This window comes from Piliocolobus tephrosceles, chromosome 8 (assembly GCF_002776525.5).
Source record: "Piliocolobus tephrosceles isolate RC106 chromosome 8, ASM277652v3, whole genome shotgun sequence".
Lineage (NCBI taxonomy): Eukaryota > Metazoa > Chordata > Mammalia > Primates > Cercopithecidae > Piliocolobus > Piliocolobus tephrosceles.
In genome coordinates this window covers 130,660,969-130,926,542 of record NC_045441.1, presented here as the reverse complement: position 1 = coordinate 130,926,542, position 265,574 = coordinate 130,660,969, and the positions used below count along the sequence as shown (strand labels likewise).

At 40.8% G+C, this 265,574-nt stretch overlaps 6 protein-coding genes, 1 long non-coding RNA gene and 1 other non-coding gene across 13 annotated transcripts; 2 read left to right on the top strand and 6 right to left on the bottom strand.

Moving 5' to 3' along the window:
* Positions 1 to 2,048: 2,048 nt before the first annotated feature.
* Positions 2,049 to 3,030, bottom strand: TAS2R4 (taste 2 receptor member 4). The gene has a single exon (XM_023184861.1). It carries the CDS (start codon positions 2,987 to 2,989, stop codon positions 2,090 to 2,092), a length of 900 nt encoding a protein of 299 aa, XP_023040629.1. The 5' UTR covers positions 2,990 to 3,030; the 3' UTR covers positions 2,049 to 2,089.
* Positions 3,031 to 10,054: 7,024 nt separating this feature from the next.
* Positions 10,055 to 11,141, bottom strand: TAS2R3 (taste 2 receptor member 3). Its single transcript, XM_023184872.2, has one exon. It carries the CDS (start codon positions 11,084 to 11,086, stop codon positions 10,136 to 10,138), a length of 951 nt encoding a protein of 316 aa, XP_023040640.1. The 5' UTR covers positions 11,087 to 11,141; the 3' UTR covers positions 10,055 to 10,135.
* An 11,401-nt stretch (positions 11,142 to 22,542) lies between these two features.
* SSBP1 (single stranded DNA binding protein 1) lies at positions 22,543 to 34,940 on the bottom strand. 3 transcript variants are annotated; one of them, XM_023184910.1, is made up of 8 exons: positions 34,764 to 34,916; positions 34,089 to 34,155; positions 31,061 to 31,121; positions 29,582 to 29,722; positions 29,299 to 29,386; positions 27,138 to 27,226; positions 22,858 to 22,948; positions 22,543 to 22,693 (listed from the first exon to the last, which is right to left on the bottom strand). In XM_023184910.1, exons 2-7 carry the CDS (start codon positions 34,110 to 34,112, stop codon positions 22,875 to 22,877), a joined length of 477 nt encoding a protein of 158 aa, XP_023040678.1. In that variant the 5' UTR covers positions 34,113 to 34,155; positions 34,764 to 34,916; the 3' UTR covers positions 22,543 to 22,693; positions 22,858 to 22,874. The 3 variants fall into 3 exon arrangements, with proteins under 3 accessions (XP_023040678.1, XP_023040680.1, XP_023040679.1); XM_023184912.1 differs by lacking the exon at positions 22,858 to 22,948 and having other exon boundaries at positions 34,851 to 34,940; XM_023184911.1 differs by lacking the exon at positions 22,858 to 22,948.
* Positions 34,941 to 34,987: 47 nt separating this feature from the next.
* LOC111521542 lies at positions 34,988 to 69,174 on the top strand. Its single transcript, XR_002724984.1, has 4 exons — positions 34,988 to 35,062; positions 45,117 to 45,269; positions 49,829 to 49,939; positions 68,044 to 69,174. It is a non-coding gene; the product is annotated as an uncharacterized LOC111521542 (long non-coding RNA).
* WEE2 (WEE2 oocyte meiosis inhibiting kinase) lies at positions 42,331 to 65,457 on the bottom strand. The gene is made up of 12 exons (XM_023184951.1): positions 64,703 to 65,457; positions 59,472 to 59,668; positions 57,617 to 57,662; positions 54,675 to 54,847; positions 52,855 to 52,976; positions 50,585 to 50,731; positions 49,805 to 49,912; positions 49,577 to 49,662; positions 48,656 to 48,826; positions 45,815 to 45,957; positions 43,617 to 43,759; positions 42,331 to 43,310 (listed from the first exon to the last, which is right to left on the bottom strand). The coding sequence occupies exons 1-12, from the start codon at positions 65,042 to 65,044 to the stop codon at positions 43,285 to 43,287; spliced, it is 1,704 nt and encodes a 567-aa protein (XP_023040719.1). The 5' UTR covers positions 65,045 to 65,457; the 3' UTR covers positions 42,331 to 43,284.
* On the bottom strand, positions 45,114 to 45,277 carry LOC111521561. The gene has a single exon (XR_002724991.1). It is a non-coding gene; the product is annotated as a U1 spliceosomal RNA (small nuclear RNA).
* A 9,004-nt stretch (positions 69,175 to 78,178) lies between the features above and the next one.
* Positions 78,179 to 122,416, top strand: DENND11 (DENN domain containing 11). The gene is made up of 9 exons (XM_023184981.3): positions 78,179 to 78,506; positions 93,677 to 93,776; positions 94,712 to 94,870; positions 105,480 to 105,633; positions 113,191 to 113,329; positions 114,291 to 114,422; positions 114,555 to 114,705; positions 115,367 to 115,435; positions 116,738 to 122,416. The coding sequence occupies exons 1-9, from the start codon at positions 78,239 to 78,241 to the stop codon at positions 116,931 to 116,933; spliced, it is 1,368 nt and encodes a 455-aa protein (XP_023040749.1). The 5' UTR covers positions 78,179 to 78,238; the 3' UTR covers positions 116,934 to 122,416.
* A 2,338-nt stretch (positions 122,417 to 124,754) lies between these two features.
* On the bottom strand, positions 124,755 to 228,432 carry AGK (acylglycerol kinase). 4 transcript variants are annotated; one of them, XM_023184979.1, is made up of 16 exons: positions 228,197 to 228,432; positions 223,925 to 224,039; positions 191,702 to 191,741; positions 188,176 to 188,255; positions 183,587 to 183,662; positions 174,922 to 175,014; positions 171,600 to 171,632; positions 170,205 to 170,299; positions 158,645 to 158,714; positions 146,370 to 146,449; positions 143,327 to 143,384; positions 138,950 to 139,100; positions 138,454 to 138,551; positions 130,932 to 131,002; positions 127,532 to 127,616; positions 124,755 to 126,349 (listed from the first exon to the last, which is right to left on the bottom strand). In XM_023184979.1, exons 2-16 carry the CDS (start codon positions 224,023 to 224,025, stop codon positions 126,212 to 126,214), a joined length of 1,269 nt encoding a protein of 422 aa, XP_023040747.1. In that variant the 5' UTR covers positions 224,026 to 224,039; positions 228,197 to 228,432; the 3' UTR covers positions 124,755 to 126,211. The 4 variants fall into 4 exon arrangements, with proteins under 4 accessions (XP_023040747.1, XP_023040744.1, XP_023040746.1 ...); XM_023184976.1 differs by having other exon boundaries at positions 125,019 to 126,349; positions 127,517 to 127,616; XM_023184978.2 differs by lacking the exon at positions 228,197 to 228,432 and adding an exon at positions 227,931 to 228,101 and having other exon boundaries at positions 125,019 to 126,349; positions 127,517 to 127,616.
* Positions 228,433 to 265,574: the final 37,142 nt, after the last annotated feature.

Below are 265,574 nucleotides of genomic sequence, written 5' to 3'. Positions count from 1 at the left end.
AGATAGATAGATAGATAGATAGATAGATAGATAGATAGATAGATAGACAGACTGTATGTATGTTATATATTTAAACATATTTTTTGATTATAAAAAATGTTCATTATAGAAAACTTGAAATATACAAAAAGATACTTGATTCCTCCCACCTAAAATAATTACTGTTTACATTTTTATAGATTTCCTTTTAGACTTTTCTTCATATGTACACATTTTTACCAAAAAAAGGTATTATACCACGTGTACAGGTTTTATTTCAATTTCACATAGTAGATCATATAAAAATGTTCTTTGACTATAAGATGGTAACTACATACTATTTCATCAAAAAGATATGTATTATTGTATAGATTTAAGGTATAGCATAGGTTATTTGACTAAGGTAACAGAGACCAAAAATCCAGCACCTGAAAGAGTGGAGACACTGATTTCTCATAAACAGTCCCGGAGTTCAGGCTTGAGCAGTCCTGAGGTGGTATGACAAGTCCACAGTATCAAGAAACATGGAGCCTGCTCTAGGATGGAGAATTACTCCACTATCGCAAGCATTCACCTCATCTGCATTGTCCAAGATAGACGATCATGACATCAGCATTCCAGCTCATGGAGGGAGTAATGAAGAAAAGATTAAAGAAGGGAAGGCAGTACTGCTCTGAAGCACCACCTAGAAATTATATACATCTTTTCTGCTCATATCGTGGCAATAATGGAATTTGCTGCCAAAATTCTGAACAGCTAATGATTTGATTACTATGGAAGAGAGGAGAAAGAACAGATACTGAGGGACCAGTGAGGGTGTCTGCCACTCATTTAGAGTTATTAAGACACAGTGTGCATTTAATCACTCTCAGTAATCCTTTTATCTCTCTTAGGATTTAACGTGATGAATACCTCCAGGTTTCATAGCACAAAATATTGGCTTGGGTAATTTTTACTGAATATTGCAGTCAAGATTCTGGTAATCAGAATGAGAAAAGTCATGTAATTTATAAACTTTTAGATTTATTTGACATGTAAATATTACATAAGCATTTTATGAACACCAAAAAAAAAAACCTAAATAAATACAAATTATGATTCCCCAATTCACATTCCAAAGCTTGTCAACATCCCATCTTCAGACTCTTGTTCTTTTGGAGCCACAGTCCTATTGTCCCAACCACAGAAACAACATTCTGCAGAAGAACTGTGCTATGCACAAATGCATAAACAGATGAAATAAATTCATCACAAGTCAAGCACTTCCCCTACCTGTCCAGTGCTTCTTTGGCTTTCCACTGAGTTCCATATCCTATGGTGAGGTACAGTATTTTGTAAATTTGTACTCATATGGTGTTAATTTGATTATCTAGCACTTGCCTTTGACCTTAGGCTGGCTCCCCTGGATTTCAAGATTTTTGGAACCATTCTTGATTCAGTTTCTTAAATACTAATCACTTCCCTCTACTTACCAACTCTGGCATTATCCTCTTTTCCAGAACAAGCCTAGAAACCTTAGGGTTTCTTGGTAGGAATAGTTCAGTTACTGTTACCCAGCAAGTGTGAGGACACTTTTTCTGTCTTGTCCCACAGTGTTCTTTTCACCTTTCTCTTTCCTTCTTTTCTCTCTGAAACCTTTTTTCCTTTTCTCTTTGCACTGCCCCCAGTTCCTCTGCTTTCAGTCAGTCTAGTGACTCCCAGTGACCACCTATCCACTGCTGAGCCCTTACTCAGGGCTCCGCAGCTAAACCACAAACATTTAACTCATCATGTGCACCCCAATGTATTCTCTAATGTGGAAAAATTTCCCATTATACTTTAATAGACAATGAAACAATGTGATGATTTCCATTATCCATGGATTCAATGGCCATGCAAAATACGTGATAAATAATGCCTCCAAAAAGTTTCTTAGAGAATGTGCCTTATTTTAAAATACTTACATACCAAAAACAATTACAGAATGAGCTGAAATTCAAGCACTCAAAAGGCCTAAGAGTCAGATCAGCAATCACAAAACTGAATTCCTCAGACCATTGGGAAAATTGCCAACAGAAAACCTTGCCCCCAAACCATCAGGTGAATCTAGGTATTGTTTACTGAAATTCCACTATTTTTTGAAACAAAGAATCTTCTTTGCTATTGTTTTCAGTTTAGGATGTGTGATAATAATGAGAACAGAATGTCCTGGAGAGTAAAGGGTGGCAAAAATCAGACAAATGGATTTGGTCCCCATATCCATCCCTGCATAAAAGGGGAGATACTGGACCAGTGTAGCAACTGAATATGGAATGTAGAGGATGAGGAAATAGATCATCAGCTTCATAGCACCTACATGAGCTTCCATCTGGGGATTCCAGAAACCAGTGGCATTTTTCTGCATCTTCTGTATATGTCTCCTCAAGGAGTATATTAGCAAGGAAGCAGAAGTCACATTAATGATGAACTGGAGAGATGAGCTCAAGACAAAAGAAACCACTAAAGACAAGATGCCGTCACTGATATTAAATGATGTGTTATTTCTCTCAGTCACAAGTTCAGGAAAAGGTGATGCCTGGCTAAGTGTGATATACAGGCAAGTGGTGAAAGCAGAAATCAGCACACAGGCCAGCAGCAGTCTGGGGATCTTTGGGGAGATATTCCGCTTCAGCAGGAGAAACACTGAGTGTTGGAAGTTGGTAATCTTCACACAGTACAAGCTGTTGAGCAAGGTCACAAACCAGAGACTGCTTGAGTCCAAAAACATGAAACACAACACAAAAAAGGCAGACAGGTAGACTGACCTTTCCTTATTTGAAGAGATAAAATAGATGGTGTTCACCAGAAATAGTCCCAGCATAAGAAACCTGGTGATGCTCAAGCTGAACAGGATCCTTTCAGAAGAGGAGATTCTATGGCTTTTGACCCAAGTTTTGTAATTGACCACTGTAATAAACAGACTCACAATGATTCCTACAAAATTTAAAATAACTGAGGCAATAGTAGCAGAGAAATAGAATAACCAAAACATCTTTACTCATTGAGAATTCAGAAGTTGTGGTGCTGATAGTGGAGGCAGGAGAAATACCAAAATGTATAAGCAGACACCAGTATCCTGCCAGAAGGACATCTCCTTTTTAATTTTTCCCCAGCGTGGCAAATGAGCCATCCATGACCTAAGGGCCAGCTGCTTTTACTGAGATGCAAATCTTCCAAGGATTGCATTACTATTCCTTCATTTGTATCCTGTTCTCCCTAGACATGCCTAATTACAGCGAGCCTAGGTGATCCTGGGAGTCCAATCCTCCAAGAGCAGGAGGGTGAGAGGGAGGAGTCACAACAGGCTCCAAAAACTTAGAATCCAAATTGGAGAGCTCGAGTCCAGCAATGTTTCTGTCACTGTTTTACGGTAAAGTTTTTCTTCATAAAAATGCCAGAATATGGCGGAAATCCTCATTCCTCACTCCTACCCACCCACCTTCTAGCCTCATATTCATGGATGACCAGAATCCAATTTCTCTCTCTCCTCTAATCTGTTGCTGCCACAACCAGTTTCTCCAACTGTAATTCTGGCCATGCCAATGCCACTCTTTCAACCGTAGTGACTCACCTACAGTGATTTACAGCGATCTAATAGATCAAGTTCAAAGACCCAATATCTCCTTGAAAAAACCCTTCTCAATGAATCCCATCCTTTCTCATGCCCTTTGCTTTGCATTCTCTATCTACATACATAGATTTGTGCCATAACCATTTGCTATGTTCTGGTTTTTCTTAGAAAAAATTAAGTCAACCCTTGTAGGTGTTTCCTTTATAAATTTGGGTTTATGTTTAGATCACATATGGCTATTTTCTCTTAGGCATTTAACTGTCAATCCACGTACCCTGAAATGAGATACACAGTAATGCATTGGTTGCAGTTTTGTGAGCCAAACAGCTAGGCATCTCATTGCTGGATTTCTCTGTACTTGCTCAGATGGGAAATGGCACAATATCCCTGGCAAATGACATTATGGCGGACCACAGGTGAATGTAAGAGTATGGCATCTCTTATCTACTCTAGCAGCTGAATGAAACCAAGGTGCAATCCTGGATGCGGCCACATATGTTACCAAATTAGCATCAAGGTACAGCACAAAGTCCTACTGCCAAGTCCAAATAGAAATAGACAAGAAAAAGGAGCTAAGATATAATGATAATCAGGTCCAGAAGAGGGGAATACATTCATGAGGGCCTTTAAGACAGATGACAGGAAGGCAAGCCTGGAGAAATTCTCTGACCCGGTGCCCAGGTGCTTACAGAAGCTTTTTATTCAAAACTAACAGGCATGCCCACATCAGTTAAACAGGCAAACAGAATGAGCCAGGAAGACTATGACTAAAAGGAAAATTATAGCACAGATCTCCAATTAATTATCCATAGATGGTTGCATTAAAGTGAAGTTAAAATATTACTAACATCACATTTAAATAAAATAAATAATAGAGTAAACCATAAGAAATAAATGTGGCCAAAAGAGCAGGAATCCCAGAATTAGATAGTAACAGACTCTATCCAAAATGTACTATGCCAAATTGTTGGGTTCTATGTAGGAGGAAGTGCTGTAATTAAGATGTGATAAAGTTGGCTAGCACAATCAATGAATGAGCTCATTCAGTTAGAAGTTATTTCCACAAGGGTCAGTATAGGAAAAGTGTTAGCAGAACCCTTCCTCTCTCTGCATGAGAATTTGACCTACAGTTAAAATTCCTAGCTGTTTTCCTTATCAACCTGATAAGGGTGAGAACATCAACTATGTTTCTAGACCAAAAAAAAAAAAGACTCCTGATTGGCAAATTGCATCTTGACTGGAAGGAACTGTAAGTGAACTGTAATAAGTATCTTACGGAGACTGCATGCATTGGGCTTCCTTCTCATGTGCCTGTATCTTGACTCAACCCTAGAAGCTTTGTCTACAAAATTATAACATGATAAATTGGATCTTTTGAGACATGAAGCTTTTAATTTACGGCAGCTCCCACCCTTACTCTAATGTGTATCTCTTATTATTGTACCTGAACTGTATGGCCTGCACCAAACACTCTGCAAAAGAGGAAGGCCTGACACTGCCGTGCTGGTAAATTAGGTCCCTCAACTCTATCCGTCTGAGTAGGCTGGTACCACAGTGGACTAAGACAGTCTTGTAAGTTTGATTATTTACTAGAGCCCAAGAAGACCAACTAGCAGGCATTGCAGGCATGGGTCCAAACTCTGCTTCTTTTTTTTTTTTTTTTTTTTTTGAGACGGAGTCTCGCTCTGTCGCCCAGGCTGGAGTGCAGTGGCCGGATCTCAGCTCACTGCAAGCTCCACCTCCCGGGTTCCCGCCATTCTCCTGCCTCAGCCTCCCGAGTAGCTGGGACCACAGGCGCCACCACCGCGCCCGGCTAGTTTTTTGTATTTTTAGTAGAGACGGGGTTTCACCGTGTTAGCCAGGATGGTCTCGATCTCCTGACCTCGTGATCCACCCGTCTCGGCCTCCCAAAGTGCTGGGATTACAGGCTTGAGCCACCGCGCCCGGCCAAACTCTGCTTCTTGACAGGTCTGTAAGAAAAGCTTTAGGGCAAATTGTCAAAGCAAATGAATGGCACTTAACTTATTTGATGACAGCTCTGAAAAATCAGGTCAGTCATGAAGAAACAGTAATTTAAAAGTTTGAAATTTTTTCAAAAAAAGTATACGTGGCACTTAACGAGAAAGAAGAAAACTTCCATTTCTTGTGTTTTTTTCAAAATGCTTACTATGTTCCCAGCAGTGCACCAGGCATCCTAGGAGGAGTATATGGTTATCCTACTTATGAGTGAGGAAAATGGAGATCAGGGAAAATAAGTGACTGCTTAATACCAGAGCAAATGCCTTGGCCCATTTTCTGCTGCTGTAACAGAACACCACAGATTGGGAAATTTATAAAGAAAAGAAGTCTAGTTGGCTCACAGTTCTGGAAGCTGGGAAGTCCAAAAGCATGGTGCTGGCATCAGCTCGGCATCTAATGAGGGACTACTTAGTACTTCATAACACGGCAGAGGGCAAGAATGTGTACATGAGAACAAGACAGGAAAACGGCGCCAAACTCCTGCAATAACAAACCCACTCCTGCATTAATCCATTCATGAGGGCAAAGCCCTCATGACCCAGTCACCTCTTAAAGGCCCCACCTCTCAACACTGTTACAAGAGCACAATTACATTCTGGCATGAGTTTTGAAGGGGACATCCAAACCATAGCAGCAAACAAGTGGCTAAGCTGAAAGTTCTGAGACTGAGCTCTTTCTACTACACTAGACTTCCCTCACTGGTTCTTTCATTCTATAAACTGTGGTTATCAGCCAGGCACTGTTAGGTGCTGGGGAAACAGAGAAGAATCACCCACCGCACACCTGCCTTCAAAGAATATACAAAATGGTAAAAAAAAAAGACAGATGAATAGACGATTAGAGTTGAGAGTTTTAGATGCCATAATAAGGAAACACAAGGAGTGCAACAGGAGTGTTCAGGAGGCACACTTGATCCAGTTTTGGCAGTTCAGGAACTGAGAAGACATATACATGCAGTCTTAAAGGATGCAAAGAGATTATTCAAAAAAAAGCTAAGGTAGGGATAAAGAAGGATATGCCAGCAGAGAACTCTACATGCAGACTAAGAGGTGACAGTGTATGGTGGGTTCAGAAAACAGAAGAGGGGAGGGGTACAAGGATAGGGAGAGAAATAGTGGGAGATGAAACTGGAAAGATAAATCAGGAAGTATCTATGCCATAGTAGGTACAGAATTTGGACATAATTATTACACTAATGTGATCAGAGGCGTGTACAACATTAGAAAAACACACAGAATAAGTGCTTAGCTTCATCTAAAAGAATCAGAGAAAGTTTCCTGGAGGAGGGAGGTCTTGAAGAATAAGAGAAGTTGACACAGTTGATAAGAAAGATAATCGAGGTATAGAAAGCAGCACATGGAAAAGCATAGCAGCAAGAAGAGTACGGCATATTTGGGAACTAGAAGCAGTTCAAAGTTCTTTTGGAAAAGCAAGGAACAAGATGATGAAACTAAAAAGAAAACAGAGGCCAAATAATGACTGGCTTTATGCAGTAAACTAAGTAGTCTGGACTTCACCCAAAGCAATGGAGAGCCACTGCAAGCCTTTTAAGAGGGGAGCATTACTCCCCTCTTTTCACTGTATGAAGAATACAATCCAAGTAAGGAGGAAAGGCTTTGCTGGAAGGGGATGGAGTTGGAAACAGGAAACTAGTTAGAATCCTGTTGCAATCACTCTGATGGGCTGAAAAGAGTGGAAATGGAGACCAGGGAACATGTGAGAGAAATGTTTTGAAGTACAACCAAGGGGATCTGGCACCTAAATGGATATTGAGGTTGTAGGAGAAGGCAGAATCTGGAATGATTTCTAGAATTCCGGTGCACTTTGAACACACACACACACGTGCATGTACACTTATATGTCTTTTAGTGAGCATCTTTATCGTCTGCACTAGCTTTTTAATAAAGAGATTACTTATATGAGAGGTCTGCCAAGAGGCAGAGGCTTAAAAAAGATTAGTTGTGCAAGAGATCTTAGGTGGCTGGGAGCCAGAGGAAGTGAGCAGAGTATTCAGACAGCAATGTAGGTCTGACAGCTATAAAAGGGGAAGAGGTAAAGTGGGGTATGGAATAATTGGGTAGAGAGAGTTCAAAAGCGCAGTAGAGGTCCAAGAAAACTTCAACCAAGCTGATGCAGAGTCCTTGGCCAAAATTGCCTGTTAGAGGAGTCCCATGTCTCAGCAAAACAGACTTGCCTTAGTACTCCACAGTGCTCCACCACTGGCTGGGAGAAGCCTGCAGGAAATGTGGCCTCACGGTAGTGGATCTCCCAAGCCGGAGCCATCAGTCAATTGAGCCTCCACAGCAGAGATCTGAGTGCACATTTTCAAGGCTGACACAAAAGGGGTCTAGAGACAAAGATCACTTGCACCAGGACCCTCAAGATAGGACGATCCCTTTATTGCACCTGAAGCACCTGTTTCAGTGATGCAGCACTTAAATACTTGTTACTGTGTCTTTATTGCCCACTAAGTAATGTTTTTGAGAACAGAACTGTGTTCAAGGAACAAGCGTCTCGTACAGTGCTTGGTCTGGTACAGTGCTTGGTACACAATAAGTGTTAAATAAATGTTTGTGGCAGGAAGGAATGAACTGGAATCAAGGCTAGCCAGAATCAAAATGAAATAAGAAATGTATTCATTCCTGGAATATTACGGCAACACCCAGAAGCTAGGCAGCACTCATCCCTTTCTCAAGGGGGATCTGCTAGCTGGGCAATAAGGGGAGAAGCCTGAAAAGCCAAGGATAACTCAGAAATCCTTCCTCTCTGACTATGAATGCCCTGTCTGGCCACAAATGGAAACTGAGATCAGACAGAACACGGCCCAGAAACTCCACTCATCAGCTCCTGAAAATACGTATTTCATAGTTAACCTGGAAATGTTGCTCAGACGATTGACCCAGCTCCACCAAGTCACAATGACAATTTAATGATAGTGTGGCCAACAAATTTACTCACTCTACAAGCTCAAATGTGCTGAAAACAAGTCAGTTCTTTATTTTATCTATCAGTAATATGGTCTTTCTCCTGAGCCCCCACCTGCTGGTTGGGGAGGTGTTTAATCCAATGGGATAATGCAAACTGTGCAGACCAAAGGAAATTTCTTTCCCGTCATTTTAGAAATTAAGATATAAATCCCAGAACAACCCTAATGTTAATTTCCGGTTACATATGACCAAATGTCCAGTAATGTAATGCACATTCATGCTATGTCCAAATATACTCCTTTTTATTATGTCAAAATATGCTCCTTTTCACAAAATAACAACGATAGCAGTTCTATTGTGTGTTTACTCCATGTAGGACAGCACTTTTCATATGTTAATTCACTCATTCCTTCCAACAACTTTATCCCAACACACACGCACACAATTACTATTTCTAATTTACAAGTGAAGAAAGTTAAATAGAGACTGGTTAGGAAGTTTCCCCAAGGTCACCCAGTTCAAAAGGGCCAAAGCCAAATTTAAACACGGGTTGTCTGGCTTCAGGGTCCACATTCTTAGCCACAACAATCCACTTCTGAGAGTCCCATTAGGACTAGAAATCCACATTTCTGAATAATGCCATATGTATTAACTGAATATGTTTACAAATTTGAGAATTCTTCAGGATATTAAGCAATATCTTTTCATTGACATGTCAAATCGTTAGTAACAGGAAGTAAATCAGCATCTATATACTTCTGTTTAAATAAAATTGATTAAACATAAAATTTGCTTATATTACATTTGATAAAACTGTAATTTTAAAACCAGGTAGGCATCTTGGTCGAAAATAAAAACAAAACCACTTGGTCTTTTGGCCAATCTACAAAATAATTACTTGAAAATGTACTTTAGTAAAATGATCATGAAATGCAAGATTGAATTGCAATCTAGAATCTAAAGGTCTTAATTTTCTTTCCACTGTTTTCATCATTACACAATGGGTTTCTGGAAACTGGAATCATATGGAAATTGCTGTCGCTGCACAATCCAATATTAGCACAATAATAGCCTTCACTTACTGAGTACTTTACCTAACATGCTATGCTAAAATGGCCAGTAGGGATCAGAAGAGGGGATCAGACAGGTAATTAAAGTATCTCACCTGAGCACAAAAATCCTGGCCAGAATCAGAACTCGAGCCCACATCTACAGGACTGCAAAACTTTTGCTCTTTCCTTCAAGTCTACTATGTAATTTTATGTTTATCACTGTTAGTATCTAATTTAAGTTGAAACTAGTAATCAGACTCATTGTGTTGAGCTGATGATCATTAAAATACAGCGGCGTGTGTTTATAGTGAGAGTGTTCTTACAACATTGTCATTTCCAAAACACTACTACTCCTGCGCCCTCCCCACCTCCACAACCACCATACAGAGAGAGGCCAAGAGAAGCATGGCTTTCACCTTGGAAGAGGTCCCCAGGGACCAGGGGCAAAGCAGTCCGGGTTTCTCTCCTAGTGATGCTATGGAACTGGTATCATGGGAGGGTCAGGGAGAGTCTCGTAGTCTTGAGCCAGGCAAAAGGCTCACGGGCTCCACCCCAGTCCCTCTGTTACTCTAAGAGAAAATGGGTCCCTTGGATCCAGGCTTCAGGTGGCCAGACTCACACCGAAGCATCTCTACAAATGTCTGCTTCAGTTTGCTGTTCCCCACAATGACAATAAATGAGTGGCCAGCAGGATAAAACATTGTCATTACTTCGCCAATCATCTTAACCATCTTGGTTTTTGGTAGGAAATGACCAAATGACGCAATTAAAAAGGCAAGAAAGTAAAGTAAAAAGAGAAAGAAGAAGGAAAGGATGATTCTGATGGCCCTCTTGTGGGCCTCAGTGCTTGGATCTCTGGAGCTTGTACTATTTTGCAGCATCTGCCGTGTGTGCCTCCCCAAGGAGAAGATGAGCAAAAAGTAGCAGGCCAGGGACACAATTAAGGGAGGCAGGTACCACAGAGTCCCAAGGACATGGATCAGATAATACTCATTCCTCTTCTTTCTGAAGTGTTCAGTCACATTTCCGGTGGCCTCAATTCCCCTAAGGACAGAATAGAGCTTAAACTCATTGATCAGAGATGCAATACTACCACAGGATAAGAGCAGTGCACCCACCAGCATCCATACCATCACCCTAGAAACTCTCCACTTGAGCCAGAGGAATGTGGGGTGAGAGAAACTGGCAATTTTCAAGCAGTAGAGGACACCAAGACAAGTGGCAAACCAAATGCTCAGATGGTTTGTAAATGTCCAGAAAACATCAATAATTTGCATTATTATGCCTGAATCATGTTCGTTAACAGAGAATACTATTAAAAAACTATCAGTCAAGATAATACACAGCAGAATGATCCTCGAGAGTGCCAGGGTGGCAATGATGAAGTCAGACAAAGACATTCTCTTGGTCTTGAACCAGCTCCTACCGTTGACCAAACCAATGAAACCATTGACCAGAATTCCCAGTGTGAACTCAGTGCCACACACAATCAGGAACACCCCCTCGGTGAGTCCCATCATGTCAGCAATTAGGCAGTCCTGATCTTTGTTCTTTCTGTTGATATGTAGAATCTCCTCACTGCTTTGATATTTTTCTCGTTAATCTACTCCTCTACCTGTTGCTTCACTGTACCTGTCTCCCGTCTCTGCCCAATTTAGTCTGTCGTACAGCACAATTTAGGGAATCCTCTCTGGCTCTTTCAGGTGAGTCTGTCCTCTTCACAGATGATATGGATTGTCACATTCCATCTATGAACCTAAACTTAGCAGCTCTTTGCTAAAATGCAAATGAGTAGTGTCCAGTGTCACATAGAGAAGGAAGAGATCTAGGTCACAAGGATGATGGAGGACTTGGACTCAATTTCAAAGGGTGTAGGGCTCTGAGCTACCCAAAACAGAAAGATGAGCGGCACCAAATGGAGGAGGCTCAGAATTACTCAGAATAGTAAAAAGTCTCATTCCTCAGGAGGGAGGACTCAGAGATACAGAAAAGGAATTCCACTAGGAGCCACTGTCCACCTGGAGTGAGGTTTAAGTGCATAAAATTATAAGAGTTCAGTGCCATTGATCCTGGATTAGAATTAAAAGGCCTGCTCCTTGGAACCTGGCTTACATGCAGGGAGATGGCGGTAAGCTACAAGCCAGCAAGAGAAGCCTCACCAGAAAGTAGCCAAGCTTACATCCCGATCTTGGACTTGCAGTGGGAAGTCTCAGAGCCACTCTGGATTTCTAGTCTGCTGTAATACTGCCAAGGGAAGCATAAGAACAATACTTCTGTTCTTAACCTAAGAGCTCCTTGATTTAACAAGGGGCTATTAATTAAGGATCTTCACTCAGGATTATATGCAGAATTAAACAGTACTTAGTTTATATTAAAGTATGCTTATGTTCACTCTTTTTAAAGTTAATTGCTAAGGTTTGTGTACTTTTTATGCCCCACTCCCTTCCCTAAATTTAATGAGACATTAGCTTAAAACCTAAAGGACCGTGGAATAACAATAAGATTTTACTTCTTCTTGCCGTGGAAGGTCATGTAAGAGAAAGGTAAGAGTAAAGACTTGCTCATGTATATGGAGACAAAGTCAACAATGTATGAATAAGGAAGAATTAGGTTTAAGTACACAACACAAATAAGTGGCTTAGAGGAGAGGTATATTTGTGTCCCCCAAAGCAGTCCAGAGGCAAACTGTCCAGGCTGGTATGGTGGTTGCATGGTGATCACAGATCCCAGCTTCTTCTATCATCCATTCTGAAGATTGTCTCATGGTCTAACATGGTAACTGGAAATCCAGCCATGAAATGTCCACATTTCAGACAAAAAAGAAAAAGCTGTAGGATGAGAGTCTGGGGAAGCACACCGGATATGCCTCCCAAAAGTTACTCATATAAAAAGTTCCCTGAGAGCATCACCAAGTGACTTCTGCCTGTAGCCCCTTGGCAACCCCTAACTGAAAAGAATAGGAATGCAGTGCATGCACTGCGCACCCTCTCACAACGGGGTTCTATAAATACAGAAGGGACAATAGATACTGGGTAGTGCATTGACCATGTTTATTTTCTGTATTTTATGCTTTGACACTTCTGGGCCTTGCAGACCCAGAGAAGGCGTGCCCACCCAAGCTTAGCTAATTCCTAGAGTTAGCAAACAACTTGCCTGAGAAAACACCTTGGATAAGCAAACCAGCCAATCCTGAATCCATACTGCCCCTCCCATCTACCTCCTTTGCTTAGGACGTAGAAAACGAGCCCAGGACACTACGACCTTGCTTTCAGTCACCCCAGGGCTAGGCACCTGACAACTAGGGACCATCTTGAGAGCCTGGAGCCTGCTGAAATTATTCAAACTACCCAGTCCTAAATTTGCTCAGCTTTCCACCAGTACCTTACTCATTGCTTCCCTATGAAAAACACAACAAAGGCTCTGGCTCATGTTTTCCCCTCTCCTTCTTCCTCCTGACCAACTCCAGTGCGTCCCCAAGTGGCTCTGCATGGCATAGCATGCCACCTCCTATTGGGAACCGTGAAATAAAAGACTTCTTTCAAAGCAGTTGTCTCCATGACATGATTAAAGCAGTTGTCTCCTACCGTACATGATTAAGGCAAGTCCCAGGTACATCGTAAAACAGGTGGGCAACTGGAAATCTTTTCCACAATATGGTTTTCTAAAACAGAAAGCTAGTATCTACAACAGAAAGCTAGAATGCTTTAAAGTTATCTCACAGCCAGGCATGGTGGCTCATGCTTATCATCCCGGCGACCCAGGAGGCCAAGGTGAGAGCATCACTTGCACCCATGAGTTTGAGGCTGCAGTGAGCTATGATCGCATCGCTGCACTCCAGCCTGGGAGACAGAGCAAGACTCCAACATACGTACATATGTTATAAATAAAGGATAAATAAATAAAATTTAAAAATTAAAAATAAAGAAAATAACCAGTTTATAATGTGTTTGGCAGAAGAAAAAGAATAATCACTCCTGTCTCAACTTCTCCTCTGAGCTCGACTAACATAATTAATGCCCTGCCAAGGAGCAGTTAGAAAGTCTACGGATAAACCATATTCAAAACTAAGCTCATTATCTTTCCCCTTCTCAACTCTGCTCCCACATCCATGTTCCATAAACTCAGAAGTGAAGTGCTACATGTCTCCGTGCAGGAACCTCAGAACCACCTCTGAATTGCATTTCCTCTTAGCGATAGTGGTTGCGTCACCACTAGATCTTGGGCAGAAGCTGTAAGTGATTCTCTGCAGTATTTCTAACACAGAGCCTAGCACAGGGTCTGGCACAAAATTGGTACACAATTCGCATTTGTCAAATCAATCTGAATCCCAAACGCCCCTCAAGTCACCTCTCATCCCCACTCTTGCTAACCTTTCTAGGCTTAGTACAGAGCTTCCTAACTGCCTCTAGGCTTTCTCCTTTTAGCCCTTCACTCTGTCTTTGTTGTTCTCCTTCTAAAGCACAATTCTAATAAGATGTCCTTGTTTTCAGACCTTCTATTGCTCCCCATTGCCAAAGTTCTCTGAAAGCTTTCAAGGCCCTTTACTATCTAGCCCCAACCCACTTTCCATATCTCACCTTTGTTTCATAAACTTTTGTTTCTGGATCTTTGCTCATGCTGTTTCCTCTGCTGAAAGCTAATCTATCTATTCTCTTCTAAGCTACTCCTCACACCCTATCACAGTTAGCTACAAAGGCTTCTGCTTATCCTCCCTAACCCTCCATAAGCTTAATTGTGAATTCCTTCAGTGCAGGAATCCTGTTATATTCGTCCCTACATTCAGGTCCTACATGGGTGTATGACATATAGCAGATACCCAGCTGACTTCAGAGTTTAAAAAGATACACAGATTGATTACAAATAGTTGTGGAAGATTAAAAGTATAAAACAAATCACTAACATGGAATAAGCTGTTTAGTAATTCATGAAAGTTAACAACAAAACAAGTCAGGTACAATAAACTATTTTAAGGTTAATATGCTTTGTAAATATCACATAAGACTTGGCAAGATGGACATAGTGACTTAAAAGAATGGTATGTTCGGGTGCAGTGGCTCACACCTGTAATCCCAGCACTTTGGGAGGCTGAGGTGGGTGGATTTCAAGGTCAAGAGATCGAGACCATCCTGGCCAACATGGTGAAACCCCGTCTCTACTAAAAATACAAAAATTAACTGAGCATGATGGTGCACACCTGTAGTCCCAGCTACTCAGGAAGCTGAGGCAGGAAAATCGCTTGAACCTGGGAGGCTGAGGTTGCAGTGAGCCGAGATGGCGCTGCTGCACTCCAGCCTGGCGACAGAGCGAGACTCCGTCTCAATAAATAAATAAATAAATAAATAAATAAATAAATACTTTGTTTAAAATAAAAACTAGAATAATAATAACAGCCAAGATGTATTGAGCACTTGTTTCAGTTACTATGTATTACATAGGTTATATGCACTGTGTTACTTATTGTGCTTTTCACAGCACGCCTATGAAGGAGGAACTATTATCCTTGTTTTACTTCCAGGAAAACAAAACAACAAAGATCTGAGGCAGATAAAGTTAATTAACTCAGGAGAGAGAGCACTCAACTGTCGAGTGGAGAAGCAGTAATTCAAATCCAGGCTGACTGCAGAGCCTTACTATTATTATAGACCACCTTTTTTTCAAATGACAGGTAAGGCAGAGAAACTAAATGTCAAAGTGTGCACCTATAATGGCAAAACAAGACCCTGACATGGCAGAGAAAAAATGATGAAGAATAAAGAGATTAAAAAAAAAAATTTCATCGTGCCTGTAGTCCCAGCACTTTGGGAGGCTGAGGTAGACAGATCACTTGAGGTAAGGAGTTCGAGACCGGCCTGGCCAACATGGTGAAACCCTGTCTCTACTAAAAATACAAAAATTAGCCAGGTGGTGTGGTACGCACCTGTAATCCCAGCTACTCAGGAGGCTGACACAGGAGAATCGCTTGAACCCAAGAGGCAGAGGTTGCAGTGAGCCAAGACTGCATCACTGCATTCCAGCCTGGGCAACAGAGCAAGACTCCATCTCAAAAATAAATAAATAAATAAATAATTTCATTATTGTGGTTGCATGATGCTGACAACCTACAAAGTTACACACTATCCTAGTACAGACTGTGGGACTGGCCCAGAAGCAAATTACAATAGTGAGGGGAGACTTTAATGCTGCTAATGCCTGCCCAAAGTCTCATTCTCTAAAAAGTGGGTCTGACAAATTCTTAAGCAACATTCTTGATTATTTCAACTGGTAATGAGTAAACAATGAAAGGAGCAGACGCTCTGAACTTACTCTAACCAGTAAAAAGACAGTGCTGGATATAAAGGAAGAGGAATTATGTTAAGATAACATGGTAGAGAAACTGACAATCATTTCTGGTAAGATCATTAAACTGAATACCAGAAAGAATTAAGAGGTAGAGGTATTCTCCTTCACTCATAACTCTCCCTCCAACCAAAACCGATTAAATTCCCAGTGTGATTTAGATGCACGCCACATGGGTCACTCTTGAAAGGCTGGCTGTGGGATGTTCACTGTAGCACTATTCACAATAGCAAAGACATGGAATCAATCTAAATGTCCATCAATGGTAGACTGGATGAAGGAAACATGGTACATATACACCATGGAATACTATGCAGTCATAAAAAAGAATGGGATCATGTCTTTGCAGGAACATGGATGGAGCTGGAGACCACTATTCTTGGCAAACTAATGCAGGAACAGAAAACCAAATACCTAATGTTCTCACATACAAGTGTGAGGTAAATGATGAGAACACATGGACACACAGAGGGGAACGGCGGACACTGGGGCCTACTAGAGGGTGAAGGGTGGGAGTGAGAGGATCAGGAAAAATAACTAATGGGTACTAGACTTAATACCTGGGTGACTAAATAATCTGTACAACAAACACCCACGACAGGAGTTAACCTATGTAACAAACCTACACACGTACCCCTAAATGTAAAAGTTTGGAAAATCTACATTCTCCGTAAGGAATTTGACAGATTTCTAACACTTTCTGATTTCAGTGGTAATATCAATGAATTTGATTAATATTATACAATAAATGTGTCAACATTTGAAGAAAATAAAAGGTTGGTGGTATGGTTTGCCTCTGTCCCCACCCAAATCTCATCTCAAATTGTAATCCCTACATGTCAAGGGAGGGACCTGGTGGTGATTGGATCATGGAGGCGGTTTCTCCCATGCTATTCTTGGGATAGTGAGGGAGTTCTCACAAGAGCTGATGGTTTTAAAAGTGACAGTTTCCCCTGTTTGCTGTCTCTCTCCCGCCACCATGTAAGACGAGCCTTGCTTCCCCTTTGCCTACCACCATAATTGTAAATTTCCTGAGGCCTTTCCAGCCATGCAGAACTGTGAGTCAATTAAATCTCCTTTGCTTATAAATTATCCAGTCTCAGGTAGTATCTTTACAGCAGTGTGAAAATGGCCTAATATACAGAGAACTGGTCCTGGGAATAGGGCACTGCTATAACAATAACCTAAAAATGTAGAAACGACTTTGGAGCTGGGTAAGAGGCCGAGGTTGGAACAGTTCAGGGAGCTCAGAAGACAGGAAGATGTGGGTAAGTTAGGAACTTTAGCCTAGAGACTTGCTGTATGTCTTTGACCAAAATGCTGATAGTGATATGGACAATGAAGTCCAGGCTGTGGTGGTCTCAGATGGAGATGAAGAACTTAATTGGGAACGAGAGTAAAGCTCACTCATGCTATGCTTTAGCAAAGAAATTGGTGGCATTTTGCCCCTGCCCTAGAGATCTGTGGAACTCTGAACTTGGGAGAGATGTTTAGGGTATCTGGCAGAAGAAATCTCTAAGCAGCAAAGCATTCAAGAGGTAACCTGGCTTATTCTCAAAGTGTTCGTTTTTATGCATTCACAGAGTTTGAAATTGAACCTTATGTTTAAGAGAAGCGGAGCATAAAGGTTTGGAAAATGTGTAGCCTGACCATGTGGTAGAAAAGAAAAACCAACTCTGAGAAGGAATTCAAGTTGGCTGAAGAAATTTGCATAAGTAACAAGGAGCCGAATGTTAATAGCCAAGACAATGGGGAAAATGTCTCTAGGGCATGCCAGAGACCTTCACGGCAGCCCCTCCTATCACAGGCCCAGAGGCCTTGGAGGGAAACATGGTTTCCTGGGCCACGCCCAGGGCCCAACTTCTCTGTGCAGCCTCAGGACTTGGTTCCATGCATCCCAGCGGATCCAGCACCAGCCATGGCTAAAAGGAGCCCTCAAGGAGAACCTCTGCTACAGCAATGTGGAAAGAAAATGTGGGGTTGTAGACCCCCAACAGAGTCCCCACTGAGGCACTGCCTAGTGGAGCTGTGAGAAGAGGGCACCCATCCTCCAGACCCCAGAAAGGTAGATCCACTGACAGTTTGCACCATGTGCCTGGAAATGCTGCAAGCGTTCAACACCAGCCCATGAAAGCGGACACAGGGGCTGTACCTTGCTGAGCCACAGGAAGGCAGGGGCAGCTGCCCAAGACCAAGACTGTGGGAGCTCGCCTCTTGCATCAGCATGCCCTGGGGTGGCCTACATGTGAGACATAGAGTCAAAGGAGATTATTTCAGTGCTTTAAGATGTAATGACTGCTCTGCCAAGTTTCAGACTTGCATGAGGCCTGTAGTCCCTTTATTTTGGTCAATTTCTCCCATTTGGACCGGAAACATTCGCCCAATGCCTGTACCCTCATTGTATCTTAGAAGTAACTAACTTTATTTTACAGGGTCATAGGTGGAAGGGACTTGGCTTGTCTCAGATGAGACTTTGGACTTGGTCTTTTGAGTTAATGCTGGAATGAGTTAAGACTTTGGGGGACTGTTGAGAAGGCATGATTGGTTTTGAAATGTGAAAAAGACATGAGATTTGGGAGGGTCTGGGGCAGGATGATATGGTTTGGTTATGTCCCCACCCAAATCTCATCTCGAATTGTTGTCCCCGCGTGTCAAGGTAGGCACCTGCTAAGTGACGGATCATAGGGACGGTTTCCCCCATGCTGTTGCCTGTGAGGGAATTCTCCCCAGATCGGATGGTTTTAAAAGTGGCAGTTTCCCCTGTGCCCTCTCTCTCCTACTGCCTTGTGAAGAAGGTGTCTGCTTCCCCTTCACCTTCCGCCATGACCATCAATTTCCTGAAGCCTCCCCAGCCACGGAGAACTGTGAGTTAATTAAACCTCTTGTTTATATATTACTCAGCCTCAGGTAGTATCTTCATAGCAGTGTGAAAACGGACAAATACAGCTGGCTGTGGGAATTTGTGGATATGGAGGGCCAATGGAGAATGAACGCAAGTGGAAGCAGGCAGTGGGCAGAAAGCGAAATGCAAACTTCACATACCTGAGTTCAAACTCCAGGTGTGCATCTTGGAAGATGCATGACTTTGACAAGTTATTTAACCTCTCTCGATTTTGGGTTTCCTCACCTGTAAAATGGGATTATTGTACCTTCTTCTTAGAATAGCTAAATGAGACAATGACAAAAAGTTCTTCGCTTAGTGCTCAGTACATAGTAACCAGAAGAGAAATGTCAGTCATTAATATGATTATTGTTTCATCTTAAGAGATTTCCCTGTAATTCATTAACCTTGGACTTGTCTCTCATTTTCCACAATGATTTTCTTACTGTTACTCCCACAGATCTTCACAGAATATTCTGCAAACTCTGACAGAAAAATAGTAATGTGATCCTGCCCTCATTTTCTTTTTGAGTCCCACCTAACTGAATGACAAACATTTATTAATCTTCATGTCACTGTGCTAGGCTGAGTTAGATTGGGGGAAAAGGGTGGTTTGAGTAAAAGAAAACCCTGCCTTCAAGAATTGCATGATCTTATTTGGGAACAAAGGGAAAACAGCACTAACTTCTCCTAACTGAGCTGCAAAAGTTAGGCTGTAATCCACATTGCAATGATGAGTAATTCCCAAAGAAATGTATACTCTATTGCCAAAACTGCCACAGAAACATATCTTTGGTATTTTTAGATATCTCTGAATTAAATGTCCAGTGTGTTTTAAGAAATGATTGATTCTTTGAGAACTGTAAAGGCATCAAAAAGTAGAACTCATATAGGTGGTGGTTGTTTGTTTTTGAGATGGAGTCTTGCTCTGTCGCCCAGGCTGGAGTGCAGTGGCACAATCTCAGCTCACTGCAAGCTACGCCTCCCGGGTTCACGTCATTCTCCCGCCTCAGCCTCCCGAGTGGCTGAGACTACAGGTGCCCACCACCACGTCTGGCTAATTTCTTGTATTTTTAGTAGAGATGGGGTTTCACCGTGTTAGCCAGGATGGTCTCGATCTCCTGACACCGTGATCCACCCACCTCGGCCTCCCAAAGTGCTGGGATTACAGGCATGAGTCACTGCACCTGGCTAGGTTGATGTTTAAAGTAAATCATTTTGGGCTGTGTACACGTATTAACAGATGAATGAATCATACAAGCATGAGATGCTAAAATGCAGATGGTGGGGGAAAATATGTAAAAGATTTTCTTGTTCACATCCAGTGAAGTGGTACTTATTAAAAGTGAATGAGTAAAGCAAGCCTCAGAAATACTGGAAAGATCTTTTTCCCCAAATAAAGTTTTATTTTTTTCTCATTATAAAATGTATGTTCAATGCTAAAATATATATATATATATATAAATGGTAAAGAAACAAGGAAAATCACACATAATCACCCTCTCTAGAGATAATAACATCCTGTTTCTCCCTCCAGACTTTTAAGCATATCTTAATTACAACTTCTTTTTCAAAAACGGGATACCCTGGACATACTGTTTGATACTTTTTCTCCCATTCTTCTAGATATACTATTCGTCTTGCCAGTTAACACGAAACCTCCAAATCGAGGTCACAGTGCAGTTTTCTGAGGTTTATTCCCTGACACTATCACATCAAAAAGGGAAATGCAAGACCCAAAGCTTGGATTAGAAGATCCCTACAGTATTTTACTGCTATCATATTCCCACATGTGCTCTGCCTAGACTACCTAGGGAGCAGGAGAAAGTTTATCAGCAGACGGGGCTCCCTAGGGGTGGGCAAAGTTTACCTAGCAAGTCTGACTGACTAGAGGTGAGAATCAGTCTGCTAGAATCATACGCATGCTGAGGACTGCATGCTACACACCTGAGTCTGATAAAGCACTGCTGCTTCAGCCCCACAGCCTTTCAGAGGCGTGGAGAGAAGAGGTAACCTTCAGGGAAGAGTTTAAAGCAGAGCCCCTTGGCTCACAGTGGTCCAGCACAGCATCCTCTTCTGCCCCTGCGTTCTGGACTCAGAAACTGCTCTGGGTTGGTAATTAAGCTCTTCTGTTCAGCATGTCATTTTCCCAAAGCAGAGATTTATCACCCTGCTTAAACAGGACTATTAATCTGCATAATTTCTCACAACATTTAAGGCATATAAAAGCTGCTGTGCTGATGGAAGAAATAGAGTTGCTCAAAAGATAAATTTTATACACTTCACAATTTTGCTTAAGGAATGTGGCATAAAGGAATAAAGACTACATCACCAGGCAGTTTTAATGTGTGAACTTGAGAGAGCAGAGTTAATATGCTGATTAATAGTCCCAGCTGCAGGAAAAAGAAAGATGGCTGGCAGGAGAAAACAGCAATTCATGTTCTACTGTTCCTGGGCAATGAGAGGATATAAGCTAAAAAATTTCATCTCTCCGCAACCAAAATGCACTGTAAGTATTAAAAAGCTACTCAAGTGTGCAGAAAATACCTTAAGACAAAAAAGTCATGGAGCTATAACATAGCTTGTGAATTCTGAACCTAATAAAGTCCAATATGACCTAAGCTGCAGTTAGCACTATACTTGTACTCTCAGGCAGAGAGGACAGAACATGTAGGCTGGGGAGCAAATACATAGGCTGGGTCAGAGGCCAAACTGAAGACCGAGTGGCCTAGATAGTATGAGAGACTTCTACCATTTGAACAAAACAACCTGCACAGTGGCAGCCAACCTCTGGGACACAGTTGCAAACCGGCAGGCAGACCTCGGGAGAGCTGATGCAAACTTTAAAGAGCAAAAGATGCATGAAAAACTGAGTTTATTTCATCTTTATTGGTAAATTATTAGTATTCTAAAATTTCCTGAATCTTGTAATAAAAAGTAAGACTACATGATGTACCTAACGATCCATGTGGAAAAACAAAAGGAAAATATAGGACCTAAGACTCTAAGGGAAGCACTGACAGAGGTTGTTAAGAGGATCCTCTTCTACCTTCCCCAAGAAGAGTTCTGCAGAAGACTCTAAAAGGATAGATAAGAGGGGCAGAGAAAGATAGAATAGAACCACAGCTCCTGTGGCATCACCTGGAGATGAACAATTTCATCTCTAATTATATTTCAGGTCCTTATTGCTGATAAACTATGTTTCATAAATGCTACTAGTGAAACTGTCTGAAAACAAAAGATATGAAGAAGGTAGGTTAGTCTTAAAGATGTTTAGGTTACACACTAACCACTGCTCAACAACCCCCTTCAATTTGAGCTGAAGCTTAGAATCCCATTGGGATGATTCATCTGTCAATACTTACTGAGTAGCTACTCTGTGTAAAGCACTGTTTAAAGTGCAGGCAAACAGAAGATTCAGTCCTTGCCTTCATGTCTACGGAGCAAAACGGTAAGAAAATCAGTATTTACAAACATGGGATAAATGTCTCACACACAGTGATGCTCAGTAAATTCACCGAGTGGACAAATCAATATTGTAAGAGAAGTGTATACAAAAACCAGGAGACCTTCCCAAAGGGTATTTATCCTTTTGCCATAGCACAAAAGAGCCTTAAAGTTTACTATTTTGTATGCCTGTATATAGAAACCACCCCAAAAGAATAAACAACTAGTAAATGCTGTAACAGATAGTAGCTACCAAGATTATACCACAAAAAGGAGAGTGAGAACGACAGTCAGAAAAAAGATTATCACTCATTTTATGTAAAAGAGTATTTTAATTCTTGTCTTTGGGAGCGATAAAGATTATACATGACTTGGAAATGAGACTGTACCCAATGATGGCCAAAGAAGGATCATCCTTTCTACTCCTTCTCTTTCGTCTGGTCACTCAGAAATATAATATTATCTGTAAAAAAGCCAAAATGTAAATATTAATTTCAGAACTCTTTCTCCATCTCATTCAATAATTCTCCTCTAATACATACAACTTTAGTGCTGTTCATTAAAAGGACTTTAGACAAATTTTCAAAATATTAAATAACTTGCTATACTCATGAGAGGTATACATACAGTTGGCATAAGTGGAGCTAAAAGTTAGGCACTGGCTGCTTTTCTAATAATTCAGATTTTGTTAGAAGAGGTGGGATATTTCTTGTCTTCCCTGAAAAGAAGATAAAGTCTTCTTAGAAACAATTTCCTGCAAAAGAACTGGTCACAAAATTGGATGCTTGCAATGGTCAGGCAAATGCCATGACACCAGGCAGCACATCCTCAGAGAAAAGGATAAAAGTATATCACATTCTACACTCTGGAGGTCTAGAGGAAAGAGTAAGAGTCCATATGTGGCCCTGTTAGCAATGACAGGATTTAGGTTTTTAACTTTAAAAATTCAAATAGAAGAAGTTTTTTTTAAAAATATAAAACAGAATAATTTCTTTTTCTCCTTTGGAGATGGAGTCTCTGTCACCCAGGCTGGAGTGAAGCAGTGTGATTTCAGCTTACTGCTGCCTCCCGGGTTCAAGTGATTCTCCCGCCTCAGCCTCTCCAGTAGCTGGGATTATAGGTGTGCATCACCACACCCGGCTAATTTTTGTATTTTTAATAGAGACAGGGTTTCACCATGTTGGCCAGCTGGTCTTGAACTCCTGACCTCAAGTGATCCGCCCGCCTTGGCCTCCCAAGGTGCTGGGATTACAGGCGTGAGCACTGCACCTGGCCCAGAATAATTTTAATATACCAATTCTTGGGAACATTTTTATGAATCAACATCACAGAGTTAGCATTTTTATCCAAAAATATCAAATGTTGCTCTTAAAATGCTATTCCAGGGGGAGTTAGCTAAAGATAAACAAAAGAACAGAGGCAAGTAGTAGTCATCCTTCAGTATCCATGGGGGGACTGGTTCCAGGACCCCTATGGATACCAAAGTCCACAATGCTCAAATCCCTGATATAAAATGGTATAGTAATCACATATAACCTATGCACTTCCTCTTGTATACTTTAAATCATCTCTAGATTTCTTACAGCATCTAACACAAGGTAAATGGTATGTTGACAGCTGTTACACTGTATTGTTTCGCTTGTATTTTTGTTGTTGTATTATTTTTATTGTTTTTTCCCAAATATATTCGATCTGTGATTGGTTGAATTCACAGATGCAGAACCAAGGGACATGGAGGAATGACTGCATTTCCTTTATAATTCCAAAAGATCTAGATTCTTGTAACGATAAAATTATCCAGTAAGGACTGAATATTTGTTCATGACCATAATCTTCCAAAAACTAGAATGTTTCGGTCTAGAATGGTTACTTCAGAAGAGACTATTCAAATATCACTGTGGAAAAAGCCAAGAGTGCCATCCACTGGTGGTGATTTTTAAGTTACAGATAGGATCCCTAGGAGAAAAAAAAAATCACCAATATAACAGATCAACAAATACGCTCTATTTTCTTCAATTCAAATGTCACTAAAGAGCTCAATTTTGCCATCAGACATAAACCTAAAGTAAACTGATTGTGCTAGTGGAACCTAGTGACAAGAAAAAAACAAAATAGTAGATCATCTGAAATGCTTCTGAATGGCTTGGTTACTAAAAACAACACAATAATCCGAACAATCTAAATTTTGCCCACACATTTGGTTTACATTGGGACCCACAGGAGGGTATGAAAATACCTACACTGCTTTTCAAGGTTAATAAACTTTCAAACTTAGCAGTAAGAAAACATATGAGCATTCTATACAACAAATTATAAATTATTAATAAGGTATGGTGGTTAGACATGAACTCTGGAGCAAAGGAAAGAAGAAAGATAAAAGGAAAATCTAAGAGACTTAAGGTAGAAACCATGTAATATAATGTATGAATGTTTATGAAGTAATCAAGGAAATTTGAACACTATGATATTTAGTTAAAATTTTAACAGTAATATATTAATATTAGGTGTGATAATAGCGCAGTAGTTACATTTTCAAAAAGACACCCTATCTTCTAGAGATTCCTATGGAAATTTATGAATAAACTTATGTCTAGCATCTGTTTCAAAATAATCCAGGTGGACGACAAGTGGCTGGAGGCATGGATATAACACTGTCCATAAGCTGACACTGAAGCGAAATGGTAGGAGTTCATTTCACCATTCTTTCTGCTCTTATATATGTTTGACATTTTCCATAGTAAAAAAAAAAATTTTATTTATTTATTTATTTTTGAGAGAGTCTTACTCTATTGCCCAGGCTGGACTGCAGTGGTGTGATCTCAATTCGCTACAAACACTGCCTCCTGGGTTCAAGCAATTCTCATGACTCAGCCTCCTGAGTAGCTGGGACTACAGACATGCATCACCAACCCGGCTAATTTTTGCATTTTGTGTAGAGACAGGGTTTCCCCATGTTCACCAGGCTGGTCTTGAACTCTTGACTTCAAATGATCCACCTGCCTTAGCCTCCCAAAGGACTGAGAGGTGTTAGCCACTGCACCCAACCCAAAAATTAATTTTTAAAAATATTATCTAATTTGGGTATATCTCAGAAGTTCATAAACACAGAGACATTACTATAGTAAAATTTAGTTTATTGCCATGTATTTATTTTAAAAACATTTCTTATTTCTTAGTATTTATATCCATAAAAACAAACAAAAGCACCAAAAAAAGCACAAAAAAATCCATAAAAACAAAAGCACAAAATTCACAGTGTCTAACTTTAGCAATTTACTCAAGAAGTGAAAAAAGCACCACTTATCTCATTTAAAGACTTATTTCCAATATAATTTAAATACATTAAAATTGTTTTGGTCAATTATGTACTAAAAACAACTTTAATGATAAGTCAATTGAGGAGAATTTATCATAGAATTCTTTTAAATATTTTAAAGTTTCTTTTATGTATGCATTTTTGTTACAAATAGGGTAATAAAAAATTCTTAACTATACTATATATTATTAAGATACACTTCTGAGGGGAAAATAAAAACAGTAAAACAAGTTCAAAGAAAAAAGAATAATGTAAAATTTCCAAATGCTGAATCGGTATTTTTTTACAGGATAGCAGGTATCACATTGCTATACTATTTAGATTCCATTAATACATTTACAAATAACACAATTTTATATTAAAAAAATGTCTTAATGTCACTTGCAGACATCCAGAGGGGTATATTATTTTCAAAATTCTTATAGCATTTTCAAAAGTTTAAAAACTCTTTCCTAGGGGATATCTTCTTAATCTTCTTTAACCTTTATGTATACATGTTTTCTATGTTGTACTGTATTTTGTTTAAAGAGAATATTAGGCCGGGCATAACGGCTCATGCCTGTAATTCCAGTATTTTGGGAAGCTGAGGTGGGAGGATCATTTGAGCCCAGCAGTTTGAGACCAGCCTGGGCAACGTAGTGAAACCTCATCTCTACAAAAAATTTGACAAATTAGCCAGGCGTGGTGGTGTACACCTGTAGTCCCAGCTACTTGGGAGAAGGCTGAGGTGCGAAGATCACCTGAGCCTGGGGAGGTAGAGGCTGCAGTAAGCTGTAATTACACCACTGCACTAAAGCCTGGTTGACAGAGGGAGACACTGTCTCAAAACAAAAACAAAAAAAGAGAATATTAAAAACTTCTTGGCTGGGCGCGGTGGCTCATGCCTGTAATGACAGAGCTTTGGGAGGCTGAGGCAGATGGATCACCTGAGGTCAGCAGTTCAAGACCAGCCTAACATGGTGAAACCGTCTCTATGAAAATTACAAAATTTTGCCAGGCAGTGTGGCACACACCTATTACCCTAGCTACTCAGGAGGCTGAGGTAGGAGAACCACTTGAACCCGGGAGACAGAGGTTGCAATGCGCCGAGATCGTGCCATTGCACCCCAGCCTGGCCAAGAGAGTGAGACTCTGTCTCAGAAAAAATAAAATTAAAAAAAATCTTAATTTCAAATAGAAATTTCAGCATACTAAGTACCAAAGAGGTTCCGAATAAATCTGCACACTCACATTAGTGTAATTCTTATCTTGGCATATGCTGCTTCCTGGTTAGGGCTAGAGCCTTCCAAAAGACAATACATTCAGTTTTGGTAATTCTCAACAATAAGTACTGGGATGGACAATTCAGTTTTAGGTTTTATTCAAAAGTTACTGGTGACTAAAACTGTGAGTATAAAAATAAATTTTTAAAGGAATGGATAAATGTAGAGACTCTTACCATGTAGAGAAATTAGAGTCATGGACATCTTCTAGTGAGTTGCCTTACCTCCTAAGTACTGGTACTCTTAACCCTAGTTAGTTACAATGTAGCCAAGCTTTTGAAAAAGAAAAGGAAAAAACGAAAAAACAGCTATTTTCACAAGCTTCTTACCAGCTATGATAGTTGTTGCTTGTCGCCTCACATTATTTTTATCCATGTATTCACCATAGTCTATTTTCCCTTCCAAATAAATTCGAGACCTGATATAAATAAAATGTACAGTTTTTAGTTGAGATCCTAATACGCTTTATAAAAGTCAGGTCGGGGTGGTACTGAGTATATGACAAGGATGAAATATATAATTGTATATAACCTAATTTTTGCTACCACTTCTCAAGGTTCAGGATTAGAAGTACTGAAACAGAGTGTACAAACAGACTTGGTAACATCTAGGTAAAACAGACAATGTTTTCATCTGTCAGCTATTTCTCTTATGGAAGTTAAAAAATGAAACAAAACAGTTCAAAGGGCAATTTAGTGGCAACCTTTAAATCTCTAGGAATAATTTACAGTGTATCATTTTCCTTGACCTTTGATTTTGGAGTCCCTAACTGTCCGGAGCCATGAGGCCCGGAGTGCCGACCCCTGTTGCTTGATCTCCGCAAAGCGGAGACAAAATGGCACATTTCCGGGTTCTTCATTATAAACTGTTCCCGCGGGCGCCTAAACCTTTCCCGCCCACGTCCAAACCTTTCCCGCGCGCGCCCAAACCTTTCCCGCGCGCGCCCAAACCTTTCCCCGCGCGCGCCGACCTTTTTGCGCCCAGAAAGATATGCAGCCTACTGCGCAGGTGCGATCCCGCGCCCGGGAAAATTACAAACCCACGGCGCATGCGCAATTGTAATTTGAGAAGACCGGCCCCCCCGGCACCGCCCTGGCCCAACCTCTTCCCCTGCCAGCCTATATAAGGCATCGCACCACCATTATTAAACGAGACTTGATCAGGTTATTTGTCTTGTCTCCATTTCTGGTGTTTTCTTGTTTCCTCCATTCCCACTCCCCTTTCCAGGGCCCGTTCGACTGTCCCGCGGGTCGGGACACCTGGCGCCCAAACAGGGACAGTTTATAATGAAGAACCCGGAAATGTGCCATTTTGTCTCCGCTTTGCAGAGATCAAGCAACAGAGGTTGGCACTCCGGGCCTCATGGCTCCAGACACCTAACAGACTTGATTTTCATTTATTTATCAATTCTTTTCTATGACCTTAGAAACTTAGATGATTAAAATTCAAAATATGAATTTGTAGCTTAGTATAATATTACCCTGAGTTAATTACTAAGACTATTTCTACACTGCATCGGCTTAGAGGTAATTACTAAGACTATTTCTACACTATCTAGAAGTTTAGACTAGGTCACAAACCTAACCATGATTTTCAAGAGTGGAAAAATGACAATAGCACCAGTTTTGAGAGTCTATCACCACCAAAAAAGTACAATACAGAAAGATCAGTGAAATGTCAGGTGCTCCCCATCCCCACACACACCCATCAATCAGTAAGTGGGAGTGCAGACAGTTCCCTTGAAATACCTTATATGTGTGTATGTATGTGCACATATTCATAAACACATAAAGGGCAATGAAGATACATAGGAAAAAAGCTATACAGTTATTGAAAAGAAAAATTTTAGTTATTGCTAAATTCTTTTTCATGAAATTTGTTTTATTTCTACAAAACAAGTACATTTCTAAACATATTAACTATCAGTACAACTGCTGTTACACACACCATTTTGTCCTTCTATGAGTTTGGAAAACATACTTTTTATACATACTCAATCCAAGTCTTCCAAAACGGAACTATTAAGCCTATAGAAAATCATCAAATATAAAATAACAGCCATGAAGATGAAGTTGGCGTGTCAGGCTTCAGACACTACAGATTGTCTGCTGGAACACCATGTGGCAGCCAACAGGCAAGAAGCATCCCCGGCCACAGAGGCACAGGAATTCCTGAAAGCAGATGTTCCACTTGCTCAAATGCCACTTTGCCTTCTCTCCTGCCTCATCTATTTCTATTTATGTACACACCCTGTTTGCCCTAAACTGTAAGTTCTTAGAAAGCTAAAACTATGTTTTATATACCTTTTAATTAGTCACACATGGCAACACGCCATGCATATAGTATCGAGGACTTAATAAATACCTCTTAAATTAATAGTCATTAGTAGTACTCAGGGATTTAAGAGGCTACACACTCCTTGCCATGAGAACACTTCTTATCAGTTCTTTAAACCATTCAATCCATAAGATCCTTCCTTCTTCAACTTACCCCTTTTTCACATACTGATATGCTACGTCTCTGAGGCCTGGCCGGAATACTGATATTCTGTGCCATGTTGTCTTTTGACTGACATCACCTAAATCACAAGAATAGGAAACTGGTTACAAATGCCAATGGACAACATGCCCAGGAAAACCAATGTCACAATTTCTAAGAGAACAAACAGAAAGACAGATCTTGTTTAAAGTGGCTTATCTCTAAATTAGACAACTGGCAATAAATAGTATCTATTTATTGCTGATAAAATTAAACCCCCATCTTTTCTACTCACCCATTTGGTAAACTTCACTGTCCCCTGATCGCCACATCTCATTAGTTGCTAGAGAAAATATTGTGACTGGATTTTTTCCTTCCACCTGTCTCAAGACAGGGTCCTGACCCACTCGCCCAAGTAATTGCACACGATTCAGGGCTGAAACACAACACCAAGACCAAATGAGACACAGAACCTGCTATAGACTGAATATTTGTGCCCCTTCCCCCAAAATTTGTATGTTGAAGCTCTAACCCTCAATGTAATGGTATTTGGAGGTGGGGGTCCTTAAAAGGTAATTAGGCTTAGATGACGTCATGAGGGTGAGGTGCCCCTATAGGAAGAGTTCAGAACTTTCTGCTCCACCATGTGAAGACACGGTGAGAAAGCAACCATCTGCAAGCCAGGAAGACAGCCCTCACCAAGAGCTCAATCATACTGGCACACGAATCCTGGATTTTTTGCCTCCAGAACTGTGAGAAATAAATGTTGGTGAAGCCACCCAGTCTATGGTATTTTTTTATAGCAGCCTCTAAGCTGACCACTAAAGAAATCCACACCCAAGATTGAGAGAAATGTCCAGAAGAAATGCTATAAATATCACTGCAACTTCAATACTTAATACAGTATTAAGTAAAACCCAAGTTCTGGAAGATCAGAAAATAAGTTAAGGAATGAATAAGGAGAGGTTGCGAGAGCAAAGCGTGTTGTCAAGAAAGAAGAAAATAGTCATAGAGAATGCAGCTCCACGAAACAAACTGTAAGGTCTAGATCTTAAATTCTTCTTTAAGACATCTTTTTTAACTGACTGTGGAGCTAAAAGAACAAATCTGAGATATGAAAATCTTTATAAATACAAGAGAATATTTCTGTGAAGAAACGATATCTTTTGTAATCTCAGCCTAATATAATCTGGGAAGACTCAAATAACCAAATATGACTCAAGGAAATTCTTTTTTTTTTTTTTTTGAGACGGAGTCTCACTCTGTCGCCCAGGCTGGAGTGCAGTGGTGTGATCTTGGCTCACTGCAAGCTCCGCCTCCCGGGTTCATGCCATTCTCCTGCCTCAGCCTCCTGAGTAGCTGGGACTACAGGCGCTCCCCACTATGCTCAGCTAATTGTTTTTTGTATTTTTAGTAGAGATGGGGTTTCACTATGTTAGTCAGGATGATCTTGATCTCCTGACCTCGTGATCTGCCCGCCTCGGCCTCCCAAAGTGCTGGGATTACAGGCGTAAGCTGCTGCGCCTGGCTGGAAATTCTTATGCAGGACAGGGTTGACAAGAATGAGTAGTAACTGGCTGATAAGGAGAATAGGGGCTCAGTTTATACTATGTCTCCACAGCCTGATGGGTCAAGGCTAAGATCTGAAGAGCAAACATAAACTAAAAGCACAATGATAACATGGTTAACCCAACCAGCATACCTCTTCTACAGCACATTTGAGATTGGCAAATTACTAAAAATAACATTTTAAACTTGGAAATTAGCTACTTACATCTTTCAAGAACCAAACTGGTAGCTGTTTCGGACTCATGTCTTACAAACTGACGAAGTACCTGAAGAAGAACAAATGAGTAACATGGCTTTAATTTTTTAGGAAAGGCAAAAGCAAACGGAAGAATTACTCACATTCATTCACCATGTAGTCAGTAATTCCTGTAAATTCCAGAAGAGAAGAGAAGCTCTTCTCATGTTCTCCCAAAAGAGTGCCAGAAGGACCCGGCAAAAACTTCAAGTGCAGCCTACTGCAGAAGCCCAAAGGTACAGGGAAGGTACTAGAAGGTATGCTCAAGAGTTAATTTATAGTACTCCCCTGTTTATTTTGCGACAGTCCCCCGATTATGGCACTTCTGTGTTTGCACACAAAAGGAAAAGTCAAAATAATATGACTTTAACATTACAGAGTATGATAATATTTGTAAATCCAACCTGTACCTAAGAGTTGCTGCCAAGTATTTTCAAAATCCAGCTTTCATTAGCTGGAGAGACAAAAAGTACTATATATATCCAATATATACATCCTCTAATTTTTTTTTTTAGTATAAACAACTGGTATATTATTACTATATTTTGGTTACAGTAGACTTTAGAAATTAAGAAATTTAGATCCAACATGGGTACTGATTTAATCCATCATTAGGCCAAAGGAGAGTAAAAAGATATGTTTTATAATTAATAATTTAATAAGTAGATTCATTAATAACATACGCAATCATCAAACAAGTGTCAGGAGGTGCGGAATAAATGCAAAGCCTCACTCTCAGGCATAACAATGAGCTAGTTTAGAGGAGGATCCCCAACCTCCAGGGTCAAGGACTAGTAGAGGTCTGTAGCCTGTTAGGAAACTGGCTGCACAGCAGGAGGTGAGTGGCAAGCAGTGAGCAAGCATTACTGAGATCCGCCTCCTGTCAGATCAGCAGTGGCATTAGATTCTCATAGGAGTGCGAACCCCATTATTAACTGCTCATGCGAGGGATCTAGGCTGTGCACTCCTTATGAGAATCTAACTAATGCCTGATGATCTGAGGTGGAAAAGTTTCATCCTCAAACCATCCCCACGGCACCCGCCTCCTCCATGGAAAAATTGTCTTCCGTGAAACCAGTTACTGGTGCCAAAAAGGTTGGGGTCTGCTGGTTTAGAGAATGAGAAATAGGTTAAATTCCAATAAAACAATACATTCTTGAACTAACCACATGAGTGACTTTCTGACACAGCAACAGGAACATATTCCAAGGTCAGATTCCCTGTGTCTATGTAACTGCCTTCCCCTGGTTGCTCCTTCAGACCTTAAAAGGAATCAGGATGCCTCAAATATGATTAACCTAAAGTGTTTCATTTTAAAATCAGCAAAAATTATGATAGGTAATATCTACTTCACAAGGTTATTGCAAAAATTAAACAGCTTCAGTAGTGAGCTTAGCCTAATACAATTTCTATAAATATTTCACAGGAAATTTCATGCTTTCAGTGCATCAGAAAAGGTCTAATAAATTTGGTTCTTTGATTAAACACAAAGATTGGACTGTCCAAGTCAAAATCACATCACTGCCGGAAAAGGTAGTCACTACCACATAATAGCAGCAATGGTTACTGACTATCAGCTAAGAGATTTATCTATTATCAATTATAAAACTAAATCTACAAGTTATGTAAAATTATCCCCACTTACAGCTGAGAAAACCACCTCAGAGAGACTGCATAACCTGCCCAAGATCCCGCAGGAAGTATGTGGCAAGTGATCTCAAGGCCCAGGCCCTTTGACACCAATGCTACTACTTTCCCAAAGCCCCTTGCTGCCTCCTTAATTTCAAGAGCTACTGCAAAGATGGGAGTACACATCACTGAATTCAGAGTTGAGAGAGCTGGCCATTCTACCAGAGAAACATTTTCGAAGTGGCAGTACTGTTAATATAAAAAGCAGAAGCCCGCCCATCAAATAAACACTAATTCCCAGGGTGCTGTTGGCTATCTAATCCCATCACTAAACTTAGGGGCAGAGTGTGGATAAGAGAATAAAGATATGAGTACAACATACCATAGAATCAAACTGCTAATGAGAACCTGTGTCATGATTCTGGAAATGTACTCATTTGAGTGCTCAGACAAGCAAGAGCTCATAAATCTTACATGGTAACAATGTCTCATTTGGGGCACACAAAAATCAAGGCCTACTGGAGAAGATTAGGAAAGGATTATTTAACTTGGATACTTTTTAAAATTAAACTTTTAACTCTTATTTAAAAACATTTTAATACTGTAACATTACTGTTAAGAAGTAATAACTTTTTCATGTTTCACATTTCAATATAGAAAAAATAGATTAAAGATACAGGTTAAAGGGGGGATCCAAGAATATAGGATTAAGGTGGGAAAAATGACAGAGTCATGGAGGAACCGATTCTTCATTGATCTTCACAGGAGGATGGGGAGTAGGAGAGCCAAAGAAGAATCTACAGGAGTTGGTGCCCAAATGTGGTAAGTGAGGAAAAATGGCAGTCTAAGCTGGCTCAAGGTAGGCTAGAGTGACTGGAAAAGTGAGGAGCCATATTAAGTGGAATGAGAAGGCATTTTCTACATAGTGAAATCTGTGGTGACCATTCAGACTTGAGCTGCTCTCTTTAGTGTGGAAAGATGGGGGAAGAAGAACGTTTAGCAATACAGGAGGTAGACGGTGAAAAAAGCAACTACATGCCTTAAGAAAAAAGTTGGAACAATATTCCTACAATCTTTAGGTCACTAAAGACCTTTAATGTCCTCTCACTGCTTAAATTCAAGCAACACATACACGTTTTAAAAATTAATGGTTCCTATTACATATGTGAATAAACCTGAACTTTTTTTTTGTTTTAGTGAACATAATTTACACTGGCAAAATTTACACTACCAATCCTCCATATCAAATGAGTACAGAGGTGGGTGGGTGAGCTCAAAGGTCTTTTGCCCTGTAGTTAAAAGCCTGAAGAAGTCTTCTGATCACCGCTGATAGTAACACATTTCAGTATTAATACAGAAAAGTGACTACCTGTAATACAGGTCTTCGAAACATGGCTTCTATTTTCTTTCCTCACAGTCTAATCTTTAGGCTCTTCCTGAAGGAAAAAAACAAATTAAGAAACATTACTTCTTATGGCAAAAGCACAACTCACCAGTCCTAAATTCCTAACTGCATTCATAATTCTCATACACTCCAATTTTGTGACCACAACGTACCAACATTCCTGCACACCTGATGAGGATTCCTTCCTCCCTCCCAAATAAACTCACACCTGTATTGTCTTTTTGGTCCCAAACAACTTCCTCTTCCTCCAACCCACACAAAATTTTGATTGTGAGTTAATCCCACTTCCAATCCACTTCTCAAATTTGATGACAATGCAAGCTCCCTTAGGGCACAGATTTTTATCTGCTTTATTCACTGCCATTTTCTAAACTTCTAAAAAAGTTTACGCATAGTAAGGGCTCAATAACTATTAGCGTCACCAAGGGACTTATATCTAAAACCTGTTGCTGAAAAATTACTGCCTTCATCTCCGTTAGCAAAGACCAAGCAGCGTAGAGATCCCCGGGATAGCCAGCCACACCTTAGGGAGAGGTGGGCGCCCTTTACCGGAGGTGGCGCCACCACCTGAAAACCGAGGAGAACTGGGAGGAAATCACGCAGTCCTCCGCACGACTGAGGAAAGGGCCAGACACCTACAGAAACACCTCCTGACCCACGCAGGATCACGCGCAGCCAAAACACAGGACTCCAACACTTGCTTAACGCTTGCTATCCCTCCCTCACCCGACGCTCTAACCCGAGCAGCCGAGCCAACCAGGGGATCACTTCCGGTGCACAGGGAACGCAAAGCTCGCGAGAGGAAAAAGGAAGCAGAAACTCCACAACGTGCGCCTTGGAAATACTCCCGGCGAGCGCTGTGGGAAACGCCGCCCCTTAACTCTGAAGTTCCGCGAGTTTCTCTTTGGGCGCGGGAGGATGATCAACGCCGCCAAGTGGTGAGTTTGGAAGATTTCAAGTTTCAAATTAAATGAAATTATGTGATGAGGTTTCTAACTGTGCCCGGGAGGGAGCGAGGTAGGCAAAACAGAGACTAGCTCTGCCTGTGGGGGGAGAAAGGAAAACGATTTGTGACCAGCCTAGGCGACATAGTGAGACCCTCTCTCTACAAAAAGTATAAAATTAGCTGGGCGTGGTGGCGCGCCTGGGGTCCAAGCTACTCGGGAGGCTGAGGTCGGGGCATCACCAGAGCCCTGGAGGTCGTGGCTGCATTGAGCCGTGAACGCACCACCGCACTCCAGCCTGGGCAACAGAGCGAGACTTTGTCTCGAAACAAAAAAAAAAGAAGAAAATTAAAGAAAAAAAAGAAAAAGAAAACGTTCCAGGCCTGTTAAAGCCCTAAGAAAAGCAGAAAAAGAAAGGGGAGCCGGGGAAGGGCTGACAGGCCGTCAAATTTAAGGGAGCACCAGAAAAACTGGCAATCAAATAATATCTTCATGTAATATTTTAAAAGGTAAAAATTAATGCAAGAAATCCGGGAGGAACAAAATAAGAGTCATGTGTAGCTTAACAACAGGGAATGTTCTGAGGAATGCGTCATTAGGCGATTTCGTTGCTGTGCGAACACCATAGAATGTACTTTCACAGGCCGGGCGCGGTGGCTCAAGCCTGTAATCCCAGCACTTTGGGAGGCCGAGACGGGCGGATCACGAGGTCAGGAGATCGAGACCATCCTGGCTAACACGGTGAAACTTCGTCTCTACTAAAAAAAAATACAAAAACCTAGCCGGGCGAGGTGGCGGGAGCCTGTAGTCCCCAGCTACTTGGGAGGCTGAGGCAGGAGAATGGCGTAAACCCGGGAGGCGGAGCTTGCAGTGAGCTAAGATCCAGCAGCCACTGTACTCCAGCCTGGGCGACAGACCGAGACTCCGTCTCAAAAAAAAAAAAAAAAAAAAAAAAAAGAATGTACTTTCACGACCTAGATGGTAGAGCCTGCGACACACCTCAGCTGTGTGGTGTGGCCTGTTGCTTCCAGGCTGCAAACTTGACAGCATGGGACTGTACTGAATACCGCAGACCATTGTAATTCATGGTAAGTATGTGTGTGTCTAAACATATGTAAACATGGAAAAGGTACAGTACAAATACAATATAAAAGATAAAAATGGTACACCTGTATGGGGCGCTTACCATGAATGGAGCTTGGAGAATTAGAAGTTGCTGTGGGTGAGTGAGTGGTAACCCAACGCAAAGGACTAGGACATTATTGTACCCCACTAAACACTTAATAAACACTATACACTTAGGCTACACTCAGTTTATAAAAAATATTTTTCTTCCTTCAATAAACTTTCACTTACTATAACTTTATAAATCTTTCAGTATTTTTTACGTTTTAACTCTTTTGTAATAACAATTAGCTTAAAACACACACTGTACCACTATACAAAAATATTTTTCTTATATCCTTATTCTGTAAGCTTTTTTATACCTTTGCTTTTTTTTTTTTTTTAACTTTTTAGCCTTTTTTAAAAAAACTAAGACATAAACACACACATTAGCCTAGGCCTACACAGGGTCATTATGATCAGTCTCAGCCTTCTACCTCCACCTCTTGTCCCACTAGAAGGTCTTCAGAAGCAGTGACACACAGTCATCTCCTATAACAATGCCTTCTTCTGGAATCCCTCCTGAAGGATCTGCCTGAGGCTGTTTTACCGTTAACTTTTTAAAAATAAGTTAATAATAAAAAGTATAGTAAACACATAAACCAGTGACATAGTCATTATTAATATCAAGTAACACATGAGTAATACTTTGCATTCTGATGTTTTATTAGGTATGATGTCACTAGACAATAGAAATTTTTCAACTCCATTGTAATGTTATGGGACCACCTTTGTAGATGCACTGTTGTATATGCAGTCTGTCTTTTTCCCAAACATCATTATGAAGTGCATGACTGAATTAAAATTTTAACTGAATACAGGATCTAAGCCAGATTGGAGCCTGAAGCACAAGGAAGAATGTGCACCCCATATATATGTGTGCTTAAGTATTTTTAAAAACTGGGGATAGGAAGGTTAGTGGGGGGCTGGAGGGAAGGTGGGGATTGTTAATGGATACAAAAAAATAGAATAAGACCTGCTATTTTCGATGACACAATAGGTTGACTATAGTCAGTAATTACTTAATTGTACATTTTAAAATAAGAGTGTTACTGGATTGTATGTAACTCAAAGGATAAATGATTAAGAGGATACCCCATCCCCATGATGTGCTTATTTCACGTTGCATGCCTGTATCAAAATATCTCATGTACCCCTAAATATATACACTTCCTTTGAACCCACAAAAATTAAAAATAAAAAAGACAAACACAAAAAAAATTTTAATTAAAAAAAATTTGGCCAGGTCCAGTAGCTGTTTGTAATCCCAGCACTTTGGAAGGTTGAGGCAGGTGGATCACTTGAGCCCAGGAGTTCAAGACCAGCTTGGGCAACATGGCAAAACCCTGTCTCTACAAAAAATACAAAAATTTGCGAGGCAGCCGGGCGCGGTGGCTCACGCCTGTAATCCCAGCACTTTGGGAGGCCGAGGCGGGCAGATCACGAGGTCAGGAGATCAAGACCATCCTGGCTAACACGGTGAAACCCCGTCTCTACTAAAGATACAAAAAATTAGGCATGGTGGCGGGTACCTGTAGTCCCAGCTACTCGGGAGGCTTAGGCAGGAGAATGGCGAGAACCCAGGTGGCGGAGCTTGCAGTGAGCTGAGATCGTGCCCCTCTCTCCAGCCTGGGCAATGGTGTGAGACTCCATCTCCAAAAAAAAAAAAAAAAAAATTAGCCAGGCATAGTGGTATGTGCTTATAGCCCCAGCTACTGTGGAGGCTGAAGTGGGAGGATCACTTGAGCCTGGGAAGGTGAGGTTTCAGTGAGCCATGATCACACCACCACACTCCAGCCTGTGCAACAGAGTGAGACCCTGTCTCAAAAAATATGTATATGTGTGTATATATATCTATATCTATATATATCAATGAAATATGTGCGTGTTTATATATATGTCTATATATACACACATATTTTTTGAGACAGGGTATATATATCACACTATATATATGTATATATGTGGATGTATATATCAATATAAATGCTGTAATTAATTTTTAATTTAAAAAATTTTGACAGTCCAGTAGCTCATGTTTGTATTCCCAGCACTTCGGAAGGTTGAGGCGGGAGGATCACTTGAGCCCAGGAGTTCAAGACCAGTTTGGGCAACATGGCAAAACCCTGTCTCTACAAAAAATGCAAAAATTAGCCAGGCGGCTAATTTATGTGTGTGTATCGATATATACACACATATATTTCCAGAACATTAAAGTAGTTGAAGCAGTACTGAAAATTTTTAAAGTAGGTATTGTAACGAGAAAAACCCAAAATTGTATTAATAAAAACCTTCCCCCAAACTGAGAGGAAGCCGAGAAACCAAAGATTGACCTGGACAAGTACAGCTTGGCGAGTAGAGGAGTTTATGAGAACTTACATACAAGGCACTCCTGGACGGCAGCATGACAGCTGTGGAGATCCGCCTGGCCTCCCATCCTTAAGCTACTTGTAAGCTAATTTTCTGGCTTTTAGCCTATTGTGTGTGATGGAACTGTTTTCTTTGATAGGTTCTCAGATATCCTCTGGGATGATCAGCTTCTCAGAAACACCTGCTCTTTGGCTGGTCACCATGATCTTGGCACATGGCCTGGCCTTCAGGATTCAGGCAGTGGACATACACTCTTTAGTAACCCGGGGTAGGGGGGGGACCTGTTACACTACAGGTGTATTAAAATTCACAACACTGTTTTAACTTTAAATATTTTATTTATGCCAAGATGGAATGTAATATAACTTTACTTTTAATGGAAGTAAACTGATCAGTAATGTTTTCAAATCTACTTCTTTGCTTATCTTGTTTTGAGAGAATTGCCATGCCTTCACAATTTTTCTTGACCAAGTAACAATCTTAAATAATTTTAATTAACTTCAGCTTACTGATCTTGTCTTTATTTAAAATTTTGGTATTTTATTCATCATGAATTTTTTTTCATTAGTTTTAATATTTTAAGAATATTTCACTAAAGTGTCACAAATCTTGGTTCCTGAGTTTCTTGGTGCCCCTTAAATAAATTCTGTCTCATTCATGCTAATCCTGGGCCTAGTGGGAAAAAGAATGTATGGAGCCCCATAAATTACAGAACCCACACCAGTGGGGGCCACCCCTTCCACTCCATCTCCTGGTCCTGGCACTGTCCAGATTGTGGAGAAAGAAGGTACCCACCGTATTGTTCTAACAGGCAAATCACCTCCTCAGGCCTCTACCTAAAACCTTTCATCTTCCCATTTTTTGCCGTTTAGGGATAAAATCTTAACATAGCTTCCAACGCACACCTTAACCCACTCCTGAAGGTCTTGCTTACCAGTTGGTATATCGTATTTCCAGATGCTTGCCTCTATTTTACTAGCACCTTCACAATGTTGAGTTCCTGAAACATACCACACTATACTGCCTTCAAGCCTTGCACAGGAATCAGTAATCCCACACTCCACCCACTATGTTACTACTGTCAATGATTTCCAATGATTTTCTCTTTAAAAATCCTGCTTCCACTTGAGTCAAATGAAAAACTAAATTCACTCTTTTGCCCAATGTCAGTTTCTCCTGTGTTTGTTTTAATGGTACCAAGATGAACTTTATAATCATCTTCGTCTCTCTCTGACCACCCACATCCATTCCCCCATATCCAATCACTTGGCCCTAAAACTTCTTTCTTCATGATGCCACTAATATTTCCCTTTCAATTTGCATACTTTGGAGTAAGGAGTGTGGGAGAAGTTATATAAAGAAAAATGCAGAAAGCACCATGCAAATTGAAAAGAGACAACCTTAAGCAAACTCTTACAACGTTCTAAATAATATCTTAGTGTAGAGTCTGGAGTACTCTGAATTCTCAGACAGGAATTGCCAATACACATTCTCCTGAGATTGCTGGCTGGAGAGAGTCACAGTGCTGCTACTTTGTTTTTTGTTTGACAAAGAAAAGCGTGATAAAATGTACAGTTTTTTAAGATGTAAAATGTCATGGAGAAATTAAAGCATTTTCTTCTATTATCAAATGGATCCCTCCTTCCTAACACAACAAATGCTTCTGTGTTGCATTGCTCCATCCTCAGGATCTGAAATGCACTCCCCTCACACACTTTCAGAATTCTCTACTCAAACGTTCCTTCCTTTCTGTTCTCCCATTTCATTTTCTTTGCACACTCTGTCCATCTTATAACAAATGATCACGAAGGTACCTCCTCCCTCCTGTTAACTGTGAGCTCTTAGAGTTCAGGGAACTTGTGAGTATCCAGTTCACAGTATAGTTTAAAACAAGGACAGGCTAGTAGGGCCCAGGTCACAGGCCAGGGTATGGAAATAAGAATCCAGAAGGGATGCCCAAATAAGCATTCTCACTTCAGGGAAGAGTCCAGAAGGATGCTCACAGAGCCATAAAAATTTTTTTTAATTGAAGACTTAGAATAGTGACTCCAATATATTTTTGTATCAGAGATACCCCTTCAGAAACCTAAATTTTGCATTTTGATGAGGAAGCCCTGAAACCTCTCCATAGGATACACATACACATACTTTCTGTAGTTCATCCATGGGCCCAGAGACGGCCTTCCCAATGCTGTGAAGTGGTGACAGGTAGCATTATGGCTTTAATCAGTTTTAATGCCTGGCAGTAGTAGACTGACGCCGGGCTTTTATCACTTGCAAAGATGAATGAGAAAGAAGTGTGTATCATAAATGCCTAGGGGTGCAAAATCACCTTGGGCCTGACTTATTTCTCCCTGAATTAAAAAGGTTCCAGCTATAGCCATCCATTGGTAGAGATGAAGACTGGCAATACTTGATCATAAATAGGAAGCCTTGGATAGTTTTGCTGTAAATTATCCATTGTTAAAGAAATTTTAATCAGGTTTTTACTTTGATTTTAAATCAGCTTCTCTAAAGCCTCATAATAACTGTTGAAAAATTGCAGCACTTATTACCTACACTGATTACTTGCATATATTTTAGAATGGTTTGAAAGCAATTTTAGCAATACTTAGTAGTTATTATGGCTTAATTTAAAAACAACCTGACAATTTTTCTGCAATTCAAGATTGAAAATATGGTTCATCTACAGATAAAAAGCCTTAGTTGTTCAGGCTGAAAGGTTCGTATCTTTCAATATTCATCTTTCTACAATTTTCAGTAAATGGCCTCTCTAAAGTGGTATGTGTGTCAGAGCTTAGACCAGGGGAGCACAATAGTATTCCTCTAGATCTCAAGATTATCTGTTGGTACCTTAATGTCAGTGTTGACATTTAGAATACATCCATAGAGAAGTAACATTTTCTAAAGTATTTTTATTTAACTTCTTTAATGTTACCAGCCCAATGATGTTAATGAAATAATTGTGATAATTAGTTTCCAAGTTACATAACGATCTCTGTGCAAAAACAAAACTTACTGAGGTAAGGAATAAGCATCTAACTGAAATGGAAGGGATGAAATGCCAAGGCCAGTGAAGACCCAGTCCCTCACACTCAGTAGTATCTATGCAGATAAATACATACTATTTTGGTGACATCCTGCTACTGTAGAGAGAGAGAGAGAGCGAGAGAGCAAGCCAGAGAGCCAGAGAGTGAGAGAGAGAGAGCAAGCGGACGAGCGAGAGAGAGAGAGAGCGAGCGGGCGAGCCAGAGAGCGAGAGAAAGAGAGCGAACAGGCGAGCCAGAAAGAACGAGAGTGGGCGAGCCAGAGCGAGAGCGAGACAGCCAGAGCGAGAGAGCCAGAGCCAGAGCAGGCAATAATCTGGCACCAGGTCCATTCAGTTGTGAAGCTAGGCTGAGGAACACAGTAGAGAAGAGGCTGTAGACCCAAATAGTCATAGTTATCAATGCCTGAGAAGACTAGAATAACCAAACAATTCTCATCTATACATTGGATGTACTTAATAATTTACCTGTTTCTAAATCACAAATTGTGGTTGACCTTGTACTATACTACAAGGGACATGGCCTGGTGTGTGTGTGTTGTTCAGCAGGAGGTGGCAAGAAATAAACTAATCCCATTTTATAATTTTGAATACAGCCTAGTAAAGAAAAATGGCAATGGGCTATAGGAAGACCACCACCACACTTAATTGCATGGAAAGAATTGCTACTCCAAAGCAGAACAAAGAATAGTATTAGGGTTTATTCAATTAAAAAAAACTTAATTAGCTTTTAAAAATGAGAGGGAAAGAAGAAAATCAAGCAGCAAAAAAGCCATTATCATTAACAGGTTGCATTCACTAAGATGACACAAACAGAGCTTATCAAATACCTTTATGACCAACATAATTTTCTAGCAGAGCCTGACTATTATTAACTGTTAGATCTGTGAAGCTGAGACTTGCCACCAAGACCTGTTACTACTGACCCACTGAATTCTCTTACCCTTTTATTCATAAAATGTTCTCCAACATAAATTTCTTGTTCTTTGTTACATTTTACAAAGAAGGATATTTTACCTGTAATTAGGCTTTGGACAAGATAAAAACCTTTATTTAAAACACAGTATTCTATTTCTTTTAAAATGTGTATAGAAAAAGGATTTAGATAAAATATGATCTTAAAAAACAGGAAACAAGGTCAAATTCTCATAAAAATCATGAGAAATTGGTGAGACCCGGACTATCAAACCAACCAGAACAGCCAGAAGAGAGGCAGGGCAAATAGATGGAGAACAACCACAGGCACATCAGGTTTTCCCTGAAGCCCCTCCCCACAGCATTTTTGTTCTGCAAGTTAACAGCCAGCTCAGAGATGTCCAAGTTGCATACAGTCTAACTTTTACCCACCTCACATAATGGTGAAGCCATTTATTTAATAAATACAATATCAGAAAGGGTATACATTAGGAAACCCACTTCCTCAAGAAGCTGGGAATTCTCTCTTAGCAACAGCATCATATAACCTGGGAAGCACTGTGGAAAATCCAGGCACATTTCCTGTAAGCTGTGACTTCAACTCTAAACTAAATTCTATTCCTTTCTATGTACAATGAGTCCCTGGGATCCTTCGTGGGGAATCAGCAACAGCAACCTCATAATCCATAGGTCAAACCAAGGGCTGCTTCCTTTTCTTCCTTCAGTGCAGAGGCTCACGCTCTCCTGCTGTTCATCAAAAGTGTGAGAAGTAATTAAGTTATTGATCAGTGGCATTAGGAATATAACAATAGAGGAGAAATGGTTTCCAATTACTGTATCTGGGACCACTGCTAATACAAAGCCTTACTAGCTTTAGGATCTTGGCTATAAAATGGTAAATTAGTAGTGGCTTTTGAAATCCTTGGGCATTCAAGTTGGCTAATTTTTTCATTTTATAAGAGGAAGGTTGGGACAGCTGGTATCTATTTCCAGAGGTTCTACAGTAAAAGGTTGGCTGGTGCAAAATGAGTCCTTAAGGGAAAGATTACTCACAGGTAAAGCTTGAAGACCTTGCACTCTTTCCTCCCACCAGGCGTTTTGTGCTTCTTGATCCTGTGTGGGTCCCAGAGACCCCAGCGTCATCATGATGGATATCTCCCTGGGGTGACTGGGCCTGCTGGGCTTCTCTCAGTTCCCTGAAGTGCAAGGGGGGAAAAGCAAAGACTACTTGATCTCCAATCAGAGATATACATGATCAAAACTAATATATACATGTTTTTCTTTTTCAGTATTTACAGAAAAAAAGCCTGAGCTATGTACAGAATAGAAAATTCAGTTACTATGGTTGTCATGAAAAATGGTTGACACATACATGTCATACAACATGGTAGGTTTAGCTCCCCAGACTCTGCTGATTGGAGTATAAATGATCTTTAAAATGTTTTAAATTAAGTGAACAGCTCTTCAGGCTACATATGAAAGGTACCAGGGTCAACAAAACTTCTGAGTCAAATCTGGCCCATAACCTGTATTTATAAAGTCTTATTGGAACACAGCCACTCATTTATATGTTGTCAGTGGCTGTTTTTACACTACAACAGCAGAGTTGAAATCATTACAGCAAAAAGCATATGGCCCACAAAGCATGAAATATTTACTGTCTAGCCCTTCACGGAACAAGTTTTCCAACACTTGGTCTAGACCAACAGTCCCCAACCTTTTTGGAATCAGGGACTGATTTCAAGGAAGACAATTTTTCCATGGATGGGGAGTCAGGGGAGGAGACAGTTTCAGGATGAAATGGTGCACCTCAGATCATCAGGTATTAGATTCTTGGAAGGAGTACACAACCTAGATCCCTCACGTGCACAGTTCACAATTGGGTTTGTGCTGTAAGAATTTAATGCTACCACTGATCTGATGGGAGGCAGAGCTCAGGCGGTAGTGCTCACTCACCCACTGCTCACCTCCTGCTGTGCAGCCCGGTTCCTAACAGGCCACAGACTGGTACTGGCTCATGGCCCAGGGGTTGGGGATTCCTGGTCTAGAGAATTTCAAGATGCTGTCTGCCCCATCTCTATGATGGGTGCCCATCACTTGTACTGGCTGATGATAGTCACCGTGTCTCCATAGCTGACTTGCCAGAATGTACACACCACACCTTAAGTGGTACTTACATTCTTGTGAATAACATATGTAAGTATAGTACTTTATACTTTATTAGCTGGGACAATGGAATTCAAAACGAGAACAGAAACATATTAAGTGGCTTATTAGGAAGATTGACCTGACTAAAGGCCAAGAGTCTCTACAAATTATTATTAATACTAAGAAATCAGGTTAGGGATGCTTCAAAGCTAATCTTTCCAAGATGGATGATTGTATATCCAAGAGAAGTTGGACTTAAGCTTATTTTAAGGACAATTTTTCATTTTCTTTTGTATTTTCAGCAGTGTACGGAATATGTAATAATTACTCAAAAATGCCTTCAGAACACTGCTCATCTCCAACCCCACCCCACTGAATTCCTTTTTTTTTTTTTTCATTTTTCAGGGGAAAGCATGAACATAGTCCCCCATTACCACCACTTATGCAGTCAAGTTTTCCACCTTTGGGGACATCACAGGGGTCAGCACATCCGGAGTCAGTAGATGAGTCTCACCCTGGGAAAAACCACCTTCGTGATCATGGTATCTTCCCTGCCAGGTAAGTATTCGCATTCCCATTTATTGAAGGAATGGATTAACAAGTAAATATAGGCATGAGTACAAGAACAGATGAGCAGGAGAACAGATTGTTTTCTTTGCTCAGAAAAATAATCCTTCCTCTAAATGTGTACCAGGACAGTATGTCTACCTGCCTGCCCCTGAAATTTAATGGGTTTCTAAAATAGGTCTTATCCATCTTACCCGCGGTTATCTTGTATTAGGCGATCACCAACCAGTTACTAAGATACCCGCTGTCACTTAGAATCCTAAGTTGTCTTTACTGGTATTTCCTTATATTCCTCACTCTTGCTTCCCTTGTTTTCATTAACTGGAAATTTCTCTCTCAAGCAACCTAATCACAGAGCCTCCCAGCCCGATGCTACAAAGAGCTGCATGCTGCCAGTTTCCTTATGGGCAGGGACCTATGTATTATAATGGTGAATATATTTATACTTGAATCCACAGAGAAGACACAGTAGACTAGTCATAGCATTGTGAGTAGTGCTCAGATTCTTTTTTGACCCCCATCATCCAAAAATATACCTTTCCAGTGTGGCAGTTTTGAACTTTTCTAAATTCAGCTGCTGTTGGAGCTCCTCTGTTTTTCCCAGGGAAGGCCGGAGAACTCTATTTCTGGCCAGAGCTGCTGCAGAAGGTCTCTGTTCAGCATCAGGGTGGATCATGTTCTGATGATATAGGACCAAGAGGAAATAAATAGAAGCTTCACTATTGGGGAAAATCTTATCGCTGAAGCCACCTCCAACCCAGCTTCTCCTGGTGGATTTTGTAAGACTTTGCTTCTGCTTTGTGCAGAGGGAAGAAATGAAAACTGAGCTCCACCTTGGGCAGGAGGATTGTCCATGTCTAGTAGCACCAGTTGTCCACATCTTTGACTTGTCTTTTCTTTTTTTCTTTTTTTTTTTTTGAGACAGAGTCTCACTCTGTCACCCAGGCTAGAGTGCAGTGGCCAGATCTCAGCTCACTATAAACTCCACCTCACGGGTTTACGCCATTCTCCTGCCTCAGCCTCTCGAGTAGCTGGGACTACAGGCACCCGCCACCTCGCCCAGCTAGTTTTTTGTATTTTTTAGTAGAGACGAGGTTTCACTGTGTTAGCCAGGATGGTCTCGATCTCCTGACCTCGTGATCCGCCTGCCTCGGCCTCCCAAAGTGCTGGGATTACAGGCGTGAGCCACCGCGCCCAGCCTGATTTGTCTTTAATCCTATTTTGGAACTGGCTGGCTAACTAGTCTATTGCCTTAGTTTTAAAGCAGAAAAAACTAAGACCCTTGATAAAAATTATCCAAATTATGGAATGGCCAAGACCAAAACCCAGCTTGCCCAACTCTTACTCCAGTTTACTTTCTAGCACATCATGTTGCTTTTTTACTTAATATTAATAACCCAACATGACAGTATTCCTAAAGCATTTATTTTAAGGTAGAAGATGTCTAACCTATCATGATTTGAATAGAGTAGAAAATACCTAATTATATACAGCAACTGACACTGTCATATAATGAAGAAAACACTGACCAAAATTCTGAGCCAACTCCACCATTTGTTTTATAAATTTTGCTGAAGCTCCATTTCCCTTACCTGAAATTTGGGATAATTATATTTACCTTCTTGGACTATTTTTAGAATTTAACCAATTAATATATGTATTGTCCAGTACAGGGCCAGCATTTACGTACTGAAATATCAACTAAATGCAAAAGTGGTTTACACATGGAATTAGGTGATTAGACTGAACAAAAGGAAGGAGGAAGAGTTTGCCTCCTTTCAGGAAAGCAAAAGAAGTCAGGAAGAAGGCCAGATTTGTAAATACATTTGAGGTTTGCAGGTAAACTGTGAATCTCCCACACCTGTAGTCCAGCTACTCAGGAAGCTGAGGCAGGAGGATTGCTGGAGCCCAGGAGGTCAAGGCTGCAGTAAGCTATGATTGTGCCACTGCACTCCAGTCTAGGTAACAGAGTGAGACCCTGTCCTCTGCCACCCAAAGAAATCTAATCTCCAAGGAAATAGATATTTCTAAGGCTGTTTTGGGAATCCTAATCAATCCTGTTCCTTAAGACATGATTTAAAAGTCATATATACATTTTTCTTGACATGGTTAAGCTTGATAATATAAGCTTTTTGTGTCTATTTCAACATAGTATCTTCCTTTTCTTGTCCCCACACTACTCAGATGTCATTAAGTACAAGTAAAACAAATTTTTGAATTGACATCGTGCCTTTTTTCTAATAGCTCAAATAGTTGGTATTATCAATTATCAATAAAGTAGTCTTATACCTTCTTACATATAATAGAAATTCATTCTTTTAGTACTATCCCTGTTATCACTAACAAAAGTTAAAACCCTGAAGTAGGAGCTAAAGGACCAGATTTGATTGTGGAGTTAACCCGTAATTCATTGTCACTACAGGTGTCAAGGAGCTGCTCTGAGCCATGGTTTCCTCAACTGCAAGATAAGATGCCACCTGCCTACCTTACAGCATTGTTAGAAAGGGCAAATGAAAAAAATATTTGTAACAGGATTTTTAAACTAAGCATGAAAGATTTTACAGTATCCTCTCAGTTTCCTTAAGAAATTCTCCATCTGGCCAGGCGCAGTGGCTCAAGCCTGTAATCCCAGCACTTTGGGAGGCCGAGACGGGTGGATCGCGAGGTCAGAAGATCGAAACCATCCTGGCTAACACGGTGAAACCCTGTCTCTACTAAAAAAATACAAAAAACTAGCCGGGCAAGGTGGCCGGAGCCTGTAGTCCCAGCTACTCGGGAGGCTGAGGCAAGAGAATGGCGGGAACCTGGGAGGCGGAGCTTGCAGTGAGCTGAGACCCGGCCACTGCACTCCAGCCTGGGTGACAGAGCCAGACTCCGTCTCAAAAAAAAAAAAGAAAGAAAGAAAGAAATTCTCCATCCGTGTCACCACCCCCCGATTTTTTTTTTTTTTCTAAGACAGTCTCGCTGCTCTGTCACCCAGGCTGGAATGCAGTGGCGTGATCTTGTCTCACTGCAAGCTCCAGGTTCAAGTCATTCTCCTGCCTCAGCCACCCGAGTAGCTGGGACTACAGGCACCTGCCACCACACCCAGCTAATTTTTGTATTTTTAGTAAAGACGGGGTTTCACCGTGTTAGCCATGATGGTCTCACCTTCTGACCTCGTGATCCACCTGCCTTGGCCTCCCAAAGTGCTGAGATTACAGGCATGAGCCACTGCACCCGGCCCTGCCCCTTATTTTTTCTGGACTTCTAGTCACATTCCTTTTTCTGTTAGTGACACTACCAGCATCTCCATTTTTCTTGCCCAACTACTTGCCAGTGCATTAAAAAAAAAAAAAAGATATTGCATCTTCTGTTCATCTTATAAGAGATATCACCTTGAGCAGACTGGACAAGCTTTCTGAGAGCTCCTGAGGAACGTCCGGAAAGTTACCCTTGCGGATATGGTGCCATGCAGTACCATTGGTGGGTAATGACTCTGCTCCTGCAGCCACTGCAATTGTTAAGCCCAAGGCAAATATGTCTGCTTTGGGAAGGTGCCGGTAATCCTTCAAAACAGAAGACAGGAAGGCCAGTTACTATGCCAAGCAGAGTGAGTCTAAATTAAAATACAACTGGTAGGAAAGGTTCATTCGAGTGCATATAAGGTCTAAACAGATATGATGGTCAAAGGTACATTCACTGTAGTCAGTGAGTTCTAGAGAAGAGAGAACATAAATCTACCTGATTATCACTGCTGTGCCTTGAGGAGTTCAAGGCAGAAACTTACTGCCATTTTGCTGTCAGGCTCAGAAAGGCTTGCTACATAACTTGGCTGATCACAGGAAGGAAATACTCATTTTCACCTGACTATCACCCAGGAAGAAGTTATATCCTCCCTAGGCCTGACTGAAAAGACATTGGAGAAAATGGGCAATGACTAAACGTCATTTCAATAACTGAAACTGGTGGTGCTATCAGAACGATAATGGCATGATAAAGATGGACTGGACCAATATGGGCTTGAGGAAAAGGCTTGCTTCTTAGTAGGCAATCCATGAGGTTAGGAAGTCTAAGAAATATCTGGAAATAGTAAAGGGCATTTAGAAAGAAAAGTCTGAATATTGATTCATCCTTAATTGAGCCAGCTTTCCTTACTTTTTTGGAAGAGTTTCTCTCCTATCTTTGGTCTCCATTCTGAATGGGAAGAGAGGTACTATAATGATAAATATACAGTTTTAATTTTTTGCACTGAGATCCTCCATTTGAGAGTCAAAGGTTCAATGGATTATAAAATACTCTGTTTCCCTAATCTATACCTCTTGTAAAATCTCATTAGCCAGGAAGCGACTATCTCCTTCTTCCACTTTGGGTTCGTTTATTGATGTTGCATGGCCCAGGTCACCTAAAAAAAGATAGGAAAAGGAAAGAATAATAAAATAGAAAAAAAGAGCTTTAAAAGCATGTCTTAAAACTGGAATAAATTGAGTCATCAGTATAAATTTTATAGGATAATAGTAACTGGTATGGGTCTAAGGCAGACTAACCAATTTTATATATCACATCAGCAGAGAGAAACCAATCAGCTTCATTTTCAACTTCTTCTATGACTCCAGGGGAGTCACTTTGCATCTTGTGACAAATGAAGATATTACCTGAAAAAAAAAAATCACAGGATAGATGTAAGTAATGATTTCTAAGCTTTTTCATCTCAAAGATTCTTTTCTGTATTTGACAATTCAGCTTCTCTCCTTTCTTCTTTTGTGTGGACTTAGCAAGACTACTAAGGTTTCTTTTTTTCTATGAAATCTCACATCACTTCTGAAGAGCTAGTGATTGATCATACCTATTTAAGTTGAACTGACCTCATACATTCTCCATTCTCTGAAGGGGCTGGCATCAGAATACTATTGTCCCCAAAATAAAAAAATAGTAAGAACTTGTCCTGGGGTTTCACATTAATAAGTGATACTCATTTCTCCTTAATCAGTGCAGAGTTAGAATGAGTACAGCCCTAGTCATAAACACAATCAGAATGTAGCTGATATACTGTCACTTGCCTTTGCAGTAAATTAAATACCTAATTTTACCTTTTTGGCCTTACTATATGGGTAAGAGTCTTTTTTTTTTTTTCTCTATATCTGTTGGGCCTAGGGGAGAATGGTTAAAGCTATTTAACTAATATTTTTAAGGGACACAAATGGAGGAAAGGGGTTCTTGCCAGCAAACACTGTCTTTGACACTTGGTAGACATACAGACCTAGATTTTGATGACAGCATAGAAAGAACAAAATATGGTAGAAGTGGCAAAAGGGAATCACACTGACTAGGTTTGATGTCCAGGTGTACCATGCCAGAGTTGTGGATGTACTTAAGTCCAAGGGAAATCTGTAGAAGGATGTCCTTGAGTTTTGGCTCTTCGAAATGATTGCCAGACTTAGTGTTTTCAGATATAGCAGCTTGCAAACTCCCACCTGGGAAAGAACAACGGAGAATAGCCCCACAGTACGAGTCTTATGGATGAAAGCACAGTAAATACAATTGGCCTCCCATATCCTCAGGGGATTAGCTCCAGGACCTCCTGCAGATACCAAAGCCCCAAATGCCCAAATGCCTTGTATAAAACGGCATAGTACCATAATGAATACATTCCTCATGAATGGCTTCAGTCCAACAAATAGATTAATTCGGTGTCAGTACAAAGCATAATATCTGCCCCATCTATACCACAGACATGTTGGAAAGGAGAATTACAGGGCTTTCAAAGAGAAAAAGAAAATGCTAGTATCTCAGGTATCCAGTATATGGCCCCATTGATTCAAGTATGTACCAGCTAACATTTTAAAAGTTTTACCTAATTATTAACTAGAAGATCAATCAGGCATAGTCATATAGCTACTATTAGTGTCAATGATTAGCTCCATGTCAGTGTCAGGCTAGTAGTTATAGGCCATTGGTTATTTTAATTTAATTGAGTCTAAGTCTAATTTCATTAGAAATAAATCATAAAATAAGAATATTTAATGACTGCCAACCCAAGGAAAATATAAAAGCTGCATATACACCTAAATCTTATTTGAGCCACAGTATTGGTACATCAACTGTACTCGATTTATTGTTGTTATCAAATAAAAGGCCTGGATTCATATAACTATCTGATCTTGATTCTAAGGTATTAGAATGCTTCTGAACACTTTTTTTTTTTTTTGAGACAGAGTTTCACTCTGTCACCCAGGCTGGAGTGCAATGGCATGGTCTTGGCTCACTGCAACCTCCGCCCCCCGGGTTTGAGCAATTCTCCTGCCTCAGCCTCCCCAGTAGCTGGGACTAAAGGTGCATGCCACCACACCTGGCTAATTTTTGTATTTTTAGTAGAGACAGGGTTTCACTATATTTGGCCAGGCTGGTCTCTAACTCCTGACTTCATGATCTGCCCACCTCAGCCTCCAAAACTGCTGGGATTACAGGCGTGAGCCATTGTGCCTGGCCTCGGAACACTATTAATTAGTGTTCATTGGCAGGTTCTTCAAATTATAGAGACCTAGCTCTAACTGGCAGTTACAAAGACCATAGCTCCACTCATTGAGCTCTGAGATAGTCATGGAATTTGAGGGAATTCATATTTAAATGCATTCTGTGTAAAACTGAATTTAAATAATTATTTTAGCATGACACGTAAGTTCAGAAGGGAGAAAAATTCAGCTCCTTTCAGAAACACAAGGAGGGCTTGTGTTTTTTATTTTTAATAAAGTTTTTTATTTTTTTGAGAGTCTTCTTAGAATTTATACGCTATATGTGACTTATTAATTAGAAAGAATAAGTAAGGAAAGAGAGCGTTTGGGAGCTTGTTAAAAATGAAGTCACTCAGCTAGGTGCGGTGGCTTACACCTGTAATCCCAGCACTTTGGGAGGCTGAGGCAGGTGGATCACCTGAGGTTGGGAGTTCAAGACCAGCCTGACCAACATGGAGAAACCCCATCTCTACCAAAAAAAACAAAAAACAAAAAAAAACCAAAAAATTAGCCAGGCATGGTGGTGGGTGTCTGTAATACCAGCTACTCGGGAGACTGAGGCAGGACAATCGCTTGAACCCGGGAGGTGGAGGTTGCGGTGAGCCGAGATCGCACCATTGTACTCCAGCCTAGGCAACAGGAGCAAAACTCCATCTCAAAAAAAAAAAAAAAAATGAAGTCACTCCAAGACAAAGTTTGTAGGTGAGGTCATGAGCATGAGGTACTGCCAACAAGGAGGAAGGCTGCAGCCACCAAAGCTCTAGTTTCTCTACCAGCCTGAATGTTGCTTAAGGGGAGGGAGCACATCTAACTCATCTTCACTTGCCCAAGGTCTAACATGGAATAAGTATTTTCTGAAATGAATGATTATCCTGACAACAGAAGGGAAAGAAAGAATAAGTCGAGGACCCCTTTAAGAGGTATAGAAGCTCTGTGCTTCCAAGCAAGACTATAATATATAGTACAGACCTTTTAGGTATGTCTGCTATCTGTGGCATAAACTATGAGGAGGAGGAAAAGTTTATTTCTGAAGGCTTATAAAGTTCATCTCCCTCTTCATAGATATTCGTCTATATACTACTTACCATTGCAGTATTCATTCTGAATGATCATGTGGTCATCTTCTGCCCATGAGGAATAGTAACGTACCACATGGGGGTGATGCCCAAGCACTGCATGGGCATAAACTTCATGCAAAGCCAAATTCCTATGAGACAGAAAAGCATTGAGGAATAAAGACATCAATCAACATAATGTACATAAAAATGTTTCTTAAAACTATGAGGCTTTATTAGCAATGGCAGAATATTTATTGAGAGCACACTGCTTGCTTACTGTTTTATCTCACTGAATAATAATCATTTGATAATATACAGTGGAAAGGATGAAGGCTCTCAAAAGTAAGTGGCCCAAAATCGAACTGGTAATAGTAGACTTAAGAGCAGAACCTTGGTCAGCCTGGTGCCAAAGTCCATTGTGTTTTGATCTTAACATGGCATATGTAAAGAGGAGCTTTAAGTGGCTATGCCTCAATGGCAGATGTGTGTCAGGTCTTCATTTCATCCTGTCACAATCAAAACATTTTAATGGGCTTAACGAGAAGGCCACTGTACACCAGATTGTGGATATTGTAATGGGCCTTCGATTCATCTCTATAAAGGCTAGGCAGTCATTAGAGTCAATGTTAACCTCAGCCAATATGACATACTCACAGGAATAGCCTTGGGGAGAGATATTCCTTATGGAATAGAAAATCCCAACACAAATTAAGCAAAATAGAGTACTTGACGAATCTCATAAAAATGAAGAACTAGCCAGGTGTGGTGGCACATGCCTGTAGTCCCAGCTACTTGGCAGACTAAGGCAGGAGAATCACTTGAACCTGGGAGGCAAAGGTTACAGTGAGCCACGATGGTGCCACTGCATTTGAGCCTGGGCAGCAGAGCTAGATTCCATCTCAAAAAAAAAAAAAAAAGAATTCTAAAACCTGTAATTCTAGATTCTGCATGTTAAGTATATCCTCACAGTTCATAAAAAGCATTGGCTGAATCTGAAAATATGTATTTTCCTTGTGTTTAAGGAAAAACTTTTGAACAGTTCTGGGAATCAAACAAACTTATTTTCCCTTGCATGTAGTCTCTGAAACTTTACTATTGAATTCATTGTTAACATAAAGTAAAGATAAACCAGTGAGTTTATAATAACTTTCTATTTGGTAATATTTCTGATAAATGAAACGGACACCAGAGGACAATTCCACAAATCTATTCATTTTTTTTTTTTTTTAAGTCAGAAAGACCAGCAGTGGAAAGTAAAAGCCACAAAAACAAAAACAAAAAAGCCAAAAAAGCACAAATACATCATGATCAGCCAGGTGCAATGGCTCACGCCTGTAATCCCAGCACTTTGGGAGGCCAAGGCAGGCAGATCACGAGATCAAGAGATCGAGACCATCCTGGCCAACATGGTGAAACCCCATCTCTACTAAAAATACAAAAATTAGCCAGGTGTGGTGGTGCATGCCTGTAGTCCCAGCTACTCAGGAGGCTGAAGCAGGAGAATTGCTTGATCCCAGGAGGTGGAGACTGCTGTGAGCCAAGATCGCACCACTGCACTCTGGCCTGGTGACAGACCGAGACTCCATCACAGAAATAAATAAATAAATAAAAATTAAAAAATAAAGAAAAACGTCATGATCTAAAATGATCATGTTATATTTTAGGAAGTAACATCTCTGAACTAGAAAACTCAGAAAGGTTATGAATATGAGACAACATATAATGTGGGGTGATTTTAAATACAACTGATTTTTAATGACATCGATGCTATAAATTCAAAATAATTTGACAAGAAACAACTCTCCAAATCTAAGTTTATACTTTTAGTGCATTTCAAAGGTACTCACTCATTTGATAATTCTGCAAAAGTTTTCATAGAGCGCTTTATTGCATAAACACATCCATCCAACCTCTTAATGCACTTGTAGACTGTACCAAATTCGCCAACACCAATTTTTTCCACCTCCAAGAATTCTTTTTCATAGCGGGAAGCCATGTTGGTTTCTCTTAAAACACATCTCTAAAGTATTTTAATAAAAAGGAAATTAGAGTAATTCTAACATGTTGTAAGCAATAAAATTAAACAATATTACAGTCCTAAATTGCTCCAAGTTTTCAAAAACACTTTTGAGGTGATTGCAATGAATTCTACCTGTGTCAATATTCATGGTAGCAAGAATCTCCCCAATTGCTATCTCTTTGTTTTCTTTGTAACCTTCTGTACAACCCTATACTGACAATTCTCACTTATTTTTCAATATTCTTTTCTCTATCTGGGCATACTGTTCTTTTCTACATGTTCCTAAGAGGACACAACTTCTCACACCCAGAGCTACTGTCCTTAGTTCAAAGAATAACTGGGACCTGGGTGGAGCAAATTAAAAGAAATGAAAGACCCTTCTTTATGTGTCTCAAAGTTGGAAAGCTAATGTTTCCATCTCAAGCTGAATAAGCATACTTGTTTTCTGTTTCTTTTCCCAAAAAACCAGCCTGTAGAAATGATCTTGTCAAAATCGTCAAACTTTGACAATTTTGGTTAGTTCAGACTATGTGTTCAGGTCTAGCAACCACTCCCACTACTGGCCAACTAGCAACATCACTCATTGCCCAGCTAGTAAATAACCCCAGGTCAATCTGAACTCCTTTCAGTTTTTCTATCTGTGAGATGAAGATCATGGCAACTACTCTTCAGGGTTCTTTTAAATATTACATGATAATATACAGTATTACATATAGTACACATAACACATACCTTAGGATAGTGTCAAGTACATACTAAATTCTGATTAAACTATTATGACCAAAAAATCTCCATAAATTTATATCAGTCTAAATCCAAGCTGATTTATCTTCCAAAGTCACCTTTTCTCAGTGTCCCAATCCTGAAGAATTTTTCTCCAACTTATGAATTTGAAAAATCTTGGGTTTTACTACTTCCTCATTTTCAACATCTAATTCCAATCACTTTCATCAGCAAGATCTCTAATTTTCATTATCCTTAGCCAGTCTCACGCTCTGTTCCCTTATTGTTTGGATTTGCTACAGCTACCAGCCCTCTCTTCAACTCTTCTAATAGTAGAGTTATTTTTGCAAAATGATACCATAGAATCAGAGATACCTAATTGTTTCCCATGAGAAATTCAAACTCCTGATAAGAAAGCCTCAAGACCTTCTACCAACTGCACACTCACTACTTGACTACCCTCCCCCTAGATACCAACGAAGCCAGTGTACCATCTGCATCTATCCCTGACCACTCCCCTCCCACCCTGCCCCTCTTACACATGAACTCTCTTCTCCTGCCTTGATAGCATTTATTTACTTCCTTAGTCTAAAATTATCTTAATATACAATCTCTTCCTACCCAAGTCCTATTTCATAGAAGTATTTACTAACCCCTTCTAGATTTTAAATATATACACGCATATGTATATTCACGTTGCACATATGTACATACACATATACACAAATACACATATCTCATAGCTTCTTATTTATGTATAGATTGTTTTGAAATTTCAAAGGTTTTAACTTCTGTTTGGGCAGATTTTTTTCCTTAAAGGGTCTAACTAAATACAATGCTTTGCACGTATTTAATGTTCAAAAACATTAGAATTTCTATCTGAAATCAAGACATAAATTATAAAATAAGTGAGGAATAAAATCCAAGGGTACAATAATGAAGGCCTAAGTCGGAAACATTTGCATATGAAGGAAAGACTGTGCCAGTGGCCTTCTTTTCTATGATGTCTACAGTAGCCAAGTGCTAACATTTTAACATATTAACATATTTATTTATGCAAATAAGACTTGCTTCAGAAAACTTTAGAAATTTAAAGGGAAAACAAATATTAAATTTCCACCTTTCAAAAATGTTGAAATAGCAGTGGTCATAGCTCCATTTCATTCTCCCTGTGATTAATGTGCAATAGATAGTTATGGTCATTCAGGATATAAAACTTTGAGTCTTTTCACTCTGAACCTTGAACATACGCATGTTTTCAAGGTATTACAAACATCTTAATGGCAATTTAATACTCCACTGACTTAAAACTGTTAATTAGCTTAGCCATTTTTCTATTATAAGGCGTTTGGTCTCCCCCCTTTTCTGCTATTACAATCAGCATCTCTGAGGATAATATTTACAGTATTATTTTTAGGTTAGATTATCAAATGAGGGATAGATCAAAGGTTGTGAACATTATAAAATCAAATAATACATTTAAAAGGTAAAACTTTACATATAAATCTCTGGCTCTATGCCATTTTCTTCCAATTCTTTTTCTATTTTGAAACCAAAAATATCTTAATTTTCCCTTCGCTTCTCTACCCCATGAGTGTAGAATTTTTCTCCAGATTAAAGATAGAAGCAGAAATATTTAATTTTAAAAATACTCTCAAGTAATGATTCAGCATATACATATCAGACACTGCCTGGCAAAGTTACAACTAGCGGAAAACATAGACCCTGAGTAGGGTCCAGATAAATTCAGCTGCAAAGCACATTTACAAAGCTAGAGTGTGAGGTGGGGTGGGGAGGAGAGGAGAGAAGGAGAGTAGGAGAAAGGAGGGGAGGAGGGGGATGGGGAAGACAGGGCAGAAGGAGAGGGTAGAAGAAAGGGAGGGAGTGTGCAGGACAAAGGAGAGGAGGGGAGGGTGAGGGAGGAGAAAAGGGAGGGTAGGGAAGAAGGGAAGAGGGAAGACAGAGAGGGAGAAGGGGAGGGGAAGGAGAGAGAGAAGAGGATAAACTGCCTATGTTGTGGCAGCTGGGCCAAAGAACCACGCTTACCTTGGCAGGTAGTCCTCCCTTGCCTTCCTCTGGGCCAGCTTCCTCACTTAAAAAAGAAAAAAAAAGTTTATTAATATATAATTAATATTTATTGAGCCTGAACTATGCTAGGTTCTAGGGATGTAAGAGTAAATAAGACAATCATTTCTCTTCGGTTTAAATGTGGAGGCAGGGATAACCAGGAAATTTCAATACAAGAACCTAGAACAGGATAAGATAGCAAGGATACCATGGACAGCACTCAATTATTTCAAGAGTAAAAGGCTTTCCCAGAAGAGAGAATATATAAACCAAGATTCTGGGAATGAGTAGCAACTAGGAAAGGGAAAACAGTGAGGTTTTCAGCAGGTAGAACACCATGTGCTGGAGCAAGAGAGCACAGAACATATGTGAAACTGTTAAATGGGTGTCATCATCCACAAACTAGGAAACCAAGACAGAGAGAGGTTAAATAACTCTAGGTCAAACAATTAGCAAGTGGCAGAACTGGGACTTGGAGCCAGGTCTGACACCAAAGCATTTGCTCCTCACTGCCACACCACACTCTCCTTCCAACACCCACCCCTCCCCCAGAATCTGGCTTTGTAATCAGTTCATAGGTAGACTACAAGTAGGGCAGAATCTGCTATAACCTGGGATAAGATATTTTCAATTACTCTTAAATAAGCTAAGTGACCAGCAGACATCCTCTTTGCCACACATACTTGTATTCTGGATCCTTAAGCAAGATTCCAACTAGCTATAGATTTTTCTTTTGGAGAAACACAAGGTAGAAATGGCAAATGGAGGGCACTACATTCATGGAACTAAATCGATGCTTGGTAATTGTGATTTAGTACCACATTATAATACTTTATGAAGTGTTTTATAAATTATAAAAATAAGGAAAAATACTCTTAGAAGCACCAAATGACCCTACAAAAGTGTCACCACTTTCATTGCCAAGATTTCAAATTAGCTGTCTTTGTTCCTGGCTTCAGTGAGAGTGTAATGATTTACAAAGACTCCTAAAGAACTAAAACCAATCGAATTCTTCGTAACCAAAGTAGGTGAGTGGACTTGTGCTGAAGTGCTGTTTACTTAAGAAGGAGATAGTGTTGAGAGAACCTATTCTGGTCAATCTGATTAACACATACTCATTGATTCCAAAGAAACAACTTGACATAGCACATTAAACACTCTGCAAAGTTTACATTGTTAGCTGTCCATTTATTTTGCTGGGTACATATGAACATAAATGACTGCCCCACTTTGGAAGTGATTCCATTCTATAAAGGCCTTGAAGAGACATAATCATGTTCCTGAGTAATATGCACAATCCTTATTTGGACAATTTCTGTCATTCAGGGACCTTTATGGAATAGTGCAGTTTGGCTTTCTATTCTTTCGCAGCTCTGAAAGCAATGCTTTTTTGCTTCAGCCAATCTTCGATCACCCACAGAGAAGTTCAAATCCTTGTTCTATAGCTTTCATCACTAGTCACACAAGACTCAAAGCAGCAACATACTCTTTGAAGTTTGAACTACACCTTCCACAACTGCCAACCTCATATTAACCAGAGGGGGCCCCTTGAAGGCAATTCCACAGCCCACTCAACTTCCTAATAGAAGCCAGTGATCTATTGCTTATTCTGTCTTGTTCTTTTACAGAGAGAGCATCTTCAGTACACGTTGGAATGGAAAGATGTTAGAATCTCTGGGATAAAGCAGGTAAAACCAGCATTGCTATCTAGGGAGGGGAGAATATGTAAGCATATACATTTCATTCAGATAGAGTTCTCATTCCTAATCTCACTTCTTACCGCTTGACTGTAGTAGGGTCAGTTCTCAAAAGTCATAAGTAACAGAGCACTTACAGATCTCCTCGCATTTTCCTCTTGCCACCAGATTGAAGGAATAATTTTCTATAGGACTCTGGAGTGAAGGGATTAATATTGACCAGAGCCAATGAGGTCATCTCATCCTTGAGGGGAGCAGGTGTGAGCTTCAAATGCTTAGGGCCCCTGGAGGCAAGCTTCCCTGTTGGAGAAATCGCCAACCGGCTCAGCATGCTCTGAATGAGGATGACAAAAGACAAGTCATAAGAGCATTAGTAAAGACATTCCGTATCCATTAGCTAGTTAACATTTGAATCGAAGAATGCTTTTGCTGAAGGGGCCTTAGAGATTATCTGGTTCCATGCAAACTAGTTGCATTGTAACTGCTCCTCTTATGAAAACTACAGAATTCCAGTCTCTGCCTCTAGATATTCTGATTCATGAAGTCAACACAGGAGTCTGTACTTTAGTCAAACTCTAACCCTTCCCCTGGGCAATTCTGTTAGCTGGGTATGAAAACCAGTTGTAGTCCTATCTCCAGTTTTTAAAGACAAAGACATTAAGTTTAGACAAATAAAAATGACTCTATATTCTCAGAGCTTATGCTTTAACTTCCTCTCAATTATTCATCCAAATATTTGTTTGGTGCCTACTACGTAGCAGATGCTGGGTTAGATGCCAAATGGTACAGAAGTGAATTCTAAATCTTAAGGAATGTATAGTTCATTATTCAGCAGTTCATTGGTGTTTCAGAAATAATCACCTTATAAGGAAAAGATTTCGTAGACTATTTAAACATGAAAAAAAGTTTTAAATTTCACTTAAAATATAGCATTAACTGAGGAGTGCTTCATGAAGTGGGGTAATTAGATTAAAAATTAGTACTCTAAGCCCTTAAGATTCAGATCTTTGCAGTGGCTACAACCAGCTACCAATAAACAGGCAAATGTGCAGGAATTACCACTCCAAGTGGGATACAAGAAGAGAACATCAGCCTAAACCTAACCAGAATGAAACCAAAGGGCAAAGGGAAAAGCCAAAGAATTCGAAGGCAGAATGCTGACCTGATGTCAGGGGCCAGAGGAGTAGCTGTGTTATGGATCTTCAGGAGTATGGCAGCATACACAGGGGCCACAGTATAAGCATTGCACTGTGAGGCTCTTTCTAAAAGACTTATACATTTCTGATCGTCTCTGCACATGATATTTTAGTATAGAAGCAGAAGCCAGATTGCATGATTCATTAAAGAATGTGAGTCTACAAAAAATGAATATTGGATCTATTGTAAATACTAAATAAATGATTGAATAAGCAGGAATGAAGGAAGCTATGGAAAAATCACAGTAACCTAGCCTTTTTTAAAAAAAAAACTGAAGAAAAATGATGTCATTGCCAGAGTTAAGTGTTTCTCATATCTTGGAGTTCATAGGGCTGCTTGAAGAATCCAGGGGGCAGACAAGCCCTTGTTGACAGACTCTCAGCTTTCCTGTGTGTTTATCATGAAGACTGAGTATTGGTTCAAAATAAGCGAAACTATAATGATAGTTCTCAGTTATCAGTGCAATTTGCAAAATGGACCTAGAATTTTGTTGTAAGTCATTCTGAGAATTAGTTTTTTGTAATGCTGATCATCATATGGAAAGTAAAATGCATCTATCACATATGAAACAGTGGGTAGCCACACCTGGAATGCAGCACATAGTTCTAGTTGCCACATCTCAAGGAAAATATAAGGGGCCTAGAAAATATTCAGATAAAAATTATTCATATCAGGGAAGACTAGATTTTCTAGTCAGGAAATATGAGGGCCAAGAGAATCTGTGAGCACCACTTATGATGTAGGGAAGGATATTAATTATGTTAATATAGTCATTATTGCTAGAGTAGTAGAATTATGAGTAATCCTTTCAAAATCTCAAAGAACATAGTTTGGGATAAGACATATGAAAAGAACTTCTACTTAGAAATACAGCAATTTGAAAATTTATTGAAAGATGACACAGGTTGAGAGTATAAATGTGCTCCAGAGAGGGCAAATAATTCCATAAGGAATAGCTCTAGCACAAATGATTGAGGGAGATTGGGGAAATTTGGCGGATAACTACTTGACTTATGAAGATGGTGAGAAGAGAAGGCAACCTCTCACAAACACACAAACATAGTATCTTGGGACAGAGAAGGATTTTGAAGGCCCAGTCAATACAATTAGCCCCCTGATGCTTGAATCCTGATATTATTGGGATGTTTGGATTTTTTAAAGGCCCAGTCAATATGATTAGTCCCCTGATGCTTGAATCCTGATATCATTTGGATATCATGTTGAAATATAATCCCCAGTGCCAGAGGTAGGGCCTGGTGGGTGGCATTTGGATTATAGAGGTACATTCCTTGGTGCCATCCTCATGGTAATGAACCAGTTCTCATTTTGTTAGTTCATGCCAGATCTGGTTGTTTAAAAGAGCCTGACAGCAATCCTTCCTGTCTTGCTTCCACTCTCTCACTTCTTCTCTCACCATGTAACAAGCTGCCTTGTTTCTGTTCACCTTGTGCCATGATTGTCAACTTCCTGAGGCCCTCACCAGAAGCAGATATGGGCAATATGCTTACTGTACAGCCTGCAGAACTGTAAGCCAGATAAACCTCTTTTCTTTATAATTTACCCAGTCTCAGGTATTCCTTTGTAGCAAGACAAACACACTAACAAATCCCTTCTGCAGTCTTCCTACCAAGTGGTCATCAATGAGTGTTCTATGCTTTTAGCCACAAGGAGCGTACACCTCCTAAGCATGCTCTTCTATCTCTAGATGATTTTGTCAGGAAGTCCTTCCAGTGAACTGAATTTCACATGATTTCTAGTTCAATCCTTTGGACAAGACTGACTAAGCCAATCCTCCTTTCCCATCAGCTTTGTCTTCTGCATAACAATGATCAGCCGCCAAGCCTCTTTCCTCTAACACAACCTATGTTTTCATAAAGTATGTACTTTCCCAGTTGCATTTCACTTTTGCTCCCAAGCTCTGTTCTCTGCCTCTCCCTTAAACCTTGGCATTATCCAAGATTTCTAACTGGGCCACTTCTCTCCTTACTCTGGCACACAGGCTATGTGACCTTATCTCCACCCATGGCTTCAACTACTTCCTAAATGCTGTAGGTATCCAAATACGGATCTCCAATTTTCATTGTTTTCTTGTGCCCCAGATCCAGTTATCCAACTTTTTATACCACATCTCTGCTTTTCTCCAAACCCGTATATTACTCATTGTCACCTATCTTGATTCCATCTACTGAACCAAACAAGAAACCTCAGTCATCAGATTGTTTTCTTTTTCCCTGAACCCCTCCATCAAGTCATCTCTTAATTTTTCACTGTCTGTCCCAGTCCAGGCTCTTCTCTGTTCAACAGGTCTATTCTGAATACTGCTCTACCTCCAGGCTCTCTCATGCTCCATCCCATCACACATACAAAGGTCATGATTTTTCCAAAACAATCCCCCTACTCAAAACCATGGTAATGGCTCTCTCAACACTCTCAGGATTAAAATCTTGATCTAACTTCTGCCCACCTACACTGGCCTCATCTCTTGCACTCTCTCACACACAGGCTCCTGTAACACTGAATAACACGCTGTTTTCCAAGTGTAGTAGCTCCTTACCCTCCGTAACTTGGTGGATGCTTTCCCCTTTGCCTAGAATTCCTATTCCCCTCTTTGCCTGGCTAACTCCAAATATTCTTTAAGACATCGTTCAAACATTACTTTCTTTGGAAAGTCTTCCCTGATAGAGATTTAGTTCCTAATTCCTTCTCATCATGCTCAACCATTCCTCTAGTACACATGGTTTGAACTTTATTGTTTCATTTATTTAATCTTCATTCATTTTGTGGGCTCTTTTTGAAGGCAGTGAATGGGTTTTGCCAGCAGAGGGTCTGCTAACATATCAAGGTGTTCAGTTAAGCTGTGAATGATCAAATGAATGTCATGTTTTCTTCCCTGTGTACTCTTACTCAAAGCCACATTCTCTCAGCCCATTCTCCCCCATATATCAAAACTAGACCAACGTTCGTTGCCCTTCCAATACCTGTCTTTTCTGATCACTGCACTGAGCATGTGTCCAGCGGGTTCTGACCACACTTACCACATAGTGTCTATTGGCATAACTTCTCTTTGCTAGACTGTAAGCTCTTTGAGGGCAGAGACTGTATTATATGCTCCTTACCTACAGGGAATTCTCAAAGAATAAATGGGTGATTAATTGGTTGGTGCTGTGACCATTGAAAAACCCAGAGATAGACATCAGAGCATATTAGTTTTTCTACAATTCAAACAAGCAGCTTAGAATTTCCTGGTATACATGGTACCCATACCCAGCAGGTACTAAAGCGACCCACTGACAGCAACTGTGCCACAGTCGGGATCACAGATGTTATGATGATGATCTTAAGTGCCTCAAGCTGAGCCAGCAGGAAGCCGAGCTAATACCAATCCTAGCACTCACACACCATGGCACCAGAGTTGATTAGAGGTAACCCTGCCCCAACTATGGCTTTAGTAACATGAACGATGCAACAGGACACCAATCACAACAAGAATAAAGGAATATGCTACCAGGGACTGTTGCTTATTTGCCATCCTCAGCTTCTAAAGAAGTATCAACAAGTTTCCTCCTTGCTGACATATAATAGAACCTGTATTTCATGAGACCAAGGAGGGGAGAGGAGTTTCTTCTGGGAGGAGCAGCAGCAGAGATATGAATGTGTTCGAACAGTGAATCTGGACATTCTTATATTAGAAAGTATTAGTAAATAATCACACAAAAATAGAGCCAGTTGGCGTAATGGAAAGAACAGACTAGGCCAAAAAGATCAGGTTTCTAGTCCTGTCTCTAGCATTGGCTGAGCTATGAGACGGCTTCTGTCTTGGGCCCTTCATTTTCTCATATGTAAAGTGCACAGCCGGGGCTCTAAATCTCAATATTCCTTCCAGTTCCAATATTCTTTAGGAACTTTTTTCTACCCAAAATTTGTTTGTGGCCAATAGCCAATAGTTACTGGCACCAATGGTTTTGAGAAGACAGCTGACAAACCATTTAATTCTGTCCATTTCCTGGTAATTTTAATCTCTTCTTTATTTTCATCAATAAATATGTAATTGAGGACATCCACAGCCTGGAAGTGACTGTCATACACACATGAATCCACTGGCACTATCAGCTAAATTACAGGAAGCGGAGCTTGGCGACCTGGGTCCGTTTTTCCCCCACCCCTTACTTACTTTGGGAGTAGAGGGGCTGTCACTCGGCAGCAGCTTGCTCCTGCTGTCTTCTTGGGCTGGTGTCTCAGGACATTTGAGAGGATGTGACACTGGAGTCCTCAAAATCTGATCTGGACTTTCTTTTTCTTTTTCCCAAGATGTGTCGAGCTCCTGCACGTTGCTAAGGGGAGTCCGAGGTGGTGTAACCTTTGCCTCTGAATCCTGCACTTCACCCTTCTCTGGGGTTTGGCTCGAAGCCTCCCTGCTTTCTTGTGCTTTCTTCTGCCCTTCAATCTCAGTCTCCTCATAATAGGAAAAGCTTAATTTCTGTCTTGGTTCTTTGTCAATATCTTTGTCATCCATCTCAGCCAAAGAGCTTTACAACACAGGCAAAAAGCTCTATCAGAAGGGAACCCTGTGAACCTACAGAAGCAGGGAGGAGAAAATAATTTAACCTGCAGGTTTCGTGACGGTAGCCTGAATTTCCCTCTACCAACTAACAGCTACAAGGTACGGTGTTAATGTTCTGCCTTAAGTATTACCAATCTGTAAGACCTCAGCTTATCCTGATTTCCATTCTGATTAAAGAAAGCTCCAGTGACTCTCGGAGCAATTAAGTCCAGTTCATGTACAGAACCCTTCTGGATATGACACATAGTCTCCTTGAACCCATGTGCTGCCAAATACTAGTGAGAAAATTGGATTCCTTTAATTTAGCTTGGCTTTAAAAATACCCATTAGCCAATTTGGGAATAAGCTTATATTGAAAAGAAATTATTATCACTCCTCTCACCTGCCATTTATAACTATCATCCCCTCCTCCATTCTCCTCCCCACCCACCCAATGGCTAACAGCAAGTAATTACAATTTCGCATCACCTGGCTATCATAATGATCCTTAAACAGCCTCTAACATATCTTGACTAGAGTTTGTATCCCTGACAGAGACACAGCTTAGCTCTGTGCCAAACACACCTGCCCTAATTCAGGCATCTCCCTCCTGCAGCTGTTAGCTGTTAGCAGTTAAAGCTTCTAGGGAATTGAACAAAAATTTTAACTGACAAAAGAAAGGCTAGAAAGATCAGCAACACATAGAAACAGATATTGATCACTGGAAAACAGCAATGGCTTTTACCAAAAATGCCTTATTTTGTAAAATGCTCTTTAATATCTTTAGTACACATTATTTAATTTCTTTCTCAGAGAAGCCCCCATGAGAAGGATGAAAAACTCTTTGAAGAATAAAACGGCTATTATACAATCCAGCTGTCTCTCTTCTCTTCCAGTTATATAGCCAAAGAAAATAAAATCATTATCTCAAAAAAATACCAACACTCCCATGTTCATTGCAGCATTATCCACAACAGCCAAGATATGGAAACTACCTAAATATCCATGGACAGATGAATAAAGAAAACGCAGTGGATACACACACACACACACACACACACACACACTATAGACTATTACTCATTCATAAAAAAGGAAAGTCTGCCATTTGTGACAACATGGATGAACCCGGAGGACATTATGTTAAAGTGAAATAAGCCAGGCACAGAAAGACAGATACTACATGATCTTACTTATATGTGGAATCTAAAACAGTCGAACTCCTAGAGGGAGGGAGTAGAATGGTGGTTACCAGGATCTGGAAAGGCAGGGGAAATACAGAGATGCTGATCGAAGGGTACACACTTTCAGATATAAGATGAACAATTCTGGGGACCTAATGTACGGCATGGGTGGGCATGGGTGTGGAAAATTTTGGTAATCATTACACAGTGTATAGGTATATCAAAGGAAAAAGACCTCACTGATATCACATTATAGGAGAAAACTATGTGAGAGGCAGTCCATGTAAAAGGAAAATGATACACTCGTGCCCCTCAAGGAGGCTTGAGAGGGACCGCAAATGAGGAATTATTTACATGATAAACATGGGCCCAAAGAGAGGCAGGAACCAAGGCAACTTGATGAGTTTGAAACAAATGTTATTTCCCTTCTCTTTATAGACTTTGATACCTGTCAACCGTCTTCCATTTACCTCTCTTCACAGATCTCTCCACCACTTTCTCCTAATTCCTTCCCCATTCCCAGCCAGAACTCCTGATGAGGGTAATCCAAATGAAAACTAACTGGGGAGACTTGAATGTGTTTTTCCAACTCAAAGCCTTCTCATGCTGCAGCCCTTTGTAGGTGGGCATACCAATTCATCCTTCCTTGGCCCTTCTCTACAGCCTCCCACCCACACAAACTATGCCAGCTAATTCAACAGGGGGTAAAATATTGCTCACAAAATGCAATAACTCACTGCCCACCTTTGCCAGAGATTCAGCATCCTACAGGGGCCAGTAAAAACAGAATAATCAAAGAAAAAGGAGAACTTGTAGGTTATCAGTAATGCAATTATTATCAACTGGGATTCTCGGCCTAGGAGTGTCTTGTTTACAAATTAGCAAGCCAGGTGATAGAATTTCTTTTCTACAGCCTTGATGTTGATCAGTTTCCCCGGCCCATTCCATGGCTTGTCATTCCTGCCTCTGCAGGCCAGCTAGAGACTGGCTTTGCTCTCAGTAAAGCAGGACTGACTCAAAACACCGGCTATATTATTGTCCTGGAGGCAGGGCACAGGGGCTGGTTTATTGGGTATTACCCAAGTAGACCAGGTTTTCTTTTTTTTTTTTTTTCATCACCTGCTGCTTTTTCTCTCTCCCTTGCTATACTTCTTGATTACCCATATTTATGACTACATTGTTTGCCTAGGGAGGCAGCTATGCCATTGCAATGCTTGAGATCTCATGTTATCAGCAGTAATACTATTAGAAACTTAGACCATTCACCTTTTCATGTATTGTGACTCAGAAGATAATGATTGTGGCCAAGTCTTCAGAATAAGAAAGGTGTAACAATGAGTACAAAAAAGATATCCCAAATTTGGACAACTAAATAATAAGAATTGCATAATTAACTGATCTGGATGACCCAAGGGAATCCATAGAGGTGCTACCTATGGCCTCACTATTTTTTTGGTCATGTTGTAGCCTTTTCTTAATTTTTAGCCTCTTTCCATTATGAAAAATTTCATCTCTGCTTCAGTATATGTTAATCTCACAGGCATCCATCCCAACATAAACCTTCAGGTCATAGTTGAGATGATGTGTCAAAAGGGGGACCCATGTAATCTGTGGCAATAAGAGGAAAAGGAGAGGGTTTTCCCTTTAATACCTGACATATAGTAGGGGTTTAATAAATTGTTTTAGGATGAATTTGGGGAAGTAAATTAATATATTTCAATCACGTTTAAAATACTCTGTATTTGACTTTTTTTAAAAAGCGTTTGAATTTTTTTCTCAATATGTCAGAAGTTGATGCACAGGGGGAAAGCGAAATTCCCAGGAGTAAGACGTGCAAGAAGGAGGCCAACCTTGCATTTCAGGGCTGAGTTCCCTAAACTGTGTGCTTGAAGGAAGTTCTCCCCTTGCAGACACACTGCTGAGTGATAAGGAAGCACCTAGACTCCACTATGACAGACTTGGTTCTGAGGCCTATGAAATGTTGATGGGAAGAAGAGAAGCAGGAAAATCTATCTATTCAAATTTGCAAGAGGTGGAAACTTTATTCACCTTCCTGGATAGACTATTCCATTGTCAAAGTAAAGCTAAGGCCATGGAAAATGAGTTATTTGAGAGTCTCTCGCTCCAAGGAAGAACATGCTGGCCTAATTGTCCCCTCAGTCAGGGGAGAGAATTGTAAAAAAAACACTTAAACGGGCCTAAGTAAAGGTCCAGCACATTATTTATTTAAGACTGAATTAGGATTGAGTCATTCCAACTCTGAAAAAAGAATGTTGTTGGATTCCTATATATTTGATGGGACCGTCCCATTGAAAACCATTGTGAAGTCTGGTTTCCCAAGCACAAAATGACACTTTCACTGTCAGTCTTTCTAGGAATCTGGCAGAATCCAGGACCAGGATTAGCCTTATTTTTTAAGCGACCTTAGGCTAACAGTGGCTCTCTGGGCCTCCAGACAATTGGCCAGGGACTCTGAAAGCCGGAAACAAAGTTGAGAGAACTCCAGGCTGGTGGAGAAAAACAGGTGGCCTTCATCACCAGAATGTGCCCCATAGAAGCAACAAAGCAGCAAGCGAGGTTCTTAAATGAGGGCCTGTGGGCCTCGTCAAGATCTGGAGGAGTCATCTGCAACTTACTGCTGAGTGAGAAGGCTAGGCAGTGTCTTTAAGGTCCTGCCAGCTTTAACATTGTATGCTTTCTTTTTCTTTTGTTCAATCTCTCACCACAACTGGAAGTGTTGCCTCAACTACACAGGAGAAAGTTTGCAGTAACTTAGAGAAAACATTATTTTAATCACCAGCGTATGTTCTCTGGCACCCTGGACAAATCCGTCAGCAGTGGCAACACTGACCAGGTCCAGATTGGGGCCGCTGCAGTGGATGTGGATCCATTGAAACCAGGGGTCTTCAGTGCTCCTGACTCCTCACAGCTCTGTTCCTATGATAAGGATGGTCAGCAAAGCCAGCAACCTTGAAGGGGGACCTTCTCCTAATCTCCCTGCCTGCTGAGAGAGTGTACAGAAGCAACCACCTGTCAGCTGCGATGAATCCAATGATAATTACATAAATCATTAACAATACTTGATATTTGCTCATCACATTTCTCATTTCAAACTGCTCATAAAACTGTATCTCATGGGTGGCGTTGCCGGCACAACAGAATTCCAAGGAAAGATTATGGGCTAAGTAAATAAAGCCTGGAGGTTGCTTTAAAGCCTAGGAGTCTATTATTAACACTTTCCTTTTTGTTTAACTTTTTCTTCTGGAAGTGTTCAAACATACCAAAAATAGAGAAAATATTATAATGAATCCTTATGTATCCAAAACCTAGCTTCAAAAATTATGTATGGCTTTACAGTCTTGTTTCGTTCATACCTGCAACTTCATTGAGGGTGAGTGTTGGGGTATTCTGAAGCAAATCAGTGACAACATATTTTCCCCATGGATACTTTGGTGTCATTAATAAAAACCCCTAGGTTATGCTATTAATTTGAAATCTACTATAAATCTATCTGATGAATAAATCAAACAGATTTTTAACAAACTGCTTTCCTTGCCAAATATTCCCATTTGCTAGAACTAGAGATTATTCATCAAAATACCTGTGACAGTAGAAACATACCACTTGTCTACTCACATAAGACATAGCATTCTTAGAATAGGAATAGGTCTCTGAATTGATGTCCCAGTAATTTAGAGATTGATGATATCCTACCAATACTTTAAGGAGCAGACATTTTAAAATGATGGTATAGACCCACTAGTCTGACCTTCTCTCTGTTAGTCACAGTTGGGCTGTGGTCATTCCCAGATTCCCTAAAATTAGAACAGGTAATAGGTCACCTGTGTGAACTGCACCAAGACCAGCCCCACAGCCCACAGCCACAGAAATAAGATCTCTCTCTTTCTGTGTGTATGTCTGTTTCTGCCTCTCCCACATCACTCACACATACACACACACATACCGCCTCACTGGGAAGAAATGAGCAGGTATGGAAGAGACATTCTCAGAGATGGATCTCCACTGTGCTCAGTCTTGACTTATTCACTGTCAATGCTCCAAGGGATGAGCTCTGGAAGTCACCAGTAACTTGGTCAAACATCCCCAGCTACTTCTTCATCCTTCTGATCCAGTCACGAGGTTCCTACACTGAAGTTTTATCTTCATAAAACATTTTATGATTTTTTGAAGTATAGTAAAGAAGAATTTAAGCTCTTCCACAGGAAGTAACTACTAGAAACTGATGATAAACTGTGAAAAGTGGCTGTCTCTAAGGATAGAGAAAGGGATGGCAGGGTTAGAGGAGGTGATTGCTGCACAGTGTGTCTTGCATGCATTTGATCTTTAACTTTTTGCTATAAATACATACTCATTAAAATGTTTAAAATAAACTTGTTAAGTGTAATCAAGCAAACACAGAAATGCACATATTTTTTAAACTGGCCCATAAGGTGCTTGAATCTTTTTGCTCCTTCATCTTCATTTCCTGACCTTTAAACTCTGGAGGCCTCTGGGCTGTTCCCCCAAATTTTCCTCTTCTCTGTATACACTCTCTTTCTTGGAATATCACTTAGCCCACAGCTTGAAACACCAACTGTAAGCTGGTAGCCTCTGAATTTATGTCCAAGTCACAGAACTTTAACTTACACTTCAGATTTGCAACTGCCATATCAAATTGCCTCTGGATGTCTAACAAGGCTTCAGTCTTAACATGTCCAAAACTTCCCCATCACATCCACTCCTCCTGTGATGTTTACTATGTCAGGAAATGGAAACAAGTGAGTACTCCTCTCTTTCTCTGCAACCCCACATCAAATCCATAAGCGATCCTTTCAGTCCTATCCTGCCTCTTCCCTCCTCTTCACAGGCAACAGCCTCCTCTTCACAGGCATCCCCTGTTCTTGCCCTTGCCTCATTGATTTCTATTCTACACCTAGTAACCAGTGGGATCCTTTTAAAAAGTAAGCCAAGGCCAGGTGTGGTGGCTCATACCTGTAATCCCAGCACTTTGGGAGGCTGAGGCAGGCAGATCACTTGAGGTCAGGAGTTTGAGAGCAGCCTGGCCAACATGGTGAAACCCTGTCTCTACTAAAAATACAAAAATTAGCCAGGTGTGGTGTTGCGTACCTGCAATCCCAGCTACTTGGGGGGCTGAGGCACGAAAATCCCTTGAGCCCGGGAGGCAGAGGTTGCAATGAGCTGAGGTGGCAGCACTGCACTCCAGCCTGGGTGACAGCATGAGACTCCGTCTCAAAAATAATAATAATAATAATAATTATTATTATTAAATAAATAAATAATAAAAATAGAAAGTAAGCCAGATGCTGACATTCCTGGAGTCAAATCCTCCAGTGCCTCCCAATTCACTCAGAAGACAGAGTCAGCCCCCACACCAAGGCCCATGGGCCACATGGTCCATCTCCAGCCTGTCCGACTCCTGCCATCTTCCCCATCAGGCATTCTGCTCTAGTCTCCTCACTATTCCTTCAGATACCAAAATCTTTTTTGCCCCAGAACCTTTGCTCCTCCTGGCACGCCCTTTCTCCACATCTCACTTGCCCCGTCCCTTCCTGCAGGTGTGTGCTCAAAGGTCACTTGTCAGAGAGGTCTTCCATGATAACCCTAAAGAGTACCCGTACTCATTCACTGGCCCCTTGCTGTGCCACATCCCTTCACAGCAAGAATCCTTACATCATACATTACTTATTTAATGATTCATTTTGAATTTTTTCTGTCTCCCCCACCCCACCCCCAACAGAATCTAAATTCCATGAGGAGAGGGGCTTAACTCTTATTCGATGCTCTATTTCCATTACCTGGATCAAGTCTTGGCACATGGTAGACTCAATAAACATGTCCAGAGTGAATCAAGTATGTTATATATTCTGTCTATCCCCATGATGGACACCACTGCAGAATGGATAGCTTTTATGAGGTTTCAAACTTAATTTTCAGCCCCAATACAAATTGAAGAGGACTAAAAGGGAGGGTTGTGCTGATTTTAAATAATGTATTAATTCTTAAAATCTACATCATTTTATGAATCCCTATACCATTTCTGGCACAACCTGAATGTAACCTCTGCGGGATATGATTTACTGTGCTTTAAACTTGGGCCACGCCTACAAGTCATCTGTAGCACAGATGACTTGGGAAATAAATACTAGTGCAGACAGGGCTGATATTATGACTAGTGTGGTCTAATGTATAAAGTAGATGTTAGGAAATAGGGAGACCGGAGCAGATGCACCCAGGAAGTCCCTGGATGCACTGGGCTTTTGGTACTCTCAGAATCTGACTGTGGAACTTTAATTCCCAGGACAGATAAGGGTATAGATATTCCTTAGACCACTACAAAGATTATTTCTTCATCTTGTCCATTTTTTTTTTTTTTTTTTTTTTTTTTGAGATGGAGTCTCACTCTGTCGCCCAGGCTGAAGTGCAGTGGCGTGATCTTGGCTCACTGCAAGCTCCACCTCCCAGGTTCACGCCATTCTCCTGCCTCCTGAGTAGCTGGGACTACAGGCACCCACCATCACACCCGGCTAATTTTTTTTGTATTTTTAGTAGTGACGGGGTTTCACCATGTTAGCCAGGATGGTCTCGATCTCCTGACCTCATGATCCGCCCGCCTCCGCCTCCCAAAGTGCTGGGATTACAGGCATCAGCCACCGCGCCCGGCCCATCTTGTCCATTCTTAATTTCATCCCTGTAACACCTCAGCTTGCCTCACAATTTGGATTCCTGTCTGGACCACCAGTATTTGTCTTGGCAACTAATTATGCATATTAATTATGAATGCAGAGCTACCTATTCCTTACCTCTATGGAACACTATTCCTGCAAGATAGAATAAAATGACTCAGTGATAGAAAGACGCTATGTCTTCCTGCCTTACATACAGTGAATATGTATTTCTCATGCAATTTGAATGAAAACTCACTTTTTTGAGAAATTAGATAAAATTATTTTAAAGTTCACATGGAAAAATAATAGTCAAAGAATGGCTGAATAATTTTTTTTTAAAGAGAGTAAAGGAACAAGACTACTTGTCATGGAAATAAAAGTTTAAAATATATGTATAATAATTAGTGTGGTACTAGTGTAAGAACAGACAGGTCAATGGTGAGTGATACCTACAGAAATTTACTATTGTATTTAAAGGAGAATTATAAGTCATAGGAAGTGAAATAACTATTCAATAAGTCATGTAGGAATTATTGATTAACTGTTCAATGCAAAATTTTTAGTCTTACTTCTTACCACGTATCAATATAGGCATTGAGTAGATTAAGAAATTAAATGTAGGAAATCAATTTATAAATAACCAAAAAAGAAAAAAAAGGGGGGGGCCAGGTGCAGTGGCTCACACCTGTAATCCCAGCACTTTGAGAGGCTGAGGCGGGCAGATCACTTGAGGTCAGGAGTTCGAGACCAGCCTGGCCAACAAGGCAAAACCCCGTCTCTACTAAAAATACATAAATTAGATGGGCATGGTGGCGTACACCTGTAATCCCAGCTACTAGTGGGGCTAAGGCAGGAGAATTGCTTAAACCCGGGATGTGGAGGTTGCAGTGAGCCAAGATCGTGCCACTGCACTCCAGCCTGGGCAACAGAGCAAGACTCTGTCTTGAAAAAATAAAAAATAAAAATAAAGTAAATGTTGATCAAATTTTTGGTGGGGGACCAACTTTCTAAATGTCAAAGCAACATAAAAAGTCACAAAAAAGGCTGGGCGTAGTGGCTCACTCCTGTAATCCCAGCACTTTGGGAGGCCGAGGCAGGCAGATCATGAGTCCAGGAGATTGAGGCCATCCTGGCTAACATGGTGAAACCCTGTCTCCACTTAAAAAAAAAAAAAAATTAGCTGGGCGTGGTGGTGGGTCCCTGTAGTCCCAGCTACTTGGGAGGCTAAGGCAGGAGAATGGCGTGAACCTGGGAGGAGAAGCTTGCAGTGAGCCGAGATTGCACCACTGCACTCCAGCCTGGGCAACAGAGGGAGACTCCGTCTCAAAAAAAAAAAAAAAAAAAAAAAATCACAAAAAAACTGATTATGTAGCAAATAAATGGCATTGGAAACATACATTATATTAACAATTAAATAATATTAAATATTATGCCAGACAAAAGATTAATATTCTTATGCATAAAGAACTCATACAAATTGGTAATGAGTATCGGGCATCACAGAAAGACAGTGCAAATGAGCAAAGGACAAGCGAGCAAAGGGCATCACGGACAGACGGTGCGCTGAAGAGGAACCACAATTCGCCAACATGTAGTTTGAAAACATGATTAGAGATTTAATTACAAAACATAAACATGAAACAAAATGTTATTTTCCTCTGACAAATTGGCAAAAACAATTTTAAGTGGCAATACCTCATTTAGACAAGGGTGAAATGAAACTGATACTCATATACACTGGTGAATCAACAATTTGGCAGCACAATCAAGAGAACCTTACAATTGTGAATGCACTTTAACCCAGCATTGCCACCTTTATCATAAGCCAGCCACCTGAATGGCAGATCATATTTCCCCAACCTGTCTCCCCTCATTCTGTATTTCATTTCTTGCCTTGAAGCTGTCTTTCCTGCCTGGCTGTGAGCCTGATGAGAAGGAACGTCTGTTTTCTTCCTGGCTGTCCCAGTGCTATGCACGGGGCTTAGTATCACAGGGCTTAGTAAGAATGATATTTGGTCAAAACTTTAGGCACAACAAAAAGGGAGGGTCTTGACTATCTAGCAATGAAAGATGGCTAAATAAATGATCAAACACACATACAACAGAAAACATACATAAGAATGATGCAGGCCACTCCATCTCAAAAAAAAAAAAAAGGATGCATATAAAAAGTTTCTAAATCAGATCTCAAATTGTTCATATTCTGATGTTAAGGGTAAAAATAACACAAAATGGATATAGAGCATAATTTCAACATGTAAACATACATATATCTATTTTAAGATATATAGTCCTCCCTTGGTATCTGTGGGAATTGGTTTCAGGACCCCCATGGATACCAAAATCCATGGATGCTCAAGGCCCTGATATAAAATGGCATAGTATTTACACGTAACCTAGGCATATCATCCTATATACTTTAATCTTTAGACTACTTACAATACCTAATAAAATGTAAACAGTCATTCTACTATATTATTTAGGGAAAAATGACAAGAAAAAGGCTGCATGTGTTCAGTGCAGATGCAACCTTCCTAGGCCTAACTACATAGTACATGTCAGCAACAAGGTAACGTTACCACCGATGCTGAACCTGTGAATGTGGAGGGCTGACTGTTCTATTATATTTATGTGCCATTCATAATTTAAAAAATGAGAAGTCTAATGGGGGTACTATGAAGAAACTGTGGCCAGTAAACCTCCCACACGGAGAGATCTGACAAGCAAGAAAATGTGCTTGTCTCAACTGGGTCACTAGGTGAAAGGAGAAAATAATCTTGCCTAAGAATGTGAACTACAAGTCAGTATTGAAGCTAGGTTGTGTGGTTGAATGAACCTCAGTGGAGAATTTATTCAAAGCAGTCTCAAGTTGGTGGTGCCTCTAGATGGCTAACAAAAGCAAGTCAAAATGTCCTCTATGAGAACTAGACCTCAGCAGAGACTAGCAGCAATCGTGAGTCACTATGGCAACAGTAAAAACTAAACATTTTTGCACCCTAGAATTGATGAAATAGGATCAGCAATATCTTAACAGTGGCCAACTCAGTGGTGAGATTATAGATCAAAGATAGTTTTCTGTATTTGATATAACATAGACATATTTAGTATTTGGGAAAGTACAATAAATTTTCAGTTTTACACATATGGTGTCCTAGGTGAAATCATTTTGAAATATTACATCAGACTAGGGTCCCTGAATATGATTGCTCCTTCCTCTCTTCTTTTCATCAACAGCAGAGCTATTCTAATAGCTAAATTCAATTAGTTCCCTCTCTATCATCTTGTGAAATTCAGTCACCAAAGAGGAGATAACTGATGGTCAGGTATAATACCTCAATCAGACTGTGAATGCATGTGCTAAGAGGGATGTCATCACTGTCATCAACATTTTTGAACACCTACTAGGTCCAAGATGTTAGATAAAGCCTGACAAGAGGGCCCATTGCACAGAATTGTAAGTCTCTACTTTCATTCATATATTTAATTTAATTGACAAGTATTCGTTGGACACTTATCATGCACCAGGAATTTAAAGATAGACATTGTGGCTGATAAGCCAGTATATACACACAAATGAAGACTGAGAAGGCCATAGGCTTAGGGTTTGGAAATTTTCCTTTTCTGTTTATATGAAAAACTGATTGGGAGGGGAATTACGAGTTTATTTCCTGGTATATACACAGCTTGAGGGTATTAAATCTAGGATGTGCTGGCGGGTGGGAGGGTGGAAGATGGCTATTCCTACAAAAGATCAGGACAAGGAAGTCCCCCCAGGGAGAAGGAGAAAGTCCATCATCCCTAAAGCTAATGGCTCTAGAAATTGTTTATGCTCTATGAACCTCTACTTTATATTTAAAAATAAAATTTTGAATGCCTCAACCTGAAAAGCTTTGGCTATGGCCTGATCTTCTGAAGTAGCGGGCTTTGGAATTTGGCTTGGAGTAGTTTGGATATAGTCTAGTCTGGTAAGCTTTGAATGAACCAGATAATGCCCTGGCCCTGGTGTTGGCTGGACCATGCCTGGGGCTCCTCATCTATTTCAGTGACTGTCTATATACTCCAGGGAGTGAGCGTTGAATGGTCACTTACTTGCCCTTGTAAACTTGCCCTTGTAAGGTCGGGAAAAGGCTGAACTAAATATGTAAATAATGAAAGTAGACCCTGTTCCTGGGGGTAAAATGCTGCATAAGTACATTCTTCATTGTTATATCATAGATTTTAGACTAGAAGTGGCAGCCTAGGGCAATCATTGGTTATCTCCTTAAGGATACGGGTTAAATCACATTATCATTGCACTGCTGATGTGTAGGACACGGATGTTCATAAACATCCCCTGGAGTAACACCCAACACATAGCTCTACTGAGTCCTTTTGAGAACAGGCAAACCGTGGAGTAACTTGCTGAACCCTGGATGAACTGTGTACCTCCTCCGCTTGCCACCTCCTTCTTTCCATTTTAATAGCTCTTCCTATTTTTATATACATGTCCTCTTAAAGAGTTGCTTAGCTGCTAGATTTACCTCACGGATTGAGGCATTTAAAATTTATTTTTAAATATAAAATGGGGGTTCATAGAAAACCCCTAATCAATTTCCAAAGCCATCAGCTTTAGAGCTGACTTTCCCCTTTTCCCCTGAGCAACCTTTTCCTGATCTTCTGAGGGAATATCCCTCTCCCCACAAACGCTCCAGCATCTCCTAATTCCCTCAAGTTGTATATATACCAGGAAATAAACTCATACTCTATCCTAATCAGTTTGCAATATAAAAGGAAGAGCAAAATTCCCAAACCTTAACCCTATGGCCTTTTCAGTGTTTATTGGTGGCTATATTGCAAACACCTGGGTAGCCAGGGCGCCTCTGCCTCACTCCGCTGCTTAGAAGCAGATTCTGCCACACATCCAGGATTATGTAATACATATCTGTCACGGTCCACAGGACCAGGGGACTTTAAAAAATAATGATGACATAAAAACTCACAGTGGTAGCTATACCACGGAACCCTAGGTGAGAAGGCACCTCCCCCCGCACACAGGTGCATGCACGCAAGGATGAAAGTTCCGGCCGCACGCGTCCCACACACGGACGCGCACACCGGCGCCTCGGAACTGGCTCGCGGTTCCCGAAGCCGGTTCCGCGGACGCCTGCTCCGGCTCCGTGGGAAAGGCGCTTACGCGGCGGGGCCCCGGGCAGCGCCAGACCCGGCGGGCGGCGGCGGCGTTGGCGCGGCCAGGCGAGGGGGGTTCCCGCAGCTAGCCCGCCCCGCCCCTCGCGCCCGCGGCTCCGCCTCGCCTCGCCATGGTGGAGCAGGGAGACGCGGCGCCGCTGCTGCGCTGGGCCGAGGGCCCCGCCGTCTCCCTGCCGCAGGCCCCGGAGCCGCAGGCGGGAGGCTGGGGCCGGGGCGGCGGCGGGGGCGCCCGGCCGGCCGCGGAGCCGCCCCGGAGGCGGGAGCCCGAGGAGCCGGCTGCCTCGGAGGTGCTGCTGCAGCCCGGGCGCCTGGAGCTGGGCGATGTGGAGGAGGACCAGGTGGTGGCCGTGTTCGTGGTCACCTTCGACCCCCGCTCGGGTGAGGGCTGCGCCAGGGCCGGGGGCTCGGGGAGGGTCGGGGTGTCCCCGGGCTTTGGGGGCGCGGCGGAGGGGCTCGGTGCGCGCGCACCTGCCCTCCCGGCCCCGCACCAGCGGCGGCTCCGGGCTCCCGGGCTCGGGGAAGGGCGGGGGTCGGCGCGTCCCCAGCTCCCTGCCTCGGGGCGCAGCCGGGTGCTGGCGCGCGGCCTCTCGGAGCGGCCCCGAGGGCTTTGTTTCAGCCCCGCCGACCTCCTCTCCCCTCCCCTCCGCTCCTCTCTTCTGAGTCCCAGCCCCACAGTGGTGTTCGCACTTCTCCAGTGACAGGAGATCCGGTTTGTGGCCGCGTTGGGTTTTGTTTTCTTTTCTTGCGGGCTAGAAGGTTTTTCACGTTGAGCGGAGGAAACCCCCCCAGGCGAGCGCCCTGAGCTCTGCGGCCTCCCCCTCCCCCCGCCCTGCTCGCTCTAGCTCCCCGTAGCTTCCTCCTGGGTAACTTTCGTAGCGGCCAAGTTCACTTTCTCTGACTGCATTATTTTGAGGAATTAACGCCGGGAGCATTAAGGGATGGGGCTGAGGGATTCTGCTGAAGGCTGATTAAAGGAGAAGCCTCCCCGGATAGGCTGTCTTTCGGAGATGCTTGGAGAATTAAAGTCTTATCCTACATAATCTTAGTCTAGCCACCCGGCAGGGAGGTATGCATTTTCCAGGTGAGAGTCCGCGGGAGATAGAAAGTGGAAGAATGACCCTGCGCGCGCAGGAAGCCTTGGAGGGTCAGCTAGGGACTTCTGACTCTGAGAGCGGCTGTGCTGTTCGGTGTTGGGGGAAGGAAGTGTCATCGCAGGAGTCGTGGTGTCAGGGCTTAAGGAAACCCAGGTGTGACTGTCAATGTCTCCAGGGCAGCTGCTGGAGTGTGGAGTGCCTGTTCGTGCAGGAAAATATTGGCTGCTTTCTGGGATGAGGTGGAATGGAGTGGGGAAAAAAGGGGTTAGGATCTGGAGAAGGGGAACCCAGTGTGGCAGCTGAGGGTGGGTTCCAGGCCGGTAGCTTTGGGGTTTTCAGCTGTGGGACACAGGGAGAATGTGGGATTCACTGTGGAGCTCCATTTGTAGGGACAGAGTTTGTGGGGAGAATTCAGGCCTTTGTGACTTCTGCTTGTTCCTTTGCCCCATTTCCATGGCTTTCAAACTTTTTTTGACTGACCTATCATGTGAAATTAATTTTACATCACAACCAGTATGCTCACATACATACGGTATTACATAACTGAAACAGACATTTCATGAAGTAGTGCTGACTCCTTCTACATGTAATGCATTTTTTTTTTTTTTTTTTTTGAGGCAGTCTCACTCTGTCACCCAGGCTGGAATACGCAGTGGCTCTTTTCTCTTTTCTAAGTGTTCATCAGACATGCTAATTGACTCGCATTTGAGATTCCTAGATACCAGTAGTTTGAAAAATATTGGTCTTTTTTTGACCAAAGTAACCCGTAATACTAGACAAAAACCAATACTTTGTAACTGATCATATTCCTTATGCCATACCCCATCATTTACAGGTAAACAGCTACCAGCATATGACTTATCCTGGGAAGTATTTCTGAGTAGCTAGAAGGAATGGAAAGGGCACATTCACACGGTCTGATTTAATATTGGTAGCTCCAGTGGTACAGTCTTAGGGAAGGGAAAGAGAAAAGAAAGTCTTATACTAATCACAGACAGAGTGATAGTTGATAATCTGGTAATTGATCAGTTACTGATATTGGCCAATTGATATTTATTACAAATATTTGATATTTGATATTATTACACCAAAAGGCTAGTACCTGCCCCCATTCCTTGTCAGTCACAGGCAGTGAGCATGGCTTTGTGAATTTGTGTATACGGAGTGTGTGTGTGTGTGATGGTTTTCTGACTAAGGCTGCTGTGCAAAGAAGGGATTGTAACAGATACTTAGACACTTTGTGCAGGCATTTTACTATAATGCTGTTTGATTTATTCTGATCACTGCTCTGTAATTTGAGGATCATTTATGCTCAATTTATAAATGAGGGAACATACCAGGGATGCTTAGGTAATTTGGGAATATTAAGTAGCCAATAAATACTTGACTGTAAGTCCCGTTGTCTTTCTAGTATACTATGCTGCCTGAACCCCTGGCATCTGATCCTTATCCAGGGATGGATGAGGAGGGAGGGAGAAAGAGAGAGCGCAGCGTGAGAGGGAGCACTTGTAACTTTTTTTTTTTGGTGGGGGAAAGCAGTCCTTTCTTGCCCATAAATGTGTTTGTCTCTTGTCATCTATCCTAGTCCTAAATGGCACTTTGCATCCTGTAAAAATACTCTGATAGACCTTGTACCATATAATTTTATTTTGTATATATCTTAAAAGTAGGAGATGTAGTGAATGAATGCTACTGAGCTTCGGAGAGCCTCAAGGTTAGCACTAGGATAGGGCCCTCAGAGAGTGTGGGATGTACCCCTTGTGTGATGGTTCCGGTGGAGTGAGGCGCATAGTGGCACAGTGAACTGGAGGCATCACTGGCCCAGCATCTTCCCCTCTCTATTGCTGAGGCAGATCTGCTGTTTGTTTCTATTTAATATTGGCCCACCCAGATTTTTGCCCCTCCTTCACCTGTGTGCGCAGTAAAGTGAATATTGACTTCTTTCCCAAAATGAGCATATTGTCGAAGTTCTTACACAGGTGTGATTTGTCCCGTTAGTTTCTCTCGCTGACCTGCCTGCTTAGCCACTTCCCCATGTCTCTCCCACCTGTGTCCTCGGTTTCCACTCCTAGGAGATCCTTCCTCCCCCCACCCCACACCCACCTCAACCCTCCCCACCCCGTCACTTACTGCCCGGGCCATGGTATTTTGTGCATCTTCCCATGTAATGTGGATAACTGTTGGCATGTGTCCAAATCAGTGTGTGTGCATGAGAGAGAGGGAGAGAGTGAAAGAGGGAGAAGAGAATTCATAGCTGTGGTACATTCATTAGGAAGTAGAGTAAGAAGGAAAAGGAGAGGTGGATCCTTGTTAGAAGGGGTGTGTGTGCGTGTTTGAGCAGGAATAGATGCAGTGAGTCTCTGACTGAGGTGTGGAAATAGGAGTAATCCTTTTGCACTTTCAGATACAAGTTTTGGAAAGCTGGGCAGGCCATCTGTGGGAAGAATCAGAGAAAGTCTTAAAGCTTATTTCCATCAGATTCATGGATTGAAAATTGTGGTTGTTGAGTCTACAAATGACTTAAGAACAGGGGCTCCAGGTTCAAAGCGAGGCTTACGCGTACACTCAGTCCTTATCTGGAGCAGGGGGCGCTAGGGTGGTGGTGCTGATCATCTGGGCCACAAAGCGGCTATTGAAACCAGACCCAGATGCTAACTCTGCAAGCTGGGTGGAAGATGTTGGAAGCCAGAATATTGCTTTTTCATTTTGTTCAACCCCATGATTTAGAGCCTTGATTTTAATGTAACTTTTGTTATTTGGGTTTCTAGTAACATTTTCTCAGTCTGCTTGATTAAAGGAAAGGATATTGTCACACTTGGGGAACACCCCTGCCCCCAGATGGTGGCAAGAGCGGTTTCACCATGTGGCTGAGGATGTGTGTGTGGGCAGGATGGAGGCTGATGAAGCTTTGAACATACAATGTCTGGGCATCTGTGCATCTGCCTCATTAGACTGTTTCTTTATAAGAGATTAACTTTACACTGCTGCATTTAGAGTTTTATTGTGGGTGCCTGGGAGAAATTCCTGTGCTCTGTGTGTTTGTATTGGGGCAGCTTGCAAGAGGAGGGGTAAGGTGAGAGGCAGATCACCCGCTGAGGTTTTCAAGATGTTTCTCCCTTTCATCTTGGGAATGAATTTCTACCTGTTCCTCCCTCAGCCTCTGGCCAGTGCCCAGATTACATCTAAACACCTATTTAATGTATCTAAGCGCTTCTATGTTTATGTCAGGTGAGTATATTTAAAATCACACACGCTAATTTTAATCTCTATAGATTCCCTGTATAGTCTATGAAACACAAGCATTTTTTTTTTTTTTTTTAAAAACAATGGAGATGATGGAGGCCCAGTGAGATTAGGGCTAGGTCTGGTGTCTGAGGCACGACTTGGAGCGCTGCCCGGGTCATCTGACTCGTGGCAAATAATAAATGGCTCCAGCAATGGGTGGGAAAGTGACAAAGTAGAATGCGAATGGAAAATTTGGAGGACAATTTTAAGATGCAAAGAACAGTCGTAAGCATGAACAGCTCAAATGCAGGCAAAGAAAAAGCCAGTTCTGATACCCAGCCAGAAAGTCTCGCAGGAAGAGAAACTGTCATGTCGCGATTCTTCTCCCGTATTTACACCAAATGCCAGTGGAATACAATTGTGGTTCATTTGCTTAATCCCTCCATGGTAGAATCTTTCCCAGGTGGTTAGTGATTCACCTGCTTGTGGTTTTCAGGGAGAAATCAGTTTGTAGCCATCTGCTGTGAAGTCAGTTTCTTCTCTTGAAAATTGAGGAGGGGAAAATAAAAATGGTAATTGTAATACCCACCACCTCCTGAGTGCCTACTGTGTGCCAAGGACTGTGCCACATGTTTCAACAACCTGCCTCTGATCCTCCCACCGGGCTTCACCATAATCATGAGAAAAACAGGTGCACCGAGCCATTAAGTTGTCTAAAGTTAGGGCCAGAGCCCAAGTCTACCTGCACCCCTTATCCACACCACACCACCACCCAGTGGAGAATGATATGGGATCTGTGAAATGGAAGGTCTTTCTTTGTAAAGTGAATGCATTGGAATTCAGCCATGGATTGGCATATAGCTGACTTTAAATCACTAGGATTAGCTTCTTCCTGACTCAGCATTCTTTATCCTGATGCTTTTCTCTTTGCCTTGTATGTGCTCTCAGCCTAGGTGGTTTATAGACTGTTTCAAACCATGTAAGACCCAAAGTCAACTCACGTGGGTTACTTTGCTGGTGTTAGGGTCTGAACCAAATACTCTTTGGAGGTTTCCATCTGTGGGATCTGGTGGCCCCTTTAGGTGGTTATGTGAAGGGAATGTATTGTTGGGACCTGGAATACTCTTGGTTGCGTGCCTTTATTTCTGAAACAGGATTGGTTTTGACTTCCTGATTAGAATCTGTATACACAGATGGAAAGATGCCCGTGGAAAGAGTAAAAGCCCAGGCACGTGCTGGGGTGGGCGTTCCACTCCTCAGGTCAGAGGAGCTGGAAGAGGATCTCCAGCTGAGGCAGTCTCTGGCTAGGAAATGCAGAGCTCAGGAGGAAGTGCTCGCGTGGGGGTCATCTAACAGAGGAAAAAGAAGTGGACATATTTCCCATTAAAGAGAGATTGTTTTGGTTCAAGATCATTGCTTTCTCTATTTTAAATATTTTGAGGTGAACTTTCTAGCAGACCGCAGTTGCTGCAGTTAATGTCTGTTATCCCGAGGAAATAGTGATGAATTTTAAGACATCTGGGGGTTTGGTCATTTCTCATTTAAACAAGTAGTTTTGGAAGTCACAGTCAATTGTCAGCCTACATAGGACAGCCTACATCTGGCCTAGCCCGTGGACTTACAAAACCCCAGCTCTGGGAGGCCCTGGTGCACAGAGCTGTCAGGCTGACCTTCGGAGCTGTGCAGTGGCAGGGCTCAGACCATCTGTATATCCTCAGCCAGGCGCGACACTGGCCTCCTGTCTTTCCCTGGGTAACTGAGCTGCCAGCCTCATAGTCTGTTAGTCCAAGTTCCTTTAAACACAGACATATTTGCCTTTGCATGAGCTCAGCACCTGGCAGGCACCATGCTGCCAGGTTGTGCCCCACCAATATTTGTTCAGTGACCAGCTGAATGTCCACAATGCATATTGCTCCATTTGTGCCTTCCGTGGGCGTTGTGTGAATCCCTCCTCAGAAGCTGTCTTTGCAGTAGAGGCTAGGAAGTGCCTGTAAGTACCTGTAATAGACCCAAGTCATGGTGCAAGATGAGAAAGGACATGGAGATGGAAGGAGAGCAAGTTAGGGGAGAAAAGGGCACTTGTCAGTGGCGACCCCTCTCTTTGATGGGCTAGCCATGAGATGACCTCTTTTGTTGAATCTTCCAGGCCCCAGCTCCCTGGCTGAGTTCTTAATACAGTGAGGATATTTGGAAAACCTAGAAGCTTGGAATGTGAAGACTGAGCCTGGCATAAGTTGCAGTCAGGATGAGTTTCTTTCTGGTATTAAAAGACATCCCATAAGGATTACTAATTATGCAAAATCACTTTACATTAAGCCTCCTCAAATTCCATATGTAAGCTGGTTTTCATTTGTAATGTTTCTGTAGGATAGCCTCAAGCCCTGATAGCTCTTCATTCCGTATTATCTGTGGTGTATTGCCTTAATTATTTTTGGCTCTTGCAAAGTCCTTTATGCTCTCCTTATGTTTTTACACATTGCTGTTATTTCAATTATTTTCCCCAGTTTGTAAGTTGTAATGTTTTGAGAAGTTGAAAGAATAGTACAGTGAAAACCTGTATGTCTTTCACTTAGAGTCCCTGTTTATTGACATTTTGCCCCATTTGCTTTATTCTTATATAGCCACTCCCCGTATAACATGAAATATGTGTTCCAGAAATCACTGTGTGGCAAAAAAAATCATGAACTAAAAATCTTAGGGCTTCTGAGAAAAACTTCGTCAGTGGCACATTTTTTTTTTTTTTTAAAAGATAGAAACATACCAAAAACTGTAGGACAGTTTTGCATATGATAAATGGTTAAGAAATACATAAATACTCAGTAAACATGGAACTGTACCTTTAAAAGACCTGGTGTTTGTATCTGGAGGTGAGTGCTGAAAGGATTGAGCCTGTGAATTACTATGTGTGGTGGGAGGAGGGTTGTCTGAAATCAGAGGCAAAACTGTGACGCTAGAGGTGCATGGCATGGCTCAGAACGAGGTGACCTGAGGTAGCAGGTAGATGCTTAAGGTGGATGTGTTTTGTAGATTCCGACATGGCTTGATTCAGCTGGGTGTAGTTTTCCACATTCACTTTGTGTTTGTCATGATTGAAATCACGCATAAACAAACGTCAAATTCCCTAATATATCGATTGCTTTGGAACAGATTCAACAAGCATTATAGCAGAACCGATTGTCTGTAGAGATATAAATAGACTTTTATTTTTTTGCTGAACTATTTGAAAGTAAGTTGTGGATGTCATGGCATTCATTTCTAAATTCTTCAGTATGGGCTGGGCATGAATATGTATACCAATGCCTGTAATAACACTTTGGAAGACCGAGGCGGAAGGATTTCTTGAGGCCAGGAGTTCAAGACCACCCTGGGCAACATGGCGAGACCTCCTCTCCACAAAAAATGAAAAAATTAGCCAGGTGTGGTGGCGCATGCCTGTAGTCCCAGCTGTTTGGGAGGTTGAAATGGGAGGATCATTTGAGCCCTGGAGTTAGAGGTTATAGTGAGCTATGATTGGGCCACTGCACTCCAGCCTGGGCAACCCTGTCTCTTAAAAAAAAATAAAATAGCCGGGCGCGGTGGCTCAAGCCTGTAATCCCAGCACTTTGGGAGCCGAGGCGGGCGGATCACAAGGTCAGGAGATCGAGACCATCCTGGCTAACACGGTGAAACCCCGTCTCTACCAAAAAAACAAAAACAAAAAAAACTAGCCAGGTGAGGTGGTGGGCGCCTGTAGTCCCAGCTACTCGGGAGGCTGGGGCAGGAGAATGGTGTGAACCCGGGAGGCGGAGCTTGCAGTGAGCTGAGATCCGGCCACTGCACTCCAGCTTGGGCGACAGAGCGAGACTCCGTCTCAAAAAAAAAAAATAAATAAATAAAATAAAATAAAATAAAATACTTCAGTATAAATCTCCTAAGAATGAGGCTGTTTTTCTACATCACCATAGTATCATTGCCACTCTTAGAGTAGTTAATTTAGGTTGATTCATCAATTAGGGTTTTTTCCATAACTAATATATTTTATTTTTTAGAGCAATTTTAATTTTACAGAAAAATTGAGCAGACAGTACAGAGTTCCCTTATACTATCTCCCCCTCACTGTTACACAAATAATTTCCCTTTATTAACATCTTTCATTAGTGTGTATTATAATTGAACTAATATTGATACATTATTGTTTATTTAGATCCATAGTTTGCCTTAAGGTTCACTGTTGTACAGTTCAATGGGTTTTGAAAAATGCACGATGTTACATATCCACCATAACAGTATCATACAGAATAGTTTCACTGCCCTAAAGATCTGTGCTCGACCTATTCATCCCTCCTTTCCTGTTGATCTTTTTATTGTCTCTATAATTTTGCCTCTCCCAGAATGTGACATAGTTGAAATCATACAGTATGTAGCCTTTTCAGACTGGCTTCTTTTACTTAGCAACGTGCATTTAAAGTTCCTCCATGTCTCTTCATGGCTTGATAGTTCATTTTTCTGTATTGCTAAAAAGTATTTCATTGTATGGATGTCTCACGTTTTGTTTATCCATTCACCTATGAAGGACATCATGGTTGTTTTCCAGTTTTGGGCCATTGTGAATAAAGCTGCTGCAAACATCTTTGTGCAGGTTTTGTGTGAATGTATGTTTTCAGCTCATTTGGATAAATACAAAGGTGCATAGTTGCTGGGTCATATGATAATATGTTAGTTTTGTAAGAAACTGCCAAACTGTCTTTCAAAGTGGTTGTGCCATTTTATATTCCCACCAGCAATGAATTCCTGTTGTCCCACATCCTCATCAGCATTTGGTGTTTTTGGTGTTTTGAATGTTAGCCGTTCTGATATGTGTGTCATGCTATCTCATTGTTATTTTAATTTGCAATTGCCTAATGAGCGTATGAAAAAATATTCAGCATCATATGTCATTTGCCATCTGTGTATCTTCTTTGATCAGGTGTCAGTTCAGATCTTTTATCCTTTTAAAAAGTTAGATTGTTTTCTTATTGTTGAGTTTTATGAGTTCTTTGTATAATTTAGATAACAGTCCTTTATCAGATATGTGTTTTACAAATATCTTCTCTCAGTCTGTGGCTTGTCTTTTCATTCCCTTAATAGTGTCTTTCATAGATCAGAAGTTTTACATTTTAATGAAGTCCAGTGTATCCATTTTTCCTTCATGAATTGTGCTGTTAGTGTTATATCCGGAAACTCATTGCTAAACCCAAAGTCACCCAGATTTTTCTCATGTGTTATCTTCTAGAAGTTTTATAATTCTGCGTTTTACATTTTGGTTTACTATCCATATTTTTTAAAAAATTGTTATTATTTTAGAGACAGGGTCTCACTCTGTTGCCCGGGCTGGGATGCAGTGGAGTGAGCATAGCTCCTTGCAGCCTTGAACTCCACTTGAGCTCAAGTGATCCTCCCACTCCACTCTCCCAAGTAGCTAGGACTACAGGCTCATACCACCATGCCTGACTATCTTTTTTAAATTTTTTTGTAGAGACAGGGTCTCGCTATGTTACCTAGGCTAGCTGCTTTCCATATTGAATAAATTTTTGTGAAAGGGGTAAAGTAGGTGTCTAGTTTTACATCTTTGCATGTAGATGTCCACTTGTTTCAGCACCATTTATCGTAAAGACTATCTTTTCTCCATTGTGTTGCTTTTGTTCCTTTGGCAAAGATTACGTCATTTATTTGTGTAGGTCTGTTTCAAGCCTCTGTATTCTGTTCCATTAATCTATTTGTCTGATATTTCACCAATACCTACTCTCTTGATTAATTTTATAATAAGTCTTAAAGTTGGGTGCACTGTTTATCTTCTAATTTTATTTTTCTTCAGTATTATGTTGGCTATTTGGGGTCTTTTGCCTTTCCATGTAAGCTTTGGAATTAACTTGTCAATATCCACAGAATAATTTGCTGGGATTTTGATCGGGATTGCATTGAGTCTATAGCATAAATGAATATGAAATTCCCTTTGCTCAAATTGCTCTCAAGTACATCTGTTGCATTGACACAAATCCAGTAAGTGATAAAAGTAGAACTGACTATATACAGATCTGGTTATGCCTTTTTTTCCTGAACCATTTGAAAGTAAGTCACAGATATGATAATATGTGACTCCTAAATGTTTGAGTATAAACCTTCTAAGGATAAGAACATTTTCCTATGTAACTACAATATTATTGTCATTTCTAGGGTAATTAACACTAATTCATCAGTTTTTTTAAACACATGCATGCCCTTAATAAATCTGTTAATATATATATAATATATAAATCTGTTAATATATAATACATGTAAGAAGGGAAGAGTGGATATTGAAGGACAGCTTGCACACCTGATATACCTAGATTTCTTTTTTTTTAAAAAAATGCCTTCTATAAAATTAGTCTCTCTTTTTTTTTTTTTTTTTCTGAGACGGAGTCTCGCTCTGTCACCCAGGCTGGAGTGCAATGGCCGGATCTCAGCTCACTGCAAGCTCCGCCTCCCGGGTTCACGCCATTCTCCTGCCTCAGCCTCCTGAGTAGCTGGGACTACAGGCGCCCGCCACCTCGCACGGCTAGTTTTTTGTATTTTTTAGTAGAGACGGAGTTTCACCATGTTAGCCAGGATGGTCTCAATCTCCTGACCTCGTGATCCACCCGTCTCGGCCTCCCAAAGTGCTGGGATTACAGGCTTGAGCCACCGTGCCCGGCCTAAAATTAGTCTCTTAAGATACTCCTTTAAAAAATTTAAGATACTCCTTTAAAAAGGAGAATTTGGGGAAACATTAAGCACTGTATTGATCTCATGGAGATTCACGATGCAGAGTGGCACATTAAAGGCTCTGAGAAGTTCTGCAATAGAGGAATGTGTCTAGCTTTGTTTAAGCTAAGATAACTTGGCCAAAAAAACACACATTTCACAAAATTTTGTTTTCTTTTTTGCAGAAGCCCTATTAACATAAGCTTGGGAAATATTACTTTGGGAATCATTGAGAGTGTCTTAGTTTGCAGTTATGCAAACATTCTTAAAGCAATTCTAGTCCTAGGGATGTAGTAGAAATGTGCATATTGTGATAGTCAAAGTTCAATCAAAGAAACAGAAAAACTAGGAGATACATAAAGGAGTTTGTTGCAGGGATTTGGTTTTATGCAACTGTGGGAGCTGTTAGACAATCTATATAAGGCTGTTATTTGTGTCTGCTGTTGGAGTTTGAAGTCTACTGGGCAGACAGTTATGAAGGAAGAGAGTAAATCTGTGAAGAAGAGGAGGAGGAGGAGGAGGAGGAAGAATAAGAAGCTGAAACTCATGAAGATAGATGGGAACTTGGATCAGGCTGTTACTGTATCCAGCTTTGGTGATGTGGGTGTCTCCTAAGGAGAAGCTGATGCCCTTTATTATGGAACAAAACACACACCTGGCTTAGGAGTCGGAGAAGTTGAAGGAAGATCAAGGGATGGTGGCTGCAGCATCATCAGGGCTGGCTGCTGCCCCTCACCACTGTGGGAAGCCTGCAGAGAAGCAGCTATGCAGTGCACCTTCTGCACCGACCTTACAGATGCAAACATAACGTGGCTATTGATTCACTTCCAAATCTCAGCTGGAAGCATACAAAGAAGGGAAATTCTGAGGAGGATAGTTCAGCCCAACCAGATCAGTGCATTACAATGCCACTTTACGCTATTTCAGCAGATGGCAAATACAGGATTGTTTACAGCAGTGCCCGTTGCTGTAACTTCACATTGGAAGTGACCTGAATGTGCATCACCAGTTAAGCAGGTAAACTGCTACATGCATATGATAGAAGTAATAAATGAACAAACTATTGCTACACACATCAGCATGGATGACATAAAAGACATAAAAATATAAACTATAATTACATTTGTAGAAACTCAGAAGAGGCTAAGCTAATTCATGAGAGAGGGTTAATGACTTGGAGGCTCTATGAGGGAGGGTTCTGATGTACAAATAATGTTCTTTCAGCTTCTTGATCTGGGTGCTACTTACACAAATATGCTGACTTTGGGAAAATCCATTGAGTTGTACTTTGTGCACTTTTCCTTTTTTAAAATTTTAAGTTCCAGGATAAATGTGCAGATGTGCAGGTTTGTTACATAGGTAAATGTGTGCCATGGTGGTTTGCTCCACCTCTCAACCCCTCACCTAGGTATTAAGCCCTTCATGCGTTAGCTGTTTATTCTGATGCTTTTTCTTCCCCTTCCCCACTGACAGGCCCTGGTATGTGTTGTTCCCCTCCCTGTGTCCATGTGTTCTCACTGTTCAGCTCCCACTTATGAGTGAGAACATGCAGTGTTTGGGTTTCTGTTCCTGTGTTAGTTTGCTGAGGATAATGGCTTCCAGCTCCATCCATGTCCCTGCAAAGGACGTGATCTCGTTCCGTTTTATGGCTGCATAGTATTCTGTGGTGTATACCACGTTTTCTTCATCCAGTCTACTGTCGATGGCTGCATGGTATTCTGTGGTGTGTAACGACGTTTTCTTTATCCAGTCTACCATTGATGGCTGCATGGTATTCTGTGGTGTGTAACGACGTTTCTTCATCCAGTCTACCGTCGATGGCTGCATAGTATTCTGTGGTGTGTACCACGTTTTCTTCATCCAGTCTACCGTCAGTGGCTGCATGGTATTCTGTGGTGTGTACCACGTTTTCTTCATCCAGTCTACGATCGATGGCTGCATAGTATTCTGTGGTGTGTAACCACGTTTTCTTTATCCAGTCTACCATCGATGGCTGCATAGTATTCTGTGGTGTGTAACGACGTTTCTTCATCCAGTCTACCGTCGGTGGCTGCATAGTATTCTGTGGTGTGTAACGACGTTTCTTCATCCAGTCTACCGTCGGTGGGCATTTGGGTTGGTTGCTTGCCTTTGCTATTGTGAATAGTGCTGCAATGAACATCTTGGCACTTTTCTATACTTATGCTATACTTCAATATAACATTTGGGTAAATAAAGTTTTAAGACACTGAGTAGTCATGAGTGGGCTGGGTTAGAGGAAAGAAGCCAAGTTTGAGCTAGCTGAACCCAGTGATGTGTGGCGTGTGGGTAAACAAGGCAGTGAGTATTAGAAGAAGCAGGTTGGTTGACAGAGCCTATCGAGGTTCATTGTAGCTCTGTCCCAGACTGTCCTGTCCCTTTCCTCTGCTGAGCATATCCTGCCACTGTGAAGGGTGAGGAGCATGTACACAGAGGCCCAAGCAGGGGCTGTTATCCCTGTCGTGCATCAGCAGAATCACCCTGTGGCAGGGCGGGGAAGATGGTGATTCTGTAGACCTAGGGTAGCCCCTGGCACCTTTTAAAGCTCGTTAGCTGTCCTGATGCATGCCACAGGGAAAAAATCCACTGGACTGTGGAGGTAATAGACATGGATGGTAGGGGAAAATATAAGAAAGCGTGGGGGAACTTGGCACTTAAAAAACTCATCTTATGCCCAAGGTCACCCCTCTTTCTTTCTGAGTGCTTTTTCTTATCTTTGACCCTGACAAACATAACATTTTCAGAGCTTTCTGTTTTATGAACTCTTAATTTCTCTTTCATGCTTTTCACTTTAGTGAATTGACTAAATGATCGGAATCCTTCCTCTTTTGAAAATAAACTATTTGAACGTGCCTTGGGCTGCTGAGTGTGGGATTCGACAGTGCTCTATGATAATTACCATGTCCTGAGACTAGATTGTATATTCCCTGATGCCCTGAACAATTATCTGAAAGCGCTGTTTGACTGGGATTATTGATGGTTTTTCTAATGCCTTAGCAAATTAGGATTTGGAGTGTTAATAAGAAGTTTGTTCTGAAATGAAATCTCACAAGTAGTTTAGTGTTTTGCTTTAAACCCTTTTGAATATGCATGAAAACAACAGGGAGTATTCTATAGTATTCTCTCAAGACTCCAGATAACACTGCTATTGTGTAGTTCCCTGATTCCCGTGGCCTGAGGCATGCTTGTACTTTTAAAATCCTATCTTGGCCTGGGGTGGTGGCTCACGCCTGTAATCCCAACATTTTGGGAGGCTGAGGCAGGTGATTCACCTGAGGTCAGGAGTTGGAGACCAGCCTGGGCAACATGGTGAAACCCCGTCTCTACTAAAAATACAAAAATTAGCCGGGCGTGGTGGCGGGCGCCTGTAGTCCCAGCTACTGGGGAGGCTGAGGCGGGAGAATGGCGTGAACCCGGGAGGCGGAGCTTGCAGTGAGCCGAGATCCTGCCACTGCACTCCAGCCTGGGTGACAGAGCGAGACTCTGTCTCAAACAACAACAACAACAACAACAAAAATTAGCTGGGTGTGGTGGTACACGCCTATAGTCTCAGCTACTCGGGAGGCTGAGGCAGGAGAATCGCCTTGAACTTGGGAGGTGGAGCTTGTAGTGACCTGAGATCGCGCCACTGCACTCCAGCCTGGGCGACAAAGTGAGACTCCGTCTCAAAAAAAAAGAAAAAAGAAATCACATCTTATCCTCTGTCCTAATATTGATCCCCCTGCACTATAACTGCTCACCTCCTATAGATCTCCTCATTTCTCTCCGGAATCTAATCTCACTGAGGTCAGGGACTTTGTATCTCCAGCATCTGGCTCAGGAGAAACCAAATAATTAATGATGAGTGAATGAGTCCCAGGATTCTGGAAGCAAATATCCTTGAAGAAGGACCTCACTTAGAGAGGAGAGAGGGAGGGAGGGAAACAGAGTTACATTGGTCAAAGAGGTAGGAAAAGCACTAAAATAGTATTCTATCATGGAAATCTAGGAAAAAGAAGAGAAATGTTTGAGGAATTAGCAAATCCTACCTAGAGGTGAATGAGAATGAGAATTTAAAACATGTTTTGGGATTTTTCCCAGTCATTAGTGGCTATAGATAGAATCAAGATCTCAAGGGATTAAGGAGAGAACACGAGGTAAGGAAATGAGGGCGTAAGATTAAAAAAACATGCAGAGAAGTGAGGCCACGAAAGGCAGATTTGGAAGTGGTTGAGCAGAATGACAGAATCAAAGGCAGCATCCTCCTGAGGGAGGAGAACAGTGTTTGAGGGCAGAGATGGGAGGTTCCTTCAGTGTCCATCTCCGGGTCCTCGGGTGTCACCCCTGCCGGTGATGGAGGAGCTGAGCTCTGAGCATCTCGCTGGTCTGTGTCAGGCTGAGTCAGCAGTCGGTTTATTGAGAAGCCACGTGTGCTAAGCCCTGTACTAACCCATTTGCTTTGAATGATGTTGCATCTTCCTTTTCCTACAGGGAACATGGTAGAATGGTGCTTACCTCAAGATATTGACCTCGAAGGTGTTGAGTTCAAGTCTATGGCCAGTGGGTCCCATAAAATCCAATCTGATTTCATGTAAGTACTTCTGAACTTGGAGTCTTCTTCGTACCATTCCCCCCATCTCCACACTTTCCCCAAAGCAGAAGGGCTCTTATTAGGAGGTCTTCATGTGCTGTATGTAAATGCCTTGAAAATACATGGATAGTTTTGTGTTGACATCATTTTTCTAGCGAGATGTCTAGCTTTCATCAGGTTCTCAATGGGCTTCGTGACCTACACATCTTAAGAATCCCTACCTGTAGAGGTTCTCTCACTTTCTCAGAAATTACATGGACCTCACCTGAGGTTTGGTTTTAATGAAAGTGCACAGTTTCAGCCCCGTGTGAGTTAACTGAGGACATCTATGTGTTCAACCTTGAAATACCAGCTTTAAGTCAGGCCATTTTTTAGTCCTATGTAGTGGCACATTCAGAGAGTTTTGTGAGAAGGAACAATGGAAAGACCTTAAGGGTAATGAAGTGGCTTTAATCTCCTCATGGGGCTGAATTCATGACTGATACAAGTGTGAGAAAGAGGAGGAAATAAAACGGCAGCTCAATGAAAAATATCAGAGCCTCAGGAAGTAAGGGAAGAATCAACGCGGTTTATGCTATGAAAGAGAGTCCTAGTTCCAGAGGAGCCTGAAGAGGAATGTTGGTTCTGCTTCTCCCGTCCAAGTCATTAGTTGTGGTGCAGGAGAGAAGAGATGTGTCCCATGATCGCGGGCAGCTGAGCAGCAGACTTGCCAGGGACCAACGCCCAGCTCCAGCCAGGTGACCCTTGGCAAGTTCTGTAATCTCTTCAAGCCTTGCTCATCTCGTCGGTGAGGTCAAGTGGCTTGGCCTACTTGTTTCTTTGAGGCTGAGCTTTGTCATTGACAGCCCCGGACACCGTTCATTTGTTTTGTTTAGGATCGCATCTCAAAATTCCTCTCTGATCTTGAGCCACGCTATGTATTTGGTCTCTTCTAGCTATTTCCGAAAGGGGCCCTTCTTCGGCCTGGCCTGCTTTGCCAACATGCCAGTGGAGAGCGAGCTGGAACGTGGCGCGCGGATGAAGTCTGTGGGCATCCTTTCTCCCTCCTACACGCTGCTTTACCGCTACATGCACTTCTTGGAGAACCAGGTTCGGTACGTGGCTTCCGTACATGTGCAGGGAGGCAGCAGGATCCACCATCTGGTGCATATGGCACGAGCCCTCGGAGACAGCACTTGCGTGCCAGAGCAGCAGATGTCTTTCCAAGAACATCCATGGCGATGTTTCACGCCTCGGGTAGTGTCCTTTCGTTTCAGCCAACGTCCTGCATGATGAGTCTTCACTCTATAATGAAAGCCAGGGTATATTCTGCCTTCAGTTTGGATTTAATACTGCCATCACTTTTTTAAATTAAGTCATTTGTTGACAGGTACATGATCTTTGTTTATTCAAAGCCACAGTAGTTACCTCCTCGCCCCAAGTTGGCAAAGAAATCCTAAACTTTTTAAAAGCCTACTCTTTTTATTATTGGGATTCTTACTATGATTGGGATAATAGGAAGAGAACTTAAAAAAAATTTTCTTTTTTGGTAGAGACAGGCTCTTACTATATTGCCCAGGCTGGTCTTGAACTCCTGGAGTCAAGTGATCCTCCTGCCTCAGCCCGCCAAAGAGCTGGGATTATAGGCGTGAGCCAAGTTGCCTGGGATAGGAAGAGAATTTTTAACAGAAGCAGCAAAACTATTCCTTTACATTTTTTTCATCATGCAAGTAACCTAATTACATTTCAGATTTTGAGGGGAAAATTTATCCCTAATCCCTGAAGCACTGACAAAATGTTACCACTTCTTTTCTGTGTATGTGTGTAAGTTTAAAATACATATTTGAGTATATACAATATATATATTCTTTTATAGTCTATACTTTTAAAATTTATCACTATTTAAACATTTTTATGCAACATAATTGTGATCTTCAGCTTTGAAAGTGTGAACTTTGTTGTTTGTGGAAAAAACATGTTTATTATTTAAAAATTTATGTGAAAGTACAAAGGATTTTAAAAAATCCTCTCAAATAGTAACACTCACAGATACCCATTGACAATATTCCATGAATGTGATTGTAGAATACAAATATCTTTACAAAAATAGGATTAATATTTTATAGATTTAATTTTCTCAAATAGCAGACTGTGTTAATGACATATATTAAACATAATTTTACTTATAACTTCAAGTAAATATTTTTTCACAGTAACATATACTAGACATTGAAATATTCCTCCAAAATTAAGAAAAAAGATTATGAAAAATGTGACAATATGTGACAAAATGTAACAATTGTTTACTGAGAAACAATATATAAACATTAAAATTGATCAGGAATGGTGGCTTACGCCTATAATCCCAACACTTTAGGAGGCCAAGGAGGATCAATTTAGGAGGATCAGTTGAAGCCAGGAATTCAAGACCAGCCTGGGCAACAAAGCAAGATTCCAACTCTACAAAAACAAAAAAATTAGCCAGGCATGGTGGTGTGCACCTGTAGTCCTAGCTACTTAGGAGGCTGAGGTGAGATGATGGCTTGAGCCCAGAAGTTTTGAGCTATGATTGTGCCATTGCACTCCAGCCTGAGTAACAGAGCAAGACCCTGTCTAAAACATAAAAGTAAATAAAAAAATAAAAAATTCTTGAATGGTTGAATTTTACCATCAGACACTTTTCTTTCTTTGAAAGGATCTTGCATGATCAATACTGTTGGCCTGTTCCCTTTATCCTGAGCTGGTTGTACAGTTCTTGAATGCTTTCTTGTTCCCCTCAGGATGCTATAGATACTGTTCTACTGTTATCTGAAATTAGTTATTTTGGAGAAGTTTCTCCATCCAGATACTTGTAGAGTTTATCTTTGTCTGTGCTGTTTCTGAACTTGCCAAATGTTTTGTTTTGTTGTTTGTTTTTGTTTTTGTTTCTTGAGACGGAGTCTTGCTCTGTCACCCAGGCTGGATTGCAGTGGTATGATCTTGGCTCACTGCAACCTCTGCCTCCTAGGTGCAAGCGATTCTCCTGCCTCAGCCCCCTGAGTAGCTGGGACTACAGCCCCCTGAGTAGCTGGCCCGCCACCATGCCTGGCTAATTTTTTTTTTTAAAGTAGAGACGGGATTTCATCATGTTGATCAGGCTGATCTCAAACTCCTGACCTCGTGATCCGCCTGCCTCGGCCTCCCAAAGCTCTGAGATACAGGTGTGAGCCACCGCGCCCAGCCTGAACTTGCCAAATGTTTATTAGTTCGTATCAGAATGTTCTGGGATAGTTTGTCCCCTTTGCTCAATAGATAGGTCTTTTATTTTTAATTTTAGGAACTGTTTCTTCTGTAATAAAATATTTAACTTTTGCGTTCTGGTTTTTCCTTCTCCAGGAATGCCTGTCATGCATATCTTTTCTCCCCCATTGTCTTCTATGTTTATCATTTCGATGATTCTTTTAATAGCTCTTTATTGCTGGAGCTGTCCCATACATTTACTTGGTTATTCTCTGTGGCTGAACATGCAGCATGTTTCTATTAACTGTTTATTTTTTTTTTAGCTGCTCCTCTACCTTTTGGAGCTATGGAAAATACATTTGCACATATATCTTTTTCTGTGTTCAAAATATTTCCTCAGTTTTTTCTTTTTTGTCTCAGAAGTAATATTATGAAGTTCTAAAAAAGACCATTTTATTGGGATTTTGACACTTTTAAAACAATATTATTCCTTTTAAAAAGCTAATTTTCCAAGTAGGCAATACAGTCTCATGGTTCAAAATCCAAAGATTTTAAGGTGTTATTTTATTAGTTAGGGTCCTGGCTAAAAGGCAAGAACAGAGGCCCAAAATTACTATGGCCCGATTAAGATAAAAGATTATTGCTCATGTCATAGCATAGAGGTAGGCAAGTGGTCAAGTTAGGTAGCCTGCTCTGTTCCATACAATTGTTCAGGGACCCATATTCATCTCTTGTTATTCTACCATATCCTAAGAATGGTTTTGTATTGCAAGGTGCTCTTTCCCAAATGTTGAAAGCTGCTTACTACTATTATGTTTGCATTTCAGCTCATAGGGAAGAGGGAAAAACTAGAATTTACGTATCTCACTTCTCATATTCCATTGTCAAGTTCTCAATCACAGAGACACACCCAACAGCAAAGCAGACTGGGAAGCATCACTACTAGGTGGGTGACCCTGTGACCGGTTAGAACTCTGGGGCATTGGTTACAGACAGGAAGAAGGGAAGGCTTGACTTTGAGAAAAAGTCAACAGCTTCTGCCTCAGTTTGCCCCTCTGGCCACTCCGGTATCCATGTGTACTCTTCTTCCCACTTGTAAAGGCCATTCCTCCCACCCCAAAGGAGACGTCATAGAGTCTCATTCAGTTCATACTCCCAGTCTAAAATCTAGGATTTCTCTGTGGTGTGCAGTAGTTCTTTACATTATAAAAGAATAGCCAAGTCCCTCTACTCCCTACCTCCCAAATGCAATAAAGGAGGTAAGGTAGGAAGCACAATACAAACTCCTGTTTGGAAAAGGGAAGAATGAGAAATATGGATGGTCACTAGTTCATAACAACAGTGAAATTCTGCTGAGCAGGAATTGCCGAGTCAGTATGCTGTTGGTTCAACTTTGGTTCTGTTGTGTAGAATCACCTGTCCATTTTCCTCCATGGTACTTGGCTTTGTCTTCTAGAAGATTCTTTCTTCATTTTCCTCCATAACCACATCTGCAGTGGGCATTGGAGAACATGCCCTTCTTGAGGCTGTACAGCTTTAGAACACCTTTCCTGCTGGTATAGATTTGGAGGTCAAGAAGTCATAGGCTTTTATAAGCCAAGCATGTGACAATACATGTCCCTCAAAAACTAAATTGACTTCTGGTTTGCTTCCAGTCAGTTCCAGGTAAAAGTATCCACGACCAAAGATCTTCTTTGGGTCATGGATTTTAATTAGCAGACTGAATTATAGTTACTGGCTTCTCTTTTTGGCCCATCCCTTTCTCCCTCATTTTCATAATGACTTCCTTGAGGTGATTCCCTAAATCTGATCTTTGTAAATAAGCGGACTCGCTTGTCTGCCCAAGAATACTAAACTGCAGACGTTCATAGATGCCCTGAGAGAGACTCCTGTCTCCTGCTTTTGGGGTACAGTAGCATTGACTTTTCCAGCCCTATGGGGTCCCAAATTGTTGAAATCTCAATAGATTTATGTTGCCAAATTTAGAACACATGACCCTTAGTAGGCTGTATTTTATTCCATTTTTCCTTGTAAACCAGCCAGTTCTTCCTTGTTTTTATCTTACTCTTGTAGTAGCTCACTAAAAGCACACAAGGGGCAGTCAGCACACACCAGCATTCTATTTCCAACTGCTTCCCCTTAAAGCTACAAATTCAGACGACACAGGGTCTAAAATTATTGAAGTTCTAGCAGATGTTTTGCTACAAGTGTAACAAGGGTTGCCAGCTTTCTAGTCTGCAATATCTATTTTCTCACCACCCTCCCCTTCCAGCAACAGAGCCAGTGTCTCGATATGGTTTTTGATACTGTAGTAACTCATTTCCAGGTATCGTTTTTGGCTTTTAGAGTATAGGCTACGTTGCTATAATGAAGAACAGACCCCTAATACCATGACACAGTAAGATAGAATTATAGCTTTTCCAGCATGGCAGTCATAGTAGTTCATTGTGGGTAGGTGGTTCTGTTCCACTGGTCATTCTTGGACCCGAGTCATTCAGTCTTACAGTATGTCATTTTCTAGAGTGTTGTCTTATCCACATGGTAGAAGCTGTCTCCCCATTACATTGTTATTTTCCAGCCTATAGGAAGAGGGAAAGACCTTGGCTCCATGGAATGTGAGCAGAGGTGGTATGTTCAACTTCCGGGATCTGGAACTTCCGGGATCTGGAAGTTGAACACACCACCTCTACTCACATTCCATTGACCAGTTCTTGGTTACTAGGCACACATAAATAGCAAGGGAATCTGGGAAATGTGGTCTTTAGCTGGGCATCCATGTGTCCATCTAAAATTTGGAAGGTTCTGTTACTAAAAGAAGAAGAGCGTGGCAGACTACCACTCACATAAAGTGAAAAATCTTCATCCAGTTCCCATATCTGTCCAAATCTCAGTAATCATAATTCATTTCTCATGTATTATCTCAAAGTGTGTGTGTGTGTGTATATACAAATACAAATGTATATTCATACTGTCTCCCTTTTCTTGCAAAAGATAGCATGTTATTCGTGTTGTTTTGCACCTAGCCTTTTTCATTCAACAGTATGAAAGATCTCATCAGTACGTTGAGAGTTTCTTCCTTGTTTTCAGCTGTGTCATATGCCTTGTATAGAATAATAGCATTTATCAAGTTCATTATTGATAGACATTTGGTTGTTTCCAGTCCATTTACTGCTACAAATGATGCTGCATTGAATATCATGCATTTCACACGTGAGGGGTATATTTGTATATTAAATTTTCCGAAATGAAATTGATGGCTTAAAGGATATATGTATATATCATCTTAATAGATCCTGTCAAATTGCTTCCCATAGAGGTTGTGCCATTTGCATGCCCAGTAGTAATGCAAGAGAATGTCTGTTTCATCACAACATTGCCAACACAAAAATGAAAGTTTGGGAGTTTGGACATTCTAACCTGATGGATAAAATAACCGTATATCAGTATAGTTTTAATTTTTATTTTTCTTATAAGTGAGGTTGAGCACCTTTGTATGTGTTTGAGTCATTTGTATTTCTTTTTCTGTGAACCATTTCTAGCCTTTGCTACATTTTGTTGTTTAGCTTTTCTTAATTTTTTTTTTTTTTGAGATGGAGTTTGGCTCTCATTGCCCAGACTGGAGTGCAACGGTGTGATCTCGGCTCACTGCAACCTCCACCTCCCGGGTTCAAGCGATTCTCCTGCCTCGGCCTCCCGAGTAGCTGGGATTACAGGCATGTGCCACCACGCCTGGCAAATTCTGTATTTTTAGTAGAGATGGGGTTTCTCCATGTTGGTCAGGGTGGTCTCTTAACTCCCAGCCTCATGTGATCTCCCCAGCTCGGCCTCCCAAAGTGCTGGGATTACAGGCATGAACCACCGCGCCCGGCCTTTTCTTATTAATTTCTAGGAGTTTGTACAATAGGGAAATTTTTTCTTTGTTATATAAATTGAAAACTTACATAACACTTTATCATTTGTCTTTTAACATTACCTTCTTGTCATATAGGTGTTTTTCTTTGAATTCATTCGTCTTTTTATGGCTTCTAGATTTTGAGTCATAGCTAGAAAGGTTTTACGGCTTGGTGATTAAAGACGGCTATAGGTAACAGAAGAGACTTGTATGACAGTATGAGGAAAAGAAGGAAGCACAGTTAGATAAGCTCAGGTCTAGGTTAGGATAATACTTGAATACGGCAGCCGCTTTTACATGAATTCACTAGTCTTCATTTCTGCAGCACTTAATCTGTGTTTTGTATTTCTTCTGACTTCTGATGTTCCAAACCTATTTTTGCCCTCAGTATCTCTAAAGAGTCTTTTAACGATTATTTCTTATGAATCAGAAGATATTGGAGAACTATTTCATAATTTTAAAAATTAAATTAGAAAAGGCAAGAGGGACTGTTATTGAATAAACAGACCTATGACTCATAACCACATTTTACCTTGCTCAGATCTCGATCCAAACCAACTGTGAAATAGCGTTTGGGGGACAGTGGCTATATTTTGAATGTGGACTGGATATTTATATTAAGGCATTATTATTGTTGGGTGAGATAATGGCATGGCGATTATGTGTTAGTTATTTAAACAGATTTTATCAGTTGGAGATGCCTTACAAAGCATTTATCAATGAAATGTTATGAGGTGGGATTTTCTTTAAGACATTCTAGGAAAAAAGTGGTGATGGTAGGGTATAGGGTATAAGTATAACCATATGGATCAAATATGATTGAAGCTAGATGACAAATACATCCAGAGGTAGAGGTTGCAGTGAGCTGAGATCGCGCCACTGCACTCCAGCCTGGGCAACAGAGCGAGACTCCGTCTCCAAAAGGGAAAGAAAGAAAAAGGATTATTGAGGTCATTCAGTATGTAAATTTTGTAACTTGGTAGATTAACCTTTACGGTGTATCATGAATTATAGTCCTCAATATTATTGTGGTTTCACAGCATTTCAATATATAGATACATCACAATTTATTTAACTGTTTCACTGTTATTGGGGTTTTAGGGTGTTCCTTATTTTTTTCACCACCGTGCACATCAGCATCCTTATGAGTAAATGACTGTTCACATCTAGAAATAGTTCTTTAGGCCACAATCCGAGAAGGGGAATCATTGGATCAGAGGATATATACAATGTACAATTTAATACAAGCTGTAAGTTATGCTTCATAAGGTGGTGCCATTGTATCCCTGCACCAGCAGTAGAAAATGGGGGTGCTTATTTTTCTGCATTTGCAAAGCCAGGAACTAGGAGTCCATTTGTTCAGACAGATATATACATATACACACACATACACACATATATACACATACGTAAATACACACACACACACACACACATAGATATATATGTTTTTGAGACAGTCTTGCTCTGCCACCCAGGCTGGATGCAGTGGTGTGATCTTGGTCCACTGAAACCTTCACCTCCTGGGTTCAAGCAATTCTTGTGCCTCAACTCCCCAGTAGCTGAGATTTTTAGTAGAGACAGGTTTCACCATGTTGGCCAGGCTGGTCTGGAACTTCCGGCCCCAAGCGATCCACCCACCTCACCCTCCCAAAGTGCTGGGATTATAGGCATGAGCCACCATGCCCAGCCTGTTCAGACCAATAATTAACACACCAGAGTGATGAAGTGTAATTGTCGCACGAAGGCATCTCTGATTCTGATTGTGGATGAATTATTGCCGGTGTGGTAGGGACAGGCAGGGTCAGTTGCATTGGGCATCTGCATGGCCACATATGGCTGTGTTTTATCAGTGAAGGAGCTGTGGGCTTAAGGAGAATTCCAGTGTCTCTGGCCCAGCAGCCTATGGCTTCAGATTAATAATACATATTGAGCCAGTTGTTCTCTAGTTTTTACAGTGTCACGGCTCTTGGATGGTTTCCATAGGTGGTTTGGCATACGTTTCAGTGTGGTGGTTTCTCGCTTTCTGCATTCTTGTAGGTAAGTTTACCAGGAAGGGCTCCTTTGACATCATCTTTGAAGACTAACTTATCCAGCACTCTGAGCCTTGTTTCAGTACTTTTCGGTCTTTCTTGATATTGTAGTTTGACAATCTTGTTTGTTGCAAAATCTGTAGTGTGTTTAAATTTTGAGGCTTTCATACAACAGTTGCTTAACATTCATCCAGGAACTGCCAATTTATGTTTGTGTCTATGTTCAGATTCCATATTATTGCCTTGTTCTGTCCCATCAGTCAGTAATATCTGAGGCAGTCAAAGCACAGAATCCTCATATTAGTTCTTTGTCTAAAGGACTGTAACTTTTGTACCGAACTTTTCTTTAGAATCGTGATTCAAGTATACGGTTTAATGTAGTTAAACAGAAAAGGCAATTGAGCAGAAATCAGCAAACAATAAACCTAGAAAATGAAAAAATATTACCTTGACACAGCCCCCTTTAACACAGAAAATATAGTAGTATTAAAAATACAATGAAATGATTCTCAGTTTTAGGGAAATTTGATCCTAATGAAATACCTTTGAATGAAAAAATATAAATTACCCCTGACACAGCCCCCTTTAACACAGAAAAATACAGTATTAAAATATAACAAAATATTCTCAGTGTTCTTTTTAGGGAAATTCCATCCTAATAAAAACACCTTTGAACATAATTGCCTTTTGTGATTTTTCTGTGAATCAAACTTTGATCAGTTTCACCAACTTCCCTAAAAAGTATCTGAAATTGCCATCTTCTCAGAATTGTCAGACACAGCTTAGACCATGGGTTTCCTGTCTAGCTCATGAACATTTGTAAAAGTGAGCTAAATGATTATAAGCACCCTCCTCCCAACTAGTTATTTGTTATAGGAGGACTACCTCCTTGTCAAAACTTAAAATGCATAGAAGCCCTGAAATTGGAGCTATCATCCATCTTGTATTAGTAATCATTATATGAATATAGTGATTTTTTTTTCCTTTTTAAAATATAAATTTGTCTGAAGGTCTGTTGTCATCACTTTGACATGAGAGCTGTAAGTCACTGTGGAGTGGAGATGGTTGGAGAATGGAAGGCTATAGCTGGTTGATGAAATCTTGACTCTGAACAGTTGGTGTCATAGTTTGGGGTAATCCACTGTGGCAGTTTGCAGAGGCAGTGCGGCAGCGGGGAATGCCTGTTTTTAATCACCGCTGTTCCAGGGCCAACCATAATTAGGGATGTTTCCCTTGCTCAGTGAAGCTGTATTTTGCTTTTTGTTCATTGATTGATGGAAATTGTAGGACACTGAGAAAATAACGATGGGCTAAGAGGGTTTTGGTGCCTTTTATTCCCCCCTCAATTAGGGCTTTTCCGGGCCTACATAACAAAGTGCCAAAAACTGGGTGGCTTGAAACAGCAGAAACATAGTGTCTCACAGTTCTAGAGGCTGGAAGTCCAAAGTCAAGGTCTCAGCAGTGTGGGTTCCCTTTGGGGCTGTGAGGGAGAATCCGTTCCAGGCCTCTCCCCCAGCTGCTGGTGGACGCTGGCAATCTTTGGGGTTCCTTGGCTTGTAGATGCATCATCCCAGTCTCTTGTCTTCATGTTCACCCGCTGTTTGCTGTGTGTGTGTGTCTCTGTGTCCAAAAGTCCCCTTTCTATAAGGACAGCATTCATACTGGACCAGGGCCGGCTCCAGTAACTTCATTTTAACTCGATTACCTATGTAAAGATGCTATCCAAATAAGTTCCCATTCTGAGTGAGGTGCTGGGGCCCCATCTTTTTTGTGGGGACAAAATTCAACCTATAACACCCCCATTAAACATACTGACAAACAGTCCTCACAGTGCTCCTGAGCTCCACTGGGGGGCAGGATTCTCCACTCTCCAAATGGCCCAGGGTGCTGCCTTCTGGGTTCTGGGGTCTGGGGTCAGCCAGCAGGGCCAGCCACAGCCAGGCTCTGTGACTCGAGCCAGTGGGGCGGGCAGAGAAGAGATTCTGATGCTTTTTATTTCTTTATTATTATACTTAATGCAGAAATTATGAGCCCTGGTGATATCCAATAATAATTGTTTTCTCTTATTTGAGACATTGGGGGTAAGCTTCTCTGTATTCTTCCATAACAACAAAGCAAGCAGGCAAGCATGAGTTCTCTAAACAAAGAGCGGCTTTAAGCAGGGAATTTTAGGCTTTCAAGCTGGCCCTTCACACAGGAAACAGCCATTCTCTGGGAAGTGGCACCCAGTCTCCGGCGTACCTTGCTCAAGAACAATAGACATTAGTCATAGTCTGTTAATTCTGTCTGTTTCCCATGAGAAAAAGAATGTGTTCCATGGTGCTGTCAGGGAGTTTCAGGCCCATGTTTGAACTTTTCCTAAGCATCTTCTGTAGCATTAAAGGAGGTGACCTGAGCAGCCTCCAAATGGGGATCTTTGGAGTATGTCAGGGCCTTTGCCCCCGAGCGTTGCAGCCCTTGAGGTGGGTGGGGGGTAGGAGTGGTAGCAGAGCTGTGACCAGGGCTGTTCTCACTGTGTGTGTGTGTGTGTGTGTGTGTGTGTGTATGCATGCATGTATGCATGTATGTGTTTTTCTGCAGGCACCAGCTGGAGATGCCAGGACATTACTCTCATCTGGCCGCCTTCTATGAGGACAAAAAGGGGGTGCTCCATGCTGGTCCCGGCAGAGGCAGCAGCCTGCCCCCTGTCTACTGGCTGCCTTCCATCCACCGATACATGTACCCTGAGATGAAGGTGAGGTTAGCCCTGCTTTTCTTACGCGATACTGGATCTGTATCTGGGAATAGTAGCTGTTGATTAATTTTTAATGAATACAAAATTTATGTCTTTGGATCATACAAAATATCTACTTTTGATAGAGTTGCAACATAAGCATTTGGTTTGTTTAAAAGGTAAAGCAAGTTATCTTAATATGCTTTCTAGACACTTCTGTAATCATAGTATAAAGGCGTGATAGGCCAGTCGTGAAAAGATGGATTTAATTCTGTTGATTGCTTCTGCTATTTTAACACCAGACATTTGAACTAAAGATGAAGAGTTTGATGAATAAGTATGACATTTCTTAGTGAATATACTTTTGATGTTACGTCATTTTGTATTTGTTTCTGACGTACTTTGGCTTTGGTACCAGAATATGCCTATTTACAGTTAGCAAAGCACCCAGCGAAGCGTTAGGTGTTGGAAGGGTGCAAATATGACTAAGAACATGAATCTCCTCTTTCTCTTTCTTCTCTGTCCTCTGTGGTTGGCCACAGGGTGTTTCTATGGAAACCTAGGACTCCCCTGGTAGAGGAATTATGCCAAGAGTCCAAGGGAGAACTCTGGGAAGATGCCTTAGGAGAGGATGTGGTCCCTGAGTATTTGGCTAGGTGGAAAGTGAGGAATGCTGATTCCAGAACCAGGAAAGGTGTGAGCAGCAGTGAGAACCATGGTCTGTCACTTTCTTAGCACTTTCTGGGAGTTACGCATTGTGCCAGCTATTTATCTATACCTGTTGCAGCATTCTCTAAAATAAAAGTAAATGTTTTTTTAATCCTTGTTTTCCAGCGAAAGCAACCGAAGCTTATAAAGGGCTAGTGACTTGCTTTAGGTCTTATAGCTAATAGGAGTTAGAGCCAAGGTTTAAACAGAGGTCTAGTGCCACAGCCAGTGCATGTGTCCTGCCCCACTTTATTGTGTTTGCAGAGATGTGGACACGGAAAAATGCAAGCCAAGTTCATGGGACAGGAGCAAACTAGTTTGGCTGGGATTAAGTCAGCTGGCATGAGGGAAATGATTGTAGAACTAGGCTGAAATTAGATTGTAGAGAGCCTTAAATAGTAGACCTTGGAACTTGAATCCTAATAAGTACCAATTAGGGACTTACCGGGAAAAGAGACCATGCTAGGTATTTCAAACTAATTTAATACAGGAAATCAGTAATATAGGAGTTGGAAGGCTGAAGGAGTAAAAAAGGAATAGGTAACCAATATATTAGTAATCATAGACAATAGCCTGACTAATGCCCTGTATTAGTCATCTATTGCTGTGGAACAAATTATCCCCAAATTAATGTTTTAAAACAGTAAATATTTATTATTTCACAGCTTCTGTAAGTCAGGAATCCCAGCATGGCTTAACCAGATTCTCTGTGTCATGATCTCTCATGAGATGGTATCAGCCAGGGTTAGGGGATCATCTGAAAGTTTGACTGGGGAGGTGTCCACCGCTAAGATCATGTGGGTGTTGGCAGGATTGAATTTCTTGAGGACTGTTTTGAACTGAAGGCCTCAGTACCTTGCTGGCTGTTAGTTGGGGGCTCCCCTCAGTTCTTAGCCATGTGGGTCTCTCCACTATGCGAGCTTGCTTTATCTAAGCCAGTAAGAGAGTGTACTAGCAGGATGGAAGTCAGATCCCTTTGTAACCTAATCATGGAAGTGACAGCCCTGCAATGTCACCATTATTTTCTTAGAAGCAAATTAAGAGGACGAGGGGATCGCATAAGGCCATAAATACCAAGAGGTGGGTATCACTGGGGACTGTCTTAGAGGCTGCCTTCCACCCTCCCCTAGGGCTGGGGTAACAAAGCAAGAGAAGCAGAATGATCAAAACTGTGGGAGCCTGCAGGAGGGGTCCCTGCACAGCCAGTACTCAGATCACTGAGGGAGGCACTGCGCATCTATGCTGGGACCTCTCAGGAGGTGTGGCTGCACCTGTGCTGTGCATGCTGAGGAAAGCTGGAGACTGGAGTCATGGGTGTCTTCTGCTGCTGGAGAAATACTAGCTGGAGGAAGAAGCTGAAGAGATTTCCTTCTGCCTTTCAATCTACAATCCTTGCTCTCCATTGAAGAACTCTAACAGGAAGCCAATTGGCGTGTGAGTTTAGGAATTGTCCTTTACAGGTTTCCCAAGCCCATGGTATAGGCTGAGAGACAATCATTAAGAAATGGTCAGAGGGCCATTGGAGGTACTCTGGGCTTACACTGACCTGAGTCCTGTTCTCTTTCTGTCTGCTCATAACTGAGACCCATTTTTTCCTTCAGAGTCAAATTTCTGTTGGAATTATCTCCAAATCCACAGGGAGGTGACCTGCATGTGACCCAAATGCACTCATATTCTTCCCCATAAGAATCCAGAGATGAGGGACTAAGAACAAAGAAAACTGCCCATGCTTTTGAGGACAGCTCATTAACATAACTGTTAGACCCTAGGAGATGCAGGGAAGAGGGTACTGTCATGTTTGCAGGTACAAATGTGGAGTGTCTTCTTTTTACAAAACAGTATGTCAGCACATCAAAATAAAAAACATGGCCAGGCATGGTGGCTCACGCCTGTAATCCCAGCACTTAGGGAGGCCAAGGCGGGCAGCTCACTTGAGGTCAAGAGTTTGAGACCAGCCTGGCCAACATGGTGAAATCCTGTCTCTACTAAAAATACAAAAATTAGCCAGGCGTGGTGGTGGGCACCTGTAATCCCACATACTCGGGAGGCTGAGGCAGGAGAATTGCTTGAACCTGGGAGGCAGAAGTTGCAGCGAGCCAACATCGCACCACTGCACTCCAGCCTGGATGACAGAGTGAGACTTCTCTAAATAAATAAACAAACAAATAAATAAAACATACGTGGCTTTTGTTTCAGCAACCTTACTCCTCAGGATCTATCTACCAGAATGATGTATGTGGAACAATATTTAATTCAACATTGTTCACAGTGGTAGAAAACTAGAAGGCCTATGTATTGAAAGGCCTGTGGTGAATAGTGAATTAGAGCATAAGAAGATGACATGGAAGGACCACCAGATCTCATTTGTGTGAGAATAGCAAGGTGCAGAAAACTCATCATCCCTTGGTATCTGCAGGGCCTTGGTTCTAGGCGACCTGCCTCAGATACCCAAATCTGCAGATGCTTAAGTCCCCATATAATAGGATGTAGTCTGTGCGTATACAGATACTCCTCAACTTACTGTGGGTTTACACCCCCATAAGCCCATTGTAAGTTGAAAACATTGTAAGTCAAAAGTGCATTTAATGCTGGCAACGCAGCCGACAGTCCCTGACTTACGATGGGTCCACTTAATGTATGATTTGTCAACTTTATGATGGTGTGGAAGCAATGCGCATTCAGTAGAAACCATAATCCCATCAAAGTCTTAAGGAGCTTCTTGACTTACCATGGGGCTACCTCCTAATAAACCCATCATACAGTTGAAAACTTGGTAAGTTGAATCATGGTAAATCAGGGACCTTCTGTGCTTTAAATCATCTCTAGATTACTTATAATACCTCATACAATGGAAATGCTATGCACATAGTTGTTATACTGTGTTGTTTTTTTACATATATTTATTATTGTTATTCTTTATTTTTCCAAAATTTTTTATCTGCATGCAGTTGGTTGAATCTGAGGATATGGTATCGGGATACAGAGGGCCGGCCGGCTGTACATGTGATACGATTACACTGTTGTTAAACAGTCACAGTCTCTAGATAGACACACACACATACACACCCAGACGTACACATGGAAAGTATTGATGGGTGTATACAAGTTTATTAAGATATGTATTCCCTGGGATGAGGTAAAGTATGGGATGGGGTAGGGCAAGGCTTACATGTATAAAAAAGGCAGGGCCAGGAAAAAATGACGACACTTAAATAGCATGTATGTCCCAGCACTTTGGGAGGCCGAGGCAGGCGGATCACAAGGTCAGGAGATCGAGACCATCCTGGCTAACAGTGAAACCCCGTCTCTACTAAAAAAGACAAAAATATTAGCCAGGCATGGTGGTGGGTGCCTGTAGTCCCAGCTACTCGGGAGGCTGAGGCAGGAGAATGGTGTGAACCCTGGAGGCGGAGCTTGCAGTGAGCCGAGATCGCACCACTGCATTCCAGCCTGGGCAACAGAGCGAGACTCCGTCTCAAAAAAAAAAAAAAAAAAAGCATGTATGATATAATACTTGTCATGGATGGAAAATAATGTAATATATCTTTCAGTTTTTATTGAAATATAACATTTTATAGGAATAAGTTCAAAAATAGTATATATGATTATCATGTATGGAAAATAATGTATATATATTAAGCTTTTTATTGAAACATAAAACTTTATAGAAGTTCAAAAATCATATGTATATAATTCAATGAATTTTTACAACATGAACACACATATAAAGAAAAACTTTAGTCTGGGCACAGTGGCTTATGCCTGTAATCCCAGCACTTTGGGAGACCAAGGCGGGTGGATCATGAGATCAGGAATTCGAAACCAGCCTAGCCAACGTGGTGAAACCCCATCTCTCCTAAAAATGCAAAAATTAGCTAGGCATGGTGGCGCACGCCTGTAATTCCAACTACTTGGGAGGATGAGGCAGGATAATTGTTTGAACCCGGGAGGCAGAGGTTGCAGTGAGCCGAGATAGCACCACTGCACTCCCACTCCAGCCTGGGCCAGAGGGCAAGACTCCCTCTCAAAAAAAAAAAAAAAAAAACTTTAAAGAAGTAGACTTTTAACGTAGGAGTCAGATATAGGACTGTTTCAGAGGGAAAGAAAATAAACTGGAAAGGAAGCAGAGGGAAGAGGAAGACCTCTCTGAGAGATCCAGATGTGGCTGCTAAATGCTCCCCTTAGGAACATGGGGGAGTGGGAGAGGGATATAGGGGAGGAGGGTTGGGCCCCAGCAGTGGAGGGTGTCCCTAGTGGCCGGCATGGGTCTTATCAGAGCCTGCTATGGAGACTGAGGTGACAGAGGTTAGGGAGTAAAAAGAAATTGGAGTGAAAAGAGGATGGAGTATGGACTTGAAAGGTTGGAGGGAAAACATGAAGGTACACACTGGAGACATCAAGGAAAGAGAGATCTCTGTAAAAGCTGCAGAGAAACAAGGCTGGAAAAGGGGAAAGAGATGTCAATGAAAGCAGGAGAAATTTCTGTTGCATGTGCAGTGAGCCTGGTAAAGTGAGGAGGGTGAGAAGTCTCTAGAGCTGACTCTTTTAGAAGAGGTGGTCCTATGGGCAGTGCTTCCTGGCATGGGCCTGGGCACAGGACCTGAACTACTTGCAGGTCCCAAGAAGGGCCATGTTCCCTCTTACCTGCAGGCCTTTGTATGTGAACACCTTCCCTCAGATTCATCTGTTTGTTTAGTTTGTTTTGTTTGTTTTGAGACGGAGTCTTGTATTGTCGCCCAGGCTGGAGTGCAGTGGCACAATCTCAACTGACTGCAACTTCTGCCTCCCAGGTTCCAGCGATTCTTCTGCCTCAGCCTCCCAAGTAGCTGGGATTACAGACACGTGACACCACACCTAGCTAATTTTTTGTATTTTTAGTAGAGATGGGGTATGTTGACCAGGCTGGTCTTGAACTCCTGACCTTGTGATCTGCCCACCTCAGCCTCCCAAAGTGCTGGGATTCAGGCGTGAGCCACAGCGCCCAGCCTCAGATTCATCTTTATGTCAAAGCTTCAACATCACTTCCCCCAGGAAGTCTTTTCTGTCTCTCCTGGAGTGGGGTGAGGCACCCTCTGGTTTGCTCCACCAACCCCCATTCTTCTCCTATCACGGCTCCCATCAGGCTATATTTTAAATGCTTGTTTACCTGTTTCTCCCACTAACCTATAAAATATACGCCGGGCGAGCCCTGCCGGGCCTCCATGTGGTGGAAGAACAAGTGGGACGCCTGAAGATAACCAGTGGGAAAGCTGGGAGGAACCGGGGTATGCTTTGGCGCCCTTTCCTATCTGGTTGCTGTTAAGACTTTGATGAGAGATAGTGATTGGAGGGATGCAACCAGCCTTGGTCACTTGGTGCCTCTCCTCCTCATGATTTGGGATGTGGTGGCAGAGGAGTAGGCATGGGTGGCAAATGGCATGCTCAGCGCAGGGTTGCCTTTATCCTGGCGTGGGGTAGGGGAATGGTATCAGTGCAGGAGTGATGCCTTGGAAAGGGATATCCTCTCCAGGTACTGCAGATGCAGCTTTGGAGGGCCCAAGACAGCCCTGGCCTGGACAGGCAGAGTGCAGAGGCCGCCCTGAGGCTCGGGTGTAGGTGCCCCCGAAGGCTGGTAGTTGTTAAACCCTAGCAGGCAGCCTGGGAGTCGCTGCCTCTCTCAGAAGTGCTCTTGCCTGCCTCCCTGATGGGTGATGAGCTCTTACTTCTGGCACTTTGGCATGGAAGTGACCTTTCACAAAGCTTACAAGGCCTGGGGTTTGAAGCCTTTCTGTCCTAAAAATAGCCTTGGCTGTTTTTATGTGCTATTTCATGTTTTGTCTCAGGTGGTCCTTATAACCCTACAAGGTAGGTGATAATTCCGTAGTTCATAGTTAAAAATAGTAAACTGAAAACATTAGCTAACTTTCCCCAGATCTCCCTGTTAGTAAATGGCAGGGTCAGGTTTGGAATTCAGCTCTTCCTGGGATCAGAGCTTATGCTCTTAACCCCTATGATCCTCCTTGGCTCAGGGTTCCCAGAAGGCAATTCAGGGGTTGCCAGTTAGTGTCAGGAGGAAGAGTGGGGCCAGTCGTGGTGGCTCACGCCTGTAATCTCAGCACTTTGGGAGGCCAAGGTGGGTGAATCACTTGAGGTCAGGAGTTCAAAGCCAGCTTGGCCAATGTGGTGAAACCCTGTTTGTACTAAAAATACAAAAATTAGCCGGGCTTGGCGGTGCACGCCTGTAATCCCAGCTACTTGGGAGGCTGAGGTAGGAAAATCGAATCCAGGAGGGTGGAGGTTGCAGTGAGCCAAGATCACGCCACAGCACTCCAACCTGGGTGACAGAGTAAGTGAGACTCCAACTCAAAAAAAGAAGGAAGAGTGGTCAGAGGTGAAGTGTAGCACGGATTATGCCAGGGGCTCCTTCCTACCTGTGACTTCTGCAGACACCTCACTTTGCACAGTAGTAGTTCTGTAGATTTGGGATCTGACTGGGGACTGTTTGCTCACTGTGTTATTACTTACAGTGCTTAGTAATGTTTTTGAGTTGAGTTTTCTTATTGAAGCAGAATGTGTCTTCAGAGATGCTTTTATTCTGATTTTTTAAAATTTAAATTTAGCTTTGTTTTCTTTGCATTGTTCTCCTGAGTAAAAGAATGATCTCTAAACTCAAACATCAGTGTATCAGGGACCTGTTGTATTACAGAAATCCAGTTTAAAGGTAAGACTTTTAAAGTGAAAAACATCATTTTGTGTGGAAATAAGCATCCTTTAATGTATCTGTTTGGATGGACTTTAGAATTTCGGAGGCGAGGATTAGATACCTTTTGCTATATTTCTAACAAGCTGTTCCTCACACTTTCTCCTCCCTATTCCCCTCAATTTTTTCAGATCACACACCCAGCTGGCTGCATGTCTCAGTTTATAAAGTTCTTTGGAGAACAGATCCTCATCCTCTGGAAATTTGCCTTACTTCGAAAGCGCATTTTGATATTTTCTCCCCCGCCTGTGGGCGTGGTGTGCTATAGAGGTAACCAGAAGCCAGAGTCAGGGGTGCTGCTTAAATCCCTGGAGCAGAAACTGCTTGAGTCTTTCTGTCACTGATCAAGTTTGGAAGAGTTTGGGCCACATCAAGGGGATGGGGTTTTAAGCCCAGGAGTGACCTGATCGGCTGTGAACGCTGGTGACAATGTAGAAGATGGGTTGGAGGACACATCAGTGGCCTGGCCAAAGATTAGGGTCTGGATTAAAGCAGAGAAGATGCATTCTAGATGTATTTTAGAGAAACTGGACCAAACTTGTCAGATTGGATTGTAAAGGTTCTGATGTGTGTGAGGCTACAACGGAAGAGTCTAGGATAACAAGGATGGTGGGGCCACCAGATGGGGGACTGAGGAGCAGCCGGGGGCTGGCTTGAAAAGGTTAGTGTGGGATGTGATGAGGGTGTGCTGCCTTGAGACCTTCACAGCAGGGGTGTCCGCCCACCCTGCATAGCTGGGTCAGGACCTGTGGGCATTTGAGCTGGAGATAAAGATTTGAGGGAGATAGATTATTTCTACACTCATCTCTGAGATGGACAGCATTACCTGGGGAAAGTACAAGTGTGGAGGGGTGTTCCAGACACAGGAGGTGGACCAGAAAGGTGGAAGGACAGAAAGGACCGGGGAGGGACAGGCAGAAGGGGGAACCAGAAGATACAAGGGTTATCGATGCCGGAGTTCTGACAAGGTCAAATTCTAAGCAAGACCAGCTAGAGAGAGACTGAGAAATGTTTATTGGGTTTGGGAAGCATGTTGCTGACGTCACCTTGAGGGATCAGTTTCTCCTGTGGGACCTAAAGAAGCTTGCTACCTCCTGTCACCTCAGAATGCCAGGACCACCTGGCTCCTGAGGCACCATATAACCTGAGCAGAGGTGTTGAGCTGCAGGCTCCAAGGGAGGAAGGGGGTGGAGGGGCAGACCCTCCCCGCTCACCTCCTCCGTCCCCACAGTGTACTGCTGCTGCTGCTTGGCCAACGTTTCACTGCCTGGCATCGGAGGCACCATTCCTGAGTCCAAGCCTTTCTTCTACGTGAACGTGGCCGACATCGAGAGCCTGGAGGTAGAGGTGTCCTATGTGGCCTGTGAGTACGGGGCCCTCCCCTCCTCTTGCCCTCAGGTCCTAGCCCTGCTCCTCCCAGACAGGGAGCTCCCGGGCGCCTTGCTTCCCAGTGGGGTTGGGTGGGTTCCCACCTCTCTAACCCCGGGTTCCACAGGCACCACAGAGAAGATATTTGAGGAGAAGCGGGAGCTGTATGACGTCTACGTGGATAACCAGAATGTGAAGACACACCACGACCACCTGCAGCCGCTGCTGAAGATCAACAGTGCTGACAGGGAGAAGTACCGCCGGCTCAACGAGCAGAGGTAGCGGCAGCCAAGGGGAGAACCAGGGGCTCCACCCTCCTCAGGGCAGGTCCAGCGTGGGGGTCTCTGCAAAGCCTGACCTCTGCCCCTTCCCTGACGCATTTCTGCCAGTCTCCATGCTGCCTGGGATGGAGATGGAAACGAAGGGAAGCCCTGCAGTGGAAGAGGCCAGGCTCCCTGTATGCTGCCCTGATAGGAGGGGAGTAGATCCACGGTGCTGGTTTCTTTCTTTTCATGGACTTTGGAATCTGTGGACATTACCTTAGCTGCCAGATGCTCTCCACGTGACCTTTAGATGTACCTGTGTGTGCGGCTTAGAAGCACCTTGACTGAGCACCTTCATTGTGTTGGTCGCTGTATTAGAAGCTTGCTTATATGTATCTGATGTCATTCTCAATAATCTGGTGATCCTATGAAATAAATGTTATCATCATCCCCCACTGATAGACAACTAGGAGAGATTGTTACTTGCCTAAGATTACCAGGGGCAGAACTGGCCCTGGACCCCAGGGATTTTGAGTCCAAACCCTGTTGCTCCCTTTCCTGGCTGGTGCTGCTTCCTGGGAGGTGGTGGCCCATTGAAGATGCCTGGCTGAGGCCTCACCTGTGACTGGGGTCCTGGTACCTGCACAGAGTCTCATGGTTATCTCCTTCCCAACAGGCAGATGCTGTTGTACTCCCAGGAGGTAGAAGAAGACTACAACCCTTGTGAAGAGGACCTCTTCGTGCTGTGAGTCCTGTGGCCGTGGGCGTGGGGTCTCCCTGAGGATCCCTTCGGCACTAACTGAGTGACCTGCATCCCTCCCATGTCACTCACTGCAGACCAGGGATGCCCTTCATTGCTGCCAAGGGCACTAAGAGCCAGGCTCCTTACAGAGGCAAACCTGAGCCCTGAAATGCCATTAGGGGGAACCCAGAGGACTTACGGAAAGAAGCAGGGCCCTTAAGAGAAAACAGGAGTCTTAGTGTTTCTTTTCTTGTTGGGCTTTTACATCAAGGATGTCCACTGCATAGAAGCTGTCTGTCCCTCAGGATTCTGGGACTTCTCATTTCCATTGCCTCCTTTGAATAGAGTTGTTCCTTGCACTGAGTATTATGGGATAATCTGAACATTTAATTCTTGAATCAAATGAAATCTCTTTGCCCCATAGGCGTAGGAACCAGGGCTTTTCCACCTCACAGCACTGATTTCATTCCTAGACAGCTGGGTGAAGTAGCCTTCTGTGGTGTGAACTGAATTCTCCCAGCTTCCTGTTTGGTCTTCCAGGGGTGAGGTTGTGGTTTGATGTTGAAAACTTAATGTGGGCATTTCTACAAAGGTGCAGCACCTTGATTCTAATAGTGGACTTCCTAAACCTACATCCTGTTTCGGTGGAAAGTATCTGAGACTTGAGCACAGCCACAGTCTCATCCAGTATGACATGTGCCACTGTGTCTGAAATTCCTGAGCACCCAGGGCCACTTCAGGCATCGGGCACTTTGCAGACCTGAGAGCTATATGGGGCTGGAGTGTCTAGTCTAACTAGACAGCGCTGTCCTGAACGGGGCTTGTTTGTTCATAAAGCACTCTAAAGCAGTGACTTTTAAACCTTGATCTGTGCATCTCCCTCCTTCCAAAGAGTCATCAAGGGAGAGCAAACACCCAAGGGTAATGTTGGCTCATGTTCAATTTGTTGTTGTTGAATTTTTGCTTCTTCCTATGACTAAGCAGAAAGAGAAAAGCGGTGTGGGGGCCTCTTCTCAGGCTGAGTTTAAACCCCGGTCACTTCCCTCAACGGGAAAATGGATTTTGACAGGCCATCTTGTTTAGAGATTTCCCTAATCACACCGTAATTAATGCCAAATGGTTTCTTTGCTAACTTTAATAGCACTTGAATAATTGTTTAACTTTTACTCTTTTCTTGTTTTAAGATACCTGCGAATCCACTGAAAAGTACATTAAACAACAGTATAGTTTTGGTTCCCCATATGTGGATTATCTAGTGAGTTTTTTTTCCCCCTTCCTTTCCTGTGTCTTGTCTTCTAAATGCAGATTTTTCCTAGAACAAAACAACCGGATATTTCAGACTTTGTTGGAGGTGTCTGCCAGTCAAGATAAAACTCTGACAGCAGAGCATGCCCGGGGCATGGGCCTAGACCCCCAAGGAGACCGGAGCTTTCTCCTGGACCTGCTGGAGGCCTATGGCATTGATGTCATGCTAGTCATCGACAACCCCTGTTGCCCGTAGGAGGAGCCAACAGGACCGGGAGCCGCTTCGTGTGGGACGTCAGCAGCCTGGAGTTCACCCCAGGCCCCCAGAGGGCCTCATTTTTTATTAAGTTGACACGAAGGAATATTGTTTATACTTTCCAACAAACATAATTTTGCAATTTCCTTTCTGCCCTTTTCCCTAGAGATAAGGTGAGATTGCCTTGGTTTAGTGTCCTGCCATGTTAGGATATTGGAATCCGCCACTTTCTCCCAGAGCTGCTGGTCCTTTGGGCTTGGTCATAGGAGTTGTATCACTAGGAGTGGGCTGAGCTCTGGAAATACTGGGATGGACTGTTCAGAAAGTTTGTATGGTCTTTGTCCCTTGATGTATTTGAGAATAAGACAACCATCTGCCCCCTGTGGCCTTAAGATGTTCATCTGCCTAAAGGCAGAAACTAGACCGGATGATCTTTTAAAGTTTTTAGTAGCTCTAGGAGTCTTGGGATCAAATCCCTTTTCTTGTTCATTGGGGCAACTTTATGTCTTCTCTGTTTACTTGAGTAGGGACCACAAAGAAGGAAAAAAGGATGTTTCTGACACCAAATGTGAGCTTATCTTATGGTCAGAATGACAGAGGTTGCTTATCAGTGAGCTGAAAACTAAAATTGTAGATTGAAGCCTTGAAACCTTCCTCAAAGTAACTTCATGGTGGCCATGCAATGTAATGTTCCTCTTTCTCCAAACCCCTCCTCTTGGGATGAATTGGTGAACTGTTAAGGGCCAATGCTGGCCTTGGAGCTTGCAAGCAAATTAATTTTCCAATTTAGTCTCTTAAGGGTTCAATATGCTCTTGGAGTAAGGGGTATTTTTAAAGGCTGAAGTTTGGGCTACTGGAGGATAGAGCAGTTGAAGTTCGAACAGGATGGAGAATCACTCTGAGTCTCTTCATCTGGACACGAGTTCTCTGGAGGCATTAGCAGCAGCAACTCTGGATCAACACAGATTTACTGGATTCCAAAATCTAGCAAGGATCTGAGCTGGTTAACTCAGAGGGTGGAGCATGATGCTAACAAGACCGCTCATCATTTTGGACCCCTCACAAACACACTTCTCTTTAGCAGAGGTGACGTTCCTTAGGCTAAATCATTGGATCCAGGGACGTAACAGATTTGCTGAGAGAAAATGTGGCAGTGCCTTCACCCAGGACAGTGGTCAGGAAGCCCCGAGCATCGCTGATGGATTTATTCATTCTCTTCTGAAGTGCTCTGCTCTAGGCTGGGTCCCATTTTCACCTGCCTGTCCTCTGATTGGCTTTTGCAGGAGGGCAGCTTACGTGTTTGTCAACCAGTTAGAAAGCCAGTTCCTGTGGGTTGAGTTTAGGCCTTCTTGGCCATGATTGAGAATTTTGACTTGGGATATTGGGTTGCTGGTGACAAATAATGTCTTCCTCTTCCCCCTTCCCGCCTGGCTTGATTATGGGAATAGCTGTCAGTGCATCTATGTCTGTGACCAAGACCCAGCCAGACTAACGTACACAGCAGAGAGAAATAACATTCAAATGGTGGGTCACACATCTCATCTCAAGATAAGGTTCTTAGGGTTCACTGCTGTATTCAGAAGTATTTTCACTGTAGCTCCTTCATATGGAATATCAAAACTGAAGAAATTCACACGTGGACATGCAAATAGACATTGATTAATCAAGGTAGCATCTTTATGTAAATATATAAGTTTGGGCATTGAAATGTAAACTGTACAGCTAATACACTTCTCTGCAGTACTGGTTGCTGTCATTTCAGTAATGGGGATGTTTACAAAAGAAAAAACATCTGTGTTTCGAGGTTGAAGACTCACCTTTTTTTCTTCTTTACACACAACCTCTCCTCTTGCCTCTCAAGGGTTGAGGCGTCCTTTCTAACTTAAGGCTAATGGTTACTTTTCGTGGTATCCTGAGGTTCAGGGTGTTTTAAGCTGGGGGTAGGTGGTTAGAGGCAGGAGCAGGAGTGAAAGGAAAGGTCTGATTCTCCTAGAGGACACAGGAAGACCTTTTTCTGGAATTAGGGAATCTGCCAGGAGGAGCTGTTTTAGGCATTTCTGCTCTGAGCCTTCTATATGCAAACACTCTGCGGGTTTAACTGCAAGCTCAGAAGTGCTGGTGTAAATGTAGCAGGGTAAGAACGAAGTTCCTGTATTTTCCTTTGAATGGTGAGTCAGGGCTTCTGGGTTCCCTTAACTTTGTGCTTGTCTCGGTAGCTTTCTGTCTCAGTCCACCCTCCCGCTCATGCAGAGGGCCAGGGTATGGGTGGCCACAAAGGAGAATGTGCCAGTGAGGCAGTGAAATATTTTCTGAGAAACCATCTGCTTTTGTTCAGAAGAAAGTGCTGAACATCGTTCACAGACTTCTAGGTCTGTAAGCTCTTCAGGGGCGGGCGTTATGATTACCATTGGCCTCCTGGAGGAGGGTTGGAAACTTGTGGTGTGACACCTTCCGCCACTATCTCCTGCTGGGCCTCAGCCCTCGCCTGCCTGAGCAGGCCTAGTTCTCCTGTGAAGCTTTCAGCCTGATCTCATGCCACACTGTAAAATGAAACATGTGCCAGTTTAGAAATAATTGCTTACCTGAGACACTGGCTGGGCTGCCCTGTTGTTCCTGAGTAAGTCAGAAGAAATTCCACGTGGGAGGAGAATTCAGGTTTGGGGCTTGTTGGTGTCCATGTAAAATATGACAAAGGCCTGTTCAAGGGGGTGTTTTCAATTCTGTGGGCTCAGCAGATAATACTACTCAGCCTTTGGGAAAATGTCCAGTTGGCTCCTGGCTTAGGACTCCACAAGGAGTTCCAAATGGTAGGGCTTATCCCCTACCAGAATAAAAAGTATGGCCCAAATTATGTGTTTAGAATTTCCTTGGGCTTTAAACATGAAACATTCCCTATGCCTGGTAGAGACAATTCCAGTGTCAGTGTCCCACCTGGGACCTCTACAGTCCTCAGTAAATTATGATTGCAATGAATTAGAAGGCTTTTGTCTTCCATATCCATCATCCATTATAGCATCTGTGCCTCCATCTGGTTAGGGGGAGGGAAGCTGAAATCATTGATGTATCAATAGAAGTAATTTAGCTTAGGAACTTGCATCTATAACTTACGTTGTTTTGTTCCACTTTAAAGTCAAGACAAGAAAGTTAAGCTAGCTCACAGGTGCACATGCTTCCAGATGCCACATGTGAACATTTGATCATGTAACTACCGATGATACTTTAGCTAGAAGATAAATTAAATCTTAGCTAAATCATTTTTTCATTCTGGTGGCTATAAGGATGAATTTGCTCTCAGTCTTGATACATTGAAAGCCCTTCAAACACAATAAAAGATGAAATCACTCACCTTTAAACTGAGGCCTTCAGGGAAGCTTTTGTCAAGGGCAGTAATGAATTAGGCTTTCAGTTGTAGGACAGCAACCCTCCGAGAAGAGGCAGAGACCCGAGGGACCATTTATTTCCCTTTGAAACTGCACAGCCCGGGGAATGGATGGAGATGCTTTCTCCAGTCCCTGTATAGGTCATCCTTGCAGAGGTAAGAGGAGGAGTGGGCAGGTGGATGAATAAAACAGGATAATGCTCAGCTTGGCAGTGAACTTGCCTTAGTGTGACGACAGTTCTAACATGGACAAGAAAATTAGATTGGGGACTAATATGCCAGGCATAGGTTTGTATCTCCCTAATAGATCCCAAGCTAGTAGGCTTGGATTCTGCCAAATGGCCATCCTTCCTGTCTTCTCCCCTGTACCTTGTAGTTATACCGAGGTGAGAATCCTGCTGACCCCAGTCCCGTCCCCTCTCATTTCAGGAAAACCCTTTTCTGATTCAGGTAGGGGGAGAGGAGGAGTTAAGGGCTCCGTTTACTCCCAAGTCATGGATTTTTAATATTCCATTTTTATTACTAATATACCTCTGTTCCTAGAAGCTACTGGAGTCTTGAGTGTTGTGGGAAAAGGCTAACTGTGAATTAAGTTAATGTTTTTCTTATAAGAAATGGAAGTTTATTTTTTTATTGATATTACTATGTGATGAACTGAGTATGCATATACTGAAATGGAAGGAAATTTTAAAACTATTATTCTAGAAGAAATGGGCAGTTTTGTAATCTGGTGGTGGCTGAGACCCCATAGAAGTTTTACTTTGTAAATAATTTGGAGAGTGAATAAGGAGATTGTGCTATGAAATCTTGACATGCTCTTTAGGAGGTGGACTTGACAGTCCTAGGAAGGTTGACATAAAAATACCAACCTTAAGTAAAGCTCTAGTACAAAAAAGGGTAAATGTCATCATTCTTATTTTTAGGCCTCTTTCTTGAGAGAGGTGGGAGTGGGAGGTAGTGTTATAACTGGCATTTTAATTCGTTTTTGGAACTAGAATTTAGGGGCAGTTGGATGAAATTGCAAACTTTGAAGGGGAATAAGAATTTTCTAGTGCTCTATAAAGAAATGATGGAGAAAAAAGCCTTGCTTTCATCTTTTTAGAATTTATTCTTGATTTTTAGCATACTGTGGGGCTTTTAGAGCTAATATGATCTAAATTCAGAAAATTTAATTTTCATAGCAGGTCAGGTGTGAATTACTTATGTTTGCTGTAGAATGCTTATTTAGACTAATAATAAATTTACTTTGCTGTCTAAGGCCAGTCAGAGAATGTGGGGATGAGGCAGGATGTTTTAAATTAGCCAGAGATGATCCACAAAGTGAACAGTCCACGTAGAGGTCGTTGAGTTGGATGGTTGCAAATATATTGACATTAGAGTGAAAACTCCTTCCTTTGGGTAAACTAAAGAAAGATACAGTATATTGAAAAATTTTAAGATGGTGTTATACAAAAAAAAAAATTGGGGTCCAACATGTCCATGAAGACTGTCAAGTGAAGAATGGTGGAGATTCTTGGCGTTTGAGCAGCCAACCTAGACGAGTGACTTCAGGGACAGAGAGCAGAGGAAAGCAAAATGAATTTCCTTTATTTACCCAAAGCTTGTCGACTGAATTTTTGTATAGGTCTGGGAAAATAAGCCTAAACAAATAGTTGTAGCCTTAGAAAAACTGTTTTCTCATTTCTTTCTGAGTTAGAATCAGCACAGCCTCCCTGTCGCCTTAAATGTAAAAATCCTATTTTGATTAATACCCCAGCCTAAGAGTTATAGCAATACAAGAGACTGAATCTATTTTTGTTTCGGGTCTTTACCTCATATTATGAAATTAGTAAGACACTTCATAAATTTTGCCCTGAATACTGGTGTGCCCAGGTATGCCGTGCTCTCTGTTTCCAGTGGTGGTAATTTTAAGGCTTAAAGAAAGCTGGGGTTAATCCTGAAGCTAAGAGTAAATGTTTCTTGCATTGATTTTGTTCTGTGGTACAAATAACATCTATGAATATCATATCTGTATATATATGAACCAAGTTGTGTGCAGAGAGGTTGATATAACTATATTTACAGAAAATGATTTTTACAATTAAAGTTCACATTTTAACATGAACATGTGTGCTGCAGTCCCTTCTCCAGTCTGAGAAAAGTGGTTTGTGGTAGGAAGGAATGGTGGCCCACCCCATGAGCAGAGCCCACGGGGGCTGAACCTGACTTCACTCACAGTGACGATGGAGGAGACTGGGGAGCTGCTACCTGTCCTTCTGGAAGCCACGGTCTGGACAGACTTTCTCCAGGTAATGGGAAACAAAGTTGGGAATAACTATGCCACCCAGAAGAGACAGGGCTGTGTACCCTTAATTACATCAGGAAACTTCTGGAATCCCACAGAGACCACTACCCTTTTACTTTATAAACTCTCTTATCAAAGTTCAGTTTAAAATTTTATGTGTGTGTGTGTGTGTGTGTGTGTGTGTGTGTGTGTATATATATATATATTTGGTGTATGTGTATATTCTAAACTTTTATTTCATTTTTAACCATTTGGGGAGTTAGAGTATGTATTTAGAAGCAGTATAGGGTACATTGCTATCACTGACTCTGTAAATCAAATGGCCTGGATTCAAAGCCAGGTTCCTATTTTCTGAGCTATGTAACCATATATTATGACAGGCTGAGTATCCCTTATTTGAAATGCTTGGGACTTAGAAGTATTTTCAGATTTCAGATGTTTTAGGATTTTAGAATCTTTGCATTATAAATCCAAACCCCAAAATGTTCCACTGGGCACTTTAAGCATCATGGTGGCACTCAAAAAGTTTTGGATTTTGGAGGATTTCAGATTTCACCTTTTCAGATTAGGGATGCTCAACCTGTACCTACTTCCTAGGGTTGTTGTGAGAACCGATGCATCAGTTACATATGTGAAGCACTGGCACTTAGGAAATATAACTGCATCCAAATATGTGCAAAGCAGCTGTGAGGGAAAGGAAAAAAGCTTTATAAACTTTATCTTAAACTCTATCTTACAGAAAGCAACTATGGTTTGTTTTTTTTTTTTTTTTTTTTTTGGAGATGGAGTCTTGCTCTGTCACCCAGGCTACAGTGCAGTGGTGTGATCCCGGCTCACTGCAACCTCTGCCTCCCGGGTTCAAGTGATTCTCCTGCCTCAGCCTCCAGAGTAGCTGGGACTACAGGCGGCTGCCACCACACCCAGCTAATTTTTGCATTTTTAGTACAGATGGGATTTCACCATGTTGGTGAGGCTGGTATCGAACTCCTGACCTCAGGTGCTCCACCTGCCTTGGCCTCCTAAAGTGCTGGGATTAATCTTTCCATCTGAGTGAAATTAATCTGTCAAAAAGTTTGTACTAAACGGAATCACCTGGGAAGGGTGGCCAACTTCCCGATGCAGATTCCTAGGCCCCATCCCCAAATTGGGTTATTAGGTTCTCCTCTAGATAGCTCAGCATTCCAGCTTTGGCTGACAAGCCTCACTCAGGTCACTCTCTTTTAGTTGCACTGTTAAACGTCTTCCATGCAGGCTTTATAGGGCAAAGAATAAAGCAGTCAACAATAAGGAAACCAAGCCCTCACAGGAAAGAGCCTGAATCAAGGAAACAAGGCATATTTATATTTAAAAATGATTAAGATTCTAAAGTGGCTTCCATATCCTTCCTTAATTATATGTACCATTATGATTAGAACCATAAAATGAACACACACACACACACACACTGGTAGCCTATCAGAGAAGAGAGCCAGATTCTGCACTGGTCCTTGAAACTGTTACAGAACCACGATATGCTAAACGCTCTCGGCTCAGGTGACAACTTTTATTTTCATATACCACAGCATCCTTCCTCCTTACCTGTGGGTGGTATGGGATGAATGCTCTTTATGCTGATGTTTGGAACCATCTGTTATGTTTTTGCTAAAAGAACTTTTACCACCCTAAAGAATACAGTGTGAAATAAGAAAGCCTTCCTTTTTGTGATCTTCATTCATGGACTTTTCATAGCTATTCTATAATCTGCTAAAGCATTGGTCTCGCTCCTATCTATCTCCATGGGATGTGGGGGCATGGTGTATGTCCTCTATCTTAAAAGGGATCTGCCTGAGAGTGAGCCTGCAGCTAAGGCCTGCCAGCTCTGCTTCCTCCCCTTCCCCCTCGCAATCCTCCCTCATTGATCTTCCTGTGGTGCACTGCCCCCTAGAGTGTAAGAACCTCAGGGGCACTGAACAAAGGAAAATGTCTGTGGTAGTAAAAATGGTGCTAATGACTGGCTGGCAAAGCCCTGGCAAATCAGGTGGATTTTAGTTCTCTGCTTTCAACAGACTAAAGGAGAATCTAATCAAGTTGTTAGTTGATAGATCATCATTAATAATTCTTGATGATAGAGTACTGTGATCTTTGTCGAAATTCCAAAGGAATTCAAAGAACTGTACAACATTGCTAACATAATTCTGTTCCATAGAATTTATGTGCTTGCATCTATAAAGAAATGAAACAAGGAATACAGCTGAGGTTTAACCCCATCTCAGCTGTAAATCATATTCATGTATTCTTGGATAAATGAACTAATTAGGATAAAGAACATTCTAATAAAACAACTTTTAATCATCAAAGAATTATATTAATACCGTTTTCATTATATACCAATAATTATGATAACATTTGTTCTGGACTGAGATAAACACTTAAAGCAAGAACTAAAAAAACTTATTTCCATTTATATGTTTTGTTGACAAGATAATGGGGTGAATGATTAAAAGATGGCAGGCATAATAGATTACATTCTGATAGGATTCTTGGCTGAAAAGTAGTATAGAAATACAGAAGGAGAAAAGCCAATTTGAAATGTTCAACTACTAAAGAACTAGCTCATTTATTTTTATAAATGAATGAAGGGTGTCAAATTGGTATGATATTTAAATTGTACTGGATATGTTTAAAATAGTGATGTAACAGTTTTTATTTTAGAATACCAATATTTACACGACACCAGCAAATACATACTTTGTCAACTATTGAACTTCCCATGAAAAATTTTAGATGTCAACTTAGATGGGTGAGGGGATACATGATTTTTCAAAATACTTCTGGGGGGCACGTGAGCAGAATACTTTGTGGACTACTGCTTTAAAACACTATTTCTCCAAGTACAGTTGAGGGACAACCTACAGAATCACCTGGGAAGGGTGGCTGACTTTTTAAAAATGCATATTCCTGGACCCCATCCCCAAATTGGGTTATTAGGTTTGGGGTGGACCCCAAATAAATCAATTTTCAGCATGTACCCCAGGTGGCTCTCATGCAAACCATTTAGGAAGCACTACTTAAAAAAATAAAAACTAGCAATTTACCGTATTGTAGCCATGGCTGGAGAGGGAAACAACCTCGCCTACATTTCTGGACTGAGGCTAGAACTGAAATAAAAGCTAAACAGGAGCCGGAGCTCACAAAACAGCAGCACCCGTGAAGGAGCCTAGAAACAGAAAAAGGTCGCAAGGGAAGGAATGCACTTTCCTGGAATTCCTAGCACGGTCAAAGAACAGAAATGGAAGGGCGCAGGCAGGCTAAGCCCACTGCGGGCTCTCCACCGTGGTTGCACTTTGGAAGAAAACAGAAGAAAGTCCTTTTCCATCTTGAACCAGCCTGAGGAAAGTTCGTGTTTAGGAGCGCCGACCATCACACCAAAATAAAACATGCACTCATGGAAGCTGATTGCAAAGCAGGTGACAGAGCACACTTCGGGAAGCACTGCTGGAGTGGGGGCAGAGGGGTACTTGCCATGAAAATGCCCTGGGGACGCTCTGACGACACTGTTGGGATGGTTGAGGCACCTGTTCTTTTGGTCCCACCGGTGGCCTAAAGTGTGGTCTCAGAGCGCTTGTCTTCTGCTGCTCACTGGGTGGGGCTTGCGAGCATCTGTTCTCTCTTCCTAGGATCACAGAAGAACTGCAGCTTCCTGGGGAGCAGTTTCACCTCCACAGGCATCGCTTCATACTCCTCACTGTCAATGCTAAAAGAGCCCCCTGCTCCCTGGGGAGAAGAGAATATTCAGAACAGCTCAAACCCACATCAGTGGCCTACTGGAGCTGGGGTCTCACAACAGCACCAGAACAAGTTCATTACGGAAACAACGTCCTCTCTTGAGGAGTTCCCCTAACGTTCTTTTACAACAAACATTCAGTGCCTACTCTTTGATGGCACAGTGCTGGTTCTGGAAACATCCTAATTCTGCCATCCATGAAAAAGGATTTCCTTTCTTTTTTTAGCCCCTATCTTCTCCCAGAGTATTTTGGGATTTGAACAACATGGTTATAATTTTGAAATACATATTAAAAGGCAAGGGTCCTGCAACGTCTTTAAGGAACTCATAAACATAGTCCTTCTATATTATGCTAATCCTTCTCAAATAAAAATAGAGAAAGACAGCTAATTCTCTTATGACAAGCTATTATATCTGCTGGATCATTTTCATTATTCTCTAAGACTTGCTTAGCTTGATATACCTAAGGTATACGAACATTAATATCATTACAGAGTCTGTGAAACCCTCCCATAACTCATGCATTTAATTCAATATTTATATCGAAACTGTGATGCCAGTCACTATGGGGATACCTTCTCTTTACCTATAGTCTTGTCTGAATACAGTAATATAATGGCCACATGTCTTCAAAGGCTATCTGAAGAGCCTCCTTTTTTCCGTATTGCCAGTTGAATAACCTCCCAATTCCAGATTCTATTTCCATTTTTTTCACTTACATAGGTTATTCTAAGCATGGCATTTTGTAATACAGAAAAATTCAGTGTTGAACTGAAAAATGCTTCCAGATCCTTTATATAAAATGTTAAAAGTAAAAGCAACTATTCACATTTGCCAGCTAGACAATTCTGTCTTATTGTAGTCACCTTCTGCATTATTTACATATGAAAAAATAAAAGGAGACCTAAAAACCACTTTAGGGAAGAACCTTGGCTTGAAAACGATGGGAGTCTTCAAGAGTCCCACTCTAAACCCATGACTCCGAAGGGGATTCTGCCATGCTTTTCAGCTCCCCGCTAATATGACCCAGAGCCTGGCAAAATGCTTGGCACACAATACGTGCCTAAGTGTGTGGGGTAGCTAAAAGAGAGGAAGGATGGGACACAGCAGGGGGGCAGGCCGATGACAAACGAATCAAATGCTGTGGGACTACTGACCCCTTCCCCATTCACCTTGGGGACAAGCAAGGTGCACCGGCTGGCTTGGAGACACTCCGTGCCCTCGGCGTGCAGCTTGGGGTTTCTCACCTTTCGACTTCTGTGGGCACAGGAAAAAGCAAGCTTAAGACCAGTGATGGCAATTACATTAGGTTGCAACAACGTAGCAACTTCTTTCCCCCTTTTTATGAGGTTACAAAAGTGGACAGATGGTCTATTAAGCCACAGAGTTATGTAAATAATTTTTCCACAGTGATTCTTGCTTAGCATTGTGATACATTCTAGACTGAATGTAGAGAACTGTGCATGAAGTTATGACTTTCTCCGAAATGCTCTTAATTTGATTTAAAAATTGATTGATTTAAAAATAATCATTCCACATGTAACTAATTCTTAGATTGTTAGTCTCAAATTTAAAAATTAGAATGAAATTCAATTCTTTAAGAAAAGTACTAAACTTCTTGTATTTGGTACTTGTGATTTATTACTTGAAGGAGAAAATATTTTTACTTTAATGTAGATATTTTTATGTATATGAACAACTAGTCTTAGAAGTTCTCTGATAACCCTTCCTATCTGTGGGTCCCACTCCTGTGGATTCAAGCAACTGAGGATAGAAAATACCTATTTTTGCAACTGTACTGAATATGTACAGACTCTTATCCCCTAGAGAATACAGTACAGCAACTATCCACATAGCATTTACATTGTATTGGGTATTATAAGTAATCTAGAGAAGATTTAATGTACACAGGGAGGATGTGCATACGTCTATGCAAATACCATGCCACTATATAGAAGGGACTTGAGAATCTGGATTTTGGTATCTGAGGGAGGTCCTGGAACCAATCCCCCAAGGATACTGTGGGATGACTGTATTTATAACACAGTCTATTTGGCATACAATATCTACCTTGACTAAGTGACTATGGAGTAAAATTTCCAGCGCATATTCAGACACACACTCCACCTCATGCAGATATATCCTTTAGGCAGTGGAAATACAGTAAAAGCTAATCCAAGTAAACTAGTCCATTATTTATCATTCATTAACAACAGTAATTCTACGAAATGGTATCAGAGTTTTCTAATGCAACTTCACAATGTTCTCTTCAGATATCCAGAGGAAACAGACATTACTTGATTTCACTTTCTGTAGAGAACAGAAGAACACTGTGGCTGCCACTGGTGCTAACAATGCAGAACATAGTGGCTTCGCCTAACCTTAGCAATACAACTGGGGTCTCTATTTCTGGATCCCAGTATCATAAAGGAGATTTGAATATTGCTGGTTTCTCTGGCCAGACCGTCAATGAAGACTGTGTGATTTCTGGACATTCTGTAGAAGGAACAGGATTTTCCCTTCTTTTTCCTATAGATACAGCAAGAAAATCAAAGGCTGCAGAATCAGCTATTCAGTCTCTGAAGAATTTATGCCAAAGGCAAGAACAACAAACTTATGTGCCTGTGTAGATAATGAAGTAGCCATGGAGACCAGGCCGCTGCAACAGAAATGTGTGATCCCTAAATGGGCACGAGAGGGAGCTCTGAGACAAAGCACAGAAAAGCAGAGCTGAGCAAATTACCAGTTGGCATGGGAACACACCAGCTCCTCAGATGCTCTGAAGGAGGATTTATAGTGTTCTTAACCAATACAATTCTGGCAGAGGTAGGACTTAACAAATCACAGGACTTGGAAGGGTATTCTGTGTTGGAAAGGGAAAAAGGCCTGGGAAATGCCCAAAGTACTCAATACCTTTTCCAGTTTTCCATGAAGGCCCTGGCAATAGGAGGACATGGTGAACTGACATAAACAGTAATGGATACTGTGAAGTGCTTCACAATATAAAAAGACTTGACACACATTCTCTTACTCAAGGCTGAGCGCCGGTCCTGAGATCGGCAGAGACGATTGTGTTATTTCATTCTGTAGATGGGGAAAGGATTCAGATGCTAAATGATCCGAGTCATGACGTCGGGTAAGTAGCAGAATCAAAATTTGCATTCAGCTCTTTGACCCTGAAACCAAAGTTCTTGACGCTGTGTCATGCTCCATTGAATTCTTTGGTTTCAATTGAAAAACAAAGACTTTTGCTTTTGCAAGCAAAAGCCAAAATTGACAAATGGGATCTCATTAAACTAAAGAGCTTCTGCACAGCAAAAGAAACTACCATCAGAGTGAACAGGCAACCTACAGAATGGGAGAAAATTTTTGCAATCTACTCATCTGACAAAGGGCTAATTTCCAGAATCTACAAGGAACTCAAACAAATATACAAGAAAAAAACAAACAACCCCATCCAAAAGTGGGGAAAGGATATGAACAGACATTTCTCAAAAGAAGACATTCATACAGCCAACAGACACATGAAAAAATGCTCATCATCACTGGCCATCAGAGAAATGCAAATCAAAACCACAATGAGATACCATCTCACACCAGTTAGAATGGCAATCATTAAAAAATCAGGAAACAATAGGTGTTGGAGAGGATGTGGAGAAATAGGAACACTTTTACACTGTTGGTGGGATTGTAAACTAGTTCAACCATTATGGAAAACAGTATGGCGATTCCTCAAGGATCTAGAACTAGATGTACCATATGACCCAGCCATCCCACTACTGGGTATATACCCAAAGGATTATAAATTATGCTACTACAAAGACACATGCACACGTATGTTTATTGCGGCACTATTCACAATAGCAAAGACTTGGAATCAACCCAAATGTCCATCAGTGACAGACTGGATTAAGAAAATGTGGCACATATACACCATGGAATACTATGCAGCCATAAAAAAGGATGAGTTTGCGTCCTTTGTAGGGACATGGATGCAGCTGGAAACCATCATTCTTAGCAAACTATCACAAGAAGAGAAAACCAAACACCGCATGTTCTCACTCATAGGTGGGAACTGAACAATGAGCTCACTTGGACTCGGGAAGGGGAACATCACACAGTGGGGCCTATCATGGGGAGGGGGGAGGGGGGAGGGATTGCATTGGGGAGTTATACCTGATATAAATGATGAATTGATGGGTGCTGACGAGTTGATGGGTGCAGCACACCAACATGGCACATGTATACATATGTAACCTGCACGTTATGCACATGTACCCTAGAACTTAAAGTAGAATAAAAAAAAAAAGAAAATAAAATAAAATAAAAAAAAAAAAGAAAAAAGAAAAACAAAGACTGCTCTTACATTCTGATCCCCACAAAATGAACAGTGACGGCCAGCACAGGAGAGGGGCACTATACATGTCAGCCCCTAGGAAAGAACGAACATCGAAATTCCCAAACAAGACAAGGCTTTGGCTGGATCTCTGTCTTAGACTTCATGGGGCACTGTGAATAGTAAAATCTGAGAAAACCACAAGCCTCATTTCCTATGAACCCCAGTCCACTTACCCTATAGTTATAAAGTCTCCTTTGCTGATGGTGTCAGGTTCAATGCAGATATTCAGAAAATCTTCTTTGCTCTAAAAAGGTTAAGAACACTAACGTTATTACTCTTAAAATTTGGCTAATGCAGCCTGTTGTCATCCTCAGCTTTGATGGTTCATAGTTTGAAGCTATGTACAAATAGGGGACTCTACTTGCAGTGATTTAATTCTGAACCTATTCTCAGTCTTTTTTTTTTTTTTCCACTAAGAGCTTTACTGAGGTATAATTTATAGAAAATTCATCTCCATTGCTTGGCTTTTTTTTACTACATAAGCAAACAGAAAACTCAGAGTGGGAGGTTCTGGACGTTCTGTCACTCACTAGTAATTATTAACTGTTCTAGTCTCTAGGATTACTTCCCTTGCAGGCCAAGCTTTCAGCCCATCCCAGCAATCTCAGTGTTCACTGTACATCAGCTTCACATCACAGCATGGAATCAGCTGCTTGGTGTGGAGAGCCCAGGTGCCTATGCTGCTTTAAATGCTCTACATACAAATTTGGTATGCAACCAGAGTTGAAAAATAGCAATCCATTTATTCTATGATAATGTTTAAAAACTTTCCATTTCCAGTCACAGAAAGCTCTGGATGATTTGAGCTATGACAAAATGGCTATAGAACAGACTTGATTCTTGGACCACTTCCCATAACTTGCTACCAGTCAGTGACTAGCCACACAAACCTAGCCCTCTGTACATGAATCCCACAACTTCTATGTCAGCTTCAAATAGAGGTCTTGTTTCTTTGCGGGTAGATTCAAAATCATCAGGCCCAGGATAACCCACAGGCCTCTGATGAGCCTTAAAGCCTTTGCCTAAGATTAAAGGGTAACAAAGAACAACTAACTCTCAACTAAGAATTACAAAACATAAAGTGGATGACTTTGAAAGTTCACCTTTTATTCAGCTACTTGCTGAGTACCAATCATGCGCCATGAACCCACGGAGCTTGGGTTACACCAGTGAACAAAACGCACATGAATTTCTGCCTACAAAGAACTTACTTTCTACTGTAGAGACTGGAGGGAATAGATAGATCATAGTAAAAGAATAAATTATAAACTGTGTTAGAAGATAAGGATACCACAAGTATATCAGAGTATATTAGAAAAAAGGAACAAAGAAGCAGAGCAAGGAACATGAGGTGGCGCTGATGGCAGTGGCTGCATTATAAAAAGGGGTTCCATGGAGAAGCCTTGGAAAAGAGACCTGAAGGAGGTGAGGGAGTCAGCGATGTGGACATCCAGAGCAGTGGTTCTCAAACTTTAGCAAGTGTCACTGGAGAGCAGGGAACACTCAGACTCTGGTTTTTCTTTGTCAACTAAAAAATAAATAAATTTTTGGCCAGGTGCAGGGGCTCACGCCTGTGATCCCAGCACTTTGGGAGGCCAAGGTGGGTGGATCACCTGAGGTCAGGAGTTCGAGACCAGCCTGGCCAACACGGTGGAACCCCCGTCTCTACTAAAAGTACAAATATTAGCCGGGTATGGTGGCAGGCGCGTGTAATCCCAGCTACTCGGGAGGCTGAGGCAGGAGAATCGCTAGAACCTGGGAGGCGGAGATTGCAGTGAGCCAATATCGCGCCATTGTACTCTAGCCTGGGTGACAAGAGTAAAACTCCGTCTCAATCAATCAATAAAAATATATATTTTTTAACTCAGACTCTGGCCCCATCCCAAGTTTCTGGTTCAGTAGATCTGGGGTGAGGCCCATAAATTTTCATCTCCAGCAACTTCCATGTGATACTGATGTGCTGATCTAAGGACGGGCCTTTGAGAACCCCTAATCCGTGGATGAGCAATCCACGCAAGGGGAATTACTGGGGCAGAGGCCTTCAGGCGGTGGTGGGGGAACATGTCTGACAGCACAGAACAGCAAGGAAGCCCGTGTGGCTGGAGCAGAGCGAGTGATAGGGACAAGAGTGAGGAAGACAGAGGGAAGAAAGGAGCTACATCAGCAGAGCCTCATAGACCATGGTGAGGAAGCTGGCTTTTAGGCTGAATGAAGCAGAGAGCCACTGGAGGGTTCTAAGGAGGGAAATATGTTCTGGCTTCATTTCAATAGGATCACTCTGGCTGCCGTGTTGAGAATTAAGACAGGAGTAGTATTGGAGAGGGAGACAGTGGGCTAGGAATTAACATTATAGATAAATGTGTAAGAATGGCCCAGGGTTCAGGAGCTCCCAGGAGCAATGATCTGCTCTGACAATAAGACACTGAGAGGTGGGGCTGGGGGGAGAGTTAGAGAGGAGGAGGAAGAATGGGTTAAAGCAGTGACGAGACAGGAGGACAACCACCAGTCACCAGGCCCGGCATACAAGGGGAGGAAAAGAAAGAAAACACAGCCACTGCTTAAAGGCTGTGGGAAAGCAGAGCCCAGGGGAGAGCCACGCTTCAGCTAGAACAGGGTCGGGAAACATTTTCGGTAAAGAGCCAGAGAGTGAACACTGAAGGCTTGCAGACCATGAGGTCTCTCTCAGCTATTCAACCCAGCCATGGTGGCTGAAAGCAGCCAGAGACTGCACTCAAATGAATTAGCGTGCTTGTGTTCCAGTAAAATTTGACTTACAGACACTGAAATTTGAAGACAATTTCCACACATAACAGAAAAATACTCTTGATTTTTTTCAATTATTTAAAAATGTAAAAAATATTGTTAGCTTCCCAGCTACTTGGGAGGCTGAGGCAGGAGAATGGCGTAAACCTGGGAGGCGGAGCTTGCAGTGAGCTGAGATCCGGCCACTGCACTCTAGCCCGGGCGACAGAGCGAGACTCCGTCTCAAAAATATATATATATATTGTTAGCTTCAAGGCTGTATAAATACAGGCAGCAGGATATTCGGGCCTGTGGGCTGTCCTTTGCTGACCCCTGTTCTAAAGCTTTGTTGTGGAAACACAGTTAAGTTACCTATAAAGAAACTGTGGCTCTTTGGAGGTGAGCCTTTAGCTTTGTTAACACGGAACAGGGCAGCCTTTAGTCTAGAATTAATTTTGACTCACTAGTGAGGCAATACCTTTCTGAGGACATTACCCAATGCCCCATGTCTGAAGAGGATTTTCTACTCTTAACTGGTTCAAACATGAACTATTCCTGGCTTTGTGAGAGGACTGACGCTCCCGAGACTCATTGCTAACTCAGCCTCCATCTCAGGTGGTGGTTTCTCACATGCATGCAACTGTCAGTACTCAGCTGAAGATGCCAGAGGAAACCTCCATAAACCTCTAGCTTGGTTCTGGGTGCGGCTCTCCTCTCCATGTGGCTTTCTTGTATCCTGCCTTGCAATTCTAGCTGCCTTGATTTCTCAGAATTCTCAAAGGCCCCTCAACTCAGGGGGGCCATGGGCTGTGTGGGCTCCCTCTCCACAGGCAGTGGCCTCTCTCCAGCAGTCAGCTGAGGCAAGCGTCAGGCTCACCGTGTTCGATTCCCTGCTCTCTGGACTCACTGTCCTATGCTGCTTGTCTCATACCAATGTCTCATACAGTTGTTTCATAGATTTTGTCCGATGTTTAAGGTGTTTAAGGTATAAAGCTGGTGCTTTTTGCTCCATCTTGGCCAAAAGTCTCACGTTAGCATTCAAAAATCAATTCATTTTATTGCTTTGACAGATTAAATGAGGAAACTTTATTATCTCAATAGATGCTGGAAGAATACTTGATAAAATTAAATATCTAAGATGTTTAACATGAAAGATAAAAACGGTTAGCAAACTGGGAATAGAAAGGAACTTCCTTAATCTGATAAAGGGTATCTATAAAAAAAGAAAACACATTAAATACAAGAATGAAGCAATGAAGACTTTCTCCCTAAATCAGAAATAAGAAAGACGATGGGGACTCCTGTTATTGCTACTTCTACTCAACCATGTACTGAGGTCCTAGCCAGTGCTCTAAGTAAAATGAAGGATTGTAAGGATAAGTATTTGAAGAGAGAAAACAAAACTTGCACTATTTGCATTGGCCATGACTAAATCTATAGAAAATTTGAAAGAATTCATTGAAAGAAAGTTAGAATAATTAATAATAATTTAATTAGGCTGCTGATTCAGCATTGATATAAAAAGTCAATTATATGTCCATTTTTAAGAGAGATTATTTAGAATAGCATAAAAATTAAGATAACTGGGAATATATCCAGCAAAAGATAGGATATTCTAGAGAAAACTATAAAACTTCATTGAAAGACATTGAAGACCTAAACAAATGAAGAGACACACCCCGTTCGTATGTGAGAGGAGTCAATATTGTAGAAATGTCATTTCTCTCCAAATTGATCTATGGGTACAATGCAGTGAGATCAATATTATAACATTTCTATGTGGAATTTAATAAACATTCTAAAATATTCATAGAACTCAAATGAGCTAAGAATAGCCAGGAGACTGTTTAAAAAAAAAGAAACACATATAACTTATTATAAAACTGTAATAATTAAGAGAAGCAGAGTATTAATATAAGTATGAGAAAATGGAACAACAATAGAAGAAAGAGACTAGAAACATTTACATGTATATAGACATGATGTACGGCAGAGATCTATTGAAGATCAGTGGGGGAAAATGGAGATTTCAATAAATGGTGCTTGGATAACTGGCACCAACTTTCTATTTGGAAAGAACATAAAATTGGAGCTTTACCTCCATCATTCACAAAACTCACTTATAAGTGGGGGTATTTCCTTTTGAAAGAAAAATGGAACTATGTTGCAAATCTTTTCACCTTTTTCCCATGTCAATAGATAGAAAATAATACATATATAAAATAGACATGATTTTTAATAAATGTACCAAAATTTATTCAGTCTGATTAGTTCATTACAAATATTTTACTATTATAAATACAGTGAGCATAGTTGTATAAGAGATCCTAATTTTCACACATTCTACACTCCTACAGCTTCTTTCATACACTGAATGTACTAGTTTTAATAAGTGAACATTTTGAGCTATTACACGGCGGCTACATTGCCTTTATTGTATTGTATTTGCTTTTATTTTTATAAAGAATTGTGCAAAAAAGAAATGAATTTGCTACTACTAGTGATAAGCAGCACAGTATCGTATACTTTTATAATAGGCACAAAGATAAAAAGCACTTGGCATTGTGAGTGTGGCTAATCTTGATCGCCATCACATACTCACTGAACTCAATCCATTCACTGGTACTCAGTCATCAGAGAAAAGAACAATGGTAAAGAACATGAACAAAATACTCGGAATACATATTATTAAAGACTTGGTATAAAGGAGATGTATAATCAGAAATTTTATCTTTCTCTTTTAAATTCCTCTGGAACAGAATTTTTGTTTTGTTTTGTTTTAGCATTCATATATCCACTTTCACCAGTGTTTTTCAGATTTCCATTATGTAAAAAAGGACTGCTTACATTATATAGTCATCAGATTATTTTCAGTAGGATACATTCCTAGAAATACAGTTAATAGGACCAAAGGTATGCATATATTTTAGACACTTCATAGATACTATACCCAGTTGCTGAGATAGGATGTTCCAATTTATATTCCCATCACAAACACACACCAGCAAGCTTTTAATCTATAACTGCTTTTTAGTCATGACAATTCAATGTTACTATTTTAATTTGCATTTCTTTGCCGAAATCACTCTGTTTCCTTACCTACAAAATGCAGATAAAGATAATCTACCTATAAGGATTACATATTATGTAAAATTCTTAGGACAGTGCCTAGCATGTAGTAAATAGTCAGCAAATCTAAGCTAGTTTTTCAAATGCTTATTTCTTTTATGAGTTTTCTATTCTTACCCCTTGCTCACTTTTTATATTAGTCCTTTGCCCATTTCTTATTGCTTTATCCTAAGAGCTTGTTACAAGAAAAGTGAATTCCTGGTCTATCACATGATAATACTTTTCCCAATATGTCATTTAAAAGTTTAGAATGTCTTTTTAAATAAAAAGACAAATGCATCAGTATGATTTTTGCCTTAAATGTCATGCTTAGAAAGGCTTTGTCTTCCTTAAGTTTATACTGATAATCACTTAGATTTTACCCTAATACTTTTTTTAACTTCAAACCTCTATTTTAAGTTCGGGGGTACATACACAGGATGTGCAGCCTTGTTACATAGGTATAAACATGTGCCGTTTACCCTAATACTTTAATCATTTTATTATTTTACATTTAGTTCTTTAATCAAACTAGAATTTTTTTATAGGATGAAGGGAGCTATGTTTTCCAAATGTTTTGCAATGGACATGTATGATTTTCATAATTAGAAAACAACTCAATACTCTGAATATTAATATTAGAATCAAACTTATCACTCTATTAATATTGGAATCAAACTTTTCACGACATTCCAACTCCATCTGCTAATTTTCAGACTGGCCTAGACAACTGTGAACAGACTAATTTGCATAAAGGCTGAATGTAATTAGTCCACAGTTAACAATTACTTTCCTATTGGTATTCTCATTAATATAAATTACCAAGGTTTTCTCTATACCAGGGTCAGTAAACTTTTTCTGTAAGTGACCAGATAATAAACATTTTAGGCTTTGGGCCATACAAGCTGTCACAACTACTCAGCTCTCCCCTGTAGCACAAAGGCAGCCACAGACAATATATTTGTGAATGAATATGGCTGTGCTCCAATAAAACTTTATTTATGGATACTGAAACTTGAATTTTACATATTTTTCTGTTCACAAAAATTATTCTTCTTTTGATTTTCTTTGCATCATTTAAAATTAGAAGATTCTTGGCTTCTGGGCTATACAAAACAGGTGGCAGACCAGTTTGCCAATGCCTGCTTTATTTCAATACTTTTGGGTGTATTTTCTATAGCAGGACCACCCAACAGAACCTTCTGCACTGACAGACAGGCTGTATACCTGTGATTTCCAATATGGTGGCTACTAGCCACATATGGCTGTTGGGCACTTGAAATGTGGTGAGTGTGACTTAGGAACTAAGTTTTACATTTTATTTAATTCTAATTAATTTAAATTTAACCACATGTGGCTAATAGCTACCATATGGGATAGTGCATACCTATAGATTGGGCCTAAATAAATCATATGTAGATATAGATACAGATGTATGTGTGTGGGTATTTTTCTCCTGAGGATCTAATTTGACATATTTAGTACAGTCACAAAAATCATGGATATTTACTCAAGTAAAAATTCCACAATTTTTTTCCAGTGACAAATGGGAATAGTTAATTTGCATTTCTAAAGCCCTCTTGCCCTAAGTTCTCTGAATGCCAATTAAGCAATGAGCAGAACATGTGATCCGAGCCCCAGAAGCATTTATGCCACTCCTGCAGGTGGCAGCTTCTCCTCATTGCTGTTATTCCTTAAAGGTACGCCGCATCCTCTTTCCCCTGACCCTGCCCTCTCTATCTCCACAGGGTAAAAATAAAAATAACTGAATTAGTGGGAGCATTCTATAGCTGTTGTCACTTTTCTTAGGTACCAAATGCTTTTCTAATAAAAAAGCACACTTACTGTCGGGTCAAGCTGATTGTTCTGTGTTGTGATGGACAGTTCAATGGTGGACAGCTGCACATCTTTCCAGACCTCTGGGCTCACCTCTTGGGAAAGGGCTGTGGGAATCCATTAGATACAGGTCAGTTTCTTCCATTAACATTTAACCACCCACCACGGACGGCTAGCTGCTAGCTGCTCAGCTCAGTTTCTCAAGCCTTTCTGCTCTTTATTTATTTCATGCTTCTTATACATAGAGGTAAAAATGGCATCTCTGTGCCTAAAACATCACTACCAAAAGCAGTCACATTAACAGAAAGACTGCACAGAGACTGCTATGCCCATTGATGGCACGTTGCTTGGGCATGCTCTGGTGGCACACAGAAGGATCAGTTTAGTGATTCCTGAAAGGCTTCTCCTGCTCTAGTTAAGTCTCTAAAACTGATTTTGGAGGTCTACTTTAGGGCACTCCTAAACTGACCAGGGCCCTCCAATCTTCAGTCGCCACATTGCTCACCATCCTGTGGTTGTGCCCAGTAGGATGCAAGCCTTCGTAATATTCTCCTGTACAAAGAAGGTCTTTGTACAGGGGTCTCCTCTGGTTCACTGGGAGGTCTCTCTGTAGGTCCCGTGTATGAGATAGAGGCTTGATGAGTCTGAGGCCACTCCTTTTAATGTGGAGAGAGAAAATTTTCTTATGCATATACAATTCCACTCTGGGAGTTTCTCTCAGTAAAGGTTATTTACTTGTCTCTTTATAGCAAGTGAATTAATAATCTCCTCTCACTGGATGGAATGCTAATTTGGAGCATGGAATCCTCAAGCTTTCTTTTCCTCTTAAAGTTAGATCTTAAAAACCATGAATTCAGCAAGTACTGCCTCCACTGCTCCCCCTAAAATGGACTAACCACCACCATTTACACTTGTCCAAAAAGAGGGTGAATGAACAATAGGGTCATTCGTAATAAATTCATCTTTGGCTTACAGATGGTGATGCAAAATGAAACTGAGGAAATCCAGTTGCATCAAGTACCTACCTCACTTCTGGAATCTTATTCCACACACAGGACAGAATGGTTTAGCCCAGGCTCACAATCCAGCCCAAGGCTTCTCACTTCTGCTTCAAAGCCCATCACCCTCACATTCTAATTTTTTTTTTTTTTTTTTTGTCTTCTGAGTCCTGGCATCCCAAGTCCAGTGTCATCCTGGATCACATCCTGACTACATGAATAATTAAAATCATACCCTAGCCTCTCAGCCCTTGACATCACCTCCAGTTCAGCACATCCACCCATTTACATGGCCACATCCTGGCCCCTAATGTCACCCAGAACTACTGCACTTTGGAAATCTAAAACTCTGAGATCCTACCCTCTAATCACATCCCATATTCTTCTGGTTGATTCTTTTGTGCCCATTGTGTCTCTTAGGGTGAAATGCTTCCCTGTTCTCAAGTTTCCAGGTGGTGAATTACAAAACAGTGGCAACACTGGCTTCTTTCACTCCACCACTTACTCCTCCCCAAGTCTAGAAGGACCAATGCATGGATGCAGCCCCTTCCTTTCTCTCTGACAGCAGCTGTCCTTGTCTCAAACATTCACTGCTTCTTCTAATTTTCACGTGGTGAAAATTAGCTTCTTGTGGTGGTCTCTGCCCTGAAGGAGCTGTTTCAATGGATACCTTCAGTTCACAGTATTAGGAGATCAGATAGAGACCACGTATCTGTGCTCTGTCCTCCACTCCTGCTGACATTTATAAAGCTGATGTTTTGATCTTCATCTGCCTAGTTCCTGCATTTGTTTTCATACCTTGGTTCAAACTAAAAAGAGGAAGAGAGGGGTTTTATTGTGGGCCTCTGAAGACCTAACTGCCCCAAGTTTTCAATCACATTGAGGATTCTACTCCCTGACCACTCATTTTCCCTCAGTGCCAAACTGATAGTCAATTACTTTCAATCGCTTTCTTTTTCCACTTACTCCAGGCCCTCCTGTGTCTTTATTCTTCTACAATATGTCCTAGAAAGCCCCAATTCTGGATCAGCCTTGTCACTAAGTTCCTGCACTCTTACATCATGGCTCAGTATTACTAGAGGAGAAAATGATATTCCTGCTGAGTACTAATACAGGGAAAAGCAGTCACCCAAAAGAGCATTCGTGTCTACAGATCGTTAGCCTCAGGTCTTCAATGCTACTTGATAATCCTAAGCCTCCTCCTCCATTCATCTTTCTTCAGAATCCCCCATACCACTACCCACCGCCATTCTGACAGGATGACTGCTTTCTACACTTCAGTGAGAATATCAGGGACGGCAGTGAGAATACCTTAACTTTCTCTAATCTCATTTTCATCTGGACCTACCCTTTACTCCTCTCCTGTATCAATGAAAAAAGGTGTCCCTTCTCCTGTCCAGGGACAATCCAGGACTCTGGATCCCACACCCTTCTACCTGCTCTTGGATTTTGCCAATTCAGTCAGGCTTTCTGTCTCCCTTCTCCTCACCTCCTCACATTCTTTTCTTTTTCTTCAGTCTAGAAACACATGGATATTCTCCACTTTTAAAAACTCCATATTGATCCTATGTTTCTCTCAGCTTTTGCCTTCCCTATCTCCTTCTCTTCAAAGTCAGGTTTCTTGAAGGAGCAGCCTGTCCTTGCCATCTCCACTTCTTTACATCACTTTTATGTCTCGACTTTCTTCAACCTGGCTTCAGCCACCACACTTTGGAGGCTGCCCAGCTTTTGGAGGCTGCCAAATTCGATGGATACTCTCGTCTGTATATTTAAAGTCTTTGCTTTTGCTTCTTGAAATTCTTACTTTTCTCTTGAAATTCTCTCTTCTATTGGCTTCTATGTTAGTATTCTCTCCTGCATTTTCTCTTAGCACTTCTCAGTCATTTTTGGTAGTTCTTTAAATGTTTATGTCCCTTAGGGATATTCCTGGCCATCTGTACTGAATGGTAATTTCACCCAACCCATGGTTTCAACACCACTCACACACTTATGACATTTGAATCTGTTTCTGTAGTCCAGACCTCTCTGCTGAATTCCAGACCTAAATCACAATTGTATCTTTGCTTGTCTGTACCACAGGTATGTTAACTCTACATAGATTAAACTGAAAATTTCATCTCTCTTCACAAACCTGATTTACTCCTTACTCTAGTATTATCAACATCAGTGGAAAACTCCAATTACCAAACTCTAGTCCCTCATACCAGAAATCTGCTAATCCTATATTCTTCTGACTTTTGAGGTTCTAACTTAACAGTTCTTTAATCCGTCTTCTACTGTCAATACTCACTGTTACCTCCTTAGTCTATACGTTACTTCCCACCTGACTTTAACAATCTTCTATCTAATGTCCTTGACTTGAGCTACCTACATCCTGTTTTTGTTTAGAAAAAAACAGTTTTTCTAAAATGCAAATCTGCTCATGTCATGCCTCTGCTTAAGACTCAATAACTCCCCATTGCTTTAAGGATAAAAGTCAAATTGCACATCAAAACTTGCCATAACCTGCCCTTACCTAACCCACTGGCTTCACTTCCTGCCATTTTACTGCATTAATCATAATTAAGGGCCATGTCACACCACTGTGACTTCACACAGCCTTTAAATGTTTCAAAATTTAGTGTAAGTGTCACCTCCCCTGGGAAGATTTCCTGACCCTCATTAGATTTAGATGCCCCTCCTCTCTGCTCCCGTCTTTCTGTCTGTCTCTCACAGCACTGGCCTAACTGCTGATTTACTTACACTTCCCTCCCAGCATATGAATACTTCTACTGAGGGCAGGAAACCTGTCTCATTTGACTTTGTATCCCAAGCATATATCAACAGCTGTTTGCTGAATAAATGGTGGAAACAGTTTATATTCCATTTAAATATGTAGCTACTCTGTTTCTTCCTAAATGCACTCAGAACTCCACCAATGAAATTATTCCCTCGAGGAATAACTGATTTTACTAATCCAGTTTGCCCTTGGTATATAGAGACCTTGCCCTGCCAAGTTCATTTTTAAAATTATATACATTTACTTCTAGTAGTCTAGTGATTTTAGGGTTGTACATTTAATTTTTTAATCCAGCCAGAATTTTTTTAAAAGGTAAAGGAAGCTATGTTTCCACATGTGTTACTTTTATACTTAGAAAAACACTCAATAACTCTGAATATTAACATTAGAACCAAACTTCTCACTACATTCCAACCCCATCTGCCAATTTTCAGACTGGCCAGCCAAACCGTGAATATACCATTTTGATTTGCATAAAAGCTGAATATAGTCTGTAGTCCACAGTTAAAGATGACTTTTCTATTAGCATTTTCACTAATAAAAGTTAGGCTTTTCTCTATGCCAGTATTTTCTATTGTATCATATAGAGTAGCACTGCCCAACAAAACTTTCTGTGATAATGGAAATGTTCCATACCTGTACTCTCCAATATAGTCACCACCACCCATACTTAGCTAGTATAGTTTGAAACCTACTGATATAAACACAAACCTGTACAATTAGATATTACATATTCAGATGCAAATCTTCAATTCATTTCCAGGTACTAACATAGACAAGCATACAAATAATTGGTGGGACATATGGCATTATGTTCAAGGTCTGTCTGGCAAGAGAGTGAATTAATAGCAAAGGGAATTAGAATGCTAACGAGAGATTAAATATGGGTTTGGAAGTAGAGGGAATGAGTTGGTAGATGAGGGGTGATTGCTTATCAAAACAGGAATGCTTTCTGTATTTACATTTAATCAAACATGCCCTGTTTTAGTGTTGAAGCATGCCACATTCATCTGTAGCAAGGAATTAAAAAAATATACCAAATATCTGCATTACAGAGAAACAACAAAATAACACGGCAAATATCTACATTGTAAATCACTTTTACCTTAAGAGTGCTGAAAAAGTGGGCTGCTTTGATTTTTAGAGGCCCAAGATACCAGTACCTGTGAAAAGACCAAGATAAAAATCTGATAAGAATATCAAAAGAACTATCATGTGATAGATACCATTCATGGCAGACAATACATTAGAATTACATCTCTGCTATGAGTGGCTATTCTGGTAGCTAGGAGGTTATGGCTTAGTATAAAAGAGTATTACATCCAATTTTAAATCCACATTTCGATGCCTTGTCAAGTTACATGTAATTAGTTAGTTATACAGTAAAGATCCTTGCAATTTATGAGAGATATATAACCAGGCTCCCTGAGTCACTAAATTCACAACATCCTTGAAACACATCCTTTAAGCCATAGAATACAGTTCGGTATACAGTTGTCCCTCAGTCCAAAGTCTGCAGATGTTCAAGTCCCTGATAGAAAATGCCATGTTTGCACATAATCTATGTACATTCTCTTGTATATTTTAAATCATCTCTACATTGCTTATAACACTTAATACGATGCCTACACATCACTTTATTTGCACGGATTCAACACAGTACTCGGTGTGCAGCCAATTCCAGTTTTGCTTTTTGGAATTTTGTGGAATATTTTTTTCCCTAAATATTTTCTATCTGCATTTGTTTACGTCTATGGATACAACGGGTCAAGCGTACATTCAAAAGGGCTATGAGTAAAGGATGATACAGCCACACGAAGATGCAAACACTGCACGCTCTGATGTGCTGATCCCAAGCTAAATGACTAGATCCTGTACACCACGTCCTCTCACACAAACAAATGCACATATGTACACTCAATTAAAATGTGTAAACCAGCATAATTTCACATTACTCATGTTATACAGCTTTAAAATGGCAAATGTTAAATCTGGGAATAACGAGAATCTATTGCTTATTGCTAAATACATAAAAGCTACTGGAGAGAGGAAGACACCTAATCGGAATTAGAAAATGGCATAAAGTAGATTCTTCTCTTAAAACTTATCTCTGTTAACAAATCACTCAACATTAACTGCTCTCTATTGATTCTGATCATATACGTTTATTTAGCATCCACTATGAATGTGGAGGAAACAGAAGAAATATAAAGTATAAATTTCCCCCTTTGGGAGCTTATGATTTGAGAAAATTAGACCCAAATAAGTAAAAGCAAACACTGAATGACTATATAGAAAAGCATAAACTGATAAGTGCTTATTGGTAAGGGGAATCAAAAAGAGACAAAAAATCATTAGGGCCTAAAATCATTGGAGCAGCCATGCTTATAAAATGAATGGCACAAAATAAAGTCAGGGTACAAAACTTAGAGTATGAGAAACAGGATAACAACAAGAGAAAGAGGGAAAAGCTTAGAAGTAAAGATGCATAATTTCATAATTAGGGGTGATGACAGAGTAAGTTGGGCCTGGAATAACAGACAAAGAGCTTAGATATAATCCAAGAGGGAATGCAGAAACATTCTAAATGATTATTCAGGTTGATATTGTGCTACTACTAATGAGGCCCTGATCATCTGATTTTTTGTTATTTTTTTTTAAATTTACTTTATAGTTTGCTTCTTTCCCTAGTTAGTAAAGTAGAAGGTCATCTCAACTCAGGCAGTTACCTTCTACATATTCCTCAGTTTCCTTCATCTCTACCAATAGTACATTTTGCCACTGTCTTTGTAGTCTTCTATAGCCAGCTAGGAAATGATTTCTCCTATCTCTACCATTTCTTTCTTCATACAAAGAGCAACTCAGTGGATGGGCCTAGCCAAGGCAGCACGTAATGACAATCAGAATTTTAAAATTCTTTGTTCAGAAACCAATCAAGATATGGGGCAAGTATATAAAGTAGCCCTAAAAGTGTTGACCTGTACTGTGCTTTACTGTTGCTTAACACATTTTGGAAAGCAATTTGTCCTAACCAGACTTTTTTAGGGAAAGCTAAGCAGTTTCTCTTGGTGAACTGCTGGATTTGAGATTTCAGATCAAACACAAGGTAATTTGTGGAACCCTATAATCATGGCACACTTGCAAATAAAAAGATGTGAAATACTTCAGAATGCAACGTGTAATATAATATGGTAATGTCTCTCTTTTGACTTTTGCACTGTCAGGAATCTCATTAGCAAGAATAATAAAGTGAAACAAGTGAGAGAAATTTCTGTAAAAAAAAAAAAAAAAAAAAAAAAAAAAGCATGGCAGGCTGGCCTATCAAGTGAAAGAGCAATTTCTTGGGAGCTATGTGTGAGATCAGCCACAATTCATTTAAACTATACTCAAACTGTAAGCCCTCGATTTTAAGAAAAGGTAAAGAGAAAATACCACCCACCAGGTATGAAGCAAATCTCACACGGTGTCCCCTTTAGTCCTGCTCAGCAAGCCCTTGCCTAACTTTACCTCTCCACAGCAGATGGAACACGACACACCCTCTCTCCAAGCCAAGAGTTTCTTTGCACACAATGGATTCTCCAAAAAGAAGTCAATTCCCACGAAAAGCCAGTGCTGGCCCTCTCATCAGCTCCTCAACAGGCCTGTTTCTCCCACCTCACGGCACAGCCAGGCGCCGCCTTTCTTCCTCCTCTAAGAGCAGCGGCCTGTGGTCTCCCAATCTGCGAGGCCTTCACAAAAATACCTCTCAGGAAAAGTCATCCGACTGCAACAGCTCCGTAAGGCCAGGCAGTCCCTTCTACTTGGTAGCCAGCTAAGCAGCTGCAGAATGACAGGCAATCCAGTTCTCCCTACAGCCTAGCTTGAGCCTAACCTATGCTCAAATATTGTGCCTAAAAATAGAGACACACCCTTCTCCTCTTCAGCTACTGCCCAGCTAGTGTTGAGGAAGCTGCAACCTTCCCCAGCCTTTCTGCATATAGGACATAAACCTCTACCTGATTGTTCCTACCTCCATTATTCACACACAATTCAACCTCAAGGCCCACCAAATTTATTCCCAGAAGATCTCTGTGAGTTAAAACCTGAAAGGCAGGGACAGAATAAGATTTTTTTTAAAAAAATCACACATCAATATAATAATCCTTTACTTGCTAACTTTGACGCCAGCGTCTCTGAAAGATCCCCATCGAAGGCCGGTCATTGCATACACAGGCTGTTCCTTTTCACCCTGGAAGTTAAACACATTTCATTTAAATTCATGATTACAATCAGTCACTTGGAACTCTTTACATGTAAGTACTCAGCAAATGTTCATGGCCTACTTTTCATCAAACCAAAATTCTAAAAAGTCTGCTCAAACATTAAAGACATTAACCCTGTGAGTGCTCAGTAAAAATACTTGAATAAGCCACACTGTAAATAAAGGGAAGTTTTACACATCAGGTCTCATGAATCTGCTGGCCGGGGAACATATTGTCATACTTTGGACTGTAAATTTGGGAGTACTAACTATGTTACTTCTTGAACCAATCAGTAGTCAGGTCAGCTAGAATTTCTTTCCTGTACTTGTCCAAGGCAAAGATAACTTAAGCCTGCATTTTCCTTATAGGATCAAGAGCTCTCAAGTCAGAATCCTGGTACTCTAGAATGTTTCACCTGAATATCTGAAAATACAGTCAAATATGTGTTAGAAAAAGTCAAAATAAAAAGTGATTTGGAGTTAGTCCTATGTTTTATGGCCAAATACTGCATATTATAATCAGTGAATTTCTAATAAATCAGTGAATTAAGCAACATATAGAAAAAATACACAATACAGCCAATGTCCCTAAGAGTTTATACTCCACCCTGAATCTTCCTTAAAAATTATCAATAATCTAGGTACCAGGATTCTAAATGGAATTTTTCCTGTAGCTCAGAATTTCATCTAGTCTAAGAGCTGAAAATTGACAGGCACCCAGTGCCCCCACACTCTAAAGAGAGCCACCAAATGCTACAGAAGAGTCCACAGAAGTTGCTAAAAGCGGGCAGAACCAGCTTGATTCCCATCACAGCCAGTGCAAGCAGAAGAGTAGCAACTGGAGGTAAATCCTTGGCAGTGCAAGTCGCTGCCTAGAGAAAGCATGCCGTCTTCTCCGCAAGGGAAAGAGTGCTTCCCCCAACACCGGTTTCACTCCCGTTTCCACTATGCCAAAAGCAAAGCATTTGCTTTGGAATGACTAGGAGAATCAAACACAATAAAAGAAGCCTGCAAGGGAAGGACGCTGGCCTCTCATCCCTTTGTCGAGGATCTGCAGGTGCAGTAGACTTGCATTTTCACTCTCTGTACCTGCTTTTAGCAAGGGACAAGGGAACCAGAGAGAAATGGCAGAGAAAAAAGGAGAACGTGCAGCAACTCACTGGCTGGTACAGCAAGGACATATTAGTTTTCTGGGTGCCCAGTGGATACTGTGGAAGATAACAGGCCTTTGAGTCATCTTGACAGTATCCCATCTAAGAGCCTAGCCCAGGGATGACAGTATCCAAGCAGTCAGAAGCTGTGGAGAGAGCCAAGCCTGGATGCTCTGTGCAGGAAGCTGAAAAAAGTGGAGCTAGAACAGATCTCTAACATCAGAAAACTATGTATGCCATGGGGAGGAATCCCAAAGAATTCACACATGAACCCATAAGACAGCCAGCACAGGGGCATCAGCAACCAAGAGGGAATGGTAAGGAAAAAGATTTTCCTCTAATCATTCCTTTATGTACCAACAATAAAGTAGCTAGAAACAGTAGGAAGCAGAGAGAGAGTGCGATGAAAAAACAGCCCAAAGACATTGAGGGGAAGGAGGACTTTTTATTTTGCCTTTTTTTTTTTTTAAGACAGAATCTCACTCTGTTCCCCAGGCTGGAGTACAGTGGGGTGATCTCGGCTCACTGCAACCTCCGCCTCCCAGGTTCAAGTGATTCTCCTGCCTCAGCCTCCTGAGTAGCTGGGATTACAGGTGCACGCCACCACGCCTGGCTAATTTTTGTATTCTTTTAGTAGAGATGGGGTTTCACCCTGTTGACCAGGATGGTCTCCAACTTCTGACCTGTGATGATCCACCTGCCTCAGCTCCCAAAGTGCTGGGCTTACAGGTGTGAACCACTATGCCCAGGATTGCTTACTAATATGAGGAGGTGATGGAGGATATCAATGATACAGTAACATTTGAACAGAGACCTGAAGTACATGAGAAATCCAAATGAGGCCAGAGAGGTCACAGGGACTGGACTGTTTGGCCTTGAAGGACTTTGAATGACTTCGGTGTTATTCAGAGATGGGAAGCTGTTGATGGGCTCTGGGTAGAGAAGTGACATGCTCTAACTCCTGACCACACACTGGCTGTTGTGCTGACAACAGATCGTAGGGAGGCGAGGGGAGAGGGAATGATAAGAGTTAGAGGACTCCTGGAATGATCCAGACAAAAGATGAAGGCAGCTGGGACCAGAGTGGTAAGAACAGAGGCAAGAAGAAATGCTTGATTCTGGATATATTTTGAAGATAGAACCAACATGACTTCCTGCCTGAATGGGGGAGTCCAAGATGACTCCAGAATTTTGGGGTGTAATAAGTGATGACTTTATCAAAGTATAAGTGATCATTTAAAGACTGTATTATTTCTTAGGAATGTTACATGCTGACCATTAAAGATTTATAAAATGGTATAATAACGTAAACCAATTGTTTTGAAGTGAGAATCCTCACAGAATACCTAAGTGATCCTAGGCAAGTCACTTAACTTTTGAACACTGGCTTCTACCTCTGAAAACAAGGTCATCTTTTGCTTAATACTAAAACAACCTTCTCTACATTATCTTCTATGAGTGTATAAAGGGGCTATCACCCCTGTATCCTCACCTGCTAGCAGTGAGTGGACAACAGTAAATAAAATTTATGATAAATACATAAAATTTTAAAATTACTATATTTAATCATAAAATGAGGTGACAGAATAACCTCATAAAGCTTTTACGTGAGCCAAAAATATCCCTATCCTCACTGGAATTTCACAAACGTCACCTCTCATGTATCTGAAGACAGATATGTTTTCACTCATCCACTCAGTATTGACGGAATCCCTACTCAGCCAAGCATGGTGCTGGGAATTGCAGACACACAGGTGAACACACTAACACACTCCCTGCCTCGAAGTGCTCACATTTCCTCCCTAGCTTTATGCTCTCCAAGCTATACGTCTAGTCTTTCCGTTGTTCCGCCATGATTTTACAGCCTCATTATCTTGTTTACCCAGCTCCCTCTGTTGTTTGTCAGTGTCCCTCTTAATTCTGTCATCTAGAACTGAATCTAAATATTGTCTGAATTAAATCCCACTTAATGCCTTCACCTTAACAAAATTGCTAAGTAAGTATAATAGTGTGGTAAGTTTCCATATACCAGGCTTCTGATTTATATTGAGATACCTACTGAGCATCATGGAAGTAGGTACAACTGTGTAATGGGTGGGGGGAGCTAAGGAGATGGATGGTCAAGGAAAATATAAATTTTAAAACAAAACATAAATTATTATTTTTAATTGATAAATCACACTGGTATATGTTTATGGGGTACAATGTGATTTACATGTGTATGCAATGTGGGATGATTAAATCAAGCTAATTAAATATTCATCACCTCATTTACTTACCCTTTTTTGTGGTGAGACATTTGAAGTTTATTCTCTTAGTTATGTTTAAATGTACATTATTATCAACTATAGTCACCCTGCTATGCTATAGATCTCAAAACTTATTCCTCCTAACTGCAAATTTTGCACTATTTGGCCAGCAATTAAAAAACAAGGTACCTAGATGAGGGGAGGTTGGAAAGAACTGGAAAGAAGACAAAGGAGAGAAGAAAGTGATTCTAGTCTAAGGGAGAGAAATAACAGTATATATGTATAGCATCATTTCCCCAAATGTTTCATAACATGTTAACAAGTGTTATGTCTGAGGAGGATGATGCTGCTGCTGCTGATGACAGAAGTTTCCATGGTGAAATAAATTGGAAAATACCAAACTTACTTGGTTTGAAGCAAGTTACGTTTACTGCAGTTCTTCTTTTGAGTCTTTACTATGTTAATGTACATTACACATTTCCAAAGGAGGAAGCACAATATACAGCTTTCCTAAGTTGTCAACTGTGCAACCCTTCTTTGGGAGGACATTTTTGTATAATTAATATTTCTTGGTAAATGCTGTTCTAAAGCATGCAGTGTAGGGAAGAAGTGCTAAGTACTGAGAGTTGCTGACTGATCCTCTAACCCTGTTTTCTCTTTCTTCATCTCGGGGGGAAGAATTTTTAGGAACATTCCGTTAGAATTAAATAAAAGGCCTTGTGACCCCAAAGTTCCACTGACATGGAGTGCTGTGTCCTAGCAAAAGGTGAGAATGGCTCTGGATAACAGGAAATGGGCAAGCAAGGCAGAATATGTGTGAGCAGATCTAGAGAATAATTAGTATTCCAGATGGGCATTGGACTGTCAAGATTCAGAAGAGGCCTGAGGACCAGCCATGGAGAGACTAGTCCCTGTTGGGGTACACATGAACACAGAAAAAGTAAGCAAGGTCAGATGGACAAAGTAGAAGCCAACAATAGACAAAGTCCCACTATATCTTAACCCACTAAAGATCTGGGTAGGCAGTCAAATTTTGAGATGGTTGGGTCAGTAAACAAAAACAAAAACAAAAAGAAAAACAAGCACACAGGCAGATCTTCACAGCAAAGGAGATGTGCTGCCCCAATTCACAGACTTCTCTAGAAAGAGTAAATCCCTGGGAGAAAATGGCCTAGGGTTTCTGGAAGAAAATAATGGAGTGAGCAGGTTGGAATAAATGCTTAAGGAACACCGAAAAGAAAGCAAGTCCCATAAACTAGATAGATGCCTAATCTGGAAATTTCAGGGATCCTAGATAAAGAAAGTAGAAGGTGTTCTAAAGGAGTTCTGAAGCAGCTTCAAGCATCATCTTAAGAGAATGATCAAGGCCAGGGTCTAAAAAGAAGGAGTCCATGTAATTAGCCAGGAATGGCGAGCAGGGAAAAGGGAAAGGTTCTAACTCCCCACGAACTCCCCTCTGTGCCTCAATTGGTTCTGGGTTGGGAGGGTCTTAAGAATCTAGTTGAAAAAACAAAAAGAAAAAGCTAGAAAGAATTCTATAAACCTTCCCAGTAACTACTTTAAAGTCAAGTATCAGGCATTATAGATGTCTATATGGAAAAAACTGCCCTTCAAAAATCATGGAATGGTGCCAAGTATGACGCCACCTGGACAAAGCAGTTAAGTGGAAAAACCAACGGACTATGAGAAAGGAAATCTCAATTCTAGTTACATCTCCAGCACAACTCGTCATAATCAAAGGATTCTTTTTTCCCTAACCTGTCAAAGGAGGATACGAATCTCACCCTCAACTTCCTCACTGAGTGGGAGATTCAAGTGAAATGTGAACACAGATTGAACAATCTAAAAGCTAAATGGAAGGCATTATTGTTTTCAAGAACTATTTATCTTTGGAGAATCATCAGACATATGATTGATAAGGTTGGATTGTTCTCTGAAAGAAGAAAAATGTGGTATCAGGCTTTAGCTATAATGCTTATAGTACAAGGCTTTTTCTATGATCTTTTTCCCCATATTCTGAAATTAATTTTCAGAAAAAAAGGAAAAAAGAGAAAATGTATCCAACTTAGTTGGGTTCCTCAGAAACCAGAGTAGAGACTGCTGTACCACGTTTTCTACGAACTGATTTTCAGAGTTTTCTTTCTGGATTGTGTCATCAATACACAGAGCCTGTGGTAAATTTGATACTGGTTTCATCAATTCACCAAAATCAGTATATTTCAAAGAAAAACATAAAGGAGATAAGAGACATTTAAATATAAGCACAGGCCGGGCCCGGTGGCTCACGCCTGTAATCCCAGCACTTTGGGAGGCTGAGGTGGGTGTATCACGAGGTCAGGAGTTCAAGACAAGCCTGATCAATATGGTGAAACCCTGTCTCTACTAAAAATACAAAAATTAGCTGGGTGTGGTGGCACGCACCTGTAGTCCCAGTTACTCAGGAGGCTGAGGCAGGAGAATGGCTTGAACCTGGGAGGTGGACGTTGCAGTGAGCGAAGACTGCACCACTGCACTTTAGCCTGAGTTACAGAGTAAGACTCCATCTCAATCAATCAATCAATCAATCAATCAAAGCACAGCAAGAATTTCCAGTTAAATCTCAGATACTCTGGGATGGATTACTTCTAACACATATGTAAGAAAAAAAAAATCACTCAGTTATTAAGAGATGTATCCTGATCCACCTCCTTTGGTAATAACAGTATTTTAAATAATATCTCCATAGATAACAATCTCTAGTACCTTTCCTAGGCTGAAATTTCAGCATAGCCATCCCATGTTGTGAAAACAAGTTAGCTTTATTATATGCTAAAAGATCAACTGCAATTTAAATCACTTTTATCATGATCAGCGAGGTCATGGTGACTAGTCCAGACATCAGTGCACGAGAAGAAAAGAAAATAAAAGGCAAGCTCATGGGTTCGCCAATTGTAAATATACTTATAGCAAGCTCTATGTAACTAACAGCAACTTTTTAGGATTGAAGTTTGGAATCATGACACAGTGAGGACCCTTCATTCATAAATATCAAGGAACCTGAATGAATATAAGATGTTCATCCTGAATGTAGCTGGTACATTTTCAGGCCAAATCTAAGAACACAGGGCTCACCGTTTATAGGGTTATTTAACTTCGCAGCTCTAACCTCCTAGGAATATGCCCTTTCCACAAAAAAATAAGAGTTTAGGTGAAAAAGGAGTCACTATGTAACTACTATCCAAGTGAGAATACCTGTCCTGTTTTCTAAGATTTAAATTATTTTTTAATAGAGAACACTGATCAAGAATTGACAATAGCTACTGGGCCTTCTTAACCTCAAAGTTATTTTGGAAAAGTGTCAAACCAAAACAATTTTTAAACAGTACAATGAACACCATTTATACCTTTCACCTAGATTCACCCACTGCCAACATTTCCTCCATATTAGCTTTATCTGTGTGTATATGTTCTCCAGTGATGTTAAATTTGCTAATAAATTGCAGACCCATGACCCTTTACCACTACATATTTCATCATGCAGCTCCTAAGAACAAGAACACACACAGACATTCATCATGCAGCTCCTAAGAACAAGAACACACACAGACATAACCATAACACCACTGTCCCTCTCAAGAAATCTAACATCGATACATAATATTTAAGATACAGTTTACACTAAAATGTCTCTAATTGTTCCAATAATGCCTTTTATGGATTGCCATTATTTCTCGTTTTTCCAATTCAGGCTCTTGTACTGCAGTTAGTTATTTCTTCAGTATTCCTTAATCCAGAACAGACTGTCTACCTTCTTTTGGATTTCATGACATTGCCATTTTTTGATGAGTCCAATTTTTGTTTTTAGAATTTGGATTTGTCTAATTATTCATGATTATATTCAGTTAGTTAATATTTTGTGCAGCAAAATACACAAGTGCTGTTATATCCTTCTCAATATATCACATCGGGAGGCAGATGACGTCAGTGTATCCATTATTTGCGATGTTAAGTTTGATCACTCGGTTAAAGTAACATATGCTAGATTTCTCCACTATCAAAGTATATTTTCCCTTTTAAATTATTAAGTAACCTGATATACTCTTGAGACTGTGGACTTTGTTTACCAACAATCTTTTATCCAATGGTTTTAGTATTCACTGATGATCTCTACCTCAATCATTACACAGGTGATTTTAGAAATGGAGATTTTCTATCATTCTTTCTGCGTTTACAAACTGGCAATCCTGAAATATCACTGGAAACTCATGGATTCTTCATTTTTAAGGCATTATGATTCATCAGCATTATTGTTCTTTGTAATATTCAAAGAGTCCCAAAATTGGCGAGTAGGACACCTGAAGGCTACATCTTTTGTGATATCTCCATCAGCTTTTGAGTACTTTCTTGCCTTGTTATTGCCCTGCAAAAGCCATCCCTTCACAGAGCCTTGGTTATTTTTATTGAGAATGGTATTTAAAGCCACCTTCTGGGTGCCAAATATGATCACTGCTATTAGGTATCATTGCTTCTAAGTCTTTTTAAAAAAATATGTCTAATACAATTCATCAGTTCATGTATAAATCAGTAAGAAAACATTACACAATAAGAAAAATGGGTAATTCTATTCCCACCTAGCATGTAGGAAAGTACAAAGAACACTGTCCCACCCTAAAAATGAGAAAAAGCCAGATAATCTACAAAATCATAACTTTAAAAAAGCTTATCAGAGAGCTAAGACTGCAAGATGACCAACTAACATGAATTCAAAAAAAGACAAGCTACTCTAATAGGGTGATGAGATATGAGAACAGTTTCACCTTTGGGAGGGCATGAGAGGAAGAGGTGGCCACCATACACACAGGTAAAAATCACTATCCTATTTTATATTTGTTTATATTTATTAACTCTTTTAATATTCAAGACAACCATATGAGGTAGATGAACTACTTGTGGACCAAAGGTCTTCAATAGATGAACACAGCCTGGGCAACAAAGAGAGACCCCATCTATACAAAAAAATCTTTGTAAAAAATTAGACAGGCATGGTGGTGTGGGTCTGTAGTCCTAGCTACTTAGGAGGCTGAAGCAGGAAGATCCCTTGAGCCCAGGAGTTGGAGGTTGCAGTGAGCTATGATCGTGCCACTGCACTCCAGCCTCGATGACAGAGTGAGATCCTGTCTCAAAAAAATAAATAAATAAAATAAAGGAACTAAAACTAGCAATACAATTATATTGAGAGTAGATAGAGAGCAATTCTTATATATCTCACAGATGTTGCAAGTTCGGTTCCAGACCACTGCAATAAAGTGAGTATTGCAATAAAATGAGTCACAGGAACTTTTTGGTTTTCCAGTGCATATAAAAGGTATGTTTATATTATACTAGTCTATTGAGTGTGCAACAGCATTACGTCAAAAAAAGCATGTACCTTAACTTAAAAAAATGCTAACATTAAATGCTAAATTTAAAAATGCTAACAATTATCTGAGCTTTCAGCAAGTCCTAATCTCTTTGCTGTGGAGGGTCTTGCCTCTATGTTGATGGCTGCTGACTGATCAGGGTGGTGGTTGCTGAAGGTTGGGGTGGATGGGACAATTTCTTAAAGTAAGACAGCAATGAAGTTTGCAATATCGGACTCATCCTTTCATGAAAGATTTATCTGCAGGATATATGCAGTTTGATAGCATGTGACTTACAGCAGAAATTCTCCCAAAGTTGGAGTCAGTCTTCTCAATCCCTGCCAATGCTTTGTCAACTAAGTTTATGTAATATTTTAAATCCTTTTTGTCATTTCAACAAGGTTCACAGCATCCTCATCAGAAGTATATTCCATCTCAAGAAATCACTTTCTTTGCCCATCCATAAGAAACAACTCTTCATTCAAATTTTACAAGATTGCAGCATTTCAATCACATCTTCAGGTTCCACTTCTAATTCCAGTTCTCTTGTTATTTCTACGACATCTGCAGTTCCTTCCTCCACTGAAATCTTGAACCCCTTAAAGTCATCCATGAGAGTTGGAATCAACTTCTTTCAAACTTCTGTTAACACTGTTATTTTGACCTCCTCCCATGAATCATCAATATTTGTAATGGCATCTAGAATGGTGAATCGTTTCCAGAAGGTTTTCAATTTACTTTGCCCAGATACATCAGATGAATCACTATCTATGACAGCTGGGACTATCGGCCCACACCACCATGCCGGTCTAATTTTTTACAAAGTTTTTTTTTATAGATGGGGTCTCACTTTGTTGCCAAGACTGTAGTTCATCTATTGATGACCTTTGGTCCACAATTTATTTCTTAAATAATAAAACCTGAAAGTTGAAATTATTCCTTGATACGTGAGATGCAGGATGAATGTCTGTCAGCAGGCAAGAAAACATTAATCTCCTTGTACATGTCCATCAGGGCTCTCGGGTGGTCAGGTGCTTGCTAATAAGCAGTAATATTTTGATATGAATTGTTTTTTCTGAGCAGTGGGTCTCAACAGTGGGCCTAAAATATTCAGTAAACTATGCTGTAAACAGATGTGCTATCACCCAGGATTTGTTCTTCCAGTTACACAGCACAAGCAGAGTAGATGCAGCATAATTTTTAAAGGCCCTAGGACTTTTGGAATGGTAAATGAGCACTGGCTTGAACTTAAAAGTCACCAGCTGCAGTAGTTTTTAACAAGAAAGTCAGCCTGTCCCAAACTTTGAAGCCAGCCATTGACTTCCCGTCTCTAGCTATGAAAGTCTGAGATGGCACATTCTTCCAATAAAAGGCTGTTTTCTCTACACTGAAAATCTGTTGTTTAGTACGGGTACCTCTGTCAATCATCTTAGCTAGATCTTCTGGATAACTTGCAGCACCTTCTCCATCAGCTAATTGCTGCTCCACCTTGCACTTTATGTTAGGAGAAGGGCTTCTTTCCTTAAACCTCATGAACCAACCTCTATTAGGTTTAAACATTTCTTCTGCAGCCTCTTCACTTAACTTAGCCTTCATAAAATTGAAGAGAGTTAGGGCCTTGCCCTGGATTAGGCTGTGGCTTAAGGGAATGTTGTGGCTGATTTGGTCTTCTATCCAGACCACTAAAACTTTCTCCATATCAGCAATATGGCTACTTCATTTTCTTTCTTTCTTCCTTTCTTCCTTCCTTCCTTCCCCCCTCCCTCCCTCCCTCCCTTCCTCCTTCCTTCCTCCCTCCCTCCCTGCTTTCTCTCTCTCTCTCTTTCTTTCTTTTTTAGACGGAGTTTCGCTCTTATTGCCCAGGCTGGAGTGCAATGCCACGATCTTGGCTCACCGCAACCTCTGCCTCCCGGGTTCAAGCAATTCTCCTGCCTCAGCCTCCCAAGTACCTGAGATTACAGGCATGCGCCACCACACCCAACTAATTTTGTATTTTTAGTAGAGATGGGGTTTCTCCATGTTGATCAGGCTGGTCTCTAACTCCCAGAGTCAGGTGATCCACCCACCTCAGCCTCCCAAAGTGCTGGGATTACAGGTGTGAGCCACTGTACCGGGCCACACTTTCTTATCATTCATATGCTCAGTGTAGTAGCACTATAAGTTCCTTCAAGAACTTTTCCTTTGCATTCACAACTTGGCTATTTGGCATGAGGCCTAGCTCTCAGCCTATCTCAACTTTTAACATGCCTTTCTTACTAAGCATAACTATTCCTAGCTTTTTTTTTTTTTAAATGCCCAGCGGATTTTTGTATTTTTAGTAGAGATGGGGTTTCACCATGTTGGCCAGGCTGGTCTTTAACTCCTGACCTCAAGTGATCTGCCTACCACAACCTCCCAAAGTGCTGGAATTACAGGTGTGAGCCACCGTGCCTGGCCCCATCTCTAGCTTTTGATTTAAAGTGAGAGACAGGTGTCTCTTCTTTATGTGAACACTTAGAGACTAAGTAGGGTTATTAATTCGCCTAATTTCAATATTGTTGTGTCAGAGAACAAAGACAGGTAGGGAAATGGCTGTTTGGTGGAGCAGTCAACGCACACATTTAATTAAGTTTGCTATTATATGTGGGCACAATTCATGGTGCCCCAAACAATTACAATAGTAACATCAAAGACCACTGATCACAGATCACCATAACAATATAGTAATGATGAAAAAGTTTGAGGTATCATGAGGATTACCAAAATGTGACACAGAGTCACGACGTGAGCACGTGCTGTTGGAAAAATGACACTGGTAGACTTGCTTGGGGCAGGGTTGCCACAGACGTTCAATTCGTAAAAAGCACAATATCTGTGAAATGTAATAAGGTGAAGTGTAATAAAATGAGGTATGCCTGTAAAACAAAGAGGTCAAAGATAAGGTCTAAAACTGATAAATTAAAAAGTAGTTAAAATTAACCAGGTGTGGAGGTGGGTGCCTGTAATTTCAGCTACTTGGGACGCTGAGACAGGAGAATTGCTTAAACTCGGGGGGCAGAGGTTGCAGTGATCTGAGATTGTGCCACTGCACTCCAGCCTGGGCGACAGACCAAGACTCCATCTCAAAAAAAAAAAAAAAAAGTAGTTAAGTATACTTAACACTACTGAACTGTATACTTAAAAATGACTACAATGGTAAATATTATGTTTTTAGCCACATTTTAAAAATAGGAGCAAAAGCATATTAGTAATAACAACTAGAATTAACAGGTAAAATTAATTTTCTCTGGGGACTAATACTTGGGGTAGGAATGGAAGAGCAACTATTGTTTTCATTATGACCTCATTTGAACTGCTACAGTTTATTTTCTTTAAAATGTGAGTATTACTTTCACAGTTTTTTCAATATGTGATGAAAAGATTTACCTTGATCTGCAAGACATCAAGTGGAACTGTCTCTCCTTTCACAATGGCAAGTGTGGCATCAGTAATATGCCTAAAAGAGAGAAGGAAATGATCATATTGTGAAAAAGAGGCAACATCTCCCCCGCCACACTGCCACATGCACTCATGCACAAACACACACACACATATCTATCTCTCTCTCTCTCTCTCCCCCCCCACCTCCCCACCCCCCCCTTCCTCTTGCCCAAAGTACTAGTAGTTTATAGGGACTCAAAGAGAAAGCTTTGGTAAGGAGAAGTTCATCAAGACACCGATCATTTATTCATTTAACATTTACTGAATCTCTACATTGTGCCTGACTCCTATTTACCATTGGAGAATATGATACTTAAATAATAATAACATTTTTTATTCATTGTAAAAAATTCAGGCATTTCCAAAAACAATATTTATTCTTGCTCTAACAGCCAGAAGGGTAACTAAAGGGCAGGACTTGTTATAGTTATCGTAGCAAAATATAATCCAGAACCTGAGACATATTTCTGTTATTTTCCAGGACTACTAGGATGTGCTTCATTTTAATTGCTGATTCTTTTGAACACAGACTGTTCTTATCCACATTCTAAGAGTCATTTGGAAAGTCTATAGGTTAAAAAAATTATTCATCAAAAGGCATGTACTATTGACATCCACGTAGCACATGTGAAACTATGCCAGGCTGAGAAGCAGTTCTAGAGTTGGTCATTTATTAGATCCAAGGTTAGACACACATAAACATACAATAGTGCACAAAAGAAATTTTGAATCAACAAGTGGCTACACAGTAAGATATTGCTGTCTCTCAGAGCAAACGAGTGCACCCACACCAAGCGCTTCCTTGCCCAGCGTGCCCGCCCCTCCTGGAAACAGTCTGCAGTCTCTGCGCATGGCTGGCTATTCTCTTCCTTCAGATCTGAGCTGAACTATCACCACCTCAGAGAGGCCTATCCCAGCCAGCCTAGACGATGTCCTTCCCTAACCTCCATCACTGAACTGCACTCATAACTCTCCACAGTAGACAGGTCACAATTTAGGATATGTATTTCTTTATTTACTTTACCATCTGTCTCCTCTGGAGATTGAAAGTTCTACAAGGTTAGTGATAAGTTACACTCATTTATTGACCAATATAAAACCTACACCTAGCACAGTGCATGGCACATAATAGGCATTTAACATTTGCTGAATGTATTACTTTATTCTGTAAAATTTCCAGCATATACAAGAGTACAAATGATTATACCATGAACCCATACATTCCTCATCCAGCCTCAACAATGACCAACTCATGGCCAATCTTATTTCCTCCTATATCCCCCACTCATTGCCCCCTACTCTGTATCAATTAAAGCAATCCTAGATATTTTAACACTTCATCCATAAATTATTATGTACTCCAAAAGACAAAAACTTTTTTAAAAAAATGTGAAATATTATTTTCATACCTAAAACATTAAACAATTCATTTATATAAAAATATACTTAGTCAACATTCAAATTTCCCCAATTAATTCATAGGTATTTTAGTTTCTTTGTTCAAATCAGGATCCAAATAAGATGTATTACTTGCAATTGGCTTATAGATTTCAGGTCTCTTCGAATTTATTGAGTTCCTCTCCTCTTCTCTTCCCTACTTCAGGAAACAGGTTGTTATCTTACTGAGTTTCTAAGGTTTGGATTTTACTGATTGAATCCCTATGGTATTAACATGCATCTCCATTCCCTGTATTTTCTGAAAACCTTGTCTAGGAGAGAAAATCTGTAACATATTTGGCTTTAAGCTTTTGGCAAAAATAGTCCATATGGTGGTATGTACTTCCACCACGAAGTACATGGTATCTGCTTGACTCTCCTTTTGTGATGGTGGAAATGATCAATAATCATTGCCTAGAGTAATTAATAGACTTGCAAACTGGTAATCTTTTAATTCTATTATTCCTTCTAGTTTATTATCTGGTCTGCAAAGAGAAACTTTCCCTCATTCATAATTTGGATATCCTGAAATGTTGGTCATATAAGAAAGTCAGAATACTTTTTAAACTTTTTAAAAATCAGTTTTCAAAATAAGTTGATTTCCTAGTATTCTCCAAAAGTGACCAGTTTTTCATTTTTATTTACCTAGTATCACTATGACCTCATTTGGTGATTTAATATATTTGATACATCTTAATACATTACAGTTATTTGCCTTATTGATATTCAAATTGTCCCAAGTCAATGCATTTTAATGGTGGGATAAAAGCTTCAATATACAATTAGAATGAATGATGAGAAAGAATAACCACACAAAGTCCATATCAATATTATCCAAACTAAGGAGAAACTAACAGCTTTTCCTTAATGCTTACTTAAGCAAGTTGAATTATCTAAGTTTGAAAGAACTTCTGTGATTTTTTAAAAACTTTTTTTTAAGACTTTGTTTTCTTAGAGCAGTCTTAGGTTCACAGCAAAATTGGGGAAGGTACAGGGATTTCCCATATACTGCTCCCCCACATTATCAACAGCCTTCCCTAGTATCAACCTCTCCACCAACATGGTACATTTGTTACAATTAATGAACCTACATTGACACATCATTACTACCCAAAGTCCACTGTTTGTAACACAGGAACAGAAAACCAAACACTGCATGTTCTCACTGGTAAGTAGAGCTGAACAATGAGAACACACAGACACAGGGCGGGGAACACCACACACCAGGGCCTGTTTTGGGGGTGAGGTGGAGGTTGGAAGAGCATCAGGACAAATAGCTAATGCATGTGGGGCTTAATACCCAGGTGACGGGTTGATGGGTGCAGCAGACCACCATGACACATGTTTACCTATGTAACAAACCTGCATGTTCTGCACATGTATCTCAGAACTTAAAATTTAAAAAGTCCACAGTTTGCACTAGGGTTCACTGTTAGTGTTGTACATTCTGTAGGTCCGGATAAATGTATAATGACATGTATATACCATTAGAGTATCACACAGAGCATTTCCACTGCCTTAAAAATCCTCTGTGCTCCAGCTTTTTATACCCAAACCTTAACCCCTGGCAACCACTGATCTTTTTATTGTCTCCATAGTTTTGCGTTTTCCAAATGTCATATAATTAAAATCATACAATATGTAGTTTTTTCAGACTGACTTATTTCACTTAATAACTGCATTTGAGGTGTTTTCATATTATTTCATGGCTTGATACCTCAATTCTTTTTATTGTTGGATAATATTCCATTATCTGAATGTACCACACTTTATTAATCCATTCACCTACAGGTTATTTTTTCCTGTGTGAGTTTTGGCAAATTGTGTCTTTCAAAGAACTGGTTCATTTCATCTAAGTTATCAAATTTTTGGGTATGGCGTTGTTCACACTATTGCTTTGTTATCTTTATAGTGTCCACAGTATTACAAGTGATAGCCTCTGCAGTGATGTCCTTTCATTTCTAGTATTAGTAATTTGTATCCTTTTTTCTTAGCCTGACTAGAAACTTCCTGATTTTATTGATCTTTTCCAAGAACCAGCTTCTGGATTGATTTCTTTTATTGATTTCCTGTTTTCAATTTCATTGATTTCTGCTCTAATTTGTATTACAGTCAGCTCTCCACATCCGTGAGTTCTGCATTCATGGATTCAACCAACTGGATGAAAATTATTTTTTTAAACATTGTATCTATACGGAATACTAGACATTTTCTTGTCATGATTCCCTAAACAATAGAGTACAACAATTATTTACATAGCATTTATATCATATTAGGTATTATAAGTAATTCAGAGGTGATTTAAAGTATACGGGAGGATGTGCATAGGTCATATGCAAATGGTACTTGATTTTATATTGGAGACTTGAACATCTGTGGATTTTGGTCTCCTTGCAAGGTCCTGGGACCATCCCCCATGGATACTGAGGGACAACTGTATTCTGCTCTTCTGTTTACTTTGGATTTAATTTGCTCTTCTTTTTCTTGTTTCCAAAGGGGGAAGCTGAAATTATTGATCTTTCTTGTTTTCTAATATATACAATTAATGCTACTAATTTCTAAGCTATACTTTTGCTGCATCCCACAACTTTGGTTAAGTTCGGTTTTCATTTTCTCTCACTTCAAAATATTTTTAAATTTCTCTTGAGACTTCTTCTTTGATCCATGTGTTATTTTGAGGCATGTTTTATAATCTCCATGGATTTAGGCATTTTCTAGTTATCTTGCGTTACTGATTTCTAGTTTAATTCCATGTGGCCTAAGAGCAGACAGTGTGTGATTTCCATTTTTAAAAATTTGTTAGGGTGTGTTTTATGGCCCAGAATGCGGTCTATCTTAGTGAATGGTCCATGTGAGCTTGTGAAGAATGTGTATTCTGTTGTTGTTGGATGAAGGAGTCTAGGTGTCAACTGTACCTTTTTGACTGATAGTGTTGTTGAGTTCAACTATGTCCTCACTGATCTTCTGCCTGCTGGATCTGTCCATTTCTGATAGAGGGATCTTGAAGTCTCCAACTGTGGTAGTGAATTCATCTTGCAGTTCCACTAGTTTTTGCCTCATGTAGTTTGACATTGTGTTGTTAGGCACATACACTTAAAGGACTGGTTCATCTTCTTGAATAACTGATCCCCTTATCATCATGTAATGCTCTTCTTTATCCCTGATAACTTCCCTTGCTTTGAAGTCTGCTCTGTCTGAAATTAATATAGATAACCTTATTTTCTCTTTATTAATGCTAACATGGTACGTTTTTCTTCAGCCATTTACTTTAAATCTGCAAGTGTCTTTATAGTTAGTTTCTTATAGACAACATACAAACTGGGTCTCATTTTTTATGCACTCTGACAATCACTATCTTTTAATTGTACATTTAGACCACAGATATTCAAAGAGATTATTGAAACAGTTGCACTAATATCTACCATATTTGCTTTTTCTAGTTATTACCCTTTTCTTTCCTCCTATTTTTGTCTTTTTTTTTTTTTGCCTTTTGTGATTCTAACTGAACATTTTATACAGTTCCATTTTCTCTCCTGTCTTAGGGTATCAGTTACACTCCTTTTTAACTTTTGTTAGTGGTTGGAATATACATATACAACGAATCCAAGTCTTTTCAAGTAACACTATATCACTCTATTGGTAGTGTGAGTATATTTATTTGATATAATAAAATAATTCTAATTTCTGTCTTGTATCATTGCTGTCATTTCACTTATATTTAAAAACATATATGACATATACATAAGCATGCACAAGTGAATACATTGTTGTTACTGTTGTTTTGAACAAACTGTTACCTGTTAGATCAATTAAGAAAAATGACAGATTTTATTTTACCTTACTTATTTCTTCAGTGGCCTTCCATTCTTTACATAGAGCCAAATTTTTTACCTTTACCATTTTTCTTCCCTCCAAAGAACTTCTTTTAACATTTCTTGCAAGATAGATCAATTCCCCCTATTTTTGTTTGAGAAAATCTATTCTCCTTTTCTTTTGAAGGATAATTTTGCAGGGTACAGAATTCTAGGATGGTAGCCTTTTCCTCTCAATACTTTAAATTTTCCACTCTACTCTCCTTTACTTGCATGATTTCTGAGGAGAAGTTGGATATAATTCTTATCTTTTTTATTCTAAAAGTCAAGTCCTTTTGTCCTCTGGATTCTTTTGGGATTTTTTTATCTGATTTTCTGTAATTTGGAAATGATATGCTTCAGTGTGATTTCTTTGGTATTCATTCTGTGTGGTGTTCTCAGAGCTTGCTGAATCTGTGGTTTGGTGTCTGACATTAATCTGGAGAAATTATCAGTTATTACTGTTTCCAATATTTCTTCTCTTTCTTTTCTTTCTGATGTTCCCATTATAAGTACATCTTTTGTAGTTGTCCCAGAGCCCGGGGATATTCTGTTTTTTTCCTTTTTCTCTTTGCTTTTTGCTTTTCAAAGTTTCTATTGAGATATCATCCAGCTCAAAGGTTCTTTCCTCAGCTATGTCCAGTCTACTAGTAAGCCCATCAAAGGCATTCGTCATTCCTGTTAGTATCTTTGATCTCTAGCACTTCTTTTTGATTCTTTCTTAGGGCTTCCATTTCTCTGCTTATAGTACCCATCTGTTCTTGTATGCTGTCTGCTTTATCCATTCGACTCCTTAGTATATTAATCATCATTGTTTTAATTCCCAGTGAGCTAATTCAAACATCTTTACTACATCCAGCTCTGATGCTTGCTCTGTGTTTTTGAATTGTATTTTTTGCCTTTTAGTATGCCTTATAATTGGTAATCTGATATGACATACCAGGTATAATGAACTGCAAGTAAATAGGCCTTTAGTACTGTAGGGGTAATGTGTGAAGGGAGGGGAAGCAATGATTAGGTCTCAGGCTTTAATGAGCCTATGTCTCTGGACTTTGAACTTTATAAAGTGTTTCTCAGTTTTTTCTCTTCCCTTAGGTGGGACAGAATGGCTAGAGTGGGCTGGAATTGGCTTTTTCCCTTCTCCCACATGCAAGGCTGCAGCTGAGCAGAATTAAGTATTTCACTTCCCCAGTAAGTTAAACCTTCATAATGCTCCAGCAGGTTGGGCTCTGGTTAACTTGTTTCTCCTGAGGACAGGCCTTGTTAAGAAGAACAGAATACTGTGGCATATTTCAAAATGGTTCCTTTTCCCCACCAGTGCCAGAAGTATAAGGCGATTTTTCTCTGATATTTATTGTGAGCTCCTGGAGGTATATCTCACAATATTGTGGGGGACTCCTTATGACTGGATCCCAGGAGACTGGGAATCCTCTCAGAGCTAATCACACTGAGCTTCAGCAATTTATCAGTTACAGTTCAGGTTTTCCTACCCTGGCACTGGTTTCCAAAGTGGTTTCCAGTATGTGTCTTCGTTAAGTCAAAATCCCCTGTATTCACCTGTCTCTCCAATCTTGGGGGCAGCAGTTTGCCCTATGTCCTCCCTTCTCCTTCAGATACAAGAAGAGTTGCTGAGTTTTCAGGTTGTTCAGCTTTTTATTTATTGTTAGGACAGAGTGACAACTTCCAAGCTCCTTACATGTGGAACTGGAAACTGGAAGTGTAACTTCTTTTTTAAAGTTAGATTTATTAGGGTATGATATATACACAGTAAAATTCATACTTTTAGGTACACTGTTTTACACATTTTGACAAATGCTGCAGTCATATAACTACCACCATAACAAATATATATAACATTTTCAACATCCCAAAAAGTTCCTTCATAACCCTCTGTAGCCAACCCACTCCCCGCACCTTCAGCTCCTGACAATTACTATGTTTTCTATGTCTAGAGTTTTGCCTTTCCCAGAATGTCATAAAATAGAATCGAAAAGTATGGAGCCTTTCCAGTTCAGCTTTTTTCCTTAGCATGAGCTTTTCATTTACACTATTGTTTGTGAATGGATGTATCAATAGACTATCAATATTCCATTGTACGGATGTACTAGAATTTGTTTATCCATTCACCAGTTGATGGACATTGGCATTGTTCCCAGTTTTTGGCAGTTAGGAATAAAGCTACTATAAATATTCATGTATGGGTTTTTGTACGGACAAATGTCTTCATTTCTTTTGAATAAATACCTATAAGTGTGATGGCTGCTCCTATGGTAAGTATATGTTTAATTGTATAAGAAACTGCCAAACCATTTTCTAAAGTGGCTACCATTTCATATTTGCACAAATGATATCCAAGAGTTTCAGTTGCTGCATTTGATGGGTTTTTGTTTGCTTTTTTTTCTCTTGTTTATACTGTCCTAATAAATGCATAGTGGCATCTCACGGTAGATTTAATTTGCATTTCCCTAATGACTAGATTTTCTTTTAGAATTTTTATAGTTTTAGGTTTTATATATAGGTTTACAATCCATTTTATGCTAATTTTTATATATAGTGTGAGGTATGGATTGAAGTTTACTTTTTGTATATGTTCAACTGTTCCAATACTGTTTGTTGAAAAAAACTGTCTTTTCTATTATACAGTGAATGGCTTTGATGCCCTTGTTAAAAAATCAATTGTCCATATGTGTGTGGGTCTAATTCTGGACTCTTTCTTCTGCTGATTTATATCTCTTGTTTTGCCAACACCACACTGTTTTGATCACTGTAGCTTTAGAGTAAGTATTGGAAATAGATAGGGTAAATCCTTAAACTTTGTTGTTTTTCAAAATTATTTTGGTTATTTTACTTCCTTTTTCTATATAAATTTTAGAATCAATTTGTCAATTTCTACAAAAAGCCTTATGAAACACTGATTGGGATTGTATTGAATTTATAGATCAGTTTCGGAGAGAATGACATCTCAGTACTGAGCCTTGCGATCCATGAACACAGAAGTATCTCTGTTTACTTGAGTCTTCTTGAGTTCTCTCTTTGGTGACTTGTAGTTTCCATCATATAAATCTTACACATATTTGGTTAGATTTATCCATAAGTATTTCATGTTTTCTGTAAAGGCATATCAGTGTTAGTATCCTATTGCCTCTATTGTTACATAGCTATATTTTGGAAAAATAAATATGGTAACTATTATTAATAAAGTAAAATCATTATTTTGTCTGGAGTTTAAGTACAACTACAAGTAGAAGTCATTTAGAAAGTACTTTAATTTGCATTTTAAAAAGGGCAGTTCCTAAACAAACAGGGCCCCTCCTAATCTATTCTGCTATGTACAGAACTGGTTGATACTGTTAATTTCATAGAAATTGTTGCTGTCCCATGGTAACTGATTTGAATGACTACAAAACATTCTTTCCTTTAAAAAAAAAAAAAAAAAAAACTTTTCCAGGTGAAGCAGTTAGCAGTAGAATAGAGGCTTATCTGTTTTGATTTATATTTGTTTTAATTATAGCATCTAGAATCAGTAACTGTAGTCAACTTATTTGTTATTTACTGTTTGTCCCCCCAAATGAATTTTTAATAAATATGAATAAAGTCTACTAGGCATAATTACACTTACCTAACTAGACCTATTCTAGCTTTTTAACAATCTTCTGAAGTAAGTACTACTAGTGTGCATTTGGTAAACACAGGTAAGAGAAACTGAGGTTCAGAGAGATTGAATGAAATTCCCAAGAGGACAAAGCCAGCATGTCACAAAATAAAATTTGTCTTCAAAGATGTGCTAACTTAACCTGTAAGGCTGCTTTGGAGGTATCAAATGGATATTAATGGATTCCCAAAGAAAAAATCCACATCTAAAATCTGGGTGCTCTACAGGCCTCCCCATCAATGTGCTCAGGACTAAATGTAAACACCTAAGGAATCAAATCCACCTAAACCAGAGTTTCTAACAAAGTTAGGTACAACTTAAGATACTTTAAAATCCCAAGATACACACGTTAACTCAAATGCTTGGGTTAAACTCTAGCTGAAACTATTATACTTTCTCATGTTTCTCTATCAACTCATTTTTACACCATTTTTTCTCTCCAATACAGATGCTACTTGGGAAGTAGGTAGCAGTTTGGAATATGAGTTTCAGTTTAGGAGAAAGTAAATAGCACGCTCACAAGTTTAAGTTAATTTGATATGAATATATTAACTCTGAAGAAAGCTATTAGAAAGGATCCTAAAGCACTGTACTTACTCTGAACAGTATTTAACACACTGATTTAGTAAATGCCTTTGAGAGGCTGACCTTAAAAAAAAAATTGTTGTAACTCAAAAAGTTTTTTTATATTAAATTTTTTTCCTAAATTGCTTGGCAGAAGACAGCTAAAATCACAACCTATAATTTATCATTCTCCTGCCAATAACTAAAAGTTCTAAATAAAGCAGCACTGTAACATGGAATAGCACTTTTCGGATTATCTACTTGCAACATTCCGAATTCAAAATTCTTTTTTTCCTCTGTAGTAACTATGGTACAACGAATCTTGACAGCATTGCAAAAAGCAAAGGCTTGTTCTTTTTAAACAGCCTTAGGCTCCTGCCATTTTGTGAGGCTTACAGAATTCTGAACTCAGGAAAGACTTACTTGATTACCTAAGAGCCCTGGGGCATGCTTATAAATTAAGTTGTATAAATTTTTAAATTATAAATAGCAGCAGCAACAACAGTAGTTTAACTACAAGGGAAAAATCAGTTCCCCCAAACTGAGACTCTCTCAGACCCTGGGGGTTGCCGTGCTCTATAAATTAGCTTTCGGACAGGCAAGGGGTCTCCCAGGAAAATGGTCTACCCTTGGATCAATGACATAGGCTATTTGGAATATTGGCTAAAGCAATTCAAAAAATCTACACTGACACAGGGGAAGATAAGCTCTCTAATTTAACCAACACCTGAATCAGACAGGATTTATCTTGGAGAAGCAAAAAATGCGAGCAATTAACTGTCATTATCTACTGCCCCCTCAGAAATTCTAAACTGGGAAAAAAAGTATGGCCAACTGAAATGGCCTCTCCTATAGTTAGGCCTCAGGATGACTAACGAATAACAGAATAATCCCCATTATATTAAGGTTTGAAACATGAAAGAAGTTTGAATGAAGGTCTGACATATATCTATGTGTGTATGCCTAGTATTTTGAAAACTGGACCAAGGTGCTTATTAAAAGAAAATATAGAATTGTTAAAAGATATATAGTTGACTCCTAAAATTACAATAGCAAAAATAAATTCACAAAAGCCAGCCTAATCAAAGAATTCCAAAGCAGAAAAAAAAAATTCCTTAACCAAAACAGAAAATCACTTGAGTAGTATTATTTATTCTAGAAGATTATAACCAGAAAAATCATGAGAAAATTTTCATTAAATCATGCAATAAGTATTTATTTATTGACTTCCTCCAATGTGTCACAAAGCTTACATTAACCATCAGGCAACTCATCTCTCAGCTCTCTCTCCATTTATTTGAGTCTTCTTGACAACTGTTTGCTCAAAGTGATGTTATTAATCACTGTCAAAGCTCAAATTCAAGATTCCTAACTTCTTGAAAGAGCAGAGCTTTATTTACATAATGCCTTCAAGCAAAAAAGAAGAGTGATACCAACAATTTGCTTGACTCCCGAAAACACTGTGAGACTCACAGCAATTTAATTTAAATGTCAGAGTTACACTGCTTTCCCTGTCTACTTTGTCTACACTGCCTACCACTTTAGGTATTCCGAAAAGGATGTGGCTATATTTACTTGTTTTATCTATTTTAAATATCAAGATAATGAAGCCAGGCTACTAGTTTAATCTTCACAAGGGACTTGCTATTTGTCATTGTGTATACTTAAAGCAAACAAATGATCAGCACAAATCTCTCTTCACTAAAGAATCTTATAATGCACAAGCACAAAAATGGTTTGGGTCAGGGATATTACCTTCACAACTGACAAAAGGACATCAAGTATTCACCTCCACCTGACCTGGAGACTTATCATAAGAGTCCCACAACCAAGTTGGGAAACTTCCCAATGAACTGAAAGGTTGAACTCTGATCTAGGTCCTCCTCTTAATTATTTGAAGTTTCAGGCTATCAAAACTCAAAAAAGTTACAGTATATACACAAATTTTTCATTCCCAGGCTCGCTCACCCACAAATGCTAATTCCCCATATTGACAACCTACTGGACTTTGTTTCCACTTTCAGCAAAGAGGGTATGACTCAAACTACTGGTCTCTCCCAGTGGGATAAATCCAATGGGAATCTTACTGAAGGTAGCCTACGGGGAAAAAAAGAAGAAGAAAGTTTTATTGTTATGATCAGAAAATCAGGCTTAGTGGAGAAGCACAGGTGTGTCTACTATGACAAATAACTGACCCTGTATCTGCCTCCCCATCTCCTTTCCCACATCCCTAGACCAGTAATCAAATAAAGCTAGGTGGGTAATTTCTAAAACAAGGCAGTCAATGACAACAAAATGACTCAGAATTTGGAAGAAATATTTCAGTACTCATTAATTACAACTGTTTGAAAGAAATTTGGTTAAGATAATGAGGGTTTTGAAGATATTAGATCAATGCACTAGTGCAACAGAGACTATATTACGTTGTCACATTATTTGATAAAGTTGCAGATAAAATTCAACTAAAAATGTCTACCATTTATACAGTGACCAATGATATAATTTTCACCAATGATAGGTGAAAGTGCTTTATAAACTATCTTAAGTACAAATAAGGCAAAGAGAATAAACAAGTTCAAGTAATAGATGGTACTGGCATAGTAGCTAACTTAATTAAATGCCACACATACAATAGATACTATAAGGTTCAAAACAATTCTGAGCACAATGTATTATTACCAAAGGGACTGAGAAGGATCTTCTAGCTATTATAGAAAAGTGCATAAAATAATGTCACAAAAACATCCATGTGCCCACAACCTAGATTTAACAAATGTTAACATTTACCTTTTTGCTTCATATGTTTTAAGAAATAAAATGATAGAAAAATGAAAGTCCCTTCTAAACCTATTCTCCTTTCTCCCCTCCCAGAGGAGACCATTATCCTGCATTTGGTATGATTCCTTTCCATCCACATTATTATTCTTTTGCTACCTATCTAGGCATCCATTAACAATACATAGTATTGTTTTCTGAATCTTAAAACATTGTAGAAATGCATAACATACCTGGGCAACCTGATGTTTTTTAATTCAATACTTTTGAGATTTAGCCATGTAGATATTTATACATTTAGTTCATTCATTTTAACTGTTAGATGATTCCCACTATATGAATATGCCACAATTTCTTTACGAAAAAGTTCTTTGAAAAAAATATTCCATAACAAAATTTTAAATAACCATTGTCAAAGTTATTGGATGCCATCAATTACCAAACCAGAAAAGTCCCCATGTGTTAATATATGTGTTCTATGACATGGGTGGCAGCATTTTCTTTTCTAAAATTCAAGAAAGCAAAATGTGTACCCGTTTTAAAATATAAAATGGAATAAAAAGTAAAAGAGCAAGAACAGAAAAATAAAAGTTAAAATGCAATTACTTTCTTAAATGCTCACCTCATCTGTTCGTCGAAGAACTCCAGTAACAACCTACAAATGTAATAATAAAACATTATTATAAACAATATGTATTTCCTATATAATAAAAGAATTGGATTCAGTTTTCATAGACCATAAACTTATTCCTGTTTTCTTCTTAGAAGCTCTGTTAAAAGATGCATTGGATCTTAAAACATATAGTATTCTCCAATACAATTAGCGCTAAATTAGATTTTATTTTTGACCTAGGATCTACAATACAATAAAGGCTAAGATAAAATGATTATAAAAACTCCAAGTCGTATTAGTAAAAACATGTTTTAAGTTCTATAAAATGGGTATAAATATGATGTATACATCAATTATACAGAAAACCCTAGTTTACTGCTATAAAGTACATTTACAGGAAAAAAGCACTTTGCTACACTCAGAGTGTGCACTTAACAAATCGTTCTTATTGGCAAATATGAAGGACAATATTCTGTAAAAACTGTGAAAAATACCTAAATAAAAAAATTTCTCATAATTCCACCATGCCAGATAACCAATTATTATTATTATTATTATTATTATTATTATGATCATTATTATATTATTCTTTTGCAACAGAGTCTCACTCTGTCACCCAGGTTGGAGTGCAATGGCATGATCTAGGATCACTGCAACGTCCGCTTCCCAGGTTCAAGCGATTCTCCTGTCTCAACCTCCCGAGTAGTTGGAATTACAGGCGCCCACCACCATGCCCAGCTAACTCTTTTTTTTTTTTTTTTTTTTTGAGACGGAGTCTTGGAGTCATGCTCTGTTGCTCAGGCTGAAGTGCAGTGGCGAGATCTCGGCTCATGGCAAGCTCCGCCTCCTGGGTTCACGCCATTCTCCTGCCTCAGCCTTCTGAGTAGCTGGGACTACAGGCGCCCGCTACCACACCCGGCTAATTTTTTTTTGTATTTTTAGTAGAGACGGGGTTTCATTGTGTTAGACAGGATGGTCTCGATCTCCTGATCTCGTGATCCGCCCGCCTCGGCCTCCCAAAGTGCTGGGATTACAGGCGTGAGCCACCGTGCCCGGTGAAACCCCGTCTCTACTAAAAATACAAAAATTAGGTCAGGAGATCCAGACCATCCTAGCTAACACAATGAAACCCCGTCTCCCAGCACTTTGGGAGGCCAAGGTGGGCGAATCACCTGAGGTCCACAGTTTTTTTAGTAGAGACGGGGTTTCGCCATGTTGGTCAAACTCTGGACCTCAGGTGATCTGCCCACCTTGGCCTCCTAAAGTGCTGGGATCACAGGCATGAGCCACCGTACCGGCCCCAGATAACCAATTATTAATCACTTGTTTATATTTGATATATTTCTCTCCAATCCTTTTTCTAATCAGCACATATTTTTATATGACTGTAATTATACCAAATACACAATTTCTTTAAAAACATTTTGTAAAGTAAAACCTGACCCAGGTCTCCTCCCTTCATCTTCTCCTGCCTCACTGAATTTCAGGAATAAACGGGGCTGTTGAGAGGTCTACTTCCTTCTTTGTAGGCATGCTATCAATATTCTTCACACTTCATTAAAAAGCCATAAAAACAATTACAACATCATTAGCACAGCCTTTTTAAAAGAAGCTTACTAAATTAAGTCAAACCTAGGACAGTACTCTGCTGTTAGCTTCTGATCCCTGAACACTGGTAAAACCAACAAATGGGGACAACAGGCAATCAGAAATGAGGTATGAATGTAAATTATAGTATACAGGATTGAATAATTAAGCAGTGAGTGGGATCACCTGCACTGGGCTCTTCAGGGGTTTCCAAAATACACTGAATACACTACTCTGCTGCTAGAAAAGAAGAGTACTTGCAGGCTAACATACTTATTGTCCTTAATGGACCAAAGTAAGCATTAAGGGTATCTTTATTAATAAATTTTATGTTTTAAAAGTAGTTTTAGGTTCACAGCAAAATTGAGAGAAATACAGAGATTTCCCATGTCCCCCTGGACTCCTATACGTGAACCTTCCGCCCATTATCAACATCCTTCACCAGAGTGGCACGTTTGTTACAATTGATGGACCTACACTGACACATTATCATCATCACCCAAAGTCCATAGCTTACATTAGGGTTCACTGTTGGTGTTGTACATCTATGGGTTTCCACAAATGTATAACACTTATACATTTGTGTATAACAAATACACAAAATTTGTGTTAAACAAATTTGTATATAACCCAAATGTATTCACCCTTACAGTATCATAATGAATCGTTTCACTGCCCTACCAATCCTCTGTGCTCTGCCTATTCATCCCTCTCTTCAACGTCTGGTAACCTCTGACGTTTTCACTGCCTCCATAGTTTTGCCTTCTCCAGATATCAAATTGTTGGAATCACACAGTACGTAGTCTTTTCAGACTATCCTCTTTCACTTAGTAACATACATTTAGGTTTCCTCCATGTCTTTTCATGGCTTGATAGCTCACTTCCTTTTAGTGCTGAATAATACCTATTGTCGGAATATACCTCACTTTACTTATTCATTCACCTACTAAAGGACATCTTGGTTGCTTCCAAGATTTAGCAATTAAGAATAATGCCGCTACATGTGCAATTGTGTGGACACAGGATTTCAACTCCTTTGGTAAATACCAAGGAGCATGACTGCTGGACTGTATATTAACAGTGTGTTCAGTTTTGTAAGAAAACACCCAACTGTTCCAAAGTGGCTGTACCATTTTGCATTCCTACCAATAGTGAGAGTTCCTGTTGCTCCACATCCTCGCCAGCATTTGATATCGTCAGTGTTCTGAAATTTTGGCCATTCTAATAGGTGCATAGTGGTATCTCATTGAGAATATGCAATATTAAAACAAAAGCAGATGCATACATCTTAACATGTATACCTCTTCCTATTAATGTGGTATAATATTATATGTAATGGAAATGACATGAGAGTGGATAGGTGAATCTCTATTTGTTTATTTTATAAGAAACATACCTGATGATGGAAACTAATGATTCCATTACAAACAGGGCTATTTCATAAGAGTCTTCAAAATATAATAAGATTATCCCATCCACCACCATTTTTTCTTCTATTATATTAATATTATCAAACTTAAATATGATAATACAAAAATCCTTCTATGTGCTGGGTAGAGGGTTTACAAAAAGCAATGAAACAGAAGTGCATGAGAAAAATTTAAAGCCATCCTAGCTTTAGAGAGCAACAATCCGAAAATAATGAATTAAATAATTTCTTTAAATTACAACATACCATTGTTCTAGGATTTAATTTCCATTTTTCTCACCTTCAAAATAGCTTCAAAGAGAAAAACAGTCATACCTCCTGCAGTGTTCCATCTCCTCCTGCAACAATGATCACATCTGTGTTTTCCATCAGTTCCAGGAGTTTCTTGGCTTGTCCTTCATAATCTGTCTGAAATACCAAGGAAGTCTTTGATAAGTTTATCAACCTAGAGCCACACGGTTAAAGGTTTAAAAATGTGGGATATCTTCTTTAAAGTTTTACATTGACTCTCTTCATAAATTGTACATAATTGATAGACATGAAAAAAATAGCTATCAAAGCAATTACGTATAGTTGTTACAGTTTTACACTTTTAGAGCCAGAGGGACCTCAGAAACCATCTAGTCAGCTCCTTACTTTGAAAATAAAATTCGAACCCAATAATTTGTCTGTTACACAGCTAGCTAGTCAAAGGCATCATTTCCAGTTCAGTGCCGATTCTATTACATCCTTTATAGGAAGTCAACTGTACATACAAATAGGGAGAAGTAGATGTAATGACAAGAGCACAGATGTCAGAGCCCAAGAGACCTAGATTAAATCTCAACCCTTCTACTTTTTACTGAGTGACCTTCAATTCTATGGATCTTAATTTCCTCATCACTGAAATTATGTATGTTGAGGGAGAGAATAATGATAGCTTCTCTGTAAAACAGTTGTAAAGCAGTCTGTAAAGCAACTGGTAAGGTAACTGTTCATAACTGGTATTGCACTAAATAAAAGGAGGTTATTATTGTTTTGTTATGACCATATATAAAGAAATACAGGTATGATTCAAAGTAGTCACAAAACAATGCCTAAGACTTACCATTTTTATTGACACCATTTGATCTCAGACACATACACAGACTTAAATGAACCACTTAATCCACCAATAATATGTATACCTCTAAAACCAAACACTAAATTTCAATAAACATAATGCAACTAATATTAAAATAGGAAACACTCCCTCCAATTGGTATCACACTATACATACTAATAGATAAAAACTAAATGCCTGGATTTCAGATGGGCTCAAGCACCTGTGGCATTATATATATATATATGTGTGTGTGTGTATATATATTATATATTTATATATCTGGGCCAGGGGTGTTGGCTCACGCCTGTAATCCCAGCACTCTGGGAGGCCAAGGCAGGCAGATCACAAGGTCAGGAGTTTGAGACTAGCCTGGCCAACATGGCGAAACCCCATCTCTACTAAAAACACAAAAATTAGCCAGGCGTGGTGATGCACACCTGTAATCCAAGCTACTCAGGAGGCTGAGGCACGAGAATTGCTTGAACCTGGGAGGTGGAGGTTGCAGTGAACTCAGATCGCACCACTGCACTCCAGGCGGGGCGACAGAACAAGACTCTGTCTCAGGAGAAAAAAAAAAAAAAAAAAAAAAATATATATATATATATATATATATATATCTGGTCTCTCTCCTTGGTTCCTGGCACAGAGCTCCTAAAACCCCTGGAATTTCCTGAGTGATAAAAATGTCTTTCGTTATTCATGGCAAGCCCCTCTCAATCTTGCCAGTTTGTGCTAATGAGGTGATTGGTGGGCCCCTGAATAGCTTCAAGATGGGAGCTGATCACCAGAAGGACGAGCAGGGAATTTATTTTGTTAAGACTATATCCCCAATACCTAGAACAAGGCTTAGCTCATAGTGGGCACTAAATAAATATTTGTAAAAACAAATTAATAAATGTGAAAAGGTATATGAATAAAAGAATAAAAATTTTAAAAGATTTTGACAGATTTGACAGACTATAGTTTCGAAGACAATAAAGATAATATTAATATATTTGAGGCTCCAATCTTAAAAAAAAAATCCCAAATGCACTAAAAGAGGAAGGATTAAAAAAGTGGCCTAACAGTTGTCCCCTCCCAGAAAAAGAATCTAGACACTGACCTTACACTTTTCAAAAAACTAACTCAAAATGGATCACAGGCCTAAAGGTAAAATAACATGAGATAATTTAAGTGATCTTGGGGTTGGTGATGAGTTTTTAGATACATCACCAAAAGCAAGATCCATGCAAGAAAAAACAAATTGATAAATTAAAATTCAGTAAAATTTAAAACTTCTGCTCTATGAAAAACATGATTATAAGGATAAAAAGACAAGCCACAGCCCGAGAGAGAATATATGCAAAATGCATAGCAAACAACTTGCATCTAAAATATATAAATAACTCTTAAAACTCAACAACAAAAAAAGCCAGCCCAATTAAAAGGGCAGAGATCTGAATAGACACCTCACCAGAGATCTACAAATGGATAATAAGCATATGGAAATACACTCAACATTATATGTCATTAGGGAATTGCAAATTAAAACAATGAGATTTCATTATACATTTGTTTCAGTGGCTAAAATCCAAAACACTGACAATAGCAAAGACTGATGAGGATATGGAACAACAGGAACTCTAGTTGTGGTAATAATACAAAATGGTACAGCCACTTTGAATGGCAGTTTCCAATAAAACCAAACATAGTCTTACCATATTATCCAGCAAAAGCACTCCTAGACATTTACCCAAATATATGGAAAACTTATTTATGTCCACCCAAGAACCTGCACGTTAGTGTTTATAGCAATTTTATTCATAGTTGCTAAAATGGAAGTGACCAAGACATACTTCAGTAGGTGAATGGATAAACTGTAGCACATTCAGACAATAGACTATTGCTTAGCAAAGAAATGAGCTAATGAGCCATGAAAACACAATGGAGAAATCTAAAATGCATATTGTTCAGTGAAAGAAGCCAATCTGAAAAGACTACATACTGTATGATTCCAACTATATGACATTTTAAAAATAGCAAAAGTGTGGTGACAGTAAAAACATCAGCTGTGCAGGGAAGGATGAATAGGTAGAGCAGAAGAACACAGAGGATTTTTAGGGCAGTGAAATTAATCTGTCTGATAATATAATGGTGAACACAATGCATTATGCATTTGTCAAAACCCATAGAACTGTGCAACACAAAGAGCAAATGCAAATGAAAACTATGGACTTGAGTTAATGATAATGCATCAATAATGGCTCATCGATTGTAGGAAATGTATAACACTAATGCAAGATGTTAATAATACAGGAAATTGTGGGCGGGGGAGAGAAGGAATACAGGTATTCTGTGATTTCTCTTGAATTCTTCCTTAAACCTAAAACTGGCTACTTTTTTATAAAGTGGCCTGATGGTACATAGCAAACAAGATCATGAGTCCAGTATGACTCAAAAGTATGATATATCGACAGCAACAAAAGAGTCTGAGCTTGAGCTGTTTGAAAGAATAGTATATGGAACAGGAGACTTGATGGTCTTGCTTTACTCTTCCTTAGATAGCCCATACCTCATTTCTGGGCACTACTGGAGAATATCTAAGAGAACAATCAGGAATGTGACAGATTTGAAACCATCACCCCTGTGAAGAAACTGGGAATGTTTAAACCACAGAAGGCTCAAGGGAGCATTAGGATAACATTCTTTATTATTCCAAAGACTATTTTGCAGAAGAAAGATTAGGCTTGTTTCACATGAACCCATGGGATAGAACCAAGTCAATGATTCTCAATCCAACTACACAATATAATCACCTGGGAATGAATAAACAAATGAACAAGTGAATGAATGAATGAAATTATTTTGTAAATACAGACAGACTCCACTCCACATTAGTTATATCTAGGGAGTGTGACCTGGGTATAAGTTGTATTTTTAAACATTTCCAGGTAATTTGATATTCAGCCAGAGATGAAAACCACTGACCTATGTGTAAAAACTTTTGGGAAACAGATTTCTTCTCAAAATTAAGAAGAATATTCTAATAGTGCTATCCTAAGGTGAAAAAAGTTGTCTTGGAGGTTTCATGTCAAATGGGAGACAAAGCCTACGGTAGAAAGCACATGCCTTAGAGTCGACAGACCTGGGTTTAAATGAGCTCTGTCACTACTAATTGTATAACTGAGCAGGTTTCTAAATGTTTGTATCTTCGATTTCCTCATTCACAAAATAAAGATAACATTCAACTTCACTGAGCTTTATGTGATTTAAATAAAACCAGTTATGCAAAGTGCTGCAATTCCATTTCTAAAAAAATGGTAGGCTAGGTACCCTGCCATTGAAAATTAAAGCTACTGAGTAAAATAATAAAACATCTTTGATGCATCAATAAATGAGAATAAAGTAATGAACACTAAATATAAAACTAGCACCTACACAGTAAATGTTTTGAGTGCATCTAGTAAACCAGGTAGATCTGAATGTTGGTTTTCAAAGTTTCACCAGGTTCTAGGAAAAGCAAACAAAAATCCCAGGACCTGCTCAAGATTAGTGAATCTAGTACAGAACCACACCCCACTATAAACCAGGACCCAAAAGACTGCATGTGCAGTTTACAGAGAATAAAAACAAAGTTGACCCACTCATACTCCTGGCCGATTCCCAGGGTGCTGCAAAGAAACCTTCGTGTTCTGAACTTTGGTGCTAAATGAAGGGATAAACATCTTCCCTGAGAATCCACAACTTTAGGCCAGTCCTTATATAAGTAACCCAAATGCGTGCTACCTGGATAATCTGAAAAATCTCAAGCTAAAAATTTAATTTAAAGAGTTCACAGGACTTTCTTACATGTATTATGCATTGAGGAAGACACAACATTCTGTGGTACTTCCGATAAACTACATAATCTGAATCTAATTATAACAAAACAGTAGATAAACCCAAACTGAAGGACGTTCTTAAAAAAAAATTTAGGAATTTTTTTAAGTTGCCTAAACAAATATCACAACTAAATACAACATGTGACCCCAGATTGGATGCAGAACAAGAAAAAGTGTTTTCTCTTTTGTTATAAATGACATTCATGGAACAATTGGAGGTCGAGGCAGGCAGATCACGAGGTCAAGAGATCAAGACCATCCTGGCCAACATGGTGAAACCTAGTTGGTTCAGGAGGCTGAAGTAGGAGAATCGCTTGAACCCAGGAGGCAGAGGGTACAGTGAGCTGAGATTGCGCCACTGCACTGCAGCCTGGTGACAGAGGGAGACTCTGTCTCAAAAAAAAATTTAAAAATTCTACAAGATAATAGTACATCAATGCTAATTTCTTGATTTTGATAACTGTTCTTGCAGTTATATAACAGAGTGCCCTTGTTTTTAGGATATAGATATTTAGAGATAAAAGAACATTATTTCTGCAGAACATTATTTCTGCAACTTACTCTCAAACAAGCCAGAAAATAATGTGTGTGAATATATATTTATATATATGTGTATATATACACACACACATTCATACATATACACACACATACATGTAAAGACAGAGCATGTGTAAACATGGTAAAATGTTAATACAGTATTTGAGGAGTTTGGGTGAAGTGATATGGGAATTTGTATTATTTCTGTGCTTTTATAAGTTTGAGATTATTTCAAAATAAAAACTAATTCAAAAGAAAGAAAACAAACCCTGTAAAGAGCAGTAGTTTCTACTGAGGCATAAAAAGTAAACATTAGTATTTCTATTTATTTATTTATTTTATTTATTTATTTATTTTTGAGACGGAGTCTCGCTCTGTCGCCCGGGCTGGAGTGCAGTGGCCGGATCTCAGCTCACTGCAAGCTCCACCTTCCGGGTTTGCGCCATTCTCCTGCCTCAGCCTCCCGAGTAGCTGGGACTACAGGCGCCCGCCACCTCGCCCAGCTAGTTTTTTGTATTTTTTAATGGAGACAGGGTTTCACTGTGTTAGCCAGGATGGTCTCGATCTCCTGACCTTGTGATCCGCCCATCTCGGCCTCCCAAAGTGCTGGAATTACAGGCTTGAGCCACTGCGCCCGGCCTCTATTTATTTTTTAATCTCATCCTTTTAAATGTCTATTTTCTATATATGTAATGTACATATTAGTACTTGCATATGATTGATAAGTATCTTAAATTGGAAAAAATTACAAATACATGAGTCACAGGACATTTGATAGTATAAGATGGGATTCGATATTGTAAGATGATAAAAGAGAATCGTTACTTTTGCTAAGTATGAAAATGGCACTGTAGATAAATATAAAAGTATTCTTATTTGTTTAAAAATACATATAAAAGTACTAAGGGATAAAATTAGAGGATATTTGTAACTGACTTCAGGCAATCGAGCTACCATGTGAAGATACCTAGTGGAGACTACACGAGCCAGAGGACAGCCAGCATCAACTTGGAGATATGTGAGTAAAGTCATCAAAGACCACCCTTCCTTAGTCATGCCACTAGGAGCCCAGGCGAGACTGCTGACCAATGGAATCATAAGCAGAAAAACAGTGATGCCGTTTGTTCTGTAGCAATAAATAACTGGTATAGAATGTTGGAATGAATTAAACAGTCAAGTCAAAAGATGAGAAAACGGCCTTTACAATATCCTGCTTTCATGCTTTTATCAACAATACATCTAAAATCTCAGGAGAGAAAAAAGATGAAAATAAAGGGATATAAAAATTATAACAGGCAAAAACTAAAAATAAGCAAGCAAGTATAAATTGCCAGTAATACTAGATAAGATAGACTATCACAAAAGGCAGTATTTGTGCTAAAAATAGTCATTCTATGACTGGGTCAAAATGTAAGAAAAATGAAATAATCTGAAACATTAGTGCATCTAATAACATAGTCTCAAAATACAAAATGCAAAAATGGACAAATCTGTGTAGTGAAATAGACAAATCGACAATTATAGTGGGAGATTTCTAATACCCCCTCTTGATAATTTATATAGTTAAAACAGAAGAAAAAATCAGTAAGGACATAGAGGATTTGAACTTACACAATTAACAGACTTGACTTAATGAACATATAAGAACATAATGCCCAATAACTGATATATACTATTTTTAGACATAGATACAATATTTATGAAAACAGAGCACATGTTAGACCATAAAACAAATCTCAACAAACTTTAAAATACTAGAATTTTATAGACTTCATTTTTTTGGCCAAAATACAATTAAGTCTGAAATCACTAACAAAGACAATCAGAAAAACTTTAGATTTGGAAATTCAAAAACACGTAGATCAAGAAAAGTCACAAGGAAAATTTGAAAATGTTTAAAAATAAATAATAAAAATATTATGCATCAAAAAGTATAGGATGCAGCTGAAGCAGTAGAGTAGATCTGTAGCTTAAATACATACACTAAGAAAGAAAGGTAAAGATGAAATAAGCCACGAAGTTAAAACGTCAGAAAAAGCACAGCAGAAAATTTTTTTTAAAAAGTAGAATGAAGGAAACAATTAAAAAAAAAAAGATCAGAAATGAATGAAACATAAATGAGAGGATCAGTAAGCCAAAAAATGGTTCATGGCAAGGGCTAATTGACAAATCTCTCACAAGATTACTGAGGGGAAAAAGAGAGGGTACAAATAAACAATATTGAGAATGAAAATGAGACATTACACATGCTCTAGAAATTTAAGTTAAATAGAAGACATTATGAACAACCTGATGTCAATTAATTTGAAAATTTAGATGAAACAAATTCCTTGAAGAATTTATCTTACATAAATTAAGTCAAGAATAAAATCTGAATGCTTCTAGAAGTGTTAAAGAAATTTAACGTATAAAGAAAATTTTAAAAAGGCTGGGCATGGTAGCTTACACCTATAATACCAATACTTTGGGAGGCCAAGGTGGGGGGATCACTTGAGTCCAGGAGTTCGAGACCAGCCTTGGCAACATAGTGAGATCCTGTCTCTACATACACACACACACACACACACACACACACACACACACACACACACACAAAAGAGAAAATCTCCCCTCAAGGAAAGCTCCAGATCCAGATGGTTTTACCAGTGAGTTTCACCAATCATTGAAGAAACAAACATCAGTCTCACATAACCATACTAAGGTTTCTCCTACCTGCCACATTACAGGTACTCAAATATATGTTAGTTTTCTTCCCCTTTCTCCCATCCCCTGAGACAAACAACTGGAAAATCATGCCAGAAAAGTTGGAAAACAGGGTTCAACATTGCATGGTAAACGAGACTAAATGATCCTTTTTAACTTCTATGATTTCCTGGAAGTGTACAATATTTGAAATTGGTCAACCACAGACTTATAACCACAGTAAGAGAGGTTTTCACTATATACACATGTGTATACTTACCCACATATATCTCATTTAAAATTCAACAAGGAGAGTCCTGCATCTCCGAAACAGTACAATTCCCTATAATTTATGCTTGCCTCCTTTTCTTCTTAACGAAATCTCACAAATTCTAAAGCTTTACCATTTAAAATTCTTCACCAGAGATAATTCTTTATCAGAGAGAAAATGGTTTACCTGTTTGTGGAACTACTAAGAAATTAAATTAATTACTCAAACTTGAAGGTTGTGTATTTTCAGGAAAAGAATTCTTACAGCTATAACAACTTTCATCTTCTAAGAGATGTAATTCCACATCCTATCTCTTAGACGAAAGGTATCAAGTTCTCCAAGCCTCCATCCAATCCTATTCTGAAAATGAAAAGCTGATACTATTTGGAAAAAGACAAAACTATGTTTATTAATTGTCAGAACAGGATACAACATTAATTTCTTAGATCTTGTGACAAGCAATTTTTGCTAAGAAGCCAAGAGAAGAGGTTGTTATAAGACGCAGTTGTTTGGGTGAAATAAATATTCAGGAGCCATTCTTACCTTAACAATAGTCACATCCATGCCGGATAAATGTAAAATTGGGGCAGCATTTTTTTCAAATAGAGTCCTGGCTTTTCTGTAAACAAAGCAAAAAATACAAACATTTTAACACAAGTTATCAAGAGAAGAACAAAAAGTCTTACAATCTTCTTCAGGGCAGAATAAGAAAGACTATGAAATACGGGTTTCCTCTATTTGTTCAAGTACAGAAAGTTTAACAACAAGTAATGAGTTAATATGCATGGAAAAATAGAACCTTTCACTCTGGGGCCTCTGAGAATTTGTCGTTTAATGCAATAAGCTCTTATCCATTTGGGAGGCTTATAGTTCACAGAGTAGTTCCTCTAGGGGAAGAATGAACACTAGATACAGTTCCATTCAGGCAACAATGCTTGATTCACTCAAGTATTCATTGAGTACCTACTGTGATAGACACAGGTGGAGGAGCTAGGAACACAACATGACAAAGCAGACAAAACTACTAATTCACCAGAAGCTTGTCTGAAACTCCCAGGCCCTCTCTGTACTCCCCTAGTACCTTAAACACATCTCTATTAGTGACCTTCACACTGTATGGTGATTACAGACTTCCAAGACTGTTGTCAGGACTAGACTGGAAGCTTTCCAAAAATAAATACCAAATCTTATTAATCCTTGAATCCCCTGACCTCTAGGATTATGTATGGCACACTTAGAAAGTACTTACTAAGTATCTGATGAATTAATGCACAAATGAATGAATAAACCTGCCCCAAACGTAGAGATGTAAATTCTAAGGAAAAGGAAACAACATGGATGTCTTATAATAAGAGAAAAAACAGCCTCCAAAGAGTGTGCATATTTCAAAAGTATTATGCATATCATTCTGACAGTGAACTCTTGTCCAATTCAGGTCAGAATTCAAAAACACAGTCTGTAGGAATCTAGGGATGCAGAAGTTGCAAAACAATCTCTCCCACCAATGGCATAGTCTCAAAGTCAAACTAATGTTAAAACATACCAATTAGTTGACCTGTCTTTTACTCAAATATTTCAACTATTACATAAGGGAAAAAAAATACAGTACTTTCAGTCAATGTCAAACACCTAACTTTTATATCCACATTTACTTAGATGTCTTTCTAAAAAAGACATTATTTTTAAACTAAGGATGTATGCTTTGACCTTAAGGATACTTTATACAAGAAGTTAAGGATATTTTAGAGAAGAGACATTTTATATTTAGCTACAAAGGCAGCTAATGAGGGACATGTATAGTTATGCACAAGCCAAACTCAATATTCTTTAAACTAAAAAGAACCACCAAATGGCATATAGAACACAAAGCATTTCTTATTATGAATTAAAATAGAAATTGAGAGGCTTGCACAAATTTTCACAAGAACTATCCAAAAGAATATCTCAAACCAAAGGCCTGAGTTTATAATAAGCAAATTAAATATATTCTACCTTTCTACTGTTCTGAATGATTATTCAAATGAACATAAAAGGGTAAATGATAATTTCTCCTTTCCAGCTCACCATTTCTGGGGGCTTAACCCAACATTAAAGCACTGAGCTAGTGATACTACAAACAATTTTCCTTCCAGGGTTGCTTTCATTATTGGATTGATAGGAAAGGATCAGTTGGAAGTGGATCAGATCTACTTCCTAAAAGCAAAATTCTGAAGAAGTCTCAATCTGCCGTATCAATCACAACAAATCTGTAACCTCCTCTGAGTTAGTTTAAGAAATCAGGTTAGAACATCTGGGTCTTTATTCATATCTTTATATGATGTTATAAGTTCAGAAAACCTCTAAGATGAAGGTGAAGACTTTTTTCCTTCTAATGTTCTAATATAAAAGATTGAAAAACAAGTGTTACTAGTAAGAAATACATTATTTATCACATAATTAAGGGTGAGATAGCACCGAGGCTAAATAAAAACCTTAGGTACTTATAGCAATTTCCAGACTCAGGCACACACAAAATAATTACTCTTTTATGTATTATTTATTAATGCTAAACACACAGTTATCTTATTTCTTAAAGCTCTTATGTAGTTTTAAACCAGTACTACATAATGAAACAGCTACATGATAAATTATAAATAATGTGTCAGGACAGAGCCATGATGACAAAAATAGTGCAATTAAATAGTGAAAGCTTTAAAAAAAAAAAAAAAGTTTCAGACTTTCCTAGAAGCACACAAGGATTCACCTTGTTAAAGGAGACAACGACTTTAGAAAAGACTTTCCTTCAGTGGCAGTATTTTAGCTTACCTTTAGATAAAGATGTTACAGTTTTAAACATGAATCTATCTTTAAAAATGCAAATACATTTACATGTAAAAAGAACCTAAAATTGCTCTGAAAAATTTGCTTATTAATTTTAAAAATGTGGATACTTCTTAGAAGCAGGAACTCAAAATAACTGGTTATTGCTTAAACAAATTGCAGTAAGTTTCACCAGAAATTAGCAAGTTGTTAATTTATTAGGTCTCTGAAGGAATAGAACAGTTACACTGAAGTAGGCCGAAGGAGAGGTACAAGAGCTTCTGGAAAGGATGGGAGAGCGAAGTGAAGGCTGTTCTGAACCAAACCCATGGTCGAGAGTAACAATTTCAGCAGTTTATACTTCTTACATTGTGTGCTTATTATGAAATGGAAATAGTGCCCAATAAGCATCATCTCATTTAATACCAAAGGTCCCTATTCCACATAATAATTTTTAAAGTATGTACTATTGCCTTTCTGGTTTTACAGATGAGTAAGCTGGGGATTTAAGAAGTGAATTAACTCCCACAATATCACAGAGCTAGTAAGCAGCAAAACAGTCAACAGACCAGGTTCCTCAAACTCCCAGACCCAGGCTGAGTTCTCCATTATCTTCAGCCACGGGCCACCACTGACAATCTACTTATCCTGGGTACTTTGACTGTGTTATATTAGCACTTGCTCATTTGTTGGTATGATTTAGTATTGATATTGAACAAAAATGATCAATAGGCATTATGACTGGTGTGTTTATGGGGGAGGGAAGCGGCTCTAACAAAGCCCAGCAGATATGATTCAGTTAGGCAGAATAATTAGTCTGTTTAGACAATCTGAATTAAACAGCTGAATTACAAAGAAATAAAGCAGCATGTGTCCTCCTGTCTGTGAAGTCACACTCACTGCCTCTCAAGAAATGACTAGAAAAACTGACTAGAGATCCTGTGTTTTACTCCAGACAACATTATGCCTACCACTTACAATTCAGCCCAAACTATCTTTCTTGTTGTTCTTATTACCTTAATGTCATTTGACTTAGATCTTATGGAATCCAATTTAATACATATTTACTAATTTTTTTCTTTTTCTTTTTTTTTTCGAGACAGGGTCTCACTCTATCACCCAGGCTGGACTGCAGTTGCACGATCATGGTTCACTGCAGCCTTGACCTCCCGGGCTTAGGTGATCCTCCCACCCAAGTAGCTGCAACTACAGGTAAATGCTGCCACGTGTCTAATTTTTGTATATTTTCCAGCTAAGTTTTGTATTTTTGTAGAGACAGAGTTTCACCATGCTACCCAGGCTGGTCTCAAACTCCTGGGTGATCTGCCCACCTCAGGCTCTCAAAGTGCTGCGATTACAGGCGTAGACGACTGCACCGAGCCTACTAATTTTCTGATTCCCAAAAAGCCAAAAAGAACTGTCTTGGACATTAGGGACATAAGAGATATCACTTTTTAACACTCAACTCTTTAATTCTGACTATTTTTTTCAAAAAAAAAGTTAATTATTTATTCTAAAGCCATCTAGGTCTTTGTATTCACCTTTCCAATTGAATAACAGTTGCATCTAATATTGTAAAAAAAAAAAAGTTTTGCCCATTTATTTTTCCTTAACAGACTTTGAATCTCCACACACCCACTCCCCACCCCCACATACAGCCTCCCCACCTTTTAGTGTGGTTCATTTGTATAATCAATGAACTGCCATGATCAAATCATTATATACCCAAGTCTCAATTATTCTTCACACCTTAATTCCCACAATTCCCACATGACCTTTCCAGGCCAGCCAGACCAGTTACAGGCTGTCCTGTGTCATGGCAAAGCCATAACTAGGTCACTCCTGTCTCCAGGCCCCTGCCCCATAAGCCATTTCCTCAGCTGAGAAGAGTAAGTAGTCTTCTCCTGCCTGCTTCCTCCCAGGCCTAGTTCAAGGATCATCCCTTTTGGAAAGAACATTGCTGATCTCCCAAGCCCACGGTATTCTTGGCCATCTCTGAACATCCTGTGGACAGAGATGGCCTAAGGATTTACGCCCTGGCAGTACAGCAGTTGCTCCCGAGGGGACTATTTCCAAGCAAACAAGACATCTTTGTAGGTGTTAATCCTGGAATGATTATTAAACTTCAATTAGACAAGTTTGCTAAGCATCCATTAGTTTTATAGTTATTTCTCATTTAACTGTTATTTCTACATTACAAATGAATCTTGTTGCTAGAAGAGTATTAAACCTAGTTCTTCCAATTTCACAGAATCTCACTAGCTGCCTGATAGTCTGTGATTTCTTTCCCCCTTAGAAAAACCAAGTATATAACAAGTGACAAACGGCATTACCCCTTGCAAGCTGCCGGATTGAGAAAAACAGTGGCCTTCTTCACTTGTGCATTGGGAGGAATGAGTTGATTGCCAAACACCTAAAAAAGAAAAGAGCAAAGTTTTCAGTAAAAGTCTATTTATTTGGTAAATGTCACATGCATTCTTCCATTCCAAAAAAAAATTCACTTGCGGCACATATGGTATCTAACATTGGGGGAAAATGTTCTCTCATGATCTCATATTAACAAAAATGCCATCAACAACAACAAAAAGTAACATTATTTAATGACAATAAGCTCTATTTTGTATTGGAATAAAAATTCCTGTTTTATCTACTAGAGGCAAATAACATTTATTTTCCCTATAAGACATGGCTAGGTTTATTATAAACATATAATTAGTAAGGCCATAGTCTGTCAGGAGAGAAGTTTAATCTATGTCTTTAGTTTGCAGAGTACAATATTCTCTCCAGCTCATCACTAAAACTTGTTCATGAAGAATCTTTGTGTTACCAGTTAATCTTCATATCTTTATACACATACAAAATAAACCTAATAGTCTATTTGCCTTCTCTTCTTTGCAACCCTGTATGACAACTAAATAGCAGCAACTGGCAGGAGAAAAGAAACGTAACTAATATATACCAAGCACCTTCTATTTGGCATTTTTACACACATCATTCTTAGTTCTCAGAAACCAAGGAGATATAAAATAATCTCCGTTTTCCAGATTAGAAAGTCCAGAATCAGGAAGACTAAGTTCCTGAAAGTTACAGAGTTGATAAATTACAAGCCTGGAATATACATCTTCTAATTCCAAGGCCTCTCTAAGCTCTAAAGAGAGGATCAAGGATGAGGTAGAATTAAAAGGCAGAGAACTAGATGTGAGGAGTCCAAATGAGAAATGAATGGGAACTCTTGCTGTTATGTCTGAATTGGAAATGATGGTCAACAAAAAGAATAAGAATAGGAAAGTGCCAAAATGAGCAAAAATTGGGGTCTTGAATGGTGGGAGTAGGCCTGAACCAAGAAAGCAGAATTCTAGTATGGAAGTACAGAGTAAACATGGGAGGAGGAAAAAAAGTTATGCAAATATTTTTTATTGAATAACTTACTCTAAATCTGCCATCTCCCTGACAGTTCATTTGGGAGCCTTTCTTATTATTGTCTATTTCTTGCTTTAAAAACAAAACAAAAACAAAAATACTTTTTTTCTGAAGTAGAGAAAAAGACTATTTCTTTGTAAGAAGTTTCTGGAACATTATAATTTCTATTCTGTTTTCATTCTTAGACATTCACAGTGAGCTAAGGAGTTTATGTGAGACTACATTAAGTTTATGTGAGATTTGTTTTTAAATATCATATTTTCAAGAATTTAGACTGTAAAAGGAAGTACACAGATAGGAAAATTAGCCAGCAGAGGCTATAAGGACAAATCCACTTCCATTTGTGAGATGGAAGGAACTAAACATGCAGGGGAAGTGGAGAATTAGAATAGTAGAAAGAAATAAGGCCAGCGCAGTGGCTCACACCTGTAATTGCAGCACTTTGGGAGGCCAAGGCGGATGGATCCCAAGGTCAGGAGTTCGAGACCAGCCTGACCAACATGGTGAAACCCCGTCTCTACTAAAAATACAAAAATTAGCTAGGCATGGTGGGATGTGCCTGTAATCCCAGCTACTCAGGAGGCTGAGGTAGGAGAATTGCTTGAACCCGCGAGGCAGAGGTTGCAGTGAGCTGAGATTGTGCCATTGCACTCCAGCCTGGGCAACAGAATGAGACTCCATCAAAAGAAAGAGAAAAGAAAGAAAAGAAAGAAAGAGAGAAAGGAAGGAAGGAAAGAAAGGAAGGAAAGAAAGGAAGGAAAGAAAGAAAGGAAAGAAAGAAAGAGAGAGAGAGAAAGAGAGAGAGAGAAAAAGAGAGAGAGAAAGAGAAAGAGAGAAAGAAAGAGAAAGAAAGGAAAGGAAGGAAAGGAAGGAAAAAGGAAAAGAGAAGGAAGGAAGGAAGGAAAGGAGGGAGGGAGGGAGGGAGGGAGGGAAGGGGAGGGGGAGGGGGGAGGGAGGGAGGGAAAGAAAAGAAAGGAAGAAATAAATACATGAGAAGGAGAAAATAACTAAAGGAACATCATCCCTGAAAAAGTATGAGGAGAGAGGATTTAGAACAGAGGTGGAGGGATTTACCTTCAACAAGAAAGGGAGGGTCCTACAATCACACAGGTCTACTCTTCCTTAAAGAGTAAAAGAAAGGGGTCAGGCACGGTGGCTCACGCCTGTAATCCCAGCACTTTGGGAGACCAAGGCGGGTGAATCACGAGGTTGAGATCGAGACCATCCTGGCTAACACGGTGAAACCCCATCTCTACTAAAAATACAAAACTTAGCTGGGCGTGGTGGTGTGCACCTGTAGTCCTAGCTACTTGAGAGGCTGAGGCAGGAGAATCGCTTGAACCCGGGAGGCAGAGGCTGCAGTGAGCCAACATCACACCACTGTACTCCAGAAGGATTTTCCAGTTGCTAATGATTGGCTTGGGATGGGGATCACCTTTAATTTAATATTAAAGTTTATTTGAATTGATTTCTAAAACAACTTAGAGCCATATGAAAGATAATAAATTTAAACAAAGAAGTAATCAAATTCTTAAAACACTGATTTAGAACAGCTAGATAACAATCGCTAAGAAGGGGAATTATAGTATCTACTGTAACAACTGCTAAAGAGAGGAATTAATTTATAGTATCTATTGTAACAATCAAAGAGAGGAATTAATTTATAGTATCTATAGTCACTGTCATCCATTAAAACATTTCAGAAACACACATGAGGTCTGCCACCTACTTCTATTACTAAATGCTTCATACATTTGCCACTTTTGATTTTCATGTTTCTATTTTGGTATTTCTGACATTATAAGCTCAAATGATACAAAACAAAAAGGCAACTCAGTCAGAATTTCATCTGCAAAGTATAATGTATATTTTTGCAGTGGGGAGCAAAAAAGTGGTCTTAAATTTGAAAGGATTTATATTCCAGCTATAATTAATTAGCCATATAAATGAATATTTAAGTAACATCTCATGGAACATAATAGTGTACATGATATGGACCAGTTGAGCTTGAAGATGGACTTTAAAAATATGAATCAACAATTTTAAGAAGATTTGACTCTTAGAGGTAACACTTGTTCTGAACTGATATCCTTGGGGGTTATTCGGATCAGGGATGATTCAGGGGTTAGCCAGATCTACAAAGACAACTGCAGACACAAACAAATTCCCAGAGCTTCTACCAGTCCAGCTTTGTGTTCCTGGGACCAATCCAGAAACAAACAGTCTACAGGGGTGGGCGTCAGAACTGCTTTTTACCAGATGGTTAACTTCCTGGAGTTCTACTCAGAGTTGGCTCCCAGCGTGAATCATCCTGATAGTGCTAAAAAATAGCCAAACTGCATAGATGCAAGACACTGTGCAAGTCCCCTGAAAGAGCTTCAGTTTTCTGCACAATGAAGATAAGGAGGGGTTTAATTTTATCACATTAAATAGTATTACCTGAGCTTCTTGACAGGCTGCTCTCCTTAGTAGGTTATCACTATCAAAGTAAGCAAAAGAGAATAATCATTAGCTTTAACAATAGATTATGATCCAAACAAAATTTGTGAGCTTTTTTATTTTTTAATATATGCACCGCTTCTCTAAAAACACCCTAGTGAAGTTGGGTGGGCAGATCACCTGAGGTCAAGAGTTCAAGACCAGCCCTGGCCAACATGGTGAAACCTCCTCTCTACCAAAAATACAAAAATTAGCCAGGCGTGGTGGTGGGCGCCTATAATCCCAGCTACTTGGGAGGCTGAGGCAGGAGAATCGCTTGAACCTGGGAGGCAGAGGCTGCAGTGAACTGAGATCATGCCATTGCACTCCAGCCTGGGCGACAGAGTGAGACTCTGTCTGAAAAAACAAACAAACAAACAAAATAATCTGATAACAAGTTATTGGCACATTTGAAAAATACATCCTCTGAATAAAAGTTTGTGTTAAATATTTCCATATTATGGCAACCAGAATCATGCCGTATCCCCCCAAAATTTCCACATCCAAATCCGCACAACTTGAGGGTATGTTACTTTACACGGCAAGAGGGATTTTACAGACCTGATTAAACTTAGGACCCTGACATGGGAGATTGTCCTGGATCATCCAGATGGGCCCAATCTAATCACAAAGGTCTCAAAACAGAAAGTTTCCCCGTTCTGATCAGAGGCAGATGCGATCATGGAAGAATGGTCAGAAAAATGCAACCTTGCCAGCTGTGATGCAAGAAGGTTCTGAAGAGAGTCAAGGAATGCGGTGGCCTCTGGAAGCTGGAAAAGCAAAAGGATTCTCCCCTAGGGCCTCCACAAGGAACACAGACCTTGCCACACTTTGTCTTAGCCCAGTGAGAGCTGCTTTGGGCTTCTAATTCACAGAATGCAAGACAAGAAATTTGTGGTGTGTTGAACCACTAAGTTTGTGGCAATTTGTTAAGGTAACAATAGAAAACTAATATACATATCCTCCATTTTTCTTACCCAGTGGAAATTAGGTCATTTGCACAAGTAAATTTGATGTTTAGTTTCTTCTGCCACTGTTTTATCTAAATCACTTATTTTTTATGTCACCATCAGACACTAAAAGAGATCAGAAATGGAGAATTTTGTCATGAGGCAAAATTTTGGCTTCCAAAAATGAAAGCATTCTGTCAGAATATGATCACCTATTTAACATCAAGGTCTCTAAAATATGTTTCTACCATAAAAGCATTTTAAATGGCTCCGGTCACCTATGGGGCTCCAGAATCTTCATCTAAGAGCTTGTGCTAATGCTAATGCACATTGCTGGCACTGCTAAGACAGTAACTTCAAATTGGTTAACAACAGTTAAGAAATCAAATACCCAGAGAAGATGAACAATAACCAATTTATAGGAAACCTTGAAAAAAAATTATTTTGCTTATATCCTCTTTCTAGACTTTTTTAAATAACATTGAAAACTTTAAATGTTGCATTTTCACAGTAATTCAAATGGGATTGTGACATTTACAGTGAATGAAAAGGAATAAGCAAGCTTTACTTTTTGCCATAGTTGCTGTCAAAGGCTTCTGCTCCGTGATTCCGTCACCAGGCTGCAGAACAACCCCTGAACTCCATAAAGCAGGCGGCTTCACTAAGGGAACACCATCCACAGGGAAGTATGGATGCTGTGAATCTGAAATCTCAAACCTAAGAAACTAAGCAGTGGCTCAGGCCTGTAATCTTAGCACTTTGGGAGGCCAAGGTGGGCGCATCACTTGAGGTCAGGAGTTCGTGACCAGCCTGGCCAACATGGTGAGATCCCATCTCTACTAAAAATACAAAAATTAGACAGGCGTGCTGGTGCAGGCCTGTAATCCCAGCTACTCGTGAGGCTGAGGCAGGAGAATTGCTTGAACCTAGGAGGCCGAGGCTGTAGTGAGTGGAGATCGCACCATTGCACTCCAGCCTGGGCTACAGAGAGAGATTCTGTCTCAAAAAACAAAACAAACAAAAACCTAAGAACCTTGTTTTACTGAAATGATAAATGACATCAGTACCCCAAAAGCTGATGTTGTTCAATAACAAAGATTTTGAGGAGCCTCACCCCTTGTGAAATCCAGCACAAGTCAGCCCAGTCCCCATTGGCTTAAGTGACTCTGCTCCCCTGTGCCAGGTGGCAAAGGGCGTTGTGCAACCTTCTCTCCCACCGCACCCAGTATTCAGAAATATTCATGTTTTTTTTAAAGACTCCCCACAGGAAATAACACATATTCATGTTTCCCTTTCTTCTTGTGTCCCTCCCCATCAAATGCTCTCACTGAATCATTCTAACATCAGTAACAACAACAAAAATACACTACAAGATGAGGTAAATTCAGGGTACAAACTAGCAAAATTCTTGAAAATAATTAACATGTCACTAACTCTTTACAGTTTACTGGATAATTTGCATTTATAACCTTATATACAATGAAGAGGTAAAACACTGAACCCACAGTAACCTCTGGATAACAAAATAATAAGAGGTTCCTCATAGTAACCTGGGCATTGTCACTGACCCTCCCCCTGGACTGTGCTGACCCCTAGTTCAACTTGCACAGGGCCCTAGGAAGGCAGCGTCCAGCCTCTCCGGACTGTGTTCCCCCGGCCACTGCTTTCAATGCTTTCTTTTAGTAGACTAATTACCTTGTACCTCCAATCTCTCCTACAAACTCAGCCTGTGGATTTTTCTGCACAAGCCCTCTATGCTTCTATAAAAGCTGCAATCCCATCTCTATATCCTGCCCATTTCCAGGCTCCTCCTCTACCACGAAGGACAGGTCTCCGAAAGGAAACAGGCTCCTCTGGGTCATTAGTAAAGAACACCACCCTTGCCACAGCTCAGCCACGCTGATTTCCATGGACCTACCTGAAAAGACAATAGCCCCGAATATGCACAAGAATATGGGGTAGCACCTTAGATCATTTTTTTCCTAAGTTCTTTGTTGCTAGAAGTAAAATTCTGATTACTAGCTTGTGATTAAACATATTATTAAAGATTTCAGCTGTTCTGAGTTTATTAATTCTGCTTATCAGAATGCTATTCAAAATCAAAAGATTTTGTGATTGTTAATTCCCTGAATTTAATGTGCCAAATGGAATATCCTGTCAATGCCACCTGTGAGAGAGCCAGAATATGTACCAATTTTGATATTACAAAAGAAAATCTCATTATAATCACACTTAACTTTGGGCCGGGCACGATGGCTCACGCCTGTAATCCCAGCACTGTGGGATGCCGAGGTGGGTGGATCACCTGAGGTCAGGAGTTCGAGACCAGCTTGACCAACATGGTGATACCCTGTCTCTACTAAAAATACAAATTTATCCAGACATGGTGGCACATGCCTATAATTCCAGCTACTTGGGAGGCTGAGGCAGGAGAATCGCTTGAAGCCAGGAGGCAGAGGTTGCAATGAGCCGAGATCGTGCCATTGAACTCCAGCCTGGGCAACAAGAGTGAAACTGTCTCAAAAAACAATTCATACTTAACTTTGTTTAATATCAAAAACAGTGTTAACCATCTTGATCTTGCTATCTGAACCTGACTATTCCTAAAAATCAAACACATCCTCAAAGAAAAAAGATTTCTCCCGTTGAGATAGTCTGATGATCTATAGCAAGCGCTGAAAACTATCTCAACAAAGAAATTCCAAAAATGTTTCAGTAATGTCAGCATTGTCAGAATAAAAGACAAAACTTAAAATTCATAGAGCAACTACCTTGTACCAAATACTATGGCAGTTGTTTTCATAAACCTTTAATCTTTGTAACAACCTTGCAAAGTAGGCATTATTAGGTAACAAAATATTCTCATTTTACAGATCAGGAAGCCAAGACTCAGAGAAGGAAAGTGACCTGCCCAAAAACACAGAGTTACTAAGTGGTAGTGTCAGAGGCGTTTGAACCAGAGTGACTCCATCTTGAGTAGGGGCTGTGTAAAAAGAGGCTGAGACCTACTGGGCTGCATTCCTAGGAGTTTGGGCATTCTAGTCACAGGATGAGATAGGAGGGTGGCATACAATACAGCTCATAAAGACCTTGTTGATAAAACAGCCTGCAGTAAAGACAAGCACCAAAATCCACCAAAACCAAGATGGTGATGAGAGTGACCTCTGGTGTCCTCACTGCTCATTATATGTTAATTAGAATGCATTAGCATGCTAAGAGACACTCCTACCAGCACCATGACAGTTTACAAATGCCATGACAACATCTGGAAGTTACGCTATATGGTCTAAAAAGGGGAGGAACCCTCAGTTCTGGGAATTGCCCATCCTTTTCTGAAAAAACTCATAAATAATCCACCCCCTGTAAAGCATATAAGCAAGAAGTAACAAGTATAAAGCACCTGAGTGGTCCATGCGGCTGCTCTGCCTATGGAGTAGTCATCCTTTTACTATTTTACTTACTTTTTTTTTTTTTTTTTGAGGCAAAGTATCGCTCTGTCCCCCAGGCTGGAGTGCAGTGGTGCTGTCTTGGCTCACTGAAACCTGCGCCTCTCAGGTTCAAGTGATTCTCCTGCATTAGCCTCCCGAGTAGCTGGGATTACAGGTGCACGCCACCACACCCAGCTAATTTTTATATTGGTTTCACCATGTTGGCCAGGCCAGTCTTGAACTGAACTCCTGACCTCGTGATCCACCTGCCTTGGCCTCCCAAAGTGCTGGGATTACAGGTGTGAGTCACTGTGCCTGGCCTACTATCTTAATAAACTTGCTTTCACTTTACTCTGTGGAGTTGCCATGAATTCTTTCTTGTGCAAGATCTAAGAACCCTCTCTTAGGGTCTGGATCAGGACCCCTTTCTGCTAACAGTAGAATCGGAATTCAGACCCATGCCAGGCTGTCCCTAAGCAGATGCTTTTTCTTCTAAACTTCAGACAATATACTCAATGGGCAATTACTCATTTAGTTGTATGTTTTACAGCACATTTTTTAAATTGCATAGTCTCATCTAATATAAATTTTTCAATTTATATTCACATAATATTTTTTAAAAGGTCAGGTGCAATAATGCTTCTGAAGGTAGTTGTTGAAACAAACTCATTTAACACAAAGTGCTGCCCATGGCACACAAATAGATTTGGTCCTGCCCTGAAGAGGCTTAGGATCAAGTGGCAAAGAAGAACAGCTCTTGGTAAATATTGGTGGCATAGTAAAACGTGTTTCTTGATAAATAATATGCCAGGCACTGTGCTGGGTGTCTTGGACACGCTTGTGAATAAGCCCAACATTCCCTGTCCTAGTGAAGTTTATAGTTTAGTAGGGAACAATGACAATTCACCAGGCAATTATGATGCAATTTCACTTTTAGGTAATCCATAAAAAGGGCACATAATGGGGGCATCTAACCTAGTTTTGACAGAATTAGAGGCTTTTTACAGGATATGACATTGAAGCTGAGATCTAGCGGAAAAATAAAAAGTAGCCAAGCAATAATAGGGAGTAGAATCTAGGCAAGAGAAATAGAATGTCAAAGCCTGCAAGTGCTATAACGTGGCCAATTTAGGAAAGAGAAAGTAGTTCGGGACAGCTGGAGGCCACACGCCATGGGAGAAGCCAGGTAAAGGCCAGGTCACCATGGACATTTTCAGCTATTTAAGTAATTTGGATTTCTCCTAAGGGCCATAAGGAGTCATTAATGGGTTTTAAGAGAATTGATGTGACCAGGTTAACATTTTGGAGGGATTACTTCTGGCTGCAGTGTGTGAAGAAGGCATTGGTCAGAGGTAAGACTGAATCTAGTGAAACCTCAGAGGCTCCCTCAGTGACAGTCAGTGATGATGACTGGAACTAGGATTGTGGCAGAGGGGGCACAGAGAAGAGGACAGATTCAGCAGATATTCAGGAGGTAAACTTGAGGGATGACTGGCGGGAATTAAAGAAAAGATGAGGGTTCAAAGATAGCGCCCACATCCTGCATTAAGCAATTGGTAGAAGGCAATACCATTCACAGAGATGGAATGAAGTAGAAAAGTGCAGGTGAGAGGGAGAAAACTTAGCTTAGTTCTGGGTCTGTGTATCCGAGATGGGGTGAGAACCCAGGTGGAGGTGTCTAGGTGACAGCTGGAAATGCAGGTCTTAAGTTCTGTATAGCAATCTTAGCTACATGCTAATAGAAGGAATGAGACTGGACATGATGATCTATACGAGTAGGGTGAAAAGTAGGAGAAAGAGATACCCTGATCATGGACAGCTGACAGAGAACACCAAATGAATCCCAAAATCACCCTGTACTTCATTTGAAAGTCAAAGGAAAAATCAGGTAGATAACTAAGGAAAAAGTTTTCCTTATCTTCCACCATTCCCCCTTGATGCTGCTTCTGCTCTTGGCAAACTGCATGTTTTGCTGTTCTTAAGAGACACAACAAGCTACATCTTCAAGGATTTCATCATTTTATCCCTTCCTTTTTTAAAAAAAAGCCAAGCACAATACAACCCACCACACAAAAACTGCTTTAGTTATCTTCCTTCCTGGATTATAAACTTCTTGAAATCATGGATAATTCACCATTTTCTCATCCACAGCCCACAGCACACTCTCATAGATACAGGGTACTTGGTAAATACTTGTTTAATAAATAAATGGCAAATGTTTGAACAGGAGAGACTGACTCACTGTGCTCAGACAGGCATGCTTTGTCCTGCAGGAGAAACTGAAGGTTATTCGTCGTATGAGGATTTGGCATTCTGAAAGCACAGATGAGTGGGGATGGTTCTCCAGTGTGATGATCACCAAAAGGCAAGGGTAAGAGTCATTATGGTGTAGTACAGGATGAAAAACCAAAAAATTCCAAACGCACAAAAATGTTACCGGATCAAGAAGCTCCCAGGGTGTGTGGGTGTGCGGAGTGTAATGGAAGGAGTACCCTCTAAAGCAGCTAAGTGGGGAGTTCCTTTTGACACACCAAGAAGCACCCCAAGAACTGGCCCTGTAGCTAGAAGAACTCTGAGTGTGGTCATCAGAAAATTCCAGATTACTAATGAGTCAAGAATCTGAATGTGAACCGAAGACCTCATTTCCAAGCCAACCAAGACACTATATAAATTCTAAGCTCATGTTTTTTCCACTACACCACGCTGTCTTCTGAGAACTGAAGTTAAATACAATTTAAAAGAGGTGCTACAAAACGTAGTCATATCAAAAAGGGTCCCTGCAGATCTGCTCAGTATTAAAATGCAGGTTCTTTGACAGAAAGAAAATAGAAGGCTCCGGATTAGAAAAGGAAAAAAAAATCTGATGACACTCTGCTTGAGGCTTGAAAAGCATAAGAACACGCCTGCTACTATAGGTAATGGGATGCTCTCAACTTATTCCAAGCCATAAATATTTTATTTATTACTTTAGGACTGCAAAATACGATAAGTTGTTATTCCAATAGCAACTTTACATGGAGAGAAAAATCACATCGATCCATTCTATTTCCCAAAAAGAATATTTCCCACTACAGTCTAGAGGCAAATTGTACAGCAATTTCTACCACCAGCTTTTCCCTTGGTGCATGCAAACACAGTCTTTGCTTTAAACAAAATAGATTTCAAGTTTAGATGTTTATAACAATCACTTCAAGTTATCCAGGCTTCCTAGAATAATTAATCATGATATTGCCAGTGGCTGTGCCCATGGTTGCCCATGGAGCAACAGAAATGAAAGAAATGGAAGCAAAGACAAAAATGAATCTTAAAAGTGTGTGCAGAAGGAGACAGCTTTTCTAAACTATACATGGCATAGCCCTCCCCATATCCTGGACTCCCTACCCAAACAGATAATGGCTGCACTGAACCTTTGTCATATATGGGAAAATAGTGACCAGCTCTGCCTTTCTGACAGAAAGACAGCTGATCAAGCAGGAGGAAATGTATTTTGCTAAGGCAGAATGCTTGATCTTTTGGGCCGACAGAATCTCCATTTGGATAGAAGGTACTCAGTGTAACAGGTCAGAAAACCAAGGGAACAATGAAAATGTTAATGATTTAACATTTAATTAAAAGGATTTTAGGGCTTACAGGTCTGGTCTTCCCCATTTAACCAAAGAAGGTTATCTCTTCTTGTTCTCCAAACCGCACTATCATGTACTACCTGCTACCAAAGAAACTTGTATGTTCTCATCTCTCCCAAGCCCAATGCAACAAAGAAGTTTTCTAATGTAACAAAAGCATAAAGGAAGAAATCCTATTGATAACCATATATTAAGTGGTGACTGTCTTCATTTCAATGCCCCTTAGAGTGCTTAGAAGATGTGAGTGAAAATAAGGGCCACAGAGGCAATCACATTAAAATTTCAACATCTGCATTGCTGATGGTCAAGTTTAGCAACAGAAAAACAGCTAAAAATTCTACTATCAAATGCAAAGGACAAATGTACAGCACTGCCTCCTATAGTAGTAAAAAGTATACCAACTTGTGTTCAGGAATTTTTAGGTCAAATGTGTGAACCCAAAATATCTGAGACAGGTCTCAGTCAATTTGTTTATTTTGCCAAGGTTAAGGACACAGCCATGACACAGCTTCAAGAGGTCCTGAGGACTTATGCCCCAAACGGTCGGGGTACAGCTTGCCTTTATACATTTTAGGGAGACATAACAGCAATCAATACATTTAAGATTTACACTGAGTGTCAGGTCTCTGAGCCCAAGCTAAGCCATTGTATCCCCTGTGACCTGCACGTATATATACATCCAGATGGCCGGAAGCAAGTGAAGAATCACAAAAGAAGTGAAAATGGCTGGTCCCTGCCTCAAATGACAACATTCCACCACAAAAGAAGTGAAAATAGCTGATCCCTGACTTAACTGATGACATTACCTTGTGAAATTCCTTCTCCTGGCTCAAAAGCTCCCCCACTGAGCACCTTGCAGCTCCCCACCCCTGCCCACCAGAGAACCCCCTTTGACTGTAGTTTTCCACTACCCACCCCTATCTCCCTTCGCTGACTCTCTTTTCAGACTCAGCCCACCTGCACCCAGGTGATTAAAAAGCTTTATTGCTCACACAAAGCCTGTTTGGTGGTCTCTTCACACGGACACGCGTGAAATTTGATGCCGTAATTCAGATGGGGGGACCTCCCTTGGGAGATCCCGTCCTCCTGCTCTTTGCTCCGTGAGAAAGATCCACTTACGACCTCAGGTCCTCAGACCAACCAGCCCAAGGAACATCTCACCAATTTTAAATCAGGTAAGCGGCCTCTTTTTATTCTCTTCTCCAACTTCTCTCACTGTCCCTCAACCTCTTTCTCCTTTCAATCTTGGCGCCATCTTTCAATCTCTCCCTTCTCTTAATTTCATTTCCTTTCCTTTTCTGGCAGAGACAGGAGACGTGCTTTATCCGTGAACCCAAAACTCCGTCGCCGGTCACGGACTTGGGAAGACAGTCTTCCCTTGGTTTTTAATCATATGGGGACAACTGCTTGATTATTCACCCATGTTTCAGAGGTGTCTGATCATGCAGGGACGCCTGCCTTTGTCCTTCACCCTTAGCGGCAAGCACTGCTTTTCTGGGGGGCAAGCACCCCCCACCCCTTCTCTCCATGTCTCCACCCTCTTTTCTCTGGACTTGCCTCCTTCACTATGGGCAACCTTCCACCCTCCATTCCTCCTTCTTCTCCCTTAGCCTGTGTTCTCAAGAACTTAAAACGTCTTCAACTCACACCTGACCTAAAACCTAAACGCCTTATTTTCTTCTGCAATACCGCCTGACCCCAATACAAACTCGACAATCGTTCCAAATAGCCAGAAAATGGCACTTTCGATTTCTCCATCCCACAAGATCTAGATAATTCTTGTCGTAAAACAGGCAAACGATCTCAGTTGCCTGATGTCCAGGCATTCTTTTACACATCGGTCCCTCCCTAGTCTCTGTTCGCAATGCAACTCGTCCCAAATCTTCTTTCCTTCCCTCCCACCTGTCCCCTCAGTCCCAACCCCAAGTGTTGCTGAGTCTTTCCAATCTTCCTTTCTTATGGACCATCTGACCTCTCCCCTCCTCCCCAGGCTGCTCCTCACCAGGCCAAGCCAGGTCCCAATTCTTCCTCAGCCTCCGTTCCCCCGCCCTGTAATCTATCACCTCCCCTCCTCACACCTGGTCTGGCTTACAGTTTCGATCCACGACTAGCCCTCCCTCACCTGCCCAGCAATTTCCTCTTAAAAAGGTGGCTGGAGCTAAAGGCATAGTCAAGGTTAATGCTCCTTTTTATTTATCCAACCTCTCCCAAATCAGTTAGCGTTTAGACTCTTTTTCATCAAATATAAAAAACCCAGCCCAGTTAATGGCCCATTTGGCAACAACCCTTAAGACGCTTTACAGCCCTAGACCCTGAAAGGTCAGAAGGCCGTCTTATTCTCAATACACATTTTATTACCCAATCCGCTCCCGACATTAAATAAAACTCCAAAAATTAAATTCCAGCCCTCAAACCCCACAACAGGACTTAATGAACCTCACCTTCAAGGTGTACAATAATAGAGTAGAGGCAGCCAAGTAGCAACGTATTTCTGAATTGCAATTCCTTGCCTCCACTATGAGAGAAACCCCAGTCACATCTCCAGCACACAAGAACTTCCAAACGCCTAAACTGCAGCAACCAGGCGTTCCTTCGGGACCGCCTCCCCCAGGAACTTGCTTCAAGTGCGGAAATCTGGCCACTGGGCCAAGGAATGCCGGCAGCCCAGGACTCCTCCTAAGCCGTGTCCCATCTGTGCAGGACACCACTGGAAATTGGACTGTCAAACTGGCCCAAGGCTCTGAATGACTCCTTCCCAGATCTTCTCAACTTAGTGGCTGAAGACTGAAATTGCCCAATTGCCTTGGAAACCTCCTAGACCATCACAGATGCTTTGGATAACTCTTATAGTGGAGGGTAAGTCTGTCTCCTTCTTAATCAATACAGAGGCTAACCACTTCACATTACCCTCTTTTCAAGGGCCTGTTTCCCTTGCCCCCATAACTGTTGTGAGTATTGATGGCCAAGCTTCAAAACCCCTTAAAACTCCCCAACTCTGGTGCCAACTTGGACATCATTCTTTTATGCACTCTTTTTAGTTATCCCCACCTGCCCAGTTCCCTTATTAGGGGTAGGCATTTTAACTAAATTATCTGCCTCCCTGACTATTCCTAGGCTACAGCCACACCTCATTGCCACCCTTTTCCCCAGGTCAAAGCCTCCTTCACATCCTCCTCTTGTATCTCCCCACCTTAATCCACAAGTATAGGACACCTCCACTCCCTCCCTGTCGACTGATCATGCACCCCTTACCATCCCATTAAAACCTAATCATCCTTACCCTGCTCAATGCCAATATCCCATCTCACAGCACGCTTTTAAAAGATTAAAGCCTGTTATCACTTGCCTGTTACAGCATGGCCTTTTAAAGCCTATAAACTCATTCTGAGTCACCTGTTCTGTAACTGCCCTTCCCGCCAAACTACTCACCCACCACTCTGGCTGGTACCCCTGGTCTCTTTAAAATAGCAGGTCGAAATTAGCTTAGACGGTGCGGTCCAACCCTAGACAACAGGGGAACAACACAGCAGTAGGGGCTATCTGTGTCAGGAATAAGAACCCCTTCTCCTCCATTGTTCAGGTGTGCTCTCACCATTGCTGTATCCACGAATTACACCCTTTTATAGAAGTAAAAATTGCCTTGCTGAGAAAATTAAATTTATATTCCAATGCTATTTCTTTGGTGGCACCGAAAATTTATTTATAATATTTTTGGTTTACAAATGGCTCCTCTGAATGAATTTCTTTAGTTAGTGGTATATTTAACAAGGCAAGGATAAACATTTAATATAAATACAAAGCAAGCCAACAGCATTTTTGTTCCAAGAAGTGGGGAGGCATTAAGGAAAGAAGGGAGAAGTCAAGTTCATAGTTAGCAAGTTCATTGTTCAGTTCAGTATTTAAATTGACAAAATACCTATTCCAAGGAATGAGGAATGAACCAACACAAACAGGGCTGCAGCATCTTGTGTCTCAATAAAGTCAATCCTCCCAGCAGCCTTTTGCCAAAACATGTTTTACCTCATTACATGAGATTGTGATTCACCCCAGAGATATGAATTTGCCCACTGTTTAACCATGGCTTCCAAATATTTACAGCAATTTTCAGGTCTAAAATCCCTGTTTTGACGATTGTTATTTTTATTTTTTGTGAAAGTTTGAAAGCCCTACAAGCAGCCAGGCCAAAAAAAAAAAAAAAAAAAAAAAAAGCCTTTGTAAAAGGCATCTAAGCCCAACTTCCATTTCCTGGAAATCTAAATTTTTCAGATTGGAAGAGTCCTTAGAAATTATCTAGTCCAATGCTTGTCAACCTCTCCACACACCCTGAAACCCCTGAAACAAATATATGACAATATCCCATTAGTAACAAAGTTCAATACAGCAATGATTCTCATTTGGGCACACACACAGAGCACATGTAATTCTATAAGCTCAGGTCTCTAAGTGTCAAGTGATTCTCGTATGTTCACTTCAGCAGGATACCATCATTTCCTTAGAGCTCCCAGAAAATAACTAATTGACCTAGTCTGTAAAAGCATCTGGCCTGGTGATTTGCCCACTTAGACAGAAGTTACTAAAAGGCTTAGCCCTAGAACTGAAGTCTCCTCCTTCTCAACATGGTATTTTCCCCACTACTCTGCTTTTCTTCTGTTCTCTAGACATTTTCAAATGACAAAACTGCAATCAAGAAATCTCTGTCCACTGTTTCGCCATATGTACCGGCAAATGCCACATTTACGGTCACCTCAGTTTATGATTTATCACTATAGTGATTACTGCTATTATTCTTTCCTTCTAGTGGGTTTAGGAAAAAGTCCAGCTAAACCTAACCCCACTTGAATTCATTAATTCAACAACACTTAGTAGCCAAAGACTCCACCTCTGCCCTGCATGGGATGGCCTCACCTAAAATAAACTGAAGAACCTAATAACTTCACCTAAAATAACCACTAAAGGCTGCAGTGAAGCTCCAGTTTGGTACATATTCTTTCTCATTCCCTGAAATACAGTATAGAAATCCCAAAACCACATCTTCCCTTCTTATCAAATCCCAACCACTATACTCTACACTTCTATGCACTCAGGTGGGACAAGCTACTACTTGTGAATACTTCAAGTACCTTCTAATTTCTCGAATTTTCTCCACACAATTTGTTGCCTCTCCAGTTCGGGATGGGAAATGACTTAATGAAAAATGGCATCTCCTGGAGGCTTCTCTCACATAACTAAGCTAATCATTTTGGTCTGTTGTGTAGAATTTTTCATTAACCAGAGGATGGTTCTGCAGTTTATCCCCTCATTCTATTGACCAAGAGAAATGGAAGTGGAGGAAGCCTGTCTTCATAGCTCACTTTTTCTCCTGTTAGAACATGAAATTTTTCTATTTTCACTCTCTTATCCTAGCCTCGGGTCTCCATAAGATATCAATTTCTGTTCCTAATATTCACAGGAGCCCACGTTAGTCAGCTGAGTTCCGTGGGCACTGGGGAGAAAGTTCTGCCTCTGACTGGCTGCTATGTTTATGCTGAAGTCCAGACTGTACCACCATTAGGCAAAGCTCTGGCTACCACTAATGGAAATCCTTCTCTGAGCTTCTACCACCAGCCATTTTTTCAATGATTTCTACCCCTAATTCTCATAAGCACTGACATTCTTTCATGATCCAGTCACTTCTTCCATTTTTCTGCTCTTTTTTTCATTTATTTGCTTCCATCCAACACTTCAATGTAAATACTTTATGCCATATACTGTTCTTCCATATACTGCATAACATTATCTTTACTAGGCAACCAAATTACTAGTTCTTTCTGTGCCATCGGCCATTATATATCTGCATATACAATTATAAACAAATATATATATTGATACTCAATTTCATACAAGGTACTCAAATCTATTTACATTAAAAAAAAAAAGGGAGCGAAAACAGATTGCATAGAGATCTTGACAGCTACTTCAGAAGAAAGAATAGGATGAGAGAGTCCCTGTGTCCCTATGTCCCTCTGCCTCACAAGTTGTTCTCTATAAATAGCGTGCATGAAATGATATTTACTTTGGGTTCCGGGATACATGACAGATCTGGACAACGTCCGGCCTATAAACACATAAAGTTAGCAGCTACTACTGTCAGTCTTTTTGCTGTTCTGGGATATGAAATGTTTGAGATGTCAGTTACTACCTACAGAGGGGCTAGTTTTAGCATCAGCTGGATTATTCTCTCTGTAACGCTTGGAACATCTAAAACCACTGATATAAAACTCCCTTAAAATTATGTGAAATCAACAAAACAGAATATAAATGACATATACTAGCTGCCCATCTCAGCCCACCATTCCCAAGACAGAGGGGAGGAAGCAAAATAAATACATAGATTTTTTTTTTTTTAAAGAAGAAATCTGTTTTCTGGATAATCTAACAAAAGAGTTGAAAGAAAGGAAATGTAATTAAACTTCATTGTACTTAAAATAAAAATTTTAAAAGGTCCCCCTATTCCCTATCAAATCTGGGCTGACAGGCATGTTATTTAATTGCCCATAAATGAGCTTCCTTAAATAGCAGCCATTAATACCCCAATTTCAGCATCAGCCTGTGCACAGAGAGGAAAAAGATAAACTTTGAAATGGCTAAAAAGCAAAACAAACTGCTTTCTTAAAATGTCAGCAGAATCTGAAATGATGAAAAGCCATGAGGGGGAACAAAACCTTCCTACCTTCAGCTGTGGATGAAGCAGCCAGGCCCCAGACCACTGACTGCAAAGTCAGAGTCTAATCTGAACTGATGTCACGGTAAGACATCTGCTTTGTCAGAAACACCAGAGATACTGAAAAATGGAGCACAAACCATTATTGAAACCATAATCTGCACCAAAAGCAAATCTATGAGTCTAGTCAAGGGTGGCTCATGCATAATTTACCCCTGGCATCCAACACATTTCCCCCCCGGATAGCCTGCCAGGGTCTCAAACTCAATGTATCTAAAACAGAATATAATATCTCCTCCTTAAACCAACTCTCTGGCAACTTTCTTATTTCTATATCACCAATTATCCTAGTCTTGAAGCCAAAAAAAATCATTTCTACTGCCTTCCTCTCCTTCAATCACATGCCCAGTCAACTACCTAGTAATAATAACAACTAGCATCTTTTTAGGGCTAACTGTAAGCTGAGCACAGTACCAGGCACTATTTACTCCTTGCAACTAACCTGCCAAACAGGTGTCATTATTCCCATTATGCTTATAAGGAAACTGAGGTTCAGGTGGTTAAGTAACTTGATAAAGGCCACACAGCTAGTAAGCAGCAAAACCCAAACCAGAGACACCCCCGTCTTTGGCACCCATGCTCATGTATTATTCACACTATCACAATCTCATATCCACCCATAAGTTAGTTCTTCCATCCCTAATGCCATCACTCTGGGTTAGGCCTTTATTACTTTTTGTGTAAACCTTCAGACTTTTTTCCTTCAAATGTATCCTGCACAGGTGTTCTGCATTAAACTTCTTGACTGCTACCTTGTTCATGACATTCTCTTCCCCTTAGAAATGTTCACTGTTCCCCAAATAGTACAGACTTCCTCTATCCAAAGCCTTCCATCAACCGGATTTTCCCCCATCCTCCTGAAAACATGCAACTTTACAGTCAAGTCTAATTCTTCGCCACTCTCCAAAAATATGGAGTGAATTCCCATTTTCTGCTTATAATTAAGTAATTAATATCACCTAGAACACTGTCCAACTCATTCTGCTCAACTCAATGGTATCTTTGTAAAGATGCTTTCTTAAGAGGAGGGAAACGACTAAAGAAGAAGAAAAGAAGTGTTATTTCTGTTTGAGAGCTTTCTTTCTGTCAGGCATTGTTCTAAAAAAAGTCTGCATGACCAGTGAAATGGGTACAACTATTATCTCCAGTTTACAGATAGAGAATTGAAGCATAGAGCAGTTAAGTAACTAGCCAGGGTCACTTTGCTGTGTAAAGTCAAGATTCAAATCCATATTATTGGGCTCTAGAGGCCCCTTTCTTAACCATTTTACTCTAGTGAACTCTAAGAAGTGATCCTTCTTAACGTTCATGGATGGGTCAAGCTGATCACATTGGAATCTACTGATCAATCTTAGTATCACCAAAAACAGGACACCTAGACAATACATGCCTCTTAAAGTTATACAAGTAAGCAATTCACCACAGGCCTATAAGCATCCTTGCCAAATAAACTGCACTGGAATCTAATTATGGCTCCCCTCAGTGCTTCTCAAACTTTAATGAGCAAACACATCATCTAGGGATCTGGTTAAAAGGCAGATTCTGACTCAGTGGGTTAGGATGGGGCCTAAGAGTCTATATTTCTAAGAAGCTCCCAGGAGACGCTTATGCTGCGGGACCACACTGTGAATAGCAAAGCTCCAGAATGTGGATCTAATCACCAGCTGACAAGACACAGGAGGGATAGAGGAACAAATTAAGCAATTCATGGCTGGGGCTAGAACACAGTGATGAGGCACTTGCCTCAAGGGCAAAATTTAAGGGTGTGCCAAAAAATACAGTAATGGAGATAAATACTTTAATATGTATTTTCCAAAATCAAAATGAATGCAAAAAAATTATAATGAATATAATAACACAATTTTAAATAAAGCCAGGGCCAATATCACTGGTTTTTCTTCTTGCCTCAGGCTCCCATATGGCTCTGCACAGCTACGCAGAAGCTATCTGCCCAGTTGAGGGTATGAAATATTCTACAGGGCAGATGTAGACCTAGTTTCTAAAACATGTAAATATTATCAAAAGAAGGGGAATTGTAGTTTAAGAGACTTAAGAGACAGAAACTCATTTTGATATTCATTTGAACAAAAAGCACTGTAAAACAGACAACGTGGAGACAATAAGAAAAATAGAAACACAGACTGAATATTAGATAATATAAAAGAATTATTTTTGTTTTTTCAAGTTCATGATAATAATGACACTGTGATTTTTTTTTAAGTCCTTACCTACTGGAGTAAGGTATTGCAGTATTTATGGGTAAAATGATATAATATCTGGGTTTACTTTAAACTACTCCAGTAAAAAAAAAAAAAAAAAAAAAAGTAGAGGACATAGATGAAACAAAATTAGTGAAATGTTGATATCTGCTATAGCTGAGTAATGTTACTTAGAGATTCATTATACTATTCTCTAATTTTTATATGCTTAAGATTTTCATAATAAAAAGTTTTTTAAATTAATCTTTTTTTTTCTTTAGGCACCCTTAACATTTACTTTGTACCCCTCAAACAGAACATAGCACATAGTTGGGCCTTATATATCTCTAATAAAAACAGGTACTTTTTTTATTTTTTATTTTTATTTTTTTGAGATAGGGTCTCACTCTGTCACCCAGGCTGGAGTGCAATGGTGCGATCTTGGCTCACTGCAACCTCCACCTCCTGGGTTCAAGTGATTCTGCTGCCTCAGCCTCCCAAGTAGCTGAAATTACAGGTGCCCACCACCATGCCCAGCTAATTTGTTATATTTTTTGTAAAGACATGGCTTCATTATGTTGGCCAGACTGGTCTCGAACTCCTGACCTTGTGATCCGCCTGCCTCAGCCTCCCAAAGTGTTGGGATTACAGGCATGACCCACCACTCCTGGCCTAAAATAGGTACTATTTTTAATATGTGCCAGGAGCAGTGATTAGTGTCACAATAATACTGTGACATATTGCACAGGTAAATAAAAGTGAAGTTTAACAGGCTAAATAACTTGCCCAACGTCACACATCCAGAAAGTGGCAAAGGCAAGACTTAAACCCAGACCCCACTGGCTCAGAAGCTCACACTCTGAAGCACTATGGTATAACAGTTTCTCTTACACCAAATGGATTGTATGATAGAAGGTAATCTCAGTTTACAGTTCTTCATGTCTCTCACAGTCCTAAGACACAGTGGCCATTTTGAGAGGTTAGGATCAGGACTATCTGGCTTTGTATGATGGCTCTGATACCAGCTGTGTGACCTTGAGCAAATTACTTCATCTTGCTGCCCCTAACTTTCTTCATCTATATAGGGCTATTAATCTCACATGAGTCTGAGATTAATAACCATCTCACAGAGTTATAGGAAGATGAAATGAGTTAATAAATGTAAAGTGCTCAGAATTGTGCCTGGCACATGGCAATCACTGATTAAGTATTAGCTATTATTATTATTTTATTTTTGAGACGGAGTCCTGCTCTGTTGCCCAGGCTGGAGTGCAGTGGCATGATCTCGGCTTACTGCAGCCTCCACCTCCCGGGTTCAAGCAATTCTCCTGCCTCAACCTCCTGAGTAGCTGGGACTACAGGTGCACACCACTACACCCAGCTAATTTTTGTATTCTCAGTAGAGACAGGGTTTCACCATGTTGGCCAGGATGGTCTTGATCTCCTGACCTCGTGATCTGCCTGCCTCGGCCTCCCAAAGTGCTGGGATTACAGGTGTGAGCCACCATTATTAGTAGTACATTCTCAATAAAATAGAATGACACTGAACACACCCCTCAGGCAAACTCATAATCATTTATTTTTACTACTTCTAAGAAACTGTTTTTGACCATAGAACTTGAAAGGTGGCTTGTACCAATGCTTAGAAAAGCCAATATACAGTAATCAAAATTAATGTTGCTATGTTTGGAGAAAGAAAGCTCCAATATTAATTAAAACCCTTAAACACAAGGACCAGGACCATTGCTACAGTAACACACTTGCTTTGCAAGCTTAATGTCAAGGAATTTATGGTGTCTGTGGGATTTTAAAATCTCCAGGAAGGTACCAGGATCCTAAGCTGAGAGGCTAGATGCTCTATAGAAATAAATAGGAGGTGCCAGGCGTGGTGGCTCACGCCTGTAATCCCAGCACTTTGGGAGGCAGAGGAGGGTGGATCACTTGAGGTTAGGAGTTCAAGACCAGCCTGGCCAACATGGTGAAACCCCATCTCTACTAAAAATAGAAAAAAAATTTAGCCCAACATGGTGGCACACACATGTAGTCCCAGCTATTAGGGAGGCTGAAGCAGAAGAATTGCTTGAACCTGGGAGGTGGAGGCTGCAGTGAGCCAAGATCACGCCAAGATCACACCACTGCACTCCAGCCTGGAAGACAGAGTGAGACTCTGTCTCAAAAAACAAAAACAAAGAAAAAAAACAAACAAACAAAAAAGAAATAAATGGGATGCCCCTGGGTCACAGGCCAAGGTGGGTAGCAGAACTGGTGTCAGAAGCACTAAGCCAAAGGAATAAACTGAGAACCATGTGCCAGAACTAAGCAGGAGCTAAGCTATCGTTAACTGCTCAGCCATGGGAGTTAGTTGGGAAGTTTTGCCAAAGCTCACCAGCCAAAATGATGGGGAGACAGATCAGAGCTGGCAAAAGTGAGGACAAGGTCCGCAGTGATACAGGAACAATCTGAGCCCAAATCAGATGGAAAAGGCTTCTGACATGGCTTGCTGCTTTGAACCACGTATGGCAGGCCTCTTTTGTAGTTATGTTGAGTCAGTCTTAAAACTATACTTTTCCAAGCTGTCTTATTACATGTGAAAGGTGAAATAAATAAAAGGCTCAGACCTTAGACTGCCTGGCAGATCCACATCTCCCTTCCCACTGGCGGTCTCTGAAGTCCCTTACAACCCAGTCACCAGCGGCACCTGGTTTTAACTTCCACAGTGCTGAGTATGTATTATATCAAGTTTACTCACAATTACTAGCATTTATTGAACCCTTAAATCTAGCAGATAGGATGCTAACAGCTTTCCAGTTATATCAGTTAATCAATCCTTCAGTGACCCAATGAGATACTGTTATTATCCCCATTGTACAGATGAAGAACCTAAGACACAGGGTCACATTGCTAGGAAGCGTCAGTTCAGTCTGACTCCAGAGACAACTGTTTTACTCCACTGCCTCCTTTCTTATGCTACTTTTTATTAGCAGACTCTGCTACTAAAAGGACCAGAAATGAGTGAGAGACTATTGCAGGTAAACTGCTGACATGATAAACCGAACAACCTGGAACATAATCTTCCCCAGGGAAGCTGGAAAGCTTGGTAAAAGCAGTTGAAGAGGAATGAGCAATCCTTAAACTGTCTTTACTTTCAGCAAACAGGGTCATTTTCTCCTCTGCAATTGCTCTTCTGGAGTTAAGAGCAGTCCCTGCTGCTCTTGTCAACTGCTGCAACCTGCTGTGGGGAAATTATGCAGAGGGGAAAAATATCACAGACTTCTTTTTCTTTGAAACTTGGGGGAAGGGAGAAAAAGAAGGGGGTGGAATTCTCAATGGAGAAAAAAATTATAAATACAGTAAAAATGGAATAGACCCTCCAAATAAATATCTGATGTCAAAAGACAAACTAAGAGTAGTTATCAAAAGGGGTCAGATAAAAAGAAATTAAAATATGCAATTTTTCACAAATCTGTTACCAAAAAATATTTGTTTGCTATTCATACAAAATGTCAAGAGAAGCAGTATCTGGGCTAGAAAAATATGATGACTCCAAAATCCATATATCATCCCTGAAAACAACCATGTGGTTGTGATCCCTTACAAAGTGTGCAGAATGAGAATGGAACATGAGGGACACCAACATTCATAGCAGGAAGACATCTAAAGGTACCTAAAAGGATATGGGCCAAGAAAATCAAATGTGGCATGAAAAGTATCCCTTTCATTTAACAACTAACAGGCCATTAATGACCTCATCAAGAGCAGGTTCAATCAAATGACAAGCCATTTTACTAAGCTTATTCTCAAAAGGAGGTAGGACTGCAAGTGTGAGATACACTTCTGACGATGGTGTCAACGGAAGATGAGAGCAGGTCACCAAACACATGGGAATGCAGACTTGAGTGAAGATGTATGAGCTAGGAAAGATTCTGACAAACAGAGGAGAGAGAAAGCGCAAGTCTGAGACTAAAGATGTAAGTGAGGAAATGGACAACCAATGGGAGGTGAAAGAACGGGAAGCGTCAGAGGGGCTGACTAGGAGGATGGCTGCCTCAGCCACTGAGACAGAGGGAAAGGATGTCAATATGCACTCTGGGGTAACTGCCCATGTTTTTCATATTCTCTTTGAACTAAGAGTTAGGTTGCCTAAGAATAAGTATAGAGAAGATAGAGTGGGTAAGGCAATTCGTGAGTATTTCAAAATAAATTTTGTAGAAATTGAAAGAGTAACCTATGAATTTAGGGTATAATTTCCTTCAGAAGGACTCAACAGCCTAGGTTTGTGAATTCCGAGTGGTCAGTCAATAAGGTTGATATTTGCCCTCTGCACACTCATCCTTTCATTCTCATTTGTTCCATCTTCCATAAGTATGTGTGTCAAGTGTCTTCTATGTACTGGGCCTACAGGACAACACTGAGCAAGAAAAACAGCATCCCTGCCTGTACAGTCTTATGATATAACAGAAGAAACAAACAACAGAAAATCACTAATAGCAATGAATAATATATAGGAGGAGTTCATAGAACTATGGAGAAAATGTAAGAGGATTGTCTAATCCTGACTAGAGGGGATAAGGAAGGCTTGCTTAAAGAAATAACATTTGAGACTTGGAGGAATGATAGTTGCCTAAGGAAGAAGAGAAAGTCAGAGTGTTCCACGGAGAACAACATGTGCAAGGACATTCCAAGAAATCCTGAAACAGAAAGAACATGTCACTTTGGAAGATAGGAAAGCTCCATGTGTTAAAGTATAAAATGTTGTAAGTCCAGAGATGTATGCAGGGGCCAAGCACATGTAGAGCTGGTAAGAATATTGTGCTTCGAGTCTCAAAGCAATAGCAATCGGTACTTACAAAGGATTACTCTGGCAACAGTGTCCAAAATAGATTAGAAACTGGCAAAGTAGGTGCCAGAACAGTGAGGAGGCCATTATTAAGGACCCAGGCAAGAGATGACAGTAGCATGGACAAAAGCCATGACAGTGAGGACAGGAAAAAGAAACTCAATACATTAAGAGATGTAGAGGGTGCAAAATCCTTTATAATGTATGACCTGGATGCGGGGAATGAAGGAGGATAAAGGATGATGCATAAATTCCTAGTTTGGGAATTTTTTTTTTTTTTTTTTTTTTTGAGACAGAGTCTCTCTCTCTGTCACCCAGGTAGAGTGTGGAGTGCAATGATGTGATCTCGGCTCACTGCAGCCTCTGCCTCCTGGGTTCACGCAATTCTCCTGCCTCAGCCTCCCGAGTAGCTGGGATTACAGGCATGTGCCACCACATCCAGCTAATTTTTATATTTTTAGTAGAGATAGGGTTTTGCCATGTTGGCCAGGCTGGTCTCGAACTCCTGACCTTAGTTGATCTGCCTGCCTTGGACTCCCAAAGTGCTGGGATTACAGGTGTGAGCCACCACTCCTGGCCTAGTTTGGGAAATTGGATGGTGAGTGGTACCAATTACTGGGAAGGAACAGGTTTGGCAGGAAAGTTTTTTACTTTATTTTTCATCTGTTAAGTTTGAGGCAGCTGTGAAGCATCCAGATAGACAAGAAAGTAGCTGACTGTATATACAGGTCTGGAATTCAAAAGGTCTTTATAGGGACAAAAATCTGGGAGACGGCTTCATATTGCTGGTAACTGAAGACATCATGAGTGATGAGATCATGCAGGAAGAGGATATAAAGTGAAAAGAAGGCCTAGGGCAGAGTTCTAGAGAGCTACGCCTCTAATGCCTGAGTAGAAGGGAAGAGAAGAGTAACAAAGGAGGTTGAGCACGGTGGCTTACGCCTGTAATCCCAGCACTTTGGGAGGCAGAGGCGGGAGGATCACCTGAGGTCAGGGGTTCAAGATCAGCCTGACCAACATGGAGAAACCCTGTCTCTACTAAATACAAAATTAGCCAGGCGTGGTGGCGCATGCCTGTAATCCCAGCTACTCAGGAGGCTGAGGCAGAGGTTGCGGAGAGCTGAGATCATGCCATTGCACTCCAGCCTGGGCAACAAGAGCGAAACTCCGTCTCAAAAAAAAAAAAAAAAAGAAAAAAAAAAGTAACAAAGGAGAAGAAGAAGAAACAGCCAAAGACAGAGGAGGAAAAACAGGATTTGGGGAGTCAAAAGACAAAAAAGTGAAGCATTTCAAGGAGAGTCAACAGTGTCTAAAGCTGAGTGGCTGATATGGTTTGGCTGTGTCCCCACCAAATCTCATCCTGAACTATAGTTTCCGTAATCCCCATGTGTCATGGGAGGGGCCCAATAGGAGGTAATTGAATCATGGGGGTGGTTACCTCCACGCTGTGCTCATGAAAGTGAGTGAGTTCTCACAAGATCGGATGATTTTGTAAAGGGGCTTTCCCCCTTTTGCTCAGCACTTCTCCTTGCTATCATCATGTGAAGGAGGATGTGTTTGCTTCCCCTTTTGTCATGACTGTAAGTTTCCCGAGGCCGCCCCAGCATGTGGAACTGTGGGTCAATTAAACCTCTTTCCTTTATAAATTACCCAGTCTCAGGTATCTTTATTAGCAGTGTGAAAACAGACTAATACAGTGGTCAAGAGGAATGCAACATAAAACTGGTGAAAATGATTATAATGAAAATTGGAGAGGATGTGGCATGAGTGGGAGATAGGAAAGCAGAGAGAACCTATTCAAAAAGTTTTATCAGTAGAGTGTGCTGTCATGCACCTATAGTCTCAGCTTCTTAGGAGGCTGAAGTGGGAAGATCACTTAAGCTCAGGATTTTGAGGCTGCAGTGAGTTATGATCGCATCACTGCGCTCCAGCCTGGGTGACAGAGTGAGATCCCATCTCTAAACACAACAAAAATGAAAACAAACCTTTAGTTGTGAAAATGAGAGGAAATGAGAGATTAAAAAGCCCAGGAATGATGTGAAAAATGGAGTTGAGGAACGTATGATGTGTTGGATCAAGGAATCTATGATATGAAAAAGATGAAAAGCAAGGAAGAGTGATAGATTGGGAAGAAAACAGAGGAGCCAAGGGACAAGAAATCCTAATAACAATGAAGAGCAGAAGTAATGGAATGAAAAAAACTGGAATAATAGAAGGCCGTAATGACAGAATGGGATACTGAAGTTCCATATTTCAGAAGTGGAACAGGGGCAAGTGATAAAGTTTAGCATTCAACCAATGAGAAGGGGGTGAAGTTGGAAGAAGGTGGAGTAGTCGGTCAAAGTTGCAGATACAGGAGAAGTCAAGGAAAGTGGGGGTAGATTGTTAGGTAGGTCATCCACACGGACACTCGGGGTGTCCAGGAAGATAACAGGACTTAGAAAGTGACATTGATAAGCCAGGCACCAAAGCCTAAGCTGAATGTAACCAAGATCCCAGAAGGCTGGAATATTTATGGTTTTTTTAGATAGCCAGATATAAGGCTTGAAGGATGGAAGATGTATAAGATGGAAGATAAATGGTTTGGAACAGCTACTGAAGGGCCAGGAGAATCCCAACATCCTTACACCCCGATCCCATTTGAAAGGACAGAGATGGGAGCAAGATGACGGATAAAAGGCAGGGCTAATGTGCATTGCATCTCCCACCTGGACAGACAGAACAGTGTGTGGAGAATCACACTGTGATCTTTTGTTCCAAGAACCACCACAGTAATGTACCAGGAAAACTGAAAGAATTCACAGATCCTTTGAAAGAAGCAACACGCTGTTGCAAATGCTGCAAGACAGATGAAAAACTGTGATTCCCCAAAGTGTGAGGGGGGAAAACCTGCCTCTGAACACACATCCCTACCGGGGAATTTGAAAATCCAGATCATGGGAGAAGGATTTAACCTTACACAGAGCTGGAACAAATGTAGGGAACTGTGTGAAATAAAAAAGTAGAAGCAGCAGCAGGAAGAACCTTGTAGGCACACCCAGTCTCCAGCTCAAGCCCACAGATGCCATCCCCAACTATATCTTGCAGGAGCCACCAACGTTGTGGGCAGACAAGTGTGGAGAGTGTGGCCTGAAAGCCTTGCCTGCTTTCTCAGCGGGGAAGCTTATGACCTGGGGCAGGTCTGAGTTCTGCCCACAGCTGCCTGGATCTAAACTTGGCACTGTTAGCAGAGCACTCTGAAAGTGAGAACAGCCTCACTAAATGCGTGGGAGCTGGATGAGGCCTTTCACTACCAGCTATCCCCTACTTCCCTGGTGAACTATACGGCACAACAGAAGCAGCCATAATACCCTCTGGAACATAACCCCACTGGCCTGAGAACCACCTCCCCATACGCCACAGTGGCCACAGCAAGCCCTCCCCAAGGACAGTCTTAGCTCAGACCCACCTAACCCTGCCCCCACCTGAAGGTATTTCTCTATGAGCCCTGGTAGCTGAACACAAAATATAGAAACTCTTGGGAGTTTTATGGCCCCACCCATCACCTGAGAAACCAGAATATTTGCCCCAACTTAGGGCAAGTTCAAATCCCACTATGACTACCGCAGTTGGTGTTCTCTTGCAAGTGCCACCTCCTGGCTGAAGGTCAACCAACTCAGGCCATTACCACAACTCATGACAGAGTAACACTGCTACCAGGAAGGAGAAAACAACAACTAACATCACTGCCTGCAACATCCTGGCTAACCAAAGGTCTTGAGTCTATCCCTGTGACAACTTCACTACTTGCATAACCAGCATTCAAGAAAGCCAGCACACTAAACCTATCTACAGCCAAAGATCCTCACAGAGTCTACATCATTCACCTGCCACTTCCACCAGAGCAGGTGCTGGTACCCATGGCTGACAGACCTGAAGATGGATTACATCACAGGACTCTTTGCAGACATTCCCCAGCACCGGCTCAGAGCCCGCTATCCCTGCTGGGTGGCTAGATCCAGAAGACCAGTAACAATCAATTGCACTTTGGTTCTCAGGAAGCCCCATCCCTAGGAGGAGCAGGAGAGCACGACATCAAGGAATCACTTCATGAAACAAAAGAATCTGAAGAGCAGGCCTTGAGTTCCAGATCCTTCTGCTTGTGGGTAGTTTCTCACAGCACAGACAAAATTGCAGCACTGGACGCAGTGGGAAAGTTTCCACCTAAACCCCAACAGGCAGGCAGCCTCTGATCACATAGGGCCTTGGAGAAGAGGTCCTTGTTCCCTACTGGCACTCCACTGCAGAGGAACTCAAACAAATCAGCAAGAAAAAAGCAAATAATGGCCGGGCGCCGTGGCTCAAGCCTGTAATCCCAGTACTTTGGGAGGCCGAGGCGGGCGGATCACGAGGTCAGGAGATCGAGACCATCCTGGCTAACACGGTGAAACCCCGTCTCTACTAAAAAAATACAAAAAACTAGCCGGGCGAGGTGGCGGGCGCCTGTAGTCCCAGCTACTCGGGTGACTGAGGCAGGAGAATGGCGTGAACCCGGGAGGCGGAGCTTGCAGTGAGCTGAGATCCGGCCACTGCATTCCAGCCCGGGCGATAGAGCGAGACTCCGTCTCAAAAAAAAAAGCAAATAATTCCATCAAAAAGTGGCCTAAGGACATGAATAGACAATTCTCAAAAGATATACAGATGGCCAACAAGTATATGAAAAAATGCTCAATATCACTAATTATCAGGGAAATGCAAATTTTAAAAAAATGAGATACCACCATACTCCTGCAAGAATGGCCATAATTAAAAAATAACAGATGTTGGCATGGATGTGGTGAAAGGGGAACACTTACGCTGCTAGTGGGAATGTAAATTAGTGCAACCACTATGGAAAACAGTATGGAGATTCCTTAAATAACTAAAAGCAGAACTACCATTAAATCCAGCAATCCCACTACTGGATATCTACCCAAAGGAAAAGAAGTCATTATATGAAAAAGACACTTGCATATGCATGTTTACAGCAGCAAAATTTGCAACTGCAGAAATATGGAACCAACTTAAATGCCCATCAACGAGAGGCTAAAGAAAAGGTGGTATATATACACCATGGAATACTACTCAGCCATAAAATAAAATGAAATAATGGCACTTGCAGCAAACTGGATGGAGTTGGAGACCATTACTCTAAGTGAAGTAACTCAGGAATGGAAAGCCAAACACCATATATTCTCATTTATAAGTGAGAGCTAAGCTATGAGGACACAAAGGCATGAGAATAATATCAGGGACTCTGGGGACTCAGGGGGAAAGGTGGGAGTTGAGTGAGGAATAAAGAACTACACACTGGGTACAGTGTACACTGCTCCGGTAACAGGTACACCAATATCTCAGAAATCACCATTAAAGAACTTATCTACGTAACCAAAAACCACCACCTGTTGCCCAAAAACTATTAAAATAAAATGTGTAAAAACCACAATAATAAAATGACCTGATTGGGGGAAAAAAAAAAGAAGAAGAAGAAGAAAGGACAAGGCAGCTTCCACTCAAGAAGACGACAGGGTAAGACTTTCTCATGGTAAAAACAAGTTTGGTATAAAGAATGTGAGCACTGTTCTGTGAAAAGGTTGGGGATATATAGGCAAAAAAAATGGGGGGAGGGCAACAAAAGAAAAAGTATCACAGCATAATAAAGGCCATATATCATGAGCCCACAGCTAACATCATACCCAATTTTGAAACACTGGAAGTTTTTCTTCTAAGATCAGGAATAAGACAAAGATGTTACTCACCACTTCTACTCAGCATAGCACAGGAAGTTCTAGCCAGAGCAATGAGACAAGAAAAAGAAATAAAGGTATCCAAATTGGAAAGGAAGAAGTAAAATTATCCCTATTCACAGATGACATAATCTTATATATAGAAACCCTAAAGATTCTACACCAAAAAAGAAAAAAAAAAAAAAAAAAAGCTGTTAGAACTAATAAATTCAGCAAAGTCGCAGGATACACACCACACAAAAATCAGTTATATTTCTATATCCTAAGAATGAACAATCTGAAAAGGAAATTAAGAACACAATCCCATTAACAATTGTGTCAAAAGAATAAAACACTTAGGAATAAACATAAGCAAGTAGGTAAAAGACTTACATGCTAAAAACTACAAAACACTGCTGAAAGAAATTAAAGAGGACAATTAAATAAAAAGACATCCGATGTTCATAAATTAGAAGACTTAATATTGTTAAAATGTCTAAACTACAAAGCAATGTACAGATTCAATGCAATCCCAATGACATTTTTTGCAAAAATAGAAAAAACTATCCCAAAATTCATATGGAATCTCAAGAAACCCCCAAATATCCAAAACAATCTTGAAAAAGAACAAGGATGGAAGCCTCATACTTACTGAATTTTAAAATATATTACAAAGCAACAGTAATCAAACCAGTGTGGTATTGGCATAAATACAGATATACAGACTAATGAACAACAGAGAGCCCAGAAATAAATCCTCATCTATATAGTCAAATGACCTTCAACAGGGATGCCAAGACCACACAATGGGGAAAGGACAGTCTCTTCAAGAAATGGTATTGGGAAAACTAGATATCCATATGGAAAATAATGAAGCTAAACCCCTATCTTGTATCATGTAAAAAAATTAACTCAAAATCTGTTAAAGACCTAAATGTAAGACCCAATATAAAACTCCCGGAAGAACACACAGGGAAAAGCTTCATGACACCGGATTTAGCAATGGTTTCTTGAATATAACACCAAAAGCAGAGGCAAACAAAAGCAAAAGTAGACAAATGGGCCTTAACCAAACTAAAAACAACGTATATCAAAGGACACGATCAATTGTGTAAAAAGGCCAGCTACAGAATAGGAAACAATATATTCCAAATTCTATAATCTCACAAGGGGTTAGTATCTGGAATTCACAAAGAACTCTTACAAGTCAACAACAACAACAACAAAAAACTCAATTAAAAATGGAAAAAGGACTTGAACAGACATTTCTCCAAAGATTTTTAAATGGCCAACATGCATGTGAAAAGATGCTCAACTTCCTTAATCATTAGAGAAATGCAAACCAAAACCACAATGACATATCATCTCACACCCATAAGGATAGCCCATATCAAACAAACAGAAAATAATGAGTGTTGATGAGGGCGTGGAGAAACTGAAAACCTTGTACACTGTGGTGGGATTGTAAAATGATGAGCTACGATGGAAAAACAGTATGAAGGCTCTTCAAAAAATTAAAAATGGACTACCATAAGATCTAGCAATCCCACTTCTGGGCATATATCCAAAATAATTAAAAACAGGATCTCCAAGAGGTATCTGTACACTCAAGTTAATTGTAGCATGTTTCACAATAGTCAAGAGGTAAAAGTAACCAAAATGTCCATTGACAGATGTAAAGGCCATACCTCTTTAAACGTAAAGAATGTATCTTTACATTTAGAGATAATATAGGCCGGGCACGGTGGCTCACACCTGTAATCCCAGCACTTTGGTAGGCCAAGGCGGGCAGATCACCTGAGGTCAGGAGTTCGAGACCAGCCTGGCCAACATGGTAAAACCCTGTCTCTACTAAAAATGGAAAAATTAGCCAGGCATGGTGCACGCGCCTGTAGTCGCAGCTGCTTGCGGGGCTGAAGCAGGAGAATCACTTGAACCTGGGAGGCAGAGGTTGCAGTGAGCCAAGATCACACCACTGCACTCCAGCCTGGGTGACAGAGCAGGATTCCATTTCAAAAAAAAAAAAAAAGAAAAGGTAAAGATAAACATTATGGACATTATAAGTGAAATAAGCCAACCACAAAAAAATAAATACTATATGATTCACTGACACAAAGTATAAAGTGGTCAAATTCCTAGAAACAGAAAGTAGAATAGTGGTTGTCAAGGGCAGCTGGGGTGGGGCAGGAATGGGCAGTTGTTCAATGGGTACAGAGTTTCGGTTTTGCAAGATGAAAAAGTTCTAGAGATTTGTTGAACAACAATGTGAATATACTTAACACCATCAAACTGTAGATTTACAAATGGTTAAGGTGAAAATGTTTATGTCCCGTGTTTTTTCACCACAATATTTTTTAAAAGGCTAAATAGTACCAAATCATGCAAGAGAACAGTCTGAGAAAAAGAAGAGCAATAAGACAACAGGAGTTTGCATTTGCGGCAGTAACATTGAATGTCAACGGTGGAGAAAGAGCAAAATGAGGCCTCCAGGCTGCCACCACACTTCTGGCTCAAGCTGTTTCAGATCCAATTTAGAACAAGGCCTCCAATAGTCCTGAAGACTTAATGGTCCTTTTTTAAAGTCTCAAGGTTACATGGGCAAGAACTTATCATGGTTCCTCTAAAGACATCCTGAACAGAGTACACAGTTCCTCAAATCTTCACCTAGTCATAGAAACAGCAGGAATCCTCAGTGGGTGGGAATTTCCCCCGACTGACCTAGTCATGACCTAGATTGGATGCGCCTGCAAAGGGGCCTTGAGGACTCAAGTGTAGTTAGAAAAAGGAGAAGCCAAACATTCCATGCTCTATTTGTTAAAATATCTGCTCCACCCTTTTCTTAATTACAAATTTTAAACTTCTTACGTTTGCTCTTTTCCTTAGATGCTGGCTAATGGAATTCGAGCGTCTGGCCTTGACAATACTTAGAAAGAAAAGAAGGGGAATATATTCCAATTTTTCCACAGCTGCAAAAAAAGCAGACATCATGTTGTATCATAAAGTTATTCTCACAGTGGTGAACTGAGAGTGTTCACAAAATATCAACATGTGTCTCTTTTCCAATGTGGAGACTTCTAGTTCAAAGAGCAATTGTTCTGTTTTCTGTTCAACAAAGCAGTCATTTAAGACATCTGGATTTTAGTGTTGCTACATACTTAAAATGTAGTCCTTAATCTCCAAAAGACTGCAATTTGATTGGCTGCCATCATAATTTGTATAATTTTTATATAAAAACTTATCTGTTTATTTAAATCTTATTACCATGTTAAACTAGAAGAGGAGCGTTGGCACTTTCTTCTCCCTCCATGCATGAAGACTAATAAAATCCATGACTCCTCTGAATTCTTTATTTAAACAAAAGGTTTGAAAGCCTACTTCTCATTTAAGTCAATGTAGGCTAATGGGATAGATGAGGATAGTCACAGGGGATAGAGGAACAAATTCAGTAAGTGTCCCTTGATGACACATCAAGAGACTATAGTAAGAAACAGAAGGAATAAAACGCCAGGGAGACATGAGTTCCAGTCCTTGCTTACTACTGTGAAAGGAAAATAAATCTTGGGGCCCCAAAATCACTAAGCTAAAGGAAAAAAGTCAAGCTGGGAACTTCTTGGGGCAAAAGTGCCTCCCATTCTTTTTTTTTTTTTTTTTTTTTTTTTTTTGAGACAGGGTCTCACTCTCCCACCCAGGCTGGAGTGCAGTGGCCTGATTTCAGCTCATCACCCAGGCTCAAGCGATTCTCTTGCCTCAGCCTCCCGAGCAGCTGGGACTACAGGTGTGCACCACTACTGTCTGGCTAATTTTTGTATTTTTGGTAGAGATGGGGTTTCACCATGTTGGCCAGGCTGGTCTTAACTCCTGACCTCAAAGGATCCACCTGCCTTGGCCTCCCAAAGTGCAGGGATTACAGGCATGAGCCACCGCGCCCTGCCGCCTCCCATTCTATTCAAAGTCATCCCTCTGCTTACTGAGATAAATACACATCTGATTGTCTACTTGGGAGAGACCAATCAGAAACTCAAAAGAATGCAACCATTTGTCTCTTATCTACCTACGACCTGGAAGCTCCCTCCCTACTTTCAGCTGTCTCGCTTTTGTTTCAAGTTGTCCCACAATGACAAAAAATTGGTTTTTGTCCCAAGACCAAAACCAATGTTCATCTTACATATATTGATGTGTCATATCTCCCTAAAATGTATAAAACCAAGCTGTGCTCAGACCACCTTGGGCACATGTCATCAGGACCTGGTGAGGCTGTGTCACTGGTGCACGTCCTTAACCTTGGTAAAATAAACTTACTAAATTGACTAAGCCCCATCTCAGATTTTTGGTGTTTACACTACTAACTTGGGAAAGGACTTCTCTTTCTCTAGGATGTCTTAATTTCTTCAACCATAAATGTAATGAATAAAAATAGCTTCCTTTCTGATCCCTCTACTTTATTCTCTATCCACTGGATATGAGTATACATGTAGTTCCAGCTCTGGTTACAAGAAGTCTTTGTTTTTGCTTTGAATCGCATTTATTTTTCTTTTACACCATGTTTTATAGAGATAAGCACAGCTGAACAAGATTTTAACCCGAAGCTCTTTGGGGCTGTTTCGCTGTGGGTGCAAAGGTGGGGTGGGGCTGTCAGATAATTACCAGTGTTTTCCATAGAGCCAATGGCCTCCCCAGGTCAGCAGGCAGAGCCCAGCTGTAGTTTTCTTCCAATGGTTTCGAAGCGTTTTAAAGAACACCGTCATCTTCTAGAGATTTGCTAGGTTAGTAGAGGCAGAAAAAGAAAAAAAAAAATTTATCCATGATCTTCATGTAATGTCCCTATTACTCTATCTTCCATTCTTTTATCCTCCCCCACTCTTCTTCCCACTCATTCCTCTACCTCCTTACCATTTCTCCTCTGGCCTCAGCTTATCTTCTCCCTTCTATTCCCATCATCTTCATCTTCTCAACCACCCACACATCCACCTTTCTTTCTTCCTTCACGTATTTCCACCTAACCTATACTTCTTCCCTCTCTGATCACTTTTTCCTCATTGTAATAGAAGGAAGAGGGATGGGCCAGAAAGAGAGGATGGGAATTCCAGGCTTCCTCTGGTTTTTCTGACTCCTTACAGCCTCACTGTACCACTGTTTAAGAGTATACATTTGTCTCTCCATCATAAGCGTCCCAAAAACACAATAATAATACGAAGGGCGAGTTCAAAATAGAAGAAAATACCAGGTCCTCAACGGGAAAAGAAACAGAAAACATGTATAGAAAACTCAATGAAGAGGCAATGCACATGGCTATCTAAAAATGTTCAACTTCTTGAATAAAGACATGCAAATTACAGAGATCATTATTGACCAAAATAATTTTTTAAGTGATCGTATTCACTGATGACATAATAAAATGATAGACACTCATACACTCCTTTAAAGAAGGCAAATTAGGAAGACTTTACTAAAAAACAGAGTGACACAACAGAATATCTTTATTCTTCATGACACTTATTATTTGATGATGCTTATATTCACTTGCTCGTTTATTAGCCTAATCCTACTGGAATGTAAACTCCATGAGAGTAAGGACATTGTTCTGGTCACTGCTGTATCCCATGCCTAAAGTAAGATCCGGCATACAATAGCTGTTTAAGAAATATTTGTTCAATGAATAAGTTAAATAGCAATTAAATATTTTTTTACCCCAAATTTGTACTGATGTGGAAAAAACCCAAAACATAATGTTAAGTAAAATTAGCAGGATAAAAAGCCATATATAATTGGCATTATCCCAATTATGTTCAAACATGAGTATAAATTAAAAAAAAAAAACAAACCAATACAATTAAACAAAAACAAATTTTTTTTTAAGACAGGGTCTCACTCTGTCATCCAGGATGGAGTCCAGTGGCACAATCGTAGCTCACTATAACTTCTGGGCCCAAAAAAATCTCCTGCCTCAGCCTCCCGAGTAGCTGGAACCACAGGCACGTACCACTACACTTGGCTAATTTTTTGTTAGAGACAAGGTCTCACTATGTTGCCCAGGCTGGTCTCAAACTCCTGGCCTCAAGCAATCATCCCACCTTGGCCATCCAAATTGCTGGGATTATAGACGTAAGCCACTGCACCTGGCTCAAAAACAAAATTTTAAAGTAGATCCCTCTAGGTTGTGGAATGGTGGGTGATGTTTATTTTATTTTTAAAATTGCAATGTACTTTCTAAGTTTTTGAAAATGAACTTATTTTCTAGATAAACAAAAATTTAAGAAAAAATTTTTTATGACTATCTGTTAGTGAGGTATATAGACCAAGAAAAAAAAACTGTTTCTACTTAAAAGTCCAGTTCTTTTATGACTCCCTTTAAATCTCATTGGTTAAAATTCCTCTCAAGGGAAGAAACATCCTTATCGAAAGCAGCAGTGAAGCCAGTGCCAGGGAGACCATCTTCCTGTGAATCCCATACACCGTCAGGCTGACACATGATTCCAAAGGCCCAACTAATTATTGAACTCCTCCCCATCTGACCATAAATCACTCCTTCATTCACGAGCCCTTTCATAAACACCTATGTGGTAGGCTCTGTGCTGAGTGTGAGGGCAGAGAAGAACCGGTCTCATTCGTTCTCAAGTAATCACAACTGTCAAACCCACAATGCTAACACAATTATACAATTACGATTACAGTACAGTGAGATAAATGAGTCAGCACAAGGCTCTGTGAGAGTCTGCAAGAATGAACCTAACCTGGTCTAGGGCTGAGGGGGTGACGCACAGTCAAGGAAGTCTTCCCTGAGCCCTGAAGAATGAGGAGGAGTCACTAAAGTTACGAAGGAGCTTTGTGGATGCTATTGTCTGAATGCTGTGTTCCCCAAAAATGCTGCTATGGAAGCCCTATCCCCAGTGAGATGGTTTTAGGAGATAGAGCCTTCGGGAGATAATTGGGTCATGAGAGTGGCTCCCATGAAAGGGATTAGTGTCCTTATAAGACTAGACTCTACAGAGATGGTCTCTCTGCATTGTGAGGATACAGCAAGAAGAGAGATATCTACAAACCAAGGAAGAGGGCTATCACCAAGCACTCAACCATGCTGGCACCCTGACTTTGGACTTCCAGCCTCCAGAACTGTGAGAATTAAATTTCTGTTGTTTAAGCCACCCAGTTTTTGGTATTTTTTTTTTTTTTTTTTTACAGTAGCCCAAACTGAGAGTGTACAAAGGCATAAAAGACAGTAAAGCGTGTTGAGAGAAACATACGTAGGTAGTGAGGGGAGAACTAGGTTCATGGCTGAGACCCCTATAACAAGAGCGAGATTAACAAGAGAAAAACATACATATTTATTTAAGTAAGTTTTAGGTGACACAGGAATCTTCATAAGAAAATGAATACCCAGAAACAGGTAAATTCACGTATTTTTATGCTAGGTTTGATGCAGAGTGGATGGCCATGGAGAAGTATGACTGGAAAAAGGGGCTATGATCTAACGGTAATATGCTAGGGAGAACTTAGCAAGGCCTGTTTGTTCAGATTCTTCTCTGTGTACCTGTGTCTTCAAAGATAAGGGCATTCCTTTCCTCGATCCTATACTCATAGGATGAGCACCTCTCACAGGAGGGTCTTATACAGAAGAAGGTCAAAGAATTATTTCATGGCCTGCTTCAGGGGAGAAGAGTGGAAAGCCACAAAGTGACTTTCCTGCTTCAGTTGTTTCCTCTAATGCCAACGAGTCATATTTTGGGGCAGTGTGTCCTGTACCCCATCAACAGCAGAGTAAAAATTGGAGTGTCTAGAACAGGGGTTCACAACCTTTAGTGCAGAACTTGTTAAAAACACAGAATCCTGGAAACTGCCCCCTCCCCAAAGAGTCTCACTTGTTTTGGAATTAAGCTGTCATCTTCACTTTTAACAAGTACTCCCATGTTGGTTGTAATGGAGGTCACCACTATACCAGACTTTGAGAAACAGTGGTTTAGAGATAAAGGATTGAGGACCGGGGGGGATTAGAAAAGACCTTGAACCCACACTAAGGACTTTGGCTATTATTTTGAAGACAATGAAAAACCTTTAATGAGCTCTAAGCAGGTGGGTGATATAATCATATTTGAACTGTTAAAAGACCACTTTGTAGCAGAATGAAAAATGAACTGGAAGAAACTAAAATTAAAGCTAAAGAGAACCGTTAGGAAGTTATTGCCATAATCTCTAGGCACCTAAAAGAACAAACCAAGATAAAGGATGGATTTGGAAAGCTTTAGAAAGTAGAAATTGGCAGCACTTGGTGGTTCATTGACTGTAGGAAGTGAGAGAGGAGGAACCAAGCCAGGTTTTTGTGCTTGGGTGACTGATTGAATAGTGATTTCAATCATTTAGATTTGAGTGGTAGGTTTGTGGAGAAGAGTAGTGCGGTTTAAGAGATACTGAATTTGACATGCCTGTGGAGCATCCAGGTGGAAATGTTTTTCTCACTAGACAGTGAACCCCTCGTGGGCAAGTTCTGTCTATCAATCTGCAGCACCAGAACCTAGTAAAGCGCCAGAATGAATGAACCAACCATCCCATCAATGGATCGGATACTATTGGCCCCATTTTGCAAAGGACTATGCTGAAGTCCAAGGGACGGAGTGAGGGAGGGTTCACAAGTTAGCGACAGCTCTGGGACTCGAACCTAGGACAGCTGACTCCCGCAGTGACCACGAGATAAGCGCGAGGCCCTCCTCCGCCGCGCCGGCCAGGCCCGCACCCCCTACCCTCAAGCCGCGCAGCCGCCTGCACCCACGACGCCGGATGCTTGGGTACCCGAGGCTCTCGGCCCAGCGCGACTCCAGAGGCTCCGCCCAGCGCCCCGGGCCCCCATCCCGACTCCCACCCCGCTCGCGCGCCCGTTCCCAGCGCCCCGCACTGCGCTCCCCGCCCGGACGCCGCTGCACTCACCACGGCTGGTCCAGCTCGCGGCTCTGCCTTTCCTGTGTGCTCCCTCCAGATTCCCCGGCTCGTTCAAGGGAAACCGCTGCCGCCGCCCTCGGGTTCCGCCGCGGGTCTGCGAGCGCGCGCGGGCCGGGCCGGGGGCGGGAACCGGCTCGGATGCCCAGGGACGGTGGGGGTGGCAGGGCCTGCAGCCCTGAGGCTGCCTTTCCCCGCGTTCCCTCGTTGATTGACTCACTCTTCCTTTCATCCATCCATCCTTTGCGCAATAATATTTGATGGGAAGTCTGCCAAGCACCTGGAACTAAGTCGGAAAATAAATTAACTAAATGAACAAGGCCATTGGAGATGGTGCTCCGTGCCACGAAGAAAATGAAACGGGTGACGGAAGGCAGGGCGGGTTGGGGGAGAACTGCGTGAAATTAGGCGGCCTGTGCTAGGCCTTCTGAGAACGGGGCCATTGGTCTGAGACCTGAATGTCAAGAAGGAGCAGCCGAAGCAAAGATCCAGGGGAGAGAGCCTGGAGAGGGAAGGGCCTGTGCAAAAGCTCAGAAACCTGGGGCAGTCTGGCGAGTTGCAGGCCGGTGTGGGTGAGGCAGAGAGAGCTAAGGAGAAGGGCCACGCCAAGCGAGGAAGCTGGAGAGGTGGAGACAGGCCACCGCGGCCAGGAGTTTGGACATGACATTAAACAGGGCGAGAAGGCATTGAAGGGGTGCAGACAGGGGCTGGTGGGACTGGTTTCCATTTTACACAGCTCTCTGGCCACAGGTGCTTGATTGGATTCTAGAGAACAAGAGAGCAACGGAGAAGCTAGGCCAATGCCAACCTCCAGACAGTTTACACTCTGTACTCGCCCCCGAGATTGGTGTGGGGACCAAGCCAGGTCCTTCTTCCTTCCAGCATTCAGTCAGCCAAGTTTTTTTTAAGACAGGGTCTCACTCTGTCTCTCAGGGTCTAGTGCAGTGGCACAATCTCAGCTCACTGCAACCTCTGCTTCCCGGGTTCAAGCAATTGTCATGCCTCAGCCTCCCGAGTAACTGGGATTACAGGTGCGTGCCACCAAGCCCAGCTAAATTTTTTTGTATTTTTAGTAGAGACGGGGAGGGGGGGGGGTCCGCCATGTTGGCCAGGCTGGTCTCGAACTCCTGACCGCAAGTGATTCGCCGGCCTCTGCCTCCCAAAGTGCTAGGATAATATGCATAAGCCACAGCACCTGGCCTGTCAACCAACATTTGAAGGTGTGCTAGGCCCCTGCAACAGGCACTGGGGGTATGCTCAGCTACAACGCCCTTCATAGTTCCTGCCCCATGGCGCTTGAGTCTGTGCATTTCCTACGTGTAGACACGCATCTTACCTATGTCCCCCTATGTGAATGCTTCAAAACAAAAAACAAAAAAAAAAGGCGGTAGGGGGAAACATTCAATGAGGTTATGGTGCAGTAAACCTATTCCTTATGCCAGGGTGCACCAGTCCTCATTGGGTCACACTATTTAGTAGCAATAATTTTCTAGCCCTCTCTCCTGAGTCTCCACCTGTAAACTAGGGGACTGAGAACATTATCATTTAAAAAAACCCTTCTAGCTTTAAAATGTTGTCATAGAGTATGGAAGACCATTATTTTCAGTTCTTCTTTTCCAACTATCTAAAGCGTTTGTGTGTGGAAATAAGCTGCTGAACTGCTCACCTGCAGGCTAGAAAAATCTGAGACTTGATGCTGATGTTCCAAGGTTCAGACTCAGCATACGCTTTAGGGCTTCAGCATGAAAGTGGTTGCCCAAATAAGAAAATGTCAGCTTTGATGAACTTGCCGTAATTGTCCAATCAGAACAATCTAGAAAGAATTTTTTTTAACTTCACACATATGTATGCTTTTTGGTGGTGTTGTTTTGGGGCTGATTTTATTTTGTTTTGGATTATATGAATAGGGAGTTCTGTACTCATTTCCGTTCTTCAGGGCCCCTAAAGACCAGATCCATCATTGCTGGGACATCTGCATCACATGTGGATGTGAGTTTGACCACATGGAATGTGCTCGTGCTTGTATGTTTGCCTGTGGATTTTCCCCTAGAGCCAGAAGGAATGCAACCCTGAGGACCATTTTAGACTTCTGACCTCCAGAATTATAAGATAATAAAAGTTTGTCGTTTTATGCTGCTAAGTATGTAGTAACTTATTACAGCAGCCACAAGAAACGAATTAGTACACACTGTCTTAGAATATGCTTCCTGGAGAATTCGACCTGGGTGACAGGTTGATATTTCAATACTTTTAGTGAATCAGTATTTAAATTATTTCTGTCCACCATTTATGAAGTCCCACACAAACCTCCAGTGTCCCCATTCCTCCTCTCTGCCCATCCTAATCACATCCTTCCTGTATAGCTCACCTTCACACAGGCTTTCCTGATAGCCACATCCTTGTTGACCTGCCCCTCTCTTGAATGACGGTAATATTTTTAGTCTGCATCACTTATTTCTGCTATGCATCATGTATTTTTATAAGAAGGATGGAAATATAGGAGATTAAGGGAATCTGAATACACACCTGCAGGCGGATATGTAGGTCGGAGTGTTGGAGACCTATACCAATTCTGCTGTCTTCCAAATCCCATTTTATGAGGGAGGATGCATTCAGATTCCAGCATAATCAGGCTCAAGCTTTAGCCATCCCTTAGTGGGTTCCTGCAGCCCAACAGAAACCTGACAGTCTGACTTAGGCAGCACCAAGAGCTTCTGTTAGGCTGGGCATGGTGGCTCAAGCCTGTAATCCCAGCACTTGGGGAGGCCGAGGTGGGTGGATTGCCTGAGGTCAGGAGTTCGAGACCAGCCTGGCCAACATGGTGAAACCCTGACTTGACTAAAATTACAAAAAATTAGCCAAGCATGGTGGCAGGTGTCTGTAATCCCAGCTACGTGGGAGGCTAAGACAGGAGAATCGCTTGAACCTGGGAGGCAGAGGTTGCAGTGAGCCGGTATCGTGCCAAAGCATTCCAGCCTGGGCAAGAGCAAAACTACCTCTCAAAAAAAAAAAACCTCTTAGTCAAGGACTAACACAAGTTCCCTCTCATAGTCAGAGAGTCCTGGAGAGCTTCCTCTGCTGATCCATGTTAAGGATCTACAATGCCAGAGAAGACTCAGGTCTGACACTCTGGCTCTTAGATGCCTGGAACAGTGCCTCAGGCACAGTCGCTGAGGCTCAATGGCACATTCATGCCACAGAGAGGACTAAAGACAGATCCAAATGCACATAGCCAGAGAGAACGGTTTGGCTTATGTACTTCCTTTTCCATGTGCCTTGTTCACTATCGCTGACAGCTGAGTGAGGTTCCCAAGGAGCAGAAAAGTTATCCCAAGCAGCTATTTGGAATTTGCCTTGGTCTTCAGCTTTACCTGGGATCTTCAGAGAAGAACATTTTTCACTGTCAAGGATAGGGACTTGTGTCTCTTTCCACATCTAACACATTGCCACATATAATACTATCCTTTTTGCATATTGAAATAAGTGACACGTTGAAAGTATGGGCCCCAGTTGCTTACAAAATGAATTTATGTTCCCTTGAGGGTAAATGTACTGACTGACACCCAGTAGATCCCAAGAATAGAAGAGTCTTACTTATATCTCAAGATCTCTAGCATTTTCCAAATATGGTGGCTGACCATCCCGGTAGCTTCTCATTAGTCCGGAACCAATCCTGAGGTAACATTCCCTTGGCTCAGAACCTGTTTTGTTTTGTTCGTCTGTTTTTTGAGATGCAGTTTTGCTCTTCTCACCCAGGCCGGAATGCAATGGTGTGATCTCAGCTCACTGCAACCTCCACCTCCTGGGTTCAAGCAATTTTCCTGTCTCAGCCTCCCAAGTAGCTGGGATTACAGAAGCCCACCACCACGCCTAGCTAATTTTTGTATTTTTAGTAGATATGGGGTTTCACCATGTTGGCCAGGCTGGTGTCCATCTCCTGACCTCAGGTGATACACCTGTCTTAGCCTCCCAAAGTGCTGGGATTATAGGCATGAGCCACCGTGCCTGGTCTTGGCTCAGAATCTGCTATTAAGGATGTTAGAGGAAATGACCTTGGCCTAGAAATAGGGTGAGAAGAAACTAAGACAGGAGTGCCATGGTCATTCAACAGGAAAGAGTATTTCATTCTCCAGTCACATTGCCCCCTATTGTGGAAGAGTGTTCAAGAACATAAGAGAGAAAGAATCGAGGTTTAAGGTAGTCCCAGATTTCAATTTTTTGCTCATTGACAAGATATATAGAGATATATAATTTTTTATATATGTATAAAAAAATTGTACTTGCAACCTCCCTCTCATTTGCATACATCAACTACATACAGCTACAACAGCAATGATGGCATGCTGAATTGCTGGCGATTGATTACCTAGAAAGTGGGTACTGTGTGGCTCTCACTTCTCAGTTACCCCCTCCCTGCCTCTGGCTCCTCCCTGAAGCCCCTGAAGTTGGTCAGCTTCACTCAACCTGGTGGTATAATAAAATCCATTGCAGGGGTAGGATTTGGAGTGGTTGGTGAACCCACCACTCTAGAGTCTGAAGCTTACAGGTGTAAAACAAAAAGGAAGGAAGACTGGTGGAATAAATAAACCAAAGGTAAGTGGAGCCCCCTTCACCATTCTTATCTTCTTTCATAACTGTTATGTTGTATCGTTAAAGTGTAGTGTACATTTTATCTCCTTACCTAACATCCATTGCCCCTTTCTTCTTTCCTAACAGGAGCTAAATTTTGTTCAGACATCCACTCTTCACCTTCCCAGCCCGTTTGCCTGTAACCACAAAGCAGGTGACTAGATAACCCCATCCCCTTTGCCAAGGGTTAGTTTACACTCACTTGAGGTAATCACAGTCATTCCTCTTCCATTTCCAATGATTAGATTAGGAATAGATCATGTCACTTGATTTAGAACAGTCTTAAAAGGAAGTCTGCTGAGACATCTCTAGGAAAGGTTTCCTCTTAAAAGGGAGAATTCAAGAAAGAAATGGCAATCGATGTTAAAAACATTAGGCTAGGCAGGCCAGGTGCAGTGGCTCATGCCTGTTACCCCAGCACTTTGGGAGGCCGAGGTGGAAGGATCACCTGAGGCCAGGAGTTCGAGGCCAGCCTGGCCAACATGGTGAAACCCCATTTCTACTGAAAATACAAAAATTAGCTGGGCACAGTGGTGCATGCCTGTAATCCCAGCCACCTGGAGGCTGGGGCAGAAGAATCACTGGAACCCGGGAGGCGGAAGCTACAGCAAGCCAAGGTCACGCCACTGCACTCCGGCCCGGGTGACAGAGTGAGACTCCATCTCAAAAAAAAAAAAAAAAAAAAAAAAAAAAAATTAGCCTAGGCAAAATAGGTCAGTCACAAAAGACCACATAGGATATGACTCCACTTACATGAAACCACCAGAAGTGGCAGATGCATGAAAATGGAACATGGATTAGAGGCTGTCTAGGACTACAGTTGGGGGGAGCTTGGGGAGAAGTGGGAAATGATTGTTAATGGGTATGGGATTTATTTTTAGAGAGATGAAAGTGTTCTAAAATTGATGGTGGTAGTTGTAGGACAACCCTATGAATCTACTAAAAATCAGTGAAACATAAAGTTTAAGTGGGAAAATTGTATGGTATGTGAATTATATCTCAATAAAGCTGTTTTTTAAAAAAGAGAAAGAGATGGTCGCACTTTTCTCCTATAGGATCATCTATGTGTACGTAATGCTGAAACTGCTATAGTCATTCTTCATCCATGAAGGGAGCCAGCCCCGGGGCAAAGCCAACTCACAATGTCCCAGGGAAAAGATAAAGGGCCCAGGTCCTCAGTGACATCACGGAACCAAATGGTTGTACTGTGTCTGGAGTTTGCCCAAACTCTGGGACATCCTATTATGTGAAATAATAAATTATCTTATTGTTTAGGCTAGAGTCAGGGTTTTCCGTTCCCTGGAGCCATAAGCACCAACTTGATAAACTGCAAGCCATAGGCTATATTGGTGGATAGGAAACACGATGAGGACAGTGATTAAAAAAAAAAAGAAATGATGGCAAGGATTTTTGTGTGATTTTTGTTGTTGTTGTTGTTTTTAACGGAGTCTTGCTCTGTCGCCCAAGCTGGAATGCAGTGGCGTGATCTCTGCTCACTACAACTTCTACCTCCCGGGTTCAAGTGATTGTCCTGCCTCAGCCTGCTGAGCAGCTGGGACTACAGGTGTGGGCCACCAAGTCCAGCTAATTTTTATCTTTTAGTAGAGACTGGTTTCACCATATTGGCCAGGCTGGTCTCGAACTCCTGATCTCGTGATCCACCTGCCTTGGCCTCCCAAAGTGCTGGGATTACAGGTGTGAGCCACCGCACTGGCCTATGGCAAGGTTTTCAGGGTGAAAATCAATGACAGAAGAAAGCAAGTTGACATCAATGGGATGCTTAACCTTTGGTTTTTCCTAAAATCATCCTCCAGTCATTTCCCTAGACCTTGGACCTGTGCTATGCTCTTAACACTAAAATAGAGAACCTGTGCTATGATTCATTAACGCTAAAATAGAGTTAAAAGTTCAAAAAAAAATGATATAGTGTTCTTATCACCATTAGTAACCTTAATATGTAGCATCACCAATGAAACCTGTTTGTGGGAATAGGTGCTCCCCAGGGTCAGTACTTTTATCACGGACAATTGTGTACAAATTCTTTTAACACTTATCTTGGTTTATTTGCTCGTTTTTTGCATACAGATACTTCTTTAGACTACTTTGTTTCCCCTAAGGAAAAAAATATGAAATGGTGTTCTTGTGGTATTTGTGCTTAAAATCCTTTCCTTATTATGACCTTTAATATCCACTGAATCTACTGCTACCAGATTGGAAACATGTAAATGAGGCCTTTCAAGAAACGAACAGGTTCCTAGGACAGAGAATACTTTTTCACATTATTGCATGAGATTTTATGAGAACCCTCTATGCTGCCCATTGTCACCCATGACCTATATGGGCCCTGCCTTTTCCTGAATGTGACTTCTCTTGTTAATGTATCTTCTTGTCATCCTTTGCCACTTATTCCTCCTGACTCCAGCTAGGCCCTGGTCAGCACTTTCCAGCTGCCTGTTTAATATGACAGTGAGTAGGAACAAACGTAGTGCCCACATTGATTGTATCAAGCCAGGTCTCCAACATTGTTTTGCAAATTTTAGTTTTCAGGAGTAAACCAAATTCTAAGTACCCTGAAACAAGAAAAGGGAACTTCTACCTGGAATGAATTTTAAGTTTTTTACTTTGGTAATTCATTTTTTTATTTCCAGCAGCATAGAGTCCAGCAGTTTTTTGTTTTTGTTTCTGTTTTTAGGAAACCAAATTTCAAACAAAACAGTAATTATGGTATTGTCATCCTAATACATTACCATATAATAAAAACTCTGAATTTTCTTATTTTTTTAACTATGAATTGCTCTAAGAATAGGGCACTGGAGAACAACAGGTACTCACCATCATTATAAGACTTTTTTGGAATTTTGGTTCTGGCAAGGTACTAGACCTGCAAAGTCTCCCTATTTCCAATACCTAGAAATTCTGGTTAAAACATAACAAGAGGATTCATAGTGCATAACTGAACTTGCTGTAAAGGAAGCTTCATCCATGGGGCCAGAAAATAAGCGGGACCTGAAAGCTAAAATGGAAATACATGAGCCGATGATATGATTGCCTGGCTTGAGGGTTCCAGCTCAACAATCTAGGAGCTATGTCTCGGCACAAGACATGAGAACTTGGGTCCTCCAAAGTCAGGGAGCTGGAAGCAAAACCTCTGACTACATCAGTAGGGAAAAACATTTTTTAAAAATCTACTCACCAATGTGAAAGATGACAAGGAAGCAGTGTGTCCCAGCCCGAGCTCTAGGTGGAAAAAGAGTCCCCAAATAAGTGATAACACCAAATCTGTGCCTAGAGTGGGTTTTCTGATTTGCATACACATTATCTCAGTGGTACAGAAGTCTCAAAACTGGGAAAGTTAATATAAAAATTGGTCCCGGACTGATAATAGCTTTGAGTGTCTGACAGAAGCAAACACAAAGGCCTCTGGGGGAACGTTCCCATACCAGGCCAAAAAGGATTTTCCTAATTTTTGAAAAACCTTTCTAAAGATGTCACAATTTTTAAAAATCACAAAATATATGAAAAAATGATTTACTTTGAGTAAGTGAGGAAAAAAAACCCAAAGGAGAATTAGAGCCCCACAAACTTAAAATAATTGAATTATAGTTTGAAATAAAGTAGTTCAAAATGATCAAAATCATTACTAAAGATAAAAATTTAAATCTTAAGAAGAATACAAGGCACAAAGAAAAACAAAATAGCAAATTTTTAAAAGAACTCAGTATAACACCTAGAAATTTTTAAAATGCATAGTTACTAAAATTAAAAATTCAGTGATAAGTTAAACAGGAGGTTAAACACAGCTGATGAGAAAATTGTTGAACTAGAAGACAGATGTGAGGATATTAACCAAATACAGCAAGAAGACGAAAAAGAGAGGCAAAATATATATAAGAGTTAAGATGCTGGAAGACAGAATGAAATCCAATAGATGTCTAATAGGCGCTCCAGAATGAGAGAGTAGAGAGATGGGAAGAGGCAGTTTTCAAAATATAACAGCAGGCCCGGTGCAGTGGCTCATGACTGTAATCCCAGCACTTTGGAAAGCTGAGGTGGGCAGATCACTCAAGGTCAGGAGTTCGAGACCAGCCTGGCCAAACATGGTGAAACCCCATCACTACTAAAAAAATACAAAAATGAACTTGGCGTGGTGGCAGGTGCCTGTAATCCCAGATACTTGGGAGGCTGAGGCAGGAGAATCCCTTGAACCAGGGAGGCAGAGGTTGCAGTGAGCTGAGATCAGGCCTCTGCACTCCAGCCTGGGTGACAGAGCAAGACTGTCTCAGAACAAACAAACAAACCCAGCAGATACATCAGACTGAAAGTGCAGAACGTTAAAGGCAAATCTTACAGGGAAGCAAAGGAAATCAAATGAAAACATATAAATGCATGTGACCTTACAAAAGGGAAACACAAGTGGAGGTTGCAGTTCTTGGTTCTGCCACTTGCTGCTGGGCTGTGGTTGTGATTCTGACTTGCCCCTCTGTCATTCATTTCATACCTCCTCACCTCAGGTCAGTCCTCAGCTGGCTAGGCTTTTTGTTTTTTTGTTTGTTTGTTTGTTATGTTTGTTTGTTTAATAGAGACGGGGTTTCACCATGTTGGCCACACCAGTCTCGAACTCCTGGCCTCAAGTGATCTGCCTCCTCAGCCTCCCTCAAGTGATTCCCCTGCCTTGGCCTCCCAAAGTGCTGGGATTACAGGTGTGAGCCACTGCACCTGGTCTCGAGCTAGGCTTTTGGTTTTGGTTTGTTTTTGCAGAGGGCAAGGGGGATCTGATCTTCATTCCTGGAAGATTGAGTTCTGGGCCTGCCTGGTTGGAAATGTAGTCGTCTTTCATTAACACTCGCACTGGATATGGCGATATAAAGAGGTGCCCAGGGTGTTCTTCTGGCTTTCATGCATTCACCTTCCTGCCCTCATTGTACAGCAGCAACTTTATTTCACCTTGAAAATTGTGGTGAATTGTCCCTGATGAGAAAAAATCTTTTGCTTAGGGCCTCTGGTGACTTGCTTCCCTTCCAACTTTAGCAGGCTTAACTGTAAGCTGAGTTGGTAGGACTGAGCTAGGTCAACAAAGAATGCAGAATCTCTGGCTTGGTGTGCAGACTCCCCTAGCTAAGTTCCAGATCCCAGTCATTTCCTTGGTGTGGATGCTCCCAGCATCACATAGTAGACCAGGTGTTTCTGTCTGTCTCCCAACTTACCTAGAAATATAAAAAGCAGAAGGGACAGGATTCCATTCCTGGAGGACTTTCCACAGTATGACCAGCTGTGTCCAATCCAAGAACATCTCAATATGAAATAACAAGAATTTAAGGGATCATGTTATATGCACTCTATTCCTCCTCCTCCTTTTGCTGCCGCTACTATAAGTTTTTCTCAACAAACCTTCCTTTACATTTCAATAGTATTTGTATGATGTGGGGTGTGTATGTGTGTGTGCATATGTCTGCAGGCTCACCCATGCCCCTTGCACATTGCTAGCTGTCTCAGCCTGGGTTCCTCAGTAAGTAGAGTTTGTGGGTTAGGGCTCATGCAATTCCAAGGAGGAGGATGAGAAGCAAGGGGAGTGCAAATGCATGACAGCCCAAATGAGGATGTGGTACTGAGCTGACCACTGTTAAATGTGACCAATTGCTTCATTCAAAGGGGCAGTCCTCCAAAAATCCATATAAACTGAGTCTCAGGAACCATCCCATAGAGGAGAGGTAGGTGGAAGGATTTATCCACCAGCTCTTGCCTCCCACTGGTCAAAGGTTTGCCCCACAGTGTGTTAACAACCTACACTTCCAGGAAGCACAGGTGTGGGTGCTGAGCAGGGCTTCACAGCTGTGCCAACAAGGGAGCCCAGGGAGAAGGAGGCAAGAGGCTTGGGTTCCATCTGACAGTGCCTCTCTAAAGTCAGCCAGAGCACATGCAACACACACACCACAGTGACAACTAGACGAGATAAGTGGGGTCATCAGTCACGAATGAATGCTTGTGTTGGACACACTGACTAAAAACCCTGTTGTGTGCCTGTATTGACCAGCTGCTAGTCCAAGCTTCAAATTTAGCAGGACTATTAAACTCTTCGTGCTAGAATTCCTTTATTGGGTATTAAATTTTCTATACAATGGGGACATGGAACAAAAATTGTGGACAGAAGTCACTGAGTATTTGTGAGATGGTCCATCTTCAATTCTACTACTTAGTTCCCTGACTCATGTACTCTGGCTAATGGAAGAACTGCATCATATATTGAGCTGGTTCAAAGAATATTCTTTTTTTTTTTTTTTTCAAAAAGTCTTAAACACTCTACATTTTAATTAAACTTTAATTATAACTTTTTTTTAAATTATACTTTAAGTTCTAGGGTACATGTGCATAACGTGCAGGTTTGTTACATATGTATATATGTGCCATGTTGGTGTGCTGCACCCATCAACTCATCAGCACCCATCAATTCATCATTTATATCAGGTATACTCCCCAATGCAATCCCTCCCCCCTCCCTCCTCCCCATGATAGGCCCCATTGTGTGATGTTCCCCTTCCCGAGTCCAAGTGAGCTCATTGTTCAGTTCCCACCTATGAGTGAGAACATGTGGTGTTTGGTTTTCTCTTCTTGTGATAGTTTGCTAAGAATGATGGTTTCCAGCTGCATCCATGTCCCTACGAAGGACGCAAACTCATCCTTTTTTATGGCTGCATAGTATTCCATGGTGTATATGTGCCACATTTTCTTAATCCAGTCTGTCACTGATGGACATTTGAGTTGATTCCAAGTCTTTGCTATTGTGAATAGTGCCACAATAAACATACGTGTGCATGTGTCTTTGTAGTAGCATAATTTATAATCCTTTGGGTATATACCCAGTAGTGGGATGGCTGGGTCATATGGTACATCTAGTTCTAGATCTTTGAGGAATCGCCATACTGTTTTCCATAATGGTTGAACTAGTTTACAATCCCACCAACAGTGTACAAGTGTTCCTATTTCTCCACATCCTCTCCAACACCTGTTGTTTCCTGATTTTTTAATGATTGCCATTCTAACTGGTGTGAGATGGTATCTCATTGTGGTTTTGATTTGCATTTCTCTGATGGTGAGTGATGATGAGCATTTTTTCATGTGTCTGTTGGCTGTATGAATGTCTTCTTTTGAGAAATGTCTGTTCATATCCTTTCCCCACTTTTTGATGGGGTTGTTTGTTTTTTTCTTGTATATTTGTTTGAGTTTCAAAGAATATTCTTAATCTTACAGGTAGCACTTTATATTGAAAGCTTTTATTTAACTGAGGCCATCAGTGAAGTATAATAGGTCATTCCACTATTCTATAAGGCCAACTGCTTCTGGGTGTTGGGTATCACATAAGACCAGTGATTCTCATCTGCTATAACCCGTTATTTAACATGGAGTCCTTGGTTAGAAGCAATGTTGTCCAAGAAACTACAATCATTTATAAAGCCTCCAGTAAGTCCCCACACAATGACTCTGGCAAAGCATGACCCCTTCATGGGGTCTTATTGTACACTGATCTGTCTGTAGACACTGGAAGCATGATTAAATCTAAAGCTCAAAATCAGATCATACCAGATCAGCAGAGGAGCCTTTTCATGCTCTGAGCTCACTGAAACCTGGTAGCTTTTCATTCACCTCTCAAGTGGGTACTGGAGCACACACAAATCTTATACTTGTTGCCTTGAAAACATGTGCCTTCTTTTGGTAGAAGGTGCAGTGCACAGCACTGATGCTTTTGCACTAGCATCAGCATTGGACTAGCCAATGTGATGTCTTTTGGGTTGGCATGGTAGTAAAAGTCCCTTGTCCTTAGGGCCACATTATTCCAGTGACCATAGATCATGATATTTTCAATATTGAATATATCACTGTTTATTCCTTCACAGTTTTGTTTTTGTTTTGGAATTGGAGTCTTGCTCTGCTGCCCAGGCTGGAGTACAGTGGCCCTGGCATGATCTCAGCTCACTGCAACCTCTGCCTCCCAGGTTCAAGCGATTCTCCTGCCTCAGCCTCCCTAGTAGCTAGGATTACAGGGGCATGTCACCACGTCCGGTTAATTTTTGTCTTTTTTTTAGTAGAGACAGCGTTTCACCATTTTGGCCAGGCTGGTCTCAAACTCCTGCCCTCAAGTGATCTGCCCGCCTCAGCCTCCCAAAGTGCTGGGATTACAGGAGCAAGTTCATCGTGCGCAGCCTATTCCTTTACTGTTGAATGATTAGCCATTAAGATTTTAACTTAAAAATTTTAAATAATTGATGTCATTTATTTTAACCTTAGGGTTAGTTTTTAAAACCAGAATTAATGAATCAGAGGAAATATATTTGAGGTTCCAGATACATGTTTCCAAATTTTTTAATGAAAAGCTTATAACCAATTTATGTTCCCATTATCTTCATAGGATAGTGCCTCTCATAGCACCCTTGCCATCAATAAGTATTGTTTTCCCCAATGTCTACTTATTTAGTAGCTGGGAAAATAGTATTTCATTTTTTCAGTTTAAATTTCTTTGATTATGAGTAAAGCTATTTTTTCATCTATCCAGCCATTTTTATTTCCTCTTCCACAGAAATTTACATGTCTTTTACCGGTATTTTTATTCTATTTTCCAAACTTGCTTTTTATGTTTATTTTTATTTTTAAAATTCTATAAACTTACCTAAATGACCAAAGGATCAATCAGTTTAGAAGGATGATCTACTAACTGGATTCTGTTGATGTTTTAATATTTTCTTGTCAGTTTGATACATGCTCTTTATGTCATAAGGATGGTAATCCTTTTACTTATTTGTTGCAAATATTGAGCACTTGGTTTACAATATGTTTTGAAATAAAAATAAAGAAAAAACATTTTGAATTTCCTATTTTTAAGTATCAGGCATATTCTTGGAGAGTCATCTATCTAGTGATTGAAATTTACTTATATTTCCTTGGAGTTTTCTATGGTTTCATTTTTTAAATTAATCTTTTTTTTTTTTTTTTTTTTTTGAGACAAAGTTTCACTCTTGTTGTCCAGGCTAGAGCGCAATGGCACGATCTCAGCTTACTGCAACCCCCGCCTCCTGGATTCAAGCAATTCTCCTGCCTCAGCCTCCTGAGTAGCTGGGATTACAGGCAACTGCCACCGTGCCCAGATAATTTTTGTATATTTAGTAGAGATGGGGTTTCACCATGTTGACCAGGCTGGTCTTGAACTTCTGACTTCAAGTGATCTGCCCACCTCGGCCTCCCAAAGTGCTGGGATTACAGGCATAAGCCACCACACCTGGCCCTAAATTAATCTCTTAAAATTCACATATAATTATTGTTCTGTATCAAAATGCACCCAAATCTGTCCAATATTAAGGTCTTCACTGAAGTCATTCCATTCACTTATCACCTAACTCCTTCTCATCTTCCTCCTCTCAGCTGACAGGGGGCTTCACCAAAGAGACCTTCCCTGAGCCATCTGTCTAAATTAGGTTCCTTCTGTTGTACTCTTTAATAGATTCCTTATCCTGTATGGCATTCATAATAATCTGTAATTATATATTTAGTTCTTTAATTGTTTAATGCCCCCCATCTACTATATTCTAAATTCTATGAGAGCAGAGACAGTATTATTCTTTCTTATAGAATATCTATATCTTTATTAATACAGCGTTTGGCATAAAATAAATAAAGGTTGAATGACTGAATGAACCATGAACTTCCTCTACTTTCTGCCCTCCCACAGACAAAATGACATTTGTCTTTGTTCAAACTTAATAGTACAACCACTTTCCTCCACTGCAGACTCAGGGGGCTTGTGTTCACTCCTCCCATCCACGGCTCATCCATCCACCCGTGCTCGGGATGGCAACCCCATCTTCCTGTCCCTGAGAAATCTGCCTCATCAGTCCTTTCCTCCCTCTGGTATTTTCTCCTTCCATCTCCACTGTCTTTTCCTCTTAGCATACAAACCTACTCAAAATCTGCCCACTCTCACATAGACTTATACCTAAATTACCCCCTTTCTTCTCCTTGCATTTCCACTACAATTTTTAAAATAAATCTTATTGGCGTAACATTTACATACAATGAAATGCACCCATTTTTAGTGTGCAGATTGATGACTTTTGATAAAGGCACATATTCTTATACTGGCCACAGTGAAGATACAGAACATTACCATTGCCAGCCAAGTGTTCTCTTACCCTTTTCCAGTCAATTCCCACATTCCCTCAGTCCATCCCAGCACCAGTCAGTCACTAATCTACTTTCTACCACTATTTGTTAATTTGTATCTTTTAGAGTTTTACATAATTGGAATTGTACAGTATGCAGCCTTTTGTTTCTGGCTTTTCTCTCAACAGTTAAAAAACAAAAAACAAAAAACGATTTATCCATTGTGTGCATTAGTAGTTTACTCTTATTGATGAATAGTAGCCCATTGCATGGGTTTACTGCAATTTTTTTCATTCATTCACCTGTTGACAGACATTTAGGTGTTTCTGGCTTTTTGCCATTAAGAACAAAGGTACATTCAACATTTGTATACAAGTCTTTGTGTGATATATGTTTATGTTTTTATTTCTTTTGGGTAAATACATAGGAAAGTGATGGCTGGGTTTTATGGTGTGTTTACCTTCTTAAGAAACTGTCAAACTAGTTTCCAAACTGGTTGCACTCCTTTACATTCCTAGAGAGTTCCAATAGCTCCACATCCTCGCCAGCACTTGGTATGTTAGTTTTAAAACTGAAGACATCCTAATATAGAATCTAATCATCTGTAGAAGATATTGATGAAGCATCTGTTGAAATGTTTTGCCCATTTAAAAAATTATGTGATCTTTCTTCTTATTGAATTTTTAAAGTTCTTTATGTATTTTAGATACAAACCCTTTTCAGATATATTTTGCAAATATTTTATTCCAGTCTATGTTGTGCTTTATTTTTATAATAGTGCTTTTTGAAAAGCAAAAGCTTTACATTTTGGTGAAATATAATTTATTGTTTTTTCTTTTATAGTTCATATTTATAGGGCCCATTTAAGAGTTTTTTGCTTAATGCAAGATCATTCTAACTTCTCTGATGTTTTCTTGCAGCAGTTTTATAATTCTTATGTTTATTTTTTGGTTAGGTCTATTACCTATTTTAAGTTAATATTTGTGAACTGTGTGAGGTAGGGGTTGAGGTTCTTTTTCTCATATGCCTCTCTTCAGTTGTTCCAATACTATTTCTTTTCTTTTCTTTCTTTTTCTTTCTTTCTTTTTTTTTTTTGAGATGGAGTTTCTCTCTTGTTGCCCAGGCTAGAGTGCAATGATGCGATCTTGGCTCACCACAATCTCTGCCTCCAGGATTCAAACAATTCTCCTGCTTCAGCCTCCCGAGTAACTGGGATTACAGGCACGCGCCACCATGCCCCGCTAATTTTGTATTTTTAGTAGAGATAGGGTTTCACTACGTTGGCCAGGCTGGTCAACTCCCAACCCCAGGAGATCTACCGCCTAGGCCTCCCAAAGTGCTGGGATTACAGGCGTGAGCCACAGTGCCTGGCCCACCATTATTTCTTAAAATGCCATCCTTTCTTCCACTGATATACCTTGGCAAGTCATTGAACCGTACATGTATGCACTGTTTCTGGATTCTTTACTCTGTTCTATTGGTCTATATGTACATCTTTATGCCAATACCATGCTATTGTGATTAATAAGGCTCTTTAGTAAGTTTTGAAATTGGCTAGCTTAAGTCCTCCAATTTTGTTCTCTTTTCTCAAAATATTTTGGCTATTCTAAGTCCTTTGAATTTCTATATAGAGTTTAGAATCCCCTTGTCAATTTGTTTTTTGACTGTGCTTGTGATCCAGATTATGTTGAATTTATAGACCAATTAAAGAAGACTTAATCATTTTACAATATTGAGTCTTCCAATTCATAAATATGATATTTATCTCCATTTATTTGGGTATTATTTCATTTATCTCAGTAATGTTTTTTAAGTTTAAGTGTACATGTCTTACACTGTATTTTGTTAAATATATCCCAGTGTTTTCCACTGTTTAGTACTGTTACACATGGTATGGTTTAAATTTCAATTTCCAATTGTTGATTACTAGAATATAGATATACTTTTTTTTTTTTTTGAGATGAGTTTCACTTTTGTTGTCCAGGCTGGAGTACAATGGCACGATCTCAGCTCACCCACCTTGGCCTCCCAAAGTGCTGGGATTACAGGCGTGAGCCACCGTGACCGGCCTAGATTACCGTTTTTCTCCTGCCTCAGCTTCCCGAGTAGCTGAGGTTACAGGCGCCCGCCACTATACCCGACTAAGTTTTTGTAAATTTAGTAGAGACAGGATTTCTCCATGTTGGTGAGGCTTGTCTCGAACTCCCGACCTCAGGTGATCCACCCGCCTAGGCCTCTCAAAGTGCTGGGATTATAGGCATGAGCCACCGCGCCCGACCTAGATAGACTTTTTTTTCATCCACTTTGGATACTGCAACTTTACTAAATATATGTCTTTCGCATAGTACGTTTTGTAGTTGTTAGGATTTTCCATGTATGCAATCGTGTCATCTGCAAATAAGGGCAGTTTTACTTTTTGCTTTTCAATCTCAATATTTTTCATCTCTTTTATTTCTTTATATTATCAATTAGTATTTAAGGGGACTATTAAATATAATTGGTGAGAGTAGATATTCTTGTCTAGTTCCTGATTTGGGGAGAAAAGCATTCCGAATCTCACCGTTAAGAGTTATCTTAGCTGTAAATTTTTCATAGGTGCTCTTCATCAGGTTAAGGAAGTTCCTTACATTTCTAGTTTTCTGGGAGTTTTTATCATGAATGGTTGCTGTATTTTTTTCTGCATCTATCTGTCTGCTCCTATGCTAGATTTAGGACTGGGATGAGAGTCCCAGTATAAATAGCACTGAATCCACTGGCAGCGGCTATGTGACACATGAAAATGGAACAGACAAGCTTGGGGTTACAAACTCAGACAGTCATTGACACTCTTTCTCCCAAACCTCCCTGAAGCTATTTCAAATTTTCCAGTTAGAGGAGGCTTAATTATTCCCATCACAAATCCTCCTGAAGCACAAAGGACTGATAATATAATGAATATTAATTCGGTCAGATTGTTTTCCTAACATCAAACTGACAAGCACTGAGGAACTCGGAAGAGGCGTGAGAGGTAACGTTGAAATCCAGTAAGCCCTGGGAGGGGCAGGTTAAGATAAGCCACCAGAGCCGGAAGCAATCCAAGAAGAGGAGAGAGATGTCAAAGAAAGGAAGTGAGAGGAGGAAGTGAGAGGAGGCCATAGATATGTTTTACATTCTCATCGAGAGCCCTGGTGATAACCATTATGCCATTGAAATCCTGTTCTCCTACATTAATTCTTTCTTCAATAAGGAAGGTTACAAACAAGTATTTTAAAACACAATTATGCTCTGAGCTGTTTTTGGCAAGTGTGTCCAAGGACTATTTTGGAAGACTGAATCCTCGTTCAGTTCACAGCTATCTCTCTAGTCCAGATCACTCCAATCAGGCTCTCCAGCATATTATCTTCCAGACCAGCATTCCTCACTATGTGCTTTATAGAGCACTATTTCAGAGGAGAGTTAATAGATATATATACACACTCAAAAAAAAAAAAAAAAAAAAGAAACCAAAAAAGAACAATAATTCCATGAGTGTTGCTAAACATGTATGTTTATATTAGAATTCAATAAGACTGTGGATATGCAAATGAGCATAGTGAATTTTCAAAAGGATGTTATAGTATACAGCATTGTATGTGGTATTTAAGTTGGCAATAAAACTTAGACTTCTGAACTTTGAGTCTAATGGATTCAAGAGGTCTGGTAGAAATACTACTTGACTTCAAGACAGAAAGTCCACTTTCAATTTCCAGTTCTTCTGTTTAGAGTCTATCTAGGGGTGGTTATTTACAATTTCTTTCTTTCTTCATCAATATAATTATTTGACTTACCTCATAGGATTAATCATGAAGATTAAATTAGTATACGTAAAATCACCCAGTCAATATCTGATGCTGAATAAATGTAAGTTCTCCTTTTAATTCCAAACCACATTCTCTTAAAGAAAAGGCAGATTTTAAAAATTCATCATGAATTGTATAACACAATTACCATGAATTATCAGTGAATTAACAGCAATCTAATTAATATTTACAATATTACCTATAGAAACTGACCGAATTTAAAGTCAGTTAACAAGTAAAAGGAATATGAGTTAACATTATACATAAGATATTTAATGTATATATAACACATGAACTGCCATTCACATTATGAACATTCTAGGGAAGTCTAGTTCCTGCATGAGAAACAGAATGATCCAAGCCTTTAGGGGAACACTGTAGTTTGTGAGTTTAGAATAGAAATAAAGCTTATTGACCCATTGGTAGGAGAATATCAGTGCAATTGTAGCGAAACAAAGCAAATATTGAAAGAAAAGGGGCACTCTGAAGCAGCATAGCAAAAGAAAAGGCACAATTGAAGTCCTTGCCTCATACATTGGACATTTGACCTTGGACATTGCATAGGGCTTTAGTTGCTTTAAATGTGAAATGGAAATAACACTTCCCCCCGCCTGGGGGCAGAGGCTGGATCAGATTCTCTTTTTCCCTTCTCAGTTCTGCATTTCCTTTGCACAGCTTTAACTTTTGATCTTGGCCTCATTGTCCAAAACTATTCAATATCCAAAACTATTCAAAGTCCAAAATTGCAAACCGGTATGGGCAAATACAAAATCCTACTACTAATTGTGTATGTAACTGCTGAGATTAAGTTTTGTGACCTAAAATTCTCTGACGTGAATCCTAAAGCTCTCAATTTGTTCATTATGCCCACATAGTCTCTTATCTTAGAACTGAAGAGGAAAGCTTTAATCCTTGCAGCTTTAAACCAAGGCATTTGAGTCTTAGTTGGTAGCTTTGGTAGTGCAGCCAGCCTGAAGAGTACACCACTAGGTGGCGCTGAAGATACGGCTGTAGAAGGAGAACTGGCCATAAGCACCACAAGCGTTTTTCCCTCTGGGTTCCTCTATTAGCCAGCGCCAGCCTACTGTTTGCTTTATTGTCAGGGATCTTGGGGATGTCTTGGCTTGAGTCTGATGCAAACAGTCCCTCTGCAGTGCTCAGCAGTTTGTAAAGGAGGTCTGGGGCCTGGCAATAGTGTCTCCAAGGCCTTATGAAAAGATCATTAATGACCCTTTCTTTCTGTCTCCTGCCTCCCCCTTCCGTCAATCCCCAAGTCTGGCGGCCTATCCTGTGTTTCTTCAACCATTCCTTCAAACATCTACTGCATGCTTTTTTTTTTTTTTTTTTTTTTTTTTTTTTTGTCGGTGTTTCGCTCTTGTCACCCAGGCTGGAGTGCGGTGGCGTGATCTCGGTGCAACCTCCACCTCCCAGGTTCACTGCATCCTCCGCCTCCCAGGCTCACTGCCTCAGCTGGGATTACAGGCACATGCCACCATGCCCAGCTAATTTTGGATTTTTAGTAGAGACAGGGTTTCACCATGTTGGCCAGGCTGGTCTCAAACTCCTGACCTCAGGTGATCTGCCTGCCTCAGCCTCCCAAAGTGTGAGGATTATAGGCGTGAGCCACCACTCCCAGCCTATTGCATGCTCTTATGGATCAGGCATACAGCTAAGAGTACTGTGGTTTGAGAGACACATAACTCTAGCATTTCTTTCTTGATCTACCATTAGTACCGAACCCAGGTACCGTGCATTAGGGTGACTGCTCAGTCTCTGCACTTAGGGGATCAGGCTGCTGGCAGATAAGCTGTATTTCAAGGAGGGGATAGAGTGGATATATTGTGGTTCTTATATTTACAACCAGCCCAGAATCCCTCCCTTCTCCAAAACACAACATCTGCATGGGGGCCTATAGCCTCCATCCATCCTCCCATATCCATCTTCCATTCTTCACCTTTTTTTTCTCTTTCACATAGCTCTTGATATTTATTTTAATTGAACTCTAAGGCAATGTAGTCTTTGGTCATTTTTTTTTTTAAAGTAAAAAGTCTGTTGGGAATACACTTATAAACTGGAATATTACTCAGCAATGAAAAAAAATGAGCTATCAAGCTATCAATTAAAAGACATGGAAGTGACCGGGTGCGGTGGCTCATGCCTGTAATCCCAGCACTTTGGGAGGCTGAGACATGCAGATCACTTGAGGCCAGGAGTTCAAGACCAGCCCAGCCAACATGGTGAAACCTCCATTTCTACTAAAAATACAAAAATTAGCCAGGTATGGTGGTGTGCACCTGTAATCCCAGCTACTCGGGAGGCTGAGGCAGGAGAATCGCTTGAACCCAGGAAACAGAGGTTGCAGCCTGGGTGACAGAGTGAGACTCCATCTCAAAAAAAAAAAAAAAAAAAAAAAGACAAGACATGGAGGAAACTTAAATGCATATTGCCAGGTAAAGGAAGTCAATCTGAAAAGGCTACATATCGTGTGATTCCAACTATACGATGTTCTGGGAAAGACAAGGCTATGGAGACAGTAAAACGATCAGAGGTTGCCAGAGGTTCAGGGGGAGGCAGGAGGCGATAAATAGGCGGAACACAGGAGATTTGGGGGGCAGTGAAACTATTCTGTGTAATGCCATAATGGTGGATGCATGTCATACATTTGCCAAAACCTACAGAATGTACAACACAAAGAATAAACCCTAATATAGACTATGGTCGTTAGTTAATAATGATACAGCAATATTGGCTCTTCAATTGTAACAAATAGTTGCAAGGAGTTAATATTAGGGGAAACAGAGGATGAGGGTAGAGAGTATATGGGGACTCTACTTTCTGCTTAACTTTTCGGTAAACCAGAAAAGTCTATTAACTTTTAGAAATGCCTGAGAGGGGCCGGGTGTCGTGGCTCACGCCTGTAATCCCAACACTTTGGGAGGCCGAGGCGGGTGGATCACCTGAAGTCAGGAGTTTGAGACCAGCCTGATCAACATGGTGAAACCCGTCTTTACTGAAAATACAAAAAATTACCTGGGCATGGTGGTGGGAGGCTGTAATCCCAGCTACTTGAGAGGCTGAGGCAGGAGAATCGCTTGAACCTGGAGGTGGAGGTTACAGTGAGCTGAGATGGCACCACTGCACTCCAGCCCAGGTGACAGTGCAAGACTCTTTCTCAAAAAAAAAGAAAAGAAAAAAAAGAAAAGCCTGAGAGGAAAGGCCTCATTTTACATGGTGCTTTACAGTTTTCACATTACTCCATTTGATTCTCACATGAACACCACAAGATGGAAAAGACTAGAACTGCCCTAAGTTCACAGATTCGTCATTGAGGTCAAAGAAATCAAGTGACTTCTGGAGGCCTCACAGCTAATAAACAACAAGGCAATGACTTGAACCCAGGTCTTCTGGTTCCAGGTCCAGAGCTCTCTTCTCTACATTCTAAACACTTGCAAGCAGGGGAAATGTTATCAGTCCCCTACACTCTCCAGTGACTATTCTGTGTCTTTCCTAGGGTTTTAGCTGAGCTCAATTTGATAGAGGTATACAACATAAAGTATAACTCAAGACTTCACACTAAGGCTGACATGATTTAATGCAAGGATCTCATGCAGAAAACAGCATCTTTAATGTACTTTCTTCTCCCAACACTACCACCCATTCTTTCCTCCAGTGTCTTTTGGTATTTTAGCTTCCTCTACACTTTTAGAATAATCCATTACAGCAAGAATGAAAGCAGAGAGACCAGCTAGAAGAGGCTGGGGACACTTTCACATAGCCTCATACTGAGAATGTGGGATTGTTCTCTTAAGAGAACCACAGTGGCTTGTGATGGGATCTGGGCCTTCTAGAAGGCATCATCCCAGGGCAAATCACTGTTAGCTCTGAGACTGCATAGAACAAGTTTTCAACAGTGACACCTCGTGATACTGAGAATCAATAGCAGTAGAAGCCTGGAGCCCCTAATTTTCTCTTTTGGGGGGTTATGGAGACCATCCTGACTCCTCTGGAGGCTGCATAAACCTCCAGAATTCCTCAACATGGTGGCCGAGAGGAATGAAAGTTCCCAAGACAGGCACCTGCTTTCAGCAAATTAGCCATTTGGCCCCTTGTGCAATTGAATAGAAAAATAAAAAAAGATTGTGATCATGTTTGCACCTTGAGGTTGGGGAGCAGTTCACAAAAACTACAGCAGGGAATGTGTAATCTGGAAAGACACATTTTGGAAAGGACTGAGGTAGATTGGGAATGTCCATATAATGACCAGGGCAAAGTAGATGCAATGGAAGCATCGTCTGACTGTGATTCTTATGTGATGGCTGTCTCTATTGCAGTATGTTCTCGCCAGCCTCAGGAAGGTAGGTGAAACTTAAGTAAGTAGAGATGTGGTGTGAAAGGGGAAGATCAATCTAGAAAGTGAAGAGATTACTGGTGAAATGTCTGTGGAAAGCAGAGCTTTTCCTATGAGAAATAGACTGTGGTTTAGAAAGTCATGGCAAAGGTAACTTTTTATTTATTTATTTATTTATTTATTTATTTATTTATTTATTTATGATATGGAGTCTTGTTCTGTTGCCCAGGCTAGAGTTCAGTGGCATGATCTCAGCTCACTGCAATCTCTGCCTCGCAGGTTCAAGTGATTCTCCTGCCTCAGGATCCTGAGTAGCTGGGATTACAGGCACCCACCACAATGGACCTGGCTACTTTTTGTATTTTTAGTAGAGACCAGGTTTCACCATGTTGGCCAGGCTGGTCTCAAACCCCTGACCTCAAGTGATCCACCTGCCTCAGCTTCCCAAAGTGCTAGTATTACAGGTGTGAGCCACTGCACCTGGCCTATCAAAGGTAACTTATTTTCACGTTTGTTACCTGCAGTTTTGAGCAACAGTGGGGAATAGGAGAGATGCAGCCTCTGTTTCCATGGAATCTACTACATTCTGAGGGGGAAGGCAGATGTTCTAATGGGGAGCACAGCTCAGATGAAAACGACAGCCCAGATGAGCAGCTATTTCTTTCACCTTGCCCAGCCCACCAGACTTCTACCATTGCTATTGCTGAGGTAGAGCCCTGCACCCTTGTTACGCATTGAGTTGTGTTCCCCACAAAGACACATTGAAGTCCTAACCCCCCAGTGCCTTGTTTATTTGGAAATAGGGTCTCTGCAGCTACAATTATTTAAGATGAGGTCATATGGGGAGCAAGGTGAGCTCTTAATCTGATCTGACTGGTGTTTTTTTAAAAGGCGGGGAGAAAGACACATGGGCAAGAGAATATCATGTGGAGACACAGACACACAAGGGGAGGATGCCTGGTGACCATGGAGGTGGAAATGGGACGACGCATCAATCAGCTGAGGGACACCAAGCACAGCCAGCAAACACCAGACATTTGATGGGCCCAAGGTTTCAGAGGGAGCGTGGCCTTACAGACACCTTGATTCCTAACTTCTGGCCTCCGGAATGGTGAGAAAATGAACTTCTGTTGTTTTAAGCCTCCTGGGTTTGCTACTTTGCTATGGTGGCCGTGGGAAACTAGCAGAGCCCTCATCTCTTGCCCTAAGTGAACTTACCCATCTCCATAACTTAAAAACCACCTGTTTGCTGATGACTCTGAAGTAAGACAGTAAAGCTTCATTAGATGAACAGTGACCCTACTTTTTCCATATTTCCATTTCTACAAACCAGACTTTACTGGAGAAAATACTGTTGGAGAGGAGGGGAGATGAGAGGAGTTGTGGCCACACATCGGGGAGAAAAACAAGTTAACTCCTGGCTTTTGAGCTTCCAAAGACTCAGGTCCACAGCTCTAAGGGTTTTTGAAGGATGATTTTTTAATGTTTATGCTTTGGCCTCACATGCTGACTTTACAAATTAATCCTGAGGTTAGATGAGATTCTATTACATCTCTAGCCAACACCTCATCTTTCACTCCAGCTTCTATAACTGGCTGCTGAACACATCTAGTTGAGTGTCTCACACACATCTCAAACCAGCATGTTCAAAACTAAGTTCTAGATTTGCCTCCCTAACCAGTTTAATCCCCTATTTCCATCACCATCATGTTAGTCCAAGGGATTACACTTCCCTCCTGGAAGTTTATGGAAATAGCCTAGTTGCAATCCCCACCTTCACATTTGCCTCCAACAGTCTATTCTCCACTTAAGAGAGTTGCATCACAGCTACCCTGCTTAAACTCTTTAAAAAATATTCCCAATGCCCTTACAATAGTCTCCTAAATCCTTCCCATAGCCACAAGGCCCTGTGCAATCTAACCCCTTCCTACTCTCCAACTTTGCCATGGGTTACTCTCCCTGTTACTTACTGCATTCCAATCATCCTAGCTTCTTTCCTTCTTTTCAAACATGCCAAACTTTCCCACCTAATTCCCTGTCCCAGGAGAGGGAACAGCTCACGTGAAGGCATTTTCATGGCTGGCTCCTTCTCTGCCTTGGGTCTTAACTTAAAACTCATCTCCATGGAGAGAGCTTTCCTAACTCCTTAGTCTACAGTAGGGGGCTCCTGCATTTCTCTCTCGTGGCACTCTGTTCTTTCCTTTAAGTACTTACTATAATTTGCAATATATATTTATGTATTAGTATCAGCCGCTCCCCTCACCCACCCATGCTCCATCCTGCCCAGACTATAAGCTCTTTGGGGAAAGGTCTGTCTTGTTCATCAGTATATATTTGGTGTTGGGCACATATTAAGTGCTCAAGAAAGTTGAAGGAATGAATGAATTACACAGTTAAAACTTCACAATTGTGGTAAATCCTGGAAAGGACAAATAAGGGTTGTTTGCTCTGAGAACAAACTTTAACATAACTCGACCGAGGCTGGGATTATTGGAGGGCTGGTCTGGGGAAGTGATGCTTAAGTTGAGACCCAGCGGACTGGTATCACATAGAAGGCCTTTGCAACTCGGGGGAGCAGTGTGTGCAAAGGCCCTGAGGTGGAAAGGAGCACAGTATGTTCTAGGATCTGAAAGGTAGAACTCAAAGCAAGAAGGAGAAATATTCTAGAAGAGGCAGGTGAGGCAGGCTGGAGCTGACCAGGCAAGACCTTCAGGAGATGTGGAAGAGTTTGGAGTAATGAGAAGCCATTTAAGTACAGGAATGATTCCATCAAATTTGTGTAAGATCAGTGTGGCTGCTGGGTGGAGGCTTTCTAAGATGGGGTTGAAGAGGGATGGGGCGAGAGTAAGGACAGCTGTAGAATGACCAGGAGTCCACAGGAGGCAATGTGAGAAACTGTGGCTTGAACTAGGCTGAGGGAAGCAGAGCTGAACAGACAATTTCCAAAGATACTTAGAAAGATATGCAAAGAAGACTAGGTCCTTGTCTTCAAGACTAGAAAGATATGCAAAGAAGACTAGGTCCTTGTCTTCAAGACTTACTTTTTCTGAGCATGGAAAGACACATAGAGGAATTGTAGGCCAGGCGTGGTGGCTCACACCTGTAATCCCAGCACTTTGGGAGGCCGAGGCAAGTGGATCATGAGGTCAGGAATTTGAGATCAGCTTGGCCAACCTGGTGAAACCCCATCCCTACTAAAAATACAAAAAAAAAAAAAAAAAAAAATTACCCAGGTATGGTGGTGCACACCTGTAGTCCCATCTACTCGGGAGGGTGAGGCAGGAGAATCGCTTGAATCTGGGAGGTGGAGGTTGCAGTGAGCCAAGATTGCATCACTACACTCTAGTCTGAGCGATAGAGCAAGACTCAATCTCAAGAAAAAAAAAAAAACAAACACAAAAACAGAGGAATGGTAAAGGGAAGAAACAAAGAGGAAAAGAGGAAGAGGAAAGGATTAGGACCTGGTATAATAAATCCTGAAAGTATTAAAAAGGGAATTCTAGGAGGAGATAGTCTAAGAATTGTGTCCTACCAAATGCTGATGCGGTGATTCTCTTACAAAATCCCCCATGTAACACAGGAGCCCAACACATATTGGTTTACCACTGGAAATAATCATATTTTGCATTAATAGTTTTGGCCTTCAGCCCATCTTCATGCAGTTTCAGATCTGATTTTTTTTTTTTTTTTTTTTTTTTGCTACTCGACAGATTGCATTCTTGGTTGCCTTTTAATTGTTGAATTGCTGTTCTTTATCTGCAGTCTCTGACTAGTAACCTTGTTATAGCAATTGCCCAAGACTTAAAAGTAAACAGTGAACAATAAAAATCTACAATAATGAAAATGCTTAAATTAAATAAAAATCTCATAACATGTAGCTGAGCATACTGAAATGGATTGTATGAGTCACCAACTGTATGAATGATTTATTTTAGAAGTTATATCAGCTGGGAAGAAAATAATAAATATATCAATCTCATCATTCAATACCCAGGCCAGCCCAAATACACTCATCACAGAGCCTCTGAATGAAATAGTCTCATGCAGAGATTATTAATCTATAAATAATATCCGAATGGTCTGTTAGTGTGTAAGACTACTGTTTTAAAATATTTATTAGTGGCTTTAAGAGCTGTTTCATATTTCTTTCCACTGTCCCATATATGTTTGCAACTCTGTATGAGTGTGTGTGTGTATGTGTGTGGGTTTATGTTGTAGCCCACTAAAATAGCCATGCTGTGATAGCCAGATGAAGAATCTGCTCCTGTTTGCAATACTATTTTAAAGACAAGTAAGAAAAGAAAAAAAAATCTCATAAAATATTAAAGAAGATCCTAATTTTGTTACTTGAGAATACAGAATGGCTTTATGAATAAATAGAGAGCTATCTTCTAAAGTCTATTCCTCTTTTATCACAACAGCAAACAGGTATAGCATGATACTAAGAAGAAGCTGTTTTTCCTTCTATAGTCAATACTTCTGACACCAAATGTGTGGGTTTCCCATACCAAGCAATTCTGATACTGCCTACCTGGAGTTGGTGCAGGCCCCTCACGTTGAGGGATCAGCCCACGAGACTGCCCTCCACTCAGACGCCAATCACAAGTGGGTCCCCAGATTACCCACACTTCTGTCCGACTTGGCTACACATCAGGGGTTCTCACAACTCCCCTCAAGTTTGACAATTTGCTAAAACCGCTCATAGAACTCAGGGAAACACTGATGTTTGCTGGTTTACCATATAATAAAAAAGACAGAGGAGCAGCAAGATGAAGAGGTGTATAGGGTGAGGTGGAGAAGGGTCCTGCGTGCAGGGGCTGCTGCCCCGTTACAGTTTGGGTACACCGCCCTCCCAGCATGTGGATGTATTCACCAACCCAGAAGCTCTCCGAACCCCATATGTCAGGGATTTTTATGGAGGTTTCATGACATAGGCATAACCAATTATTAACTCAATCTCCAGGCCCTCTTCTCTTCCTGGAGGATAGGGGGTAGGGCTGAAAGTTCCAAGCGTCTAACCATAGCAGTATCATACATTTCTCGTGAACAGCCCCCATCCAGGGGCCCATCAACAGTCATCTCATTTGGCAAAAGACATTACTGTCACCTAGAACATTTCAAGGAATTTAGGATCTCTGTGTCAGGAACTGGGGTTAAAGACCAAATATTAGAAGAAAAGATGCTCCCTACAAGAATAAAAGATATCAAAGAAGATCAGTTAATTAAACATTTTACTAAAAGGAAATTATAAAAGTTTCAGGAACTCTGTCGCAGCAACTGGGGATGAAGGCCAAATATATCTTCTTATATCCCAATATCACACATGGTGAGAGATTTGATCAGCACTTCACAAAAAAGGAAACCCAAATGTTCAATAATCATATGAAGTTACCCCACTGTCTTCATAATTAGAGGAACACATATTGAAAGAGAAATGAGATATCATAACAGCATGGCTACAATTAAAAAACTGATGACACCAAGTGTTGATGAGGGTGCGGAGCAATGGGAACACTCCTACATTCCTGGTGGGAGTATAATTGATACAACCACAATCGAAAACTGCATGACAATCTCCATGAGATGAACATGTCATACTCAGTTATTCTACTTATAAGAATACAGTTGTATTAATTTTCAATCACTGCCATAACAGATGACCACAAACTTAGTGGCTTAAAAGAATACCAGTTTATTATCCTACAGTTCTGCAGCTCAGAAGTGGGAAATGGATCTCCTGACTTAAAATCAAGGTGTCAGTAAAGGTGTGTTCCTTCTGGAAACCCTATGAAAGAATCCATTTCCTTAACCGTTTCAGCTCCTGGAGGCCCAGGCACAGTCCTTGTCTGATGGTCCCAAAGCTAGCAAAGGAGAGTTCTCACATTACGCCACTGTGACGTCCTCTTCTATCTCCCTCTTCCACATTTAAGGATGCTTGTGCTATCCTGAGCCTTCCTAGATAATCCAGAATAAACTTCCTACTTTAAGGTTGGCTATTAACAAATTTACTTCCATCTTCTACCTTCATTCCCTCTGCCATGAAATTAGGTTCTAGGGATTAGGACACAGGCATCTTTGGGGGATCATTACTTCACCTTCCATGATAGCCAACAGAAATGCACACACATGTGCTTCCAAAGACACCTCTAAGGTTGCTTAGCACAGTATAATCTTTGTTGGCCAAAGGGTAGAAAAAGCCCAAATGTACATCAGGGGTAGAGTAGATTTTTATACATTGTATATTGTGGTATGTTCGTAAAACATAATTCTTTACAGCAGTGAAATAAATGAGTCACAGCTTCAAGCTCCAGCTTGAATGGATCTCACAAACATAACGTTAAGCAAGAAGCCAGACACAAAAAGAATACATATGGTAGTACTCCGCTTACATAAAGTTTAAAAACATGCAAGCCTGCTGCTGGAAGTCAAGGTAGTGGCTTCATGTGGGGAGGAAGAAGAAAAGTGATTAGGAAGAGAGTGAGGGCTTTGGGATGCTTCTGGGTCATGTTCTGTTTCTTGACCTGGGTGGTTACATGACACACGTGTTCACTTCATGAGCATTCGTTGAGCCATACAAGCAAATGTGCGTACTTTTTGTATCTTTGTAATGCTCCAATAAGATTTTTTTTAAAAACATGGTTGTGGCACTGTTTCTCATCAAATGTTTCTTTCCTATTGGTCTCGTCCCTATAAGATAAGCCCTTGAGGACAAGGGTCATGTCTTATCTGTGGATCTCCAGAGCAGATGCTCAATACATGTCAAAAAGATTCAGTCCCGGTGGCTCACGTCTGTAATCCCAACACTTTGGGAGGCTGAGGCGGGCGGATCACGAGGTCAGGAGATTGCGACTATCTTGGCTAACACTATCAAACACTGTCTCTACTAAAAATGCAAAAAAAAAAAAAAAAAAAAAGAAAATTAGCTGGGCGTGGTGGTGGGTGCCTGTAGTCCCAGCTACTTAGGAGGCGAGGCGGATGAGGCAGGAGAATAGCGTGACCCTGGGGGGGAGGGGCTTGCAGTGAGCAGAGATCTCGCCACTGCACTCTAGCTTGGGCAACAGAGCCAGACTCCATCTCAGAAAAAAAAAAAAAAAAAAAGATTTAGTCCTGAACAACCACTTCCAAGATAACCGGGGCTGCCACATATGGTTTCGCAGGATGTGCACCGCACCACTCCAGAGCTTGTTATCCACACTGTCTCTGGCTCCACATAAGTAAAGCAATTGTTATCACCTTGTCCAGTGTCATGGATGAGGAAACCCAGGCTGAGAGCCTAAGAGACACATTACAAAGTGAGGGAATGGATCACAAAATTGCCCTGGCTCTGACACTAACTGCAAGTTCAGGGGTTCTCCAAACCACTTTCAGATTGGATATTTACTAGAAGGACTCATAGCTTCGCTAAAAGTTGTTCTACTCAGAGTTATGGTTTATTACAGTGAAAGAAAACAGAATAAAAACAGCTAAGGGAAGAAATGCATGGGGTAGAATCCAGGAAAGTTCCAAACACACAGAGCTTCCAGTTGTGTTCTCCCAGGGAGATATACCCAGCATTATTTTCTTAGTAATGATGTGTGACAATACACATGGAATACTGCCAACCAGGGAAGTTCCCCACGCCTTAGTGTCCAGAGTCTGTGTTGGGCTTCATCACATAGACATGGTCACTGCCCATGTGGCTGGCCTAAGTCCCCAGCCGCTCTAGAAGTTAAGCTGATACCACATGACTCAAAGACCCCACCATACATCACAATGTTAGACTTTCTGGTGTGGCCCAAAGCCCTCAGGAAAACTTTTTTCAGGCAGGACATTCCAAGGGCTTAGAGATTGCCTCTCAAGAGCTGAGCACAAAGTTCAGGCCTCTCTTTAGGCAATGTGAAATTATTTACTGCACACATATCAAAGATCACACCTGAGGATGGAGACACATCTGGAAATGGAAGTTTCTGGAAAGGTGGCTTAATGTAATGGGCTCTAGAATTAGAAAAACTTAGACCCATATCTTGACTCTGCTCCTTAGCTATTTGAACTTGGCCAAGGCTCTGTTTTTATGGGTAAAACAGAGATAATAAGAGACAGAGGTCATAGGGTTATTGTGAGCATTAAATAAAATAACTCAGGCAAAGCACTGAGATAAGTACCTTCAATAAATGGTGGCTATTTTTAAAAATACCTGTTGATTGATAGATCTTTTATTGCTGTGAGCACCCATGCATTTATTGACCTGACCATGTTTGTGGTATACCACCTGATGTCACCACATGGTCTTAGACTCCCCTGATGGCAGAGCATAGTCCTCCTTAGGGCATGAGTGCTAAGAGATGGTTTCTTTATGGGAAAATAAGTAAAACAGGAATCTCTCAGCCAGGCAGTAATAACTTGTGGGAATGTGTGAAGGGCAGAACAAGCAGGTTTCAAAGGGCGAAAAGGTAGCACAGCTTACCCTCTTGAAGACTGGCACCCATGTGGGTCAGGATTCATAGACATCTCAAGGCCCATATCATTTCATTGCCTCCCCAGCAGCAGGAATTCACGTTCTCGTGCTCTGCTGTTGATAGGGTTCAGTGACACTGTTCCCACCTGCTGTACCTTCAGATCAAATTGAACATAGAGAAGGTAATTGGTTGGACTTTATTATCTTCACCTCTATTGGGCTTAACTCTCATACCAACACACATCTGGCCAGCTTGCGGGATGGATGTGCCTGAGTCAGAAGCCTGCTCCTGGTCCAGTCAGCTGTGTCTCAGGAAGCAGCATTCATGTGGTAGCAGGAAGGAAATTTGGGATTAAGGAATTGTGGTAGGCAGCCTCTACGATGGCCCCAGTGAACCCCACCTCCTAGTAGTCACACCCTTATATAATCCCTTCCCTTGAGTGTGGACTGAACTTTTTGACTGGCTTCAATGATGGTATGTCACTTCCAAGATATTAGGTTATAAAATGCCTCTGGCTTACAACTTGATTACTTTCTCTTGCTCTCTTTCTCTCTCTCTCTCTTTTTTTTTTTTTTTTTAAGATGGAGTCTCACTCTGTCACCCAGCCTGAATGGAGTGCAGTAGCGTGATGTCAGCTCACTGCAACCCCTACCTCCTGGGTTCAAGTGATTCTTGTGCCTCAGCCTCCCAAGTAACTGGGACTACAGAGCTATACCACCATATCCTGCTGATTTTTTTTCTTTTTTTTTTGTATTTTTAGTAGAGATGGGGTTTAGTCATGTTGGCCAGGCTGGTCTCGAATTCCTGGCCTCAAGTGATCTGCCTGCCTCGGCCTCCCAAAGTGCTGGGATTACAGGCATGAGCCACCAAGACCGGTCTCTTGCTCCTTTTCTGATTACTCTTTCTGGGGATTCCAGCTGTCATGTCATGGAGGTAGCCCACATGAATGAGTTTGGAAGCAGATCTTTGGAGGCCTGTTAACAGCCACATGAGTGGGCTGTGAGGCAGCTCTTCTCCCTTTGAGCTTTCAGATAAGACTGCAGCCCTGGCCAGAGACCTTGAGCCAGAAGCACCAGCTAAACCAGCTCAGATTCTTAACCTATAGGAACTGTGAGGTAATTGATACTTTCTGTTTTAAATGGCTAGGTTTGGGATAGTCTGTGAGTCAGTCACAGATCAATACTACAGGAATCACATAGTACTGCTGCCGTCAGCAGGGATTTGTGGGAGAGGTTTGGCCTGTGCAGTTCATACATCCATGTGAAAGCATTAAGGGTAGCTCAGATTTAAAACAGTGACTCCCTGAATGAAGGCAGTGTCCTGCCATGGAGAACAGGGACGGGCTTGGTGTGCAATCCACATTTGTTGGTTGAAGAGCAGTGCCTTCACTGTAGAAGAAGACAGGTAACAGTGGCAATGTGTCAGAATAGTCACATCTAGACATTCCTCTCACAAACGCTAGGTAGCAGAAATAAAGCTCTCGTTGGCTGAGATCCCTACATACTCCATGTATGCAAATCAGGACATGGATTCCTTGCCAGGAAGACTTCAGATGGACCCTTCTTTCCCTTTGAGTATAGCAACCAGTGGTTTCTTGATCCTTTTCAATCCATAGGATGGTTTCTCAAGTCTTTCTTGGAGCAGTTGTTCTGAGAAATGGTTTCCAAAGGATGGAAACAAGTGAGTTCTGAGAAGTTACATCTCCTTTTGTTTGTTAGGGGGCTGTCTAGACATGACTGTTCTGACACCCAGCTCTAAGCCTGGCCCAGTGTCAGGTAATAGAGACCTGACACGGCCGTGTCCACTCAGCTGTCCCTCCTACCCAGTTTGGAGGAGCATGCATTCTTCCTAATATTTTCACACCAGGACAACTTTGTTAAAAGATTTTGTGGTTTTGCGGTTGTATAATAGAATCTGGCCACTTGCTTTCGTGAGGATGTCTCCAACTCTACAATATGTATCATAGCACCCCAGCTAGCTGGCATTTTGAAGGCAGAGATTTGGTCTCATGCATCCTCTGTCATATTGCACACAAAGGCAGGTGATCACATGTGCTCCTTGGACTCATGCAAGGAGCCACGCAGATTCATATGTACAGAAATAGGTTTGTTGCCACCGTTCACTCAGATGTGCCAAGAAAATGTAGCTTTTTAATTTCTCATAACTGATCTGCTCTTCATCAGCAGCCTCCATCCCACTGGGTAACTACTAAGAGAAAGAAAAGTAATACTTGCTCAGCGTATGGTTTCATAGCTTATTTGGCCACAGGTAATCTTGCTTCTAGATCACTCAGGCTCTTTCTGGTTTCAAGTTAAGTTGTTCAGATTTCCTCCACAGCTGGTTCCTTTCCAGGATGGTGCATGGGAAGGTAGAGAGTCTTCAGGAGTTGGTGGTGGCAGAGATGGGGGACCCGGAACCTTTGTTCAATCATCTCACTCACAATATGGATTGAACCCCTACTATGTACCAGGTGTGTTCTGGGTGCTGAATATATAGCAGTGAACAAAACAAAGTCCTCACCCTCTGGCTTCATGAATCTTATATTCTTCCGGATGTGCAATGGATAATAAATAGACAAATAATTTGCAATGTGTCGGGGAGATGAGCAATACAGGGGGTGGAGAGGCAGGCTGAGGGAAATAGGGCGTGCAGGGTGAGACCATCATTACCCAGGTAGTGTGGGCAGGGAAGTCCCCATTAATACGAAGCCATCTGAAGCTAAGTCCCGAAGAAAGTGAAGGTCTGAATATGGGGAAGTGCCTTCCAGGCATAGAGACTATCAAGTGCAAAAGGCCTCAGGCAAGAGCATGTGTGATGTCAGAGGAAGAGCAAGGAGGTCCAGCTGGCTGGACTAGAGCAGGTGAACGGGAGCGGCAGTGGGCAGACAGACGGTGGTGGGCCTGGAGGACCATGGATAGGAGTTTTGCTTTTACTCTAAATGAGATGAGAAGACATTGGAAGATTCTGCACCAGGTAGATTTTAGAGGTCTCACTATAGCTGCTGTGTGGAGAATAGACTGTAGAGAGCAAGGGTAGGAGAAGAAAGGTGAGTTAGGAGGCAACTGCAAAATCCTGGGGTAGATGACAAGGGCACAGGCCAGGGTAGCAGCGCCGGGGGTGGAGTAGACAAGGTTTACTAATGGCAGGGGAGAAAAAGGGATCACACATGTTTTGTGGGATTTCGTTGAGCAACTAGAAGACTGGTATTTCCATATGGAAAAAGGGAAGACTTAGAGGGGACAGTTTTCTAGGGACAGAAGAGGTCAAGGAGTTCAGTTTTGGAGATATATGTGTGTATATATATATATATATATATATATATCTCCTGGCTGTTGTTCCGGTTTCTTTTCAAGACGGAGTCTCACTCTGTTGCCCAGGTTGGAGTGCAGTGGTGTGATCTCAGCTCACTACAACCTCCGCCTCCCAGGTTCAAGCAATTCTCTTGCCTCAGCCTCCCAAGTAGCTGGGACTACAGGCATGTGCCACCATGCCCAGCTACTTTTCTTACTTTTAATAGAGATGGGTTTTCACCATGTTAGCCAAGCTGGTCTTGAACTCCTGACTTCAGGGGATTCATCAGCCTCAGCCTTCCAAAGTGCTGGGATTACAGGCGTGAGCCACCACACCCAGCTCAGTTTTGGATACTTTTATTTACTTATTTATTTATTTATTTTATTTTTTTGAGATGGAGTCTCACTCTGTTACCCAGGCTGGAGTGCAGTGGCATGATCTTGGCTCACTGCAACCTCTGCTTCCTGGGTTCAAGCAATTCTCCTGCCTCAGCCTCCTGAGTAGCTGAGACTACAGGTGCACACCACCACACCTGGCTAATTTTTGCATTTTTAGTAGAGAGGGAGTTTCACCATGTTGGTCAGGCTGGTCTTGAACTCCTGACCTCAGGTGATCCACCCACCTTGGCTTCCCAAAGTGCTGGGATTACAGGCATGAGCCACCATGCCCAGCTGATACTTTTATTTTGTAAGTGGAAATGGTGAGGAAGGAACTGCCTTTAACAATCTGGTGTTCAAGGAAGAGCTAGGACTAGAGACATGCATGTGTTTAAAGCTGTGACATTGGATTATATCACTAAGTTAGGAAGTCCAGAGTTTAGATACCAAGAAAAATAAAGGATATAAAGGAATAAAGGATTATCTGCAAAAAGGACTGAGAAGTGTGGCAGGGCCCAGCCATTGGCCCTGGTCTCAAAGTCTGTACCCTTAACAGTCCCTTTTTCCTGACCACAAACCTCTGTGGGCCCCCAGCCCTCTCAGCATCCTCTCTGGGCCTGGTAAGATCATCTGAGTCCTCTGCTCTTCCTGAGCTAGCAGTGGAGAGCTGGGAATGCTGCCCCAGGCTCCCTCATCCAGCCACTTCCTCAGCAGATGCCTTATGACTGCTTCTTGCCACCCTGAAGAAGTGGGACTTTAGTTGGGAGCTGGGAGCTTCCTCTAAGGCATGCCCAGGTATGTGTGACACAAGCCCACCTTTCACTTTATCATTTGCAGGTTCCCTACTTCTCTCCCCTGCTCTTCACCTGCGGGCACGCATGTGCCCTCGCACATGAGCATGCACGTGCACACACACACCTACCTGAGTGTCTGTCCCTAGGCATGCGAACCTATGTGATCTCTTGTCCCTGCTGTCTCTTTGTATCCCTCATATGCTTCTTTCTAGCACCCAATGAGATGGGTCTTCTCTCTGACATGGACCGTCCTTTCCTAAAATTTATCCATCTAGCCAGCCAGGCAGGGCTTTCAATGCATTAAAGGAAGAGTTCTAAAATTTAGAAATCCCTGCTCTTTTTCCACAAAGCCTAGCTTTCAAGAGAAAGCTCCTGATTAAGTGGTCAAGAGAGTGAGATTTGACACCAAAAGGTGCTTGGTTGCCTCTTAGTTCTCCATGGCTCTCACCTTCTCCTTCCCTGGGGCAGTAGACTCCTTGGCTCAGACTTGGAGGGGAAGAGCTAAAAAGAATATGAGTTAAGGGAAAAATGGGCCAGGTGGGGTGGCTCACGTCTGTCATTGCAGCACTTTGGGAGGCCAAGGCAGGTGGACTGCTTGAGGCCAGGAGTTCAAGACCAACCTGGGCAAGATTGCAAAACACCCTCTACTAAAAATACAAAAAATCAGCCGGGTGTGGTGGCGCACACCTGTAATCCCAACTGCTTGGGAGGATGAGGCATGAGAATTGTTTGAACCAGGGAGGCGGAGGTTGCAGTGAGCCAAGATCATGTCACTGTACTTCAGCCTGGGCAATGGAGCGAGACTCTGTCTCAAAAAAAAAAAAAAAAGAATAAAAAAAAAAAAAAAAAATAGGTGGAGGAAGGGAGGGGTGGGCGGTGGTGGTGGTGTGGAAATGAAACTGTATCATTTTAATATTTTAATAATCAAAATACAATTCTTTTCCCAACTCAACCCTCTGTACCCAGATAACAATCTCCTTTTCCCTTTCACTTTCTACACATCTAAAAGAGAAGGTAAAGAGGGAAATTCTGAATGGAAAACTTTAGAGGCCACACTGGCTGGGTAAGTAGGGCAGAGACCGAGTGAGGGCTGAGAAGAAAGGGAGCAGAGAGTGGGCAGCAGGAGAGGGTAGATGAAGTCATTGGACAGATAATCTGAGCTGCGAATGGAAGGCAAGGGGGAGAATCTCAGAAGCTTCCTCCTTGGTCTTCACCAGGTTAGGAATGGGCTGCCGAATGGGAGAGGGCATATTTTTAGCATGTAAGTTCCCCAACCCTGGAATCAAGCTCAGAGAGAGGGCTGGAGAGCTCAGTTCCATGGCATGAAGAGGGAAGCTGCAGGGAGTTGCTACTGAGCCCAACTGAGATTTAGCACATTGATTTTTGCCTTTATTTTTTTCTAGGTGCTGTGGTTTGTGATTGAGTGGGGAGGTTGGGGAGGACAGCCAAGGCTTTTACAGATGCCAATACTCTAGCAAGAAATAAGGAAGAGTGGCTGCTAAAAGAGCTGAGATTTTCCATTCTACCCTCC

What these genes read in the sequence shown, in the direction of transcription:
- TAS2R4 (XM_023184861.1), bottom strand. Translation starts at nt 2,989, where the DNA reads ATGTTTTGGTTATTCTATTTCTCTGCTACTATTGCCTCAGTTATTTTA.
- TAS2R3 (XM_023184872.2), bottom strand. Translation starts at nt 11,086, where the DNA reads ATGATGGGACTCACCGAGGGGGTGTTCCTGATTGTGTGTGGCACTGAG.
- SSBP1 (XM_023184910.1), bottom strand. Translation starts at nt 34,112, where the DNA reads ATGTTTCGAAGACCTGTATTACAG. An exon ending in CAGTTTGGTTCTTGAAAGAT is followed by an intron (nt 29,723 to 31,060) that starts GTAAGTAGCTAA and finishes GTTGTGTTTCAG; the next exon opens with CCCTGAATCGTGTGCAATTA. An exon ending in CAGTGAAGTTTACCAAATGG is followed by an intron (nt 29,387 to 29,581) that starts GTGAGTAGAAAA and finishes CTTGTGATTTAG; the next exon opens with GTGATGTCAGTCAAAAGACA.
- WEE2 (XM_023184951.1), bottom strand. Translation starts at nt 65,044, where the DNA reads ATGGATGACAAAGATATTGACAAAGAACCAAGACAGAAATTAAGCTTT. An exon ending in CTAATGAGATTTTACAAGAG is followed by an intron (nt 48,827 to 49,576) that starts GTATAGATTAGG and finishes TCTGTTTTGAAG; the next exon opens with GATTACCGGCACCTTCCCAA. An exon ending in AAGGTCTTCAAGCTTTACCT is followed by an intron (nt 43,311 to 43,616) that starts GTGAGTAATCTT and finishes TTTGATGAACAG; the next exon opens with CAGGAGAGCGTGAGCCTCTG.
- DENND11 (XM_023184981.3), top strand. Translation starts at nt 78,239, where the DNA reads ATGGTGGAGCAGGGAGACGCGGCGCCGCTGCTGCGCTGGGCCGAGGGC. An exon ending in AAAATCCAATCTGATTTCAT is followed by an intron (nt 93,777 to 94,711) that starts GTAAGTACTTCT and finishes GGTCTCTTCTAG; the next exon opens with CTATTTCCGAAAGGGGCCCT. An exon ending in GAAGAGGACCTCTTCGTGCT is followed by an intron (nt 115,436 to 116,737) that starts GTGAGTCCTGTG and finishes TTCTAAATGCAG; the next exon opens with ATTTTTCCTAGAACAAAACA.
- AGK (XM_023184976.1), bottom strand. Translation starts at nt 224,025, where the DNA reads ATGACGGTGTTCTTTAAAACGCTTCGAAACCATTGGAAGAAAACTACA. An exon ending in CAGCCTGTCAAGAAGCTCAG is followed by an intron (nt 188,256 to 191,701) that starts GTAATACTATTT and finishes TTTCTTTTTTAG; the next exon opens with GTGTTTGGCAATCAACTCAT. An exon ending in TTCTTCGACGAACAGATGAG is followed by an intron (nt 170,300 to 171,599) that starts GTGAGCATTTAA and finishes TTTTCCCCGTAG; the next exon opens with GCTACCTTCAGTAAGATTCC.